The sequence below is a fragment of the Phoca vitulina genome, unplaced genomic scaffold, assembly GCF_004348235.1.
Source record: "Phoca vitulina isolate PV1807 unplaced genomic scaffold, GSC_HSeal_1.0 scaffold13, whole genome shotgun sequence".
Lineage (NCBI taxonomy): Eukaryota > Metazoa > Chordata > Mammalia > Carnivora > Phocidae > Phoca > Phoca vitulina.
This window is the reverse complement of record NW_022589716.1, coordinates 39,825,551-40,077,422: the sequence shown is the minus strand read 5'-3', so window position 1 is coordinate 40,077,422 and position 251,872 is coordinate 39,825,551. Positions and strand designations below refer to the sequence as shown.

The window sequence follows — 251,872 nt, the reverse complement described above, 5'->3', positions numbered from 1 at the left end:
CTAGAACCCTCAGTTTGTTTTTCAGAGTCCATCGTCTCTCATGGTTCTTCTCCCCCTCCGATTTCCCCCCCTTCGTTCTTCCCCTCCTGCTACATTCTTCTTCTTTTTTTCTTTCTTAACATATATTGCATTATTTGTTTCAGAGGTACAGATCTGAGATTCAACAGTCTTGCACAATTCACAGCGCTTACCAGAACACATACCCTCCCCAGTGTCCATCACCCAGTCACCCCATCCCTCCCACCCCACCCCCCACTCCAGCAACCTTCAGTTTGTTTCCTGAGATTAAGAATTCCTCATATCAGTGAGGTCATATGATACATGTCTTTCTCTGTTTGACTTATTTCGCTCAGCATAATACCCTCCAGTTCCATCCACGTTGTTGCAAATGGCAAGATCTCATTCCTTTTGATGGCTGCATAATATTCCATTGTATATATATACCACATCTTCTTTATCCATTCATCTGTTGATGGACATCTTGGCTTCCTTTTAAAGGTATTTTCTGTATGCACACAAAGCAGTTTAAGAAATTTTATATTACTACTGTCAGTGGAAATTCGCTCTCATTTGTCGCAGAAGAGTACAGTGGAACTAAGTTCAAAGGAAACAAAACAACAGTTATTAAGTTGTTTTTTTTTTAAAGATTTTACTTATTTATTTGAGAGAGAGAATGAGATAGAGCATGAGAGAGGGGAGGGTCAGAGGGAGAAGCAGACTCCCCGCTGAGCGGGGAGCCCAATGCGGAGCTCGATCCTGGGACTCCAGGATCATGACCTGAGCTGAAGGCAGTCGCTTAACCTACTGAGCCACCCAGGCACTCCCAGTTATTAAGTTTTATCTATGGTCCATTGAGCCTGCTTTTTCTTGGTTCCACCGGTTTAGCCAAGTGTTAAAGATTAAATGCCAAGTGTTAGTTGTCACACCAACTTTCTTCTGGACATAATCAGAAGGATTAAAGGAAATTGAAATGGGACACTTTCAATCCTGTGACACTGGAGTCTGTGTGCCCTCTGAAATTCACACCCACCTGGGTTCTCATTCTGCCTGTAGCTTCAGATATGTGATACTGGGCAAAATTCTTTAAATTCTCTGAGTCTTTGCTCATTTTTAAGAATTAGGTCACAAAACTGTGGACAAGTGTTAAGTGGAAAGTGGTAAGTGCCCAGCACATAGTAAGCACTCAACAAATAGCAGCAGTTAATATTATAAAGATAAATTAAACACACTGTCTCTGGCCTGAAAACTCTCACAGGCTACTGGGCAAGTATACAAGACATATTGTTAGAGTATGATATTGGTTGTAAAAGAGCAAGGTGTAAAGTGGTTTGCTGGGCAAGGCTTCCCAGGAAGAGTTATATCTGGGATGGACTTTGAAGAATGGACCTAAGAGCTTTCCTTTCCCATGTCCCATCAGACAAATATCCACGTTGGATGTCAAATAACGGCTCATAGACAGATTTCCCAATCCAGTTTGCTTCTCATTGATTTTATACCCATTGCCTCCAAGCCCAGCACTCCTACAGACCTAACGTTTACTGAAAATCCACCTGGAGGCCCAAGCCAAAGAGGGACATAGATTTAAGCTCATAGCCCAGTATAATGGCCCCAATATTTAAAAGAAATGGCAGAGGGAGAAGGGACAAGTAAACTTTTTTGTTTTGTGTTTGGCTATACCCCTGGGCAGCTGTTCTCAATCAAATCTGCAAAAGCAGAAGAGGTTTAGATCTATGATTTTAGATGTTTGATGGCCCATCTGAGCAACCTCATTTCAGTTTCTTCGACTGCCTGACAGGAAAGAGTGATGCAAACTTCTTCACAAACCATGTTGGAAAATGGCAACCCCATTAAAGTGAGGGAAAGCTTATTTAGGATATGGAAATGAATAAAAATATAGTGAGAAAAGCTATCAAATTGTATGTGTAGTGTGATGACCTTTATGCAAAATACATGTAACTATGACCCAGGGATCATGACCCAAGCCGAAGGCAGACGCTTAACTGCCTGAGCCACCCAGGCGCCCCTATTTATTTATTTTAAAGATTTTATTTATTTGACAGCGAGAGAGAGAAAGAGAGCATGCGCACAAGCACAATTACGTACAATTACATTTTAATCTACATTTACTAAATCTTTCTATTTTCTTTTTTTAAAACTGTAATGTTTAATCCTTATAACAAAACTAAGGTGTTGACAGGTTAGTTATTTTGACCCAAACTGTAAGAAGACTGAGTTTCAGAGGGGTTAAATATGCCCAGATTTGCTAAATTCAGATTGTTCTCAGTCATCTCGTCATAATAAAAAATTAGATGGAGTTCATTTTCTTCTTCTAAGGTTAGACATAGGGAAGTTATCCACATGGTGCCTCTCTTCTTTTCCTTAAGATTTCATAAGGAAAGAAGGATAATTCTGAAGGACTTTCATATTTTCTAATGTGAGTGGGAAATAAGCTAAATATGATGAATCTTCTCTCAGCCATCCATAAGAACCTTCAAGAGAACCTCTTTATAATACTTGGAAATGTTTTCTACCCTGTAATTTGGTTTAATTTGCATATTTATTAAAAAACTAAAAAGTAAAGGGTTTGAGCCAGTGAGCTATTAGGCATAAATGGATTACAAATCTCTTGATAATAAAGCAGTTTTCGATCTCTTGAAAAACTAAACTTGACCTCGATTTCAGAAGCAGGAAGAAATGGGGAACTGATGTTTTTGGCATTAGAGATGTACCAAGTTCTGTTATGTTGCTCTTGTTACCCAGTACTTTGAATTTTCTACCTTTATTTCATGAAGCTGAAGCCATGTTTCTAAACAGTATTTGCTACTGTAGGCCATGCTGAGTGGGACAGAAAGCCCCTTGTTCTTCTCCAGGCTCCTTCCCAGCATTTGCACTCAGTTTCATACTGTTGCATACGAGAAAACATTTGCCCAAACTTGGCTTTGGAGAATGTGAGTTGGGACTTACGCTGGCAGTTTGCAGACAGCTGGTGCCATTAGTAACTACAAAAATACAGCTGCTTTCTAAAGGCAGTTGTGGCCGTTAGGTAGATCATACAAGAAAATCAGATTGATTTAGGGCTCTCAGGTTTATTTTTTGAAGAAAAGCTAACCTGTATACTAAATTGTCCAAAGATTAAGACTAGCTAGAAATAAAACAACTTTAAGGTGAAAAAGAATTTTAGGCAGTAATCTAGTCTACTGTTGCTGTTTTAGAAATGAATAAACAAGCCTGGACAGTTTGTGTGTCATGCCCACCCACCTAGCTGGTGGCCAAGCCAAAACTAAAACCCAGGTCTCCTTAGTCCCAATCAGTGCAGAGCTATTCAAGGACTCCCACATCAGCTTTCTGTTTTCTGTGCAATGCTGGCCCTTTATCAGCCTCTCCTTGGATCTCATTGACAACCTGACAGAGCAGAAGGGCAACTGCCACGTTTCGCTAAGTGTTACCCATTGGCATCAATGTTTGCACTGAAAAACTCTGGGGCAGGGTTTCCTTTGGTTCTTTTGGCGCCTTTGGGTTTGTTGAGACTACCAAGTATGAGGTTAGTATTGTGCCTTAATCTGCATCCCCCACCCATAACATATTTGAAAAATAATTTCATTGTGAAACAAGTTTCAGGTTTGTGGAAAAAATTTAAGAATAGTACAAAGAATGTATATATATTCATATAACACAATTTTGAATTGAAATCATTTTATCCCCAAATCTGAACTCATTTAATGTGATAATCCCATTGTGACTTTAAGGGTACACATGGACAGGGATGCCTGGCTGGCTCGGTCGGTGGAGCATGGGACTCTTGATCTCAGGGTTATGAATTTGAGCCCCATGTTGGGTGTAGAGATTACTTAAAAATAAAATCTTAAAAAAAAAAAGAGTACACATGGACAATAAATGCATTATAAGGGGAAACATTAATATGTCTTTTTTTAAAGTAAGATGTCCAATTCAATAAATAATTCATTTTGACTTGACATTTTGCCTCAGAAGTTGTTTATTAGCATTAAATACATTGTATGTCTACTATGCATGAGGCAGTGGAGATAAAATGTTCAGAAACAGACGTATAATTTCTACTCTTGGAGCGTATAACATAGTCGTTACTCACTGTATTCTCCCATGCAATCCAAAGGACACCAAAATGACATTTGCATAAAATCCTCAGGAAAAACAGAACATAAAGGAACAATGCAATATCAACTTTATTAGATAGGAAGTACATCATAGGCCAAAATTTTATTTTAATTTAAGATTTTATTTATTTATTTATTTGAGAGAGAGAACATGAGCCAGGGAGAGAGGCAGAGGGAGAGGGAGAAGCAGACTCCCTGCCAAGCAGGGAGCCTGACCTGTGACTTGATCCAGGAACCCTATGATCATGACCTGAGCTGAAGGTAGACACTTAACCGACCGAGCCACCCAGGTGCCCCTCATAGGCCAAAATTTTATTTGTGGGAATCAAGTATTTTTGTTTTTTGGTTATTTAAAAAAAATTTTTTTTTACCATTGTACAAGTAATACGATACCATATATAGATTATAGGTACATACAAGTATATGAGAAGCACTAAAAATTGGCCTGGATAAAAGAACTATCAAAATTCAACAATAGGAAAACCTAATAAATGGACAAAGGCCCTCAAAGAGGATGGCAAACAAGCCCATGAAAAGGTATTCTACATTGCTAGGCACTGAGGAAATACAAATCAAAACCTTAGTGAGTTACCACTAGCCGATCTATTAGAATAGCTAAAACTTTTTAAAAGAACAAAAAACCTAATAGTACTAAGTGCAGGCAGGGACATGGAGCAACTGGAACACTCCTGCATTGCTGGTGAGAATGCGAAATGATAATAGCCACTCTGGGAAACAGCTTAGCAACATCTCATGAAACTAAACATACACTTACCATATGACCCAACTATCTCACTCCTAGATGATTCTCACTTAGGAGAAATGAAAACTTATGTTCACACACACACACACACACACCACAACCTGTATGCAAATGTTTATAGCAGCTGTATTGACGATTGCTAAGAACTGGCAATAACTCCGACGTCCTTCAGTTGGTGAGTGGATGGTGGAATACCATTTGGCAATGAAAAGGAATAAGCTGTTGACACATAGGACAACATGGATGAATCTCAAATTGATTATGCTAAGTGAAAAGCCAGACTCAAAAGGCTACGTACTGTATGACTCCATTACATGACATTCTGGAAAAGGCAAAACTAGGGACAGAGGACAGATCAGTGGTTGCCAAGGCTTAAGCCTGGAGGTAGGGTTTGGTAACAGTGTCTTTTGGGGATGATGGGATATTCTGTAACTTAATTGTGCTGATGGTTACATGACTCTCTTTTGTCAAAACTCAGATCTATACACCAAAATGTGAATTCTATATGTAAATTTAAAATAAATTTAAGGGGCACCTGGGTGGCTCAGTCGTTAAGTGTCTGCCTTCAGCTCAGGTCATGATCCCAGGGTCCTGGGATCGAGCCCCGCATCGGGCTCCCTGCTCCGCGGGAAGCCTGCTTCTCCCTCTCCCACTCCCCCTGCTTGTGTTCCTTCTCTCGCTGTGTGTCTCCCTCTGTCAAATAAATAAATAAAATCTTTAAAAAATAAAATAAAATAAAATAAATTCAGGGGAAAATATAGGGTGGATGGATACACATCCAACCCGTGATAGTTGTTGCTCCTGGGGATGAAGGAGGGAAATGGGATCAGAGTGGAAGTTAAAGGGGATTTTAGACTCACCATGTATTTTCTTAAAAAATACATATATATAAATATGACAGCACACTATTAAATTTACATGGTGAAATTATCAATGTTTGCTTTATTATACTTCTTCGTATTTTTTAACTGGTCAAAATATAAACAAGGCAAAATATATCCTCCTAAAGGAAAATTTAGAGAAGACATGGAAGTATAAGGGGAAAGAAATCACCAGTTGTATTAAAACATTTGGGTGCATTTTCTTCTATTCTTCTCTCCATGTTTGTTTTTGCGTAGTGGAAAGTGTAGCGTAAGAACAATATAGTCTGTAGTTTTACTTTTACTTGGTATATTCTAAACATGTTTTCCTTCCTCTTAAATGATCTTTGTAAATATTATTTGCAATGATGTAATACCTATCTTAAGGCCTGCATTTAAACAGCTGCTCTCATTTTATGGATGTAGGCATTTCTGTAATACTAAACTGGTATGTTTCACTTCACTAAACTGGAAGCACATATGCGAGTATGTTTGCATGAATCCCGTAAATTATGATGTCTCTGAGTCATTGCAATTTAACAGGAAGTCCTGTCTTTCCTTGGGGTTTTCCTCCACAAATGTTTCCACGTTGTTGATGTTCAGTACAGCTGGAGGTCCGCATCCCTGCTGGAGGCCATCAGGATACACCATCTCTTTGTATAACGTACTTTCAAGGAGAGCCCGTGGCAAAATCACCCAGGCTCTGGTGTTCCTCTGTAGGTTTGTCTGACTCCTCAGATTAACTCATGCCATCATTTTCGCCAAGGCGGGAAATGATGAACCTCTCTAACCCAGCACTCTCCTCTGACCACCCTTTTCACACCCTTACATGTGCTTCAGTTTCTTTAATTTCAAAATGGAGATAATGACACAGCTTTAAAGCATGTGGAATCCTTAGTATAGTGCCTGGTACTTAATAGATTTGATAGATTATTTTTCTTTCTTCCTGAAGTTCATCTTTGACTAAAAAGAAACCCTCTGAACCCTGCTATTTCCGCCTGCTTCTGCCCTTAGAGTCTATTCCACATGACTGAATGTTTTAATTAGAATTGTGGACCATCTTCCTTGATCATCAGATCTCCAGCCTTTCATAGAACCATGTGTAACTTTTTTTGTGTGCAAGATTGTGTGACCCTCACTGAAGTGCTGTGAAGGCAAGACCATGACTTCTCTGCAATATTCTCAATGCTTAGCACAGTACCTGGCACATAGTAATCCCTCAATAAATATTTGTAGAATGAATGAATGCTTATACTTTATAGTTTTAATCTCCCAGAAATAAACCTCTCATTTCCCATATTTTCACCTTAGTGCTCTTCACATAGTAGGTCTGATGATTTTTCCCTTTTCAGCAGGCATCCTTGGCTTTTAAGAATTGACTTACATCAAGGACATCTGACTGCCTCAGTTGGGAGAGCATGCAACTCTTGATCTCAGGGTCATGAGTTCAAGCCCCACGTTGGATGTAGAGATTACTTAAAAATAAGTAAGTAAGAGCACCTGGGTGGCTCAGTCGGTTAAGTGTCTGCCTTTGGCTCAGGTCATGATCCCAGGACCCTGAGATCAAGCCCCGCATTGGGCTTCCTGCTCAGTGGGGAGTCTGTTTCTCCCTCTGCTGCTCCCCCTGCTCATGCTCTTCTGCTCTCTCAAATAAATCTTTAAAAAAAATTGTATTTAAAAAAATAAATAAAATGTAAAATATAACTATCATCCTCAATAAGGACAAAATGTTAGTATTTCAGAACTATTACTCTCTAAGTTGAAGAAGTGACACCTTGGGGACAAAATAAATGGTTGTTTAGCCTAACATTATGGACTGTAATGACCTGTGAGCAAAGATGTGTATGACTTAAGAGTAAAATTCCAGTTTCTGGAGCCCGACCAGATAAGGCCTTTCAGAAGGGGGATGTAGCTGCTTCCTTTGGCTCGACCCAAAGATAGCTAGAGGAAGCGCTAGAGTGGATTAAATTCCTTAGGCAAAGCTTCCAGAAAATACAGCATAAAATTAAACCTTCAGAGGACACCTGGGTGGCTCAGTTGGTTAAGCATCTGCCTTCGGCTCAGGTCATGATCCCGGAGTCCTGGGATCAAGTCCCGCATCGGGCTCCCGGCTTAGCGGGGAGCCTGCTTCTCCCTCTGACCCTCTCCCCTCTCATGCTGTTTCTCTCTCTCTCTCAAATAAATAAATAAATAATCTTAAAAAAAAAATTAAACCTTCAGAGAAAGGAAGCTGTTGGAAGCAAAACTAGACAACATAGACATGAATGCAAACAGTGTTTGCCAGACACAGCAAGGACAACCTATGAAGCCTTCTTCACAAAAGGGTGGAAACGTGTAAGACTAACAGAGCTGTGTAATTGCTTAGAGGGTCTCAGGTGAGGACAATGAAGGGGCACTGGACTAGGAATGAGACAATAAATTTTACATCTCACTCTACCACATTCAGGATAGAATGGTTAGAACCGCCTGAGTCACATAGATCTAAATTCAAATCCCTTCCCTTACTTCCTAGGACTTTGGACAAGTTTTATCCTCTCTAAACTAGTTCCTCACCTATTACAAGGAGATAAGAATGCCTACTCCTTAGAGTCTGAGGATTAAATGAAATAAAATACATAAAGCAATGAGCACATCTAGCATATGGTAACACTCAAAGTATAGACACCACCAGCTACATACCCTTGTGCAAACCAGGGCCTCATTCTATAAAGGGAGTTATAACAGAGAAAAGCACTCTGACACCTTAAAGTGCCAGGTGTGGTGAAGGGAGGCTGGGTTCACTTGCTGCCCACATCCAATGTTACCAGTTGTTTCCTTTACAACCAGCAGGTTACCATCCGCAACATGGTATTACTTAGGAGACTTTTTTAGAAATGTTACTTTGATATCACTAAATTAAGATTGACATCTATGCAACCACAAAGAATTTATTGAACATTTTCATTAATGTGATTTCATTAAAGGAAGGCTTTTTCCTGCTTATATTAGTTACCATCCCTTTTGCCCCTATCACAATCTCATGGTATAGTCCTTGCATGTAGCAGGAACTCAATAAATGTCTGCTAAATTGACTGCGGAGCACCAGACGACCTACAACTTGAACTTTAGTACTTACTTCATCCTGGAAAGGACTGAGCGATTATGAATAATCAATTCAAGTGACTGTTAGAAGCACTCTACCGACAAGCTGGTAATGTCAAAAACACTTCCCATAGGAAAGGATGTCCCCAGGTTTGTCTCCACCGTAAAATCCCACTTTTAAATGAAGGTACTATTTAAAATGGTCTTCCAAAGGACTAAGCAGAGGTTCTAAAAAGATCGGACGGGGCGCCTGGGTGGCTCAGTTGTTAAGCGTCTGCCTTCGGCTCAGGTCATGATCCCAGGGTCCTGGGATCGAGCCCCACATCAGGCTCCCTGCTCCGCGGGAAGCCTGCTTCTCCCTCTCTCATTACCCCTGCTTGTGTTCCCTCTCTCGCTGTGTCTCTGTCAAATAAATAAAATCTTTAAAAAATAAAAATATCTGACAATGTGAAGCAGCTTGGGCTCTAAAGTCAGTTGAATTGGTGCCTACTGACCACCTGCCTTCTGCAAGGCACCCAGCTGGGCAGTATAGGAAAAGGTGCTCATGTACACTAATTATACCATGTAGTACTAGGTACTACATCAGAGAACAGCTCACAACAAGATCCAATCCAGAGCTGAAGTGTAGTGTCAGCATGGCGTGATGAGATGGGAGGGACTGAGAAAAGGAAAAGGGCAGTACTGAATGAAAAAGTCGAGTCCAGATCTTTCTGGAAGAGGTTTGACTTGAGCTAGCCTTGAAATAGCAAATATGATTTGAATAGGGGGAAATTTGTGTGCACGTAGTGTGACAACTTCTACATGACTAAAACGGAGATTCTATATAAGAAATAAGCCTTTAAAAGTAGGGTGGCATAAGTTTATAGCAAGCTTTGGATGCTAGAATGAAAAGTTTTAGCCTCTTCTGTTTAAACTATTTGCTTTTCAAAAGAAAGACAGTTAGCTTTTACTGGATAAAACTCACAGTCTGCCCTGGGTTGCGGTTAAACTGTGTGGATGCTGGTATTCCAATAGACTGTAAGCATCATGCCTGATTCAATGCTTATCTTTTACTGGAGCATAACGTGCCTACATAGTAAGTACTTGATAAATGTCTGCTGAATGACCAAATGACTCCCAGGATGAATTAGTCAGCTCAAAGTCCAAACATGGGGGCGGGCCCCCTCCGGCTGGTAAGCCACCTAGGCTTTCATCAAAGAGATATATCTGAAAGTTTTACATTAGAATAATAATCCCACATGTCCGATTTCTGTGGAATGGGTGAGCCCCATCTCTAGCGCCTCTCCCCACCACAATCACAGCAGTCAGATAAAGTTGAGGAGTTTATTAGGGAAATATGAGAGGCAAAGACACCCCAAGTGACAAAAAGAAAATTCTGAAAATGTCCCTTCAAGCCAAGTGGGGGCCTGGCCTTGACCTCCCCAAAAGGACAAGAAACTGGTGGGTTAGGAACAACATTCTCTGGTGGCCACCTTGCCAGGGCATAAGTGTCTCAGCCAGGACTGCCTCACATCCCCCACCAAAGGTGGAAAGGAGACAAAGACTGTTTATAGAATCAATGCAGAGGCAATGAGAGCTGTAAGGAAAGTCACAGAGAGAGAGAGAAAGAGAGGTGGGGAGGACCTTGACAAAGAGTCCCAGGCGTTTGGCTCGGAGCGCCTCAAATACACTGACGAACAGTTCTACAAAATGTTACTTAAAAAGATAAAATGCCTAATGTTGGTTCCAAGAGCTCCCCTGGACGTCTTCCCACATGCCACATCACACACCGATGTACACGGCAGAGCCCAAAGGCCACGCTTTTGAAAAAAGAAAAACAAGAATAAGCCCTGTTGCTCTTTAAGGAGAGAGGAAGGAGCTGAGGCTGCTGGGGCCTTTCCCACGTTGGCCTGTATTCCGTAAAGCAGCTTCCCAGCAGCAGCATGGTGTAGTTCTAGGTGAGGGTCTCGCCTTTTGTCACCTGTCAAAGGAAACTGACAATTAGATAAATTCAAAAGTATTAAAAAAATCTTTTTATAGATCCTAGGTAGTAGGGAGTGGTAGAAAAGACAATAGCTCTGGAGCCCCAGAAACCTGGTTCAAATCCAGGGAAGTTCATTAACTTCTAAGCCTGTTACTGCTTCCAGGTTTGTTTCAGCAACAAGTGGAAATGCTCATTCTCTCTGCAAAGCCCTTGCCTAGCCTCAGTACCTTCCCTGACATACTCACCCGTGCTTCAATGTACTCTATTCTCCGTTCGAGGGCTGTCAATTTCTCGTTTAGTGTTGCAAGTCTTGAACGACAAGACATATCTGGTAAAAGGAGACTGATGTTCAGGATTAATGTCATTCCAAATACAAACACACACACACAGCCCCTAACTGATGAAGAGGAACGATACATCATGCAGAGCACAAGCGGGAGCAGGTGAGCAAAGCAAGGGAATGGAGAAGAAGTGAGAATTATATTAGGAGCACATATGCTTAGAATGGATCTGCTGAACTTCCTACCAACGGTGGTAGGCAGAGAATAACGACCTCCAAAGATGTCCATGCCCTAATCCCTGAAGCTGTATGTATGTATCCTACATGATAAAAGGGACTTTTCAGATGTGATTCAGGTTAAGGACCTTGAGATCCTGGATTATCTAATCACAAATCCATAAATGTAGGGAGAGATAGACCGAAGAAAGGTGGAGGAAGAAGAAGAAGAGATTCAAAGTGTGTGAGGGGAACTCAACCTGCTATGGCTGGCTTTGAAGAGGGAGGAAGGAGGCCATGAGCCAAAAGATGCCAGAGACACTGAGAAGCTGGAAATAGCTCTCATCTGACAGCCAGCAAGGAAACAGATTTCAGTACTACAGCCACAAGAAACCGAATTCTTTTTTTTTTTTTTTTTAAAGATTTTATTTATTTATTTGACAGAGAGACACACAGCGAGAGAGGGAACACAAGCAGGGGGAAGGTCAGAGGGAGAAGCAGGCTTCCTGCTGAGCAGGGAGCCCGATGCGGGGCTCGATCCCAGGACCACCTGAGCCGAAGGCAGACGCTTAACGACTGAGCCACCCAGGCGCCCCAAGAAACCGAATTCTGCCACCAACCCAATGAGCAAGGAAACAGATCCTCTCCTAAAGTCTCCAGAAAGGAAGGCAGCCCTGCTGACACCTTGATTTTAGCCCAGTGATGTTGGACTTCCAAACCACACAACTATAAAATAATAAACTTATATGACAAAAGCGGCTACATTTATGGTAATTTGTTATGGCAGCAATAGAAAACACACCAAAACTCTACAGACGGCTATTTGCTAATAGACAAACCAAGAGTTTCAAGAGAGGGGAAGTGACAAGAGGAAGAAAATAATCTCAACAGGGAAGAAAAACAGAGGCCACGAAAGCAGGAGAGGAGGGAAGGCGTCTGTGTTTCTGAGCTCACAGAAGCCTCATCATTGCTTTTGCTCTAGGAAGGTACTTAATGTGTCATCAATATCTGCGCAGGCATGTCAGCATGAGAGAAAACTTGGGAGAACATCAAATATCCTGTGGAGCCCACATTCCATCTGTGGAAAACAGCAAAATTTCTTTTCTTCCTTTTCCCTTTCCAACCTTCTTTCACCACTCATCCAAAATGAAACCCAGATCTCCCCTAAATTAATACCTTTTCCTCTGCAAATTTCTCTAAGAGAAACCACTTGACTACTCTTTCCCTAACCATTCTGAACAGGAGAATAATGTTTCTGGGCATGCTCAAGATTTCCTATTACTTCCTTCAATACCATTGTTCGCTCATCCTCAACAACCTTCACTTTTTAAGTCTAAAATATCCTTTCTCTGAGACACTCTCCCACTCACAATGATTCAACACTTAGCTCACAACTTTTCATCTCTTCCCTGTTATGCAAAAGCATGTCCACATCCATTTTGACAAATCCTCTTGCCTCAACTTTCACTTCTCCATGTCTGCATCTTATTCATCTTGCCTTTCTAAACATTCTCCTTCAAGGTTCAAATTGGACCTCTGAGAGGTCTCTGCCAGAGGCATGTAATTCTGCTGTACATTTATGGTTGAATTTCTAGTTTATAAATTACTTATGTGCTTCGTCTTAGGTTATCATTTCTCCCTTTGGATACAGATTTAACAAACAAGAATGTTCACCACTATTACTTAGGAATGGTTTCATAAAGTATGGTATATTTATGAAAGACTATTAAAATGGCCATTAAAAATTACAAGTTTGCAGGGCGCCTGGGTGGCTCAGTCACCAAGCGTCTGCCTTCAGCTCGGGTCATGATCCCAGGGTCCTGGGATCGAGCCCCACATCGAGCCCCATATCGGGCTCCCTGCTCCGCGGGAAGCCTGCTTCTCCCTCTCCCACTCCCCCTGCTTGTGTTCCCTCTCTCGCTGTGTCTCTCTCTGTCAAACAAATAAATAAAATCTTTAAAAAGAAAAAAACAAAAAACAAAAAATAAGGCATCTTTTTAACAACTCATTAAAAAAACAAAATTACAAGTCTGAATATTTAACGTAGGAAATGTTCCTGCTACCTAGACAAATGTACTTATGTACTTGTAATTTATCATTTTTTTTACATGTTTGTTACCCCACTAGAATGAGTTAATCAAAGCCCACTTCACTGGGCTAAAATCAATTAATCAAATACTGCCTCTTATTAATTTTTATAACAAGTATCTTATCTGGCATAGAGATGTTTTTCAGAAAAAAATTATGGATTCTGGTATGTTAGTGAAACAAGAAATTGGCTCTAGTGTGACTCCACTAATTCTACAAGGGGAAGCCAAGGCTCATCTTGGATAACTGATGGGACAAAACAATAGCACAGCTGAGTTCGGAGTCCAGTTCCCTTCTGCCCAGGATGCTACTCTCCCACCACACACCCCGCTACCACCTTTATAAACCTCTGGAGTTGTAGTCTATTCCCACATCTCTTAAAATCTGCTTATAGCTCAACTCTTCCACTTTCCGGTTCCTTTTTTTCTTTTTGCCATACTAGATCCTCTCCCACCCACCCATCTTCACTGCTACTCTTCATTATTTTTTAAAAATAGCTTTACTGATATATTAATGTATATACCATGAAGTTCACTTACTTGAAGTATACAATTCAATGGTTTTTAGAATAGAGTTGTGCACCCATCATCATAATCTAATTTTAGAACATCCTCATAATCCCTACATGAAACCTTGTACCAATTAGCAGTCATTCCCCATTCAGCCTCGTCCCAACCCCTGGCAACCATTAATCTATCTCTGTGGATTTACCTATTCTGGACATTCTTCATTTTTCTTTTAAATCGTGTTGTTTATCTCCTAGGCTGCTTCTTCTAATTCCTAGATCTAGCTTGAGTAGAAGGAACTCAGTACCCTCTTTTTCCTAGATACACTTCCACCACTGCCAGGACTGCCCAACAGGACCACGTCTCTTTCAATCTGGTTTTTAGAAGTTCAAAGGCATATCACGTATGCTATTCAGTAAGAGCATGAATGTCATCACTAACAATCTGTCATTTCCCACAAAAAGAGACGTGCCAAAATTATCTGCAAGGGTGGAGTGGTGAGAGGGAGGGTTCCTTCCTGGATGGCTGTTCTGTTCTAGCTCTGTCAATCTGGTAATGAATCAGAATCTAAGAACAACAGTATATTACTGGCCTAAATGGATAAGCACTGTTGAGAAATACAAAATGTTGAACTCCAGAAACTTTGATCATATTTCAGATCCCAAGCATACATACTGACTCAAGCAAAACACTGGGAAAGCATTCAGCAGCTGAACAAATCTGAAACCAGAGTGCATTTAAGAGTATATTATCACCAGACTTATATATTTTTTTAAAGATTTTACTTATTTATTTGAGAGAGAGAGCGCGAGCATGAGCAGGGGCCAGAGAGAAGGAGAAGCAGGCTCCCCACTGAGCAGGGAGCCCAATGCGGGGCTCCATCCCAGAATCCCGGGGATCATGACCAGAGCTGAAAGCAGACGCTTAACCGACTGAGCCACCCAGGTGCCCCTATCACCAGACTTTAATGAAGATACTAACTGTCCTTGTCAGGGTGCTTGATGGTGTGTATCCATTACCACTGCTGACAAATGCCAGTTATCAGCTCCTCTGAACCCTTAATGCACATAACCTTAGCCTACAAAAATCAACACTGTCATTCTCTTGAATTGTTGCCATTAAGGCTTACTTCTCTAACAGAATTCTAAATTTCTCAGGAGTGGCTACCATGTCCATTTATTCTTATTTATTCCTTTCTCAGAGGATGTGACACATAGCTGGGATCATGACAGACGTGCTATACTTGTTGGCTAAGTATAAAAACTGACATTTAAAAATAACCACATTTATTATTTTTGTTACACTTCTCTGCATATATTAGTTTTAGAATCAGATAAAATGGTATAAAAATTTAAAGCTATCATCTGTGACAATCTGTTTTTAGAAACTCCACCAATTCAAGGTACAGAACAGGTCTAGTGTTAGGATGTTATCACTGCCTTATGATTTGTGGGGCCTCAGGTTCAGGTGGCCCATGAATATAATCACTCTCACCAGTTGGAAGAAATCTGAGGGTAAAAGCTGTTCAGAAAGTCACTAGCTATCTTGGAAAAACAGTCCCCTCTCCAAAGCACATGGCCTACACAGACTCTGTGCTCAGGGTAAGGACTGTAGGAATGCTGCCATTTTTTCTTTTTTAAAGACTTTTATTTATTTATTTGACAGAGAGACAGCCAGAGAGGGCACACAAGCAGGGGGAGTGGGAGAGGGAGAAGCAGGCTTCCTGCAGAGCAGGGAGCCCAATAGGGAGCCCAATGCGGGCTTGATCCTGGAACCCCGGGATCATGACCTGAGCTGAAGGCAGACGCTTAACTGACTGAGCCACCCAGGCGCCCTTGGGAGCTCTTTGAAAATGGCAGCAATCCTTGGGGCCATCCTTCTGGCTCTGTAAGACTGGAATTCTGTGTGACTATTTCCTCAGTCTAGGACATGTTGGAAATCTCAAAAAGAAAAGTCTTTATTCTCCGTTTGATCATAAAATGTGACTCACACATTTGGTAAAATTTCAGTGCCGGTATTTCCTTGCTTATAAAGCAAGAGAAGAGACATTTCTCCTCTGCAAATCCTAAGCTCAAACTCCAATTTTTGGTCAGTTCCAAGACTCACCTGCCATAAATCTAGTGACTGTAATATGCCAAGATTTATGTCAAAGATAAATGTATGTGAATTAAAAGTTTCTTAATACAGGGGCACCTGGGTGGTGCAAATCCTGATTTTGGCTCAGGTCATGATCTCAGGGTCGTGAGACAGAGCCCGGCATCGGGCTCTGCACGCAGCAGAGTCTGCTTCAGACTATCTCTCCCTCTCCCTCTGCTCCACACCCGCTCAGTCTTGCTCACTCTCTCTCAAATAAATAAATCTTAAAAAAAAAAAAAGGTTATTAATACAATTCAGTGCTCAGAAATGAAGTTATTACATTACCCAGATCCAAATGTGGGGGATTGAGATCCTAGATCACTTTTAAATTTTGAAAAACAGCCCCAGCGTAACTTATTTTATTTTTTTAAGATTTATTCACTTATTTGAGAGACAGAGAGCACACAGGAGTGGAAGGGACAGAGGGAGAGAGAATCTCAAGCAGACTCGGCACTGAGCAGGAGCCCAAATCGGGGCTCCATCTCACAACACTGAGATCACTACCAGAGCCGGAGCCAAAACCAAGAGTCAGAAGCTTAACCGAATGACCCACGAGGTGCCCCTTGACTTGTTATTTTAGATGCTTTACTGATTTAACTGATGTTCTTAATACTTTACTTGGAGAGTCTGTGTGTATATATATCAGATCCTACCAGAAAGGTGAAGTCTTTTAATTCTGCTTTTAAAGGTTAAAACTCTCCATGTTGGTGATTTTTCCAACTACTTTCCACTGCCTCTCCTGACTAAGCCAAATCTCAAAGCTGTGATCTTCTCATCATTCCATCCTTCCCCTAGTATGCAGTATTTTGGTTTCTCTTCTCTGGCCCTTCCTCTGAAGGAACGTTATGAGTAAAGAATGCTGTGAACAACCTCCAATAATAGTTCAGCTCTCCAGAAAAGTAGGATAAACCAATTATGAGAACATCAAAAAAGTTTGCACAGAACTTAGGAAAAGAAAAAATCTCTGAGGAAACCAGACTATCTGAATAGCAGGGTAAATAGGTTCAGTATTTCTTAATGTCTTCAGTTCACTGAAATCAATTAATCTAGCCTCTGAACTTGAGGCTCCTGTCTCCAAATCCATCTCTTTTTCACTAAACCATACTCCTTCACTCAGAGTCAAACTATTTCAAGATACTATGAGATCTATGTTTGTTGACCACCGTTCCCTATTACAACCTCTATACCAAGTTATGTGTGTGAGTATGTATCAATGACATACATATTTATACTATTCTCTCATTAATACTACCCTCACCCTCATTCCCTGGTGAGAAAATCCATCATACTAAGATTATAGTCTTATACACTTTATAAGTAAATAGATTAATACAAAACCGATGTTCTGAAACTGTCATTATTTCATCTTCAAGATAGAAATTCCTTGAAAGCAGGAAATGATTCCTATTCTGTATCTTCCAGAGTGCCTGAGAGCCTTGTACCGAGATCCGGTCTCTCTTGCTGATGCTTTCCAAGAAAATTCATGTTCTGTTACCTTACTCCTCAGGATGCATCAGTCCTCCGGCCGGAAAATAATTCATTTTAAATCTTTTTTTAATACATCAGTTTCCCCTACTTAATCTTAATTGCTTGTTGCTAAATTAGTGGAACAGAAGCACACTAGTTGGAAAAAGATCACTAGATGTCATCCTTACACCTTGTGATTGCTTAAGTAAGTCTACCCAGTGCCCAGTTCTGTTAAAGAAACACTTGGAGAACATGGGATGGGAGTCTTTGTTAAGGCTTGCTGTCCAGAAGGATACGGAACAAAGCAGAAAGAATTGAAGACTGTTACAAGCAGGCCATGCCTAGGAAAGATTTTGCTAGAAGCAGAAGTAACACGTACTGTCGGCTAGATACCAGCAATACAGGGCTCTCCACGTCCTTACATAATCTGGACCTTACCTCTGACCTCATCTCCTACCACTCTCAGGGCAGCAAAAACGGAAGACAGGAATGGGCGACTAAAAGGTATGGCGCTTAAGAGATCCTGAAAATGATGAGGAACCGTCAAGAAACTTACACAAGGCAGCGACACGGCTGTGGTTGCATTCGGAAAGGCGCACTCTGAGTGCAAAGTGAGAACGGGAATGGTAGCGGGTTACAAAGGAAGCAGGGAGGCTACCGAAGAGAAGACAAGACTGTGGATGGAGCTGCCTGAAGAGTCTGGGAAAAGGAAGGACCTGTTAATGGATCTGGGGTGAGGGCAATGAAGCCGATGAGCTCAGCCTGGCGCAGGAGAACCCCACAGGGACTGCCCAGTGGAGGCTGAGGGTCAGGGCGAGAGGGGGAAGGTGGGGTCCGGAGGACGCGAAAACCAGCTAGGGCCGAGGGCTCCCGGAGAAAGCCCCTTCAAAGCTTCTCAGCGCCCTCGCCAAACTGCCTGAGTGGCCTCCTACCCACCCCCACCTCCCCCTGCTCGCCCGCTGACCAAACGAGTTGAGAAAGTCCGCGATTTTCTTGATGCTGCTGGTGATGACTTCTATGTATTCCCGGTTCGCCCAGTCCTGGTGAATCTCCCGCTGCACCGGATCCTCTTGACCCGCCATGGCTGCCACCTGACGAGGAGCCACTGCGCAGGCGCCCCGACCCTCCAGCCGGCCAGTGCGCCTGCGCTGCCAGCCCACACCCATTACTTGGCACCCACGAATCCATGGGCATTGTGATGCGCCTGCGCAATGTCAAGTCCTTTCGCTCTGCTCCCACGCCCCTGAAAAAAGTCGCAAAAACCCCGACGGTGAAAATGGAGTGCGCACGCGCCGAAGCACGCCTACCCACGACATACCCCATCGCAGGCGGTTTTGGTCGTTAGGGGGCGCTTGACCACGAGACGCTCGCTGCGTCACCTGCTCCAAACTAAGGTTGTGGTCTGTGTCAGCAATTAGTTGGGCGTAGCCAATTAAGCCACATTAAATACAACTCATTTTGAAAATGGCTTTCAACAACACAACATGATTCCCCACCTTGCAGTCATCAAATAAACAAAACGTTAGTATTATTATTTTTTTTTTTAACAATAATACCCAGTGATGGAGAGGCTGAGGGAAAATTGATAGGCCCCTAAATAGCTGGTCGCACTGTAAACTGGCACAACTCCTTTAGGAAATTTGTAAGTTGACAGCAAGAACTGTCAAAAAATTCAAACTTTTTTGACCTAATCATTTCATTGAGAAAATCGTTGAAAAAGAAAAAAAAAGACACTTTAAGCACAAAGGTGCTCTTTGTAACATTATCTATTTAAAAAAACGAAACAACTATATCTCCATAGTTGGGGATGGCTAAACAATGGTACAGCCTCCTACGGCAATATCATGCAGTCATTCAAATAGTAATTATGAACACTATGACAACATACATGATAAGCTGAAGGGGAAAAAATACAAAATTCTCTTTAATTGCAACTATATGAAAATTATGTCTGCTTGAGGACAAGAAGGGTATATGAAAGATGCCAATGTCTGGTTTGTTAAGGTAGTGGAATTATAGACAATTTTATTTTATTTTTTTAAGATTTTTTTTATTTATTTGACACAGAGAGACATAGCGAGAGAGGGAACACAAGCAGAGGGGGTGGGAGAGGGAGAAGCAGGCTTCCCGCGGAGCAAGGGAGCCCGATGCGGGGCTCGATCCCAGGATCCTAGGATCATGACCTGAGCTGAAGGCAGACACTTAACGACTGAGCCACCCAGGCGCCCCAATTTTATTTTTGTTTAAGAGAATTTTTACAATCTGCTTTGTGCAATACATGCCTTTTATTAAAAAAAAATGTTCAACGGATTGCTTCTAGCAGTAGCTGGGAAGAAATCTTTACTAACAGTCCTTTACTCTGGTATGAGATTTTACAAGCTATAAAGCTGCTTTTATAGCTATTACCTCACTGAACCCTCACAAACCCTGTGAAAGGAAATCAGGAAGAGGCTTCTCATTTTACAGATGAGAAAACTGAAGTTCAAGGTCACACAGTCAATTAAGTGGTGGACCTTCACCAGTTGATTCCAGACTCCAATATCTTTTTACTGTACCAATCTGAAAACAAGCTAAGGCCTCTGAATTCTCCTACGTATTCATAGAAATGGTTACTAAAATAATAAATATCAACCCTAAATATCAAACCCCAGGTATCCAGAGTACTAACTGCCATTCAGGATCCTGCTTCCCAAGTGATGCTGTTGTAGTATCTTGCTCACACGTCACAGAGAAATCAGATAGATCTGCTTTTCCTTTAAAGGCAGGGCATCTCAGTTTCAAATCACAAATCTATCAGTGAGGAGTCACTTCACCCCTCTGAACTTTTTTTCTTCATGTGTAATACAGGAACAACAACATGGATGGATTAGGATTGTTGGAATTCTGTGAGAAAGAATAAATAGAACACTAAGCACAGTGCCTCACTCTTCACAAAGCAGGCACTCATGATCAGTTTACATTTTCTTTTTATGCAGAAAGCAGAAAATTAAGTACACATATCTATCCAACATTTTGTTTTTTATGATTAATGGCCTTCCATGAGATAAGTCAGGCTCAGCTCTTCTCCTTTTGCTGGACTTCCTATACACCTGTTCTAGGATCTCCCCTGTAATTCCAAACAACTCAAGGATATGGTGCTGTCCTAGAGTGAAGAATATTCCTCTGGACTTCTGGCGCTTTTTCCTACATGCCTCAGGGAGCTTGCTGTCAGGCAGTCCTTCAGTATGGGTTTGTCAGCGTGGTAGTTCTTCACTGCAGAAACTGTTTACAATGGGTACAGAGGCAAACCCTTTGGGAATGCTGCTGGTGCAACAAGGAGTGCTTCTGGGTGGTAGATTGCCTCAGCATAAAAGAACAAGTTCCCTGACTTTAGGTCTGTCATGTGCTTCACAGAACTTGAGGAATCTTGTCAATGACTCCACATGTAATAATCAGTGTGGAACAAATTCTTGAAGAAATGTGTCAATTGCATTAAGCATGGTCATGTGAATCTTTTTTGCAATCATGTGCACTTGGACCATCATTTACGTAGCTAAAGATATAACATGTGCACCATCGCAATGTTGCTAGCTTCTTTGAAAAGAACTGAATCATCTTTTGGCAGAGCAAATGTGGTTAGTGTCATGACAATCCCTGAGGACAGTGCACACAGAATGTTGAGAGCTGCATGATACAGACAAAGTTGATGTTGTAGGTCATCAGTAACAGGTAGTACAGGAGATTCCGGTTTTCCATATCTGTGTGGTAGCCATGGAACTGGAGTATCAGAGCCAGAGGTAAAGCAAATGGTACCTCCAAAAATAGATCCCTGAGAGCTGGCAGACTGCCCAGAGGACTGTGGTACAGATTGTCATAACAGCACGAAGCCCTCTCTATCCAAAAACTTTTAATTATACAATTTTGCTTTTGGGACTTTCATTAAAAAACCCCAACTGTACAATAAAAACTGTTTTGTTTGCTTTTTAAATAACAGTCTCTTTTATTTGAGATGAAAATAAAAATAAACTTACTGGAAAACAAAGTTTTGCAATTCAAATCATTTCAGTGTCTTCCAAGACTCATCACTCTCTGCCCCCTCTTCATTTTCTGACTTCGCTTCCAAACTCTCCACTTCTCCTTCCACAGGGTGCAACACACACACACACACACACACACACACACCCCATCTGACAATTCTTGACAAGTCCCTCAAAACCATCTGGTCTTCCAAATCAGGGTCTTTAGCCTGAGTCCGCCCCCACGGCCCCCATCTCTCCGTTCAGCTTCACCCAACGGGCCAGACGAAAGGTGATAGCTCTTATGTGTGCTGTGCTCTACAGTTGGCAAAGTGCAAGGGCAATTTCTGGGTGTACAAGGTAAGGGCAGGTGGGACCATTAGTTAATTCTTGCCACAAATACTTCACACTGCCGGGCTGCAGGATAGCCAGGTACAGGGGGATATAGTGAGTCAATTGGGTAGACCTCTCTTCCCTCAGCCTGCCAAGGAAGTTGCAGTGACGCTTACGAAGTTCTCAAATCACTTTTACTATGGTGAAACGGTCAGTTTTTCAGCTTTGTGAGAAGAGGACAGCATTGTCTTTTTTGAGGTTTAATAGGAGGCAGAAAAAAATTTTTGGTCAGTCAAGGGAAGACATGTGCCTTTCTTCTTGCTCTTGAGAAGCGAGCATTTATTTATAAGTTGTCTCCTTGCGCTGGGATCATTCCAATGCAGCAATAAAAGCTTTGAGCCTGAATACCCACTGAGGACAGTTTGGAGTCAAGACTAACTAAACACTAACTACAAGCTCGGGGACTTTCCTGTAGGTTCCTGACCACACCCTTTGAAGTGGGCGTGTCCGCCCGCCCTGACTAGCTCAAAAGCACACAGGTGTGGCGGGGTAGGGAGGAGGAGGCGGCGGAACGGAGAGGACGGGATTCGAACTCACATTCCTGAAGGCGGAGTCCTGGACTGGGCGTTCCAAGGAGGTGGGGGTGGGGCACCCGGCCCTGAAGCCTGCCAGCCGGGCGCCTCGAGCCCCCACCCCCGCGGCGGCTCGGGCTCCCCCCGCGGCCCTGGGTCACAAAGGCGGTTGCCAGGCGCCCAGTGGAGAAAAGATGCGGCCAGGAAACAGCGGCCGCCACTCTGGAGCGTGCGGCCCGCGGAGTTCAGCAGGTGAGCCCCCGGCCCGGATGGTGGGACCGGGCCCGGGCTCCCACCGCCACCTCCGCTTCGGCCAGAGCCGTCTGACCTCCACCCCCGGTTAGGGACCCCCGGGGGACAAGCCCCTTCTTCCCGCTGGGAGGGGGAGCCTCCCCACTCCTGGTAGCTACAGCCTCTCTGGATCAGGATCGGAATCACAATTCACGAGAACCTCAACTGCATTTGGACGCTTACTTCCCCTTTCTCAGGTGGGGAAATCGAGGGACTCGGTTCCTTGGAACGGGAGGAGAGTATGAAAGGGAAGACTTTTTGGCCAGGAGTACAAGGTGTTCCCTATCTGGGAGCTATTAAAGCAGCTTGAACAGACTTCCAAGGTTCAAACCCTCTTGGAGTGGATGACAGTGATTTCTGGGTGGTGGGAGCAGAGGGGTGAATCGTCTTGATTTAAAACTTGGTGGAAGTGGCTTAAAGATCTGGGATCAGAAGCCCTCTCTCATCCCCACGTTCGTTCTGTCCAGTACTTAAGGCGGGACATTTGATAAAAAGCCTTTTACGTCTGGCCCTATTTGCTCTTAGGAGGGGAGTCAGGAAAAGGATCCTGGGATTAAATAATCTTTTTGGTCATATACTGAGGAGTTAACACCCTCCACACCCCACCCTGCCATGGTGCTGTACCAGAGCAGCCCTGATCTTGGATGTATTCTCTCAGGGTGATGATATCAAGCATCAGAAGACTTTCATAGGCTGTTTGTAATAGATAACCATCCCCTCAGTGTCAATTTTTCATCCTAAAGCAGTCCAGATATTTGAACACAGTATGTGAAGGAGTGTACAAAGATAAGGAGAGACATAACAGTCGAAGGAAAACAACAAATCTCCTTTACGCTAACCACAGTCAGGGACAGGTCTTCTGGTTTGAAATGTCATCAACTCTTTTTTTAAAATGAACTTTACTGTCTTACAAACTATGGTGGAGGAGTCAACTTTTCACAGCATTTCCTGGGCAATTACTGGATGGGATGGGATCAGATCTGCTGCTGTTACCTTTTGTGGGAGAATAGAGAAGGGGCAGAGAAATATACTTGGCTGGAAAGAAAAGGGAACTGCTATGCCCCTTACCATAATAGGTAGGTGCTCAAGAAATGTTGGCTTCTTCTGAATTCAGTAAAACCTTTTATATATTGGCAATTTTAAAGTAGAATGATGGAAAATCCAAATTCTACTTAAATATTTAGTTAGCAACATCTTCCCAGCCTTTTGCTTTTTCTTCAAAGCGGGGGAGGAAGAATCAAGATCTTAACCACTAGGTCGCCCATAACAAACCAAAAACAAAACAAAACACACATAGAAGAATTAGCTTTAACCATTTTTAAGACTGTCCTTTGGAAACTTTTCTTCCTTTTAGCCTGGTGTAATTCTGAGGTGGTACATAAGTAGCTCAGGGCTCTGAGAGAGCTGTTCCCGTCAGAAAACAGGTTTTTAGGGCCAAGAGGAGACTGTCTCCATAACTAATACCGAAAACCTTAAGTTCCGTAAAAGGGATGGCATAAGAAATTCTGAGACTGTGAGTACATCAGAATCCCCTGGAGGGTTTGTTTAAATGCAGACTGCAAGCCCTACCCCCAGTTTCCCAGTAGGGCCCAAGAATGTGCATTTCTACATTTCCAGATGATGCTGAAGCTGCTAGTGCCAGGATTACACTTTGAGAACCACTGGTATGAAGTACCGGGAATTAGAGTCACAAATATTTAGTAAGACATGGCTTTTCTGAGCTTCTAACCACAAATAATGTCTCATCATGAAGTGCCAGCAGCCTCTGTCACCTCAGAGGTGTAGATTCTGTCTTTAGCAGTTAACAACACAGTATATGTCCTAATAGTGAACTGGGATTATTCCACTTTGGACAAATCCATTTCCTCACCTGTAAAATAGGTTAAAACCTACCTTCAGAGGCTTGTGATAAGATTTAATAAAGGTTTAGTATACATAGCAGTTGCCAGATTCAATACTTGTTACCATCCACTACTGCCCTTTATAGAATTACTAGTATCCTTAACATCTATTGGAATCTGTTAAGGAGAACTACAGAGTAAGTTAAAGTCAATAATGAAACAAATAAATGTGAATTTAAACGGCCGTGCCCTCCCCCAAACCACGCTAGGGAAATTCCATGTTCTGATTCCTCTTCTTTAGGACTGTCAATGGCAGGATACCAGCTCTGGTCACCATGGACCCCACTGGACGAGAGCTTCCAATGGCTGCGGCACACAACACCTACACCTTCTTCAAAGCACCCCTTTAGGGCTTCCCCCTGCTTCCCACATACCCCTACTGACCTTGAAGTGCAGCTGTGCTTTCAAGAGGTCACTCTAGTCCTAGACAGCCCATTTCTGGAGCCTGGGGTGAGTCCCAAGTTACCCTGCCACACATCAGAGCTCCGAACCATGAACAACAAGAAAGGGCTGGTCAGGAAGCCCCAGCCTATCCGCCTCAGTGGAGTGGATTCCGTGTTTGGCAGGGTCATCACAGCTCAGCCACCAAAATGGACTGGGACCTTCAGAGTTTCAGACAAATCAGCCTTTTGCAAAATCATCAGCCGGGAGAACCAGTGGCCCACTGGACTTAAGGAACCTCAGATTCAGATGACAGTGACCATGTGCAAACAGATGCTGCGCTCTATCCTCTTACTGTATGCAACATATAAGAAGTGCACCTTTGCCTTGCAACACTCCAAGTAAAGGGTTCCCATCTGATTCCTGTTCCTCATACCATGTCCTGTGCTATGTGCCTGAAGCTTACAGAAACCTGTCCATGTAAAAGAAACTGACATCATCTGAGCCATCTTGCTTTTCTGTCAAGCAGTGATAATTCAGGAACCCCTTTCCTCCTTCCCCCCTCCCCCCAAAGGCCAGTGACAGAGCAAAGGAGAACATTTCCATTGTAAAGTTGAACAACATTTAGAAGAGTCAAACTAGTGTTGACATGTACATGTGAGAAAGAACCATTAAACCATATAAACCAATGAGCCTAGTGTGAACTCACTTAAACATCTAAGACCACAATGAGATGGGGAAACAAAGGGGTATCAAGGAAGGAGATTATGACTTTCCAAGTACATGAGGATGAAGGGGTCAAAAATCTATAGATGGGTCAAGGATTAAAAAAAATAATAAAAACAAAACAAATAATCTCCCCCACCAAATCAACAACAAAAAAACCTTAACCAACCACATCCTAATACCATTGGAGAGTACAAAAGTGGATAGTAATATTAGCAAATATTAAAGAATATTTATAGCCTGGCAAGAAAGAACTTGGAAGCAGCAATGAAACTGGGCTTTCTGGCAGAACACATGAGAGCTCCCCATTTTAGCTGGTGTACTATTAGTAATTCTGCAGAATTGTTATAGTAAGTCTATAGGTATAACTCAGAATAATGTGGAAATAAACATATATACAAAGTCAACATGAGTTTGATGGTGCCTTTTCCCTTTTTATCTTATATCTACATGACCAAAAAATTTTTAAAAAGCAGCCAGAATTTTCCTTTTGGACTTTCTTTGGGCATTGACCAGAAATTTGTTACTCCTCCAAAAATATCACAAAGATCTTCTCATCTCAAATAAAGAATAGGAAACATGGTTTTAATTGGTAGAACTGATGTGTTGGCACCAGTTGCCATTATGTCTCTGCACAAACCCCAACTGAATTCCATGTAATCCTTGATTTAGGAAGGACATTCAGAAAGAGGAATGAGGTAGTTGAGGCAGAACTTAAAACAGAATTTATTTGTAAAACTGGTACAATCCTAAATTTCTAAGTTTCAAAACTAGCTTTCAAAGCCCAGAATTGTTGACTATTCCATAGCAAAGCACTGCCATGTTTGCCCAGACTGGTAAGTAACGCTATAGTGGAATCCTGAGCCAGGGTCTTTGATGATGTTAGATGACCTGTGAAATTCACAATTAAGGTGATTCAGTAAAGCCCACCCTCCTAATGACAAAACAGGATGCTTCCGGTAGGGAAGGTAAGACTGCAGATTCCAAACCCTGAACACAAAATGGGAAGAGGCTAGCAGAGATGGAGAAGGGGCATCCGTCTCTCTGTGGTCTAGTTGGAGTCATCATCACTCTCATCACTATCTTGCTCCTTTTCTTCATCACTTACTTCATCTTCTTCACCATCCTAAGAGGCAAAGGATAATTAGATATTTTAGGTCATCTAGGTAACCCCATGAATTACAATACTGCTCCCATAGGATTTATAACTGTACTGTATCATTGTTAAAATCAATGATAGGTGTTAAGCCATTCATTTGAAAAAGGAATCAAAGCTCCCCCATTTTTCTTGTATCATGACCACGGAGGTAGGCCACTGTGATACTGACCTATGACATTCCGCAACTGAACCAAATTCACATGATTTTTAAATAAGCCATGGTTTTCCACCTCTACTGCATGTGTGTCACATAGAATAAAGCAGGCACTCAATACAGAATGGAATGTTTGCTAAATTAAGAATTCTGGTGTATCTAATACGAATTCAGCATAAAATTCTTTGGTCTGTAACTCTAATCTGGGAGGTATGCTTAGGAGAAAGTACCAAAGTATTTTCTGCTTCAAAATTTTTTTATGAGAACAAGGTAGAGGTATACTATACAAATAATAAAAGTATTTTTCATGCTAAATGATCTTTCTGCATTAGCCTCAAATTGCATTATAGAGAGGCTTCACAGCAGGGGTTCTTAAATCTGAGCTTCTTGGTATCTAAAACCCACCTGAATTTTAACAAAATTTTATAAACATATACATTTTTCTTCAGCTTTCTTTAAAGTCCTAAAAGTGGCCCAGAAAAGAATAAGGACCCCTACTCTTACTATAGTCCTCAGTGATTGCAGCTTTTGATTCTGTGCTTTAGCTTTCACCTAATGCGTTCATATTTCTATTTTATATATTCAAACAACATATTTAAATGTTTTAACTCTTTCTTCTCAGCACTCAGAGAACACTTGACCTTTTCTCCCCTCTAAAATAGTTTCAGATACAAATTTAATATGAATAATGAAAAGGAATTTTTAACTCTATAACATATGCCACAACTTGAGATACTCTTCTGGCCCCCATAGAACTCATATAAAAAACAGAAACTTTTCTGGAGAGAATGGAGATGGGCACAGAAATCTTTGATTATAAACATAAGCAGGGAGGGGGTGCCTAGCTGGCTCAGTTGGAAGAGCACGCAACTCTTGATCTTGGGGTCGTGAGTTCAAGCCCCAGGTTGGATATAGAGGTAAATAAATAAATTTTAAAAAAAAACCCATAAACAGTAAAATTTCTATACTTTCTACTGACTCAGAATAATTAACAAAATACAACAATCAACTGCACACTTGGGCCTTATGCAGAGATACCTCCGCTGCTTTGCTCTTGGAAACCTGGGATGCTGTATCATCCTCACTCTCCTCGGAGTTCTGGGACTTAATCTCTTCACCCTAAATGTGAATGGGCCAAGACAAATGGTGGGTTATAATTATCATATTTGAGGTTTCAAGGGGAGAAAGGCTTAGTTTAAAGGCAATAGAAAAGATAATATTCTAGGCATTCAAACATGGTCAAACACGGACATCAACCTGTGATTTAGTATCTAGAGAAGTGATAATCAACCCAAGGTTTCTGAGATATGTGTGGCTCTAATATAATATGTAGTTTTACAAAAAGTCCATTGCTGTATTCTAATATCATACTAGATTTTACAAGGCCAGGATGTATTGGTAAATATTGTTCTGAAATTTCCCAAAGGCCTTAAAGTATATGACCACCGACACACCAACTACAAATGGCCATGTTGAGGCTGAAAGACAGTATACAAAGTGGTTTAAGAACATCAGCTTTTCATCCTTTCTCTTTGGACTCAAACCCTGGCACCTCTCACTTATTGCTGAATGACTTTAGGTAAGTTACTTAACCTCTCCAAGCTTCACTTTTCTCATGGAAACAATAGTATTGTTTTATTATAGTATTTTGTTTAATAGTATCATGGAAATAATAGTACCTCCTAGAGCACATGTGAAGAAAGGAAACAAAGTCTCCGGGGTGCTATTCTTTTCATACGTAAGATTATAAACCCCTCACCTATTGTAAACATGAATGAGAAGGACTTGGATCCTATATGAAAATTGCTAAAACTCCAAAGCAGTACTATAGCCATATAAGATTTCAGCCAGACAGTTCAAACACCTTAGAAATGTTTATTTGTTAAAATTAGGCAGAGAACAATAAAAAATTAAAATAAAATAAAATTACAAGGCTAAAAAAAAAAAAATTAGGCAGAGAATAATTTCAGGAATAAGACAGAGTGGTTTAGAAAAAGACCCAAAATAATTTAAAAAGTTTGTCCCCATAAACAATTGTTACTATGAATCTACCCCCAGTAGTACTTACAGGAGCCCACTCTGGCTAAGGAGAGAGGTTTTATTGATCTGGCTCTTCTATCGCTGCAGCCTTGTTGTTATCAGTGGTATGTTTTGGTGCCTTTGCTGGCTAGGATGAGGGGTAGAACCCATGACTAAGACCAGAAGCAGTGTCTCCTAACTTTAAAAGGTAAATGGCCACAGCCTTAAGAGAAAGGCAGTCTTATAGAGAGAACAAGGCTTAGCTGACCTCCTTGACATACCTTCTAATGCTCTCACAAAGAGTGGGAGTAGATTATCTTGGGCTGGGCCCTAGGCTTACCTGCAAGTCCCGGTTTTTGAGGTTGCCCAGCCAGAAAGCCTCCCTGCAATTGTTGAAGATAAGCATGGCTTTCACTCTGCAAACTAAAAGCTCCAGGGTCTTTTTGAGCAAAGGCACATGTTTGGTGAGTTTCGTGTCCTGGTGAATCTAAATGGAAACAAAAGCACCCAACTCATCTGGATTTATCATGCTTTCACATTCCTATACAGAAACTTTTGAATTCCTGACATCTTGAACACTGAATAAGAGCATAAGTCCTCCCAGTATAGGTCAGAGACATGTTCCATTAAACAGTAGTTTGGCAGAGTACTCTGAAGAGAATGGCAGCTCCCCTTCAAGGTAAAAGAGCCTAGAAGACATACCACCAACACGTTAGGTTCTTCTTCATAACCTCTTATTGACCAATTATCAATGAATTTACCTAAAATGTTCTTGAACATGTATTATACTGATATTAAACAACAGAGTATCCCTATTTAGCTAGGTGTCCCTAAAACTCCATTGTTCAACAAATTCTAAAGTTAGAACCAGGGGAAGAAGTGAGCAATAGAAATTGGACTAAAAAAGAATTTGGTTTGCCCATGACTACAGAGTTCTATGGTTCTGTGTTTCTTTAGACAAAAAGTGACAATGGTTCAATTGTAGGCTTTAAGTGGAAAAATCCTCTAATGGTAAAATGTTCTCACAAGAGACAGATGTGTTCCTTGACAAGTAAATAGTACAGCTGAAAAGCTCTGAAGATGTCTGCTTTTAGAACCACCTCTTGTCTCTAGCAAAGAATCGTCACTTACATAATATTCCTCCCACCCCAAGTACTTTATAGAAGCAACACGTCCACCAACATTCTCTATCTCTCACCAAACAGAAGCTTCTACAGGAAATAGTGCTATGGAGTTTGAGTCAAACTTCAGATGCAGAAACTGCCCTCTACATGACTGCCCAATTTCAACTAGCAACTAAGGATCTGACCACTCTGAATTAAACTGCCTTTGGACAGACAGTCTCAAAAATAAAGACTCAAGAAGAGTAAAAAAGGAAGAAGGAACTGGAGCCTGTGGATCTCCTAATCACACTGCTGATTAAGCCAACAGGCAGGCTGGTGCCATGACCTGCTTTCCTTCTTACCTTGGAATGCCCACACAGGTGATGAAGCAGCCTCGTATCCAGCTGGAAGGTTTCCAGTAAGCTCAGAACATCCTCCTACAACCAACAAAATCATAAATGCCATACTAAATGCTCTCATTTCATTTTAGATGCAAGCAAGGGCTCCAAAGAGGATAAACTCCACAGGTTCCAGCTGTGTATTAGCAATCATCTCAATTTGGCCCTTGAAGCTAGGGCTAACTAGCTATCCCCCCCTTTCTCTTTCTAGGTTATGAGGAACCAACCAAATACTGTGGGAGTGTCTTGCAAACTTGCTAAATATGTGTAAGAAATCATCACCTCTGTTACTATTCTTATTTCATTACTATAACCCTGGATCTCACTTGGCCAAAAAAACCTCAAGACTACCTATTACAGGGGTGCCTGGGTGGCTCAGTCGGTTAAGTGTCTGACTTTGGCTCAGGTCATGATCTCAGGGTCCTGGGATCAAGCCCCACATCATGGTCCCTGCTCAGCGGGGAGTCTGCTTCTCCCTCTCCATCTCTCCCTGCCCCTCCTCCTGCTCGTGCTCTCTCTAATGAATAAGTAAAATCTTTAAAAAATAAAAATTAAAAAAAAAAGTCTGCATGTTAAAAAAAAAAAAGACTACCCATTACAACAGCAAAGAGTTTATGACACAAATGAATTATTATTATTATTCCTGAGGGTAGACTTAGACAAGCACAAAGGAATAAGCAAATGACACACGATATTGAGGTCCTGGGAGTGTAGCAACACAATAAAATCAAGCTAAAAGGAGCAACCATCCTCAGATCCGGCATAGAAGTAGAAAGGTGGGTTTAATCAGAGTGGGTCTAAAGTTCAGCCTACTTTGGAATATTCAGTCCAATATGGGCATCTCTGGTGATAGCTGAAGTGGACCAAAGGAGCCAGAGTAGAACTGTGGCCCAGAACCTGGGCAAGGGGACCGCCCCCACTCCCAGCCTAGGAGCCACCATGGATAGATCTTCTGAGCAATTGTACAGAACCCATCTTTCTTCTGTGCTCTCAGTTCTTACCCGGTGTTTTCTAAAACTGAAGTCTAGGAGCGGCATACACTGCTTCAGAAATGCTTCCACAAAGAGACGCCCATACTGAAGAAGAGAAGAGACACACTGATGATGACCCCTACTGAGGTCTTGCACACAAAGAGCCCCTGCCTGAGGTAGCATAGCATCACCCAGCCCAGGGGTTTTATTTTCTTATTTTCGTATATAAAAAAATAAACTGGGAAGAGTCCAAAAGTTAATTTGGAAAATGTAAGCTTAATGCAAAAACTAAATGGGCCTCTAAGCCTCAGAGTTAGGCAGACTTATCTATCCTAGACACAGCCAATGAGCAGAGGCCATAGAAAACAGGTGGACCAGCTGTCTGAGAACCACTTACTCACAAAAGGAAAAAAACTGTGTAGAGCTGAGGAAGCACATAACTAACTGCCAAATTTACCAATCAGATAAATCACTCCCCCTTCTTACCCATCTTCTGCACTGGTACCAGGGTGGAGTAAAGAGGAAGAGAGGAACCAGGGGATAACAAGAATGGGGCGCCACCCAATTGGAAGGAACCATAAGGAGTGGGAAAGACACATTCTCCTCGTAACATTTCCTAGCTCCTAACCCATCATCAAATCTAGGGCTAATCTGGGCTCTCCCCCAGGGAGACAAGTTTGGGTTATCAGGATACCAGCTTCCACATTCATGAGGCCAGCCATGGGCTTTAAAAAGAGGAATCGGGGATGTGTGGGTGGCATAGCTGGTTAAGCATCCAACTCTTGATTTCAGGTCAGGTTATGATCTCAAGGTCATGAAATGGAGCCCTGCATCAGGCTCTGCGCTCAGAGTGGAGTCCGCTTAAAACTCTCTCCCTTTCCCTCTGCCCTTCTGCCCTGTGTGCATGTGTACTCTTTCTCTCAAATAAATAAATAAATAAATCTTTAAAAATAAATAAATTAATTAAAATAAAATAAAAAGAGGAATCACCCACCACTCCTTCCTCCCTATTGCCTGGGAAGGAATGGCAAGGAGTGACTAGTGCTCCTGAAGTCAGCTGTCCTGAAGCCACTCCCCATAGTTCTCAGACTCAGGTCAAAAGTTTTCAAACTCATAGGAAAATCAGCTTCTCCAGTCATACCACTACTGTGGGAAAACATATCCACTGTTTTTTCTAAACTACCACCTGTTAGCACAGATTCTGAAAAATCTGGCTTGTGGGCAAAGTATTAAGCAACTCCTTTCAGCTGAGGCCATTTCTAGAAAGATCCACAGGAAGAATAAATACTAAAGAGTGCCAGGTCAAGGAGCACCTGGTAGCTCAGTTAAGCATCCGCCTTCGGCTCAGGTCATGATCCCAGGGTTCTGGGATCGAGCCCCGAATTGGGCTCCCTGCTCAGCAGGAAGCCTGCTTCTCCCTTTGCCACTCCCCCTGCTTGTATTCCCTCTCTCGTTGTGTCTCTCTCTGACAAATAAATAAAATCTTAAAAAAAAAAAAAAAAGAGGGCCAGGTCAATCTCTCACCTTCAAACATACATGCAGAACAGGACGACTATCAAACACCTGGAGATACAAAAGACAAGAAACCAAAGCTGAGGTCTGCTTGTTTGAGCATCGCCAGCCTCTTCCCCATTGTGCAAAGCACAGCTCTGGGTGTCATAGAGAATTCTAAAATGAAGAAGGCATGTCAACAATTAAATTAATTATGAAACAGAATAAAGTAATCACCATCACTGAAGTTCAAAAAAGGAACAGGGAAGCAAAGAGTAAGAATTCTAACTCAGGATATTAAGAAGATGGCATTATAGAAATCCAAACCTTGATGTGAAGCCTTAAAAAAAAAAAAAATAGATGAGAGGTAGGAGAGAGAATGACATTCTGAGCTGGGAGAATAGCCTAGCAAAATCATGGAGTGGGTAAGAGTACAGAGTGTATGGGATAAAGAAAGCATTCAGGGTTGGAAGAACGAGACAGTGGGAATGTGCTCGGGTCACAGCGGACCCAAGACAAGGTGAGAGCCATTAAATAGTATTGTGGCACAGATAGGGAAGGAGAAAGAAAGAGAAGGAAAAAGACACTGACTCGGGAGAGAAGAAAGGATTATCCAGGATGGGTAGAGGGACAAGGGAAAAAGAAAGGTGAGAACAGGTCCCCAAGAAAGGGAGGGGAAACGAGCAGGGAGAGTCCATTTTGGAAGCCAAGACCCTTCTCGGTTTCTGTAGTTAGCTGGTGAGGTGGGTCAAGGAGCCTGCACACTCACCTTTATCAGGCTGATGAGGATACTGAAGTCTCGAACAGCCATATTCCAGTAGAGGAGCTTCTCTTCATGAATCTGGGGGCAACCAAATATATAGGTACTTCTGAACCAGCCAAGTACTTCTCTTACTGTATTTCCACTAATATATGGGTCTTGGATTACATAGCTATTCAAAGATTAATTTAAGCCAATTATTCTCTCAGATGTTACCAGTGCACCCACAGGATGGTTCTGAGGCCTGCATAGGGTGCCTTATAGAGAGTTTCTAAAGAGGACTCCTCTTCAGGAACTTCCAAGTAGGAAAAAGCCTCTGCAACATACCTGCTGGTGGCCAGATCCCTGCGGCTTCTCTGATTCCTACGCTCTCAGCGGTCTAGCTCAGTTCTGGTTAACAGGCAGCGAGCGGCACAGCATCTTAAACAGGCCTGCTCACCTCATGCCAGCGCACGAGCAGCAAACTGCCGGGCATGGGAGGCTGCGACCAAAGACATTTTTTCCAGAGCTAGGGCTTGCTTATGGAGCAGTCTGAGCCTTCCTCTGGGCAGTAGCCAGGGAGTATAGAGCCCAATCCTCCCTCAAACTGGAAGGAAAGGAAATTAAACCAGGAACTCTTTGACAAAGAATCCTGGATCTCTCTAACTCAAAGGAAGTAGTTTAGAAGAAACCCTGGACCCAAGAAATAGAAGATGCAGCAGCTTCCTAGTAACCAGGTCTACCTCTTGTGGTGGGAATATCTGACCCACCTGTTGTGAGTCTGCTGCTGTGCCAGCCTGAAGACCCTTTACTGTCTTCTCTAGTTCAGCCATCATCACACGGAAGAAAATGACAAAGGTGTGCCTAGAAGAGGGGAAAACATGCATGCTCACACAACGACTGGTTAGAAAGAACTTCCAAGGAAGAAGTCAAGGAACCAAAAGTCATTTCCTTCCCCCACCTCTCAGAACTTCCTTTCACTAGGGTCCACTGTTAAAGGATAGGGGAGTGGAAAGGATTCACAAAGGAGCCCAAGAAGATGGCCTGTCAAATAAAGGAATTAACTTTATGAAGGGAGACCGTGTAGTGGCATGGAAGGAGCTGTGAGGTAGTGGTAAAAAGATCCAAGTTCAAGTTCCTAATTCCATACTGCCTGTGTAAGTCTGAGTAAGTTCCCTCTCTAATGCTCATTTTCCTCATCAGTACAACAGGGATAATAATACCTACCTCACAGAATCATTGAAAGGATCGAATGACATAAAGAATGTGAAAGTGCTTTATAAACTTTGTATGAGATAAAAAACCCATTGAGATGTACATGATTAGACACAACACTTTATCCTAAAGGTGGTTAAACTATTAGTCTCACTTTTAAAGGATGAAAGTACTAACATGAGATGTTTGATGACTAAATATCCATTGTCTTTGAAGACTACTGAAAATTCATTCCTCACTAAGGTCCTTTCACATGGGTTGGCTGAGAGCCCCTTGAAAAAAAGGCACAGCAGACATTCTATGTGTTGAATGAATGACTGTACCTACCATCTGTATCAGAATTAAATGAAGGGTGAGCCTACTGGGAAGGGGGCCGAGGCCGGGTCATCTTTACCGGGCCGGGAAGGCAGGGTTTGGCCCTGGCAACTGCACTGCGATGTGGTTCGAGATCCTGCCCGGGATCGGCATCATGGCCGTGTGCTTGGTCATCCCTTGCATAGCCACGGCGCACATCCACAGGTTCAGTAACGGGGGCAAGGAAAAAAGGGTTGCCTATTATCCATATCAGTGGAGTTTGATGCAAAGAGATAGGCAGGTCTCTGGAGTTAATCGTTACTATGTGTCAAAGGGTTTGGAGAATATCGATTAAGGAAGCATTTTCCTGATTGATGAAAAATAACTCCGTCATACTCATCTACCCCTTCTAGAAGGTAAGGCAGTGTATTAATGTAGTGCATAATAAAAACAAAACAAAAATTAAATGAAGGGTAAGGTAGTTATTTGGAAACCACATACATTGGACAGTGTGATTCTAATTAGGGAAAAAAACTGGAGGAGAGAACTCCCTTACCTGGTCAGGGTAGGGAACGTGGGAGATGCATCTTTAGGAGAATTGATCAGTTCTGGGACACCAACCCCAGCAATCTCCTCTATGGCCTTCAGAACACTGTTTGTATGCTCCAGGTAAATGCTGCATTGAGAGCCACAGGAATATAAACACACGTTACCAGAATTCCTAAATCAAGATTTCTTTCTTGACATATTACCAGGTACTTAGCTTTATTTATTTATTTATTAAATTTAAATATTTTATTTATTTAGAGAGAGCGTGTGTGGGTGCACCCATGCAAGCAGGGGGAGGGGCAGAAGGAGAGGGAGAAGAGAATTCCAAGCAGACGCTGCACTGAGCGTGGAGCCTGATACAGGGCTCAATCTCATGAACCTAAGATCATGACCTGAGCGGAAAATAAGAGTTGGTTGCTTAACCAACTGAGCACCCAGTCATCCCACCAGGTACTTAGCTTTAAAACAACTACTAGTGTTTATAAATTTTTTTTAAAAGATTTTATATATTTATTTGACAGAGAGAGACACAGCGAGAGAGGGAACACAAGCAGGGGGAGTGGGAGAGGGAGAAGCAGGCTTCCTGCAGAGCAGGGAGCCCGATGCGGGGCTCGATCCCAGGACCCTGGGATCATGACCTGAGCCGAAGGTAGACGCTTAACGACTGAGCCACCCAGGCGCCCCTATTAATTTTTTTTTAAAGATTTTATTTATTTGAGAGAGCACGAGCAGGGGAAGGAGCAGAGGGAGAGGAGGAGACTCCCAGCTGAGCAGGGAGCCCCACGAAGGGCTCGATCCCAGGACCCCGGGATCATGACCTGAGCCTAAGGCAGACGCTTAACCTACTGAGTCACCCAGGCACCCCTACGAGTATTTATTTTTAATCAAATGAAGATTCCAGGTAATTATCAGGAGATAAAGGAAATGATGTTTCAATTGGAAATACAGTTAGACACTTTGGAAGTGATGGATGAGTCTTGATATAGTAGGCAACAAATTATTACCTAACTCTGATTAACAAGGCAAAATACAACAGCAGACTCCTCCATTTCCTCCAGCTAGTCAGGAACTAGCTGACAGTATAAAAAAGAACCAGTGGGGCACCTGGGTTCCTAGGCACCTGGCAAGAGATCCCAACAATGGCAAAATGGACTATTTGGCTCATGGAAAGAAACCAAGCCTCTCACCTCAGCAAAGTTTGGAGCTGTTCAGTAGGGATGCTACTCTTCTCTTTCTCCCCACTTGGCCACACCCGACAGAGGAACTGTCTGGCCAACGAAGCTGATGGAGAAGCAAGACAAACACCCTCATGCATGGAAAAAAAAATTTTTTTTTTTAAAGATTTTATTTATTTAACAGAGAGAGAGATAGCGAGAGCAGGAACACAAGCAGGGGGAGTGGGAGAGGGAGGAGCAGACTTCCCGCTGAGCAGGAAGCCCGATGCGGGGCTCTATCCCAGGACCCTGGGATCATGACCTGAGCCAAAGGCAGCCGCTTAACCGACTGAGCCACCCAGGCACCCCTCATGCATGGAAAATAGACTATACTCTTGTTTTTCAGGTTTTTGGGGGATGATTAATGATCAAAAGGATTGGTTTTTTTTTTTTAATATTTACTCTGAAGTTCCTAGTCTGACAATTTGGAAAAAGCTACCATGGGTTCCTGCTCTACTGGTCCTTCGACCAGAAATAAACCCGTTTGTCTAGGACCCAATGCATCCCACCATCTCACCCTGCCCTGACACACAAACATGAACTGAATAGACACACACTGCTGGGCAGTAGGAAAACCAATCTTGTTCCTCCTGGGCAGATCTATAAGCCATGCCCACCTTAAAGATTCACACAAAACCCTCCCCTTTTAATCAACAATAAATAATAAAAGGCTTGTTTTGCATTTTCTTCTTGCTTCCTGTGTGTGCTGCCAATTAGAATATATAATTAGTTGCATTCAAAGAGCTATGACAAAAAATAGTTAAAGAAAAAGATCAGGAGGGGCGCCTGGGTGGCTCAGTCTGTTAAGCGTCTGCCTTCGGCTCAGGTCATGATCCTGGGGTCCTGGGATCAAGCCCTGCGTTGGGCTCACTGCTCAGCAAGAAGCCTGCTTCTCCCTCTCCTCCCAGTTCATGCTTTCTCTCCCTATTTCTGTGTCTCTCTCAAATAAATAAATAAAATCTTAAAAAAAAAAAAAAAGAAAAAGATCAGGAATGGGGCCCAGCCTTTCTTTATACTTAATCAAATCTTGATTTCTCCTTTCTCCCATTTTATTAACCTAGCAGTTTGTATCTCTTTTTGTCAAATGTCTCAGATAATTTACAAGAAAAAAAAAAAAGGGGCACGAATAAACAGAAGCCAAACAGAAAATCAGCTAGGCAACTGAACTAACCAAACTCAGACTAAGCAATATCAGCAAAAATCAGTCATATCTCCTTCTGGGAAAATGTCCTTCTTGATATGGCAAGAGGGCACATCCACTCTTATGGGGGGTTTCACATGTAAAATATACAAGGTCCTAGGATGCCCTAAGTTTGTAAGTTTGAGTTAGTTATTAATCCTATTCATGAAGAAAAAAAAGAGGATCTGGGCCCATCACCAATTTTTTCTTTTTTCTGAGTAGGAGCTGTAGATTTCTCCAAAATGACCATCAAAAGTCTGATGAGATAAAGAGCACACTGGAAACTGGGAATGCTGTGAGAGAAATTCTGCAAGTAATTGAAGCTCTGGCTGTAAGGGAGACAAGAAAGAAAAAAAAAGATATGACAAGTGTTACAGATATGTCTAAATTCATGAATTGTCCAAGTTGACTTGTGTATTTATTGGTCTAATCAGAATCCTCCTCATTTTCAGGTGCTTTTGTGGCCACCTTCTATCAAGACCCTGATAGAGAACCTTTAGCCTTTATGAAGAAAGCCAGGGCGGAACAGAGCCCAGGGCCTGGAATGCTGGCCTGGAAGGGGTCATGTACACCAAGATACCCAAAGAGGAGTTTACGCCATGCTTACATGAGCAACCCTGGACAAATTATTTGCTCTTAAAGCCTAAGGCAACACAATGAGAATAAAGTTTCAATTCTAGGTTTACAGGGAAAAGTGAAAGGAAACTATAAGACAGAGAAAGCAGAGCTTTTAATAAGTGTACCATATATATATGGTCAGCTTTCAATGCACTGAAATAATGGGAGATGGGGAGTCAAAATTAATCCAAAACTGTAGTTGAAATAAAACTAGAGTGTACTCTCCTGATTGATTGTGGGAAGGAGGTCAAACAAATTTAAAAGCACTATATTTAAAATGAAGTAAGGTCTTGCCCTATAGGCAGGGATGATAAGCATTAATTGCAGATCCAGAGACAATGTAGAGGAGGTGAAAGACAAAATTACTCTGGTTGAAGCTGGGATAGGAAGCTGGGAACCATGCCTCTTAGATTTCCTTTTTACCTCCCTCTTCCACTGCCTTGCCCTCAGCCTAGGCTCCTCTTCTTTCAAGACTGGGAGGAAATCAGTGGTAACTACTGCTACCTAATTACCTGACCCTACTGAGAGACTGAGTAGATTTCTGGAAAATCAAGAGTTGACTACAGGTCACTAGTGTTTTCGACATCATTACCCGAAAAGGCCAACTTTACAGGATGCAGGATACAAAAGATTTAGTAGGACTTTTTCAACGGTTTCTAATGTTTCAGGATTTATCTGAATACACAGATGAAAAAGCTCATATGACTGAGGAAAAGTAGCTGAAAACATCAGTTTCCCTCACAACTACTGAGAGGACACCCAAGTGATTTCCAAGAAATCTTGCTAATCCTGTTTTAGTTTTTGGGACAACACTCTGGGATATGTAGTCTGACCTACCTGAGCAATTCCTCCAAGGACTGGTTGGGCTCTCCTTGCTTCAGTCGGTTGGTAAGGACCTCAAGGGCTGAGTACAGTAAATTATGATTTTCAGGCTGTAAAAATCCACTCCTAAGGGAAATTCAAGGTAAGATGGTTGAGCTTAGTTTTAGGAAGATTGCTTAAACAGCATTTGAGGATCCTGGTCTCCAGGCTATAACATCAGTAAGTCAATGGAGGAAAAGCAGAACTAGAGCACTGAAAGTACCCAGGTACCCAATTCAGTCAGCTCTGAGTCTCACACTACAAGGTGAAGGGCACCTAAAACAGTCTTACCTTAAGGACCTAACAGTCCTCTTAGGTTTATTTTCAGGGAAAAAAGCTCTCCTTCATTTGCTACATTTTAGAGAAGTCTCAGCCTTCCTCCCCAGAAAAACCAGAAATAACTTCGTCAATTGTTAAATCAGTATCAATTCCATAAAAGGTCCTCAATAAAAAACTTACTCCTTCTGTAAGTCTTGACAATTCTCTCTTCAGATTATCTTTCCTACTGTTCCCTCCTTCCCAAGCTCAGGCCGTCACTCTAAGCCAGGTCCTTATCATCATCACATATGCAGATCACTGAGACACCTTTTGACTGGTCTTTCTGCACCCCTTTCCAATCTGTCCTGCAGACTGCTGCCAAAAGGATTTTCCTAATTGATTTCATTAAACCTTGCCTCTGATCATAAAACTCCAGAATTGCTTTTCTGTACAACATTCAAACTCTTCTGACCTTCAAGGCCCAGCACGATCTGAGCCCCTAGATTTTCTACTCCTATAGAAACATCTCTACATCACCAGTGGTAGTCCTTCTGCCTTTCAATAAATGAATTCTGAGGGCCTATAATAGGTCAGGTTTTGGGGGGTGAACAGCTTTGAGATACAAATTGACATACAATGAACTGCATGTATTTGAAACACTGATCAGTTTGATCAAGTGACATATATAAACCCATGAAACCATCACTGCTATGAAAATAATGAACATATCCATTACCCCCAGGAGCTTCCTTATATTCCTTTGAAATCCATCTTACACTCTATCCTCCTACCCAATGATAGGCAACCACTGATCTGTTTTCATCACTAAGAGATTATATGCTTTTTCCTAGGGTTCTATATAAATTGAATCAAATGCTACGTACTCTTATGGTCTTGCTTTCTATCCAGTATAATTTTTTTCTTCATCCATGTTGTTGTGTGTAGTATTCCACCATATGAAAATTTGTTTATCCATTTACTAGTTGATGGACATTTGTTTCTAGTTTGGGGCTATTACAAACAAAGCTGCTATAAACATTCGTGCACAAGATTTTGTATAGACATATGCTTTCATTTCTCTTGAGTAAATACCTAGGAGTAGAATGGCTGTGTTGTATGTCAGGTGTATGTCTAACTTTTTAAGGAACTGCTAAACTGTTTCAAAAGTGGATGCACAATTTTACATTTCCATCAGCAGCATGTGAGAGTTCCAGGTGTTCCATGTTCTCACCAATATGGTAAGGTAAGTCTTCATCATTTAGCCATACTGTAATTTTAACTTGGAATTCCTTAATAACTAATATTATTGAATATCTTTGCATGTATTTATTTGCCACCTGTATATCTCCTTGATGAGGCATCTGATCAAATCTTTTATCAGGCACTGTTTTTAAGGACTGGGGATACAATAATGATTGGTTTCAGCTCCCATGAAGCTCATGGTCTAGAAAGGAAGATAGATGAACAAGTAACTGCAATAAAATGTGGTTAAGTCTTATCATAAGAGGATACTAGAGTATTAGGAGAAAACTGGGAGTTAGAGAGGCAGAAAGGAGGAGGCTTACCTGCCCTAGGGGTCAGAGAAGATGCCCCTGAGGAACTAAAGTTTAAATCCAGATGTCAGAGATGAGTTAGAAAAGACTGGTGAAGTCAGAATGGCTAAAATTAACAAGTCAGGAAACGACAGATGTTGGCAGGGATGTGGAGAAAGGGGAACCCTCCTACACTGTTGGTGGGAATGCAAGCTGGTGCAACCACTCTGGAAAACAGTATGGAGGTTCCTCAAAAAGTTGAAAATAGAGCTACCATATGATCCAGCAATTGCACTACTGAGTATTTACCCCAAAGATACAAATGTAGGGATCCGAAGGGGTACGTGCACCCCGATGTTTATAGCAGCAATGTCCACAATAGCCAAACTGTGGAAAGAGCCAAGATGTCCATCGACAGATGAATGGATAAAGAAGATGTGGTATATATATATATATATATATATATATATATATATATATAATGGAATATTATGCAGCCATCAAAAGGAATGAGATCTTGCCATTTGCAACGACGTGGCTGGAACTGGAGGGTGTTATGCTGAGCGAAATAAGTCAATCAGGGAAAGACATGTATCATATGACCGCACTGATATGAGGAATTCTTAATCTCAGGAAACAAACTGAGGGTTGCTGGAGTGGGGGGTGGGGTGGGAGCGATGGGGTGGCTGGGTGATAGACACTGGGGAGGGTATGTGCTATGGTGAGCGCTGTGAATTGTGCAAGACTGTTGAATCTCAGATCTGTACCTCTGAAACAAATAATGCAATATATGTTAAGAAAAAAAAAGAAGAAGATAGCAGGAGGGGAAGAATGAAGGGGAAATCGGAGGGGGAGACGAACCATGAGAGACGATGGACTCTGAAAAACAAACTGAAGGTTCTAGAAGGATGGGTTAGCCTGGTAATGGGTATTAAAGAGGGCACGTACTGCATGGAGCACTGGGTGTTATGCACAAACAATGAATCATGGAACACTACATCAAAAACTAATGATGTAATGTATGGTGATTAACATAACAATAAAAAAATTTAAAAAGAAAAGAAAAGACTGGTGATCAAGGAGGGTGGGGATCCAGGTAGAAGAATGACTATGTGTGAAGTCTTCCAGGTGAAAGCAGTATAAGGTACTGAAAGTAATTCAGTATAGCTGGAGGGCATAATGTAAGATGAGTGGAAGAGCAGGAGCCAGATAATAAAAGGCCTTAGAAGCTAGGGAAAAGACTGAACTCAAGAAAAATCTAAGGACAACCAGAACCAAAGTTGGGACAGGATAAGATTGGGTTTGCAATGGGAAGACCACTGACTACTATGTGAAGAAGGGACTGAGGGAGGTAACTGGAGGCAGAGACCAACTGTGAAACTAATCTCGTCCAGGTGAGATGATGGGAGTCTCCAAGCAGTGCAGCAGGAAAGCAACAGATGGCTACTTAGATGTTATTTAAAAGATAAAATTAACAGGATTTGGGGATCTGATGTGGGAGAGAGAAAAGGTAGTGGGTAGAGAAAGGGACAAAGAACAACTGCTGGTTTCTGGCTCAGACACTGGTGGTACCATTTACGTAGCCCGGCAAAGCTGAAGGAGCTGTGGTGAGGGTGATACATTCCATTTTGGATGGGATGTGTCTGAGGTGTCAATGACACATCTAAGGAAGTGTTGAGTAGGCAGTTGGATATAAATGCCTGTAACTCAGAACATAAATTTCAGCACAAATTTAAGCTTGGGTGAGACTGCCCAGAAAACCTGCATAAGAGAGGAGCCAGAGCCCAGCCTTGAAGAACAAAAGCATTTAAAGGACACATCTCCCTCATTTCTACTTTCACCCATGCCACGCCTTCCCGACCCTTCCTCTACCTCCCAAAATGCCATCTATCCTTCAGGGCCCTATGAAATCCCACTGCTTCCATAAAGTATCTCAAAATACCCCAGCTCAAAATGTATTCAGCTCTTTAACATATAATCTGAAATTTATCTACAAGTTGTTCAGTTAACAACATTTTTAAAAGATTTTATTTTTAAGTAATCTCTACACCTAGTGTGGGCTCCAACTCACAACCCTGAGATCAAGAGCCAGTCAGGTGCCCCAGTAACAATTTCTTAAGTAACAGTCTCTCCAGTGTTATTATGGACAGGCTGCCACGGAAACCCGGCTAAGAATCAGATGGCCCGATCTGTTACAGGTTAGCCAATATCAAGTCACCTAATTTTCAAACAAGTTAAAATCATTGCCATGTAAGACATAGAGGGTACAAGATCAAACAAAATGATGCAGACAAAAACACTTAAAAAGAACAAGTACCATATTTACATAAGACTTTCGGAGCCTTTTCCTTCTTTTCTTTACCTCAATGCCTTGGTGACTGCCAAATAAAAGTAAGTGCATACTTGATTATTTCTACCTACCACATCTGCCACTTACTCACCAAGCAAAAAGCCCATGAAAAATCTGCAGTAGCCTCTGATAGCATGAAGACATTATGTGGTACTCCTGAACTTTCATTCTTGGGCCATCAACTATACAGTGGTTCTCAGCAACTAAGCACTAAAAAGGAAAAATGCTTTTAGGACAGTTGTTTCGGCAATTGCCCTCACTTTTCCTTCAATATTTCTCAGCCAAAAATGAAATCTCTTATTCACTTAGTAATTTCTAAATTTCTTTTTTTTTTTTTTAAAGATTTATTTACCCATTTGAGAAAGAGAGAGCACACGTACGCATGAGAGTTGGGGGAGGGCAGAGGGACAGAATCTTCAAGCAGATTCCCTACCGAGAGCAGAGCCCTATGCAGGCCAATCCCAGGACCCATGAGATCATGACCTGAGCCGAAACCAAGAGTCAGACACTCAACCAACTAAGCCACCTAGGCATCCCAGTAATTTCTAAATTTCTATATGATAAGATAGGCTGCTGACCTGAAAATAGTTGTGAATGTTCTCCAGATGGTTACACATTGGAGCTAGCAGTTGAACAATACTATGAGCAATTTCTTGGGCAGATCTCTGATGGAGATGTGAGAATCCAATATTCCGGCTTCCTTTACTCTATAATAAATTCAGAGTTACTGGGGGAAGAAACCACTGGATAGCTTCTCTGAAACAGAATTTGTTAAGGAGTTTAGTCAGACCTGGGTCACAAGGCAGGAGTTGACAGAAGAAATTGGTTGCTTGCCTAAAACTCTATTCTGACAGAGGGATCTTGCCCCGTCTTCAAATTACCAAGAGACTGGCTTTTATAGAGTACAAAGTGTTTGACTGAGAAGTATAGACCCATAATTACTAATGAGATAAAGCGCACACAAAAATAGAAATCATTTAGGCTGACAAAAACATCGAGCAAATAGTGAGTACAAAAAAAAAATCAAACAACTGGATATATTAATGTTTAAATGTTTACACCTAAAACTTTCACGTTCTGTTGTTAGCATCATTCCACTGCTTCACCAGATGCTACATGCACATTTGTACATTATATATGCATATGAGGTTCTGGCCTTCTCTAGATAGCCAACTACTACTACATTGAGGCTTGGGCACGGGCTCAGTTTGGAAGGCTTTTAAAAGCAAAACCCAAATAAAGAACAGAACTCAGGAATGCTCAGGGCATTTAGAAATATACATCCTGTTTGGGGTGGCTTTTTTTATTTCTGTTTCAGAGTTCCTTTCTAAAGCAAGGTGAATGGGCTCTAGAAATGAGGCTGCCACCATGCTACCACCCAGTGACCCAAACATAATGCCAGAGAAAGTGATAACTTATTCATTAAGACCTCCTGGTTTCCAAATTCATTAAGGCCAGGGCTTATGCTTCTGCCTATACTAACCTTGAGGAAGGGGATTCTCCTGGCAACAGAGGGTGTCAGCATATTCTCCAGTTTCTGGGAGAGATCTTCCAGCAAGAAAAGCAGCTCAGGGGGCTGAAGTTGCACAATTTCCGTAGCCTGTCACAAGGAGGAAAGAAAGGATAATTCCAAGCATGTCCTCGCTATCTTTTTGAAGGAGCACATTTCAGGTTTACTCTTCCCAGTGGGTGAAGAATCTGACCATTCCCAAAAAAGGGGGAAATTTCCCCACCTCATATAAATGGCTGTTGTGCTCTGTCAACAAATCAAAAAGTCAAGCGCTCCCAAAGTAAAACGAATTTCAAATTATTAAAATAGGAATCCAAGTGAGTATAGTTTTAGAAAACATACTTTCCTTTCTTTTTTTTTTTTTAAAGATTTTGTTTATTTGTCAGAGAGAGAGAGAAAGAGCACAAGCAAGGGGAGGGGCAGAGGGAGAAGCAGGCTGAGCAAGGACCCTGGGATCATGACCCGAGCCGAAGGCAGATGCTTAACGCTTAAGCGACTGAGCCAGCCAGGCATCCCAAGACATACTTTTTCTCTAGAAGTAAATGTCTCTGTGTATCCTTCCAGTTGTGGACTTGAGGTGCACTTCCTAAGTACCCTAGGATAAAAAAGGACTAATTCAAGGGAATTTTGCTTTTCTCTGTTCATTAAATAATCCTTTCATATTTTCTTTCCCTTAATGTTTTGCTACTATTAACTCCATGCTGGGTCCCTAAAAAGGTATAACACTACCAGAAGCAGAATGAGCCAAATGCAATCTCATTTCAAACTGTTTACACAATAAACATTTATGGAGAATCTCCAAGCTGATGTAGAAAGATTGGGGTAGGGTGGGAGGGTAGATACTATCTTTACTGTGAAGGAGCTTACATTCTTATAAAAAAATCTATAGTAAATTCCATGATATTTCTCTTTTTAATTTTTACTTTTTTATTTTATTTATTTATTTTAAAATAAGCTCTAGGCCCAAAGTGGGGCGTGAACTCAGGACCAGGAGATCCAGAGTTGCATGCTCTAATGACTGAGCCATCCAGCGCCCCTCTCTCTTTTTTTTTAACCTGAAGAAACTACTCTGGTGAAATCCCTTATCAAAAGTTACCTCTTCTGTGAAAATGTGCTCTACTTCCAATTTCATTATAAATACCATTCTCTCCTCAGAGTTTCACTGGTACTTGGTTCAGACCTTCGATATAGCACATACTGCTAGTTATGTCTGCTTCCTTTATTAGATTATGAGCTATTTGAAGGCTAGCATCATGCTGTATGCACTAGTGTACTGCCAATGTCTAGATTAGTGTAACACATAAAAAAGGCCTGGATAAACATCTGATGGATGCTAAACAAACATCATGAAACAGCGAAAACAGCATTAACCTCTATAAACCAGAACAGCGCTGCTCTACAAGAGTAATCTAGGGCGTCTGGGTGGCTCAGTTGGTTAAGCGACTGCCTTCGGCTCAGGTCATGATCCTGGAGTCCCTGGATCGAGTCCCACATCAGGCTCCCTGCTCGGCAGGGAGTCTGCTTCTCCCTCTGACCCTCCCCGCTCTCATGTGCTCTCTCTCATTCTCTCTCTCTCAAATAAATAAATAAAATCTTTAAAAAAAAAAAAAAAGAGTAATCTAAATAGTTATTAGTAGGAAACTAAAATAAGGATCATATCATTAGCATGATCTTTCATAATGTCTAATACATTGTAAAAAAATATTTATTTAAACATCAAGATGATGATGGGGGCACCTGGGTGGCTCAGTCAGTAGACCATGCGACTTTTTTTTTTTTTAAGATTTTATTTATTTATTTGAAAGAGAGAGACAGAGCATGACTGGGAGAGGGAAAAGTAGACGCTCCGCTGAGCGGGGAGCCCCAATATGGGGCTCAATCCCAGGACCCCGGGATCATGACCTGAGCTGAAGTCACATGCTTAACCAACTGAGCAACCCAGGCGTCCCCAAGCATACGACTCTTGATCTTAAGGTCATGAGTTCAAGCCCCATGTTGGGCCTAGAGCTTACTTTAATAATAAATAAATGAATAAATAAATAGGTTGTTTACCTTAAAAAAAAAAAAGGTGATGAGGATGATTATTTATCATTACTTTCACTATATATAAAAGCTCTGGAAGCCAGAGTCCACCTTCTCTCAATGCCATGGTGTTCTTTTTACAAGAATAGAGCTGAGAAATTTTTTTTTCAAAGACTTATTTATTTGAGAACAAGAGCAAGAGAGAGAGAGAGAGAGACAGAGCGTGCAAGCACGAGTAGGAGGGGCAGAGAAAGGGAGAGCGAATCCCAAGCAGACTCTGTGCTGAGCCAGACTTGGGGCTGGACTTCATGACTCTGAGATTGCAACCCAAGCTGAAACCAAGAGTCAGATGCTTAACCAACTGCGCCACCCAGGCACCCTGGGCTGAGAAATTTTCTGAAACAAGATTCAATTCTAGGATCTCAGCTCTGTGACTTACTTCAGTGTGCATTTCAGTATCTAAGATGAACTTGGTCACAAGCCCACAACGCATAACAGAGAAGACCTCAATGTCCAGTTCTCGGAAAAAAGCATGGTAATTCTGTAGTGACACTGATGTCTTTTCTTCTTTCCCTTTGAACTCCTGGGGACAAAGCAGCAGCAACCAACAGAATAATAAGGACAATATTAACCTGATTTTTCAGAAAGACCTCAAAGTACAATTATGCATTCATTTTATGCAGAAGTTACTTTTTTTTAGCAAATCACCGCCTTCCTTTCACCAAAGTCCCTAAATATTCCTGAGACAAAAGCACCTAATTTAAAATTGAGATATGGGTCACATATCAAGACCCTTGGTTGGTTTCCACTTAAGTATGAACTACTAGACAAACCAAGGTGTTATGGCATGGTAGAGAAAACAATGAGCTGTGGCACAAAATAGGTCTGGCTTCAAACCCTTGCTCAAGCCTTATTAACTGTGTGACCTTGGGCAAGTCACTTACCCTTTCTGGGTCTTAGTTTCCTTACCTATTAAATGTAAATATTACTACCAATCTTGGGTTTTTAGGCGATTACAGGAGCTATACATAATACACAATAAATAGTAGCCAAAAAACAGAAATACTTGGGATTCATGTGATTTAGGCAATTTCACAAACATATAACCTATTCTGTGATTGGTAGACTTACAGGAAAAAGGAACTACTGTTTACTGATGATCAGAAACTGTCCTAAGCATTTCATGCTATCTCACTTCATTGAGAAGTTGATAATCTGGGATCAGAGGGGGAAAGAGGCTAAAAGCAGTACATCTAAAACTAGGTCCTGAAACAAAATTTGTTAATGCTACAAGAGAGAATTCAAAGTACTGCTGGGGTATAAAAAAGAGAGTGACACATTCAAGAAAATGACTAGAAAAAACAGTGTGTGCTAGTGATAAGGACTTAGAGTCTAACCCTAACTCTGCTACTGTGAGAATCGCCCCAAAGCCGAGGAGAGTTCGTTTGCCTCTCTTTTCTCTAATTTTTCTCTCTGTAAAATGCAGAGTATGATGCTGATCCCCTGTTAATCTTACCGGGCTGTCACACAACCTTCATGGAAACCCATCATTCCAGTACCTTTTCCAGCTTGCTTCTATTAGATGGTGTAGGGTCACATTCTGAACTATCCTCCTTTGAAAGTGTGTCAGGCGAGGATGTTTTGCTGCCATCTGCTTTCTGTTTCCTTCCTCCTTTTGTTTCAAAAACAGAAAAGTGACTCAAGTAATCAATAATCATGTTTGTTAAATATCACTGCCTTCAGAAAACAACCTGCTGAAGACTACCGAGGGGTAGAGGAGGTAATTTTATAACCCTACATTATAATTCATTTTATAACCTTGCCAAAGAAAGAGTTCAATGACATCATCTCTCCAGTTACTGATGCCTTGGTGCATATGACCTCTTTTTTTTTTTTTTTTAATTTTTATTTATTTTTTGACAGAGAAAGAGAGACAGCGAGAGAGGGAACACAAGCAGGGGGAGTGGGAGAGGGAGAAGCAGGCTTCCCTGCTGAGCAAGGAGCCCGATGCGGGGCTCGATCCCAGGACCCTGGGATCATGACCTGAGCTGATCATGACCAGACGCTAAATGGCTGAACCACCCAGGCGCCCCAGTCTCTCTTTTTTTTTTTAAGGATTTTTTAATTTATTTATTTGACAGAGAGAGAATGAGAGAGAGAGCACATGAGAGGGGGGAGGGTCAGAGGGAGAAGCAGACTCCCTGCCGAGCAGGGAGCCCAATGCGGGACTCGATTCTGGGACTCCAGGATCATGACCTGAGCCGAAGGCAGTCGCTTAACCAACTGAGCCACCCAGGCGCCCTGCATATGACCTCTTATATTATGTCAGTGTTGCTCCTATGGAGACACAGAAGAAGAGAACATACCTATCTTTCCTTGTTTTCTGATTTTTGCTGAAATAGCAGCAGTAGTAGGAGGTGTTACATCTAAAGTTTCCAAGTCAAAGTTTGCAAGGGGAGGAACATAGTCTGGGGTGACTGGAAAAGAGAGGAGACAGAAGCTCAATATATACCAACCACATATCACTGTTAGAATGCATCACCTGATTGGCTAAAAATTAATTTTCAGAACTACCAAGTATGGCTGAATGCCTGTAAGATACATTCAAGTTACCTGACATGAACTGTTTTGGCATAGCAAAATGATCAGAGATGACTTACAGGAATATCATATTAAATGACTATGACCAATTAAGATAAAATCATTCTAAATAATGATATAAAAAAATATCCAAGCAGGTAAGGACTAAAAATAAACTAACCCTTATTTCAAATCTAAAGATATTAATATTTGGTCACATAGTAGTTTGTTTTATACACAATTACTTAGATGAGGGCCTGAGGGAGGCTCTATGTTTTCCCCAGAGAATCTACCTAGCACTTTAAAACAAGTTTATTTAATAGTCAGAAGGTATTAAGAGACCTGTCAGCTTTACTCCTGGTTCATAACTATATTCAGGAAAGCAAAGGACACTGAAAGTTTGACTTCTAAAGAAGAAAAGTTACTTTACAAAAGCCCAACCAATGCTTTCCATTTTTTATTTTCTTAAGCAGCAAGATTTCTTGAAGGTAACAATGGGAGGAAAATGGATGTTTTTTTGTTTTGTTTTTTTTGTTGAGGAAACATTTTCTTATCCCAGATGAGTAGGGGATGGCTATCAGTGAGATTGGCTTAAAAGTAAAGTTCTTTATCTCCTCCCTGCCATCCTGGCAAAGGTACCATAATAAGACACTCCTTACCTGCCAAGTACTTTTCCAGGATCCTCTGAAGCTCCACAACATGCTTTAACCGGGTGAGCACCTTCCCCTTCATCTCAGGTGACGTTTGCTGGCAGAAGGCATTTACAACCTGGAAAAGTACAAATTATATTCTCAGACTTCAAATGGTTCCAATTTCAACGCCATTCAGTGGCAGGATCTGTGAGTTTAGTCTGTAATGTAAAGGTGTTCTCAGCAAGGTGCTATAGAGGAAGAAAAAAAGCCCTGGGCCAATACAGGAGATCTGACTTTTAATCCTAGTTCTACTGATTTCTAGTTAAGTAACAAGTAGAATAGCACAGTGACTAGAGAGCACACACTTTGATGAAACAAGTCCTATTCTGCTACTTAACTAGCTGTGTGACCCTGGCCAAGTCATTATTAGCCTTTCTGAGTTTCTACTTCTTCAACTATAAAATGAGACAACTATAAAATGAGAATGCAGTTGTTATATGGATTAAATACTGTAAATAAAGAAAGAAGCCCAGCATTTTGCACAATGTAAGTGCTTGATTATATTTACTGATTTTGTGCTGTTTCTCCCACTGAATGGTATAAAACAAGGACAATACCTGTCCTGCCTACATCAGAATATAATTGTGAAGATAAGAAGAGATAATTTAAGTGAACATTCTCAGAAATAATATGCATGAGAAAGGAAGTGAGATATAAATGTAAGATGTTACTGTCATTTTCATCACATATCATTATTGTGCATTTCACTAAGCACAATATATTCCAAAGGAAGGGGAAAACCATCACTCACTTGATCTCATTGAATTGAAACATTAAGTGAATATCTATGCAAGGCTGAACTGTATCTTCACAGTGGAGAAGGTGAGTTTATTCCAGGCAAAAGGAAGAATACAACAAAAAGGCTTGAAGTAGTAAAGCATGAACAACATTTAAGTGAAGTCTAAGTATTTTGATTTGGCTACATCAAAAGGTCATATAATTGGGAAGAAGTGGGACATAACAGCTGGAGAAGCTCACAGCGGTTAGTGCTTAGTGGAGACTTTTTAGAGAGTCCCAGGAGTACCAGGAAATAGTTTCCTTTCAACAAGAACTACAGACAACAGGTGAAATGTCCTAGTAACTCTGCTTACCTCTCGGAACCAGTTAAGAGTAAGAAATATGAGTGAACACATGAACGAATGCTCTTTAACAGACATGGACTCCAGCCTCTCTCCAGGATCCAAATCAGTGAGGAATATAGGACAATCTGAAAGAGAAGAACAAACATTTCTAACTCCCTTTATTTCAAGTCAACAGAACCTGGATGCTACCCCTAGAGCTATCTGCCTCTTCTACTTACTTTCCCCTTTAACTTGTATTTGAAGGTCAAGCTTTGATTGTCTCAAAATTACCACCATATCACGTAAGTAATCATTACATATAATTAAGAAGTCTTTGCAAAACTAGATGTGAGGACCAGAAAGCAACAAGGAACTATGATGATGACTGACTTGTCAACATGATAGAAATCTGTATGTTATTATTTTGTCTTTGGAATTCCATTACTACTGCTATTCTACTCTGTGAAGTTAGAAAATTCCTTCCCACACACACAATATACTGTTTTTTTCCTTCCCTAACATTATCAAAGAATGGTTACAAAGAAGAAAGAATCTGATAACTTCATCCTATACCTAATAAACCATCAATCTCCTCCAAGTTTCCATTATGTTGTTTCTCCACACAAAGTCTCAGTAACCGGAAATAGGGAGCCAGGCACAACGGAGACACCAATCTGGGAAGGAAAAATCCATTTCTAAACAATACTTTATAGGCACATTAGTCCATGTTTATAGGGAACCCAACCTTACAATTAAAGAGTTTCACCCAAAATAAATGTCTACTTTTAAGAATACATGACAAGGAACTTAATGGATGCTCAGCAAATAAAATGAACTAACCTGGAGGAAGGCAGAGGCTGTGTAGAGTGAATATCCATGAGTTAAGAGAAGCAGAAATAAGATGGAAGGAGGGAAGGAGAGTGGCAGAGGCAGACAAGTATGTTCATGGGAGGGAGAAAGGAACAGAAATGAAAACAGCCTCACAGAATACTTGTTGGATGTCCTTAGGCAATGCAAACCCCAACCACAGGGTCCAAGAAAAAACAAGGAATCTGACCCATTCTAGCTAACCCCTCCAAACACCACCTGTCTTAGGAGAAAACCACCCCCCTCTTGAAAAGATTTTATTTATTTACTTGAGAGAGAGAATGAGCTGGGGGGAGGGACAGAGGGAGAGGGAGATGCAGGCTCCCCATCAAGCAGGGAGCCAGATAGGGGGCTCGATCCCAGGACCCTGAGATCATGACCTGAGTCAAAGGCAGATGCTTAACTGACTAAGGCACCCAGATGCCCCAGAAACCCTTTTCCATCAAGTTCTTAACAAACTGCAAGAAGTGTGGAATACCCCATGAACACTCAAAACAGCAAAAGAAGTTTTAGAAAAGAGAAAAGTATACTGACTTTTGGTCTGATTCCTTTGAAGTCATTCTACCCCCATCTTTTGCAAAGTCCTGAGAGAATAACAGTGGCAGGAGGTTGATGACAATCCCATCGTGACTACTATATTCTTCTAGTCCATAGAGAGCTTTCACAGGAAATGGATAGTCACTGTGGAGAGAACCCAGAATTTGATGCCCCAAGGGTATACACATCTACGCGGGAAACCACGAGAACAAACCAATCTTCCCTCTTATGAGAAAGAGAAAGAATAAGTGGAAGCTTATAGGAATTCTGGAACTGGGGTTTTGGGTGTTGGGAGGAAAGAAGCTGTGGGATTGGGCCAGACTTAGCTGAGGTCAAGAGCATTCTGATGTCTGTACCAACTATTGACATAATTTCTTCACCAGTACAATCAAGTTAGTGGGTATACAGTACTTACCCTTCTGCAAAAACACAGAAATCCACCACAAAGGCATCCTGGAAATCATTGAAGATGGTCTGCCCAACCCATTCCTTCGGGAAGCAAGCAAGCAAACAAACAAACAAACAAACAAGGCTGTATAGGTAAGGGTGTACTTGCTGTAGAGCCCTAGACAAACTATTACCCTTTCTAAGCCTTAGTTTCTCATTTCTTTTTTTTTTTAAGATTTTATTTATTTACTTGAGAGAGAGCAACAGAGTGAGAGAGTGAGCACGAGCAGGGGGAGGGGCAGAGGGGGGAGGGGGGAAGCAGACTTCCCCACTGAGCAGGATCATGACCTGAGCTGAAGGCAGCCGCTTAACCGACTGAGCCCCCAGGCGTCCCCCAGTTTCCTCATTTCTAAGAAGAGAATAACAATATTATGTACCCCATTATTATGAAGTAGAAAACACATAATACATGAAAAATGCTTAACACAGTGTCTGGCACAGAATACATAGTGGCTATCAACATCAACAACATTATCATGATCCTCATCATTACTATTATTGTTATTATATGAAGGAGGCCTCAGAGGTGAGGCCTGGAGTAGGGCAAGTCAGAACAGCCTTCCCAGCTAGAATATGGGAGAGCTCACAGGATGATCTATTTTTGCACTGCAACAGACAGAAGGGCTTGAAGAATAGGAGTAAAAAGCAGTTCTCATGCTTTGCTGCTTTAAGAAAAGATACTGGGACTTACCAGGGCTTTTGGAGCCAGCTGTCCCCCTTGGATAAGATTAGCAAATTCATCATAATAAAGTGCAGAAGCCTGGGGAGACTGCTCACTGCAGGAATGAACCAACTGCAGCAAGGAGGTCACCTGGAGCAGCCAAAGAGAAAAAGTGGTTCAGCCATTGGGCTGCCAACGTTTCCTAAACACCGTTCAATCCATTCAGTAGTAAATTTTTCCTTCCAATTTCACTGCCAAAGCTCTTACTACCACTCACCTGAGGTTTACTTGAGCTTCCTGACAAGCCCATCTCTTTCTAATATCTCTTCTCCAATCCATCAGACACACACAACTGGATTAATTTTGTTTTTTACAAATACTTTCACAAATACTTTTATTTTATTTTATTTTATTTTGAAAGAGAGAGAGAGAAAGAATCTCAAATAGGCTCCATACCCACACGGAGCCTAAAGCGGGGCTTGATCTCATGACCCTGAGATAATGACTTGAGCCAAAATCAAGAATCAGACGCTTAATCAACTGAGCCACCCAGGCTCCCCTGGATTAATTTTTCTAAAGCAAAGCTTTGATTATGTCATGTCTATGCTAAGAAACCCTTAAAGACTATCACTAAGTAAAAAATTAAATTGAAATGTCTTGATTCACATTCAAGGCCCTCCCTTTTCTACCTCTGGACTAGCTTTATCTCCAACTCTCCAATTATAGGCTTACTCTTCCCTATGCTCCAGTCAATCTCCTATTCTACAAACATAGCTCTCTTTTCTTGCTCTCTAGGAACTCACAATTTAATTAAGGAGGTTAGACAAATACAGAAATAAATGTAACTCATGCCAGCCAGGAAAACATTATTTTGAAAAAAAAAGCACTCTTTCTGGTAAACTGACAGTAACCAGAAGCAATTCCTCAGTTATTCATAAACATACCCAACGACATTACAAGAACTCACCTGTGTGTACTGTTCAGTGCTCAAGTCTGTTCTCCCTTGGGTCAGATATGAAGATCTATTTCTAAAAATAAGGAATTTTTGTTTCACTTTTATAAAATTTTGTAAGAACTAGCAATAAGTGTATGAATCCTGCCATCCCTGGGATGTGGGTGGAGATAAAAGTGCACAAAGGCACAGAGGACTATTTACAAAATGTGGATTAGAGCAAACAATGGCTCTAATTTTTTTAAAGGGCACACTAAATTAGTAATAATCATAAGAGCAAGCACTGGTTGGGGTGCCTGGGTGGCTCAGTTGGTTAAGCGACTGCCTTCGGCTCAGGTCATGATCCGGGAGTCCCGGGATCGAGTCCCGCATCGGGCTCCCTGCTGAGCAGGGAGTCTGCTTCTCCCTCTGACCCTCCCCCCTCTCATGTGCTGTCTCTCATTCTCTCTCTCTCAAATAAATAAATAAAATCTTTAAAAAAAAAAAAAAAGAGCAAGCACTGGGCATTGTTCTAAGCATTTAATGCTCTCAAGTGGTATAGCTCCAAAGAATGAACTTTTAACCAGTACATTATGTAGCCTCCATGAATTATTAATGCCAACTCTAAGAATGTCTCCAGAGGTCCCAGGAATTCCTAACAAATTATCTCTAAGGAGCATAAACTCAACTCCAATGTCATTTTGCAATGGCAACATCTTATCAAGACCCAACTCTGATGCTCCTATCACCAGGTGCCTTATTTTCATCAAACATGATGTCCCAGACAATACCACAGCAATGGAGAAATCTGTAATGTCTAGTGCCTGGGAGAGGCACAAATGCAGAAAAATGCATCCCAGGATATTCACGGTTCCCCTTTTGTGGAAACATTTCTATTACTTTATTTATTAGCAATCCTTAGTTTTTAACCATCAGACTGTGATGATTAAGATCACATTCTGTAAAAATTATACGTGGTATATACAGTCAAGAAGGGAAAATGGAAAAGTCGCAACAAACATTTGCTTACTTATTATGGGCTTAATGTGTACCATTATAATGAAGTCTACAGAATGTAACGGTTTATTTGTAAGGTGGCAACTTGATTAACTGACCTTGAGCCACGGAAGTCAGAATTTCCATGCATACCTGTCTGCCGCCATGATGCCAGCCATGGTGACAGCACCAATAATACCAATGAGTTTGTATTTGAATATGGTGCTAGAGAGCTGCTTTCGTATCACCAGGTGCATGTCATCCTGCAAGAAAGACATGATAGCGAAAGTTGAAGATGCTGGAATAGTACAGCAAAAGAGCCTGCAGATATTGAAGCTATCATTTACTAACTGTGGCTTTTGGCAAGTCATTTCATCTCTGAGTCTCAATTTTTTCATCTATAAAATGGGGAAGGTTTTGTAAGGATGAGAGACAAATTAAAAAATGTCCTAGAACAGTGTCAACCAGGGGCGCCTGGGTGGCTCAGTTGGTTAAGCGACTGCCTTCAGCTCAGGTCATGATCCTGGAGTCCCTGGATCGAGTCCCGCATCAGGCTCCCTGCTGAGCAGGGAGTCTGCTTCTCCCTCTGACCCTCCTCACTCTCATGCTCTCTCTATCTCATTCTCTCTCAAATAAATAAAATCTTTAAAAAAAAAAAAAAGAAAAGAACAGTGTCAACCATAAGACAGATGTTCAAAAATAATCGCTATTATTGTTATTGTTGTGATACTTGCTTGATAAGGATATGTGAATTATTGTAATGTTGTTGGCTGCTCGACTAAAATAATGAAATAGAAATACTTAGATAAATTAACCAAGGAGGCAAAAGACGTGTTGTACATTAAAACTATAAAACAATGCTGGGGCGCCTGGGTGGCTCAGTCATTAAGCGTCTGCCTTCGGCTCAGGTCATGATCCCAGGGTCCTGGGATCGAGCCCCGCATCGGGCTCCCTGCTCAGCGGGAAGCCTGCTTCTCCCTCTCCCACTCCCTCTGCTTGTGTTCCCTCTCTCACTGTGTCTCTCTGTCAAATAAATAAAATCTTTAAAAAAAAAAAAAAACTATAAAACAATGCTGAAAGATATTAAAGAAGATCTAAATAAATGGAAAGATATCCCATGTTCATGAATTGAAAGACTTAATATTGTTAAGATAATGATAATACTCAAAGTGACAGGCACATTCTTTGTAAGCCTTACTAAAATCACAACAGAATATTTTACAGATAGGGAAAAACTCATGCTAAAATTCATATGGAATTTCAAAGGACCCCAAATAGCCAAAACAATCTTGAAAAAAAAAAAAATGTTCTTTCAAATTTCAATTTTGAAATTATTACAATCTTTCAATTTCAAAATTACTACAAAAGCTACAGTAATTAAAAAGTGTGCCACCTGCATAGGAAGCACATATACACCGATAGAGTCCAGAAATAAACCCTCACATACATAGTCAACTGACTTTCTGCAAAGGTGCTAAGACCATTCAAAGGGGAAAGTACAGTCTTTTCAATAAAAGGTGCTGAAAAAAACCACACACAAAAGGTGCTGAAAAAATTGGATACCCACACATACACGAAATGAAATTGGGCCCTTTAACCATACACAAAAATTAACTCAAAGTGAATCAACAACACAAATTTAAGAGCTAAAACAGTGAGACTCTCAGAAGAAAACAAAGGAAAAAATCTTCATGACTTTGAATTGGGGAAAGGTTTTTCCTAAGTATAACACCAAAAGCACAGGCAACAAAAGAAAAAAAAAAAAAGATAAATTGGGGCGTCATCAAAACTCCATCAAAGGACACTATCAAGAGTGAAAAGACAATGCATAGAATGGGAGAAAATATTTGCCAATCATGTCTCTGATAAGGGACAATACCCAGGAAGTATAAAGGATCCCTATATATCAACAACAAAAAACAACTGATATAAAAAATGAACAAAGGACTTGAATAGACAATTTCCCAAATAAGATATTCAAATAACAAATTGGCAAATAGTTAAGATGTTCAACATTATTAATCTTTAGGGAAATGCAAATGCAAACCACAGTGAGATAGCACTTCACACCCAGTAGGATGGTTACAGTTAAGAAATGGAAAATAAGTGTTGGTGAGGATGTAAAACCATGAAGCCCTCAATGTGTACATGGGCACATAAAATGGTGCAGCCACTGCAGAAAATGGTTTGGTGGTTCCTCAAAATGTTAAACACAGAATCAAAAACATGATTCAGCAATTCCACTCCTAGATACAGACCCCAAAGAACTGAAAATAGGGACTCAAACAGATACTTGCACACCAGTGTTCATAGCAGCATGATTCACAATAGCCAAAAAGTGAAAAAAGGCCAGTGTTCATCAATAAATGAATTCACAAACTAAATGTGGTGTATACATACAATGGAATGCTAGTTAGCCATAAAAAGGAATGAAGTTTGATATATCTTACACCATGGATGAACCCTGAACAGATAATGCTAAGTGACATAAACCAAACACAAAAGGATAAATATCGCATGTCTATTTTTAAAATTTAAATTTTATTATTATTTTTTTTTAGAGGGGAAGAGAGAGAGAATCTTAAGCAGGTTCCACGCCCAGCATGGAGCCCAAAACGGGGCTCAATCTCACAACCCTGAGATCATGACCCGAGCTGAAATCAAGAGCTGGACACTTAACTGAGCCACCCAGGGGACCTTCATATGACTATTTAAATGAGGTACCCAGAACAGGCAAATTCAGAGACAGGAAATAGATTAGAGGTAACCAGGGCTGGAGGAAGGAAAATGGGGAGTTACTGCTGAATAGGTAGAGTTTCTGTTTGGGATGACGAAAAGTTCTGGATATAGACAGTGGTGAGAGTTGCACAACATTCTTAATGAACTTAATGCCACTTAAAAATGTTAAAGTAGTAAAATTTGTTATGCATATTTTACAATCATTAAAAAATAAAATAATGATGTAGCTCTATATTATTGATGTGAAGCCATCTCCAAAATATACTGCTAAATGAAAGAAGTAAAATGTAGAACGAAAGGGTCAGGAGTGAGGGGCCCTAGGTGGCTCAGTCGTTAAGTGTCTGCCTTCGGCTCAGGTCAAGATCCCAGGGTCCTGGGATCGAGCCCCAAATCGGGCTCCCTGCTTGGCAGGAAGCCTGCTTCTCCCTCTCCCACTCCCCCTGCTTGTGTTTCCTTTCTCACTGTGTCTCTCTCTGTCAAATAAATAAAATCTTTAAAAAAAAAAAAAGGGTAAGGAGTGGAATATAGGTAAATACAAATTTGTAAATGCTCAGAACATCTCAGAAAGCTATAAGGTATAAAGCAGAAAAGTATAAACAAATTTGTAAATGCTCAAGACATCTCAGAAAGCCATAAATGTCTCAGGCCAAACTCAGAAAGTGATTGCCTTTAGATAACCAGATGCCCGGAGGACTCAGAAGGGGGAGACTTATTTTTCACCACTTCTTATGCCTTTTGAATTTTGTGCTATGTATGTATATTACCTAGCCTTTTTTTTTTTTTTTTCTTTTTTAACTAACAAAACGTGTTAGTTGTTCAAAATCACAGTCCAGTATGGATTACTGCCACGGGGTGGCACTAAAGATACAAAAGAGCTACAAGTTCTGATTGCCATGTAATCTCTTGTTTTAGTCTCTTTGCCTGACTTTCTCAGTGAATGGTGTCCACCAATGAAAGCAAGCCCAGATGAAGTGCACATTAGATGTAGATGTTCCCTAGGAAACAAGGTAATACTCTGTGTACCCACAGCACTCAGTATGGAACCTGAACAGCTTTTCTTACTCAGTTCCATAGTCAGCTGATTACAGACCCATTTCTATCCTAATAGACAAGCTACTTGAGGGTATAAGGTCTAATATACTTACCATCTCAATGCTTGGTACACAACAGACACTTAATGTTTGTGGTAAGAAACGAATGAGTAAGTACTCAGACCATGGCTGTGTACTTGATTTCTATTCGTACACAGGCTAAAGTGATTTTGTTCAGTGAATTTCAGTTAAAGAAGTTTAAAGTTTTAAAGGTTTCTCAACATACTGCCTGTTACCTGGATGTGACTGCTGGCTTCATGCTGTTTGCTAAATGCCAGTATGCTGAGAATATAGAAGAGTTTTCGTATCTGCTGAGGGGACATATTATCCAGATAATCTAAAATGCCCTATGGAAAAAAAATGCCAACAATAAGTTTAGCCACTAATACTTTTTTCCACCAAATAAAAAAACTAAAATCCTTGTAAGAGGCATCCAGATAGCCATAAAAGCTCAAGTTCTCTCAAGCTGTGCTCAGAGCCCAAAGGGTTAGTCATCCTAACATACCTCCTACTTCTCCCTATTCTTCTTCTCCACCCTTTCCTTCTTAGTGAAAACAGTACTCTGCCAAAAGTTATATCTCTGACCATATTCCTTATCATAACATCCCTTCTCGGCTTCCCCTCCACGAAGTACTTATTCATTCTTTACAGACGTGGAAGCAGTCACGAGGGAAATAGTTACTTTTTAACATTGGGCAAAACCTCAGCTTTCTCATCCCTAATATGGGGATAACATGACCTACAGTTACCTTTCAAAGCCCAGACGTGATTATGTCAACTCTCTATGAAAAGCCTGTAATAGCTCTCTACGGTCTACAAAATAAAGTTGAAACTCCTCAGCATGGTATTTGAGAGCCTTCATAATCTAACACTGTCCTATGTCTTCCGAGCCTCACCTCCCACCACTTCTCACCATATGTCCCATTTGCCAACCATGCTAGTCTACTTGTCGTACCATGGACCTGGATGCCAATTTGCTTCTGTTTAAACTGTCCTCTGCCTAGATGCACATCCTTTATTTTCTCTTATCGAATCATGCCCAAACTTCAAGAATCACTCAAATCTACTCTTTGAAGAAGTACCCAGTTTCCTAGACCAAATTAATTATTCTTGCTCTGGTGCATCTATAGCACTTTATCTTTCTAGAGATTTCTCATGTTGTATTTACAGTGACTTGTTTATGTGTTTTACTATCCCAAAGGCAAGAACTAAGTTTCATATACAGAGCACCCAGAATAGAGTGTGCACATAGGTACAAAGAAGTATTTGCTGAATGCATTAATACATACATAAATGAGTTTTTTCTATTATTTGCCCATTACCTCACCTCCTTCCCACCCCCTCCTACCAATTATAGTGCTCAATATCTAAAATACAAATTAAATTGCTGCTAATTAACAGATGCCAGATATCTCTCAGATACATGCAAGAAAGAAAAATGACTCAATCTATGTCACTGGAGGGAGAGATACCTTCACAAAGACGACATTCAGCTTCATAGCAGATAGGTTTAGAACTACCAACTCTAGGAGGACATCCAACGCAGTATCAACTTCAGCTTCATTCCCACTGCAGATATGGGTCACTAGGGCACCAACCACTTCCTATACGGTAAAGAGTCAATAGGACAGTGTGAATAAAAATATGACATGGCCATCTTAAAAGGATTAATTCTTGAGACCATTCCAATCTCAACTTGGTTAAAATCCCAACCTACCCTATCCCATTGTCTAATTCTATTATCTACTTTACATTGATGTTGGTTTCAGGAGGTTGAGGATTATGCCAACCTAACTACACAACCATCCACTCTTGACTAATTCCTAAAATTTATCAGTGAGCACTATCTAAGCCCTCCTGATTTTGCTCCCTGGCATAGTCTCCTTCTTTTTTCAGTTGGGTTAAATACTACCCTTTAAGCTATGGTTGTACTTAATCTGTTAAAATGTACTAAAAAGATAGAACTCAGGGCACCTGGCTAGCTCAGCTGGAGCATGTGACTCTTGATCTCTCAACTGTGGGTTCGAGCCCCATGTTGGGTGTAGAGATTACTTAAAAATAAAATCTTAAAAAAAAAAAAAAGATGGAACTCAAGAAGCTAAAGGTTTTAAAGGTTTTTACAGGTTAGACTTGTATGTTTCAAGCAAACATGAGCCATGATAATATCTCTAAAACATTAAGATGGTTCCAAAAAATACCTTGTATGCCATTCTCCCTTTCCTTTATACTGCTGCTCCATACTGAATCATATGGTTTTCTCAACTGCAGCAGCTAGCTCATGCCAGCTGAATCTACTGCTCTGCTTTAAAATTTTGTCTTTATTTTTACAAGTTCCATTCAAATGTTTTGACATTGTTACTAGTAAGTATAGCATGTACAAAAAAATACAAAATAAGACCCTCTGTTCTTTGATTTCAGAATCACTTTCCACAAGTACAGCCTTCCCTCTCTGGATATGTGCTATTAAATTTTGTGTCTCATGTTCATGGGAATAGGGTTATGCCCTCAGGCACTTCTCCTTCATTTGTTTTTCTCCACAATTTTTTCTAGAGAACAACTCCAGGATCAACTAACTGCCAGTTGATCATTTGCAGCTAAATTTTAAAACTGCTCTTTCTGTATACTACAAAAATGGCCCAATAACCCCAGCCCTTTCAGCCATGGTTTATTTAAAATAGACTGGATGTGGACCTTCATTTTAAAATCAGAGAATTTTAGAGCTCAAAATGCAGAGTTAGATCCTCCAGTCCAGTCTCCCTCATTTTATTAAGACTAGGACTAGAACTAAGTTTTCCCAACTCCCAGTTCAGAGTTCTTCCTTCAATACCTTCCAACCAACAAGAAATAAACATCATATCACATGCAAGTCACTTGGAATTGCATTTCTTCCTGTTCCCTTCTCTCCAAAATAAATATTTCAACATACCTGCTGACAGTAAGTGTCAAAAAACTTAAATGCATATTTGTATAGGAGACTGCCAAACAAAATGATACTCTGGTCTAGGGAGTGCAACAAACTCTGTGCCAACGACAGAATGGATGGACAAATATCCTTAAGGACCTTGAAGGGGGAAGAGAAGAGAAAAAAAAGAAGCTGTGGGAGGAATTTAGTTATTAAAGAACCAGGACTTGCAAACCCTTATAGGATGTCAGAGTTCTCCTCACCAACTCTCATTTTAACTTAAGGTAACTTAATCTTTGTTTTACTCAAAATTATCTTTCATCATTCTGAGTTTTCGCTCAGGATCAATGGGATTAGATGTAAGGATAAGAAGTGACCTGGAAGCTAAAAGAAGTTAAATTATAAGCCTAATAGCATTATTCCTATTTGCCCAACTTGGGACTAGAATCCAGATTTTTTTTTTTTGAGAGAGAGAGAGAGAGAGAGAGAGAGCAAAGTGGGGGAGGAGTAGAGGGAGAGGGAGAAGCAGACTCCCCACTGAGCAGGGAGCCCAATGCAGGGCTCGATCCTGGAACTTCGGGATTACGACCCGAGCCGAAGGCAGACACTTAACCGACTGAGACACCCAGGCGCCCCTAGAATCCAGATCTTCTAAATCCCAATTTCCTCACTCAATCTGGGTCTGCTCTGCCTTGGTTATGATTTGAAATCAATCTATAAGGTTCAATACTAATTAAATCGATTTCTCCTAAGATCAAAAAGAGAACTGATCATGTCTTAGCAACAAGGCAGAAGATGGACATTAATGGACCCAAAGTAAATAACCAGTTTAAGTCCAGCTTCTTTACTGATGCCATCACAATTAAAAAAAAATCTTAAATTAAGCCCTGAAATGGGTATAATGCTTTGCTGAGGAAAATGCAGTAAAAAATTATATATGGCGTGCCCAAGTGGCACAGTTGGTTAGGTGTCCGACTCTTGGTTTTGGCTCTGGTGGTGATCTCGGGGTCGTGAAATTGAGCCTTGCATTGGGCTCCACACTTAGCACAGAGTCTGCTTGGGTTTCTCTCTCCCTCTTCCTCTGCCCCTGCCCCCCCAAAATAAATAAATCTTTTAAAAAATTATATATGGTTTCTGCCTTCTGGAAAATTATAGCCCAAAACACACATCATTCCCAGAAATAAGCAGAGAAAGGACTGTAAGATGAAATAATAGAAACATTAAATCCATTTCTAAATATAAAATCTTAAGACCAAACTATATATTCTCATTAGTACCTAAGTCAAGCCCCAAACTACTGGTTATCCAGTTTTCTAAGAAGGTATACGCTGTTAATATCCTGAAAATTCACCAGGAAATACCATTCCTAACTTACAAAATTCTAATCAAATGGCTTATTTTTCAACAGAAATAATCACCCAAGAGTCACAGCACTTAACGGCCAAATACGGATGGTTCAAAAGATGCATAATTATGTCTATTAGAATTCCTCTGGTCCTGTTATGCTCAGGGTTTTTAAAAACTGCTTAGAACAGGATACAGAAGGCAAGTTTGTCAAAGCTGCATATCACAAAGAGCTAGATAATTAAAATGAATAATGCAAAGTTAAGATTTGAAAGTCTCAATGCACTTGAACAATGGGCTGAAACTCACATGAATAAATTTATATATGGGAGATGCAAAGCTTTCCATTTTAAGGTAAAAATCAAGTTATATAAGTATGTAATTAGAAGACCTGAACTAAAACATTTCCTGTAAAAAATAATTCGGGGCATGAGTTTAATCAGTTCAACATAAACCAATTTTGTCACCTTTTTTCTAAAAAGATAAGACACCAATCTTAGGTTGGTTTTATTAACATCATAATGTCTCGATCAAGGTAAATAATAATCCTACTATATTTTGAAATATAGTGAGCTGTCAAAAATCAACATCCAGCAAAGGTTGTATTGTCAAGATTTCCACACTGAGTAGGAAAGGTTAAAAATGACTTCTCTATAACTTTCAGACCAATGTTTCTGATTCTGACACTTACCAAGTAATGAATATAGAATGCACTCTGCAGCAGCTGTTCTTGAAAGCAGCCTGATCGAATCTTATTTCTTAGCACCCTCTCAATGTACTTCTTTGTCTGAGTGTTGGTGCTATAGATGATGAGAAGCATTGCCACGTCAAAAGTCTATTGTCAATAAATATGACAACAAAGAAATAGTTTAATAAATCAGTACATTTATTTCCATGAAATAGCAACTCACAACTTTTTCCCATGAAAACACAGAAGGGGTGATACTTATTTGCTCAACATACTCCCATGAGAGTATCTACTTTTTTTTTTCCCCATAAAACCCACAAATGTTTTTCAGAGAAATAAAGTGCTACAACTATTAATGACTGTTATCTTTTATGGAAACTCTGGAATATAAGCAGAAGTGATATTATTACAGAAATAACTTTGAATATCTTCACATCTATTAAAGAAAAATCACTTGCCAACGTTAGTATATATTTCATTATTAGGAAAACTACTTTCTGAAAAGTTGGAGAGGTTGCAAATGTCTGTCAATATGAAAAAAATTAAAATCTGATAGTCATTTTCAGATTATACAGCCATTAAAAAGAGTAAGCTAGACTACATTTTTTGACATTCATGACACCATGAAATTAAAAAAAAGCAACCTGCAAGACAATAACACAGTAAGATTTTATTTTTGTAAAAACAATATACAAACATAACTATGTGTAAGTGTAAGAATGCCTGCACTCACATAGACATACAGCTTGTATATGAATAAGAAAAAATCTAGAAGAAGAATTATCCATGCAGAATGGAACAGAGAGTGAAAAGAAATTTATTTTTAACATTTTCAGATTCCTTGTGGGTTTTTTCCTCCACAATTAGCTTGTATTAACTATGTTAAAAAAAAAAGTTAAAAGAAGTCAAGCAGGACAAAAAAAAAAAACCACTCAGAACTCATACAACTCAAGAGCAAAACACTAAACAATCCAATTTAAAAGATGGATCAATAATTTTTTTTTTTAGATTTTTATTTATTTATTTGACAGAGAGAGAGCGAGCGAGCGAGCACTAGCACACAAGCAGGGGGAGCAGCAGGCAGAGGGAGGCAGGCTTCCCGCAGAGCAGGGAGCCTGACATGGGACTCGATCCCAGCACCCTGGGATCATGACCTGAGCTGAAGGTAGACGCTTTACCGACTGAGCAACCCAGGTGCCCCACCAAGGATCTTTTTTACATTTTTTTATTTTAGAGAGAACAAGTGCGAATGGGGGGGGGGGGGGGCAGAGGGAGGGAGAGCCTGACATGGGGCTCGATTTCAAGACCCTGAGATCATGACCTAGGATGAAATCAAGAGTCGGACACTTAACCAACTGAGCTACCCAGGTACCCCTGGGCCAAGGATCTGAATAGACATTTTCTCGAAGACATACTAATGGCCAACAGACACATGAAAAGATGTTCAACGTCACTAATCATCAGAAATGTAAATTACAATGAGATATCACCTCATACCTGTCAGAATGGCTATTGTTAAAAAAGACAAAAAACAACAAGTGTTGCTGAGGATGTAGAGAAAGGGAACCCTTGTGCATTGTTGGTGGAATGTGAATTGGTGCAGCCACTATGGAAAACAGTACGGAGGTTCCTCAAAAAATTAAAAGTAGAAATATCATATGATCCAGAAATTCTTCTGGGTATTTATTCAAAAAAACTAAAAATTAATTTGACAAAATATCTGCATTCCTATGATCCCTACACATTATTTACAATAGTGAAGACATGGAAGCAACCTAAGTGAAAAGAAAATGTGGTAAGTACACAGACACACACAAACACACACACACTGGAATATTATTCAGCCATAAAAAGAATGAAATCTTGCTATTTGTAACAATATGGACAGATCTTGAGGGCATTATACTAAGTGAAATAAGTCGGACAGAAAGACAAATACCTTATGATCTCACTTCTATATGGAATCTAAAAAATAAACAACAAAACAAAACACACAAAAAACTGAATTCATTGACAGAACAGACTGGTAGTTGCCAGAGGTGGGGGGGCTTAGTCGGTAGAGCATGCAACTCTTGATCTTGATTGTAACTTTGAGACCCACATTGGGTGTAGAGATTATTTAAAAATAAAAACTTTAAGAAAAAAAATGGGTGAGGGGGATCAAAAGGTACAAATTGCCCATTAAAAAATAAATAATGGGGCACCTGGATAGCTCAGTCAGTTAAGTGTCTGACTCCTGATTTTGGCTCAGGTCATGATCTCGGGAATGTGAGTTCAAGTCCCTCATTGGGCTCCACGCTGGGTGTGGAGACTATTAAAAAAAAAAAAGACATAAAGACATTGCAGAAGCATATAAAACGTTTATGATATAATCTCAAGAGGAAAAAAATCAGAAAGCAAAATTATATAATAATTAGAAATCTGTAAAAACAGGTAAAATAGGTATACAGGTGGCCAAGGATTATGCAAAAATGAAGTAAGAAAAAGTTGTGTTAGGATAATTTGATCCCTCCCCCACAAAAAACTGAGCCACCCAACAACTGGATACTCTAATAGAATCCCACAAAACAAAACAGATTCCAACTAAAGAAAAGTCCTTAATGGGAACCAACTAGTACATAAGAAACGCAATCATCTGGCTTCTCAATAGAATAAAAAATTTCCATAATTAAGACAGATTCAGTACTACGGCCTTGACAGTGAATGGATGGGACTATTTGATTCACTCTGGTCAGGCTGACATGGGTAAAGGTAAGTAAAACATGGAATGCCATTATCTCGACAATTCCATTTCGCAGAAGGAAGGGTAATCAGATGGATACAGGGACCCGACTCATGCCCCAAGTGACTCCTGTCTTCACTTCATCTATGGGGACTTGGCTTCTTGGGACTGCAACTCACTGTGCTTGTTTGGAATGTTAATATTTCCCCTTATGGATAGCTTAGGTTTATTTTATTGCCAAGATGAGTAGGAAAGACCATCTAGCAAATCATCCCCTCAGATTATCTTCCCCAGACAGCTAATGTTTATTAGAGCAACTACAGAAGGCACAGAAGGAATGACTGTGGAGAGAGCGAGAGAAAAGAAGGAAAACTAGCCATATAATTAATTTTAAGTCTGTGGTACTTAAAATTCATAGTATGAGAATGTTACCTTGTGTTCAGACACTGAGGCAGTGCTTTCAATTGCCTAGAAAAAAAAGGGTCACAAAAATATTACAACACATAAGTAGAACACATTTCACTTTATTCAGCATGCCCTATTCTCCTGAGAAGAAATCTGCCCATCTGGGAACCATCATCTATCATTTCTACTTGACTGACTTTTAACACTTTTCTTCCCACCTACCTTTACTTACTTATCCATCACTGATTGCCACCTACTTCCTCCTTAATATTCAAAGTCATAAAGATCTCACTCACCTTAATCCAGGCTTCTGAAATGATTTTCTCGTATCTAACAGCTGACTTTATTACATCAAAGAAGAGAATAACACAGTCCTGACCGCTGTTTTCTTGATTTCCTGAAGAACTACAAGTAGCAGAGGGGGAAAAAAATCATTCTTCCATTTACCAGAGAGGAACTTATAAAATCTGGATTCCTGTTTACTAGCCAAGTGCCTGTTCCAAGGCACAACTTCATGTGTAAAATGGCTAATAAACTTGTACTGTAGTCTATCTACGATTGATCTGAATAGCTGGGAGAATACACCCCACCTGCCAACGTATACATGTACACACACATTCCATGTACCACATACATATGATTTGAAGCACTGTATAATGGTACATGCAAACAATATTATTACCATTATTTGTAGCTGCAAGTATTAAGATCTACTGTCCTGGCTTCAGAATAAATGTCAGAAAACTTGCCTTGCCCATGTGAGAAAAAGGGTGGTAACTGTCGATGACATTATACCTTTGTCGTCCTTTATTTTTCAACTTGCTTTGGGAAGCCTGCAACCGCGATGGTAAGATACAATGCTGCAGATCCAACTTCTCCCGCAGCTCAGAAATTACCTGTGGAAAATAAATATTAAGTTATGTGTTCTGCTCATTCACAGTGGATTGGCACAGTTCGCTCTTTCAGCAGAGCCATAACAATCCCCTGAAAGACTGAGTAAGAAGAATCACTAAATGTTAGATAAGGTTTTTTTTTTTTTAAGATTTTATTTTTAAGTAATCTCTATACCCAACATGGGGCTCAAACTCAAAACTCCAAGATCAAGAGTCGCATGCTCTACTGACTGAGCTACGGGGTGCCCCTAGACAAGGCATTTTGAAAAGGAGAGTTGATGAAAATAGTTAATACAAGGATAGTATGTTATGCCCTTCAAAATTTCAGAATTCCTTGAGGTATTACACTAAAATAGCAAATATAACGCTTATGCAACAATAAATCTAGCTAGTTCCATTCTATCCCCTGAATACTATCTGGATTAATCAGCATTATCAATTGGTTTGGGAACAAAGAAGAATTAGAAGCTATTAGTTTAAATAATGTATATTGATGTATCTTCATCTAGGTACATCCCTTTTCCATTACTGACTTTCAGAAGGGCACCACCATTATACTCTGTACTCCCAAGGATCTAGCATGCCATTGGTGTTTGTTGGGAAATAATAAGGTACCTCAAGTGCATCTGCAGCTGTTACGGAATGAAGAATGAACTTGATTATCACAGGTAAATCATCCAATCTCACAGATAACAGCTTACCCATCACCAACTGGCGGACCTAAACATAAAAAGCACAAAAACCTTGAATATTTTTATGTTAATACCTCAACCTAGTACTGACCTGTTAGGTTAAATTAGAAAACCTACTTCTCTCACTCAGTTTTCTCACTTGTAATTTAGGAAGAAAAACACCTCCTTTTATTTTCAATTTTATTCCAAATTACAAGCTTTCAATTGTTAATGCCACAGTTTCTTCAAAAACAGACAGGTAATAACTGTAAAAGTGTTATTATCTTATAATTTAGAGCCTGAATTTTCCACTGGCTGAAGGAAGACACATAAAATTATTATTCCTATGAGGAGCAGTGTGTAAATATTATGCAAGATAGTGATTTCCACTAAAACTTACTGCTTTGAAACAGAGCAGCAAATCCATCATACTATGGCATATGAAGTTCATCAAAGAGAAAAAGAGAAGAAATGTCATTCAATATCGTTTCAAAAAATTTTTTAAAGATTTTATTTACTTATTTGAGAGAGAGAGAGAGAGCACGAGCGGAGGGGAAGGGCAGAGGGAGAGGGAGAAGCTGAGCAGGTAGTCCAACATGCAGCTTTATACCAGGACTTTGGGATCATGACCCGAGCCAAAGGCAGACCCTTAACCAACTGAGCCACCCAGGCGTCCCTGTATCATTTCAAAATTAACCTTTCATATGCAACTGCTTCAAAGCAATGACTGACACTGGTTCTGGGAGGTAAAAAAGCTGGCTCTGTTTCTGGAGAGCAGAGTCCTTCCTACCTGAGACAGGAGCTTCGGGTCAAGTCGGAGGCTGGAAAGAACATCCAGGATAGGGACAGTGAGTGGAGTATTCTCCATTAAAAGGTCACTGTGAATGGTGGAAAAAGAGAAAAGCTGTGTAACTTTTAACAGAGCTGGGCAGATAATTACTCGGAAAAATCACTCAGGATATGGGAAGAGAGGACATACTCAGTTCCCACTGAACTTGTTAATAGTATATTTTGTTAAAAATTGGTTTGTTGTTTTTTTTAAGATTTTATCTATTTTTTTTTTTTTTTAAAGATTTTATTTATTTATTTGAGAGAGAGAGAATGAGAGAGAGCGAGTACATGACAGGGGGGAGGGTCAGAGGGAGAAGCAGACTCCCCGCTGAGCAGGGAGTCCGATGCGGGACTCGATCCAGGGACTCCAGGATCATGACCTGAGCCGAAGGCAGTTGCCCAACCAACTGAGCCACCCAGGCGCCCAAGATTTTATCTATTTACTTGAGACAGAGAGAGAGCACAAGCAGGGGGAGGGGTGGAGGGAGAGGGACAGGGAGAAGCAAACTCCCCACTGAGCAGGGAGCCCAACGAGGGGCTCAATCTCGGGACTCTGGGATCATGACCTGAACCAAAGGCAGGACGCTTAACTGACTGAGCCACCCAGGAGCCCCTAAAAATTGCTTTGATTTAAAAAAAATTCATGCTTGGGGCGCCTGGGTGGCTCAGTTGGTTAAGCGTCTGACTTTGGCTCAGGTCATGATCTCAGGGTCCTGAGATCGAACCCTACATCAGGCTCCCTGCTCAGCAAGGAGGCTGCTTCTCCCTCTCCCTCTGCCCCTCCCCCCGACTCGTGCTTGCTGTCTCTCTCTCTCAAATAAATAAAATCTTAAAAAAAATACATGTTCATTATAGAAAATTCAAACAACAGAGTAAAAACGAGAAGCCCTTTCCTCACCATCTCCACTACCCAGAGGTAACCACTCTTGAGTTGGGCACATATCCATCCTGAGAAAAGGAAAAAGAAAACCTACAACAATTATAGTGACATATGAGAAGTATGACAGATGTACATGCAAGGCATTCCAGGAACACAGAATAGAGAACAGTGACAGATTCTAAGAAAAGGCTATACAAAAGGACAAGCTGGAATTAAGCAGGCAAAGTGGATGGTAGAGCGCTATACGCAGAGGAAGCATCCTACCCAAAAGTACAAAGGCAAGAAATCATTGGACATTTTTGGAGGTAGCTTTGCAGACAACTAAAGAAAAGGAAGTATTGCAAACTGAATTTTTAAAAACTATTTTGAGGGTAAGCAGGAAATTGCATTAAAACAAATCCTGCTACAGAGGGGTATTGTTCTCTCTTCTTTAATTACTGCCCTACCAATTACTATTTTTCACATAAATGATAGTAAGCAATGCTCTTAGCAGTGGGTCTGATGTGATGTACATCACAATGAGTCATTTAGGGACCAAAAAATGCAGATGTTTGATAAGCTCCACAAATGATTTGGATATGCAGTCACAACTGAGGACTCCCTGGATGGAAGAAATGCTAACGAACCAGATGGATCATATTTAGGTCTCCACAGACCAAATTTATATGCCTAATCCTAACCCAGTCTTCATATTCACAACCACTATACAGTTTAAAAGTAGATGGGTCTACCCAAATATATACTCATTATTACAAAAACAAGTCAAATCTCACACCTACTCATGGAAGGTAGATACCATCCTCTTTTATATAAATAGGAATACATTACTACTACTGTTTTCAGACAAGATCGGACACGTTCAGGGTGGTATGACCGTAGACCTACTACTGTTTTCATTCTGCAGTGTTAAGGCTCCCACAGTGGGAGCTTACCCACCTGAGTTCTTTCCCCACATCAGCATGCTGGGAATCCCCTAGGATCTCAGGTAGGCTGGTGACAAAGTCATGCTGCAGGTACAGTGGAGCAATACTGATCAGCTGCATGAGCTTGGTGGTGAGATCCTGCAATGAAGGAGACTGTTAGAATTGTTAGACACTACCCAGAACAGAGAAAGACTTCCTCCTCATGAAATGTAGAGCTGGAATTATTTTATGTACAATATGGCACCTATACATACATTCAAACTCAAAGCCTAAATTCAGAGGTAAATGACCCAGACATTTTCACACATGGGATAGTACACAGAAAACAAGTACCGTGGATGGTATATTATCTACTGGGTCTGTTATATACTTTACTTCATTTAAGATTTTATTTATTTATTTGAGAGGGAGGGAGAGAGAGAGGGGGCTCGAGCAGGTGGATTGAGAAGCAGACTCCCCACTGAGCAGGGAGCCTGATATGGGGCTGTATCCTAGGACGCTGGGATCATGACCTGAGCAGAAGACAGATGCTTAACCGACTGAGCCACCCAGGCGTCCCTACTTTATTTCATTTAATCTTCACAGCTCTATGGAGTCTGTGTGACAATTACTTTTTTTTACTTTTTTTTTTTTTTAAAGTAGACTCTACACCCAACGTGGGGCTTAAACTCATAACCCAGAGATCAAGAGTCACACACTCCACTAGCTGAGTCAGCTAGGCGCCCCGACAATTCCCATTTTTAAAATGTAAGGATATGCATTGCCCAAAGATACACAATAAGTACAATATAATACAATAAATACACAATAATATAAAATTCTAGTCCACATGAAATTCCAAAACTCATGTTCTTCCAAATAAAGATTTAGCCTTGGAATGCGTGACAAAAATTAATAGAATGATTTAAAGAACTCTGAAAAGAAATAGGCCTTATACACTAGGCTCAAAACAGATTCAATTTTACCAAGGTGCTTAATAACAAATAACATAATTGCAAAAACTTCCATTTGTAATCAGATTAAACATTTGCAGCAAGGTAGGTTGGTCTGGGATCTCACTGCTTTTGAGAAATAAAACACAGTCATCTGTGTACTTTGAAAGCTACCTAATTTCTTTCCAAATATTTATTTAATAGATATCTAGTAATCATAATTAGAAAAATTTCTCTTTTTTTTCTGGAGAAATTTAAAGGGTGAAATATCCATGATTCTCAAATTATGAAAGATGAAAAAAGCTGATAAATAGAAAAATGTGAATTTTCAGCTTAGAAAAGGGAAAAAAAAAAACCACTGCAAATTCCAAAAGTTTGGTTAAGTGTGGAAAACAGACTCTCTAAATCCAAGAGATAGAACAAGTCCTAAAGCCTACCTTGCCATCCACAATTCTGTCAAGCCATTTCAGCTGACTAATGATGAGTCTAGGCATGTTAAGTCCATCACTGTTCACACTGAAATGTTAGGATAAGAAGACAGAAACTTAGCTTTTCTGATTTACACAACAGCAAACATTAAGAGTGCACAAACCATTTCAGACATTCAATTAACACTTACTGAACATTTACATATTGCAAGCTGTGTTAGACACACAGATGATACAAGAAAAGTCTGACACATATATGTTAAGATGGAAGAAGACACACTAAACTCTTAACAGTGGCTGCATCTGGGGAGGGTTTAGAAAGGTTAAGGAAGATCTGGAGAGTATTTCTTAATAACAATGTAAACAAAAAAATAAAGGCAATAAACGTGAACAAACTGAACAAGAAAAAATTTAAAAGGTAGAAAAGTGGTAAGTATTGAAAAAAGCAAGCATGTACTACTTTGGAAACATAGAAGGTCAAATTAGACTATGTTTGTGAAAGTACTGAAAACCATTTATAGATGAAGAAATGCTAGGGGCACCTGGGTGGCTCAGTTGTTTGAGCATCCGATTCTTGGTTTTGGCTCCTGTCATGATCTCATGAGTTGTGAGATCAAGCCCCGTAAGGGGCTCCAAGCTCAGGGGGGAGTCTGCTTGAAGAGTCTCTCTCTCTCTGCCCCTCCCCCCACTCATGTGCAGCCTCGCATGTGAGCAAGTGTGCTCTCTCTAATAAATAAATAAATCTTTTTAAAAAAAAAAAGAAATGTTGGCTTACTTATTATTATTTCCCCCCAGATGACAGCATCTGCCTTCCTCCCAACCTTCTATGTGGAAAGTTTTGGACTACTTCCAGTTTTTTTCTTGACAGCATTCTCAGTTTTTGTTTAGTGCAGTCAAATTTAACTACTGAAAAAGACATAGAGCATCTATGTGAGCCATTCAGGCAAAGCAGAAATTTGTAAAGATCCATCTTTTTTTTTTTTTAAAGATTTTATTTATTTATTTGACAGAGATAGAGAGAGCACAAGTAGGCAGAGAGGCCGGCAGAGGGAGAGGGAGAAAGCAGGCTCTCCGCCGAGCAGGGAGCCCGATGTGGGAGTCGATCCCAGGACCCTGGGATCATGACCTGAGCTGAAGGCAGCCACTTAACCAACTGAGCCACCCAGGCGCCCTGTAAAGATCTATCTTTAAGTGTATTATTACTATATACAAAACCTAGAAAAAAAACACGTTAAAAATGAGAAAGTAAAAATGACCTATAATACTGTCATCCAGAGCGGTCTGTTATTAATACGTATATGTATCTATAGTATGGTATATGTATTTTTTAAAAGATTTTATTTATTTAAGAGAGAGGATGCATGCACAGCAGGGAGGGAGGAATGGGAGGGAGGACCAGAGGAAGAGTGAGAGAGAAAATTCCAAGCCGACTCCAAGCTGAGCATGAAGCCCAATGCAGGGCTTGATCTCATGACTCTGAGATCATGACCCAAGTCAAAACCAAGAGTCCGATGCTTAACTGACTGAGCCACCCAAGGGACCCTGTATTTTTTTTTTTTTTAATAAAATACTGGGCTAAACTGTAAATACTGATTTGTAATCTGACCTTTTTTTTTTTTCAAATTAATGCAAGGCATTAAACAGTCCTCTGTATAATTTTTAATGTCCACATAATATTCTATTACAGGGATGTACCTCATTTACTTAACCAATCCCCTAGAGCTGAACATTTCAGTTGTTTACAATTTTTTGTTAAAAAATAATCTTATTCATTACTGTTTTCATTCGGTTATTACCTTAAGATAAATTAGAAGACGTGATTGAGCATTAAAGAGTATACAAAATCTAAGGTTTTGATACACACAACCTACTGCCCTTCAGAATGACTTGAACCAATTGATTATGTTTATCAGCAATGTATAAGCATGCCTGTTGATTACACTCAATAAGGAAGATCCTTTGAGAGTGGAAAAAAATGTATGTATTGTTTTAAATTTATATCTTTGATTATTAATGAAACTGAGCATTTAGAAAAAATGTTTGATGCTCTTATTTCTTTGTGAATTGTCTGTTCATGACCTTTTTCTACTTTTCTATTAGGTTGTTCATTTTTTTTCCAACTTAGTTATTTTTTAAAGCAAATTAAAAAAAAATTAGTACACATACACTATTAAAATTGAAAAGGCAAAGAACAGTATTCATAGAACATCTGATTCCAAGCAGCTGGCTTCCCTCCTTGGAGACAACCACTATTAACAGTTTATTGTGTATCCTTCTAGGAACATGCAGTCATATAAATAGATGATATTTCAAAAAAAGACCCCAGTAAAATTTCAGCAGTCACTTAAGAATCTGGTGTCATAATCAATATGATTTCCAGAGAAACCAATGATGTTTTAGAGTGATCTTTTCAGAGAGAAACTTAAGCACACAAAGGTAATTTAAGCATTCCAGAATAATTCCACTTACTTTTCAAAAAGAAATTCTGGCAACTTTTCAAATAAGGTTTTGATAATGGCAGGCTAAAAAAGAAGACATAAGGAGTTAGGAGATGGCTTTTAAATACACAACAGAAATATATAATTAACCACAATTTGCTCCAACAAGAGCTCTTGGAGGAAAACCCTGCTATAATTGAAATCCTCTTATTTTAGGAATGGCCACTTGAATGCTGCCTATATTTTGAACATAAGCTTTTGGGACAGAAACTTGTCAATGATGTGTCTCCTAAAAAATTACCAAATGATTATGAAGGCAGCACTAAAATAATCAAGTCATCAAAAATATTATTAAACATGACAACTGTTAACCCATGAAATGCAGCCTTAAGATTATCAAATAGTTTGCAAGAAAAGACTTCTCTCCAGAGGAATAAGAGGGCTCTTAAATGTAAGCTAACTAAATTATACTGAAGATTTCCAAAGAAAAGGAAGGGATAGGAGTGTGGGAAGATTAACAGTGGGAGAGAAGAAAAGAGAAAAAATGGAGGACGGGGTAAGAAAAGACTTTCCATTTTTTTTTTTTATAATTTGAAACATTTAAAACATGTTAAAGCATTGTCTATTCAATATATTAAAAGAGAGAGGAGGAAAAGGGCAAAATGAAGTTAATCAGCAAGTAAAAATTGAAATGGGAGATGACACAGCTGTGAATATGGCAGAGATATATAAGGTACTCAGAGCACATGGGAGGAAGCTTTACAAATCAGGAATCAGAGGCTGAGGGAATAAATGAGATTTCAAAGAAATGTACTGGGCTAATCAGCTCAGTCCAAAGCCACAGATATTGCCCTACCAGATGTATGTCAGCAATGGGGCTATAGTAAACTATTGCAAACCCAAATTCCCTGTTAACTCTACTTGACCCTGTGCTCGGGCATTTACACTTGGGCATACACCACAAATCATGTCCATCAAATGTTCGCAGAAAAAGTGGCAGTCTCACCTGTAATATGTCAATTCCCAGAAGCAATTTAATGAGGCTCTTAGAGTAAGATGTGCCTATGCTGAAAAAAAAAAAAAAGAAAGAAAAAGATTTGTTTTCTATTTTGTTTTCCTTGTTTTAATGTTTTTATCATTTTTTCTTCATAAACTTGGTTAAATATACAATTTTTTAAAAGATTTAAAAAAAAATTTTTTTTTTTGTCAGAGAGAGAGCAAACGCGTGAGCCCACAAGCAGGGGGAGTGGCAGACAGAAGGAGAAGCAGGCTCTGCACTAAGCAAGGAGCTTGATGCAGGACTCGATCTCGGGACCCTAGGAACATGACCTGAGCAGAAGGCAGACTCTTAACTGACAGCCACCCAGGCGTCCCAAATATAAAATATTTAAAGAGAAACTATCCTGTTATATTAGAAATACAGAACATGAAAAGATGGCTCTTTTTTAAGATTTTATTTATTTGATAGAGACAGCGTGAGCGCATACAGAAGCAGGGGGAGTGTAAGAGGGAGAAGCAGGCTCCCCACTGATCAGGGAGCCTAATGCGGGGCTTGATCCCAGAACCCTGGAATCATGACCTGAGCCAAAGGCAGACACTTAACTGACTGTGCCACCCAGGAACCCTGGCTTTTTTTTTAATTAATTAATTTATTTATTTCGGGGGGGACAGAGAGAGCAAGCACGAGCAGGGGGAAAAGAAGAGGGGGAGGGAGAGAGAATCTGAAGCAGACCCTGAGCTGAGCACAGAACCTGACACAGAGCTCGATCTCACAACTCTGAGATCATGACCTGAGTCAAAAAACAGGAGTCAGATGCTCAAGCGACTGAGTCACCCAGGTGCCCCGAGAAGATGATTCTTAAACAGGGAGAAGTAGAGAGGTAAACTCCTATCAACACAGATGCGACACACTCTAGAAAACATTCTGGTTCTTAGTCTCATAATCATAAGTTAATAATTTAAAGGTTAGGTTAAAATTGAGGAAAAATCAGTTATAAATACAAAGTGAAATTCAAAAAAATTGTTTCCCCCGCCCATCTCCACCTCCCAATCCAGTTACTGTAACAGATTAAATGTCAGCAAGACTCCAAGCCTCCACTCCACACCTGGCTTCCTCATCCTGAAGACGTTCACATGACAAAAGGCAGTTCCTGAAACTGTCTTGGTCCTCAATGTAAGACTCCAGGCCACTAACAAATTCTTCTATTATCTTAATGACAATGAAAAAACAAAGAGTAAGATTTTTAGTTTAACGTTTGCTATAGGTTAGCTAAGAATCATTCTAGTCCATTCAACTTTATGCCAGTATCTTTATATTCCCAATTCCAGAGTAGTGCTGGCAAAAGCAAAAGTACCAGGAAGAAACACATACTTTGGGATAAGAAGGATGTTTCCTCAGAGTCTGAAAGAGCTTCTTTTGGAAAACAACTTGATCCACAGCTAAGATGAAAAAACAGTTGGTCACCAGTCTTTAGTATCTCCCAACCATAGTTTTACTTTCCTAAAGATGTAAGTTTCCTGTCTTATGAAACCAAAAAGGATATTTTTAACCTAATTTCAGAGCCAAATTTTCTAAACCCATGGTAAAACAGATTTAGCTTTGACAGAGGATACTACCAAGTATTCTAAAAAAGATATGGAATAATGGAGTAATCTATGCCCTAAAAGCAGGGTTTTAAATGGCTTTATAAATTTTCTTCTGAAATTACTCTAATACAGATCTAATTATTCTCTTGAGTATTAATTTATTTTTCCACAAGAAAACACTAAGTACTACTGGTATATGACATTTTTTTCTAAAAAAAAAAAACAAAACTAATTACTTAAAAAAATTAAAAATTAGAATTACTTTACTTAACATGCATTAATCAGAACCAAGGACTATAAAAATGTTCTCTAAAAAGCAGTATCATTGTCATCCTTGTCTCAAGATGGCTGGTGCTCCCATTTTTAATCTTCACTGCCTCTCTATTTCGGAAATCCATGATTCAGTTCTGAGCCCTGCACTAAACCCAGAGAAAAGATTTAAATTAAAATATTACTTAGTTGATTCTGACTCTCTCCTGTTTTAAGAATAACTCCTGATGTTTTAAGAAGCTTTACAAAAACACTGTCATTTTCTTCAACTTCATTGTGAACATGAGATTTCTTTGTCTTCTTGGAAAGTGGTTGCTTCCTGGCTTCTGAAAAAAGACAAAATTTTCAAGAATGTGACAAATAGTAAAGATTAAAAATGTAAACCCTAGAATAACCCTAAGAGGAAAATTGATGGGTTCTTGAAGAATTGTATTGGAATTGATGCTGTAGTAAAATTTTATCTCTTAACAATGGTCAGCAATAGTGGCTTACAAACAGATAAAGCAATCAACAAATAGAATTATTTTTGCCTGTTCCATTTTCATTTGAAGAATTCAAAATGTGCCACTTCTAACAAAAATAACCATGAAAATGTTTCCCACCCAAATTCTAAAGCAGTCAGGGTGCCTCAAGCTGTTGTCTGCAAACCAGTGCACTCAAATCACTGAGAAGCTTATTAAAAGCACATTCTTAGGGGCTCCTGGGTGGCTCAGTCAGTTAAGCATCTGCCTTCGGCTCAGGTCATGATCTCAGGGTCCTGGGATCGAACGCTGCATCAGGCTCCTTGCTCAGTGCACAGCCTGCTTCTGCCTCTGGCTCCCTGCTCAATGGGGAGTCTGCTTCTCTCTCCCTCTGCTCTTCCCCACCCCACGCTTGTGTTCTTTCTCTCTCTAAATAAATAAATAAAATCTTCAAAAAAAATAAAATAAAATAAAAGCACATTCTTAGATCAAATCCCATAGTTACTCAATTAGAATCTTAGGGATGGGGCCTGGGAGTCTGAATTTTTAAAAAGTTTTCCAGGTAATAATCTTGACGCACACCAAAATGTGAGAACCAATGATCTTGATGCAGGGGTAAAACGAATCAGGCAGGTTCTCTTGCATCAAGCCTTTGAGTACAAAGCCCAGATTGGTTTTATCCCAAGGCTTTCAATGCAAGAGAATAAAACATAATAAACAAAAACAAAAAGATACTTGAAATTAAGTAGGATTATTTTCTCTTCTCCCTTAATGATGTAACGAGTTAGAACTCCCTTAACAGAGTAGATGAGTATAATAAATGGAAAAAAACTATCAACCTCTTTTCATCAGAACTAAGTAAGGGCCTCCGTCAACCACATTCTCATATAGACAGTCTACACTGTTTCTTCGCCCTTGGCATGCTTGCTTTGATGTAATGCCTTTCCTTTATACATCACTATCATAGTTTTATCTGTACTATATACTTTTTTAAGATTTTTATTTTTAAGCAACCTTTACACACAACGTGGGGCTTGAACTCACAACCCTGAGATTAAGAGTCACACGCTCCACTGACTGAGCCAGCCAGGCGCCCCCATACTATAATTCTTTTTAAGGGAGGAAAGAGGATCATAAGTCTTTTTTAAAGGACAGACACTATGTTGTACCTTCTGTCTCAGCACCCAGACGATGTAAGTAGATAAGCTCTATTATATTAATTCCTCTTATGGATGTGGAGACTGAAGCTCTAAGACTGTGGGCATGCCCAAAGTCATACATGGAATTAGAAGCAGAAACTCAGTCCTAAATCTCCTGATACTAGATTCTGTGTGCTCTAACCATTAAGCCTTGATGATTCCCAGGACTTGAAAGGAGGAACTTTATCTCTCTTTAAGTGCCTCATAGATTTGCTACTGGAAATAAAACAACAAATGACTAGATACTTACTGGAGGCATCTTCTATCAGGCTCTCTTTATCCTCTGATTTTGACAGCCTTCTCTTGGAAGCCATTTTGACCAGAAGTCTTCTGCAATTAAATTACTTTCTACTGCAAAATCAGAGAATAGAAGTTACCTTCTAGAAGCTAGATAAATTTTGAGATGTTAAAGCTATAGCTCAAAGGAAACTATCCTACCCAAAACCAAAGTGATTCTAGTTTTTACACTAATGTTACCTAACTCCAGGCGCTGAAAGAATTTCAACTCCTATATCTGGTCTAAACTTGTTTACCTAGTTGCCTCTTTAGCCAGACCACTTTCCTCTTGCTGAAGGATGAAATCCAGTTCTCTTTCTGACATTCCAGATCCTTCATCATCTAGCCCCAACCTACCTCTCCTTTTACTCATTAATCCAATATTGTATGTTAGAGACTGTGCTAGGTGCTGGGGTTACAACTATGAACCAGACATGATCCCTGCCCTCAGGGAGTTTACAGTAATGAGTAGTCTTGAAGTAGTTATTTAAACACAGTTATGTAAGTGCTATAAGAGAGAAGCACAGGGTGCTATGAGGGCTTACAAGGAAATTTAATCTAGTTGGGGGTAGGTGAGATGAAGAAAAGCAGGGACAATTTTTCAGGGATAATCTCTGTGAGAAAATGATTTTAAAGCATGGACCTGAAGGCTTCAACAGGAGTTAGCCCTAGAAGATGTATGCGTAGTCCAGGCAGAGAAAAACTCAGCACTGACCCGGTAAGGAGCCTGTAGAGTTATAAATGAAACTGAAGAGGTAGGGGATGGCCTGAACCACACTAAGGGCCTCCTAGTGTATTTTCTAAACGGAAACATTCCTGGTGTCAATGCTTTTGCATAAGGTGTTTTCACCTGAAATGCTCTTATCTGCCTGGAAACTACTACTCATCCTCAAAGACACAGTCAAATGTCATCTTCCTTGAAAAATGTTCTTCCTATCCCCAAAGGAGTTTGCTACTCCAGCCTCCCTGTTCCGTAAAGTGTATCTAGGATCCCCTACCACATCACACTAGACTGTGGGGCTCCTTGAGAACAGGAACCCAGTCTCACTTATCTCAATATCCCTAGTGCCCAGCAGGGTACCTGGCCTAAAATTTCTGAGCATATTCCTAAATAAGAATGGCTGGCAGGCAGGTAAATACTAATAACTAACAAGAACGATCTTAAGTGCTTTATAATTAATACTTCATTTATTACTCGTAAGTCTTTTTTGAGGTAGGTACCCCTAGTATTCTCATTCAGTGGCCGAGTTGGGTTTCTAAGTCAGGCAGTCTGACTCCAGAATCTGCACTACATACCAACTATACTTACTCTTGATTATAATGATGGCTTCCAACAATAGTTAACATTTACTACGTCCCACCCACCATGCTAAGGGTTTTCTTTACCCATTGCCTCGTTAAATACTTATAACCATTATTAGCTATTTTACAGACAAAAATTAAGGTAAGTCAGGGCCGTCTGACTTCAGGGCGCAAGCCCATAACACGGCCCCTTTCCAAAGAAGCCTGAAAGCCTGGTGGGTGGGGCCGACTGTCTGGACCAGGTCCTTTGGAAAGGAGTTGAGGGTAACGGCCCTTCTCATTTTGTCATTTTAACGACGCACGGAGGTACCTGGGGGATTATCCCACAACAGGGCAGATGAGGAGGCCGAGGTTCGGGGCGCGGAGTCCCAGAAGGAAAGGCCGAGCTCGGCCGGGGCCCAGCGACCAGGCCACAGTGGCGCGAGGCCTCAAGAGACGACGACCGGTGCTCCACTCACCCACCGAGAAGCCGTCGCCGCCCCTCGTTTTCGACTTTCCCGCCCGGCGAGACGCCACGCCGACGCCACGCCGACGCCACCGAGGCGCGCCTCGCCGTGACGCTAAACTTCCGCGCCGGAAGTGGGCGGCCAGGCGGCCCGGCTGGGGGCAGTGTGCGAGAGCCAAAGCTGGAGTAGGGCCCCGGGCCAGCTAGACTGAGAGGCGTGACAAGGCCCATAGGCGAAATCATAGAGGGGCTTTCGCGCCCCGGGGGAAGAGAAACCCGACTACAGCGGATGGGAGCCGGCTCTCTGTGAAGATGGCGGGGCCGGAGCTGCTGCTCGACTCTAACATCCGCCTTTGGGTGGTCCTACCCATCGTTATCATCACCTTCTTTGTGGGCATGATCCGCCACTACGTGTCCATCCTGCTGCAGAGCGACAAGAAGCTCACCCAGGAACAAGTCTCCGACAGGTCAGCGCCTTCCCTCTCCGTCGACCTCACTCCCCCGTGACCTTGGGCAAGAAAGTACAGGGGTATTGTCAGTTTGTCCGGGTTGACATCGCGCCCCCCCTGGCTGGGTGACCTTGCCAGTGTTACCTCTGTTTCACTTTAGCCATCTGTAAAATGAGGGTAACAGGAGATGCCTCATAGAGCAGGTGTGGGGATTAAATTTTAAATGAAGCCTACAAAGCCTTTAGCACAGGGCTTGGGATGTATTAAGTGCTCAAAAAAATTGTTGCTGTTGTTAGGCCAGTCGCCAACCCTCTTATCTATGAACTGTATATAAGGTGGGTGTGTTTACGCTACTCGTTTTACCAAACTACTGTGGTGGTCAGCTGAGATACTAAGTATCCAAGTGCTATGCAAATGTAAAATTGCCATAAAAATGTGAGGGATTGTAATTACCATTTGTCCTTCAGGAGTGGAGGCAACTTGTTCCTCATGTGTTTCATTACAGTATTTATCTGTGGAGAGCGGTAATTTGAGATCATTTTAGGTATCTAGATTTGTGACCCCTCCATGTTAAAATAAAAAAAAAATAAAAAACATTTTCCAGTCAATCATTGTGATTATTTTCAGAGATCATCTCAGGGAAATGGTGCTGTGTCTTTAACACTTCGCTATCACTCATTAATCTTTCATTTTAAGAAAGAGCAAGCTTCGGGCTCAGAACTTTCCACAGGCAACAGTATCTTACTAAAATTTTAATTATGTTTTGTTTTTATTGTGTTTATGTTAAGTTTCTATTTGTGGCAACTAATACTGGTTTTCCATTGGCTGGCAACTTAAAGATTTATTTTAAAACTTACATAAGTAGAAAAAGTTGATATGTAAAAAAACACTTAAGTTTTTAATAGTACAGGTGCTAGTGAATAAAACAAAAATCATAACCATGGAATGAGAATTACTGAAGTTTGGGAAGCACTGCTTTATCATTTTCAGTTGTGCTTCCCAATTAGGCTGAGAATAATATAAAAATAATAATAAACATTTATTAAGCACTTATTCTATGCCAGGCACTAAGCTAAGCACTTACATTCATTAACTTATTTAAAATTCAGAGCAACTCTTATGAGATAGATGCTGCTGTCCCATTTTATAGAAACTGAGGCTTAAGAGGTTCCATGGTCACACATGATGACATTCAGGACTTGAGGGCAAATTTTCTAGTTCCCAAGTCTGGAGTTCTTTCCACAACACCACAGGGGCCACTTCAATTATTTTTCTGTGGCATCAGTTCCAGAACTGATGAGAACCAACCTCCTGGAGAGACCTGAAGTCAGTTCACCACAGAAAGGAAGGCTATAAAAAGATGTAATGTGAAGAGAGCTCAGATATTTAGCATTTATTTATTGACACCAATAAATTGTTCTCATTTTATCCTCACAATCACACCAAGTTAGATAATCCTGAACCCATTTTTACAGTTGAAGAAAAGAAAGCCAGAGAAATTAACCCAAAATAACCAAAATTGTAAAATATTGTGCCTGTACTTGAACTAAGATCAGTCTCACTCCCCAAGTTAAATTCTCTTGACCACAATTACTGCTGTCATAGATTCTCTGCCACAGTTTTCTGCTCTTGGTTCACTATGTGATTTCAGAGTGATGTTTCTGAATGATATCACACCCATAGTTTCCCCCCCCTTTTTTTTAGATTTTATTTATTTGTCAGAGAGCAAGAGCAAGCACAAGCAGGGGGAGTGGCAAGCAGAGGGAGAAACAGGCTCCCTGCTGAGCAAGGAGCCTGATGTGGGACCCTATCCCAGGGCCCTCACATTACGACCTGAGCCGAAGGCAGACGCTTAGCTGACTGAGCCACCCAGGCGTCCCCACAGCTCCTTTTTCTAAACCAAGATGAAATTCACAGTTCATGCACTCTATAAATAAAAATACTTAAAAAAAAACACAACATAATATTTGCAACAACATGGATGGGCCTAGAGGCTACTATATGCTAAATGAAATAAGTCAGACAGAGAAAGACAATTACCATATGATTTCACTTACATGTGAAATCTAAAAAACAAAACAAACAAAAGCGGAAACAGACCCATAAATACAGAGAACAAACTGATGGTTGCCAGAGAGGAGGGAGATAGGGGGATAGATACAGTATAGTCAATGATAGTGTAATAGCGTTGTATGGTGGCATATGGTAGCTACACGTATGAGCACACCATAATGTATAGAGTTGTCAAATCACTATTTTGTACACCTGAAACTAATGTGACATTGTGTGTCAACAATACTTCAATAAAAACAACATAATGCCCTAGTTGTGACAATAAGGAGAAATAAAAGAAAAATAATTTAATTTCTATTTCATAAATACTTGTTCACAGTGGTCCTCAAAAGTGCAATGCAAGGACGCCTGGGTGGCTCAGTCGTTAAGTGTCCACCTTCGGCTCAGGTCATGATCCCAGGGTCCTGGGATCGAGTCCCACATCGGGCTCCCTGCTCCGCGGGAAGCCTGCTTCTCCCTCTCCTACTGCCCCTGCTTGTGTTCCTGCCCTCGCTCTCTCTCTCTCTCTGTTAAATAAATAAAATCTTAAAAAAAAAAAAAGTGCAATGCAAAAGTCAAAGCATGCACCTCACTATAAAATCATCTTAATTGGGACAGGTTCAACTGTAGGCTGATACAGTATTCACTACTTAGATATTACAGAAGGCAGTGCGGTTTTGGATGTGATTTTACTAAATGAGGAACTACACTTGATAAAGTTCTGAACAAAACAAAGTGCAATTTTCCCTATATATACTTGGTTGCATACCTGGAAATTGAATATATATAAAAATCACTTCTTCCTTCCCTGTGGAAAAAAAGATGGAATTAGGTTTGAGGCTCAGATAATTAAAAGCAATTCAGTGAGATATTCAAAAGTAGTGTGAGACATGAGATGGTTCTTTGAATTGCACGACTGTCTCCAGCATTGAGGAATACTTAGCATCGCTTACCCCTAACAAATGACAGTTACATTCTCTTTCTTCTCTACCCCATCATTTTGACAATCAACAAAGTTCCACAGATTTCCAGAAGTCCCCTAGAGGGCAGTACCACCTCCATGGAGAACCTCTCTAGTCATAATAGTACCTTTATGTGAGATGTCTGGATCATGCCAGTTCCAACATGGTGTTACGGTACCCCACCAAGTCATCCTGTGAACTTGGATAGAATGCTGAGCACATGGTTCTGAACCTGCCAAAAAACCAAGTCAAAACGTTTTCTGGTTGTAAAACATTCCTCTAAATATAGTATAAGTTTCCATTAGCCTGAATGATCGCAAAATGGAATGTTTGGTTTCATAAATTATTAAGCTTTTGGTGCCTCAAAACTTATTAAATTTTTCTAAAATATATTAAACCAAAACTGAAAGATAAATGAAGAAAATATATTAGACCATAGTTGGGGATAGAATGGAAAAAATGGTGCTCAAGTTCAAAGAATATACTGACTCTTAGGAAAGGAAAAAAACAAACTCAGGTCTTTAATATATGATTAAACTCGAATTTGAGAAATACCAACTTTAAAAACTAAAGCTTTCGGGGTGTCTGGGTGGCCAGGTTGGTTAAGCATCTGACTCTTGATCTCAGCTTAGGTCTTGATCTTAGAGTGGGTGTGGAGCCTACTTAAATAAAAAAAAACAAAAACTAAAGCTTTCTTTTAAGAAAATGTCTTTCACTTGCAAATTATCAATGCAAAAGAGCTTTGTCTTTATAACCAGTATAAGAACTTATTTTTCAAGAGTAATAGAAATGGAAATGCAAAATTAAAAATTTCTTGTAGCATCTGCAGACCTCAGAGAAACTGAGTGTTTAGAATATACAGGATAATTTAAGCTTGCCTTGATTTAGGATTGAAATGCCTCAAGGTCATGGTTCTCAATCCCAGTTCTACAAAATTGCTCAGCAGTGAAAATATAGGAAATGTAGCTGAATTTCTGTTGATTACAGTGCCTGAAGAAGACCTGAATTATCCACAGTGAACAAGTTTTTACTGATGATCTACCATGCGCCCTGCACTGTACCATATGCTATAGGATACAAGATATGACAAGGCCAAGACCCTACTCTCAGGGATTTTCAGTCCAAGTGACAAAACATGCAAAAGAAAAATAATAGACACCTTTAATCTAGTGCTTAGGATATGCCACATGCCGTGGTAGTCACTTTAAATGAAAGGATATGTATGAAGAACTCAGCTTAAAATCTTCAGTATTTCTCTTTTGCTCCTTTTTTTTTTTTTTAAAGTACTCTCCATACCCAACATGGGGTCCGAACTCACAACCCTGAGGTCAAGAGTCACACGTTCCACCAATGAAGCCAGCCAGGTGCCCCACTCTTTTTTTTTTTTTAACTATTTTTAAGTGTACAATTCAGTGGCAATAAGTATATTCTCAGTCAGTATATTGTTGTGCAACCATCCCCATCATTCACTTCCAAAGTATTTTCGTCATCCCAAACTTTGAACATATTAAGTAATAACTCCCCATCTCTTCTCCACCCAGTTCCTGCAACCAGCATTCTACTTTCTGTTTCTATGAATTTGACTTAGAGTGGTACCTTATGTAAGTGGAATGATACAATATTTGTCCCTCTGTGCCTTCTTATTTTACTTAGCATAATGTTTTCAAGGCTCATCCAATGTTATAGCATGTGTCACATTTCAATACATTTTGTAGCAATGTGACAGTTTGACATATATATACTTTCTGAATTGATTGCCACAACCCAGTTAATTAACATATGTATCACCTCACAAGAATGCTTAAGGTCTACTCTCAATAAATTTCAAGTATATTACACAGTTCTATTGACTATAGTCACTATACTAAATGTTAAACCCCCAGAGTTTAGTCATCTTATAACTATCTTTTGGTCAGCATCTCCCCATCTCCCTTATCCCCCAGTAACCACCAGTTTACTTTCTTTTTCTATGAGTTTGACTTTTTTTTTTTTTAAGATTCCAAATAAAAGTGAGATCATACAGTGTTTGTCTTTCTCTGGCTAATTTCACTTAGCATAATGCCCTCAAGTTTCAACCATGTTGTTGCAGAGGGCAGGATCTCCTTTCTCGTGGCTAATATTCCATTGTGTTTGTGTTTGTATATGTACTACTGAACTGTGTGTTTAAATAGGATTATAGTGATAAATTTTATGTTATGTATTTTTTACCACGATTAAAAAAAATACACTGGGATGCATGTGGCCTTATATATTATGTCTCTTGCACGTCTCTCAAGTCTCATTTTCACCATGTTTTCTGTAGTTCTCTTTCTTCTAGCCATGTGGCCTTTTCTCAGGTCCTCAGAGACATAGTCTTTATGCCTGCTGTAGGGCTTTTGCCCATGCTGTTCCCTCCAGCACTTTGCCAAGGTAATCTCTAGTTGTCCTTAAGATTCCAACATAGTCATGCATCATCATCAAAGCTTTTTCCCAGACCTTGACTTCCTAGACGTGGTCACATCCCCATATTATATACTCCCACCGTACCATCCATCTCTCTTTCCTAGGACATAATAGGTGAATTTCATATTTATTACTGTGGTTATTTAATCAGTGTCTTTCTCTCCCACTAGACGTTAATTTTCATAAGATATTTGGTTTGTTTTTTTAAGATTTATTTACTTAGAGAGAGCAGAGGGAGAAGGAGAGAATCCTCAAGCACGCTCCCCCCACCCAAGTGCAGAGCCCGATGAAGGACCTGATCCCAGGACCCTGAGATCATGACCTAAGCCAAAATCAAGAGTCGGCCGCTTAACTGACTAAACCACCCAAGTGCCCTGAGATACTTGCTTTTTTTTTTTTTTAAGATTTTATTTATTTATTTGACAGAGACACAGTGAGAGAGGGAACACAAGCAGGGGGAGTGGGAGAGGGAGAAGCAGGCTTCCCGCTGAGCAGGGAGCCCGATGCGGGGCTCCATTCAAGGACCCTGGGACCATGAGCTGAGCTGAAGGTAGACGCTTAATGACTGAGCCACCCAGGCACCCCGAGATATTTGCTTTTTGATCACTGTTGTTCATGTCACCTAATAGTACATGGCATTCAGAAGCTCAAGAGGTATTTGTCCAATGAGAACAAATCTGTTATTGTGCAGAATATGAAAGGAGGCATGGGGAATTTAAATGACTCAGCCAAGATCACATACCTAATGAGTGGCAGAACCAGGATTTGAACCCATCTGTTCAACTCCAGAGCTTAAATTTTTACCCATTACTCTAGACCCAATGCTGCCTAAACCATCAGTGATGAAGGACCAGTTTTTTGGTTTTTTTTTTTTTATTTCCAATCTATCATAGACTGATGCTTTTGTAAAATACTGTAGTACATATTTATTTGGATGTTGTGGAAATACCAAATTATTATAAACGTTTCTAAACCCTTACTCTCAATATCTGCACTTAACCTCGTCACAGACCAGCACTGGTACATAGGCCACACTTGGAGTACCTTTAGACTAGCTCCCAGGGACAGAACATATTGCATGTCACCTCTGTAGGCCTGTGTGTAGAGCAGTCAACTGTACAGTACAACGAGGTCAAGAGGAGGAAGACCAGAGAGAATTTTATGAGGGCCCCAGGCAGAGTTTCATGGAGAAGGCAGAGCTTAAAGAAGGTGTTACGGTATGATGGGGCAGAACTCGTGAAGGAGAGGGGCACTAAAGCATTCCCAGCACGTGGAAAGGCTAGAATATGCCTAAGGTGACAAGGGGACCCTGATTAGAGCAGGTGGTTTACACTAAGGAGTAGAGAGAAAACCAAGCACGGCTTTTATGTTGTTCCTTTCTGTCTGCATTTTTTTTCACTTTTCAAGAAGTATTTCCATGAACTTAAGGAGGTGCCCGCCGCCCCCATTAAAACAACTTTTGAAAACCTAGCAAACATTGGTATTTTGATCTCTGTTCTGTTTGGCATCTGTATCTTAGCACCACCTACTTTCATCGCACTCTGTTATCTTTAATGATCAATTATAGTCAGATATCACCAAATAATTTATTAATTCAGTAAATGTTTATTGAGAGTTTACTAACGGTCTGAATCCTGCTGGAATTTCTATTTGTTGTCTGTCAGGGAACAACCCTGTCAAATTCTGTACTCATTTCTCTGGGGGGTTTTAGAAGTTCTTTCTTTTATCCTCACCCTTCCTCCCTCCTCCTGCCCCCAGATCTTCTGAGGAGCATCCAACTATTACTCTTTTCACACAGAGAAAGTTCCTTCTTAGCTTCTTAAAAAGTAAGAAAAAGCTGAGTGTGATGTTCCAAATGTGCTTTCCTCAGAAATCTTTTGTTCATAAACATAGTGACTTCTTTTTTGAAGACCTGATTTTTGGGTTAAATATGTTATATTGGTTTTAAGGACACTTGTATTTTGAAAAGTGTCCCCACAGGACTGTTGCCAAATAGGTTCTCTCTTGTATTTAAATAGGTCTTCTACTCTTATTCTCTCATTTTCTTCTAGTGTTTCGCTTTTAAAAATCTCATTGTCTTGGTTGTATTTTTCAGTCAAGTCCTAATTCGGAGCAGAGTCCTCAGGGAAAATGGAAAATACATTCCCAAACAGGTACTCATTTATCTTTTATTGAAAGCTCCATGATTCACTGTTGAGGGCAGTAGATATCTGAATGTTTAATGAGGGGACTCTTTGGGGAAAGCTGAAGTTTGGCAAATCTGTAATTAAGCTGTGGCCTAGTGATATCTGCTGTCATTGTGACCTTGCCGTTCTTAGGAAATTGTTTTTAAATGTGACTCAGCTAAAGTGTCAAGTTGGCTGCCAAGTAGGCGGCCAGCTCTGAGTGTAACAGCCTATTCCAAGGGCCTTCTGACTAAACCTCTGGGGAATAATTTGACAACTTGCTATGTCACAGTTTTAAGACTTAAAAAGCTCTCTTTTCTACTAGTCTTTCTTGACACGAAAATATTACTTCAACAACCCAGAGGATGGATTTTTCAAAAAAACTAAAAGGAAGGTAGTGCCTCCTTCTCCTATGACTGGTATGTTTACTCACTTCTGTCATCTTTAAGGAAGATTCTTAACAGGAGTTGGGGGGAGGGCAGGGAGGATGTGAATTTATTTAAATGTTAAATTGTATGAGATAATGATCTCAGGGGCCTTAGAGATCATCTAGTATAGGGATCTACACAAGTGGAGCTCTCTTTTTCAAATAAATCATCTGGGAACCCCAATGTATAAAGTGGATTTAAAAAAAAGAGCCCTTGGCTGGGGGGTGAGAAAGCTAGAGCCATCGTCCCTTTGTCTCTTCCCTTTGCTGTTCCTCAGGACCCAGGGCTCTGCAGAGCACAGTTGGAAAAGCATCCCAGTCCCAGCTCCTACCCAGTGCCTGGATCCCGTTGCTGACAGATGGCCACCCAGCTTCTGTCTGAAAGAGGAGGAGCTCTTAACCACTTCCCTAGGCCAGCCATTTCTTTGTCAGACATGGTTGCTTGGCCCACCCTACAGTTTTTGCTCTAACAGATTTCTTACTTCCGCTGACCCTAGTCATGTGAAAAAATACAGCACTTTTAAAGTAAAACAAAATAATTTATTCTGTGTTGGCTGTCCTCTCATTTTAATACTCATTTCTCTAGGTAAGAAACCCAGACAGAAGGTACAGCAATTGGTTTTAATAAGTCTTTTAGAAAACCCACAAGAAACAAAAGACCAATTTGTGTATGAAGATATTTGACTTCACTAAAATCCACGGAATGCAAATTAGAACAAGATATCCTTTTAACTTTTTTTTTTAAGATTTAATTATTTGAGAGAGAGAGAGAGATGTGCACACACGAGGTAGGGGTTGGGGGATAGAAGCAGAAGGAGCTAAAGAGAGAATCTCAAACCGACTCCCCAAAGAGAACAGAGCCCAGTGTAGGGCTCAAACACATGACCCTGAGATCATGACCTGAGCCAAAATCTAGAGTCGATGCTTAAGCAACTGAGCCACCCAGGCGCCCCCAAGATGTCCTTTTTAGACCATTAAACTGGCAAAGATTGAAAGCTTCACAAAGCTGCTACTGTCAAAGTCATGGGAAGTTAGGCCCTCTCGCTATTGTTGAAGGACAATCTGACAGTATTTGTCAATTTTAAATGTTCAAACCCCTTGACCCAGAAATTCTTCTAAGAGTTTCTCTTACAGAAACACATCAACATGCAGATTTATGTACTAGGTAGTTGTTGGCAACAGTGCTTATAGGCAAAAAAAAAAAGGAACAATCTATAGGTCCATCCAAAAGTAATAAGTGTGACCACATAGTAGATTCCTATGCACACATGAAAATGGTGAGAGAGATATACCAATGTGAAAATACCATTTACAATATATTTACTTTTTTAAAATTAAGAAGCAGATTAGTAAGCATAATATCCCTTCATTGTGTATATATGGAAACTGTTGTGTGTATACATATATATGCATATTTATACACGTATGTATAAAGATGGAAGGATATGCAACAAACAGAAGTATTCAGAGTGGGCTCAGAGAAACTGTCTACATCCTATGTTTCCAAGTCATTTGAATTTTTTACAGTGAACTTGTATTTAATGATCATGTAAATTAAAAATTTATAGAAAATCAGGGAGAAGTCCCTGCCAACAGTGGTAAAATGTTGTGGTCTCTTGTTTTTGTCATAGATCCCACTATGCTCACAGACATGATGAAAGGCAATGTAACAAATGTGCTCCCTATGATTCTCATTGGTGGATGGATCAACATGACTTTCTCAGGCTTTGTCACAAGTAAGTTACAGACCTGGAAGACTTCAGGTTCACTTATCTGTGATCCTTTCCCATATCCCTGTACAGAGAAATCCAAGTGCTGCTGAGACACTAAAATAACGGGTCCCATATCCTCTATTGGAAACTAATCACAGTCTTTTTTTTTTTTTTAAGATTGTATTTAGTTGAGAGAGGGAGAGCATGAGAGAGCAAGCATGAGCAGGGGGAAGGGCACAGGGCGAGGGAGAGAGAGAAGCAGGCTCCCTGCTGAGCAGGAAGCCCAACATGTCCCAGGACCCTGAGATCTTGACCTGAGCCAAAGGTAGACACTTCACCAACTGAGCTACCCAGGCGCCCTGGAAACTAATCACATTCTTTGAAAAAAAATCAACATGCCATGATGTTATGGCTCTTATCCCAAACTCATCATTAGTTCATGATGTGGATGCTTTTTTTTTTTTTTAAAGATTTTATTTATTTATTTGAGAGCGAGCGAGCGAGAAACAGCATGAGAGAGGAGAGGGTCAGAGGGAGAAGCAGGCTCCCCGCTGAGCCGGGAGCCCAATGTGGGACTCGATCCCAGGACCCTGGGATCATGACCTGAGCCGAAGGCAGTCGCTTAACCAACTGAGCCACCCAGGCGCCCAATGTGGATGCTTTTTTACAAATAGGAACTTAAGTGAATGGCTTGCTCGTTGGTATCCGAAATTAATTCTAGTTAAGTAGGATGAAGGGAAGCATGTTTCTATTTTTTTTTTTTTTTAAGATTTTATTTATTTGACAGGGCTAGACACAGCGAGAGAGGGAACACAAGCAGGGGAAGTGGGAGAGGGAGAAGCAGGCTTCCTGCCAAGCAGGACCCTGGGATCATGACCTGAGCTAAAGGCAGATGCTTAACGACTGAGCCACAAAGGCACCCCAGCGTGTTTCTATTTTGACTTCATTTTCTAAGTATTGCAGTGAGTTGTTTGTCTATTTGTTTATAATTTGTTTTGAATCAATTTCATTTCTCAGGAATGTAGTTCAGTATATGTATATATTCCACTTTGGGTTTAACAGTTTAGTGCAAGTTTCTTTTCTAATTTTAAGTCATAACTCAGTCAGAGTCCCTGTTGTTAAGCAATAGAGAAGCTGGAGTTCAAGGAACTATAACAGAGTGACATTTGACTGTTATTTTTTTTTAGAAATTGACACAAATTTCCTGGTAGGAATCATTTTCAAACTGTATGGTACAGAGTTTCCACCTCCTCAGGGAAGGATTACATGCATTCATGCTTAAACTGTTCTAAAAACAGCAAGGAAAGATTGTAAACTTTCTCTCTCTTTTCTGCAGCCAAGGTCCCATTTCCACTGACTCTCCGTTTTAAGCCTATGCTGCAACAGGGAATTGAACTACTCACATTAGATGCATCCTGGTAAGAACTTTCTTTCCTTTATAAAAACACAAAACAAAGTCTAAAACCGATGTCCCTTAAAGAACAGGATTTCCAATTTGCATACTTCACTGGAATAGATTTTTGGTTTTTCTCATTGAAACTCCACTGAAAATGCCATGGGTGGATTATGACAACTTTTAGCCTACCCCAAGTGATTTCTTTATATACTCTTTGGGTGATAGAAAAGTGTGAACTCTGTTAATTCTAAAATAACTACCTATGTTGTTTCACTTTTGCTTTCCTAGGGTGAGTTCTGCATCCTGGTACTTCCTCAATGTCTTTGGGCTTCGGAGCATTTACTCTCTGATTCTGGGCCAAGATAATGGTAAGAAGCATGTTGGGTTTAATAAGCAAATACTTTGATAGACAATCACCCATGCCAGGGCCAGAAAACTGTAGGCTGTTCTGTTTGTTAGCATAGTCAAATACCATGCTTTACTCCCTAAACTTCTAAAGTTTCTGAGGTATTCTGCAAGAGTCTTAAAAATTCCAGGGTTGGGGAGCCTGACTGGCTCAGTCAGTGGAGCATGCGACTCTTGATCTCAGGGTTGTAAGTTCAAGCTCCACCCTGGGTGTAGAGACTATTTAAAATCTTTAAAAAAAAAATTCCAGGGGTGCCTGGGTGGCTCAGTCGTTGGGCGTCTGCCTTCGGCTCAGGTCATGATCCCAGAGTCCTGGGATCGAGCCCCGCATCAGGCTCCCTGCTCTGCAGGAAGCCTGCTTCTCCCTCTCCCACTCCCCCTGCTTGTGTTCCCTCTCTTGCTGTGTCTCCCTCTGTCAAATAAATAAAAAAATCTTAAAAAAAAAAAAAAAATTCCAGGGTCAACTGAAGATCTGAATTCTCCCTGGAAATCATGGGGGCAATATTTAGTTCCCTAAAGTCTGAAAGCCTCCTGTGAGGAATCCAGTACCAGTAATGTAAGCCTGTAAACTGAAGCTGAAACAAGGCCTGGTTTGACCAGTTAATTCATTGACTAGAGTTCTTCCCAGGACAATCCTGGCTCTCTTATTTCATGGCTGGGACCTTGGGCAAGTGACTTAACCACTTGAATCCTGTGCTCATTCGTAAAACAGAGACCTAAATAATTAGCTTCAGAGTTTGTTGTGAGGAGTAAATGAGGTAGAATATGGAAAGCACTTAGTAAAGTACCTGGCATAAGGTAGTTGCTCAATAACCGGTGGCTGTAGTTATTGTTTACATTTGAAATAAAGTGTAGCACTTCCTTCAGTTACCTTCTGTTATTATCATGCCCACTTTTCAGGAGAGGTAAAGTGACTTTCCCTAGGTCACATAGCCAGTGTGTGGGAGGGTCAGTCAGGGAATCTGTCATGTGGTACTCGCATCCATTCCTGAGCATCTGTCCGTGTTGCGTGAGGACTGTTTTTCCCGGAGGGTGCTGGGTGCTTGCCGAGCCCTGGCAGTCACATAGGTGTGTCTTATACTGCAGCTGCGGACCAGTCACGGATGATGCAGGAGCAGATGACGGGAGCAGCCATGGCCATGCCCGCAGACACCAACAAAGCTTTCAAGGTACACTCACACCTCTTGTAGCTTCACTAACACTCCGAAAGGCATTAGCGGACAGTTACTTTAAAGACCGGTTCCCTGAAGAGAGTGCGATATGTATGGTTCCATCATTTAAATTTAGCAAAAATGAATTTTTGCTTACATATTTCTTATTCCTTAGACAGAGTCAGCTGTTAAATAAATTGGAGATTCTTGGTACTTTTACCTAGTTTTTAAATGCTTACTCAAATTTAATCCACACTGTAAATGAAGCTGTAAAAGAGTCCATTCAGAGACACCAGGTAAACATTTAGGATATTTTGAGCTATTTTGGACCCTGTGGACATCAGATATAAATTTCATTTAAAAAAAAAAGATCAATACTTAAAGCCTTTTCATGAAATGATTCTGCGATATGAAAAGTCCAGTATAATTTTTGTACAGCAAAATCTCACTAATTTTTCATGATAAAAACTAGAAATAGAAGGGAATTTGCTCATCTTGATGAAAGGCATCTATGAAAAACCCACAGCTAACATCATACTCAGTGGTGAAACACTAACAGCTTTTCCCCTAAGATTAGGAACAAGATAAGAATATCCACTCACGCCACTTCTGTTGAACGTTGTGCTGGATGATTAGCCAGGGCCATAAAAGGCATCCACATTAGAAAGGAAGAAGGAAATGATCTGTTTACAGATGACATGGTTTTGTATATAGAATATTGTAAACAACCCACAAGAAAAACTGTGTAGAGCTAACAAACAAGTCCAGCAAGGTTTTAGAAGATGCAGGGTAAAGATGCAAAAATCAGTTGTATTTCTACACACTGGTAATAAAAAATCTGAAAATGAAATTAAGAAAAAAATTCCAGGGGCGGCTGGGTGGCTCAGTCGGTTAAGCGTCTACCATCGGTTCAGGTCATGATCCCAGGGCTCTGGGATCGAGTCCCGCATCGGGCTCCCTGCTCAGCCAGGAGCCGCTTCTCCCTCTGCCTGCCACCCCTCCTGCTTGTACTATCGCACACTCTCTCTTTCTCTCACTCTCTCTCTGGCAAATAAATAAATAAAATCTTTAAAAAAAAAAGAAAAAAATTCCATTTACAATAGTATCAAAATGAATAAAATACTTAGAAATAAATTCAACAAAAGAAAGACAAGACTTGTACACTGAAATTACAAGGCTTTGCTGAAAGAAATTAGGTAAGACCTGAATGAATGGAAAGACATCCATGTTCATGGATTAAAAGACTTAATATTGTCAAGATGGCAGTACTCCCAAAATTGATCTACAGAGTCAATACAGTCCCTCTCAAAAGTCCACGTACCTTTTTTGCAGAAATTGACAGGCTGATCCTGAAGGTCATATGGAAATGCAAGAGACCCAGAATAGCCCAAAAAACTTTAATATGAATAAAGTTGGAAGACTCACACTTCCCGATTTTAAAACCTACTTCAGAGCTACAGTAATCAAGACTGTGGTACTGGCATAAGGATCTATAGATCAGTGGAGTAGAATTGAGAGGTCAGAAATCAACCCATACGTTTAAGATCAATTGACTTTCGTCAGAGGTGCCAAGACAGTTCAGTGGGGGAAAGAATAGTTTTACTGCTGACTGGGTACAGAGTTTCTGTTTCAGGGGATGAAAATTTTTGGAAATACATAGTCTTGATGGTTGCACAACATTGTGAATATAATTAATGCCATTGAATTGTATACTTACAAAATTTATAAGTGGCAAATTTTATGTTACATATATATTACCCCAGTAAAAAAAAGAAAAAACTTTAAATGGTGTAAGAGCTAAAACTATAAAACCCTTAGAAGAAAACATAGGTGTAAAATGTTTGACGCTGTATTAGGCAGTGACTTCTTAGACATGACATTAAAAGTACAAGCGACAAAGGAAAAATAGATAAATGGAACTTTGTAAAAATGAAAACTTTTGTACTTCGAAGGGCACCATCAAGAAAATGAAAAGATAGTATTAGAGAACATGTTTGCAAATCATATCTCTAATAAGGGTCTAGTATTCAGAATAAAGAACTCTCAGAACTCAGCTATAGTAAGACATCCCAGTTAAAAATGGGCAAAAGTTTTGAACAAACATTTCTCCACAGAAGATATACAAAGATATACCCAATAAGCTCATGAAAGCATGCTCAACATTGTTAGCCATTGGAGGAATGCAAATCAAAACCACAGTGACTCACTCGGTGACTATAATAAAAAAGATGGACACGAACAGGTGTTGACAAGGATGTGGAGAAATTGGAATCATCCTACTTGCTGGTAATGGTGCAGCCACTTTGGAAAGCAGTTTTTAGCCTATCCTCAAAAAGTTAAACATAATTTCCATATGACCAGCAATGCCGCACTTAGGTAAATAGCCAAGGGAATTGAAAACTTATGCCCACACAAAAACTTGTACAAGAATGTTCAGAGGGGCCCCTGGGTGACTCAGTCAGTTCAGCGTCTGCCTTCAGCTCAGGTCATGATCCCAGGGTCCTGGGATCGAGCCCTGCATCAGGCTCCCTGCTCTGCTGGGAGCCTGCTTCTCCCTCTCCCTCTGCCTGCCACTCCCCCTGCTTGTGCTCTCTCTCTCTCTCTCTCTCTGTCAAATAAATCTTTAAATAAAAGGTGGGGGGGCACCTGGGTGGCTCAGTCGTTAAGCATCTGCCTTCGGCTCAGGTCATGATCCCAGGGTCCTGGGATCGAGCTCCGCGTTGGGCTCCCTGCTCAGCGGGAAGCCTGCTTCTCTCTCTCCCACTCCCCCTGCTTGTGTTCCCTCTCTCGCTGTCTCTCTCTCTGTCAAATGAATAAATAAAATCTTAAAAAAAAAAGAATGTTCAGAGCACTATTCCTAATAGTCCAAGAATAGAAACAATCCAAATGTCCATTATTTTATGAACAGATGAACAAAATGAAACATTTTGGAATATACATACAGTGTATGGACAATGAAAGTGTTCAGTGGAATATTTAACAAAAAGGAATGATGTACTGATACATGCTACAGCAGGGAGGAACCTTGAAAACATCATAAGTGAAAGAAACCAGTAAGAAAAAGCCACATATTGTATCCAGAATAGATGAATCCAAAGAAAGTGAAGTGGTAGTTGCCAGAGGTTGGAGGAGGGGTTTAATGGGGAGCATCTGCTATTTGAAATAGAGTTTCTTTTTGTGGTGATGAAAGTGTTCTGGAATTAGGTAGTCGTGATGGTCTTTGTGAACATACTAAAAACCACTAAATTGTACATATTCCAAGGGTGAAGTTTATGGTATGTGAATTGTATTTTTAAACAAAGAATGGAGGGGCGCCTGGGTGGCTCAGTTGGTTAAGTGTCTGCCTCTGGCTCGGGTCATGATCCCAGGGTCCTGAGATCGAGCCCCACATCGGACTCCTTGCTCAGTGGGGAGTCTGATTCTCGCCCTTCCTCTTCCTCTGCCCCTCTCCCCCTGCTCTTGTTCTCTCTCTGTCTCAAATAAATAAATAAAATCTTAAAAAAAAAACAAATGGATAAAGATGTGCGTATACACACACACACACACACACACACACACAATGGAATATTACTCAACAATCAAAAAATGAAATCTTGCCATTTGCAACGATGTGGATGGAGCTAGAATGTATTATACTAAGTGAAGTCAGTCAGAGAAAGACAAATACCATATGATTGCACTCGTGGAATTTAAGAAACAAAAGAGACGAACATATGGGGAGCGGGGAGAGAGGGAAACAAACCATGAGAGACTCTTAACGATAGAGAACAAATAGGGTTGATGGAGGGAGGTGAGTGGGAGAATGGACTAGATGGGTGATGGGTATTAAGGAGGGCACGTGTCGTGATGAGCGCTGGGTGTGGCATGTAAGTGATGAATCACTGAATTCTGTTCCTGAATCCAATATTGCATTGTGTGTTAACTAACTAGAATTTAAATAAAAATTTTTTTAAAAAGCCATGAGCTAACATGTGTATTGCATATTATATTTCCTAAAGCATTTTTTTAAACCTACTAATTAAAGGCAAAAGTAATCAGCGTTAATAGACTATTTGAGAAATGTAATTAGTTACTAGCTCTAGTGACCTCAGACAAATTATTTTACCTTTTTTAGCCTTATTCTCTTTGCCTACAAATTGAGCACGGGGGTGCACAGGGCAGGTGGCAGCCCCTACCTCATAGATTAAATGAGTCTATACGTGTAAATAGCTTAATCCAGCTGCTGGCCAGCCACATCAGCACTGCTCTTAGTAACAGCCCTTCTCTCCCTTCCCTGGTGTCTTCTTCCTTTGCAGACGGAGTGGGAAGCTTTGGAGCTGACGGATCACCAGTGGGCACTGGATGATGTCGAAGAGGAGCTCATGGCCAAAGACCTCCACTTCGAAGGCATGTTCAAGAAGGAATTACAGACCTCTATTTTTTGAAGACCACGCAGGGATTTGCTGTGTCAGGAACTCAGAGTAGCGGTTAACTTTGTAACTTTGGTTTGAGCTGGAAGCCTCTCAGAATAAAAAGGAGGATGCATGAGCCGGCAGGGTGTTCAGCAGGAAGTGTTCTTATCTGAGCCAGGTTCCCCTGTATGTCTGAAACTAGAGATATTTGAGGAGTCTGTGCTAGATGACTTACCCAGAAATGGCTATTTTGAAAATGTTTTACATTTTCCTTCTGGTGACTCTGATAATGAAAGTCAAAGAAAGGGGAAATACTCAAGCTAGTAATAATATATAAAACTTAGCAAAAATTCAGTCTTTGGAAAAAGCATTGTCAGTTATACCCTAATTATTAAGCACAGTCAGCCTGACTTCTAACCACAGTGAACACCTGTTTTCTTGGGATCCAAATACCCCTTGTGTTTTACCTTTAATTTTTTGTTAGTATTTCTACAACTTTCTTTACACAAATAATACATTTTCATTACTGAAAATTTAGGAGCTATGGATGAGCAAAGTGAAAGCTCCCTGTGTTGTTCCTTTTGAGCCTACAGAGTGACATAAAGAGCAAATGGGTCAAAACCTGATTCAGATAAGCTCTTTTCAGAGTGAATACCCAGGGCTAGGACAGACTTAGCCAGCCTTCTATCTCTTAACACTGTCCGGTGAAAATCGGCAACACTGAGACACTGCCGGATTCTCAAGTGCCTTTGGGATCATCAAAGATAGGATACATAATCTGAGGTCTTGAGCTGGAGTTCAGAAGATATCAGATCCGTTGACAGATCAACAGTGCTATACTGAATATGGCTACTCAGTTGAACGAAAGACCTCATTTCCCAATTATTCTGGATAAGAGAGTTTACATATCGCTGTAAGAAGGGAGAAAGGGCAATTGCTGGCAGACGCGTAGTGAAGGTTGGCCCAGGAATCATTCCGTCTGGATTAACTGTCCCCGGGAAGTGGCAGGGCGCCATTTCTGTACCAAGAGGTGAATGTAATTTGCATGTTGAACGCTGCAATCAAGAACAAACAACTCTTGACTCCACCAATTAAAACTTCCTGTTTTCTCTGCCTATAAAACGTTGCCTCTGTGGGTCACTAACAGCCTTCTGCCACAGTTATAAGTGTGTGGATCAGTGCTGAAGAGTCAAAGATGAAAAAGATGTGGGGTGCTTGGGTGGCTCAGTCTGTTAAGCGTCCTCCTTCGGCTCAGGTCATGGTCCCAGGGTCCTGGGATGAAACCCCTCATCAGGCTCCCTGCTCGCGGGAAGTCTGCTTCTCCCTCTCCCCGCCCCCCCGCCCCTCCCCCAGCTCATGAGTGCTCTCTCTCTCTCTCTCTCTCTCCTCTCTCTCTCTCTCTCTCTCTCGCATAAATCTTAAAAAAAAAAAAAAAAAAGATGTGACCCCTGCCCTCAAGGAACTCATTAAAGAGACACATAAGAACTTGATGGTTCTGAAGCTCTGACCCTCCCCTCCAGAGTAATGCACATGAGCATAAGACACAGAATTCCCAGGTAACACAGGGGTGTTGATAGATCTCCAAAGCCTAGTCATAGTGACCTACAGTCCCCTGCTAAGAAAGCCTGACTTTAAGATATTTAAAATAGCTGCTTAAAATATTAAAGGAGCAAGGGTTCACAGGGGAGTTAACCTTTGACCTGGGTCTCGAGAGAGTTCTGCAGTGTAGAAGGGCATTCCAAGCAGATAGAACCAGCAAAGACCTGCAGATTAAAATGTACACAATTTGGGGTGCCTGGGTGGCTCAGATGGTTAAGTGTCTGCCTTCGGCTCAGGTCGGCTCAGGTAGGCTCAAGTCATGATCCCAGATTCCCGGGATGGAGCCCCGCATCAGGCTCCCTGCTTAGCAGGGAGCCTGCTTCTCCCTTTCCTTCTCCTGCTCCCCCTGCTTGTGCTCTCGCTGTCTCTGTCAAAATCTTTTTAAAAAAATAATAAAATGTCCATAATTATGCTAAGCGAAGTAAGTCAATCAGAGAAAGACATGTATCATATGATCCCACTGATATGAGGAATTCTTAATCTCAGGAAACAAACTGAGGGTTGCTGGAGTGGTGGGGGGTGGGAGGGATGGGGTGGCTGGGTGATAGACATTGGGGAGGGTACGTGCTATGGTGAGCGCTGTGAATTGTGTAAGACTGTTGAATCACAGACCTGTACCTCTGAAACAAGTAATACGTTATATGTTAAAAAAAAAATGTCCATAATTTGCTGGACCCAGACTAAGTGGGGAGTGGTATGGTATATACCAAAAAGTATAGGTTGGACTGGAATGCAAGCAGTAATTGATGATTGAGTGATGTAACCCTCCTTCCCATGAGGCATCTCAGAGCATTTCATTTTGCCTCTTCACCCACACAAAGTTTGTCTTTTTCCCTGTAGCAAAGTTGGGTGGATAAAACGTGAGGCCTTTCTCAGCCATCATGTTGATGGTAAAAGCACATGTCCTTGGCAGCAGCCAGTCAAAGGGAAAATCCAAGTTTGTTTTATCAGGCTCTTCCCGGAATCAGCGCACAAGTTCAGCATACAGTGCTTATTGTAGGTGTTTCCTGGAGTCCAACTTGGGCCATGCTACTGAATGAGCATCTTACCTTTCCCATCAACCTGGACTTAACACTCAAAATCATTTAGGACAATCTGACATGTCCATTTACTGACCATGGTGTGGAAGGTACCAGGCATGGAAGTCTAAATATTGACAGATGTACAACACATCTCCGAAAAATAATGATGACTTAGATTTGAGAATAGTAGGTAAACTTGCACTTTGGGGCAAAGTCTATGTGGTTCTTTTATTTGGTTGAAAGGACCAAATGTGATGGGCAGATGTATAAGTGAACAACATGGAGGATTATGAACTGTAAGAAATATTGCAGTTGCAAATGACAGAAACGGGACTCAACTTGGCTTAAGCAATTTTTAAAAGGAATGTAAATGGCTGAATAACCAAAATGGTCAGTTGGCTTCAAGTTTAGCTGGATCCAGGTTCTCAAATGATGTCATCAGGACTCAGTTGCTTCCTCAACTCCTTTTTTTTTTTTTTAAAGATGTATTTGTCCATTTTAAAGAGCACGCATGAGCGAGCAGGGGGTGGAACAAAGGGAGAGGGAGACAACAGACCCCCCGCTCAGTGCAGAGCCCGATGCAGGGCTCAATCCTAGGACCCCAAAATCATGACCTGAGTCGAAATCAAGAGTCGGCTGCCTGACCGACTGAGCCACCCAGGCACCCCTCAACTCTCCTTCTATTCTCAGGCAGTCTGTCTTCCCCTGGAGACACTGGCTCAGTGAAAAGAAAACACTCCTTTCTGAAACTTTCCAGTAAGTCAGGTAATAGACCTGATTCGGGTCACGTGCAAATTCTATAAAGTGTTTAGCCCCACCTAAACTGTAAGGACCGAAGGTGGGATGGAGGCGATTCCTCAGAGGAAAACTGGGGTTTTGTTGCCAGAGAAAGTGGCAGGGGTACCAGGCAAGAAAAAACAATAATTTTTACCATTTAATCACCCAAACTGTCTGGCACGTTACCAAAAGGAGGTATTGCCCCTGTCCTAGTAGGCAATAAAGTCTGCAAACATTTACTGGATTTCTACAATATGCTCGGTGTCGTGTTAGATATTTTCAGATCTTTCTATTCACTCATTTACTGACCATCTGCCAGATACTGCACTCCCAGGCCTTAAGAGTTCAGACTGCTGTGTCACGTGCCATGACAGGGTGACCTGGGGGAGGCTGTGGGAATGTCCTGCAGGTCATATGACCAGACTGGGTGGTCAGGGAAGGCTTCCCAGTGGAAGTATCATCTCAGGATATGAAGGATCACAAGGAAGTATATACAGAACCAAGGAAATATATAAGGAAAGACTATCCCAGGCAGAGGAGACTGTGTGCAAGGGCCCAAAAGCAAGGGTGATGGCATTTTCACAAAACCAGAACAAGGCCCGCATGGCCCTGAAGGGTAGAGAACAAAAAGATGTGACGAGGGTTGGGTTAGACATTTTAAATGGGTGAACAGTCTGGTATGTGAACTAGATTTCAATACAGTTGCTTAAAAAAAAACATGAGATGAGGCAGCATCAGGGCCAGATGGCTGCTTGGAAGTCATCCCTCAGAGATGAACTTGATCCTGACGTGGCAGCAGGGAGCCTTTGGGGGGGACTGGTGTGAAGGGATTGGCTGCTGGTGGGCAGGAAATGGAGAGGGTAAAAGTGGGTGGAGGCGTGGCAGGGTGAGAGTGGGGTGGGACTGCGGCCATTTACATGCTTGGCTCCTGCTTTTTTGCACAACTCAGGGTTGTGGTAGCTCTGCATAGGACACTTGCTTTCTCTGGGCCTCAGTCTCCTCATCTGTCAAAAGGAATCATAGTGGTGTAGCACCTTGGGATAACAGTCTGGCAGTTCCTCAAAAGTTTAAACATAAGGTTCCCATACGACTCAGGAATTCCACTCCTAAACAGATCTATACCCAAGAGAAATGAGAACGCACGTCCACATGAAAACTCACACATGAATGTTCATAGCAGCATTATTCGCAATAGCCACAAAGTGGAAACGACCCAAATGTCCAAAATAAATAGATCACTTGATCAAGAAATATAATATGGTACGAACACACAGCGGAATGTTATACAGCAATAATAAAGAATGAGGTCCAGCCTACAACAGGGATGACCCTGGAAACACACGAAACAAAGGAAGCCAATCACAAAAAAAACACATTTATGATCCTGTGTTTTATGAAATGTCCAGAATATGCAAACCCACAGAGACAGAACATAGATTAGTGGTTGCCAGGGCCTGGGGGGAGGGAATGGGGAGTGACTGCTAATTGATACAGGTTTCTTTTTGCCAGATGAAAACGTTCTAAAATTGGAAATGGTAATAGTTGTACAACTTTGTAAATATACTAAAAACCACCAACATAGTACCCTTTAAATAGATCAATTTTGTGTATGTGAATTATATCCCACTAAAGCTGTTACAGTGGGCAGGGATCATAAGCTTTTGGCAGCAGACATCAAGATCTCTCGCGAGCATGGCTATGAGAGGCTCCTATAGGCTCTCATGACTGCAGACGGAGTCTGACTGCAGAGGCAGAGGTCAACCAGCGTGTTCCCGAGCCTCTCATGGGCTTTCACCCCCAGCCCGGCTACCCTCCTGCTGCCCCTGCTCTCACCCTGGTCCCACCCGCCCACTTTTCCTTTCAGGTCTCTTAGCTCTGCCTCCCTGGAAATGGCCTGGGAAGATCAGCAGGGTTCAGAAGCCTGGCTTCTGTATCCATGCTCCTCCGAGATGGGCTAGTACCCAATAAGTAAAATATTTCCTTTTTGCAGTCAGCTCACAAAATGCACAGCCAGCCCTGTGCTACCTTTTCCTTTCTCCCATTTCTTTGTGAATTTCTTTTTCATTTATTATTTTTTATTATGGAAAATTCCAAACATATCCAAGAGTGGAAAGAATAATATAATGATGTATCCACCACTCTGCTTTAATAATTATCAATATTTTGCCAATTCTTCCATGTATCTCCCAAACCCACTTTTTTTAATGTTTTAAAAGTAAATCCTAGATACACTATTATTCCACACATAAATATCTTAGTAAGTTGGGGCACCTGGGTGGCTCAGGTGGTTAAGTGTCCGACTCTTGATTTTGACTCAGGTCATGATCTCAGGGTTGTGAGATCGAGCCCCCCGCATCCAGCTTTGTGCTTAGCAGGGAGTCTGCGTCTCTCCCTCTGACCCTCCCCCACTCGAACCTACACCTCTCTATAAAATAAAACAGTATTAAAAAAATATTCTATTATTTCTGAAAAAAAAAAAATTTTTTTTTTTTTTTAAAAAATTTTATTAAAAAAAAAAAAAAAAAAAAAAGAATTTTATTTATTTATTTGACAGAGAGACACAAAGAGAGAGAAGGAACACAGCAGGGGGAGTGGGAGAGGGAGAAGCAGGCTTCCCGCCGAGCAGGGAGCCCGATGCGGGGCCCGATCCCAAGACCCTGGGATCATGACCTGAGCCGAAGGCAGACGCTTAACAACTGAGCCACCCAGGCGCCCCCAAATAAGGAATTTTTAAAACATAACCCACAATGCCATCATCTTACCTAATTAGACATTCTTCAGTATGTTCTAAGACCCAATCATGTTCAAATTTCCTGTTATCTTCAAATGTCTCTGTCTGGTTGGATTGTTTGAATGAGGATCCCAAAAGGCTCCCACATGACATTTGATTGCTAAGTCTCTTAAATCTCTTTTAAACTGGTCCCCCCCACCACCACCCATTTTTCAAGCCATTTATTCTCTGTAGAATTCTGTGAGTCTTTTTGAAAGTATTCTTATCTTGATGGGAAATCAAATCTTTAGATTGTTTTTCATTTCAAGAAAAGATTTAGGAGACTGAATTAGTAAGAGATGCCCAGAAAATTAAACAAATAAAAAACCAAGGACTACCCCAGGAGAAAACAGAACATCTAGCAAAGAACTGTAATCACAGTACACCTCTTGAGTCAGCCTGACTCACTGTTTCACAGTTCTAGGGTTGTAAATGTAGAATAATGATATAAATCAAAGCAGTACGGAAAAATGTGGAAATGTGAAAAGCTAAATCTTCATATTCCTTGGTGGTAATCAATAGGTAAAAATCTAAAACTGAAAAAAAAAATTAACATGAGCAGGACACATCTGGCACTTAGAGAATAGATATAAAAACCAGAAGAAATAATCAGAAATACCAGAAAGAGTTGAAAGGAATTGGAAGTGAGAGGGAATGGGATAGGGGACAGCTGGTTTTAAAGTATATACCAGATTATCAGATTTATTAACACAAAAAGTATCTTTTTAAAAGGTTCATTTAGCCGATATCCATGGAGATTAACATCTGAGAATGAGTTAAAACTCCAGGAACCCTTGAGGCTGAATTTGGCAGGTTTAGTGAAAGAGTGGACCTGTCCACCTGCCCCACCCCGGTACAGGACAGCGGGCACAGAACAGAGAAAGTTCGCCAGGCTGCACCCTCTCCCACCTCTTCTGCCTTTTGTTTCTTTGCTCATGCCTGCCAGGGGCCAGCCACATGGAAATGCCAGCCAACTGTCCTGGGCATGTCTAGGGAGGGGGCTTCAGCATCGCCAGCCACAAACACCTTTGCCTTTTCCTTCGCTCTGCCCTTCCTTGGGACCTCCCAAGGTACTTTTGGGTGGGAGCTCTCAGCAACTCCCAAACCCTGTTGAAGTCCCTTCAAAGGAGAGTCCAAGTTGGAGGCCTATTTTCATAGACACACAGCAGGGCCACCTGGAAGGCCTGGGACGTTCATCTCACCACCTCCCCTCTCAGGGGTGCTTCCTCAGGGGCAGGATGGTGCCATCAGTATTAAGAGTGCTGGTTCTAAAGTCAGATTTAGAGCTTGGCCTCTTACTTGCTATGTGACCTTGAAGAAATTACTTAAGCTCTCTGAGCTTCAGTTTGGCAACTGTAAAATGGAGAGCATAATAATACATAGGTTGTTGTGAGGACTTAAAAAGAATAATGCATGCAATAAGGTGTGTAGCATAGCCCCTGACCCACTAAGTGCTTCGGAGACGGAGCTACTGACCATCTCCCGTATACTTAAATCATCCCCCACCCATCACTGCCCTCCCAGAGTCTCCAGGATGATGCCGGCAGCTGCTTTTGGAGCCAGGATACTCCCCACCTATACCTGGCACTCCATGTTCTCCACTTATATTCACCTCTACCCCCAGCCAGTCTCCTCTTTCCAGAGGATCAGCTTTCATCTTGGCCTCTGGCCAAAGGGATCATAATCTCTCTTGCCTTTGTTTGGAATCTTAAAACCCCTACCAATCCATGGTTTGGAAACACAATGGGATTGGGGCTCCTGTCTCTAAAGAGAGCAAGCCAGGAGCAGCTGGATGGTCCTCTGTGGACTGGGGGGTTGGGCACTGTCAGGCCAGTAAGACTTTGCAGGAATGAATGGGTAGTCCTCCTTGGGGGAAACTGAGGAAGGGAACCAGGCCAGCTCTGAGCCTGCTAGGGGAATCTCAACATCTCCAAAGAAGTCTCACCAGAGAGCTCACAGGAGGCAATGAGAGGAGGGATTTGGACTCCTCAGCTTCTGTAGTGGACCCCTAGAGCTACCTTCCCTGCAAGATTGCCCACGAGGGAGAAGGAAATTAGGATGTTACCAGGAAAAGAATTGGATCTTGAGCAATGCTAAAAAAAAAAAAGGCCAGTTATCTATCATATATAGAACCAGGATCCAGATGACTTCCCACAAGATCAGAACAACTAACTAGATCTAACAAGAGAAAAAAACAAGAAACAAATGCTGAGTCCTACACTGAGGATCAAGAAACCAACTGCACACAAAGAAGTAGGGAAGACCTAGTAGATCAATACAAAGAAGTAGGGAAGACCTAGTAGATCAATACAAGGAGGCAGGGAAGACCTAGTAGGTCAATATTGGGCAACAAAGGGATGTGGCTGCCAGAATCATTAATTCAGTGTGAGGCCCCCATATTAATGGAGGAGAATCTAGGAAGGGAGGTGAAAGTCCAGCTTTGTTCCTAACTAGGTTCAGTTCCAAGAGTTATACTTTATTTTTTAAAATATTTATTTATTTATTTTAGAGAGAGAGAGCAAGAGCAGGAGGGACAGAGGGAGAGGGAGAGAGAGAGAATCTCAAGCAACCTCCATGCTGAGCGCGGGGCCCGCCCTAAAATCACGACCCAAGTTGAAACCATGAGTTGGACACCTAACTGAATGAGCCACCCAGGTCCCCCTTCAAGAGTTATACTTTAAGTTGGACATTGTTAACCAGGGAAGAAGCCAACAGAGGAGAGATGTCACAATGGTGAGAGCCCAGAATCCTGTCCTTTGAGGAAAGGTCAAAAAAACCTGGAGGGTTTGGCCTGGAGGGAGAAAATTCTAGAGAAATGAGAGGTGTCTTTATAATTCTGAAGGGGTTCCCACAAAGAAAACAGTAGAGCTGGTCAGATGATAAAGTGAACCCGGAAAAGCCCAATCCTTCTCCTAGAGTCCGAAAAGCCTGATTCAAGCTCTGAGCATGCTTCGACCTGCAGCACGTCAGACACAGCTCAGGGCTGGGGGTTGCTCTTCTGTGAGACCCAGAGACCCAGGCAAGTACTGGGGGGGAAAGCTCAGCTCAACCTTAGGAAGAATGTCTTTCTTTTTAAAATGATATTTATCATTCCTGTCTCTGATCACAAAAGAAATACACAGTTGCGTAGAATACTGGTAAACAGAAAAGCGAAATTAGATAAAGTCACATCAACCACTATTTACCTCCTAATAATTAGGAATAGGATAGATAGGTAGGTAGGTAGGTAGATGATAGATAGATAGATATTAACAAAAATGAGATCACACAAATAATTATCTGAGAGGATTTAGAGAATCACCATGTAAAGATGTATGTGTTGGTATGTAAGGATGTTAATTGCAGTATTGTTTCTAGTAGAAAAAAAATAGCTGTTCTCCAGCTATAGCCCCTGCAGTAGGGGAATTTGGGAGTGTGAGTAAATGACAACGCACCCACACCGTGCGGCACCGCGTGGCTACTTGGAGGAAAAGGGTGCAGGTAATACGTATGTATTGCTTTCAGAATCTTTCCAACATATATTGCCTAAGGCAAAAAAAAATACTCGAGTTATAGGATAATATGCATAGTATGGTCCCATTTTTGTGAAAAGAAAGACATGCACATATATGTTTTTAATTAAAAGAAGCAACATGATGCTAACAGCAGGCACATCTGGGGAGGCCGACTTGAAGAGGCCAAGAGTAAGACAGTGAATGTGTTCCTTGAACATTTCTGTGTCACTTAACTCGGGACAATCAGCATACATCATTTTTATATCAAATGACTGAAATTTAAATAAATAAACAACAATCTATCCTGGACATTTCTCCATGGCGTTAAGGATTTTACATCATATTTAATGACCGCATCTATTCCTTGTGTCGATTTCTCTGAATGTTATTGAACCCAATCGTGGACATTTAGTACATCAGGAGCTGTCCAAAGAGGAACCAAGGACATTTGAGTGTCTATCAGACCTGAAAATGTGCAGACTCACAGGTCTAACCATACCATAGGTAGGAAATTATCTGATAGATACACCTAGTGCTTGCGCACGAAGAGGTCTAGGCAAGAATGGTCCCTGCTTTATTATTCCTGCTAGCAAAAGACTAGAAACAATTTACATGTCCAACCTCAGGACTGCATCAATAAAAAATTACCGGCTGACGATATGCTTCAGTTCTCAACAGCAGATACAAGAAATAAGATGGATCTGTAGAAATTTACATGGAAAATGTGCCAGGATATATTTCACAGTGAAGAGAAAAAAGGCAAGTTACAGAACAGTGTGTACAGTATGATCTCATTTCTATTTAAAACGTATATGTGACTGTGCATTGAAAAAGATCTGAAGCTACCTCTGAAACTAATTTAAAAAAGTAAAATAAAATAAAGAAAAAGATCTGAGGGATAAACAGCAAGCTGTAGGTAGAATTTCCCTCTAGGTAGGTATGTGTGTATGTATCCCTATATATATATGTATGTATGTATAAAGGAAGTGAGCTCCACGTCCCATGGGGTGTGCAAACCAGGATTGGCTGTCCCTTACTCAGGGATGCTGCGGAAGGGATTTCCAAATCTCTCGGAGGTACCTCGGTTCCCCTCTTAGCCCTGAGAATCTCTGTGAGAGGGGAGGTCGGGACTGGGAGAAGAATCCACCCCTAAGGGGAAAGGGTTAAGTGGGGATGGCGTTCCTGTGGGCGGGCTCCGCGATCGGCAGCGCCGGGCTCTGTTAGCCAAGTCTGAGCATCTCGGAGGATGCGGCGCGGCGAGCGGCTGCAGGGACGCGCGCAAGGTGAACGCGGGGGCTGCCGGCGCGGCGCCCAGGTGAGGAGCTGGCCCAGGGAGGGGGCGATGGCGGGGCCCAGGCAGGGAGCGTGGCCGGCAGCCCCCTTTCTGGGCACGAGTGGCAGGGCCTGCACCAGCTCCCACCCCCACCCGGGACACTGCGGGAAGGCGCGGAGCCAGGGGAGAGAAGCCAGAGGAGGAGAGGTAACCCGAGATGGACAAGCTCCCGAGGCTGCCCTGCGGCGGCCCTCGCCCTGCCCCCAGGCCGGCCTCTCCCCAGTCCCTAGGGCAGGGAGATACCCCCATCTCTCACCCCACCACCCAAAAAATCTCTCCTGTAGCGGGAACCCAGGACTGGGCAGCCCCCTCCTTGTCCACAGATGCCTACATCTCGTTTGAATTGCGGGTGGTGAGCAGATGGCATATGCTTATTGAAGGCCTAATCAACTGTCTCCTCTGGAAAGCTTTTGGACCCCCTGTTCAAAATGAGCCATTGCGGGTTTCACAACGCCTCGTGTGGCCATTCGCTGGCTGTGTGACCTTGGGCGATTTGCTAAACCTCTCTGAACCTCGCTTTCTTCCCCTATGATATGGTTATACCCACACCTGCTTGGGTTTGGAGGGTTGGATGAGATGGAGGACATGCAGCTAATCTTAGCGCAGGAGCCTAACTGGGTAAGTGCTCAACACAGGAGCACTATTATTAACCAGGACATGCGTTAGTGGCCGTTCAGTCCTTCCTCCTCAGCTGGCCCCAACTCCTGACACCAACTGAGGCTTCTCTGCGGGTCCCCAGCACCTAATTTGGGCTAGGAGCAGAGCATGGGGCTCAGTGAACATTTGAGAAATGAACTAACGACTTTAAGGCAGAATCTAAACTCAGTTTGGGGGATGGGTTTAAGAGATCTTTGAACCCCCTGAAATTGTCCCCAACCTTTGATGAACCTGGGCATTTCCTGGAGTTTTCATTGGCTTCTCAAGGTGCATGTGAACCACCAAGGATGAGGAGCCAGGGAGCTCTGGGCACACCTGCTTCCCAGAGAGAAAAGGAGCAGGGCTTCTGCTCCGAAACACACCCCGGCCTCTCTTCTCTCACGGTTGCTGTGCTCCTGCCCTCTGTCTCCTGGCCATCGGGTCCCTTCCAGCCTCCCTGGCTTAACTAGGGACTCTCGGGAACAGGAACGTTTAGGGGATATCTACCTGGGGCCAGGCACATGCAGGGAGCTGGAGATAAGAAATAAAGATGCGGGGCGCCTGGGTGGCTCAGTTGGTTAAGCGACTGCCTTCGGCTCAGGTCATGATCCTGGAGTCCCGGGATCAAGTCCCGCATCGGGCTCCCTGCTTGGCAGGGAGTCTGCTTCTCCCTCTGACCCTCCTCCCTCTCATGCTCTCTGTCTCTCATTCTCTCTCTCTCAAATAAATAAATAAAATCTAAAAAAAAAAAAAAAAAAAAAAAGAAATAAAGATGCACATGCAGCCCTTGAGAAGCCCTAGGCCAGTGGAGGAGACAGGAGATTACATTATGTGGCCAGAGTGATGGGAAAGGGTAGAGGGGGTGTCAGGGAAAGAAATGTCTAAGCTGAAAAGAGCCACCATCATATCTTACCTGGATTTCTGGACTGGCCTCTCTCCCCCTTTTAAAGATCTTATTTATTTATTTTCTTTGAGAGAGACAGCGCGTTTGTGCGTATGAGTGGGGCAGAGGGAGAGGGAAAGAATCTCAAGCAGATTCTGTGCTAAGCACGGATCCCAACGTGGGGCTTGATCTCACGACCCTGAGATCATGACGTGAGCCGAAGCCAAGAGTCGGACGCTTAATCGACTGAGCCACCCAAGAGCCCCTCTTACCAGACCTTGTTGCCCCCATGCTTAACATCTGCATTGGCTTCCTGTGATACTTAGAATAAAATCCAGGTGCCTCCCTGTGGTTTACAAAGCCCCTTGTGATCTAGCCCTACTTTCCTGATTTTATCTCCCTCCGCTACTTTCTCTTTCATTTTGCTATGCTCCAGCCACACTAGCCTTTTCATTTCTTGAATTCACTCGTTCATTCTGCGTCAGGGCCTTAGCACTTTCTGTTCCCTTTGCCAAATACTTTTCCCCCATATCTTCAAATGGCTGGCTCCTTCTTCTCATTCAGCATCTAGCTTAAATGTTACCCCAGAGAGGCCTCCTGCTACCCACTGTGTAAAGTAGCCCCCCATCCGTCTGTCTCTTAACCCTGTTTTATTTTCTTCGTAGCTCCCCTTATTTAAAACTAGTCATTGTCTGTCTCTTACCCTAGAATGCCAGCTCCGTGAGGGCAGGAATCTTGTCGGTCTGTTCACGGCTTTATCCCCAGAGCCTGGCACAGAGTATGCGTTCAAATTATTTGTTGAAATAGTGAAGGGGGCTGGTGGGAAAGAAAGCTTTCTGGACAAAGGGAAAAGTAAAAGGGCTCTAATGCTTATTAAACCCCTATTATGGGCCTGGCCTATAATGTGTTTTGTTAGGTAAGTTTTGTAAGAGCTCCTTTGAGTTAGGTACCCATTTTACTGATGGAAAAAACCACAATTTGGAGAGGTGAAGTAACTCACCCAGGAAATGGCAAAGCTGGGATTCAAACCCAGATCGCTCTGTCCCTCTCCCTCTCCACCTCTCTGATATTTGAGCCAGGCCTTTGAGAGTAGGATTTCAGAGGGCATCTGGGTGGCTCAGTAGATTAAGCATCCCAGAGTCCTGGGATCCAGCCCCACATCGGGGTCTCTGCTCAGCGGAGAGTCTGCTTCTCCCTCTCCCTCTGCCCCACCCCCTGCTTGTGCTCTCTCGCTCTCTCTGTCAAATAAATAATAAAATAAAATCATTAAAAAAATAGGATTTCAGCCAGTGAAGGAGAAGAGAGAGGACATTCCAGGCTGAGGGAACAGCAGGAGCAAAGGATTGGGGCATTGAACAGCCCAGTGGGTATTGAAGGATAGGTGAGCAGCCTGGTGTGGCCTTGGAAGGCTAGGAGAGGAACTTATATTCTTTCCTGAGGGTGATGGGGAGCCATTGAAGGTTTTGAAGTAGCGCACGTGGCATGACCAGAGATGCAGTTTTAAAAGGTCACTCTGGGCAGCATGAAGAGGTTGAACAGGAAGGGGCTGCGGGAAGGGGAGTTTCTCGTGTCTCTCTTCTTTCTTTCCCACCATCCCTTTTGGGGCAGCTATGGGCACTCCCAGTGTTCACACGTCATCCCCCTTCTCCTTGTTTCAGGCTCATCCAGAGAGGACTGGACGTTGAGTGTTCTGGGCCCAGGCATCAGAGTGGACCATGGCTCCCAGCCCGTGGGGCCGTGTCCGTGGCCCCCTGCTGCTGTGGCTGCTGCTGTCCCAGGGGGCTGGCCCTGCCCTGGGCCAGGGCCTTCCCAAGCCACTTGAGGACTCGGAACCACATCTGATCCCAGGAGACCACCCCCAGGGCCCTATGGGCACAGAGCCCCAGGCCCGCGACTTCCTCTGGGAGAAGTCCAGGGATGAGGGCCCCTGGAACTCCAATGTTCCCCAGGCCCCTGCCGAGAAAGTACCCGAGGAGCCCGCAGACTCTCCCCTTGGCCCAGCCCTGCATGGACCTAAAGCATCCCACAGGGCGCAGAGAGGAGGACTCCCAGTAACTGATGACCTCCAGGTAGCTCGAGGGTCAAGTTCTCATGGCTGGACAGGACCTCCTGACTCACAGGAGCCTATAGAGCAAGAAGCACCAGCCCCTCATCCAGTAGGCCTCCCCCATCTCACTTTCATCCCCATAACTCCCAGACTCCAACTTAGGATAGCCACAGTTCCTCCCTCCCCAGGGCCAGAGAAGCCTGGAGGCCAAGTGGAGCAACGACCACCTAGAGATGAGGATCTGGTGGACAAAGCCATGATCAGAGTCTCAGAGATATCCCCCTTAGAGCACCAGGGCCCTCCTCACACTCTTGCTCCCCACTTGGGAACTACCAGGAGGCCAGTGCTGGAAGAACAGGGTGGGGGTGAGGACTTCCAGGAGGCAGCTCGAGGCCCCCTCTTCACCCAACAGGATCCAGCAGTCCCTCATGTTGGCTTGGTATCCCCAGCTGAGGTGGCATCCTCTCAGGAGCCTGGGTCCCAGCCACACCTGGTATTGGCCAAAAGCCTTCCTCCTGCTGAGGAGCTGCCAGTTGAGCTCCCCAAGAAGACTGGAGGTGAAGAGACCTGGGAAGTCAGTCTTCCAAGCCCCTCGCCCAAACAGGCTGATCTTCCTGATGTTAGGGACTCACCAAGACCCCAGCCCTCAGGTCCCCCTGCCACAGAGACACCCGATGGGTCTAAGCCAGGTGGGTATCAAAGTGAGGGTGCTGAGCAGTGCTGGGAGGGGGCAGTGTTACAGGGTAACTGGATGCCCCAGTTTCTGTGTGACCTCTGGTCCATCTGGGTACCATTTTCCTCATTCTGGCAAATGAGGATGATTGTGCCTCCCTTTTGGGGGATTAGACCTTGGGGACTGCTAGAAGGTCAGGCAAAGTGATGACTGCTTTTGTTATTTCAGAAATAGCAGCAATGAATGGAGCAGACCCCATCTCCCCCCAGCGGGTGAGAGGAGCATTGGAGACCCCAGGTACCCCCAAGTCCCTCATCCCTGGCCCCTTGGACCCTGGCCCAGCTACAAATCGAACAGAGAGCCCTGTGGGGGCCCTGCAGCCAGGTGAGGGCATGGCTAGGGGTTTGGGAGACAGTGGGTACTCTAATAACTAAAAACCTGTGTGGGGTTTATGGAGGGAGTGAATGGGGACAAACACCTGCTTAAAGGAACTGGCCAGGACTTCCTTCAAAAAACTCAGGATAAATAAACTAATGCTCACTGGGTACTCTGGGACAAGTCATTTGCCCTTTGGGGGCTAGAATATTCTTAAATGTGACTTGGATGTATTTAGTGCAGTTTCTCTAACCCCTGCAAATCAGTGGAGGAGATTTTTTAAAATTCCAATACCCAGGCCCCATCGCAAGGAATTCTGATTCACTTGGTCTCCAGGTGATTCTAATGGGCAGCCAATGCTGAGAACTGCTGGTACATTATTAGTACAAGCGGTAGGTCACATCGTTTAACATTATTGGGTGTTGGGCACTATGCTAAACACTTAATCCTCCCCACAACCCAATGAGGTAGGCGCTATTACCATCCCCATTTTATAGATGTGCTTAGAAAAGTTAAGTAACTTGCCCACCATACTAGAGAGTGTGAAAAATCAAAAGCACTTTTCAAAGGGCTATTTTGATATTGTTATTGCAGATGAAGCCGAGGAGTGGCCGGGGCGTCCCCAAAGCCATCCCCCAGCACCCCCAGTCCAGGCCCCCTCGACGTCACGCCGGGGCCTCATTCGGGTCACCACGCAGCGCGCCCTGGGCCAGCCACCCCCTCCGGAGCCCTCAGCCAGCTCCGTGGCATCAGCCCCAGCCACCAGTCCCCCGGCCAATGCCACCGCACCCCCTCTGCGCTGGGGTCCCCTGCGGCGGGTGCTGAGCTTTTCCTGGGAGCTGCACGTCTATGGGGTGGGGGTGCTCTTCCTGTTGCCCGCATTGTTGGCACTGGCCTCCCTGGCAGCCGCCCCTGCGGGGCCGCGGCTGGCTCTGGTGGCGGCCGTGCTGGTGCTCCTAGCATCTGGGCTTCGATCTGCCTACATGCTCGCCGACCCGTACGGCTCTCAGGCACGGCTGGGCTTACGCGCCAGCCTGGTACTCTACAACCTGCCCTTCCCCTTGCTGCTCACTGCGCTGGCGGCCCTGACCCTGCTCGGGCTGGGCGCGGGGCTGCCACAGCAGCTGCAGAACCCGCTCCTGCTGGGAGCGTTGGCGTTGGTGCACGGCGTGGGGCTGCTGACTACTGACCTGCTGTCGGTGAGTCCTGCGCTCAACCTCCTGGCTCAGGGCTTGTCGTGCGCCTGGGGCGCGACCGTGTCTCTGGGCACGCTCTGCCTTTGCCGTCGCCGCCTGCTGGACGGGCCTCGGGGCTGGGATGCCAGCCCGGGCCCGCGGCTGCTGGCTGTGGCGGGCGCGCTGGGGCTGCTGGCCAGTGGCTTGCAGCTGGCGGCTGCGCTCTGGCTATACCCGGGCCCAGGCCGGGTGGGTCGCTTTTCGTGGGCCTGGTGGGGCGTCCACTTCTGGCTGCGCCTGCTGGAGCTGACATGGGCCCTCACCCTGGCGCTGGCCGCTGTGGCCGCCGTGCGGCCCCGGCCGCCCACGGAGCACGCTTGCTGGGCGAAGTTGCTCCGCCTGGCGTGCCCCACGCCCTCGGGCAAGAGTGAGGTGCCTGAGCGACCCAACAACTGCTATGCGGGGCCCAGTGGCGTCGGCGCAGGCGGCTTGGACATCAGCAAGAGCCTCATCCGCAACCCCGCGGAGGGTGGGCCGCCTGCCACGCCCAGTTCAGGCGCCTGGGGCTCGGCTGCGTCTTTGGGCCGCGGCCCCCAGGGTGGCCCGGGACTGTCCCGCAACAGCGTGGGGCCGGCGCCGTCGATGAGCGAGCTGGACCTGCGGCCGCCATCACCCATCAACCTGAGCCGCAGCATCGACGCCGCGCTCTTCCGAGAGCACTTGGTGCGAGACAGCGTATTCCGGCGCTGCGGCCTGCGCGGCCTGGCCTCCCCGCCGCCTGGGGGCGCGCTGCGGCCGCGGCGGGGCAGCCACCCCGACGCCGAGCTCGACGGCGCCGGCTCTTCGCTCCTGCGAGGCCGCTGCCAGTCTCTCAGCGACGTGCGCGTGCGCGGCCCGGTCCCGCCACACGTCGCCAATGACCCTGACGGGGCGCCTTCTCGCAGCTCCATGGACAGCTTTTCCCGGGGCTCGCTCAAGATCAGCTGGAACCCGTGGCGTCACGGGCTGTCATCGGTGGACAGTCTGCCCCTGGATGAGCTGCCCAGCACGGTGCAGCTACTGCCTGCCCCAGCCCCAGCCCCTGCCCCTGCCCCGCCCCCCGCCCGTCCGGGGGAACCTCAGAGCGAGGTCCAGCCTCGCTGCAAGCCCGGGGACTCCCGCAGCGCCTCCAGTGACACCATTGAGCTCTGAGGGGTCCAGGAATGCAGGACCAGGGCCCCACCCTCGATGGCCATATGGCGTGGCCCATTGAGACAGAGGAACATTTCAAAAACTGGCATTCCCGGGCTTCCACCTGACAGCCACCCCTGGAAACAGCCAGGCATGAACCTACCCCCGTTTTTTTTTTTTTTTTATTATTATTTTTTTTCCAGCGGGTATTTTGCACAGAGGCTGTGACTTATGCGGAATACAGGGTGGACATGCATGGATTTGGGTGTGGGATATGGGGTCCATGAACCCCCAGACACCCCTCCAGACTCCCCAGTGTGGAGAGATGAGGCTTGCTTGTCCAGAATGACCGTCCTCTTTGTGCCAAAGAAATAAACCCTTAGGAGTTGGCTCATGCCTCCCTCTGGCCATGCCAGGATCCTGTTCAGAGAAGAGGTAGCAGTCCCCACCCTCCAGCAGTCCCAAGTCCTGTCTGTGTATGTTGGCGAGGGGATGACTTAAAAAGGAAAGCTACACCACAAGTGTAGCTGCCATCTGTCACCTTACAAGGCTATTCCAGTACCATTGGCCATACGCTGTGCTGACCCTGGGAGGCTTTTGGAGTAACGGCTACCAATATTTCATAGCACATCTGTCTGTCGTGCACTGTCTTCAGCTCTTCACATCCATCATCTTACTTCTCATATTAAGCCTGAGTCGAAAGCATTACCATGCCCGTTTTATAGATGGGAAGAGTGAAGTTCAGAGACAAAAGTCATTTGTCCAGGGTCTTTTGGCAAATGATAGCTGGCACTGAACCCAGGAAGTCCCACTCCAAAGCCTGGTTCCTCCATCCCCCTTCTCCTAACACTACTTTAGGCCAAGCCTCTCTGTCCTCCCTCTACTGCTCATCCATCAGGATAGCCCTCAATTTCCCAGGGTTTTCAAAAATTTCCCCAAGGGCAGGGGCTCTCAGTAGCTCAGGCCAACCCATGGGGAGTAGGAGGCAGGCAGTGAGACTGAAGCGTCTCTCTTTTCCAAGACTTTTATTTCCTGAGATGAATAAATAACCAGTGGCTGAGGGGCAGGGCGTGAGTACGGGACAGGAGCTTGTGGCATGCTGCTGGCAGGAGGGGGCTGTGATGGGCCTGCCCCTGGAGGGAACCCCCCCTCATCCTGGGCAGGGGCCAAAGCCCATCAGCAGCCACCGCAAGGAGATACTTTTTAAAAATTCACACACGTTGTAAAGTCTGCCCAGTTCCCCCAGGCCAAGATCTCATGGCATCCATATTTTGAGCTACTTTTTCACCCCAAGGGCCTCACCTGCCCAGGCCTGGTGGGTAGGGGGTGCTTACCCCGCTCAAATATAAAGCAAGCTGCCTCAAGTGTCCAGGCGGGAGAGAGGCCTGACCTCTGGGGACAGCCTGGATCGGAGGAGATCCTGCAGGTGTGGCAGGGATTATCTGCCCTTGATGAAGCCCTCCAGCACACGGTCACTGCGCTCCGACAACCAGTAGCCAGTCATGGCCGCCACAGCCCCAATGAAGATGGCGGTGAAGACCAAGTCGCCCTTGGCGGCCAGTGTGGCCAGCGCACAGATGATGACCCCAAAGAACATCTGCTGCAGCACCACCAGCTCGTCCTCTGTCATCTCCGAGAAGAAGCCTGCTGACTCTGTGAAGAACAAGAGAAGCACCTGTTACTCCTCCCCTATTCCTGGAGCTTCCCACATACCTCATCACTGCTGCCACATACCTGCCCGCCGGGCGCACGATGTCATTCACTGCTGAGAACGACTCCGACAGGGGCAGTCGTCCCTATCTCACTAAGTGGGCCACTGAGGCTCAGAAAAGGAAAGAGGTTTGCCCAAGGCCATGTGGTGGGCAAGTCGGGACAGAGCATGTGTACTAGGCCCAGCTCCAGAGCCAGACTGCCTGGCTTGGACTCCCAGCTCTGCGACCTGCTTGTCATGTGGCCCTGGGCAAGTTATTTCATCTCTCTGCATCCTAGTTTCCGCTGTGTAAAATGAGGATGAGAATAACGCTAACAACACTGCATTTGTTTTAGAAGTGAAGGACGTTAATACATGCAACATGCTTGGAACAGCATCTGACACACGGCGAGAGCTGTGCAAGTGGTCCCTATTGTCATCACTGTGATTGTCCTTCATCTCATCACACCTACGGCCTGCGACCGCTTTCAGCAGCCCAGGGCAAGGACTGGTCCCACTGGACAGATAAGAATGGAGGCAGGGTGATTTGACACCAAGTGGGATTTTCTTTCTACCTTGGGAGGTGTGAGGTGGCTAAAAGTCAGCCTGGAGATAAGATGTAGGGTTTGGGTCTCAGTGCAGCCTCTCCGGGGCGGCGTGGCCGTGGGGATCGGGCAGGGCCTGTGGTTGCCTGGAGAAGGGGCTTGCCTGCCTGCCCCCTGGATGAGCACCTCCCCTCCTAAGGCTTCTGGGGGCCACTAGGGGGCTCACCTGGGATCTGCTCCTTCACACAGACGCCCTCGATCTGTTTGTAGCCTTCGGCACAGACACAGCGATAGCTGCCCTCGGTGTTCTTGCACTGCTGGTTCTCTCCTGGACACACCTTTGTCTCACATTCGTCTACATCTGGAGGGAGGGTGAGGCGGGGTCAGGCCCCCACTGCCAGGGTCCCACACACAGCAGCCCTGACTCCCATCTCGCTCACATCCAGACACTCCAGACAACATTCCACCCTTCCTTCCCCTGCCCTGTCCATATGCCCCCAGCCGTTCTCAGTTCGTGGCGGGCAAGGCACTGCCCGGTGTCTGTGCCCCGCTGGCAGGAGACTCACCGAGACACTTGGAGCCCACCTGCTGGTAGCCAGGGCTACACTTCTTACAGCGGCCTGGCCCTGCCCCCATGCAGCCCAGGCAGGCCTTGGAACAGTCTGGAGAAGGGAGAGGAGAGAAAAGGCTGAGAGCTGCCCTTGGGCCCAGTGTGGATTATGGAGGGGGAAGCCCTAGACCAGAAGAGGTCGGGAGTGGGGGGGGAGGGGGTGGGTCGGTGCCTGAGAAGGCAGAAATTCGGGGGGAAAGGCATGGAGCAGCTCCTCCTACCCTCCCCACACCCCTTCCCTACAGGATTGGCACTTACCTCGGCACTCATAGGAGCCCTCCGTGTTCACACAGAACTGGTCGGCTCCACAGCTGGCTCGCTCTGTGCCACACTCGTCGATGTCTGCAGAGAGGCCAGCAGGGTGGGAATTTCAGTCCCTACTGTGCTGGCAGGGAAGCTGAGGCAGCATCGTCGGGGAGTGGACCTGCCCACACTCAGACGGTGGGCCCAAGAGCGCGGGCTGTGCGGATGCACGGATGCCGCTGGGCTTCGGGCCGCCCAGCCAGAGACTGCATTTTCCAATCTGCCTCAAAGCTAAGTGTGGCCTGAACCTGAGTTCTGGCCAACAGGATGTAAACAGAAGTGATGTGCTCCACTTTTAGCTCGGCCTTAAAACTACAGAATTGGACTCCTCCATGCACTTTCTTCCCTTTCTCACTTCCTGAGTGTCAGGTCTGGGAACGTGGGGGTCCTGTAACCCAACCTCGAACAACAGAAACATCCCCAGGGGATGACCACACGGTAAGACAGGAAGTACCAGGTCCCTGAATGATTGTAACAAGCAGAACTTCCTTGCCAACCTGGACCACTTGTTTTGAGACTGTGATAGGAGATAAAAATAAACCTCTATATTCTTTAAGCCACAGTCTTTGGTGATCTTTTCGTTATAGCAGCTTAGCCTTTACTCTCGTCTATATAAATAGCAGGACAGAGACCAAACCAAGTCTTGAACCCAGGCTTCCTGACCCCAAGTTAAGTATCTTCATTTTCCTGGCTAATCCTTCCTCAATTTTCAAGACTCGGCCGAAGTGATACCTTCTCCAAGAAGCCTTTCCTAATTCCCCACCACCACAGAGCTGGCTCAGGGACATCTCTAACTGCACAAAGATGAGTCTGTACTCTAACTGCTTGCCTTTCCAACCAAGTTGAGATCTCCATGAAGATGGGGACTGTGGTGGTCTAGCCCAGAGATGTGTGTGTTGATGGGGACCACCTCCCCACACCTAGGGCCGGGCCTCACTCACCTACACACTTGAGGTGATGCAGGGCCCAGCCCTTCTTGCACTGTAAACAGTTTGATTCCTCAGGTCCGGAGCAGCGGGCACAGGGGCCAAAACAAGCTGGGGGCAACGGGGAAAGTGTGAGGATGGGCAGACAGGCACCCCATCTGCTCCTGCCCAGCCCCGCACCTCTTGGCTACCTACCCGAACATACCAGATGGCTGGCGTTGCGCTCGGCCTCAAAGTAGCCGAGGCCACACTGGCCACAGGCCTCGCCCCCGTAGCCGGCTTGGCAGTCACAGTGCCCGCTGCCCCCTCGCGTCCCTTCCCCTTCACACTGCCCGTAGCCACCGCAGGGCTTCTCTGCACCCCCAGGACAGGCTGTGGGCAGACACCAAACCAGGTAACATCACAAATACAATCGTGAATACAGAGAATATTCCCCCATATCATTAAACATTTTTGGAGAGGAAACTTAATTTTCATGGCATCATAATACTTTGTGTGACACGTACTTAACCAATACCCTCCTGTGGAACAGATTATTTACAGATCTTTCCTTTTAGAAAGACTGAATTAATCATCTTTGTCACTAACTCCCTTTTTTGTTTGTTTTCAATTTATTTATTTTTTATTCTTTGTGTCACTAAGTGTTTATCTGAAGCTTCCAGAGAGATTTTTCTAAAAGGGGCTGGTAGTAGGTACAGCTCCTCCCTCAGGACTGTGTGTAGAAAAAGGTGACAATGGGGGCTTCAGAGCAGCGCCTGCCTGTCCCCAGGGAGGTCACCTTAGTCCAGGGGATGGGCCTGATCTGATCCAGGCATGGGAAATGGGGGTGGGGAGTGGGGGCATTTCTCACAGGCATGATAAAAACCCCAGTCCCATCTGACTGTCTAGCCCTCTTATCTTTTTTTCACAGCCATTCCCCCCTGATTTGCTCATCTCAACAGCCCTGTGAAGCAGATAACTAACGTCCAGAGAAATTATCTGAGCAACCTGGGCTCACACAGCCAACTATGGGACAGAGCCAGGACTGGATCCCTGGCCTCGGCAGTCCCCTCTCATCCCCCGAGAGGAGCTTGAAAACTCACGAAGGCAGGAGGGCCCGAAGGTGCCTGAGGGGCAGCAGAGCTTCAGGGAATCTGAGCAGAGCCACTGGAAGAGGTCTGGGGCTTCCTGCTGCCTGAAGGGGGTGGGGGTGGGGTGGGGATGACAGTAAGGGGGGCTGAGACTGTGCCAGAGTTGCTGCCCACCCCCCAGCCTCCCAAAGAATCTGTGATACAACCCACCTTGGATAGAAGACCCATAAGGCTACCTGACCAACACCCTCTCCCCATTTGGCAGAGGAGTAAACTGAAGCTCAGAGTGAGAACCTGGATCCCCCCCGAAGTCCTTAGCAGATCTAGGTTTGGAAGAAGGAGCCAAACCAGGACATAGACCCAAGCATGCAACCCCCTCCTTTACCACCAGGCCCTGCCTGTGGCCCCCTCCCTGGGAAGCCCCCCGGCAACTCACTTGTGAAACCACCAGCTCTCCACCAGTTCCTCACTCAGCTCCAGCAGGCGGTGGCACTCAAAGTCCGACTTGCTGCACACGCTCTCGAGCACCTCTACCAGGCGGGTCTCGCTGACCAGACAGGTTGGGGTGATAGGACTATGTTCTACCCCATCCACCACCCTCCTTTAGGGTCTCCTCTCCCACCCCCCTCATGCCATGACATCAAAGGGAAGGTGAGAGGGCGTACTGATTTGGGGAGTCAGATACTGGGTTTGAATCTAGTTGAGTGACCTTGGGCAAGTCACTTAACCTCTCCTGAACCTCTGTTTTCTCATCTGTAAAATGGAGACAATATCTGCCCTGCGGATTTGTTGTAGGATACCTCAGTTCCTGCATTTGCACAATGGAATATGATACCCTTGCTGGGTATATGTGATTAAAAATACATCACATAACAAGTGTTGGCAAGGATGTGGAGAAATTAGAACCCTCCTACGTTGAAGACGGGAAAGAAAAATGGTGCAGCCACTGTGGAAAACAGTTTGGCTTCCTCAGTAGGTTACACATGGGATTACCATATGAATCAGTAATTCCACTCCTGGTTATATACCCCAAGGAATGGAAAACAGGTGTTCAAACAAAAACTTGTACACAAACATTTGTAGCAATACTATATACAATAGCCAAAAGGTAGAAACAACCCACATGTTCATCAACTAAAAAACGAATAAGCAAAATGTGGTAAACCCATACAATGAAATATTATTAAGCTTTAAAAAGGAATGAACTACTGACATATGTTCTATTATGGACGAACCTTGAAAACAATACACTAAGTGAAAGAAGCCAGACACATGTAGATTCCAATGGAATCAGCAAATCCACAGACACAGACAGCAGAGTAATGGTTGCCAGGGGCTGGGGGAAGGGGAGAATGGGGAGTGACTGCTTAATAGGTAAGGAGTTCCTTTGGGGGTGATTAAAGATGGTCTGGAATGAGACAGTGGTAAAGGTTGCAAAACACTATAAATGTACTAAATGTCTCCAGTGGTAAATTTTACGTTATATATATTTTACTACGATAAATTTTTTAAAAATACATATATACATACACACATATATTACGTATTTAAAGGGTCTGGCATGTGCCTGGCATATAGGAGGAGAGGACTTAAAAACCAAACAAACAAAAAACAGGAGCCATTATACAGCTAGATGTGCCCTTCGGGTTATCCTTGGCCAATCCCCTCATTCCTAAATGAGGAAACTGAGGTCCATTAAGGGAAAGGAAAATGACCAATGTTACATAATAACAAAATCTTTTGTATCTAGTGGGCATCACAGTTTAATCCTTACCACAATCCTATGAAATAGGCAAAGCAAGTATTAATATCCCCATTTTACTGATGAGAAAACTGAGGCTCAGAGAGGTTAAGTGACCTTCCCAAGGGTACACAGGGTCAGAACTGACAACCAGGTCTGTCTAACTCCAAATCTTGCTGATTCCTTCTCCTTAACTTGACTTTGAAGAGCAGGAGGGCCTAGGACTCAGGCCTTTCATCTCATGGTCTCATCTCATTCCACGGCTTTATGCTAATGACTCCCAAACTCGGGTTTCTAGCTCCTACTTTTCCCCTGAACCTCAGACGCCTAAATTTAACTCTACTAGGCTGTATAATGGACATCCCAGCCCAGTATGTTCAAGGAGAACACCTAATCCCACCCCCCGCCAAATCCTCTCCTGCCTCACCTTCACCTATACCAGAAAACATTGCTCAGGCCCAAAACCTAGTAAGTACTTGTTATTCTTTTTCTTTCCTACCCCATAATGATTCCATCATCAAGCCCTATCAGTCCAGCTGCAAAATATACCCAGTATCTGACCCGTTCTCACCATGCCCACCACTAGACACCACACTAGCTCCCAAACGGTCTCCCTGCTTCCTCCATTCCAGCCTGTACAGCCATTTTGCTACATCGCAGTGAGTGATCTTTTAAAGGTAAAAATAAGACCACATCACTTCTCTGCTCCAAACCTTCCAATGGCTTCCCATTACACTCAGAACGAAATCTAAACACTGTTCTGTGACCTTCCAGGGACTCTGGCTTCATGTTCTACCACTCTCGTCTACTCAGTCCCAGCCAGCCTCTTCTCAAATACACCAAGCTCAGTCCCGCTCTGTCCAAATCCCTTCCCTGTCACATAGCTTGCTTCTTCACTTCAGGTTTCTGTTCAAACGTCACACCTTGAACTCCACGCCCCCCACCATTCTGTAGTCTACGCTGCTTTCCTGTTCTTCATTTGGTATGACATTATTTATTTACTTATTCACTGTCTTCTCAACTAGAATGTAAGCGCCGTGAAGATGGGGTTTTGCTTGCCTTATTTACTGCTGTACTATAGATGCTCAGTGATATTTGAGAGTCTCTAGGCCCCCACCAGTAGAGCGGAGATTGGGAGGTGAGGTATACAAACCCACCTCTCCAGCCCCTTACCTGTCTTTGTATTTGGACAACTTCTCTTCCTCCCAGGCAGTATTTCCACCTCCGAAGTTGTCCCGGATTGTTCTCTCCAGGCCCTGGAAATGGAGAACATGAGTAATAGCTAAGTACAGTGCCTGGCACATTCTAGCACTTCAGTATTTCACTGACCAGGGGACTGAGGCACAGAGAGGCAACCTGCCCAAGGTCATACAACTAGTAAGCAACCAAGCTGGTACTTGACTCATGCAGACTTGCATTCCACAACTCCTCTCAAACCGCTGTGCTATCATGGTTCGGCCATCTCCCACAAGGCTGCTGGTACACCCACCTTGTTGAAGCTGTCGACCAGTCCCCGGCAGGTATGACATGGGTGCAGCTCAGTTGGCGGAGAAGACTGGGGAGGCGGAGAGGGTTGGAGCCAGACGGGGCCTGGGAGGCTAAGGAAGAGACTCAAGCCCCAGAGCAGAGGTGGGACCAGGCCCCTCCAGGGCAGTGAGGCCATCTTTTCCCAGGCTGGGAACCTGTAGATAAAGGGAATGGGAATGACTCACTGGAGGAGCCAGGTGAGAAAGAAGAGGGTTGGTTCGGGGGTGCCGCGGGTCTGGGAGCCCAGATGTGTGTTATTATAAGGAGGCTAGACTTGGGGGGACAGCCGGGGGAGGGGAAGTGTTGAGGAAGGAGCCTGTTCTGCAATTCCAAGACGGGAATAAGTTATCCTCCTCACCGTGGGAGAGGTGGCCTGAATCCTTAGCAAGGAAGAAGTCAACTCATTGTTTTAAAGTCTGAATATGGGTTATTAGGGCCAGGATCAGCGGAATTTGGGAGAATGGGTCAGAGTCCAAGTATTAGCGGAGTAGAGGCCGGATGGGCGGTCTCGGGGGGAGGAGTCCGGAAAGGAACCCGGGTCTAGAGGGGAGGAGCCCGGATCCGGATATGAAGAGAAGGGGGTGAGGCTCGCGGCCGGCAGGCTGCAAAAGCGCGGCCGCTAGCAGGCAGGGGAGGGTCCAGACCCGCGTAGGCTGCGTGGGAGGAAGAGACGACCCACCCAGCCCGCTGGCGCCGACCGCTCAGTCTCCCCAAGGCCGCAGCAGCCGCTGCCTGCGTAAGACGTGCCGCCTCGGCCGGCTCCGCAGCCTGGGGGGCGGTGCCCGCCCCCAGCCAATGGTGGCAGTCCATGTGCCATTGCGTCACCTCACGTCAGCCACCCGCCGGCGGTGCCGGGCTGCACCTGTCCGGGTGTTAAAGGGCCGCGGGCGTAGTGCTAGGCCAGCGACGCGGTCACAGACACATGCGGGAGACACGGGTAGAAAAATAGCGTCTGCCTTTATTCGAGTCGTCTCCCCCGCCTCACGTGCCATCCCGCGTGCAGTCCCCAGGAGCCCCGGGAGCCCCGGGAGCCCCGGGAGCCTGAAGCAGCTGGTCCAGGGCGGGCTGCAGGGCCCGGGACACTTGCTTCGCCCTCTCCCCGAGCCGTCCGGGACGGGGGGCGGCAGGCCCCTGCAGGGTCCCCAGGAAGTCGGGCAACTGGGAGGGCAGGGAGAAGACCGGTACGCTGCGGAAAAGGGCGGGCACGGCCTCCGGGTGGAGCAGTCCGTCGAAGTAGGCCCCCACGTAGCGGCCGGGCGCCCGGCCCTGCAGGAAGTCGGGCAGCACGCAGCTCAGCGAGGCGGCAAAGGCGTCGTGCGGGCCGTGCGGGGCGGACGCTGCCGCCCCGTCCTGCAGCCACTCGTGGCACAGCGCCACGGCCCCGGGCGAGAAGAGCAGGACTACCACGCCGCCGTCCTGCAGGGTCTGGCGCCGCTGCGCGTGGAACCAGGCCAGGGGTCCCTGCGCACTCAGTTCACGACGGCTCCAGAGGTCCACGGCCACCCGCAGCGGCAGCTGGCACAGCGCCGAGGCCAGGGCGCCCACCAAGCGCTCGAAGCCCGCGTCCTCCGCCGAGTAGAGGAGCAGAGCCGCGCGGCCCCTGGGGGCAGCTGCCAGAGAGAATAGAGGGGAAAGGAAGACGTGAGAGGGCCCGAGGCCCGGCCCGCTAGGGGCGGCCCCCCGCCCGGCACTTGCTCACACTCACCCCCCGCGCGGAGGTCCTCCTTCAAGAGCCTCAGCCACCCTGTTAGGGGAGAGGGGCGGGGGCGGCCCATGAGTTCCGCCGCCACCTTCTCGAGGGGAACTCCCAGCCCTGGGGGGGTCGGGAAGTGCTCACCTTTCACGTGGTCCTTTTTGAAAAGGAAGAGAAGGAAAAGCACAGAGGCCAAGAGTAGGCAGGCCAGCCACACCAGGGCCCAGCGCTGGTGAACGTCTAGGCGACCCAGGGGAGAGGACAGCCTAGTTAGGTACCTCACACTTTCAACCCACTTCACGAAGGAGAAAACTCATTTAAAAGATCTCTGGGGCTGCCATGTGGCGACTGAACTGGCTCAGAGGAATATGGAAAGATTTCTCCCAAATCCACAGCATATAGTGTCAGAGTCAATATATGGACATAGATCCATCTATTTGGGTGAACTTGGACAAGTCACTTCACCTTTTGCCTCAGTTTTCACCTCTGTAAAACTGGGTTCACAATAGTACCTACTTCATAGGGTTGTTGTGAGGGCTACATATATTAATACACACAAAGCACTTATGCTGGGCATAGGAAGTGCTCAAATGTCAGCTAATATTGTCTCCTGAGCCTAGGCTTGCTGGGCCTTTGACCTCACTCTCTTGATGACTCCAACAGCCTTCTAACTGGAGTCCCTAACCTCTTTTTTACCTCCAAGTCCTTCACTACATGGCAGCCCCAGAGATCTTTTTAAAATACAAATTTGATTATAGCCTTTCAGGAAACTCCCACTGCTCTTAACATAAAATCCAATTTCCTAGGGGGCACCTGGGTGGCTTAGTCCATTAAGGGTCCGACTCTTGATTTTGGCTCAGGTCACGATCTCAAGGTTGTGAGATCATGAGTGTGGACTCTGCTTAAGATTCTCTCTCTGCCCCTCCCCTCTTTCAAAAAAAAAAAAAAAAAATCCAATTCCTTGCATCAGCTCCCAAAGCCCTAGATGGCCTTTGCATCCTTGTGATAGAGGTCTACCTTCTAAGATCCTCCAGCCACCCTGGCTACCTTGGAGTTCCTCAAAAAAGCATCTCTCCCCCCTTCACCTAGCTCAGCCTTCAGAACAGCCAGAACCTTTTCCTGGCCTCACCCCACCTAAATCAGTTCCCCAGTATATGCATTTATGGATTTGGACACTTTATAGTGAATGCTTCAATAGCTCACATTTACTCAATGTAAGTGATTGTTTAGCTAATGTCTTTCTAGCCTTCTGTGGCTGCGGTGGGGACAGGGATTGTGTCTTTTTGGTGATGCTTGAATCTCTGTAAGCTCTCTTCTTGGTTTTTGAATGAAGGAAGGAATGTCCCTCTGATTGATCTGAGCCAGAGAAGGACAAGGCCATTGCACGTGCCCTGTAGGAATGTCTAGATTCCAGCTCTTGGTACTGAGGGGAAGGGCAGTTCTTGTAATACTCACACTTGTCCATGGGGCAGGCCCATAGTGCTCTCAGGTCATCTTCCCACAGCTGTAAGACACAAACAAAACCAAGGCCACAGCCCCAGAACACCCACCAACTTCTGGCCAGCCTGATCTCCAAATTCCCAGCCTCAACTATGCATACTTCACACACATACACACACACACACTAGGTCCCCGCAAGCTGCTCTGCCTTTGATCACACTATGCCTACTCTATGCCAGATCTGGCCCATGTGAAATCACCCTTCCTTGAAGCTCTCCCTGGAACCCAATACTTAGCACATATGAATTTGGTTATCTGTTTACTGTTTTCTAGCCAGCAGTGAGCAACTTGGGAACAGGAACTATGCTTCTTCAATTCTTGGCTTCCCCAGGGCTGGACACAAAATAAGCAGAAATAGATGGTGAGTGGGTACTAGAGGGACAGTGAGGAGGCCCCTGCCTAGGAATAGTGAGAGTTTCCCTGGTACCTTCTGCTAGGCACAGGAAGAGATGGAAGAAGTTAAATACAGAGTTTTAGGCCTATTGGCCCTGGGCATTGGGGCAGGGCCCTCCTGCCACCTACTCACCTGCAGACACTGGCCTGACTGCAGGTCTTGTAGTAACTGCTCTCCAAGGCGAGCGGCCCTCTGCCAAGCCAAAGGGAGGCTGTCACCTAGGGGCACCACACTTAGGAGACCATCAAGCTGCAGCTGAGCAGAATAGTGGTGGGGGGTGGGGCTGGAGACTTGTAAGAGGTCACTAAGAACGGGGTCTAGGTCTGAGTCACCCCCACATTCCCAGAGACCAGCACAGGGTCTGGCACAGAGGAGGGGAGATTTGAGGCCAGGCTTGAGATGGAACTGGAAAGGTACATGGAGGAGGGTCCCCTCATCCTCACCGTGGAGGCCCTGCTGAGTAGTGGGGTGCAGCCACTGGGCTCCAAGGCACAGAGTGATCTGTTGTCCTGGGGGCCTCGTGTCTCTACCAGCAGCAAATCATCCTTGAGGGCCCCAAGGGAGTCTGGAGGGGTGAGAGCCCATTCTGAGTGAGACCCAACTATGCTGGAGGCTGCCACTTGCCCCCACCCCTTCCCATGCCTGACCTTCACGCCATGAGGTGGCTCTTCTAGGGCTCACCTCTATTGCAGTAGCCCTGCCCCAGCCTTCCCCAGGCTGCACTCACCAGCCCACAAGCACTCCTGTAGCTGCAGCTTCTCCCAGCTGCTCACCTGCTTAGAAGGAGCCAAGGTTAGGGGCACAAGGAAAAGCAAGAGGCAAGGCCACAAAGAAGAGAAGAGAAGGACAGTAAGGGGAGGCCTCTTTGGGGGGGGGGGGGGGGGGGGGTGGGCGCGGGCTTCTGCATCCTGGACCTAATGTTAGGCAGATCAGGGTTCAAGGCTAGGTGATTAAGAGATACTTTGTTTTTCTCAGCCTCAGCCTTGTGAGGGCATCTGTGCTAATGAGTCTTATGACCCTACATGAGCTCTTTTCATGTCTGACAAAGCACTTCCTACATTCCCTTCTCATCTAACCACCCTCACCAAGAGGCCTCATCTGACCACTCCACTTGGATACTGTATTATTCACTCAGTCTGAGTCTTCCTCCACTATTTTCTTTTTAAGATTTTATTTATTTGTCAGAGAGAGAGAGCACAAACAGGGGGAGTGGCAGGCAGAGGGAGAAGCAGGCTCCCCCGCTGAGCAGGGAGCCCGATGCGGGACTCGATCCCAGGACCCTGGGATCGTGACCTGAGCCGAAGGCAGACGCTCAAACGACTGAGCCACCCAGGCCCCCCTGTCTTTCTCCATTAGAACATAAGCTCTATAGGGTGGGAATATTTATTGGTTTTATTCACTACTGTGAAGTAGTTACTATCATCCCCATTAAACAGATGAGGTGACTGATGTTCAGAGCGGTGAAGTGACTTGCTCAGGGTCCCACAGCACTGCTAAATAAATAGTACAACTCCCAGAGGTAGCCCATAACAACTTTGCTCCAGTGACCCAAGGATAAATTGGGTCCAGAAGACAGTGAATTATCTGGGGGGGTCCACTTGGGGTCCTGCCCCTAGCCCAGAGCTCTTGTGCCCCTTCTTACCTGGACACAGAGGTTGGGGTGGGCATTCAGCAATGGCAACTCAAGTGTCTTCTGTGGAAAAAAGGGTCATGGGTGAGGTCAGGAAATGTGCTCCCCTGAGCTCCCCTTCCTTTCCTGATCCCAGGAGCCTCCCACCGCTTCACTTACATTTACAGTGACATTTGCTCGGGACAGCGGCGGGACCAGCGACTGGCAGGGGCCGCCGCCTGGTGCCTGCCAACACAGAGTGGCCTCAGCAAGCAGCGAACAGGGTGCATTTAGCTGCCAGCCCCGGGGGGGCAGTAGCCTCAGCCGGGCTGCACGCCAGAGGTTCCTGTGTGCCCGGGGATCTGCAAGGAAAGGGCTGGGTCACTGGGCGCCCAGCATGTGTCCACCTACACCATTCCCACCCTGGCCCCAGCCCTGGTCTTCTCACCCTCCCTAAAGGGGCAGAGGCTCGTCCTGACAGAGTCGGGCTCTAGAGGCCACACCTGGAAAAGAAACAGGGTTCTATTAGTCCATTCAACCCAGCTGACCCTCCAAGAGTATGTGCCAGGCCCTCTGCTGGGCACTGGGGATACATTCATTCAACTGATATTTAATCAACACTTGCCCAGTCTTTCTGCCCTTTGTAAAGCCCTAGAGTTGCACACATTTATTTTTCCAGCAAACCCTATACCAATATCTGGCAACACCTTCATTCAACAGACTTTTAATGAGTACCTACTATGTGTCTAAGCACCATGGTAGGCAGTGGGGATGTTGATAAATCCACAGTCACTTTATGTGAACCTACTATATGCCAGGTACTGTGCTAAGTGTTTATATACATATATAAATATAGTAAACTATATATATATAGTAAACTATACCCGCTGTGTGGGGCTCGAACTCATGACCCTGAGATCAAGAGTCACATGCTCTATCAACTGAACCAGCCAGGCACCCCATTTCTTTCAATAAACTTTTAAAGCACATCTATTCTGTGCTTAGCCCTGTGGTAAGCAGTAGAGATAATACATTAATCTATTCAGCAAACTTTTAATTAAGACCACCTACTATGTGGCAGGCATTGTGCTTGGCAGTAGGGATGTTTATATCAGAGCAAACATTTCATGAACATCTGTTATGTGTCCTATCACAGTGCTAGTTAGTAGAGTTTCATTCATTCATTCATTCATTCATTCCTTTAACAGACTTAATTAGCACCCACTATATGCTAGACATTGTGCAAGTTTCTAGGGGAGTTACTAAATTTGAATTAGGTATTATTTCCTTGCCTTCAAGGAAATTACAAAGTTAGTAAGGATAAAACATGTATAAATTAATAAACTGATCACTCATTTATTGAGCATCTGTTGTGTGCAAGAAGAAATGAGACAGGTGCCCAAATAAGAAAGGAAGTGATAAATGAACAAGAAAAGACAGAAGTGCAAGAAGATTGGAAGACAGGAGAGGCCAGACAGTTGAGGAAAAGCTCTGGGAAAGAGGTAACATTTGAGCTGGAAGGATTTGGTTGTATAGAAAAGAAGTGAGGGCATTTCAGGCAGTGGAATTGACAGGCATTAATGTCAGAGATAAAATAGATGGGACCTGATCACCATTTAAATGTGCAATCAGAAGAGGAAAGACAGGTACCTGGCTGGCTCAGTTGGTAGAACATGCGACTTCTGACCTCAAGGTTGTTAAGTTCTAGCCCCACGTTGGCTGTAGAGATTACTTAAAAATAAAATCTTAAAAAAAAAAAAAAAAGAAGAGGAAAGAGCCAACATATAGAAGCTTGGATACTTCCTTTTCTAACAGTCCTATGAGGCTGGTATTGTTATTTCCATTTTATAAATAAGAAACAGGCTCAGAGAGGTGAGGTGACTTGTACAAGATCACACAGCTAGCAAATGGCAAGAGTCAGGATTCAAACTGTCTGAGTTCACAGCACATGCTCTACTTTCCAGAAGAGTACAAAGAGGCAATTGGAGGATTAGGGGAAGCCTTCAAGGAGGAGGTGGCATTTGAATGGGGCCATGAAGAACGAGTAGGAGTCCTGTGGATAGAGGATCAGGAAGAGCATTCAGAGACTGCAACAGGCAGAAGACAGGACAGCAAAGGTCAGGAAAGGGCTAGTCACCTTAGGGAGCAACAGTTCCCACCTCAAAGAGGAATATGGAGGATGGCAAGACAAGGAGGGTAACGGCCACCCCCCTCACCAATTCCCCAATCCCCTTCCCCTGGCACCTAGCTGGACTCTTCTCTTACCTGAATACAAAGGCAGGGAAACAGGTCTGTGTGGTTCAAAGTAATGTTCTGTGGCCCGGTCTGTGGGACAAGCAGAAGGCGAGAAGTTGGAGAAGGTGAGGAGCAGGAAGGCCGGAAGCCAAAGTTGAGGAAACCAGGCAGGCAGCAGTGCCGCCACCAAGGTTCCTTGCTTGGGGTGTGGGTCGCTATATCCTCCTCAAGGGTCCCCTCTGATAATGCGCTCGCATCCTTAGCATGGGCCTCAGCCTAGAGTGGGAATGGACTTGGGGAGGGGGAGGCCTCACCAGGTTGCTGTGCCACCAGGGTTTTGTAGGGCCCTGGACCTGGTTCCAGTACAGGGAGAGGCCAAAGTGCTGCTCCTCAGAGACGTCCAGCACCAGGTGCACATCATCGCCATCAGCAGACACACTGAGCCAGGGCAGGGCTGGGGGGAGGCAAAGAGAGGGGGACTTCCTTCACCTCTTCTGCATACCCACCCCTGGCCATGCCCCTCCGACTGACCCTTTAGCTTCCTTCATATCCCTGAGACTGGAAGGCCCCTGGAGGTGAGAGCCTGTGTCCTCATCTCTGGCCAGACTTTGTCCCTAGCAGCCAGCCCAGTATCTTGACACAACTCTTCTCCTTCTGCAACCAGAAGGATCCTGTAACCACTGTAAGATATATCATCCTCCTCTGCTCAGAACCTTCTGATGACCCCCTGCCAAATTACTCCCAGAGTAAAAGCCAGAGTCCTTACAATGGCTTGCGAGACCCTACCCACTCTAACCTCATTTCCTAGCACTCTTGTCCTTAATTAATCTGCCACAGACACGCTGCCCTCTTTGCTCATACTTAAACACACCAGATATACTCCTGCTTCAGGCCCTTTGCACTGGCTCTTCCCTCTGCATATGGAATGCTTTTCCCTCAGATACCCACAGGGCTCCTCCCATACCTCCTCAGGGGTTTGCTCCCCAGAGGGAAGCCATCCCTGACTGCTGCAACCCCCAACTCCCTTATCCTCCTTCCCTTCCCCAAATCTTCTCCATCACACTAGTCACATCTTATTGCATAGTCCACACCTCCATGTGTTTATTGTGTCCTCCATCACCCCTATCCTGACTCTGACTCTCATCTAGAATGTCCTCTCTGTAAGGCAAGGATTTTTGTCGGTTTTGTTTATTGACTTATCTCCAGTGCCTAGGATTATTTCTTGGGCAGAGTAACTACTCAATAAATATCTGTTGAATAAATGAATCAGTGTCTACTGAATGAATGAAGACATGAAATGCATGATGTGTATCTGTGTCCTCAAAGTTCTGGTGCTGAGTAGTCTCTAATGAATTACCAAAGAGGCAGGCCAAACTTAAGGAACCAAAAAGGAAATAAAATTGAAAAAATTTAAGAGTTTGGGGTGCCTGGGTGGCTCAGTTGGTTGGGCATCTGCCTTCGGCTGAGGTCATGATCCCAGGGTCCTGGGATCCAGTCCCACGTCAGGCTCCCTGTTCAGCGGGGAGCCTGCTTCTCCCTCTGCCTGCCGCTCCCCCTGCTTGTGCTCTCTCTCTCTCTGACAAATAAATAAAATCTTTAAAAAAAAATATTTAAGAGTTCAAAAACAACACTGCTTATATCTTGATTATATCTTGATAGTTATGCAAGTGTATACATATGTAAAAATTAACTGAGCTGGACTTTAAAAGTAGTGCACTTTACACACTTTTCTATATGTGTATTATACCACAGTAAAAAAGAAAATACAACACGAAAAATGAACAAAGCTAAAATAAAATTCAAATAGTGCCTGGGAAAAATCATCAGAGCCTTGACTTTCCTAGCCCTTATTTTATGGTTTAATATTATTTTTATTTTGATATATAGTGGATAGTGGGGTGTACCATAATCTTGACAATACTTTGGGCCTCTAGATGTCCCTGGTACTAGTAAATACATTTGTTATAAACAGTGAGAGATTCACCTTCATATTCCCAACACCTGGCACAGAGTAGGAGCTACTGCAGATGTGTGATGAATTAATGAGCACTATGAGCATCTGGATTGTGGCAAGCCCAGACCTGAAGCCACCTCCAAGGGTCCCTCACACTCCAGACCCTGCCCCTCCCTCCTTCCAGCCCTCCTGGCCATAGCCCCTACCCCAGCAGCTCTGGATGCTGTCCCGGACTTCAAGCCCCTTGCAGTCTGAGGAGAGATCACAGAAAAGCCTCCAGTGGGGCTGGGGGCCAAAGAAAGAAGGGGGGCAATCCAACCCATGGGGAGCACTGGGAAGGGCTCCTTGTCCCTTAAATACCATCCCATCTATCTAGTGCCCAAAGCACCTTCCTCAGGCATTGGGAAGCAATATCACCTGGGGAGAAGAGACAGAGGAACAGATTCTGGGGAAGATGGGAGCTCAGACCCCTGCCTATGAATGGATGGGACTAGGAAGGGGGTGAAAGCAGAATGGCAGTGGCCAGAGGAGAAAGAGACTGGGGGAGGGGCAGGACTTGGGGCCCCTGAGGCTCTGGGGCCACTTACCAGGCAACTGTTGTGTGAGGTTGAGTTCCTTCTGGTACCTGGGCTGAGTGTAGGACCAGAGTCGCACCTCAGCCCCCAGAGCAGCCTCGAAGCAGTCAAATACTACAGAACCCTGTGAGGAGAGGAGTGGCGGAAGGCTGGTGGTATAGGGCTCAGAATACGGGCCAAGGGCTCTGAGCTTCTCCATGGACCACTCCACTCACCTCCTCCCCCAACCAATGACTCTATACTGTAAGGCCCGAAATTCTCTCCCTTGTGTTTCCTTTAAAAGCCCCCAGCTCTAAAGCACCCCACCTCAGTAGGGGTATCAGCTGGGCAGGGATAAGGGCCGTAGCTATCTGAGTCCCTGTCCCCACCCTTGTTGTCCCACATCACGTGGCCAAAGCTAAGGTGATCAGATACCCCAACACAAATGTGGGACACCCCTTCCCACACCCAATGCCTCAGTGGTCCTCACAACTACCCTTTGAGGTGGACCAGCAGATTTTCTCCCATTCTACAATTTTCCAGGCAAGAGGAGATTGGCTGGGAGCTGGGGGCAGGAGGGGAAGTCAAAGGGTTTGAGTGATTTGGCCCAAGTGGAGCTACATCTTCCAAACACATGTGGCCTCCTGAAGTAGGGAGAAGCCCCAACACCCCGCACCACCGTCAACACACAGGGCAGACATGGTATAGCAGGAAGTCCAGAGAAGTGGATCCAGCCCACAGCCTTTCCCTCTCCAACCTCAGTTTCTCTCTCTGGAAAGTGAGGGTAATAATAATGCCTAGTTCATGTGTACCTCTGACGATTACAAAAGAAAGGGAGAATGAAATCTCCTGAGACCCTTCAGTGCTGGGCATTACATCAGCTGTTTTACACATACCAACTCATCTTTTCCTCACAACAGCCATATGAGGTAGGATTATTCTTATTCCCGTTTTACAGACAGGAAAACAGAGGCATAAAGGGCGGAAAGGGCTTGCCTACAGCCCTGCCAGAGTCAGCACACAGACATGACACGCGCACGAGAGCACTTCAGGACGTCATACTTAGAAGATGGCTACTGCTACGATGATTATTTCGCATACCACAGACTGACCAGGCTGCGCGAGGGCAGCACGCACTTGCACCTCCAGCAGGACGCAGCGGGCAGCGGGGTAGGCCTGGAAGGAGAGCACCACTTGGGCCTGGAGAAAGGCTGTGAGCAACAGGGCGGGGCACTGGTCAGGCTCCGGGGCCGCAGGCACGGCCCTGGCTTGGGGCAGTTGGGCCAGCCGGGTTTTCCTCACCGTTCCTAGGCTCCTCAAGCTCTGGATCAGCTGCTATTCCAAACTTGTCCTCATCTTTAGGCTCTTCCCAGTGCCCTAGAAGGACCCGAGAACAAGGCCCAGGTCAGGCCCCAGCTCTGGGCTGGCTTTGGGCTTGGCTTCCTTCCTGAAAGCCCAGTGCTGAGAAGCAGGGGCCAGGCCTGGGGCCTTGGGGTGGGGGTGGGGGGAGACAGGGAGACGAGGCTGACCTGGGGGTCCTTTGGCCGGTGTTCTCCAGGAGAACACTGAGGATGCACAGGACTGCCTGACAGACTCCCCAGTCCTTGTGCCCATCCCAGACATGCTGACATGTGCACATACAGTTAGGGGATGACCTGCTCACCATGCACAGCCAAGTGGATGGCCACACGCACACAGAGGTCACAGTCAGTCTCCTGGTGGCACCTCAGCACCAGCTCTGTCTGCAGGCGCGTGGGCACCAGCACAGGGCCCGGGGCGGACACGATGCTCCCAGGCAGGCAGAGCACGTCACCATCTGTGCATGAAGGGTGGGGTGGGAGCTGAAGCTGTTCATCATCCAGAGGTTAGTTGCACCTGACACCCCCAGAGGGCCAAGGAGCTTTGGGCTCTTTCCTGGGCTGAGGGGGGGTGGTGGGGGCAGAGAACTGGAACATCTCCCCTCCCTCCGCCAACCTGGGCAGTTCTTTCCTTTCCAAAAGTACAGCTACTCACCCCAGAGGTGGCAGGAAAGGCCCTGGGAAGGAGGTAAAGACGAGTCAGAGTTTATGCCACTGAATCTAGCCATTTTTTCCCTGCCTCGTATACCTGCCCACCCTTCTGGGGCTCCCCATTCAAGCCCCTCCCAGGAGAGGACAAATCCAGCTCTTGCCCCCTCCCCATTCTTCTCTTATCCCATCAGCACCAGACAGACCAGCCAGGGCAGTTCTGGTGGTAGTGACAGTGACAGGAGCCAGGCTAGGGCCTCCGATAGGCAGCAGACTGAACCCTGAGCTGTCCCCAACCCTCCCAGTACCCCAGACTTACTGGAGAGCAGCGGGCAGTGTCCTGAGGCCCCATAAGCTTCTCCAAAGAGAGGACCATGGGGCTTCGGCCCAGTGCCAAGGACAACAGGAACCAAGGCACAGGCATTTTCCAGGTACCAGGAGGCACCAAGGCCCAAGGCCCTGTCCTGCCCCCCCCAAAGGGGGGGGCAGACACCGTACCTCTGCTCCCACTCAGCCCCAAGCCTGTGGGCACAAGGGGCCGGAATCCCTCTTCAGCCTGGGGTCCCAGTGCGGGCTTGAGCACCCCCTCTCCTGGGAGTCCTGAATCCTGTCCCCGTCCAGGCGGAGTGCTTTCGGTTTGGCTCCCGGCAGGCAGCTGGCTGTTCCCGCCCCGCCCTGTCCCTCCCACCAACACCAGGCCTGGGAGCCAGCAGCCTTGGACTGGGGTGGTGGCCTCCTCTCCTTCCCCTCTCCTCCTCCTCCTTCTCCGCTGACACCTGGCTGGGAGGGGCCCCTGAAGAGGGTGGCGGCATCACAGCTGAGTGAGGGAGCTCTTACTCACCCTGGGAGTCCCTAAGGAAGAGGGCCTGGGCAATGCCGGGGCATTTCCACTGCCACCGTGAATCCGGGATTTTGGTGCCCATTAGGTTCCCTCATACAGGGCACCCCCGGTCCCTTCACACATCTGCCCTGGGACTCAGTGACCCTTTATGGGACAGGAGCTCTAAAGGCAGGGACAAAGGGTATCAGAAAGTGGGCTTTTCAGCACTTCCTGGCCTCTGCTCAAGTGTGGTAGGGAGGGAAGGAACTCAGGACTCAGAGCCAGGCAGACAGGGGTCCCATTTGTGCTGTTGCCATGGGCTGGCTGCATGACAAATGGACCTTTCTGAACCTGGTCACAGTGAGGATCAAGATTTCCAAGTCCTCCTTTGCCTTTTCAGAGGCTTTGCTTGTGAGAATGTGAAGGATGTGGTTGTGGACATGGAAGATCGGAGCCCACAAACAGAGGCATAACAACCCCCAGGCAGGGCTGTGCGGACCCCTCCTGCAGCTCAGTGCCCTGGGCACCCTAGAGAAGCACACCGGGCCTCTTAGCTTCTCCATTATGTTGGCCTTTATTCAGTTTTCTTGATCTTGGTTTCTACTGTCCCACCTCCGCCCTGGACACCCAGGGCCAAAACCTCTTTACCTGGGTCAGGCTCCCTCCCTCCCTCCATCCCCTGGGCAGAGCTCCAGTCCGGGAAAGCAGTATCCCTGCCCCGCCCCCCACCAAAGGGGTTTTCTCCCCTCCCCCCTCCCCCCACTGGAGTTACGCCTCACTCAGAACGGCCATCGCTCCCGCTTCCCCTACCTCTGTCCCACACCTCTCTAGCCTGGACTGGAGCATGTGCAGACTACTCTTCCTGGAACTTTGAAGAAAAGAAGTGGGAAGATTCCCCCACCCCCAACAGAACTGGGAGCAGTGGAGCCCTCAATAAACAGCGACTCTCCCTGCTGGTTCCGAAAGGGTAAACTGGAGGAAGAAGCCAGACACGTAGGGAAGGGGCTGGGACAGAGCGAGGGAGGTGCTCTGCTCCCAGGCTAACAGAGCATAAGGATTTTTGGCCAGTAGTCCTGAGGAGGCACCCCAAGGATTCTAGGGTAGAAGGCTCATTCAGGGGATCCAGCCAGTACCCCTACGCCTGTCTCTGCTCAGCCTCGGTGGGCAAAATTTGGCGGCCTCGCGTTCCAGCCGGTGGCACAGCTCCAGGCGACCCCGCAGGCAAGGCCGATCCCCGAGGCGGCCTCGGCTGGTGGCTTCGGCGGAAGGCCGTGCGTCTAGCGCCCGCAGCAGCCGTGGCAGGTCGCGCAGCAGGCGGTAGCGGGGCAGGGCGCGCAGTGGCGGGGGAATGTCGCCCTTGGCACAGAGGCGACTGAAGTAAGCCAGCAGTAGCAGGGGGCGCGGGGCGGCGCGGAGCAGGGCGCGCAGGGGCGCCGAGTGGGGATCCCGGGCGCGGGTTGGACTGGGGCCGGCACTGCTCCACAGAAGCAGCACTGTGCCCCGCTCCCGCGCCACGCGCGCCCGCGCCGCCCACAGCCACGGCAGCGGGCCCACGCGCGCCACGCGCGTCCCCTCCCACAGGTCCACGATCACGTCGCGCCCGCCGCCCAGCGCTGCCCGCAGCAGTTCAGCCAGCGCTCCCACCAGGCGCCGCTGCGCCTCCGAGTCCGCCACGTGCAGGAGCAACACCGGCCGCGCTTGTCCAGGGCCTGGGGGCGGGAGCAGCAGATGAACAGGGTGCGGGGCTAAGGGGGAGCCCAACACTTCCCCTCCTCTACTCCACCCGCATTCTACCCCTCCTCCCCGCCTTGGGGCTAACTCATCCGGTGCCCCACCTGGTTCCTTATCTGCACTGGGGGTGAGTACCCAAGGCAACTTTAGCCTACAGGGTGTCTTTGGGCTAATTAGATAAAAGCGCCCGGAAGGGGCCAGGTCTAGGGCGCCAGGTTTGGCAGGTGCAGCGCCCGCTGGATTTCCGCCTTACTGGTCTCTTCCCAGAGACCACGAACAGTGAACCATCTGCTCAGAGGGACTTTTGCTCTGCCTTAACCACTCCTGACCACTAGGGGGCCTGAGGCTCACCACCTCGGGTAGCAGAGAGCCTGCCGCAGCAGCAGGGGCATGGCTCTTCCGCAAGGGAGCCTAGGCAGGGGAAGGGTGGAGGGCAACTAGCTTAGGCGCTGGGCAGATCTGAATCCTCAGGTTACCCCCAGAGTGAGCTTACCTGACAGTGGGCGCCGGCGAGTGAAGACCAGAACAATGCCCAACAGGGTGGCGAGGGCCAGCAGTGCCAGGATCAAGAGCCCCAGGTGTCTGTGAGAGACTGAGTCAAGCAGGGTGAGGCCAAGCCAGGCTCCTCAGTGCCCAACCTCCTTTTTATCCCACCCCTCCTCTCCCAAGAACTCACCATCTGGACACAAGAGGTGCTTCCAGGAAAACTGAACATCTGACCTCCACACCTGAGGGCACAGAGCCCCCCCACTGTGAGCCAGGGTAGCCCCTCCTCCCAGGGGAAGTTGAGTGGGGACAGAGAAGGGGAGTCCCCCTAGATAAGGAATTTCTCCAGCGCAGGGTTTGTGTTTGGTCCAGCTCTGGCTGGGCACACAACAGGTCAAGAGTGGCAACCCAAAAAATAAACTTGAAGTTGGCCAGGGCGTCCATGAGGACCGGGAAGGCACAGGCCCTGAATGAAGTAATCAGATGCCACTGAGCTCAAGCGCATTGTCACCATGCCTGAATGTGGACACAGAGTACCAGGTTTTCTGATTCTTCCAGGAGAAGCCAGAAATCAGCTTTTTAAAATATGACCTCTCCAGGTGGCGCCTGGGTGGCTCAGTCGTTAAGCGTCTGCCTTCGGCTCAGGTCATGATCCCAGAGTCCTGGGATCGAGCCCCGCATCGGGCTCCCTGCTCTGCGGGAAGCCTGCTTTCTCCCTCTCCCACTCCCCCTGCTTGTGTTCTCTCTCTCGCTGTGTATCTCTCTCTGTCAAATAAATAAACAAAATCTTTAAAAAAATAAAATAAAATAAAATAAAATATGACCTCTCCAATATTTAAATGGTAGCAACTCATTCCAATTTCAAACACCATGCTGGCCAAACCAAACATTTTTGCAGACTGGATTTGCCCCATCTGCCACCTGTAGAGTAGATGCTAGGGGGCTGTGTACAGAGTGAGGGCAGGATTCCTTACCAGGACACAGTTCCCTGGCTTCAGGAAGGGAATGATGAGATCTAGTGTCACTGGGCTTGAGCCCTGAGTCTGTGGGAACAAAGAGCAGAATGACTGTCCCCATAGAGTCAAATCTGGCTCTGTCCAGTCTGAGTCTTTGCCCACACTCTTCTTCCTTTCTACCCTACCCCCCTCACCCAAATCCTACCCAGGCTTAAGGCCAAGTGCCACTGCTGACAAGAAACAAGTCTTCCGGGATGCCTGGGTGGCTCAGAGGGTTAAGCGTCTGCCTTCAGCTTGGGTCATGATCCCAGGATCCTGGGATCGAGTCCCGCATCGGGCTCCTTGCCCAGAGGGGAACCTGTTTCTCCCTCTGCCTGCGTCTATCTCTGCCTTTATTTATTTGAGAAAGAGAGTGAAAGAGCACAAGCAGGGGGAGAGGCAGGCAGAAAGAGAGGGAGAAGCAGGCTTCCCACCGAGCAGGAAGCCCGACGCGGGGCTCGATCCTAGGACCCAGGGATCATGACCTGAGCCAAAGGCAGACGCTTAACAACTGAGCCACCCAGGCGCCGCCAAAATAAATCTCTCATAGAATGCAAGACAAATAAGCAAGCTACAAGTGAGCGTTTAAGAAAGAATTGGAAAGAGCTAGTCATGCTTAGTCAGATTGGCGCTGTGGTTTGACGGATATATTTAATTGTGGTTTTTATATCAGATACACAGAAGAGAGTCTGCTAGTCCAACTGTTCTTAGTTCACATAATAAAGTTAAATCTGTCAGTAGTTCACAGTATTCTGCAAAGAGCACCTCAGCTTCCAGGGGCTCTGCTTCCCAAGATAGGGAAAGTCTGCCAAGTGCCTTGTGGAGACAAACAGGAACACAGGGGTAGAGGAAAGCTGGGTTCAAGAGAGGGCATTGGTACAAAATGTGGCGACAGATTGAGTGGGTCAGAGGACAGCTGGATGTGGGACGGCCAGTCTCTTGCCTCTGTTTATCTCCTGTAAGTTCAGAAACTAAAAGGATTAGAAACTGCTCCATGGAAGGCCTCACTGACTGGCAGAGGAACGAGCTGAACAAAGGCTGATCAAGTAAATAAATAACCAGATGATATAAGTTAAATATTTGCTGGCCTCCACTTGCTGTGCTCTGAGCAACAAGACGGGGGGTGGGGGGTGGGTAGGGGGGTGGGGGGGGCCCTGGCTAGGCCATACCTGGCTGATGCTGTACACAGGGCGCACCAAGCTGTCCTGCCCCAAGCTTGGGTGGCTCCAGGCAGCACTGAAGGTGGCGTGAATCCTTGAGGAGAAGTGAAGGACCAGCTGCTGGGCCTGGGTATCCATGCTAACATTCCAGGATGGGGCTGCCAGGGTGGGAAAGGGCATCATGGGAGACATTCTGTTTGCAGGAGGTGATAGGAGCTGGGCTGTAGTTGCCAGAGAAATCAGAACAGGGCTCCAGTCTGGCTTGGTCACAGTTGGGTAAGGGTTCAATGGTGGAAGGGGGTCCCAGCCAGGGTCACTTAATGGCTCACCAGTCCGGTGGGGGCATTCAACATGGCTGCTATTTCCAAACGAGAACTGAGAAATCCAAGAATGGCAAGTCAGCAAGCTCCAGGCACCATCCATACCCCTCCCCATTCGCTGTCACCCACGCTTGTACCTTGAAGCAGAGCTGGGGGTGCAGGTCTACGCCCTCCAAGACATACCACTGTGGTAGGAGAAGGGGGTTAGTCAGGGAGCAGGGCCCTGGGCCCCAGCCCTGCCCACTCAAGTCCCGGGGGGGGCCTGTCTCACCCCCTCTGACTCTCGAGCCGTGGCATTGGGGAGGTCTTCGCAGACGGTGTGCCAGCCCTGCCTCTGGCAGAGGGAGGCCTCCAGCTTCAGCGGGCAGCGGAGGGTCAGGGCCATGACCATCTGACTGTGCTGGCTGTAGTCAGTAAAGTGCACTGACTTCCAGAAGTCCGAGCCATCTGGGCGGGCGGCAGGCAGGGACAGAGAGTGAGACCCGGGGAGGCCTGGGCCCTGCTTTGGCCTCAGCCTCGCTTTGCATCCCCATCCCCGGGGGCACCAGGGGATGACTTTGTGAAGGTGCCCAGCACGGTTGCTGGTATGTCTAGGTATCCAATAAATGAGCATACCTTCTCCAGACCTTTTATGACTTTTCTACTGCATTGTCTCACCTCCTTCCTGTGCCTCCATTCTGGCCAGCTCTCTGCTGCTCCCCAAAGTCAAAATCTGCAGATCTTTGCTTAGGTTCTTCTCAGAACCAGGGATATTCCCCTTGCTACTCTCCTTTGGAAATACTGCCCCTTTTCTGAGCCCACCTCACATGTCACCTCCTGTAAGAGACCTCTGATCAGACCGCCTTCATGGGCTTCTCCCTTTCCTGAGCTCATGGCCTACAGCCCAGTCCTCAATTCTAACAGTGGCCTGGACTTTAGGCTGCTTTGCGCTATTCATTTGCTGTGTTTCAGGGCCCTGCCTCTTTAACTTGGGGATGACAACATGCACAGAGCATTTTAGACATCACCAGCCACTTTCACATCTAATATCAAATGCAAGCCTCATCAACGGTTGGAAAGTAAGGCAGGGCAAGTATCACTATTTCACTGATGAAGAAACTGAGGTTCAGAGAAGAATAAGTGGGATGTGACCCCAGGACTTTGGGGCCATCCTCTTAGGACACTACCTCCTGGGTCTCATATTCCTGAACCTCTCACAGCGCCTAGTACAATGTTCAATACTCTGATTTATTGGCAGGTGATTGGTAGATACGGTAGCCCTTTTCCCCCACCAGCTCCAGGGAAAGTGCCTGCATGCCTTCTGGGGGCTTCCTCCACAACACAGGTGTGCAATGTGTGTGCGCGTGTGTGTAAGAGAGACTGGGAGAGGCTGTGAATGCACATGTGCAGCACTTACAGGCTTCAGGCCAGTTCCGGAAGGGACATTTTTTGCGCCTCACGGTGTCCTCTTGCAGGTAGGATGCCTGGGGGGACAGGGGAACAGTCGGGGAGGGTCATAGGAAATTCTTCTCCTCTATCACTCAGACCTGAAACTCCTGGCTTGACCTCGCTCTGATGCAAGGTGCCCGAGCCGGTGGGGCATGGAGGACGGGAAGCGGTGCGGGGTGTGGGCAAGGGTTGGTGGGGCATGACCAGAGTCTAGGAGCAAGATCAGTAAATGGGAGGCTGAGTCCTCTTCTCCCTCGACAGGAGAACCTATCCTCCCCAGAAAGAGGGGAGGTCCACATTCCTCCACTTTTAGCTTCCCTGGCTTCCCACGGAATGCCCTGTACGGACCCCTCCCTCTGGGCCGCCCAAACACCCGGGGGGTTGTCCACCGTGGCAGCTGCTCCCTGCCCCACGTGTCCTTCTGTACCTTCCCTTTTGTCTCCTCCTGGTCGACAAAGTCCCCTGCATTTTCTGTCTAGTCCAAAAAAATCTTAATGCTAGGCCCCTCAGCTTCGTAAGGAGCAGGAGACTGCCATTGAGGGCTCATGGGGACGAGACTTTTGGAGCCATACGGGACGTGGCAGTGGCCACACGTGCCCTCCCCGTCCCCCCCTCCCCCCGCGACTCCTCAGAACACACAGTGAAGGCAACTGTGTATTCTGTCTCTGTGGGCTGAGGCCAGTCTGAACCTAGGAAAGCTGGGTTCGGGTAGGACTGAGGTTGGAATCACCCACCCAAAATATCTCATGTTCAGCAGGACACTTCCATCTCTGACCCAGTGTGTGGCTCACAGTCAAGCTGGTAGCCATCTTCCCAAGCATCAACTCAACACCCAGTCTTTTTAAGACCTGACTTACTGGAGATACGGTTGACCAGCTGTGCCTCTGGGAGACCTAGAAGTGGAGCCATGGACAACCCAGACCTTTTCCTCTGCTCACCTCTATGCATAGACAGGGCAGAAGGAATTCATAAGGCAGTTCTACGGCATGGCCCCCAGACACAATTTTCTGTTGACGAAGCAGCAAAAGGAGAGAAGAAATGCCTGATAAAGAGCTTAGGCACCCTGGACAAGGGCAGTAGGAAGCTGGGACCTTGGCCAAAACACCCTGTTTTTCCTCTTATCTGAGAAATTTCCTTTTGGGGTGGGGGGGCGTGGCCCTGCTCTGTAGTCTATTTGCTCTAGGTATCTCAATATATGGAGTGGGGAGAGGGAGAGAATAGGGAAAGGATGATACATTTATGGAGCCCCTACTGTATGCCAGGTAGGGTGCTAGGTGCTAAAAACATTAACTCAACTAACTGAACGCTAGCATCACAGTGATCTTCATTTAGAAATGAAGAGAGCTGAGAGCCTCTGAGGTACACCTCAGTCCCTGCAAATGGTACCAACCACATACCAGGGCATCTACAGCAACTGGAGGTTGAAGAGGGGTATGAGGCCTGGGCTGAGTGAATGGGGAACATCTCATTCTCTGAGGGGCTGCAGCAAAAGGAGGGAGATGGAAGGGTACCAAGACAGATGTGACTGCTTCTTGGGGGAACTGAAAAGCCTTCTAAATGCAACCAGGATCTCGCTGAGGGTCTTCTCACTGGGGATATATGCTGTATTCATTTCTCTGCTAGGCATTCATGGTTGCTCCAAGTCTCTCTTTGCCCTTTCCCTTCCTCTCCTCCTAGGTGACAAGGACCCCTGCATTTTCTGTCTAATCCAAAGAAGGCTTAATGCTAGGCACTTCGGACTTGTAGGGAGGTCTTAGACAATGACTGTCCCTCTCTGGGCCTTAGTCTCCCCATGTATACAATGGGGAGGTTCTTTTTGCTCCAGAACTGTGTGATCTGGCTTTTTAAAGGGAGACAACACTCCATACCTGGGAGTCGAAGGGACTGCTCAGCTCCTCACATTCTAGTACCCACTGGTGACAAAGACGCACGCTGACCTCAGGTCCCGGAGGAATGGTCACTTGAATAGCCCGTGCCTCAGGCAGCAAATCAAAGGAGAACTCGGGCCCTGGGGAGAAGGGAGACCTGGTAGCCTTGTCTCTTGGCCTAGGCCTAGGCACCAATACTTGGCTGCACCCATCTCTGGTCACACCCTAGGCCTACCTTCATGCCTTTGTGAGCTGGGTCTGGGGAGACCTTCCAATGCCTTTAGATCTGAAGGTTGGGTCCTTTTAGAGCGCAACCCCTTGTGAAAGATGTCTGGGGAGGAGACAGCGATGTGATGACCCTTCTCAGACAGGCAACAGCTACTCAGCAGCTTCCTCTGTAGGCAGAGAACATGGTTGGCCTTAGGCCAGGAATCAGGCTTTTATTCCTGCTTCTGGAACCTGAGGCACCACAGGCAAGTCACTCAATCTTTAGACCTTGCTTTCGCTAACTGTGTAATGGACAGAATAGTCTACTTCATTGCCATGCTTTCTATCTTTCATGTGGCTAGAGAACAAAACAAGAGGCTGGGAATGAAAGGGCTGTGGGGTGGAGGGCAGGGCTGGAACTGGCAGGGGGAGTACCTGAGCAGATGTTGGCATCTTGTGTCTCCTACAGAACCGGAACTTATAGGACTTTTTGTATTTCTGCACCAGGAGGTGGAACCAGCCCTCCCGGAGGCCTGTGCAGGAAAGGACATATTTACTATCCAGCCCTTCACTGCCCCTCTCCTACCTGGAAATGTGGCCTGATGTTAGATAGTAAGTCATTTCAGATCATGGAGGGTAATGGTATCAAGTTCTTTAGTCTTGAAAGTTATGATACAGCCAAAAAAAGATTAATTCCTTAAGTAGAGAAAAAGCTATATATACGCAAAAGTGTCCATTGTAGCATTATTTACAACAGTGAACAATTAGAAACTGTGAATTCTTAAGCAGTGTTTGGACATTTAGCATGTGCCAGGCACTGAGCTAGGCAATGAAAATACAGAGTTGAATAAGAAAGATCGGGGCGCCTGGGTGGCTCAGTGTTAAGGCGTCTGCCTTCGGCTCAGGTCATGATCCCAAGGTCCTGGGATCGAGCCCCGCATCAGGCTCCCTGCTCAGCGGGAAGCCTGCTTCTCCCTCTCCCACTCCCCCTGCTTATGTTCCCTCTTTTGCTGTGTCTCTCTCTGTCAAATAAATAAATAAAATCTTAAAAAAAAAAAGATCTTACTTTGCAAATAGAATGTAATATTAGTAAACTCATAGAACTAAAACAATTTAATCTCAAGCATCCATACCAGTGGAAAGGAGAAATACCTTCACAAAATGATACAACTGAACCCATGAATATAATTCGTGGTATGCTATTTTAGGGTGACCTGTCTCTGTTGAGGTTGACAATAGGAGAGACATCTGTTCTAGTATGATAAATCCCACTTTCCTCAGCCTGGGCCTCCCCCCCAAAAAAACCCCTAATTCACATCTCCACTGAGAATAGCCCAAAGGGCTGTTTTCCATACCTGAAGGGTCTGACACCAGATGCAGGCACAGATAGGGGCAGAGCCAGAGCTGAGCACACCAAGGCTTTAGGGACACAGGAAAGGCCAACTGGCTATGGCAAGGAATATGGGCAAACCTTCCTGGGAAAGATGAAAAGTAAATCAAATGGTAAGGTCCAAGGAGGTCCCTCCTGCCTCCGACAAGGTGGACTTGAAGCTGAGATGTGTGGCTTTGGGCAAGTTACGGACTGCTCTAAGCCTCAGCTTCCTCGTTTATAAAGTAGGACTGTTGTCAAGATCAAGTGAGGTAACGTGTGGGAAAATGATTTGTAAACCAGAATGTACTATTAGATATGAAAGATCGTTGTAGCACTGACAGGAGTGAGGAACCAGTTAAGGGCGAGTGCCTAGAGGTTATCCTGTCTCTCCTTTAATCCTCCCCACAGCTTAGGGGAGGTGCAATCATTTCTACAACCCTGCTCTACCCCTGGGAAACGGGGAGTCAGAGGGGCTAAGTGCACTGCCTTCAGCTACATGTGGAGTATGTGATGGAAACGCAATGCAAACCCAGGCTTGTACTGATTCTAAACCCTGTGTTTTTTCCTTGATATGCTACTTCCCAAGTTGGGAGCCAAAAATTTGAATGGAAAGTTCGCTAGGGATCTGGAATAAAAGGGACACAGAAGAGAAGCAGGGCAGGGAATGAGACTCACCAGTGAGAGTGTCTTCCTGAAGGCACAGGGCCCAGTAGGGGCAAGAAAGGAGAGAAGAATTATTAGTAGGGATTCCTATGGGGGTGGGCGATTCTCCCTCGGGTCCTTGCCTCAAATCACCTAATTCCAAGTCCCATAACCTAATAGCCCATCCATTCTGGCTCTTGTCTTCCCAGCTCGACCCTGCCCAGGCCCTCAGCACACAAGAACCTTGGCTACCCCTTCAAGACCAGATAGAGGACACACTGGGGCTGCTACCAGGGCACAGGGACTTGGGAAACATGAGAGGACAGGCAGAAGAGTGGGGAGCTTTACCAGCCTGTGGCAGGGAGATGTCCCTACTGGGCAGCGGCAGCATTACCTTACCATGTGGGAGGCCAGCAGACAGTGGGTGCTCCAGCGGTGCAGGTAGGGGCAGCCAATTCCGGCCGAGGCAGAGAGGCCAATGAGGAGCAGGAGGAGAAGCAGGAGCGAAGCTGCCAATCTGGGGCTCCCCATGGGCTCAGAGCGCCCAGAACATGGCTGCACAGCCCGAAGGTGGGCAGCAGGCCCTTGCTGTGCAGCTGCGGGGAGGGCAGCGAGCAGGAGTTTTCGTCTCTGCCTGCCCCTGCCCCGCCCTGCCCCAAAGCGCCTCCTCGATCCTAGATCCTAACCAGCCAGCCAGACCACATTCCTTCTTCTCCTAGTGGAGGGACAGAAGGACGGTTGCCCCCCAGAAAGCCCTATTGCTCCCACCTGGAGGGCAAGGGGCTCCTGCTCTGGCAGATAAATAACAGGAAAGAGGCCAGCACAGGGTTAGGGGGATGGAGGGCTGTCCCCACTTCTTAACCCCTCCTACTCCTGCAACACCCTGCAGATCTGACCCGCCCACTAACACTCTTGGACTTGGAACTTCATTGGAGATTTGCTTCATCCCCTCACTTAGAGAGTTAACGGAACTATTAAGCACTATTCTACAATGGGGTCTAGAGACAGAGGTGACTGAGGCACCATTTAGAGTTGAGCAGAGCAAAAAAAGTCACTGTAGGATGCACATAAACCTCACATGCCCCCATACGCATCCTACTCCCCACCTGGCTGACCCTCAAGACTATAGCCCAGCTTTCTGTCTCCACCCAGCTCTTCTGGGCAAAGGGCTCCATGCCAAAGGGGCCTCCAGCTTCAAGGATCCCCTAATCAAAAAAAAAAAAAAAAAAAGGATCCCCTGATCAGTACCGTCTGCTCAGGAAGCCCAAGAGCACATAGCTGAGCCCTGGAGCTGAGGGAGCAGGCCCCACGCACTGACCTGGTTTCCTGTGGTTTCCGATGCTGACGAGGCTCCAGGCTTTGTGGGGACCCTCCCTATCATCCCACAGCTTCCTCCTGCTCATGGAGCATTTGAGCTGCTTCTGTCCTTACCTTGGTGACACACATAGAAAGCAAGTTTGGGGCACACGTACGGGGTTAAGTCATCTTGATATTGTTATCGTCCCTCTGCACCTTTCAGTAGCCTGGCCCTAGCCTCCCTGAAGCCGATTCTAGGTCCTGAGTCTTCAGGTCCACTGTCTGAAGACCCATCGTACTCATTATCCTAGAAATACCCTCTGGCTTTTGAGTTCCTTAGAAGATAAGGACCCTTTCCTATTCTTTACGTTCTCCAATGCCTAGCAGTGGATGTCAAGAAACAGGTGGTTTTGTAGTTGAATAACTGTAAATAATGGTATGTTTCATTTAAGCAGCAGTTTATCTGCTTCACATTTTACAAGCACTTTCATGTTTGATCCACCTAATCATCTTATGAGACAGGTAAGTGAGAATTTTTCTTTTCATTTAGTAAAGAGAGGAATAAGGAAGCAGAAAGAACAGTGACTTTGTCAAGGTCTCTAGCCCAGAGAGCTCCAATTCTGCCACCTCTCATAGTTCATTTCTCTTTCTACCAACCTATGGTTTCTTTTCCCACCGCCTCACCTCCTTCTGCTCCTGGGAACCCAAAAGGCTTTGCCTGGCACAGTTCTGTGTTTTGGCCTCGGAGCCCATCACTTTGAAAATAGATCAGTAAGATACAAAGGAAGAAAAGGGTGGTCTGGCCATACTAAGAATGGTTAGGGACTCTTCCCGCTCAATTTTTACCTAACCCACAGTGGTTTAGATCTACATAAATAATGCATTTTTCAATGCTGAGGGCATGAAGTGAGAAACTTGGTTCCATTCTAGAATACTTCTCTTTCTTTTTTTTAAAGATTTCATCCATTTATTTGAGAGAGAGAGAGAGCACGGGCAGGGTGGAGGGGCAGAGGGAGATGCAGGCTCCCCACTGAGCAGGGAGCCAGATGTGGGGCTCAATCCCAGGACCCTGGGATCATGACCCAAGCTGAAGGCAGACACTTAACCAACTGAGCCACCCAGGCATCCCTAGAATAATTCTCTTTCTTGACCTCTTGTATTTTCTGATCTGTCACAGTGAAAATATTTCCTTAATTGCTCCTGACCCTGGCTAAGGTATGGTAGGAGAAGCAGAAAAGAAATAAAGTGTCCCACATTCACACATACAAAAGAAAAAAAGAATAGAAAGGGAAGAAAATGAGAGCATAGAAAAGGAAAAGGAATTAAGGTGAGGAAGAAAGGGGGAAAGAAGAGAGAAAAGGTTTGTGCTTTATTTATTGTCTTCCTGGTTTGCCTATTGATTGTGCCTATTGATTATTGATTGTGGAGCCTAAAAAAAGATTTAGGGTAATTAATTCTCCAGGCGAATTCAGGCACATCTGGGAAAGAGTAGGGAATCAGTTCAAGATTTGCTAAACTCTTACTATCAGACTGGAGGCCATATGCTTTGCCCACTTATCTCATTTTATTAGTACTACAACCCTTGAGGTCAGTCTTTTTAAATCATTCTACAGACTGGAAAACACTAGGAAGATTAAGTAACTTGTCCAAACACAAAAATGGAGATCTGGGACTCAGCACCGTGTCTGCCAGAACATACTGCTTAGGGAGATCTGTGAGAAGTCAGAGGGTTTGTGAGCCCTAGAGTCCACAGAATTACTAGATTTAGCAGTGCAATGTAGTTGGCAGGGTTAACGACGTGAAGGAAGAATTTGGAATAGTTGAAAAGAACAAAGGGAAAGTAGGTCTTATGATAGTGAGTTAATGGTTCAGACTCCCAGACTAGTAGGGACTGTTTGGCAAGAGTCAACAAGGGAGCAGTATCTGTGGCTGGAATTCAAGGTAGCCAACTGTAATAAAAGCCAACTGCAGCACAGAGGCCCCGTCTTTTTGGAAGATGGCCGAAGCCTATCTTACCTGTGGTTTGTGTCTGAACAAGCTAACCCAGACTTCATGCTCTAATAACCTTTACTTGGGGACCAAGCCAGGAGCTCAGAAAGTCTTGGCAGGCCCCTGCACATGCTCAGAGAGAGAGCACACTGTGGGGGCCCTGGACAGCTGTTTTTCATGAGCCTTACCCTTACGTGGACTCTTGTCAGACCATGCAGCAGCATCTCTAGGCTCTTTCTGTAACAGCTGATTCTTTTTTTTTTTTTTTTTTTTAAAGATTTTATTTATTTATTTGACAGAGAGAGACACAGTGAGAGAGGGAACACAAGCAGGGGAAGTGAGAGAGGGAGAAGCAGGCTTCCCGCGGAGCAGGGAGCCCGATGCGGGGCTCGATCCCAGGACCCCGGAATCACGACCTGAGCCGAAGGCAGACGCTTAACGACTGAGCCACCCAGGCGCCCCTGTAACAGCTGATTCTTAAAGTCTCTTGGGGCAACTGGGCCTGTTAGGGCACCTTAGGCAGGAAGGGCCAACACATTAGACCAATGTAAACCAAGAGTGGACGAAGTGTTCCTTCTTTACTTCTGCTCCTCCAGTAGGGATCAACCTCCAGAATTCCAAGGCAAGAGATTATGCCTAAGAGGAGATAGGGACTCCCAGTCTGAAAGGGGAAAGTTAACAATGCTCATCAAGGGAAGGCATTTTGGTATTTACTCAGCACCTGCTATGTACTCGACTATTCATATACATTATTTAATCCTCACAATCTCAGTAGCTACTATGATCCCCGTGTGTCAGATCAAAATCAGAGACTCAAGTATCTTGCTTAAGGCAAAAGGCAGAATTCCAACCTAAGTCAGTCTAATATCAGAAGCTATATTCATTCCACTACGCCACACTGCCTTTCTCATGGACTAGATGCTCTTTAAGAGTCCCTCCAATACCTATAGTCTAAATCTGCAAACATGAGGGAATAACCATTCCTCACATTTATATAGTGTTACATAGTTCACAAAGCACCTTCATAATACTTCACCTTATTTGATCTTCAAAACAATCTTGTGAAATAGGCAGTGTTGATTTTAGCCATATGATTAGGTGTGCTGGTACTCGAACCCGTCTTCCACCGTCCAAATACAGCACTCTTCCCACTAAATCAAGATCTCTTTCAAAGGGGATCTTGTTTGCTTCAGGGAATACTACAACCATGAGGCAGGAAAAAAATGATTGGAAAAGCAGAATCCCAATAACCCAACAAGAAGAAAACTAAAATAAACCAAATGGCTTTTTTTTTTTTGCATTGACAGTAATTTCCATAATGGGTCTTCAAAAGCATTCTAAGACTGTAAAGTATCACTCCAATAATCAAAGAAAAGTTTAACTTAAAAAAAATTATTTGCATCCCAATTCTTTGAAAATTAGCAATTTGTGCCTGGTGCACATAATTCCATCACTCACACATTTCCGTCTGCTTTCCTTTGCTCTCCAAATTCTACCCCTGCCTCAGTCTAATTCTTTCCTCTGTGCAATACATCCTGTCTTCAGTCTAGAGTAGGACAAGTTACTTCATTCAATAGAGTGCACACTATGCATCAGATACCGAGCAAGGGGTGAGAAAAAGACATATCAACAAATAATTCTGTCAATAAGAGGTAAAATAAAAATGTCACACGGATTCAAAGAACTCTTACTCCTTGAATGGAAGCAACCAGAAGGCTCCTGAATTACCATATAAACTGAATCTTGAAGGATAAGTAATAAAGGCATATAAAGGTCTAAAAGGGGAATTTTTAAACAAACTGGGAAAACCTGAAAGTGATATGGGGATTCATGAGGTTCTATTGACTGAGAGACTGTGAGAGTATGGGGAAACAATGTAAGACTAGTGTGCACTGAAATCACACCTCGGAAACGTCTGAGAGATTAAGGTATTTTGATTGTTCAAAAAACAATGGCACCTAGTAGAGATTTGATGATGATCTAGAACTGTGCTTTTGGTATACTCACTTGCACACAGGGATGCAGGAAGAGGTATGGGTATGAGGTAGAAGACAAGGAGTTAAGTCTGGGACACACGGAGTTTGAGATGACAGTCAGGACATGTAGAGGAAGAGGTTTTCCAGTATAAGCACTGCCAGTATCTAAGAGTGACTGAGTATATACCTAATGTTTATAGAATAAAAGGACTAAAAACAGACAAATAAACAAAAATGACTAGAACTCTGGACAGGACAGAGGTCTGCAATTAGAGATCTGGACATCATCCAGAGACAATAAAGTCAAGTGGACAAGAACAAAGGGACATGCATCTTTCCTGCAGTAAACATTTACTGTGTCAGACTTTTAGATGTGAAAAGGGACTTGAGTTCACAGATCTCTTTCCCACTTCCATTTTTAACTTATCTGCTCCACGCCATTAGATACTGTGTTTATTAGTTGCTTCACATGTATATCATGTTTCACCCAGATTACATGCAGGGATACTTTAAAATTCTTTTGGATACCATATTATTGGACACATAAATGACAATTTGTTAACACTGAATGATAAACATGAATATCCTAGAAGAGCCCATAACCCAAGCAGGGTAAATGAGAATGGACCATTTTACAGGTGGAGAGATTAAATGTATGGCCCGTGGTAGTTTCTGTCAATCAGCCGCAAGGCTGCTACTATGACTTAGGTTCCCTACACCCAGTTCACTTCTCTACTGCTACTTCCAGGTTTCTTGGGAAAGTTCTACCTACCTCCTTGTGTCTACGGCCACTCAGGCAACATACCTTTCACAATTTATCAAATTCCAACACGAGGCACAGGGTTGACAAGGCAGTTGTAATTTTATTGAAGTTCTTTTTAATTAAAATGCTTTGCAGTAGAGACCACAGCCTGCAGGGGGAGCCTCCCAAATGTTTCCTGCCCCACCACCTACAGATTGAAGTAGAATTTGATTTATTCCCTATCTCTTTCAGTCTTGACGGCTAAGGGGTAATGGATGGAAGCGGAGAGAATGACCAAGAAGAGGCAAGGATGAGACTCCGTCTTAAAGAAAAGCCCTGAAGGGCCTCAACTTCAACCAGTCGAAGTTTGCTTTATAGTTGTTGATCACCCAGTTCCAGCCAACCAGGAATAAATTAAATATAGTTTTGCCACCTCAGCTGGTGGCAACAGGAGCTTTCCAGAATGTGGGCCTGGTTTGTACTAGCTGCCAAAATCACCAACAATTTCAGAACAGCTCCTCTACCTTCTCACTAGGCTCAGTAAGAGGCCCAGGCTTCGCCCCACAGAATAGTCCATCAGGCAGGCTTCATTTACGCTTCTTCTCCTGTGTGCTGGTGAACCAAGAGTCTAGGAGCTTCTTGCTGTAGTATAACTGCCAGGCATGCACTTGAACCGCCAGCACCAACACCAGGTACATGACAGAGACGGCAGAAAAACCAAAAAGGAAGCGGTAAGCCTTTCCATGGCGGTAGAGCTGCTGTGCAGCGGGGAACATCTCCATGCTGCCATAAATGAGGGGAGCTATGGAAAAGAGCCCCATGCTGATCATGGAGAGCACCAGGTAGCTAATGTTGTTTCGAGGGAAGGAGAGGAGGCCCAAGAGAGAGGGCACAATGCTCAGCAAATATGGGTATTCCCACTGATAGGGCATGGCCACCTGATCATGTGACAATAGCCTCAGGTGTCCCACGCTCATCTTGGCAACCAGCAGCAGCCATATGACCAGATGCACGTAGATCAGCTTCTTGATTTCATACTTGAGGGTCACACTGTGGGGCAGAGCAAAAGAAGTACCTTTCATTCAAAATTTTCTGACCACCAGCTATATGCCAGGCAACTATACTGGACACTGGGTTACAAACATGAGTAAGATATAGTCCCTGCCTGGATGCTTGGGGACAAGGAACAAAAGAAAAAATAAGGGGTGTCTGGGTGGCTCAGTCAGTTAAGCATCTGACTCTTGATCTCAGCTCAGGTCTTGATCTCAGGGTTGTGAGTTTAAGACCCACATTGGGCTCCACACTAAGCATGGAGTCTACTTGAAAAAATAAAAAGAAAAAATAATTAGAAAATGAACTGGAAGAGCTCTAGTAAATATAGGTTGCCAGATATATGAATATCACAGGAAGGAGTAATCAGTTCAGCTTAGGATGGGATGTCTGAGAAGGCTATCTAGAGGACAGGGATATTTGAGATAGGCTCTGAAGGGTGGGTGGTAATTATCAGAGGTAAGAGCATGCAGGCAAAAAGACATAAGCATTGTGTTCCAGGAAAGCAGGTGGTGTGGCAGGAATACTTTGTAGTGGGAAGGGAAGAGCAGAATGTGAAGTTGCAAAGAGTGAGTCAGATTAAAGGCAAAAGAGTAACTCAGTGCTGTGTTTAGAGAGATGACTTTGATTGCACCCTAAGAATATAGCCTACAGGAAGGAGATACTGGCAGCAAGGAAATCAACTCAGGCTGCCCATACTTCCCAAGCTAGAGTAGATTTTATAGCCAAAGCAAGCACACATATTTCTCTCATTATTCTAATTCTCTCAGGTCCTAAATGTATTCTCTTCACACCCCCGAGGGCAGTTTCTGCTCTGGACAGTCATCAAACCACTTGCTTGGGTTGTGATATCCTCTTAGGTGGGGGTCTAAGGATAAGAATGAAATGAAGATCCAAAGAGCTTGTCATTCTTCAAAACTCTGGAAAGATGTGAAAAACATTCTGGGAGAGTTTGATGGATTTAAGGAAAGAAAATCTTTTTTTCAATATTTTTATTTTAAAAATATTCATTATAGAAAATGTGGAAAGGTAGGGGGGAAAAGCCAGTCACCTGTAGACTTCATGATCCATGAAGGCAGGGACCAGTTTTGTCTTTTTTAAAGAAACTTTTTTTATTGAAGGTATAACATGCATACAAAGACCAGATCTGTTTTTGCTTACTATTATATCCTCAGTGCCTAGCACAATGCCTGATGGGTAGCAACTCAATAAATATTTGTTGAACGAATAACGAAGTTGAAACACCCCTTACATGGGAGTGTTCCTAAAATTCATTTTAGGCGAGGAAAGGCTGGACTTTATGGTCCACATTCCCCAAAATGGCCCGAAATACAACAGCTACCATGTATTGGGCAGACCCTTTACACGAATTACTAGCTCACTAATTCTTCACCAAAACCTAAATAATGGATTGCTCTTCCCTTCACAGATGAGGAAAGTGGGTTTCAATTAAAAATTGGGTTTCCGAGGTCACAGCAAGGCCAGCATCGCTCAAGACTCCAGAGCCTAGGAGGCAGGGACTGGACCCTCCCAAGGCACAGGGCGGATCACGGGTGGTGCTTATGGGAGCGAAGGGGCTTCCCAAAATTGGGGACAGGGCCTGGGCCGTCACGGGAGGAGGTGCGCGAGGGCCGGCTGGGGTGGGTAAGACCCCGAGGCCAGGCCGGTGTCGCTTTCCAGGCCCTCCGGGCTCTGGCTGGGGAGAGGCCTCCGTGCTCCTCGCCTCACTTCATACCTCATCTGGTAGTGCATGGCGACGCGCTCCCGGTGCTGAAAGTCGCTGCCGTCGGTACCGGCCGCTCGCGGGCCTGCCCGAGATGCCATTATCCCCGCCCAGAACCCCAGAGCCCCTCACGCCGACCCACGACCGTGCCGAGCTGCCTACACACCCCGATAACGCCGCCTCGGCTTGCCACCCTAACAGCCGCGCAATTCGGTGAGGCCAACTTCCGGCCTCTCTGTCTCAGGCCTCTCTGTCTCGGGAGGACCAACTCTGTGGTCACGCCCTCGCGCACGCGCACGTGCACGCTCTCGCGGCCCGGCTTACCTCTGTCGGTTTGGAGTGCCCGAGAAATTAATCCGTCCCAAGAAATTAATCCGTAGGGATGGCATCTTTTTGCTCTCTGACTGGACCATATCACTTAGACTGTTGAGCACTTTCACCTTCTTTTTTTTTTTGTAATATTTTATTTATTTATTTGACAGAGACGCAGTGAGAGCAGGAACACAAGCAGTGGGAGTGGGAGAGGGAGAAACAGGCTTCTGCTGAGCAGGGAGCCCGATGCCGGGCTCGATCCCAGGACTCTGGGATCATGACCTGAGCCGAAGGCAGACGCTTAACGACTGAGCCATCCAGGCACCCCACACTTTCACCTTCTTAAACTCTAATATGAGTTCAAGACACCGCTGTCCCCACTTCACAGATGGGGAAGTGATATTGAAAAGGGTTCTGTAACTCTCATTAGGACACATGATTGACACAGCCTCAAAATATCTCCCCATGGATTACTTAATCATTGCAAAGAGAAAATGGTAACTTTACAGTGGAGAAACCTGGGGTGCACTCCCTTAACGAAGTAATCAAAGTTAACTTGATCAGTAACGAGACAAACTGACATCTGTCTCCTGTTACACTGAAGACACAGCATCACTTCTGTGATATTTCTGCCAAAGATACTTAATTTAACCTGAATCTAATCATGAAGCAATGATAGATAAATTGAAGGACTAGACTGTATTTTTAAAAATGTCAAGGCTATGGGGGTGCCTGGGTAGCCCAGTCTCTTGTTATCTGCTCAGATCTTGATCTCAGGGTGGTGAGTTCAAGCCCGTGGCGGGCTCCATGCTGGGTGTGGAGCTTATTTAAAAAATAAAAATGTCAAGGCTATGAAAGAAAAAAGAAAATTATGGGGTGCCTGGGTGGCTCAGTTGGTTAAGTGGCTGCCTTCGGCTCAGGTCATGATCCCAGGGTCCTGGGACATGTTGGGCTTCCTGCTCAGCGGGGAGCCTGCTTCTCCCTCTCCCTCTGCCTGCCGCTCTGCCTATCTGTGCTATCTCTATCAAATAAATAAATAAAATCTTAAAAAATATACAATTTTTTTCTTTTCTTTTTTTAAAAGATTTTATTTATTTGAGAGAGAGAGAGAGAGAGAACAAGTGGGGGGAGGGGCAGAGGGAGAGGGACAAGCAGACTCCCCGCTGAGCAGGGAGCCTGATGCAGAACTCAATCCCAGGACCTGGAGATCACGACCTGAACCGAAGGGGATGCTTACCCTACTGAACCACCCAGATGCCACGAAGATTGCATTTCTTAAATAATAAGACGTGAAAGTCTAAATGACTGCCTGATCCAAGGGCTGCAGAATGAATGTTGTGTTAGCAGGCATGAAAACAACATTAATCTCATTATACACCTCTAGCAGAGCTCTTGGGTGACCAGGGGCATTGTCAGTGAGCAGTAACATTTTGAAAGGAATCTTTTTTTCTAAGCAGTGGGTCTCAACAGTGGGCTTAAAGTATTCAGTAAACCACATTATAAACAGACATGCTATCATCCAGGATTTACTCTTCCATGTATAGACCACAGTCAGAGTAGATTTAGTATAACTTTTAAGGGCCCTGGGACTTCCGGAATGGCAAATGAGCACTGGCTTCAACTGCAAGTCACCAGCTGCATTAGTCCCTAACAAGAGAGTCAGCTTGTCCTTTGAAGCTTTGAAGCCAGGCACTGACTTCTCTCTAGCTCTGAAAGTCCTACATGGTATCTTCTTCTAGTAGAAGGCTGTTTCATCTACACTGAAAATCTGTTGTTTAGTGTAGCCACCTTCATTAATGATTTCAGCTAGATCTTCTGGATAGCTTGCTGCAGCTTCTACTTGCTGCTTTATCTTGCACTTTGATGTTATAGAGATTCCTTAACCCTCATGAACCACCTCTGCTAGCTTCAGATTTCTCTTCTGTAGCTTGCTCACCTCTTTCAACCTTCACAGAATTGAAGAGAGTTAGGGCCTTGCTCTCGGTTAGGCTTTGGCTTAAGGGAATGTTCTGGCTGGTCTGATCTTTTATCCAGACTACTAGAACTTTCCCTATGTCAGCAGTAAGACTGTTTTACTTTCTTATCATTCCTGTATTCACTGAAGTAGCACTTTTACTTTCCTCCAAGAACTTTTCCTTTGTACCCACAATTTGGCTGTTTGGTGCAAGAGGCCTAGTTTTCAGTCTGTCTCAACTTTCAATGCGCCTTCCTCACTAAGCTGAATCATTTTTAGCTTTTGATTTAAAGTGGGAGACTTGTGGGCGTCTGGGTGGCTCAGTTGGTTAAGCAACTGCCTTCGGCTCAGGTCGTGATCCTGGAGTCCCGGGATCGAGTCCCACATCGGGCTCCCTGCTCGGCGGGGAGTCTGCTTCTCCCTCTGACCCTCCTCCCTCTCATGCTCTCTGTCTCTCATTCTCTCTCTCTCAAATAGATAAATAAAATCTTAAGAAAAAAAAAATAAAGTGGGAGACTTGTGATTCTCCTTTCACTTGAACACTTAGAAGCCATTGTAGGATTATTAACTGGCCCAATTTCAATATTGTTTAGTCTTAGGAAATATGGAGGCCTGAGGAGAAGGAGGGAGATGGGGAGAGAAATGCCCATTTGGTGGGCAATCACAACACACACGTTTGTCAATGAAGTTCTCTGTCTTATATAGGCATGGTTCATGGTGCCGCCAAACAATTACAATAGTAACGTCAAAGATCACTGATCACAGATCACCATAATAAAAAAATAATAATGAAAAAATTCGAAATATTGCGAGAATTACCAAAATGTGACACTGAGACATGAAGTGAGCAAATGCTGCTGGAAAAATGGCACCGATAGACTTGCTCAATGTAGGGCTGCCACAAGCCTTCAATTTATGAAAAATGCAGTATCTGTGGAGCTCAATAAAGTGAAGCACAGTGAAATAAAGTAAGCCTGTATCTGTCTCCTCCCCGTACACTCTCTAGAACATCTTTTCTTGCCCTCTGGAAATTCTGCTGACCCTTTAGAATCCATCTTATTACTCCAGCAAAAATCACCTGCTCCGACATCAGCTCCCACGGCTCCTGCTCAGTAAGTTGCAGTGTTTGTTAAGCCTGGTTTAAGACCATCTGTGATAGAATCACCCAGGATTTTTTTTTTTTTTTAATCACCCAGGATTCTTATTAGAGGCATATATTTCGGTGGCAGCAGCTGAGGCCAGCGGGCGAGGTAAGATGCGGCTGACCCGGGAGAGAAGCTGCTGCCGGATTCAGCCGGCGCGGTAGCCCGCTGCCACATGGGATTGGCAGCTATGGCCAAGGACATCCTCGGTGAAGCGGGGCTGCACTTTGATGAGCTGGACAAGCTGCACATGTTGGACCCTGAGGTTATCCAGCAGACAACAGAACTCAAGGACGAGTACAAGGACTCTGTGGGAAAAATTGGCCAGTTTCAGAAAATAGTTGCTGGTTTACTTGAGCTTGTTGGCCAACTTGCAAAAGAAGCAAAAAATGAGAAGATGAAGACCATTGGTGCTCAGAACTTGCCCAAATCTATAGCAAAACAGAGAGAAGCCCGAGAGCAGTAACTGCAAGCACTGATAGCAGAAAAGAAAATGCAGCTTGAAAGGTATCAGGTTGAATAGGAAGCTTTGTGTAAAGTAGAAGCAGAACAAAATGAATTTATTGACCAATTTATTTTTCAGAAATGAACTGAAAATTTCATTTTATAGCTGGAGGGCCAAAAAACAAAACCAAACCCAAAAAACCTCTGTACTGTTCCAGTGACTTGACTAATGACCCACATATGTCCTGAGACATAGTGTGTAAGGAACGCAACATCTCTAAAGGCGGTAAACAAATCTGGGGGAGCTTGTTGCAGATGTCCATGCACATCTGCTGGTGAACACCCAGTGGCCACGGTGGTCCAGGCTTTCACCTCTCGGCATTCTTAGCCTGAACCGAGCAGTCTGTAAACTCTGATCCTTTTTTTTTTCTTTGTAAATTCACAAAACTTTGGAAAGAAAGAGCAATAAATTATTGTTTAAAAAATAAATAAAAATAAAAGCATATATATCTGAGGGTACTTAGGTGACTCAGTCAGTTAAGCGGCTGGCTCTTGATTTTGGCTCAGGTCATGGTCTCAGGGTCCTGGGATCGAGCCCCACGTGGGACTCTGCACTCAGTGGGGAGTCTGCTCAAGGATTCTCTCTCCCTTTCCCTCTGGCCCTCCCCTCACTTGTGCATGCACTCTCTCTCTCTCTCTCTCAAATAAATAAATAAATCTTTTAAAAAAAAACCCACATGGGGCACCTGGGTGGCTCACTTGGCTAAGCATCTGTTTTCTGCTCAGGTCGTGATCCCAGGGTCCTGGGATCGATGCCGCATCGGGCTCCCTGCTCAGCGGGAAGCCTGCTTCTCCCTCTCCCACTCCCCCTGCTTGTGTTCCCTCTCTCACTGTGTCTCTCTGTCAAATAAATAAATAAAAATCTTAAAAAAAAAGCCACATATATTTCTGGGCCTTACCCTTACCCAAATAGATCATTCTTCAGCATTGGGCCTGAGACTCTTTATTTTTAATCTAAAATGTTGACTAGGTAATGCATTTATGTGGTTTAGAAATCAAATAATATAATAAATTTATGCACAATGAGCACATGAAAAGACGTTCAGCACCATGAAAAGAGCCTGCATCAGGCTCACTGCTCAGTGGGGAGCCTGCTTCTCCCTCTGCCTGCCGTTCCCCCTGCTTGTGCTCTCTTTCCCTCTCTGACAAATAAATAAATAAAATCTTTAAAAAAAATTTGTACACAAATGTTCATAGCAGCATTAATTATAATAGTCAAAAAGTGGAAACAACCCTATATTCATCAACTGATGAATGGATAAAAAAAAGTAGCATCTCCATAAATGGAATATTATTTGGCAATGAAGAAGGATACATATTACTGCATGGGTAATATTATGGTAAGTGAAAAGCTAGTCATAAAGGACCCCATATTTTATGATTCCATTTATATGAAATATCCAGAATAGACAAAGCTATAAAGACCAAAAGTAGAGTAGTGGTTGACAGGAGGAAATAGGGAGTCATTGTAATAGGTATACAGTTTCTTTTTGAGGGTGATAAAAATATTCTACAATTATATAGTAATGATCATTGAAGAACTTTGTGAATATACTAAAAACCATTGAATTGTATATCTTAAAAGGGTGAACTTAATCGTATGGGAATTATATCTCAATAAAGCTGTTATTTTTTTTTTAAGATTTTATTTATTTATTTGAGAGAAAGAGAGAGAGAGCAAGCATGAGCTGGGTGAGGAGCAGAGGGAGAAGCAGGGATTCTGATGCGGGGCTCAATCCCAGGACCCTGGGATCATGACCTGAGCCGAAGGCAGATGTTTAACAGACTGAGCCACCCAGGCTCCCCAAAGCTGTTATTTTAAAATGCAAATGGTCACAGGGAAGGGCAATAATGGAAAGGTGTGATCATTTACAGCAGCAATTTGTTTTTGTTTGTTTTGTTTAAGTAGGCTCCATGCCCAACATGGGGTTTGAACTCACAACCCCAAGATCAAGAGTCACATACCATACTGACTGAGCCACCCAGGCTCCCCTAGAGCAGAGATTTGTAACTGCTTTTGTGCCATGGACATCCTTGGCAGCCTGGGGAACCCTTCTCAGAATGAAGTTTGTTTCGTTTTGTTTTTTAAGATTTTATTTATTTATTTGACAGAGAGAGACACAGAGAGAGCAGGAACACAAGCAGGGGGAGTGGGAGAGGGAGAAACAGGCTTCCCGTGGAGCAGGGAGCCCGATGTGGGGCTCAATCCCAGGACCCTGGGATCATGACCTGAGCCGAAGGCAGACGCTTAACAACTGAGCCACCCAGGCGCCCCCAGAATGAAGTTTTTGAATGTACAAAATAAAATATATAAGATTACAGTGAAAGCAAATTGTATCAAAATAAACTTCTCCAATTTAAAAAAGTATAGGCAGTGAAAACTCCTCCTCTCAACTCTGCTCCCCATCTTCCCAGGTCTCAACCCAGTCCACCCGACTCCACCCAACCAAGGAAACACTTTGTGGGTTTTTTAGTGTAGTTGTATGTATTTCCAGAGTTTCTTTAAGCACATACAAGCAAATGTAAAGTTATATTCTTATTTTACTCTTTCTTAAATACAGAGGGTACTGTATTATACACACTTAAAGACCTTGATTTTTGTTTCCATGTGACAATATATCTTGGAGATTTTCCCCAGATCGGTACATAAAGAACATCCTTACTTTTTTTTTTTCTTTTTTTGCTTCCTAGGGTTATTCCATTATATGAATATAAGATAATTTATTTAACCTAATGATCCAAATGTCTCTTGTAGGACATTTGGATCATTTCCAGTATTTTGCTATTACAAACAGCTTCAGTTAATAACCTTGTATACGTATCATTTCATTCATGGGCAAGTAGATCTATAGTCTGGAATCCCAGAAGTGGTATTGCTGGGTCAAAGAATATATGGTGTCCGTAATTTTTTTAGATCTGGACACATTGCCTTCCACAGAGGTTAGATCAATTACATTCTCACCAACGATGTGTGGGTGCATCTGACTCCTTGCTTTCCCACAGCTTTGCCAACAACATTTGCCAGTCTGATGAGTGAAGAATCACATCTCTGCGTAGTTTTATGTTGTATTTCTATTTCTTTTTTTTATTTCTATAAGTGGGATTAAATGTCTTTTCATATGTTTAAGGATCACTTGTATTTCATTTCCCTGAACTGTGTTCATATCCTTTGCCCATTTTTCTACTGTGTTGTTGATCTTAGTTTATATATAGAGGAGGGAGAACAGAATGAGGAAGAGGGAGAGAAAGATAGAGACAGAGAGAGGGAGAGAGGTAGGGAGAGAGGAAGAGAGGAGAAGAAAGAGAGAGAGAGAAGATCAGCATCTTGCCTATTTTAGGTGCAATATAGCTTTCTTTTTGTATGTCATTTAACTCTGCTCAGGTATGACAAGTTGAACATGCAGAATACATTTTTTTTTAAAACTAGGCTCCATGCCCAGTGTGGAGCCCAGTGAGGGGCTTGAACTCACAACCCTGAGATCAAGACTCAAGCTGCGATCAAGACTCAGACGCTTAACCGATTGAGCCACCCAGGTGCCCCCAGAATACTTTTTAAATATAGTTGAATGCATAATCTTTTCTTTTATGGCTTCTCAACTTTGAGTCATAGCTAAAGTCCTTCTCTGCTCCGAGGTATCTCAAATGATTTCTAGGCACTTTAAGGTTTGAGAACCATGCTCAGACATCTGCCTCTCCCACTAGAATGTAAGGTCCCCAGACAGGGACAAGAACTGAGTCATCTGTGTCCCCAGCAGCCCATAGTGCCTGGCATAGTGTAAATGCTCAAGAAAATGCTTGTTGAATAAGTAAATCCCAACTGGTTCAAAACCATCCTCTTCTCCTAAGTACTGCGAAGAACCCTCAGGTTCATGGAGCCCCAAGGCAGATGACCTTTGGCTTTAGCCTGCAGTTATCTTTTTTTAAATCTGTGTCTGCTTCCCATGATGCCTTGGGAGTTCATCACCAGGGCCTGACTGCTTCTGAGTCATCCATTGACACATAATCACATGTTAGACGTTCAATAAATGTTTGAGGCATGAATGTCCAAGGGAGGGGCCCAACCTGTTCCCCAGAACTTCTTTTCTGAAGTATTTGTTTGTACTTCTCTTCCGGCTCTTGGACTGCCTTCAAGTTTAATGACTTGTGTTGCTGTCTCCTAACCCTGCTCATTCCTATCCCAGATCCTTTGCACTGATGTTTCCTTTGCCTTGAATGTTTCCCCAGGACTTCAAAAGATTGGCTTCTCAGCAGTAGGATTTAGCTCAAAGCTCACCTCCTTTGAGGCCTTGCCTGAACCCACAAGCCAATGTAGCTCTCTAGCCATTTATTATCATACCACTTTGTTTGTTTTTTTTCCTAGAACATCATTTTCTGAAATCCTTTTGTTTATTTGCATATTTGCACAAGATCTGAGTTCCCCTCTGCCCTAGGAATGTCAGCTCCTTGAAGTGTGGGACAAGGCTATCTTCTTTCCCGCTGTATTCTCAGCCCCTGGGAAGGCCGGCACATAGTAAGTGCCTAATAAATATTTGCTGAATGAATGAATGATGGCTATCTGGGAGCTTGTCCAGGGAGGGGTTTAGATATTAATAATAGGGGCACCTGGGTGGCTTGATTGGGTGTCCGACTCCTGATTTCGGTTCTGATTGTGGTCTCTGGTTCCTGGGATCGAGCTCCACACTCAGCAGGGAGTCTGCTTCTCTCCCTCTCCCTTTGACTTTCCGCTTGCTCGCTCACTCGCTCACATGCATGCTCACTCTCTCTCAAATAAATAAATCTTTAAAATAATAATAATAACAATAGTGATTTACTGAGCCCAAAGGATGCACTAAATTCTGCAGCAGGTACATTTCATGATTTTCTCATTCAACCTTCATGACAACCCAATGGGGTAGGAGCTATTTTTAATCCCTATTTGTCAGATTCAACTGAAGTTTAGAAGAGTTACGTCACACAGCCAACGCTAGACCTCTGGCCCTCAGAGTGGGGTTCTTGGCAGTCACACCTTTAGGATCACCTAGGAACCTCTTAGAAGTGGTTTCTTAGGCTCCACCCCAGTCATACTGAGTCAGAAACTCTGGGGTGGAGCCCAGCAATATGAATTTTAACAAGCTCTCTAGGTGATGATACTCAGGATGAAACACCTTAAGCTAAAAAAAGATGAGCTTGAACTCTTTTTTAAAAATTATTTTTATTTTTATTTTTTTTAAGATTTTATTTATTTATTTGAGAGAGAGAGTGAGAGAGAGCAGGGTGAAGGCCAGAGGGAGAAGCAGACTCCCAGCTGAGCAGGGAGCTTGATGCGGGACTTGATCCTGGAACTCCAGGATCATGACCTGAGTCGAAGGCAGACGCCCAACTGACTGAGCCACCCAGGCGCCCAAACTCTTTTTTTTTTTTTTTAACAGCTTTATGGATCACTTATAAAAGTAGAAATAAACAAATAACAGCTTTCTGGAGATATAATTCATATACCACCCAATTCACCCACTCTAGTGATCAAGTCAATGGTTTTTAGTATATTTTCAGTGTTGTACAACTGTAGCCAAAATGGACTGTGATTAGATTAATTGATTAGAACATTTTTGTCTCTCCTACAAGAAACCCCATCACTCCCTGTTAGAATCATTCCCCATCCCTTCTCCTTCCCCAGCTCTAAGCAACCACTAATTTATTTTGTCTTTATAGTTTTGCCTGTTCTGGACATTTCATATAACTGGAATCATATAAATATGTATGTGATCTTTTGTGACTGGCTTCTTTCACTTTGCATGTTTTCAAAGTTTATCCATGTAGTAGCATGTAATCCTTTTATTGACAAATAATGTTCCACTTATGGATATGCCACATTTAAAAAATCCATTCATCAATTGATGAACATTTGAGTTGTTTCTGTCTTTTAGCTATTGTGAATAACACTATGAATATTTGTGTATATGTTTTGGTGTGGACATATGTTTTCATTTCTCTTGGATAATGTATACAGGAGCAGGATTGCTGGGTCAAGGGTAAGACCTTACACTATTAACCACTACACATTTCAGCTAGCCTTAGTCTCTACTATTATTAAATAACTATATTATCACACTCATATTCACTTCTACCTATGAATTATCTCTGTTGTAACACCCTTTACTTTTATTATCACAAGTCCTCACCTCAATCCCCTAACACGGGAATCATTGTCGCTGTTATACAGGTGAGAGAAACTGGGGCTCACAGAAGTGGAGGCAGCTTGTCTACACTCAGTGAATTCTAATGCAGCTGGGACCACAACCCACATTGTGCCTGTTTTCTGTGCCCTCTGTGCCTGATATCACGTCCTGAGCCATACCCTGTCCCAAAGCTTTCGAAACTTGCCTCTTCCCCTCCTTTCGGGCCTTTTCTGGAAGTTAGGCTGGCCTGAAGTCCCAAGGGTGAGAGCTACACACACTTACTCCCCATGCTCTTTACCCCAGCTGGGGCTGGAGGCCAGGGGAGGGGCTTCCCTGGGCGCTGGAAATAAAATGGAGGGAGGGCTGGGCTGTGCTGGGCAGTATCTTACTGGAGTTATCTTACTGGAGGCTGTGGGGGGGAGGTAAGTGTTTTGTTTTGGGATTTGGGGGGAGGGGGCTCCTGGAGAGCAGGTGAGGTGGGCTTGGCATGGGGAGTGAAGAGTGAGGCTGAGACAAGCGGACTTGGGTAGTGCTAAGTGGGGGAGCTCACAGATAGGCTGGCCTAGGAAATTCCCCAAATTGTTAGAAGGGAAGAGTGATTTTACCCAACTGGGAAGGGGGTTCCTTGTTCCATGACCACTCCCTGAGCTCCCTGCCTTGTGCCAGGCCCTCTCTGTACTGGGAATAGAGAGAACATCTCAGGGCGAGGCACCCAAGGATTGGTGGGGCTAAGGCAGAAACAGACACGGAGGCACGCTTGGCTTGGAAGTAGGAAGGGCAAGACGAAGGGGGAACTGTGGGAGCCATCTAAAAAGGCTTTCCAGAGCCTCTGCTTCCTTCGTTTATAGTGTTCTTGTCCGGTCCGTGTTGTCCATGTAAAACTTTTCTCATCAGTAAATAAATAAATAAATAAATAAATAAATAAATAAAATAAAATAAAATAAAATAATAAAAGGCTTTCCAAAGAGTGGAAAATAGTGAAATTGGGGCTTCAAGGCTGCATGTGTTTAGCCCTGAGCTGGAAGAGGACACTGCAGGCGGTGAGAGGTGCCAGCGCGAAGGCTTGGAGCATGCGAGAGCTGACGCAGAGAGGTTCAAGGAGAGAAAGCGGCAGGTGCGCCCAGGTATCAGCTATCTCTGCGTTCAGGATGGTTGCCAGTAGCCAGAAGCCACAGTGGCTATTTCAATTTAAATTAGCTAACATTAAACAAAGTTAAAAATGCAGCTCCTCAGTTGTACTAACCACATTTCAAGTGCTCAGTAGCCAATGAAGCCTAGCAGTTCTGGTACTGGGGAGAAAGGATATAGAACATCTCCAACATCCATCATCAGAGTCCCTTCGGCCAGTGGGAAGCCTCAGAAGGGGTCCGGATTGCTTAAGGACACAGGAGAGAGCCTGTGTGAGCCTGGCCTTTGAGGTCTCTGGGTTATAGGTAAGGAAACAGTCTCCAGAAGAGGGGGGGTGATGTGACTCACTTCCTGTCAGCATAAAATGGACTCTGCCCCCAGGGACAGGACCCAACCAGGCAGGGCCTCTTCAGCCCCAACTGGGGATCCCTGATCAGTGTGACCAGAGCCAGAGTCAGAGAAACATGGAGTGAGTAGTCCTGGGGAGGGAGGAGCAGCTGCTGAGTGAGGCTGAGCGTGGGCCCTGAGGGGGTTTCCAGCTTGGTCCCAGTTGGCATGTGTGGGATTGGACCGGAGAAGGGCTGGAAAGGTGTGTGTGGGAGTTGAGAGGAGAGACCAGAGTGGAGTTTAGCTGGATTGGGCGGGGGGTGGGGGGTGGGGAATGACACATTTGCACTATGTCAAATGATGAGTGAGAGGGAGCCTTCTATTCCTACCCTAACTAGCTTTCTGCTTCCTTCCCAGGTCCAACACTATCCAGGTGACAAGGATGGAATATGCCATGAAGTCCCTTAGCCTTCTCTACCCCAAGTCCTTGTCCAGGTGAGGAGAGCCAAGGGTGGAAGCAAAGGAGAGCTACTTGTGAGCTGTAAGGCAGACCTTTTCAAACTTCAATGGCCTCATAAGTCACCTGGGCATCTTGTTAAATGCAGATGTTGATTTAGTAGGTCTGGAGTGAGACCCAAGATTTTGCACTTTTTTTTTTAATTAGAGAGAGAAAGAGCAGAGTACTTGAGCGGCGGGGGTGGGGGGGTGGCAGAGAGAGGGAGAGAGAATCTTAAGCAGGCTCCACACTCAGCGCAGAGCCCAAAGCAGGGCTCAATCTCACGGCCCTGAGATCATGACCTGAGCTGAAATCAAGAGTCAGAACACTTAACCAACTGAGCCACCCAGGCACCCATGTTCTGGATCTCATTTAAACCTGATCACAACTTTGGGAAGTGGGGATTATTATACCAAATTAATAGATGGGGGCACTGAGGTACAGAGTGGGTGCTCTCAATCTCCTAGCAAATGGGTAGTGGAGCCAGGATTCAGGCTTGGGTCTGACTCAAAAACCCAGGCCCCTTCGCCACTTCATTTCACTTTACAGGTGGGAAGAGAGAGGCCAAGAGAGGAAAGTGGTACTGGGGGAATGTGGGATGTGTCCCCTACTCATCATGATCAGTGCCAAAAGGCAGCGTCAATGCTACTTCAAAACTTATTAGACATTTGAGGGGCACCTGGGTGGCTCAGTCGTTAAGCATCTGCCTTCGGCTCAGGTCATGATCCCAGGGTCCTGGGATCGAGCCCCACATTGGGCTCCCTGCTCAGCGGGAGACTGCTTCTCCCTCTCCCCCTCCCCCTGTTTGTGTTCCCTCTCTTGCTGTGTCTCTCTCTGTCAAATAAATAAATAAAATCTTAAAAAAAAAAACTTATTAGACATTTGGAATCCCAGACTCCACCCAGACCTACTGAATCAGATTCAGATCCCTAGAGGACATATATGTTCACTAAAGTTTGAGATGTACTGATCTAGCAGCCTTTGAGTAAGACTAGTAAGACTTAGAGCAGGCCTGGTGGGTGGTAGAGGAGGAGAAATATGATGAGCTCAACCTACAGGGGTAGGGGAGTCAGTTTCTTGCAGTGGGGTAAGGGCTAGGAGGCAGCAGACAGCTCATTCTAATGCTCCAAATTGTCCCCAGGCATGTGGCCGTGAGCACCTCAGGGGTGACCCAGGAGCTATTGTCCGAGTCCGGCCCGGAGGCCCCCAAGGCCCGGCCCTGCAGAGTAAGCACTGCTGACCGGAGTGTGCGGAAGGGAATCATGGCGCACAGTCTCAAGGACCTCCAGCACAAGGTGAGGGTCAGGACTGCCCTCAGCACAGCCCAACCCCTGGGACCGTGGCTGAGAGCTGGCCCTGCCAGCTACCTCTGTCCTCTGGGTCATGAGCTGGGAGTTCAGCTGGGATGGAGCGCATGAGTTGGATGGTGAGAAGATTTCCTTTCTGATGCCAGCCCGAATGAGTTGATAGTGCCTGCCTGGAGTGCTGTTCAATGGATTAGTGACAGGGGGAGGCAGTATATTGTCATCCTATACTAACAGTAGGCCAGTGGTATTCTCAGAGTATATTTTTCTTATTGGGAGGACCCTTAGGTTCCCTTTTCCATTGTACACACACCTGGAAGTTGGGGAAATAGGCGAGATTATAGAGATTCTCTTCCCCATCTTCTCCCTTCAGCCAGGGCAGGTCTTCAATCCATCTCCTACACTGGCTTTCCATGGAAGGCTTTGTTAATTGCTGTGGAAGATTTTCTTCAAACTATTGACCAGGTAAGCTTCCAGAGCAGGAAACCAAAGATACACGGCTCTTGTGGATAGCAGTTAACAGCAGGCAAGAATGACACACTTCCCCATTTCCATGCTCCCTCTCTCCCACTGCCTCTCCTACAGCCTCATCTAATCTGGTTCCGTATTAATCTTGTGCCTCACTGCCCCATTAGCTTGTTAGCTAATAAGCTCCCTGCTCCTATGCAAGCCCAGTTGTCTGGCACAGATCATACATTTGTATTAGGCTTCTGATTACTAGAGTCTAGAGTTTAACATATAGAAATCATAGCTGACCTAAACCTCTATTCCAGAGTCCCTCCCCTGTTTCTGTGAATTAGGTCTGTTCTTCTTTGTGAGAGCCCATTTTCCCTCTTGTGAGGCTTGGGGCTGGACACACCAATTTCTTATGCCCTGAATCAGAAGGTCTCTTTTGCACTTGAGTCTAGACTTGCTAGTGTTTTTCACCTGAGGTCTGAGGACCACCTCCTGTACCAAAATGGACTTGTTGCACATGACTTCCCAGACTGCACTCCCTGGGACTGATTAGGTCATGAGTGAGGTTCAGGAGTTGTCATTTTCAGCAGGTTCTTCGGGAGATTCTTATCCACTGAGTTTGGGGACCCCAAGTTAGAGTCCTAACTCCAAAGGATGCAGGGAGGAACAACAGTGAGGGTCCATCTTTCCAGCATGGAACAAAGGTTAAAGGTGAATCTCACCTGTCGAGCAGGGAGGACATCAACCTGTGTAGACTGCTTTTCCAAGTTTGGCAATATAAAGAAAGGAGCAGAGAGAGTGAGGGAAAAAGGGCAAATTGATATGGTTGGCAGTGACCAGATTATTAGTCCCTTATTGGCCATGGCAAAGAACAGAGGGGTTTCATTTTAAAAGACCACAGTAAACCTTTGGAGGATTTTTTTAAAATTAATTTTGAAAGAATCTCAAACTAACAAAAGTTGTAAGAACAATACAAGACTTCCTAAATCACTTGAGAGGAGGTTGCCAACCTGATGCTTCTATTCTTGGATACTTCAGTGTGTCTTTTCTACAAACAAGAATATTCTCCTATATAATTGAAATTACAACCACCAAAATCGGGAAACATCCAATGTTACATGACTACCATTTAATCCTGAGACTTCATTCAAGTGTTACTAATCATCCCAATAATGTCCTTAATAGCAAAAGGATCCAGGTCAGGATTGAGTATTTTATTTAATTGTCTCTTTAGTCTCCTTCAATCTGGAACAGTTCATCAGTTTTCCTGAACTTTCATGGCCTTGACTGTTTTGAATATTATAAGCCTCTTGTTTTGTTTACTGTTCTTCAGTTTGGAATTGCTTATTTCCTCCATTCAGCCTGTATATCTGGCAGGAATATGATAAAAATAGGTTGTCACTGCCAAATTGCATATGATTTTGATTTGTCACATTGCTGTTTAACTTTGATTATCTGAATAAGGAGGTATATTCAGGCTTCCCTATGTAAAGTTACTATTTTTCCCTTTGTATTAATTATTTTCTAGAGAGGTACTTTGTATTAAATATACATCTCATTCTGCATCCAACTTTCAATTTCCTCATTTACTTATATCAGAAGGGATTCAAATATTCCTATTTTAATGGGATATGAGGATGGTAACAGATTATTTATTGATGCTCAAATGGTCCAAGATTTAGCCAGTGGGACTCCCTTCAGCCCAACTACTGTCCTTTTCCCATGTCCCTATCATTCTTCAGTGCTTTCTGACTTTCAATCACAACGAGGTATTGCAAGCTCATCTTGTACTTTACCTGCCCCAGCCCTTTAATTGGCCATTTTTCCTAAGGAAATCTGCTTCATTTTAGGGGAGAATGGTATTCAGAAACCAAGATCTGGGAGTTAGGTGTGTTCATTGCTATTGGTGTGTTGCTGATCCCAGAACTTTACTGAAGGATTTTAAGCAGAAACACATGCTCTCTAGTGAATCCAAGCAAGAAAAGTAAAGTGAGAATTCTATGATCCCAAGATAGCTAATGATGTGGTTGTGAATGTCCTAAATAGTCTATCCTTATATTATCACTTACTTAAATGAGGTTATGTAGTGTGCTGCCTGATTTTTCATTCTCTAGCATGAATGGGTCATGGGTCTCCTTCCATTTTAATCAGTACAGTGTTAATTTAGTAAATGCATATTATGGATGATGTACTCTTCTAGGTAACTTATAGCATTTCTTGTAATCATAACCCTGAGGTAGTTACTACTATTTTCATTTTCTAGAAGCAGAAGCCAGGTTCATTCACTGGGATTTAAACCCAGGCTGTCATCTCATACACTTTTGCATTTAACCATTGTGAAGACTCTAAGACTATACTTGCCTCAACTTTTTGAATGATGAAATGAGTTCAGATTCATGAGATAACTTTCCTAAATTCAGAATAATAATGTAAGGGAGCTAGAATTCAAACCCAGGTCTCTTTAACTCTAGAGTTACACTATCCAATGCAGTAGTTACTAGTTACATGTGGTTACTGAACTCTTGAAATGAGGCTAGTTGAAACTGAGATGTGCTTAAGTATAATTTACATACAGGATTTTGAAGACTTAATATAAAAAAATGTAAAATCATAAATTTTTATCCTGATTTTATGTTGAAATTGTATTTTAGATGGAATTAAATATATTACAAGTATCATGCAGCTATTAGAAAATTTAAAATTACATATGTGTGATACAGAGCATCTATGAAAAACTCACAGCTAACAACATACTTAATGGGAAATTCTGAAAACTTTCCACTTAAGATCAAGAATGAGATAAGGATATCTTTCTTGCCACTTCTATACAACATGGTGCTGGAGGTTCTAGCCAGGCTAATTAGGCAAGAAAATAAAATAAAAGGCACCCTGATTGAAAAGGAAGAGGTAAAACTATTCCTATTTGCAGCTAGAAAACCCTATAGAACACACACACACACACACACACACACACACACACACACAATAAGAGCTACTAATGAGTTCAGCAAGGTTGCATGATATAAGGTTGCAAGATATAAGATCAATATACAAAAATCAATTGTATTTCTATACACTGGCAATAAATAATCTGAAAATAAAATTAAGAAAATGAGGGGGCACCTGAGTGGTTACTTAATCGGTTAAGTGTCCGACTCTTGATCTCAACTCAGGTCTTGATCTCAGGGTCGTGAGTTCAGGCCCTGTGTTGGGCTCCATGCTGGCTGTGGAGCCTACCTTAAAAAAAAAATTAGTGATAATAGCATAATAGCATCAATAAGAATAGAATGTTTAAGAATAACTTTAACAAAAATATATGACTTCTAGATTGAAAATTAACATTGGTAAAATAAATTAGATTGAAGGAAGACTTAAAGAAGACCTAAATAACAGACAGACAAATGTGCTCAAGGATTGAAAGACTTAATGTTGTTAAGATGGCAATACTCCCCAACTTGATCTGTAGATTCAATGCAATCCCCATCAAACTTCCAGCTACTCTTTTTGTAGATATTGACAAGCTGATGCTAAAATTTATATAGAAATATAATGGGCCAAAAATAGCTAAAACAATCTTGGAAAAAGACAAAGTTGGAAGACTTACACTTCCTGATTCCAAAACTTAATACAAAGCTACAGTAATCAACTCTGTGGTATTGACATAAAGAAAGACAGACACACTCTATTAGTTTACTAGGGCTTCCATAACAAAGTACCACAGACTAATACTTAAACAACAGAAATTTATGTTCTCTCAAATCTGGAGGATGGAAGTCTGAGATCAAGGTGCTGTCAGGGTTGGTTTCTTCCGAGACCTCTCTCCTTGACTTGCAGGTGGCTGTCTTCACGTGTACATGGTCTTCCCTCTGGGTATGTTTCTTGGTCTCTAATCTCCCCTTCTTATAAGGACACCAGTAATATTGGATTAGGGCCCATCTTAATGACATCACTTTAATTTAATTACCTCTTTAAAGACCCTATCTCCAAATATAGTCAGACTCTGAGATCCTGGGGCTTAGGACTTCAATATGTGAGTTTGGGAGGTATACAATTCAGCACATAATACATACAAATCAATAGAATAGAATTGAAAGTCCAGAAGGAAGCCCGTGTATTTATGGTCAATTGATTTTTGACAGGAGAAAGAATAGTCTTTTCAATAATTGGTGCTGGGACAATGGAATATCCATATGCAAAATAGCAAAGTTGCATCCCTACCTCACACCATGAACAAAATTAAGTCAAAATGGATCAAAGAACTAAATGTAGAGCTCAAACTACCAAACTCTTAGAAGTAAACATAGATATAAGTCTTCATGACTTTGGTTTCTTTGATATGGCATCAAAACACAAGCAATCAGAGGGGAAAAAATCAAACTTCAGCAACATTAAACACTTCTGTGTATGTTATCAGAAAAATTAAATGACAACCTACAGAATGGGAGAAAATATTTGCAAATCTCATATATGATAAGGGTCTAATATCAAGAATATATACAGAACTCTTATAACTCAACAATAAAAACAGAACTCAATTAAAAATGGGTAAAGAGGGACACCTGGGTGGCTCAGTTGGTTGGGCATCTTCCTTCAGCTCAGGTCATGATCCCAAGGTCCTGGGATCGAGTCCACATCAGACTCCTTGCTTGGCAAGGAGCCTGCTTCTGCCTGCCTCTCTCCCTGCTTGTGCTCCCTCTCTCTCTCTCTTTCTCTCTCTGACAAATAAATAAATAAAATCTTTAAAAATAAATAAATAAATAAAAATGGGTAAAGAATTGAAATAGACATTTCTCTAAGGAAAATATATAAATGGCTAATAACATATGAAAAGATGTTCAACATCATTAGTCATTAGGGAAATTCAAATCAAAACTACTTCATACCGGGGCACCTGGGTGGCTCAGTTGGTTAAGCGACTGCCTTCGGCTCAGGTCATGATCCTGGAGTCCCTGGATCGAGTCCCGCATCGGGCTCCCTGCTCGGCAGAGAGTCTGCTTCTCCCTCTGACTCTCCCGACCCTCCTGACCCTCCCCCCTCTCATGCTCGCTCTCTGTCTCTCTCTCTCAAATAAATAAAATCTTAAAAAAAAACTACTTCATACCGACTAGAATGGCTAAAATAAAAGGCAGACAATAACAAGTGTTGATGAGGATGTGAAGAAATTGGAATCTTCATCCATTGCTAATGGGAATATAAAATGAGGCAGCTGCTTTGGAAAATAGTATTGTAGTTCCTCAAAGAGTTAAACATACAGTTAATTGTGTGACTCAGTATTTTCACTCCTAGGTATATACCCAGGAAAACTGAAAACATATGTTCACTCACAAACTTGTACATGAATACTCCTAACAGCAGTATTCATAATACTACAAAAATGGAAACAACCCAAATGTCTATAGCAACTGATGAATGGATTTAAAAAGTGATATATTGGGGCACCTGGGTGGCTCAGGTGGTTAAGTGTCTTCCTTCTGCTCAGGTCATGATCCCAGGGTCCTGGGATCCAGCCCCACGTCGGCCTCCCAGCTCAGCAGGGAGCCTGCTTTTCCCTCTGCCTGCCACTCCTCCTGCTTGTGCTCATTCACTCTCTCTCAAATAAATAAATGAAATCTTTTTTAAAAATGTGAATATTATTCAGCCATAAAAGGAATCATGTTACAACATAGAGGAAACTTGAAAACATACTGAGGAAAAGAAGTCAGTCTAAAAAGACCACATATTGTATGATTCCATTTATATGAAATGTCCAGAATAGGCAAATCCATAGAGACAACCAGTAGAGGTTGCCATGGGTTGGGGGATGGGAAATGAGTGCTAATGGATAATGGGTTTCTTTTAGGATAAAGAAAATGTTCTGAAATCAAATAATTGTGATGGTTGTACAACTTTGTGCATGTACTAAAAAACACGGAATTGTATACTTCAAAAGGGTGAATTTTATGGTATGTGAATTGTATCTCAATAAAAATTACATATGTGACTCCCATTATATTTTTATTGGACAGCACTGTTCTAGAACATAACCATGAATCCAGGTACCAAGAAGGACCATAATATAGAATCTTTGGATGGTGATCCCACAGCAAGAGCCTGGGTTCCAGTCCCATTTCCCATAGATCCTTATCCACTTGTTCTTTCCCTGGCAGCTGAGATGATGTAATATGGGTCTTCCTCATGCTCTGTGTCTGCATGGGGATGGCAGAAGCATCACTGATCTTATTCTCCAGGTCCGGGACACCCTGATGCTGGCAGACAAGCCCTTCTTTCTGGTGCTGGAGGAAGATGGTACAACTGTAGAGACAGAAGAGTTTTTCCAAGCCCTGGAAGATGACACAGTGTTCATGGTCCTCCAGAAGGTGCAGAAATGGCAGCCCCCATCAGAACTGGTGAGTTCCCACCCATGTAGTGGGGAGAACATTGGGAGCCTGGAAGAAGTCTTTGGGAGGATGCCAACCACAGCCTTGTCTTAATACAGGGTCCTGGGTACCAACTTGCCCTCTCCCATAAGCCTGCCAAGATTGATGTGGCTCGTGTAACCTTTGACCTATACAAGATGAACCCACAGGACTTCATTGGTTGCCTGAATATGAAGGCCACTCTGTATGGCACATACTCCCTGTCCTATGACCTGCACTGCTACCGGGCCAAGCGCGTCATGAAGTGAGTGAATTGGGATTAGCTGGGGATAGGGTGGGTATTCAACAATGAGGGAGCCCCTCTCTGCTCACATGGACCTCAGCCTTCTAGGGCCTGGGACTAGTGTTGATTCTGACAAAGCATGACAGCTAACATTTGTCTAGAACTTTATGGCTGAATTAGTGCTTTAGCATATGCCAAAGGGATACACATACTCCTCCAGGTAGAACTGGGATATATTATTTTTCTAATTACCTTCCACTACAACAACTATTTTTTTCACCTAAAATAGTAAGTTTTCCTAAGTAGTCTTCTAACCAATTTTTAAAAAGTGAACATACATCAAAGATTTTATTGAACTCATTAATTAAGGAGAGAACCAGCAAGAAGTTACAATCAGTTCAGAGAATTCAAAAACCCACCAATACATATAGGTCCATCAAGAATGCTGAGATAAGGGGCTCCTGGGTGGCTCAGTCGGTTGAGGGGCCAACTCTTGGTTTCGGCTCAGGTCATGATCTCAGGGTGATGGGATCGAGCCCCAGGTCGAGCTCTGCCCTCTGCCTGGGGAATCTGCTTGGGATTTTCTCTCTCCCTCTGCTTCTGCCCTCCCTCCTCCTTCAAAAATAAATAAATCTTAAAAGAAAAAAGAATGGGATAAATTCATAGATACGAAATTGGATATTTCCATGTGGGTGGGAGGGATGAAATAACTGTCCTTCTACAGAGGGAATTAATTTGCATGTCTGTGGACAATAGTCATCTGTATTATCTAATGAACTTCTTTTAAACTTTTTACTTTACTTTTGAAAGTGTAATCAAGTAACACAGGAAGCATGAGAATATGTTAAATGATAAGACAAGGACCATTAGGGTGATGTTTCCCAATTTCAGCCGCTCCACTAGTGCTCTAGTGAATTCTTCCCCTATCAGGTGGATGCAGCCACTGAGGCAGAGGCATCCAGCTATTCCAAAGCCACAAAGCTAGGGAGTAGCAGGGCACGGCCTCTTGCCAGTTTCTTCTGACAGATTCTACTCCTCCCCAATTGCTTCATTTAGCATCTACTGAGCACCCACTGTGTGCCTGGCCCTATGATGTAAGCTAAAGATCCAGAGATAAACAAGACGTCAGAACAAGCTGCACAAACCCTCCAGTACCTTGATGAATGCTGGCACATAGCAGGAATTCAAATCATTGTAGAATGAATGAAGATGCATCTGATCCTTGTTCTTAGAGGCCTTCTGAGAAATCCTGCCCAGGGTCCCCAGTGTTCTGCCAGAACATATGTAGCTAGAGTATACCAAACCTTCTTGGCTTTCTTTTTCTTCTTCTTTTTTTTAATCAGTTGTGTGTGTGTGTGTGTGTATGTGTTTTAATATTTTATTTGTTTATTTGAGAGAGAGAGCACAAGCAGGGGGAGCGGCAGGCAGAGGGAGAAGCAGGCTCCCCATTGAGCAAGGAGCCCAATGCGGGACCTGATCCAAAGGCAGACGCTTAACTGACTGAGCCACCCAGGCGCCAGCCCCTTCTTGGCTTTCTGAGTTTCTTCTGGGCATAGCCAGTCTGGAGATGAGGGACCTGAGGTGTGTGGTTCTGTTTGCCAGAGATGACATCCAAATGACAGCCTTGCGCCTCGTTCTGTGGCTAGAAGTCCCATATTCCTCCTATACTTTATCATGTCCCATCTTGATCTGGGCTTGCTGCCGGTAGTTTTCTTTTTTTTTTTTTTTTAAAGATTTTATTTATTTATTTGAGAGAGAGCATGAGATGGGGGAGGGTCAGAGGGCAAAGCAGACTCCCCGCTGAGCAGGGAGCCCGACGCGGGACTCGATTCTGGGACTCCAGGATCATGACCTGAGCCGAGAAGGCAGTCGCTTAACCAACTGAGCCACCCAGGTGCCCTGCCGATAGTTTTCAAATTTCAAAATCTAGAGCAAGAAGCTTCAGCCTTGAAACTCAGTGCATTTCGGGGAAGTACGACTCTCAGACCTAAACCCAGTAGACGTGTTGGTATCAAAAACCCAGCAAGCCGGAGTAGGTGTGGTGACGTCGTGGCGTCAGCTAGTTTTACTATTACTGTTGTTGCTGTTGTAGTAAAACACACATAAAATTTACCATTTTAACCATTTTAAAGTGTACAATTCAGTGGCCTGAAGCACATTCACAATGTTGTGCAACAGTTACCACTATCAATTTCCAGAACTTTTTCATCATCTCAAACTGAAACTCTGTCCCCATTAAACACTCACTTTCCACTCCCCCTTCTTCCAGCCCCTGGTAACCTCTGTGCTACTTTCTTTCTCTGTTAATTTGCCTGTTCTAGATATCTTATACAGTACTTGTCCTTTTGTGACTGGTTTATGTCACTGAGCATAATGTTTTCAAGGTTCATCCATGTTGTAGCGAGTGTCAGAATTTCATTCCTATTTATGGCTGGACCACTGGTTTTAAGCCTCAGTTGTGTGATTTGAGAAATGGGTATACTTTTCAAGTATAGTCTCTAAAATTTTAAAGAAGGGGTGCCTGAGTGGCTCAGTTGGTTGAGTATCCAACTCTTGGTTTCAGCTCAGGTCATGATCTCAGGTTCATGAGATCAAGCCCCTCATTGGGTTCTGCACTCAGCCGGGTGTCTGCTGGAGATTCTCTCTCTCCCTCTCCCTCTGCCCCTTCTCCCACTCATGCTCTCTCTCCCCCCACCTCTTTCTCTCTAAAATAAAGAAATAAATCTTTTAAAAAATAAAAAAAATTTTAAAGAATTTTCATGTGTAGATGTTTATAGTTCTAATTATGTTCCTGCCTCCCTGTACCTCAACCATAAGTTCATTTATTGAATAAAGGTTAATAGTTTGAAAGTTTCAATACCAGCCAGAAAGTCTTTCTTTTCTTTTTGTTTTCCCCTCCCTGACCGCCCCCTCCCCCAGAACTAGACACCCCTAGTGACCCTCATTAATCTCTTTTAAACAGATCTGGATAAGAACTTGGTTAAAATAGTCAAGCATTCCACCAGCTACTCTTGACCCCACATTTTGCCCTACTCATCTACCGATTAGGCTCCCAGTGAAGTGACCTTATGTTGTTTCAACCTCATAACCCTGTGAGCCATCAAAACGGTAATGATCTTATTTGATAGATGGGAAAGCAGAAGCTCAGAAATCTAGTAGTTGGTCAAGCTTCACACAGCCAAGAAGACCCGATTAGAACTCTGGCCTATCTGATTCAAGTCCTAGTCTCAGTACGTTGCAACACAGGGCATGTCCAGTGCCCTGAAAATTTTTTTTTTTTTTAAAGATTTTATTTATTTGACAGAGAGAGACACAGCGAGAGAGGAAACACAAGCAGGGAGAGTGGGAGAGGGAGAAGCAGGCTTCCCGCTGAGCAGGGAGCCCGATGCGGGGCTCGATCCCAGGACCCCGGGATCATGACCTGAGCTGAAGGCAGACGCTTAACGACTGAGCCACCCAGGCGCCCCCAGCGCCCTGAAAATTAACTAGACCACACATGACTTGGCAAGGCCTCAGCATCTAGAACAGAGGTCATGAAGGACAGCGCCATGGTATGGAGATTACTGTGGCTGGCCCAAAGGAGTACTTTTACAAAAAGTAAAGGTCTTATTAAATGAGCTTGAACTTTGCATGAGAAAATAGCGAGGTTATGGACACCTCAGGGAAAGTACAATGGCAGGCAATGCCCGTAGACCCTTTCCCATTTGCTGAAGGAGGGCAGCATCCATTCCTGTTGACACACCGCTCTACGGTTTCTGAAATTATGGAGGGGGAGACATTTAGAGGATGCAGGGAAGGATTTTCTTTGTGTTCTGACTCTGATGCCTTTTTCTTCCACCCAGGGAATTTCTCCGTTGGGTCCTCTTCAGCATGCGGACCACAGGCCATGTGCTGCTTGGCACCTCCTGTTACATGCAGCAGCTCCTGGATGCCACAGAGGGAGGGCAGCCCCCCGAGGGCAAGGCCCGATCGCTCATCCCGACCTGTCTAAAGATACTGCATGAAGGCTCCAGTCCTTGGAGGCCCTCCCCAGGCAAAGACTAGACTGTGGCCCCCATGCTCAGCTCGTAGCACCACAACCTGGCAGCTAGACACTTCTTACCTCGCCACGCCTTCCTCACCCATGCAGGACCATGAAGGAAGAAGCCTTCCCAGGGGGAAAGGCTAGAAACCTGAGGGTTCTTAGCCTGGCCCAGCCCTTCCTGTCCAGGGTAGCTTAGCTGACCAAGAAAGGTCACACCAGTAGGCTAGGCACGAAGTCTGCCCCTCAGCTACTGTCTTCATATGCTCCCCACCTCCTGGCCTCCCAGCCCTGATACTCCTTTGTGAACCACCAAGCCCACTAGTGTATGATATTAGAGAGCTCACATTACATTATTTATGCTGATACTTCTTTGCTTGTGTTCTTTGGGGGTGAGGGTGGAACTCTGTCTGGAAGGTTGGAAAGGTGTAAGGGAAGAGAGGAATCTGTTGTCAAACCATTTTTCAAAATGTGGGGTTACACGAAACAGGACTTTTTCTACCAACAAAAAAAAAATTTTGATTCTGGAGCTAATGTCTGCTCAATCAGAGACTTGAGCAGACCATGTAATCAATACGATAAAGGACAATAAAATCTGCCTCCCAGAAGGACTTTGAATGGCAAGGTGGGACTAAAGCACTCTTCTTCTTTCTCAGTGTTACATTTTATTACAATCTTTTAAGCGTTTAGGTGGGAAAGGACTCGCCAGGCCATAACACAACCCTCCGTCAATGCTCTCCCTAGCTTGCCAGAAGCTTATCTTTCATTTTCAGCACTATCAACTTCAGGATTTCAAAATGAGCTGTTACTTAGCCACAAAGAATATTAGTTTCTCATCAGTGAGAGCTGACATTTTTCGATCTAGAGCAACTCAAACAAGATAAGCAGGAAAGGCCAAGTTTGCAGGTGACTGTGCTTTAGTGTGTGACTCTCAGATTCAAAAACATGTCATTTCTGCCTCTGAATAGAAAGCCTTTTTGGGTTTTAGATACGAAGTCCTGTGTTACCAAAACTAGAGTCTGGAAAGTTAGTGCTGCTGGCAGCTGATCCAAGCCTGCGGCCATGTGTGGGAGGAGCTGCAGAGCTAGCAAACACAGACTTTCTATTCTGGGCTGTCTCCTGCTCTTGCATTTAAGGCCAGAGGCCTGGCTCAGTGCTATCCTGGCTCTGTGGGGTAGGCCTTCCCCATGGAGACACGATGTTTACATCAGCATAGAAGCTCCTCCTGGTCAACACTTGCAGAGGCTGCAGCCTACGTGCCCCCCCCCTTTTTTAACATTTATGTATTTTTTTTAAGTAAATGCTACACCCAATGCCCAATGTGGGGCTTGAGCTCACAACCCCAAGATCAAGAGTCGCATGCTCTACAAATTGAGCCAGCCAGGAGCCCTTATTTTTTTTAAGTTTCTTTTAAAATTTTTTAAAAGATTTTATTTATTTATTTATTTATTTGTCAGAGAGAGAGAGAATGTACAAGTAGGAAGAGTGGCAGGCAGAGGGAGAAGCAGGCCCCCCGCTGAGCAGGGAGTCCGAGGCGGGACTCAATCCCGGGACCCTGGGATCATGACCTGAGCCGAAGGCAGATGCTTAACTGACTGAGCCACCCAGACGCCCCTTTTTAAATTTTTTTAAGTAAGCCATCTGCCCCTCTTGTGAAGTTAGTCACAAGTTAGTCACTCACAAGCTGAGTTGGGCTGGGGGTCCAGAAGTTTGGAATTTGTCCAAACGTCCCTCCTCCTGAGATTCAGAGTTTCACAAGTGAGTCTTAAGTGACTGACCAGGGTCTCTTGGCACCGAGCCCTCTCAGCCTACAGAAAATTAGGTTCTTTTCTTCCAGGAACTTGGGAGACTGACCAGCTGTCAGCAGTGAACAGGATAGGGCAGACTTTGGTGAGGCTGGGATATGTGAAAGGAAAATTCTAGAGAGCATAGGACCTCAGGAGAGCCAGAGGCCAGTCCAAATGGGGGAAAGGCCCTCCTGTGGCCAAGTGCCATAGTGGAGGAGAGGTCTGGTGCAGTTAAGGCACACTGTGTTCCAGCCCCTGGGCCTTAGTCTTTCCACTTTTGCTCAAGCTGGTACTTGCGAAAGCACAGGAGGCCTTTCAGAAGAGGGGTTCTAAAACGCCGTGGGGCCTTATGACAAAGCACAGTACTGTCTGAGCCCAAAACAGGATAAAAACCACTTGTATTCTTGCCAAATATCTTGCCAGCTCTGTCTCTATTTGTGTACATCTATTAAAAAATTGATTGTTTAAATCTTTGAATTAAAAAAATAAGTTTCTTGAGGTATAATTTACATACAATAACATTTTCCCTTTTAATGCATAGACAATTAAATTTGGGCAATGTTTTGTTTTGTTTAGTTTTTGGTAATTTTTTAAAAGATTTTATTTATTTATTTAGAGAGAGGGAGAGAGAGCACGCACACACACACACACACACACACACTTGGGGGGAGAAGGAGAGGGAGAAGGAGACAGAATCTCAAGCAGACTGCACTGAGCATAAGCCTGAATTGGGGCTTGATCCCACGACCCCAAGATCATGACCTGAGCCGAAATCAAGAATCAGATGCCCAACCGACTGAGCCACACAGGTGCCCCAGTTTTGGCAAATCTATAAAGTTATGTAACCACCATTTCTAGCATACTGAAAAGTTCCCTTATGCCCTTTCTAATCCCCATCCCCCAGCCACCCCAAGCCCCTGGCAACCCCTGACTCTTTTCTACCAATATAGTTTGCTTTTTCTAAAATGTCATGTAAGTAGAATCATATAGTCTTTTTTAAAAAAGTATTTCTACTTATTTTTATTTTAAAAAATTTGTTATTTAAAACATTTGATGAATCATACAGTCTTCCATATTTGGCTTCGATTTTTAAACCAGGTTTGCATGTGTGCATGTAGATGAAATATATCAATGAGATTAAAAAAAAACACAATTCCAAAGGGTAAAAATCATTATTCATCTTCTCACTTCTGATTCCTTCTCCAGAAGCAAACATCATCTCATTTTTGTGAATCTGTTCAGAAATGCAGAGACATAAAATGTAATAAATATATGTACATCACATACACACACACATATGCATCTTCTAGTCACACCGTCCTTTTCTTTTCTTTTTTGCTTTAATATATATTTGGAGACTGTTTCATATCAGCACCTACAGACATACACATTCCTTGATTAATGGCTGTGTGGTATGGATATGTTACAACTGACTTAGCCAGTCCTTTGTTGATGAATTTAGGTTAATTTACATTCTTTTCCTAATGCAAACAGTGAATTGAAAGTTACAGTGCTCTTAGTAAATAAGTAAAATAATATACAGGTTGCATGTAACTTTTGTATAGTTGTAATTATAGGATAGAACACATTTTGTTCCTTGCTCTTTTTTTTTTTTTTTTTTTACATAACATCTCATTTCTCCTGTTGTTCCCTGCCTCTGCCTCCCCTCCTCCCAATACCTTTTCCTCCTGGTGAATTTCTATTCGTTGTTCACAACCCTTCCATCACAACGCATGCTGGGACTAGCTCCTCTCCCTTCACCCTCTCAGCATCTGCGTAGGGTTTAGCAAGGTGGGCTGTGATGCTGTGATCTGTGTGCACTCGGTGATCTTCTTGTGGGCAGGGCCTCAGTCTTGTTGATTTCTGTGTTTCCAGCTCAAAGATGCCAGGGTCTGGCATAGAGTTAGCATTTAAAAAATGTTGACTCGGTGATGTATTAGATTTATTTCCCCTATAGAGCTAACCTAGGACAGTATGTTTCCAGTTTTGAGATTTGTTTTGGTTTTGTTTTGATAAATAATGTTGTAGTGAATCTCATTCTCCCTCTGGCCTTCTTCTCCTTTTGGATTGATTATGCACCTGTCTTTTTTTGTTTGTTTGTTTTGTTTTTCCTTCTTCTCAATTTGCCTTACAAAATTGGGCACAACGGTGGTTTTTTGAAGTCAGAGGCTCCTACGAATTGGAATGGTAATCAGAGTACCTTAACCTTTCGTTCCTGTTTTGTCTTAAGAGAGGTCCTCTGATCCCGAGTAAATTCCTTCTCAGCTCCGTGCCTCAATTTCCCCAAAAACACAGACGTGAGGCAAAGCGTTTTCTTCCTGGGCGAAGGCGAAGCTCCGCCTTCTCAGGGCTCTGAGCCCGCCTGCTCGCTATTCCGATCGACAGGCAATCTGACCAATCAGCGTGCTGTAGCCAAGCGGGTCGGCCCTTCCGGACACACGCGCGTTGTGCCGCTCGGGAGATGGGTGGCTATCGGGGTCTGGGCCCCGTCTGGGGTGGCTGGCGGCGGGGGCCGGGGGTCCGCGCAGCGCCCGAGGCCGCAGGCTTTGGCACCGAAGCCGGGTGATTACGCCTCCCTCCGCCCCTTCATGTGGGTGGGACGGTGGGGCCGGGTAAGGTGTGTGTGGGATCTGGAGTTAGGTAGGCGTGGGTGGGTTCTAATCCCGCCGCTACTGTGTGACCCTGAACTACTCACTTGGTTTCTCTGAGCTTCAGTTCCCTCCTCTGCAACATGGGGCCAGTTGTTCCTGAATTTTCGGGAAGCTCATCCACGCATTTTGAGGCATTTGTAGGAAGTGACAGGATTTAAGGTGTGTGGCGATAAGAATGGACACGCCTCAGGAAACAGTGATCTCCTTGTTGCTTACCCCACCTTTTCCAGACATCAGCTGCGACGTCGAGGATCCAGCAAACGGTCGGGGCCCCTGAGGGACCAGCCGTTCCCGGGGCTGCTGCAGCTAGAGAACCTCAGTCGGGAGGGGCTGGTTGATGTGCTGAGGGCAGCCGTAGTGGACCAGAAAGGTGAGGGGTGGGAGGGGAAGCTGCACAGACATCTGGGAGGGGAGCCTGCGGCTCAGAGCCTTCTGGGGCTGACTGGGCTCCCACCCAAAGCCTTTGGGGGTCATATCCTGGTTCTGCCTCCCACTAGTGGTATGACCTGGAATCAGCCACGTAATCTGTCTGAGCCTTAGCATCATGGGCATGGGGATGTGAGGGTGCAAATAAAGAGAGCCTTGAACATAGTAGGCACTTGGTAATAGGAATTGCTATAATAAATTATTTATGGACAAAACACAGGCTTTGAAGTCAGATCTAGGCTCTGTAATCAGCTTACTGTGTGACTTCAGGAAAATAATTTCTGTGAGCCTGAGTCTCCAGTGATTTATTAATTTTCTCAACTATTTATTGAGCATAGGTTCTATTCCAGACACTGTTCCAGTTATACAGTGCTGAACAAGGTAAATATGGTTCCTGCTCTCAGGGAGCCAATGTTTTAGTGGGAGAAATGGATTAACCAGGAAATAAATGAACAAGGTACCTACTACTGATCAGTGCTATGAATAAGACAGGGTGATATAACTGTGTGGCAGACATTAGATTGGAGATTCAGGCCTCTCTGTGGTAGTGACATTTGAGCCAAGAGGATATGAAAGAGCCAGACAGGTGAAAATCTGGGACTGAGGAAAATCAAGCAAGTATAAAAGCCTAAAGTGGCAACAAGCTTAGCATATGCCAAGGACTGAAAGAAGTTCAGTTTAGGGTGTGGTTGATAATTCATGTCTGAGAGTTGTAGTGGGGCCAGTTGAATTGAGAAAGTATAAACTCTAACTGCTGCTTTTGTGTCACTGATGCTCACATACTGTATGTTCTAGGACCTCTCGTGACACTGAATAAGCCACCGGGTCTACCAGTGACAGGTATGGGCACAGGGCGGGAATGCAGTGGAACAGGATTTGATGGCTCTGAGGGACGGGATAATGAAAAGGAGATGGTGGCATGAAGCCAAAGGCCTCTGAGAGCAACTTGTACTTTTCCTTCTTTTTTTTTTTCCCCAGGAAAACCAGGGGAGTTGACGTTGTTCTCGGTGCTGCCAGAGCTGAGCCAGTCCCTGGGGCTTAGAGATCGGGAGCTCCAGGTTGTCCAAGCATCTGGGAAGTAAGTGGTGGTGGGGGGGGGGGGGGGGGGGGTGATGGGAAGGTAGCAGGACAGGCCTCCATCTTGGGTGAGGGAACAGTTGCTTGGGAATAGGCTGAGACATTTTTCATAGGCTGGTTTGGGATAGAGGAAGGATGCAAGGAAAAGGAGGGAACGGACAGATCTGGGTTCAAATCCATGTGCACAAACTGTGATCTTAGGCAAAGCATGAAACCTCACTGAGCCTCAGTTCCTTAATCATAAAATAGAGCAAATCATACCTATGCTCAGTGTGCAGTCACTTCTCCAATCCCATAATCATGGCGGGCATTGCTAGTTGATCCATGATATTCTTTCCTCTAACTGCCATCAATTAGAGCTAGTACTGGAGATGAAATATTTCTGAAATTCCACAAACTCATAGGCTTGTGGGGGAGTTTAAATATTTATGAGCCAGTATACACAAACTTCCTACTATAGGGCCCTGTGCATTGTAGGCATTCAGCAGTGGATGGTAATCGTTACGACATTTGGCTTTAGCTACTTGGGGACCGGGGGAGAATGAGAAACCTTTAAATTATGTAGTCTTATTGTCAAACATGAGGAAGTCTTACTTGTTTCTCAGGGGGAAGTCTGGGTTATAGTTCTGGTGACCACTTGGCCTTAAGCAGATCTGTGTTCCTTCCAAGGGGTCTCCCTTTTTTGTGGGTGAGTCCAAGGGACTTTAACTTTTATGATTTATCCTCTTTCTCCAGAGAGACCTCTGGGCTTGTACTCCTCTCCAGCTGCCCTCAGACAGCAAGCCGCCTCCAGAAGTTCTTCATCCACTCACGGAGAGCCCAGAGACCCACAGCCACCTACTGGTGAGAGGTGCCGGGAGGCTCCTGGGGCAGTAGGGGGGTCCTGGCAAGCCACCCGGTGACCTCCTCCTGCCTCTCTCTCAGTGCTGTCACTGATGGGATCCCAGCTTCTTCTGAGGGGAATATCCAAGTCGCTCTGAAACTGGAACACATTGATGGCATTGATCTAGTGAGTCATGATCTGGGAGGGAACAGGAGGGGACTTTCCAAATATATTATCCCTACAGAGGAGTCAAGGGTATAGACTTGGGGTGGCTGGCTCTCCTGTCCCCTAAAATAGGCAAGTGACCACTGCTTATACTCTGGCTCCATCTTTTGGGAGGAGCAGAGAGGGTCTGGGTGTAGCTCCAGATGTGTGTGAAGCTTGTTCATTCTTGGGCTGACACTACAGGTAATTCCAGTGAAGTCCCCATCCCGAAAGGACTTGCAAGAAGGTGTCAAGAGGACCCTCAGCCACTTCCATGTGGTGGCCAGGGGCTCTGGCTGTGCCCTGGTCCAGCTGCAGCCACTGACAGGTGGGTCTGGAACCCTGGCCAGCCTTCACAACTGTATTTGGCTGGGGGAGGTAAGGAGGGTGGGAGGAAGGTGGTGGTGTTAATGGCAGCTTGGGGAGCATTTGATGGATTCCAAGGGTATAGCCCAGCTAGAGGAGACAGCGCTTCTGCTGCCAGTCTGATCATCATTCCTTTGTAGCCCATCTGTTTTCTTCTCTTAGTTGTTGGTCTCAGGATCTTCTGTCTTTGGTGTTCTGTGGTTTCACTGTGCTGAATCTAGGTGTGTGGGCTTAGTTTTATTTATCTTGCTTGGAATTCACTTTGCTTCCTGAATCTGAAAATTAATATGCTTCATCAATCCGAGAAAGTTCTTTCTCTTCAAATGTTGCACCTCTTGCATTTTCTCTATTCTCTTCCTTTTGAATGCCTAAGAGATGTGTCTGACCTTCTCATTCTACTTACTAAGTCTCTTTTCTTTCATATTTTTCATTTCTTCATCCCTGCTGCATTCTTGGTAATGTGTGTCTTTTTTTTTTTTTAAAGATTTTATCCATTTATTTATTAGCGAGTGAGCGAGAGAGAAACAGCATGAGAGGGGAGAGGGTCAGAGGGAGAAGCAGGCTCCCCGCTGAGCCGGGAGCCCGATGTGGGACTCGATCCCAGGACTCCGGGATCATGACCTGAGCCGAAGGCAGTCGTTTAACCAACTGAGCCACCCAGGCGCCCTTGGTAATTTCTTTAGATCTATTTTCCAGGTGAATAATTTTCTGTTCAGTTGGATCTAATCTGCCAGTTCAGCTCACCTGTTGACTGTATTTTTCTTCACTTCTAGAAGTTCTGTTTGGTTGTTTTACAAATAAAAATGGCCTTATATAGCATTTTTTTTCTCATATTATTTGTTCAGGTTAAATATACTGATACTGTATTTCTATATTTTCATTGTCTGAAATTCTGGAGGGCCTAATCCTATGATGTTTCATACTGACTCTCACACTTGGTAGATTGTTTCATTGCTCTGTGATTCAGGATTGTGAATTCAAGTTCAGCTGGGCCTTTATCTGTGGAAAGCTTGTGTTGCCTCACTGTAGGTAGGACCCTCGGGAGAGGTTCTGCCTTTGCTTCTGCCAAATGCCCCAGAGCTGTCACTGCTTCAGGATCTCCTTAAATATTAATGTCTCGGTTGGAAGTTCACAGATCACTCTGGTATTAATTTGGGTCCCAAGCCTGTGTGAGATCAGGCTCATGGTTGTGAATTCTTAGAGGAAAACTTCTTCATTCCCCTCATCCACACCTAAGGTGATCATCTGCCTTCATCGGTGGCTGGCTTTTTCTCCTGGTTCACCCCTTCACTGAAGATATAGCCCCTCTAGGATTTCATTTGGGTACCAAGGCCTCAGCCCTGGCCCCTAGGTAGCTATTTAAACCGAAGACCCCTGGATACCAAGATTTGCAGCATCCCTAGAATAGATGAAACGTTGGCTCTTGTGTGCTGTGGATTTGTTTTCCATTGGTTTTGATCTTGGGGACCTTACTTTCCTATGCCCGGCTGCTATTTAAAAGGATGATTATTATATTTTTCTGGTGTTTCCAGGTGGTTTATAGAGAGTTTTTAGATTATCCAGTCCACCATATTGCCAGACATGGAAGCAGAGTACAGCTCCTGGGTTTGAATCCCAGCCTATGGTGCTGGGCAAGTCACTTCTTTTTGACCTTCAGTTTTCTGTGTGTAAGATGGGAATGCTGATAGGACCCGCTTTATTGGGCCTTATTGGGCTCCCATGAGGATTAAATTAAATTAAATAAATTTACATATGTGAAACACTTTGTACCATGCCTAGCACATAGCCCCCCATTCCTGTCTTTGTCAAGTTTCCCAAAAACCTGTTCAAATTGGGGTAGGCCAAAAACAGGGAATGTATTGGCTCCCCTAACTTAAAGTTTAGGTGTGGGTAGATCTAGAGGCTCAGAGGATGTCCTCTGGACGCTCTTTCTCCATTTCTTCTTGCCTCCTGCATGTTGGCTTTTCCCTCCCACAGGCTCTCCTCTGGGCAAGGTAGAGATGGCCAGGGGCTCTGGCAGCTCCAGGCCTGCACCCCACCAGTTTAGTACCCTAGCAGGAAAAAGCATTCCTTATTTCCAGTAGCTTCAGCAGTAAATTCGGGCTTGTATCTCTTCATGAGCGAATCCCACAGGCCAGGTGGATTGATGGTTATGACTGTGCTGACCTGGTCTTGCACTTGGAGGCAGGGGCAGGAGCACTGACTTCACTGAAACCACATGCCTGGGGAACAGGAGTGCAGTGGTGGTGTTTCCCCAGAGGAAAGGAGGAGGGAGGATCCTGGGTGGGACAGAAAGAGCAGCTGCCCACCATCTGTCCTGTCTCCTGTCCCCCAGTGTTCCCCAGTCAGCTGCAGGTACACCTGGTCCTACAGCTCTGCCCTGTGCTTGGGGATCACACATACTCGGCCCGTGTGGGCACCGTCCTGGGCCAGCGCTTTCTACTGCCCGCCGAGAGCACCAAGCCCCAAAGACAGGTACCCACACCCACCGATCTGCTGTTTCCAGGGGTGGGCTGTGGGGTGAGGATGGGCAGCACCTTCAGACATTAGCTGTGAAGTCTGGGACTGAGTGGCAGTCCTCTTGGCTTCCAAGGCTATCCATAGTCCTATCTTACTGTGTGGCCTTGAGCAAGTAACATCCCCTCTCTTAGGCCTCATTCTGCCCTTCTGTTCAATGAGGGACTTGAACTGGCCGATTTCTCAAGGCCCTTTTAAATCTGTTCTTTAAGTCCCTGGTATAAGGGCTAAACGTAATTGTGTGTGTGTGTTAGGGTAACTCTATCTGCTCTAACAGAGTAACCCCAAAGTCCCAGAGTTTAACACAATAGTTTCCCTCCACATTAAATCTAATGAATGGGGGTGGGGCAGGGGTGGGCTTTACTCCAAGCAGTCACTCAGGGACCCAGGCCACTGCTATCCAGCCAGCAGATGAAGGGAGACAGTGCAGTGCTGGTCCGTGTGGGAGGTTTTCACGAGCCAGGTCTGGAAGTGGCATATACTTGCCCTCCTGTTCCATTGGCTAAAACTATCACGTGGCCTCACCAAACTGCAAGAGGGACTCAGAAATGTTTAGCTGTGTGCCAGGTGGGAACTGATTTGGTGAACCCTAGCCAGTCTCTGCCATAGTGTGACGGTATGCGTGAGTGTGTGTGTAGAGAAGAAATGAATAAGAAACTATGGACATGGAGGGAGGGAGGAAGTACCTGCCTTACTTCCATTTTGGTTAGAGCTGGTTGGAACTCAACCTGGCTGAATGCTGACACGCCTCTCCCACCCCAGGTTCTGGATGAAGCCCTCCTCAGACGCCTCCACCTGACCCCCGCCCAGGCTGCCCAGCTGCCCTTGCATCTCCACCTGCATTGTCTCCATCTTCCAGGCATGAGGCCCAGGGAGGCCCCCATGAAGCTTCTGGCACCCCTGCCCCCTTATTTTTCCAGGACCCTACAGTGCCTGGGGCTCCACCAACAATAGTCCTCTTTCTGTTCCTTCTGTTTCCACTGGAAAGCAGTGGGGATGGGGTGGGGGGTGGGGCGGAAAGATGAACCTACGGTATCAGGCTTGAGGAGAATGCGGTCGGTGCGCAACATGCACTAAGGCCATGCTTTAAGGTCCTGGGCTCTGCATTCGGACAAACCTAAGCTCAAAGCCTGGCTAGGCCACTTGCTGTACGGTATCAGGCAGATGACTTCATCTCTCTGGACGGGAGTTAATAAAAGTACCTACCTCATAGTGTGGTTTTGAGGATTTGCTGAGAAAGTAAATGTTTATCATGGAGCATGCTTTCTGCTGAGTTCAATATGTGGTCTTTTTATTTGGCTGTTTCTGTCCCAGTTCTAGCTGAGAGGAAATGTCTGATTTTTTTGTTGTTGTTTAATTGTGGTAAAATACACATAGCAAAATTTACCATCTTAACCATTTTTAAATGAACAGCTCATTCACATTGTGGTGCAACCGTCACATCCCATCATCTTGAAGAACTGAAACTCTGCCCCATTAAACACTGACGCCCCATCCACTCCTCCCAGCCCCCAGTAGCCGCCATTCTCCTCTGTCTCTACGAATCTGACTACTCTGGGGACTGCATGTAAGTGAAGATCTTAGATCTTTTACTTGAAAAAATTGTGAAATATATCAAACATACAAAGAGTACATAAATAGCTCTGTGATTTAAAGAATAATTACAAGGTGACACCCATATAACCACCACTCAGGGCACAAAATAGAAACATGCCTCTCCTTCCTTGTTAGGGTAGCAATTCTCAACGGTGGCCCTATATTAGAACCCCCTCAGCGAAGCTTTAAAAAAGCCCCTTCCTACCCTGGGATTCTGCACCCCAAAGATACCAATTTTATCAATCTGGGCTGGAGATCCTGACATCAATCTTTTTTAAAGCTCCTGAAGGGGTTCTATTGTTCAGTCTAGGTTGGAACCCCCTCCCCTGACATGGGAGCTTTCCTTGCTAAAGTTTTTCCACATACATACACATCCCTAAACAATGTATTTTGTTTTGCCCAATTCTGAAGTTTCCATAAATGGAGTCATGCTATATATATATATATTCTTTTGTGATTTGTTCTTGTTCCACACTGTGAAATGCATCTGTGATGTATGGTGGGTTTGAATGCCTGTGCATGACTATACCAGTTTATCCATTCTACTGTTAATGTCATCATTCAGCTGTTAGCACAACACTGGTGTGAACCCGCTTGTATGTATTTCCTGGTTCGGTTATGCAAGAGATGCTGTCAGAGTATATGTATCTTCACTTGACTAGTGTATTAGTTTCCCAGGACTGCTGTAACAAAATTAGCACAACTTGAGTGGTTTAAAATAACAGAAACTGATTTTCTCAGAGATCTGTTTGGAGGCCAGAAGGCTGAGATGAAGGTGTCGACAGGGCCGTGTCCTCCGAAGCCTCTAGAGATGAATCCTTGCCTCTTCCAGCTTCTGGTGGCTGCAAGCTTTGACTCATGGCTGCATCACATCAGTCTGCCTTCATCTTCACGTGGTCTTCTTGTGTCTGTGTCTTCTCTTACAAGGACACTTGTCATTGGATTTAGGGCCCACCTGGATAATCCAGAGTACTCTCATCTCAAGATCTTTAACTTAATCACATCTATGAAGACCATTTTTCCAAAGAAAGTTATTCATGGGTTCCAGGCAGATGTATCTTTTGCGGGGAAGAGAGGCTACCATTCAACTCACTACAACTAAGAAATACCAAAGTTTTTCAGATGGGTGTGGCTGGTTGGGTATTTCCTTTCTAGGTGACCATGGCCCCTTGCTGAGGAAGGGACAGACCAACTCCCTCTGGAGAAGGGCTGGTGTTTAGGCAAGGTCCATCCTTCCCCCATCTCACGTTGTAAATCTGATGCCCGTTAGATGTCACTCTGCTGCCAGCCCAGGTTCTCCCCTGGGCTTGGGGCTTGGAGATCTCCCAGTGGTGAGCAGTTCGGCAATATGTCCTAGCCTTCTCACTGCCACATGATCTTGGGCAAGCCATGTCTCCTTGTTCAGACTCAGTTTCTTCATCTACAACGTGAGGCTTATCCCCCAATCCAAGATCGGAGATGCCGGAGAGTCCCTGCAGAGAAAGCCCCATGTCTGTCACTAGGGGGTGGAATTCTGGCCCTTTGCTTTGTGGAGAGGTTGCTGATGGCCTCCACAGCTCTCATTCTGGACCTTGGGGTATAGGGCCCCAGCCTACCCTCTTCTTCACCCTCCAATAGAAATGAAGCCAAGCCCAGGATACTTCACTTGCTCCTTTTTATTTGGCGTTGCATCCAGGATAGGGGCAGTGAGGACCGAAGCAAGGGCTTTTCTAGCCTCATGTCCCCTATGCCCCCTAGCCCCTGGTATGCATTGATAAAGGGCAGGGGTCCTGGAAGTCTCAGTGTCTTCATGAGGCATGCCTCAGCCTTGGGTTTGTCACAGAGTCTGGTCTTGAACTTGCCTTTGGCCTTGACCTTCCTGTGGGTGCTAGGAAGATTTCCAACTTCGAAGGGTAGAGGCCACAGGCACCTCCAGGATGGGAACCACGAAGGCGCTGGGGAGCAACAGCCTCGGTGTGAAAGGGGGGAAGAGGTGGAAGAAATGATCAGGAAATCTGTTCAGGAAGGTGGTTCTGAGGACAAAAGCCCTTCCCCTGGGGCTCCAGCCAGCCTGGGACCTGCCCTTGCCTGGGCCCTCCAGCCCTGACCCCAGAGCCCAGGATTCAGCACTGCCCACCAGGGTGCCAGTCACAGCTCAAGGCCCACCTTTCTTGGTTTCAGGACGCTGGATGCCAACTTGAGCTCAGGGTTAGGTGGGAAGGAAATCAAAACCTTGGCAGTAGGTAGAGTCATCAAGGCCTTGCCTGTGGTCGACAGGGCCTTAGAGCCCACCAACTTGCTGTGTTGCAGTCTGAGGACCCGCCCCTGGGATCGGAGCACATGGGGAGAAGACAGCCGGGCCTTGGTGTGGAGGCTGGGGAAGTGGTAAGGGGCTGTGGGAGCAAAAGGGGCCATGAGGGCCTGGGGAGGGTCCAAGGCTGACCAGCTGCCCCTCAAGGAGAGCGTGGAGGGTGGGGAGGTGGGGGAAGATGAGGGCAGGTGGAGCCCTCCCAGTTCCTCCTCCAGAGGCCGTGGGAAGAACACAGGATTTGGAGTCCAACAGACCTGGGCCTGCATCCCAGCTCTGCCCCTTCTGAGATGTGCAACCTCGGGCAACTTCCTCAAACTTCCTGATACCTCGGCTGGAAAATGGGGATAATAGCACCTACCTTGCTAGGTTGTGAGGACTAAAGGAGCTGGTTAGGTAGCGGCAGAGTGCAAACTGTTAAGTGCTGTACAAACATTAGCTCCTTCCCCCAGAGGCAACTCTGCGTGGAGGCAAAGGCAGAATACTGCAGCAGGCAAAGCTTGGGCTCTGGAGAGAGATGGGCCTGGGACTGAGTCCTGGCATCTGAAGTAAGTCCAACTGCCTTGCGGGGTGGCTACTTTGGAGGGAACAATACTCATTTGGTCATGCATTTTTAAAAAATGCTTTTAAGTGGTGGCTTTTCCTTGCTACTGGTGTCTTTTTGGTGGGGCTATGGTGGGGGTGCAAATCCAGGTGGTTAGGAGCGGGGGCTTGGAGAGCAGGAAGAAATTGCCTTGGGACCCTCGGGTGTTTTGGGGGAATGGTCTTACCCAGGGCCTGGGGGTTCTTCAGACTCAATGGCAATCTGTTCAAGGGGTGGGGTTGCCTGTCCCCACTAGCAAAGGTCATGGTGAAAATGCAGCCCATCCTGGTGCTGGGGGGCTCCCACTTCCGGAGATTGGGGTTGACCAGGGCTGTGGCACTTTTCGCCTTGCCTTTCTTCCCCTTTCCGGGGGCCGAGGTGGTGGCAGTGGAGGCTGGCTTCTCAGTGTGCCCCAGGCTCCTGGCTCCAGCAACTTTCCTAGGAGCTGACCTGTGGGTAAGGGTCCCCGAGTCCTTGCCTTCCCCAGAGCCTCTCTGGGTCAGCAGGTGAGGGAGTGCTGGGCGGACCCCCATCCGCCGGTGACACATTGCCAGGGGCTTCTTGATGGTGGAGCCCTCTACTAGGAGCCGGATACCCACATACTGGGGTACCTCCACGGCAGGCTGTGGGAAAGAAGAGGAGATGAGGCCTGTTCAGACAGTGATGCTGGAATTGTAGGCCCAGAAGGAATCAGGGCAAATATGGATGGAATTAATTTCTGGGCTAAGAAACAGGAAGCCCACCTCTGTCCTCTAAGGAGTCTGGCTCCGTTGGCCTGAATCAGTACCTAGAAAGTCACAGAGCCCCTGGGATTAGTAACCCAGTGGAGTTAAGGAGTCTTAGCCATGCTACCACCAGCACCCCCTACCCTTTGCCCTCCCCTAAGCTCTCCCAGCCCCTGCTGGAATGTGAACGGCTCTGCTCCACAAGCCACTGCTGATGGACAGCTTCCTGAGTTAAGCCAGATTCTCTGCAGACGGAATTTGAGTTATGTCACCCAGACAGATAAGAGGCTTGGAGACTGCCTGGAGCCCTGCATGAACCCATTATGGGGAAGCAGAAATTAAGAGCCTTAATGAAGGCATTCGACTAAGAGAATGAAGTAGCAAATTTGCAGAAGGAGGCAGAGAAAAAGGTTCAAGAGAGGCGCTCCTGTGTGACTTTCACAATTTTCACAGTATTAAGCCAGCTGCACATCCCGTAGCTGGGCTCCAGGAGAGCCCCTGTGTCTGGCTGATGACCCCCTTTAACCTTGAGCTACTTGGAGGTATTTTCTGTGTCAACAAAGGATCCTGATTAGAATCTATCTAAACATCAGAGTCACTTGGAGCTTGTTAAAAATACAAATATCAGAGCTCCCGCAAAGCCCAACTGATACAAGAGGCAAGAATCAAAACTGGGTATCAGAACAGGGCAGTGAAAAGGATAACAGGAAAATGTGTCATGTGCACACAGCCTAGGCATCACTTTACAAAGTAAGTGATCATTGCAAAAGGGAGGATCCAACTTACAATAGAGAGATCTGGTAGCCACCACCTTAACCCCGTGGCCAGACTTAGCATCACTAATCAGGACACACTCCAACAGTGTGTGCCTTGTGAGATCACATGGGGCACCCAGCATCACCTCTCAAGTGTTCTTGCCAAAAATGTTTAACCTGAACCTCATCAAGCTGTTTGGCCTAACTTCTAGTTTATAGGACATTGAGATAACAGAAGAACAAGCTAAACAGCACCACGAAGAAAAAATCAGATAAATCCAGAATGTGGGACAGTTCTACAAAACAACCAGCCCGGTCCCTTCAAAAGATCCAAACAAACTATGGGGGGGGGGGGGGGGGGGGGGGGGAAGCAGTGCCGCTGCTCTAGATTAAAAGAGATTAAAGAGCACCCAAAGGAATACAAACCTGTAATAAATGTAATCAAGGAAGTGAAAGACCTGTACATTGAAAACTAAGATACCAACGAGAAAAACTGAAGACACAAATAAATGGAAAGATATTCTGTGCTCATGAATTGGAAGAATTAATGTTACTAAAATGTCCACACGACCCAAAGCAATCTACAAATTCAATGCAATCTCTTTCAAAATTCCAATGGCATTTTTCACAAAAATAGAAAAAACAATCCTAAATCTTATATGGAACCACAAAAGACCCTGCACAGTCCAAACAATTTTTTTTTAAGATTTTTATTTTTAAGTCATCTCTACACCTAACATGGGGCTCAAACTCAGGACCCTGAGATCAAGAGTCACATACTCCACCGACTGAGCCAGCCAGGAGGCCCCAAACCAATTTTGAGAAAGAAGAACAAAGCTGGAAGCATCACACTCACTGACTTCAAACTATACTACAAAGCTATAGCAATCAAACAGTATGGTACTGGCATAAAAACAGACACCTAGATCAATTGAACAGAATACAGAGCTGCCCAGAAATAAACCCACACATACAAGGCGAACTAATTTATGACAAAGGAGGTATAAGTATTCAATGGGGAAAGGACAGTCTCTTCAATAAATGGTGCTGGGAAAACTGGAAGCCACATTCAAAAGAATGAACCCAGACCACTATCTATAACACACATAAAAACCAACTCAAGATGGATTAAAGTGAATTTAAGACCTGAAACCATAAACCTCCTAGAAGAAAACACAGGCAGTACTAAGCTCCTTGACATCAGTCTTGGCAAGGATTTTTTGTATTTGATACGAAAAGCAAAGGTAACAAAAGCAAAAATAAACACATGGGACTATATCTAACTAAAAAGCTTCTGCACAACATAGGAAACCATCAACCAAGTAAAAAGGCAACCTGCCAAACAGGAGAAAATATTTGCAAATCATATATCTGATAAGGGGCTAATATCTAAAATATATAAAGAACTCCTACAACTCAATGGCAAAAACACAAATAATCTGATTTAAAAATGGGCAGAGGATCTGAACAGACATTTTTCCAAAGATGACAGACAGATGGCCAACAGGCACATGAAAAGGTGCTCAACATCACTAATCATGGGGGAAATCCAAGTCAAAACCATAATGGGATATCACCTCACATGTGTTAGAATGGCTATTTTCAAAAAGGTAAGAAACAACAAGTGTTGGTAAGGGTGTGAAGAAAAGGGAACCCTTGTGAGCTGTTAGTGAGAATATAAACTGGTGCAGCCACTGTGCAAGATAGTATGGAGGGGCGCCTGGGTGGCTCAGTCGTTAAGCATCTGCCTTCAGCTCAGGTCATGATCCCAGTGTCCTGGGATTGAGCCCTGCATCGCATGCGGCTCCCTGCTCCACGGGAAGCCTGCTTCTCCCTCTCCCACTCCCCCTGCTTGTGTTCCCTCTCTCGCTGTCAAATAAATAAATAAGATCTTAAGAAAAAAAAAATAGTATGGAGCTTCCTCAAAAAATTAAAAATAGAACTACCACACGATCCACCAATTCCACTTTTGAGTATTTATCTGAAGGGGAAAAAAAAATTACTAACTTGAATAAATAATCTGCACCCCCATGTTCATGGCAGTATTATTTACAACAGCCAAGACATGGAAGCAACACAAGTGCCCATCAATGGATGAACGAATACAGAAAATGTGTCTGTCTGTTTAGCTAGCTAGCTAGCTAGCTATCATGGAATATTATTTAGACATAAAACAGAAGGAAATCTTGCCATTTGTGACAAAACGGCTGGGCTTTGAGGGCATTATACTAAGTGAAATAAGTCAGGGAGAAAGACAAATATCTCATGATGTAAATTAAATGTGGAATCTAAAATAAAAACAAAAACAAAACCCAAAACTCTGAACTCATAGATAGAGAACAGATTAGTAGTTGCCAGAGGCAGTAGGCAAAATGGATGAAGGGGGCCAAAAGGTACAAACATCCAGTTATAAAATAAGCAAATCACGGGGGTGCCTGGGTGGCTCAGTCAGTTAAGCGGCTGACTCTTGATTTCGACTCAGGTCATGATCTCAGGGTTATAAGATTGAGCCCCTGGTCAGTCTCCGTGCTGGGCATGGAGCCTGCTTAAAATTCTATCTCTCCCTCTCCCTCTGGCCCTCCCCACTCTGCTCTCTCTCTCTCCCTCTCTAAAAAAAAAAAAAAAAAAGTAAATCATAGATGTAATGTACAGCATGGTAACTATAGTTAATACTGTATTGCATATTTGAAAGTTGCTAAGAGAATAGATCTTAAAAGTTTTCATCAGAAGAAAATAAAATTATAACTATGTGTGGTAATGGATGTTAGCTAGACTTATTGTGGTCGTCATTTCACAACATATACAAATATCGAATATATACATGTACAAATATTGTATACTTTAAGTGAATATAAGACTGCATGTCAATTACACCTCAATAAGAAAAAAACTTCAGAGAGATCTAAGTCCTTTAAAGCAGCTACAGATCTTTTAAGCATCCCAAGGCATACCTACAGGTCTTATGTTTAAATCTTTAATACATTTTAAGGGAGGGTTATAGGCACTCTCTGTTAACAGTAGGTGTTTCTGTAATTGTGAGGGCTGTTGTCCTACAGCAGCCTCATAGGAAGAAGAGTTCTAAGATTTGTGGATATGGATTTTGTGTAATAGAATAGATTATAAATTGATACCTAAGAAACCCACAATGTTTTTAAAAATATCCACTTGAACTGAAAGGGACAGATACAATATGAAATGAAAAAGGCTTTTGTATCCGCAAATTTCTATGAGCAGGTAACAGACTAAGAACTATTGAGGATGTTCATGGAAAAGGAAGGATGATTCAGGGCTGAACTGAGATCCCAATGGATGGAAGCAAGAGCCACGGAGAACTCCTAGGAAGTAACAATGGGTCTTAACAGCAAAACTGGAAATATGAGCAAGGCTAGATTTCAGAGTTGTTATGGACCAGTGCTTCCTGTGTACCTCCTACCCTGCCTCAATGCCAAGTGTGTATCTTGATTATATGTTAGTTTAGAAAACAAAAACAGGGGCGCCTGGGGGGCTCTGTCCACTGAGTATCTGATTCTTGATTTGGGCTTGGGTTGTGGTCTTGGAGTTGTGGGATTGAGCTCCGCATCAGGCTCCGTACTAGGCTCCGCACTCAGTGCAAAGTCTGCTTGAGAATCTCTCGCTCTCTCTCTCCCTCTGCCCCTCCCCCTGCTTATGCTCTCTCTCTCTCTAAAATAATTAAATTCTTTAAAAGATTATAAAAAACAAAAACAAATAAGCTATAAAATTTTGGGGGGACAACTAGGACATCTGAAAAATGCAGATGTATAATCCCTAAACCAGACATTTCAGATCAATCTCTGGGGTGTGGCTTCCTGACACCTGTACCTTTGGAAAGCTTGCCAGGTGATTCTGGCCTCTGAACCAGCATTTGGGAACCATTGTGCTAGAACATTCCCTTCTCCCTTGGTTTTGTCTTATTTTTCTGCCCTTATATTTCTTCACTTACGTTTGATTTTTAAGATTTATTTATTTATTTGCCAGAGAGGGAGAGCAAGTGCATGCAGAAGCAGACAGAGCGGCGGGCAGGCAAAGGGAGAAGCAGGCTCCCCGCTGAGCAGAGAGCCTGGGATCATGACCCCAGCAAAAGGCAGACGCTTAACTGAGTGAGCCACCCAGGCGCCCCATGTTTTTGTTTTTGTTTAAGATTTTATTTATTTAGACAGGGCTCCGTAGCTCAGGGGTTAGAGCACTGGTCTCGTAAGATTTTATTTATTTGCCAGAAAGAGAGAGCACAAGCAGGGGGAGAAGCAGGCAGAGGGAGAAGCAGGCTTCCCGCCGAGCAGGGAGCCCGATGTGGGACTCGATCCCAGGACCCTGGGACCATGACCTGAGCTGAAGGCAGCTGCTTAACCGACTGAGCCCCCCAGGCGCCCTTCACTTATGTTTTTTGAAACCAAAGTGTCGATATTAATTTATGAACAGTAACAGTGACAAAGACCAGGACACTTGGGTCATGTGATCTGCACGTTCTCTACCTGTGGCCAAATTTTGGTAGAAGCTGAATCCTAATCAGAATGATATTTAGGATTAGGATACTTAATTTAACTGCCACCAGAGATTACTTGCAGAGTTCAGAAACCCTTGAAATTGGTTTTCTGACTGATTTTTAAAACTCTTATTCTAGGGGCGCCTGGGTGGCTCAGTCGTTAAGCGTCTGCCTTCGGCTCGGTCATGATCCCAGGGTCCTGGGATCGAGCCCCGCATCGGGCTCCCTGCTCAGCGGGAAGCCTGCTTCTCCCTCTCCCACTCCCCCTGCTTGTGTTCCCTCTCTCGCTGTGTCTCTCTCTGTCAAATAAATAAATAAAATCTTTAAAAAAATAAAAATAAAAATCTTATTCTATTCCAATAAGTAGACTCAAATCTCTTTCTGGAACAAGGGGAGTAAAAGTATTACAAAAGTAGTAAAACAATAATAATAATAATAATAATAACAACAACAACAGCAGCAGCAGCAGCAGCAGCAGTAGCTTCCACTGACTCTTACTGTATTTCCAGGCATTATATGTGATGCCATCGTCAAACACCCGACAACCTTATTAGGTAGTAACAATAGCTAAAACCTGCAGCATTGACTATGTTCGGGCATTGTTCTGAAGGGCTTTACTTATGTCAACTCACTTAATTATCACAACCTTATGAGGCAGGGACTATCTGCAGTCCTGCTTTACAGATGAGAAAACTGAGTGCCCCAGGGGTCAGGAAATTGTCCAAAGCCACACAGCTCATAGTTACTGAGCAGGAATTTGAACCCAGGGAGGTTTTGCTTTTAACACTTTGCTATATGACTCTCCAGAAATATGATCCACATGTATATTTTTGTTGTTGTTAGTGTTACAATTAATTTTTTTAATTCCCGTGTAGTTAACATACAGTGTTATATCAGTTTCAGGTATACGATACAGCAATATAGCGATTCAACACTTCCATGTATCACCCCGTGCTCATCACAAGTGCCCTCCTTAATCCCCATCACCTGTTTCACCCATCCACCACCCGCCTCCCTTCTGTAACTATCAGTTTGTTCTCTATAGTTAAGAGTCTGGTTTGGGGTTTGTCTTTTTTTTTTTCTTCCCTTTGTTCGTTTTTGTTTCGTTTCTTAAATTCCACATGTGATGAAATCATATGGTATTTGTCTTTCTCTTACAGGCTTATTTCACTTAGCATTATACTCTCCAGCTCCATCCACGTTGTTGGAAATGGCAAGATTTCATTTTTATGGCTGAATAATATTCCACTGTATATACCACATTTTCTTTATCTATTCATCTATCGATGGACACTTAGGCTATTTCCATAATTTGGCCATTGTAAATAATGCTGCAATAAACATAGGGTGCATGTATCCTTTCAAATTAGTGTTTTTGTATTCTTTGGGTAAATACCCAGTAGTGCAATGACTGGATCGTAGGGATGATCCACACACATTAACTCATTTTCATGCTTCCAAACCCTACGAGAAAGATGGTAATGGCATCTCCATTTTACAGATGAAGAAATGGAGGCTCAAGGTTAGAAGTGGCTGTACTGAGTCACTGTGGCAGGACCAGAACTTGCACCAGTTCTGTCTGACTGCAGTGCCCTGTGTTTCACTAGAGGGCCGCCTGGAAGAGGGGGCGCCACCTCACCTGCTTGTAGATGAGCTCGAAGGCTCCTGTGTCACAGCTGCGGTCTAGCCGCCGGTCGATGACCACACGCAGGGTGTCGGCTTGCACGCCTGCACAGAGCCGGGCGGTGACAGCAGTGGAGGGGGCCATGGTGGGGCTGGCATTGATCTCGATCAGCCAGGGCTGGAAGTCCTCACCAAACACAAAGTCAGCACCGTAGAGCTCGAAGCTGGCCTTCCGACACTGCACGGTGTCCTGGGAGGTCTGCAGGGCATGGATCACTGCAGCCTTCATGCCAGGCACGATGACAGTGGCCCAGGCGTCTGGGGCCCCCATCTCCTGCAGGTGCGCCTGGAACTTCTGGCTCGACCACATGTTGTCTGAGGGCAGCAGCGGGTGCCGATGGCATGAATTCTCCAGGTGCTTCTGAATGGAGTTGTTGCACAAGTGCACTGAGCTGGGGCAGAGAGCAGAAAGCTGGGGTCTCGCTCCCTGTGCCTCTCCCACCCAAACGTGGGGAGGGCAGGCAGAACCTGGAACCAACCCTGGGCCATCCCAGACCATTCACCTTGAGATGGGGCTCTGCGGGGAAGCACAAGAAGGACAAAGGTCTGGGCCCTGCTACATTCTTCTAGGGCCAGAACCAGTCCCATCCCTCTGAGAGCACCCCCTACGGGGCCACAGCATTACGTGCTTTAGTCTCAGTTAGCCCTCCCACTGCCTGGAAGGTACGAAGGTGGGTAGGAGTGTGGGCCCTGTAGTCAACAAGACTGCTCAAAACAAAATCGAAAACAGAGACAAAAAACAAGACTGCTCAAGGCCTACCTTCACCACCGACTAGTAGTGAGATCTTTTCACCCAAATGCTCCTTCACATCTGTAAAATGGGGGTGGTACTAGGACCCATTTCACTGGGTTTTCATGAATGAGTGAGACAATATGCATGAAGTGCTTAGCAACTGTCACATATGAAGCATTCGGGAACCGATAGCTATGAGTTTCATAATACTGCCTCCATTCTTCAGATGTGAAAAATGAAGCTTCAATAGGTTTCATGTGACCAAAGTCACACAGCTTAGCAGCTGCAGAGAGGGAATTTGAACCCAGGGCTCAACAAGGCTTTTCTCTCACCGCCCCCTCCGAGTTAACGCTGCAACTTGCCTCTCTCCTTTTGCATTTCTCCTGAACCGTCTTACCCTGCTCTATGTTCTTTTTTTTTTTTATATAACATACACCATCTTTCAACCTATTAGATAATTTTACTTATTACGTTCATTGCTTATCTATGAGTAACAGCATTAAAATGATGCCTTATGAGCATAACATACTTAACATCGCTCATTATAAAAGAGATAAAATTAAGATAACCATTTTCTACTTAGAATGGCAAAGATAATCAACATTGTTGGGTAGGATGTAGGCAGACACATTTCATACTCGCCCAGCTTATGTGCGGGAATGTGAACTCTTGAGAACTGGGCTCTTATTTTGGTCACTGCTGTATCCCAGGTGCTTAGAACACCCTTGGTAGGTATCTGTTGGATGGATGGAGGACCTGACTGCCTGCAGAGTCTGTGTTTGGAGCCCAACATGGCACTGGGGAACCACCTGTTCCTTGTCAGCTCCCAAGCTAGACAGGGGAGCTCAGAGGAGATAAGGGATATGGCTCACTTGTCAAGGTTCTTCAAAGAAAAGGGCTGTGTGGAGAAGCGGATGTAGCTGTCACGGTAGAACCACACGGTAAGTGGGTTCCAGTCGGTCACCAGGAACCACTGTCTCAGGTCAAATTTGGTGCCAAAGATGAGCAGAGGCCGTTCAATATACTTCTGTACCACCCACTTGCCGTCCTTCATCATCATGGGGTTGCCATCTACCAGCTTCAGCATCTCCTCCAGGTGGTCCATACACATGATGCCTAAGGGGGAAACAGGGTGGTCAGGGATCAGGTCAGGCTTGGGCTAGGAGAAGGGCCAGGGGACCACGGACAGCTCATCTTAAGCCCTCATCCCTACAGAACTGATAGGGCCAAGTAGGTAAGGCTGCTTCCCTCAGAACCCTGTTCCCTTTGGGAAAGCTGAGGATCTGCTGAAGATTAAAATATTTTTTTTAATTAACCACGTCTGTTTGATTGAAAAGTAATATATGCACAGGTAAAAATTCAAACCATATTGGGCTTTTTAAAAAACCATGTGCATATATGACTTTGATTAGTTTTTTCCCAATAATTAACAGAATATAAAATAACAAAAACAAAAAGCAGGCAGTACAAAAGGGTATACAATAAAAAATACTTCTTTCCCAGAGGCAGCCAACCGCTGCTTCCAGGTCCGACGTATATCCTTTCAAGCTATGGGAGAGTCTACATGCCTTGCTTTGATAGGATTCTATACATCTGAACATGTTAAAGATTTAGAATAGTTCTTGGCCCACGGTGAGCATTCAGCAAATGTTAATTCCTACCATTATTATTAGTTATCTGTAGAACGAATTTCTAGCTGTAGATTTGCTGGCTCCAGGGATATGTACATGTTTTCATTTTATATTACCCAAGATGTTCTACCAATTTGCACTTCCAGCAAAAGTGTATGAGATTATGTATCTGCCCACATCCTACCCAACACTACTGATTATTTTGGCTATTCTTCTAGGTAGAAAATGGTTATCTTATTTTAATTTTATCTCTTTTATAACAAGTGACATTAAGTATCTTATATTTATAAAGCGTCATTTTAATGCTAATAATGATCAGAGTCATGTGGCAAACATACATATTCACAAATCAATCTCACTCCTTCATTCTTTGGTCCCCAAAGCAGCCCGATCACCTGCTAATGGCACAGAATAGCCTATGCCTGGTTCCCAAGCCAGAGCCTTTCTCAAATGGCCAGAATGATCACCAAGATTCCCAAGAACATGATGCTTGTGACTTTTTTTCCCTTTAAGATTTTTTTTATTGGGGCGCCTGGGTGGCTCAGTCAGTTGTCTGCCTTCGGCTCAGGTCATGATCCCAGGGTCCCACGTTGGGCTCTGCACTCAACAGAGAGTCTGCCTGAAGATCCTCTCCCTCTGCCCCTTCCCCCACTCGCGCCTGCATGTGTGCGCGCACTCTCTCTCTCTCAAATAAATAATCTTTAAAAAAAAAAAAACAGGAAGACTGTCCATAACAATAAGCTAAAAACAGGGAAAAAAAGGCAGATCTAGATATACTGAAATGAAGTGATCTCTAAGACTTATTGTTAAGAAAAAGAAAAATGCAAAAAAGAAATGAGTAATACTCATATGAGTAATACTCATTGAAATGAGTAATACTTAACTGATATGGAAAGATATAATAAATGCGATAGGATATAGAATAATATGTTGTTTAAAATAAAACACACATGCGCACACACACCCTCCCTTTCCCTCTCTCTCCTCAAATGCATAGAAGAAAGCCTAGAAAGAAACACACCAAACGGTGAATAGTAGCTATCTCAGTAAAACCAAGAGTGGCTTTTGCTTTCTTCTTTCTATGTGTCTGTAGTGCCTGGTCTTCTTTTTTTTTTTTTTTTTTTTTGAGAGAGAGAGAGAGAGAGGGTGCACATGCACGCCAGAGCGGGATGGGGAGGTAGAGGTGGGGGAGAGGGAGAAAGAGAATCCCAAGCAGGCTCTGCACTCAGCAGAGCCCAATGTGGGGCTTGATCTCACGACTCTGAGATCATGACCTGAGCCAAAACCAAGAGTCAGATGCTTAACTGACTGAGCCACCCAGGCACCCCTGGTCTTTCTTTTCTTTTTTTTTAATAATACATATTTTCGTAATTGGAAGAAAACCACACAAGTATTTTCAAGGTAGGAAAAGAAAAGACCAACATGCTGGTTTTGAAGTGACATCCTCGAGAGGAGTGTCCCACAGTGTCTGTACCTTTCACTTGGACATGAACAAACTCATCCAAGAACAGTATTTGGAAGAATCTGGAAGTCTGTTTTCCACATCTTGCGAGTCCTTAACCAGATTTTTTAGGCTGGGCTAATGCAGCTCCCCAACTTGCTGGCTCTCCTGTTATAATTCCACTCACTGGGCTGAGCAGCCAGAATAACAGCTAAAAATTATAGTACTTACATAGCAGTTACTACATAAAAGCACATATTATACTTACTTAATCCTCTCTAGTAGGTAACATTGGCTCCATTTACCAAATGATGAAATGAGGTAGAGAAGAGGTTAACTATCCTGCCCCAAATCTTACAGATAGAAGGAGGCAAAGTTTGGGCTTGACCTGATGTAGTCTGGCTCTCAGCATCCATACCCTTAACACCATGCTATTTCACAAGGATGCCCTGGTCAAATCAGAGAGCCCTTAGATGACAGGCTACTGCACACGAGTATCACCAGACACACCTAATGCATTAACCCGACTCTGAAAGCAGGAGAGGAGATGACACTCGTCACAGCAGCCAACGTTTATGGGGTGATTACTCTGTGTCAGGCACCACGGTGAGCTTTAGACATACAACCTCATTTAATCCTCACCTCACAGGATGAGGGAACTGAGATTCAGAGAGGTGATGTAACTTGCTCAAGGTCACACAGCATGTTAGTAGCAAAGCTGGGATTCAAACCCAGGCAGTTTGGCCCCCGTACAGCCTGCACTATTAAGCTCCCTGGCCTCTAGTTGGACAGGCAGGCTGTAGGGTGCTGGTGTAGGAAGCAGGGGCTGACTCCCACCTCGTCCTCGGGACTTGGCTCCCGGCTTCACGATCCAGATGTTGCGATCTCCTTCCATGTCCATCTGGGGCACCACAGCCCGCAGCTGCTGCAAGATGTCCTCACAGCGCTGGACCTGAGCGTCGAGGTGCCTGAGTTCTGCCCCCTCGCTGTGGGGAGATGATGGGACATGGGCAGGGCTGGGCCTGGCGGCAGCTGGTACACAAGGCAAGAGGAGACACGAGACCACGCCCCGCCCCCCGGCCATGGTCCAACCAGCCGGGCTCATGCTTTTCCCCAAGAAACGCAGATAGGTCTCCTCCAAACCTCCACCCCACCCTCAAGCTGCCCCCCAAACTGTAACCAGCCCAGGGCGCCGTCTGAGAGTGCTGGAATAGGAGAGAAGAGGGAAAATTCCACATTTTACACACCGTCCCACTCTAACACTCCACCTTCTGCCACCTCCCTTCTATTACAATAAAACTGCCTTGGCAGAATTTAATCACACCAGCATCTGATGATGAGGCACCACTACACGCCGGGCACGGTGCCAGGGGCTTCACATATGTTATCATTAATCCTCTCTATGGCCCTGCCAAGGAGGTATTACCGGTCCCATTTTGGGACCATTCAGTGCCAACTGAAGCTGGGAGAGTTCAGGGACTCGCCTAAGGCCACATATTGAGTTCAGTGCTGAGCCAGGATGCAAACTCTGTCCTGCCTGATCCCTCCACCCACAGGTGCTTTTGGGGGTTCATTCCCCTCCAAACCTGGACCTACAACTGGTTGACAGATGGGTCCCTTCCTGGTCTAATTCTTCCCAAGCACGTCTGTATCACACAGCCCCTTGGCTTGTCTCTCATCCCAACCACCCCACACCTATGCTTATTTAGCTGTTGTCTGTTTCCCTTCACTGGAGTCCAAGCTCCGTAAGAGCAGGAACGTTGGTTAGCGTTTCCCCTCCCCCAGCAGTATACCTGGCACTTTTACATGCTCTTGACAAAGTCTGTTGACTGGATGAATGGTTGCCCGCCTCAGCACTGGGCTGTACAGATAAGGGTTCATGGACAAAGAGGGACTCTGTTCCCTACAGGACACAAACGTCCTGACCTAAACCAAGTCACGGAATACCTCACACGGCAGCCTCCTCCACACCCTCCCATTCCTCTCCCTCTGACTGAACAGGCAGGAAGCTTCCCTTAGATGCTAATCCCGCTTTATATCTTAGCCTTACGAATGTTCCAGCCATGAAGAACTTCCAGTTCTCATCCTGAGGAGGCAGGAGCACCCAGTGAGCAGCACCAGGAGTAGAGAGAGCAGCCAGATGGAGGGGGCTCGGCAAGGCCTCTTAGGAGCAGTCGCACCTGCTCCCTTTTCTGTGGGCCACGGCATGAGAATCTACTCAGTAAACCTGTGGTTTGGCCCAGGAAAGTGTCATATGAGGATGGCAGGGGCATGTGCAATTTGAAAAAGTCTATTAGATATGACAATGTGATTTTTGTATTTAACAAAAAAGAAAAAAGCAATCAGTGTTTTTGCAGGAAGTCAATCTTGATAAAAGCCTGGCTGGTGAGTCATGGATTTGTTTCAAAAAGTTGAAAACACAGCAGTAAATATTGAATGAATTAACAAAACTTAATGATCTATAACTTCTGTGAGTGAACCACTTAACGCTATATATGTCATATGATGTAATTAAAAAAAATTTTTTTTTTAAGATTTTATTTATTTATTTGACAGAGAGAGAACAAGCAGGAGGAGAGGCAGAGGCAGAGGGAGAAGCAGACTCACAGCTGAGCAGGGAGCCCGATGTGGAACTCGATCCCAGGACCCTAGGATCATGACCCGAGCTGAAGGCAGATGCTTAACTGAATGAGCCACGCAGGTGCCCCTAAAAAATATTTTTGACTGGGCGCCTGGGTGGCTCAGTTGGTTAAGCAACTGCCTTCGGCTCAGGTCATGATCCTGGAGTCCCGGGATCGAGTCCCGCATCGGGCTCCCTGCTTGGCGGGGGGTCTGCTTCTCCCTCTGATCCTCTTCCCTCTCGTGCTCTCTGTCTCTCATTCTCTCTCTCTCAAACAAATAAAATCTTTAAAAAAAAAAAAGTATTTTTGACAAATGTTCCCAAGGCAAATTTTTTTTAAGTAAGCTCCATGCCCATCGTGGGGCTTGAACTCACAACCCCAAGACCAAGAGTCACATGTTCTACCGACTAAGCCAGCCAGGCGTCCTTATATGATGTGATATTCTATGTAATCCCGACTTTTGAGGAGTGCCTATGGCCCTCTGGAACTTGCCCCAATCTAGAAATACAAAGGACTCATGTTCTTTACACTTAATGTTCTAACTCAGTCTTGATAATTCTTAGTTTAAGAAGGGTAGCTTTTGGGGCGCCTGGGTGGCTCAGTCGGTTAAGCGGCTGCCTTCGGCTCGGGTCGTCATCCCAGGGTCCTGGGATCGAGCCCCGCATCGGGCTCCCTGCTCGGCGGAGAGCCTGCTTCTCCCTTTCCCTCTGCCTGCCGCTCTGCCTACTTGTGCTATCTCTCTGTCAAATAAATAAATTAAAAAAAAATAAAAAATAAAAAATAAAAAAAAAAAAAGAAGGGTAGCTTTTTCTGGTACTTTTCTGGTAGTTAAGGGGAAAGTATAAGGTCATCTAGTTTTCACTTTCTAACATTTAAAAAAATTACAAATGAATTATTTATCAAAGATGCAGGTTTGCGCAGTATGTCATTCATTCAAAGTTCACTTACTAGTTCTTTAGTCTCCCCTATAAAAATCATTAAGTCTGCCCATTCCTTTCTTTTTTTTTTTTTTTAAAGATTTTATTTATTTATTTGACAGAGAGAGACACAGCGAGAGAGGGAACACAAGCAGGGGGGAGTGGGAGAGGGAGAAGCAGGCTTCCCACAGAGCGGGGAGCCCGAGGCGGGGCTCGATCCCAGGGCCCCGGGATCATGATCTGAGCCGAAGGCAGACGCTTAATGACTGAGCCACCCAGGCGCCCCTGCCCATTCCTTTCTATTACCACGCGGGCTGAGGCCCTTAGCACTTCCACCTGGCTTGTGGCAAGCCTCCCCACTGAGCTGTGTGCCCCTTGAAGGCAGGGACTGAACTTCATTTCTGGAGCCTGGCACCATGCTGGGCACATAGGAAGTGCTCAATAAATGCTGGGTGTTCTCCTGGCTTCAGGGTGCTTCTCCCTTTCTCTCTGCTGCACACCTCTGCTGAATCGAATCCCAGTCTCGACTCAACTCCCTTCCTCTGATCAAGAACATTTTCCCAAAGTGTGTTCTGAAAATACAGCCCCCCAGGATGCCTGTGGTGGGGCGGGCGCTGGGGTAGGGGTCACGCTAACTACAGGATATACTGCGCACGGTATCTCTCTTGGAGGTTAACGCCACCCACAGGTTCTGAAAAGTCCGGCATCAAGGAATTAATTAACTTTGCTTAACCTAATGTTTTCCAAATGCAATTGACCACAAAAGCCTTTCTTTCATAAAACTGATTTCTGCCCTGCAGAACTAAGCATCCTCTGTAACACACTTTGGGAAACACTGGCTTCCAGGATAAAACCTAAACAACTTAATAGATTCTCACTTTGTGAGTGAATACTATGAGTCTGTGCTGCGCACATAACACAAATTATCCTGTCTAATCCTACCTCTGAGGCAGACATTATTTTAAAATCTATTTTGCATGTGAAAAGTAAAGCTCAGAAAGATTAGTGACGTTGCCAAGGTCAAAGAGCCTGGAAGCTGCAAAGTCAGGACTCTCTGACGGCGCAGGCCATGATCTTAGTCATTATGCTAAGCCCAGATTCCGGAAGAATGGTTTGGAACCTATCATGAAGGCAGTGGGAGTCCCTGAGAGTTCTTGAGCAGGAGCAGCAGGGCAAACAAAAGGGGGAGGCCTGGGGAGGAGAGTGGGGCTGCATTACCTATGCATCAGCTCAGAACACAGAAGCCCCCTGACAGCAAGGGGAACCTGCCCACACCCCACAGCCCTAGCGGCAGAGGTACTCACTGGACCACTTGGTAGTAGCGCTGGAGGAAGACGGACCAGCCCTCAGGGCTGAGGTACAGCGGCGCCTCCAGGTCCTTGTCGATGTCCATGTGAGCCAGGTTGCTAAGGTGCTCCTCACAGGCGCACAGAGCCTCATCCACAAACTCTGGGGACACCATCACTGGCTTTTTCTCCTGTTTCTTGGGCTGTTTGTCTCCTGAAGATAGGAAGGGGCCTGTCACTAAGCGACATGCAAGGCATATAACATGATACAGGCCACAGCCCCCACTGCTCCAAGGCCTGTCATTTACCCGAGGCCTTACCTTGAATACACCTGAGGCTCAGCACACACCTGTATCCCCTACTGTCCTGGGACCTGTCACTTACCTGAGGGTTTGTTCTAAATTCCCCTGTGACCCTAGTACTCACCCTTGGCCCCCACTGTCCCAGGGCCTGTCATTCACTTGAGGTTCCACCCTAAATGCCCCAGAGCTTCTCAGCTCTTGGAGCCCCAGCACACACCTGCAGCCTCTCTGTTCCTGGGACCTCTGACACACCTGAGGCCCTTGTGTCCCTGATCCTGGCACACAACAGTCTTCTTTGCACCTGACACACCCAGGAGACAGCAATGGAGAGATCTCTCTCTGGAAGAGGCAGGGATTTTCCTCCATCCAGTAGAGCTGTCCCTTACTTCCCTGAATCCATGGCTGATAGGCCCTTGGATTATAGGATGGGCACTTTGAGGTAGGAACTAAGTGCAGAGACAGAAAGGAAGAGCAAGCAATAGGTTGGGCCAACATGCAATAGGGGATTCTCTGTGTCCCCCTCCACAAAGCACAAGGGGTCCTCAGACCACATGGAACTACATGGTTTCACTGCTTCTTCCTCATCAGAGACATGAGCTCCCCACAGGCAGGGATGGACCATGTCTTCTTTTTTTTTATTATTTTTTTATTTTTTATTTTTTTATTTCTTAAAGATTTTATTTATTTATTTGACAGAGAGAGACATAGCGAGAGAGGGAACACAAGCAGGGGGAGTAGGAGAGGGAGAAGCAGGCTTCCCCACGGAGCAGGGAGCCCAATGTGGGGCTCGATCCCAGGGTCCTGGGATCACGACCTGAGCCGAAGGCAGACGCTTAATGACTGAGCCACCCAGGTGCCCCTGGACCATGTCTTCTTAATCTGTCCTCTCTATAGTGCTCGGCCACATGCCAGGCCCATGGAGGGCTGAATGATGCAGTGGATGATTAACAAATGAGTCAGAAGACAGGTGGGTGGGTGGTTGGGACAGAAGAACAGATGAGTGGGTGGGGTGGAGGATACATGGGTGGTGGACAGAAGAACTCCTAAAAGCAGGGGGATAAATGGGTAGGTGGGTTTATGGGAGGGTAGGTAGGAAGGTGGGGGCGTGGACAGATGGATAAGTAGTGTGGAATGTGGAGCTGAGAGAAGGTAGGTGAATGAGTAGATCAATAGTGGGGGGATAGGTGGGGTGATGGGTGAATGAATGGATGGATGGATGGGCAGGTGAATGTGAGCTCAGTGGGGTAGGAGTAGGTCAGTAGGAAGGTAGATGGATGAGTAGATGCATGGATGGACAAGTGGGTGGGTAGATGTGGGGATGGGTGGGTGGGAAGGGGTGATGAAGGAGATGGATGTGGCTAATACTTAGATAGCTGTATAAATAAACAGATGGATGGGTGAGAAGATAAATAGGTGGGGAGTGGAGGTAACCAGAGTACTTACCTGGGGACTCTTCCTCTTCTGCCTGGATAGAGTATGACTTCCATTCGGACTTTACCACCAGCTTGAGAACGTTGCGGGCAGCTGTCAGCCAGAAGTCCTCTGCTCCCGGGGCAGGGGATACCCTGCTCAGCCCCTAGGCTCGAAGCCTGTTCTGGTTCCGGAACCTGATCATAACCTGCCCCATTTTGGATCCGGAACCTAACTACCTTCCGACTCTACACTCTGGGGTTAGAACCTGGCTCCTGTTCAGTTGTAGAACCAGGCCTAGAATCTGACATGGCTCATATTCTGCCTTCAGAATCTTGCCTAGAACTGTCGTCTCATTTTCCCCTTCTGTTCCATATCCACTTTTGATACTTACTCTAGCCTGAGAACCAGATCTGAGCACAAAACCAATGTCAGGTTTGGAGATGAATTTAAACCTAACATCTAATCTGAACACAAATTCTGACCTGAATTTAGAACATGTTCTGAAGTTGGAAACTATTCCGCCTTAGGAGCCCAAAGTCTAGAGCCTTTTCTAGATTTGGAACCCAATCTAGCCAATGGAATTTGACATAGGCCTGGAACACACTGTGGACTCCAAACCCAACCCATTGACCAACTTTTAGAACCTGCTTTGGAATGCAATCTAAGCTATCTAAGCTCTTCTGGAGGTCCGGGTTGACCAAGCTAGGAAGTTCATTAAGGGAGGCACATTAGGGAAAGGTAGGATAGAGGATGGAAGAGGAAATCTGCTGGAGTGGATGAGGGCATAAAGAGAGGCTTTTGCTCTCTAACATGAACCAGGGTTTTAGCCCTCATGCTTCGGCCTGGGGCATGGGGCTGGCATCTCCTTACCTATGAAGGCCTTTTTGTCATCCTCAGACCCCAGGCGGTAGCAGCGTGGAAAGAAGGAGTCAGCATCAGCCTCATCAAACCATGGCAAATTCCGGAGATTGAGACATAGACCCACCTATGGAGTTAGCTGCTGAGGGGGCACAGTGGGACTTGCCCAGACACCTCTAAGGGACTCCCCACATTTGGCTCACACCCAGACAGCTCAGGGAGATCCTGCTTGAGTGTTCTCAGAGACTCTGCCGTACTTGCTAGGCCTGACTCACTCATATCCATCCCCATGTGTATGCCCACACAGTTTGCTCTGCCAAGAATGCTCCACATCCCTCCTATCCACCCTCTCACATTCTTGAAGACCTGCCTCCTCTGGGAAGCCTTCCCAGCCTACACCAATAACATAATAAAGCCCTTCATTCTTATCACAACGCTACAAGATAGGTCCTCCTGGTGTTCTCATTTAAAGACAAGGAAACTGAGGTTCAGAGAGGTGAAGTCACTTGTTAATAAACCCAGGTGAGACAGAATGGATCCAGCAGCCAGATATCCCTTGCTTAGTTGGTAAGGGCTCTCTTGTTTACAGTCATTGGATGTGGCGTTTTTCTGGCTCCAGATCCTGTTTGGATTCTGGAGTCTATTTTAGTCATTATGTCTACATGTGCCAGACATGCTGCAGGGGTTGGATTCGAACCCAGGCCTGCCTGACTCCAAATCCCACTGAATCATACACCTCTCTGCCTCCTGAGAACTCTCTCTTCCTGACAAGGAAAGCAAGGAGTGGAGTTGCTGGCCCAAGAGCTAGCGGGTTAGAAGCTACCCTGCCCGCTCCCGTGGAGAACCCACCTTTGTGGTAAAGGAGCCAGCCCGGGCATAGTGGTTTATCATTTGATCCTTGGAGAGGAAGCGACAGTCCAGCACATCCCGCCGAGTTGTCCAGATGAAATAGGGGACCTCGTTCCGAACCATGCGGGACTGGGGAGAGCCGAGGAGACAGGGGAGACTGGCGTGGGCAGCACAAGGCCTGAGGAACCTTCTCCCCAGCCTGCTGAGCAGGGTGGGTGAATAGAAGGAGAAGATGCTTCCAAGGTGGCCTCTAGCCCACACCCCATCTTTGTGTATGGTAAGAAAAAACATCTCTTCCTCCAGGCCACACACTTGTGAGCAGAGAATAGGCTGGCTTGCAGGACTCCTGTGGCCAGGTGCCCCTACTCAGTGACTAAGCCATACAACTGAATGCCACACTTTTGTTTTGGCCCATGGTTATCAGTGACTTGCTCAGTGGCAGGACCTGGACTCCAAGCTGATGGGCACAGAACATGTGACAAAGGTTCTCTCAGGGCTCTTCCTCCTCCATCCTTCCCACGGCTCTGGAGGGTAGGGTTACTAATAGGCCATGACATCCACGTGCCAGGCCCTGTTCTAAGTGCTTTTTTTTCTTCCTTCCTTTTAAAGTGCTTTTCATATCAACTCACTTAATCCTCACCACAACCCTATGAAGTAGGTGCTACTGTTATCCCCCTTTCACAGATGAGGGAACTGAGGCACAGGGAGGGTAAGCGACTTGTCCAAGAGCTCACATGGTTGAGCCATATGAAATTGCCAGTGTTCAACCTTTCCTGACATACAAAAATGGCAATTTGGTACATTCAGCTTAGTAAGTGGTGGTGCCAAGATCCAAAGCCAAGTATCCTCACTTCAATACAGAGGTGTCCTCACCTCTACATCATCATATCAGCCTCTTTCAGAGCTTTTTAAGCCCTTCCTTCCAGCCTTCACTTGCCAAGGGCTGTTATTTGGAAGGGGGAATTACAAGGTGTGGAGGTTATGCTGGCTTCTGGTATCACCTAGCAGGGTTCTGATCCCAGGCCAGCCTTGTCTGAGCCTCACTGTGTCCCTCACCACTCTGCTGGCCCATCCAGGCTTTATAGAAGCAATCAGTTTTTACTACGGATAGGGAAAATGAGGCCCAGAGAAGGAGAGGACTTCTCTGAGGTCACCCAGCTGGATTCTAGTGCTCTCCCTCTCAGCCCCTCCCTGCCAGCCCCCCGGGGGCCCTCACCATCAGAGCATGTGTCCCATCTAGGTCATCAAATTCCAGTAAATCATCAAAGTCAAACAGCTGCGGTGGCCGAAATGCCTCGTCCTCTTCTTCATCCTCTGTGGATGTAGAGCCCAGGCCTGGTGAGGCCCCTGTCCCTGCCCCGTAGACCCATACCAAAGTCTCAACCCTGGGATAGCAGGAACCAAAGGAAAGGGACTCAGGAGGGGCAGCCTGTGGAAAGGGAGGGAACTGCTTACCATCCTCAGTGGTGTCACTATCACCCATTACTGAGCTATCCAGATCCTTCTGGGGTGGTGGCAGGGTGGTGCCCGAGTGATGGACCATCTTCTTTTCCACCCAGCCTCTCCGGCGCAAGAGGCACCGTATCACTGGGTAGCGGCCTTGGATCATAAAGATCTTTTTCTGCTGTAAGGTGAGAGAAGGATACTTGGTCAGTATCACCCAAGTGCCAGACATACGAGATATAGTGGTGAACCAGACAGTTCTGGTTTCTGCCTTCAGGAAATTTTTATGTTCCAGCAGGGGAAATAGATTATAACCAAGTAGAGAAATAAATATGTATAGTAATAATTATAATGGTAATAGCTAACAATTATTGAGTACCTACTATGTACTGCTTAGTTTATATATATTACTAGCAATATGTATTTTTTTAAAGATTTATTTATTTATTTTAGAGAGAGAGACAGACAGAGCATGAGTGGGAGGGGTACAGGAAAAGGGAGAGAATCTCAAGCAGATTCTGCACTGAGTTCGAAGCCCAATGTGGGGCTCAATCTCACGACCTTAGATCACGACCTGAGCTGAAACCAAGAGTCGGGTACCACCGAGGTGCCCCAATAATATGTATTTTTTAATAGATTTTATTTATTTATTTGACAGAGAGACACAGAGCGAGAGAGGGGACACAAGCAGGGGGAGTGGGAGAGGGAGAAGCAGGCTTCCCGCTGAGCAGGGAGCCCGATGTGGGGCTCGATCCCAGGACCCTGGGATCATGGCCTGAGCCGAAGGCAGACACTTAACAACTGAGCCACCCAGGTGCCCCAATATGTATTTTTAATAGATGCTGTTATGAACATTTAACTTGTTATGAAACAGAGGCATAGAGAGGTTGAATAGTTTGGCTACACAGTGATTAAGTGAAAGAGCAAGGATTTAAATCTAGGTTGGCTGCCTCCCAAAACTGGATACTTAATGGGGACTCAGACAGACTAAAAATACATGCATGGGAAGGATAAGAAGGAGCCATGAATGTACAGAGTTGGGCAAATGGCAGTTCAGGCAGAGGGAAACGCATGTGCAAAGGTCTTGAGGCTGGACAGAGGTCAGAAGAAACTGGAAGAAAGCCAGGGAGAATGGGGTGTGAAAAATGAGGGGAGAGCTCCTGAGGAAGCTGGTAGCAGCTAGACTGTGGAAGGTCCTGCAGGCCTTGAACAGACTTGGATTTAATATTAAGAGTAGCATGAAGCAATAAAGGCAAAGTGAGCATGATATGATTGGAGGCTTTATAAGTTTGGCTTGCTGCTATACAGAGAACAGATGATGGGGCTGGGGAGGGAAGCAGGGAGACCAGTTAGAAAGCTGTTATAAAAAGAAAAGAAAACAAAAGAAAAAAGAAAAGAAAAGGCTGTTGTGGTTTGTGCAGGAGAAAAACCACAATAGCTAAAATGAGGGTGAAAATGTGGAGAATGTGACAGATTAGAGACCTGTTTTGGAAACAGAGGTGACTGGTTTTGCTGATGGGATTAGATGTGTAGTAGGTGAACAGGGTGCCTGGCTGGCTCAGTCAGTACAGTATGCGACTCTTGATCTTGGGATTGTGAGTTCAAGCCCCATGTTGGGCATAGAGCGGCTGTCTAGATGTGTGGGTGAACGAACAGAAAGATCATATTTCTGGCTTGAGCAACTGGTTGATGAGGAAGATGGGATATTAGGGAGAATGACAGGTTTAGGCAGGAAAATCAAGAGTATGGTTTGGGGCATGGGTTTGAAGTGCTTCTAAATTCTCTCTGGATGGAGATGTCAAGTAGGGGGCTGGATCTAAGGAGTGTGGAGTCAGAGGAGAGACTGGGCTGGAAAGGGCATTTAGAGGGCGCAGCACATTTACTGGACTCACAGTCAAGGAGATAGGTGTGGGGAGGGATCCAGGGAACCAGGAAAGCTCCGAGGAGCCTTCAAAGGCAACGGAAAAGCAGCAGCCAGGGAGGGAGAAAGGAAAACTTGGTGTTGTGTCCAGACAAGGGGGCAGGGTATGTGGGGCAGCAGTGTAGAATGACACGAGGTACCAGACCAAGATTAGGACAGAAAAGGGGCTGCTGGATATGCCTCCTTGGAGGTCATGAGTGACCTTGACTAGAGTGGTTCCCAATGAGAATGGGGAAAGGCTAGGAACCAGAGTGGTAAGAGCTGAAGGGGTGAATGCCAGGTAAAGAAGTTAGACAATTCCGCCACGAACGGGTATTGAAAAATTGGGAATATTTTAAGAGGGGTGTGGGATCAAGGTTTTTGGTTTTGTTCGTTTGTTTTTAAAGGATGTAAGAAGACAGTTCAGCGAGGCAGGCTAAGCCACTCTGAGGGCCCTTTCAAGACACCCCACCTCCACCCCCCTCCGACCTTGACAGCTCTCTCCACGTGGATCCTGGCGTTTCTGAGCCGGCCCATGTGGTGAGATGGCTTGGAGAATCCTCGCCAGAGGACAAGGGAACCTGCAGAAAGATGCAGCGTAGGGATGGGGCAGGCTGAAGGCTCAGCCTAGCGTCTCTCCCGGCCTCCGATGCCCACACTCCTTTCTCCACCCTTCATCCGGATGCCCACACTCTCCCGACCCCTCATTCCCTCCACCCCAAGTCTTCTCGTCCTTGCAACCACCTCCGGCCACGATAGGCTGGCCGCAACGGGCCTCACCGTCCGGCGACTGGGCATCATCCGAAGCCGGAGTGTGCGGGGACCCAAGGGGGCGGAGATCCGCTGCGCTCTGGGTGTGGGTGCCTTGGACCAGCGACTCGAAGGCATGGCCTAGGCGGCTCAAAGAGGGACTGCCGGCCCGGCCTTTGCCGCCAGCGCAAAGCCCCTCGGGACAGGCGGAGGCGGGCCCCGGCCAAGGCAGTGTCTCGGGAGGCCGGAACTCTGAGTGGCACGCCCAGGGCCATGGGGCGGGAGAACTGGTGCGGCCGTCCTCTTGGCAGTACCAGGCGGCGGAGCCCTGGTGCGCGACCCCCAGCTCCCCCGCGCTCAGGAGCAGCGCCGCGCCGGGGCCCTGCATGCGCCCCTCGCGGCGCACGCCCTCCCAGCGCGCGAGAGCCCGCCTCCCCTCTGCGCACCGCCTCCTCTCAGGGGAGCAGGGCCCTCGGTTCCGAGGCCCCGCCCCCTGTTTGCTGTCACCCTGGAAACCATTCCCCTGGCACAATCAAGCCTCTGGTAGTGGGTTCGGGTGCTCCCTCCTGCGGACTGAAATCCCGACCGCTAAGTGGGGGTACCGAAGGTGGAAGCGCAGAGCACTGCGCTGCCAGTTAATTTCAGTGTCGTGGTTCCTGTGGCTTGAGTCATTCCACAGTATGGAAAGCAACCGTGCTAGGCAGTGGGCTAGGTGCTGGAGACTGGAAGAAGCTAGAGATGATCCCTGACCTCATGGATCTTACAGCCCAGTGGAGGGGAAACAAAAAAGCAAGCAACAAAGGAATAAAACAGCTGTAGGTATGGTAAGGGCAATGAACAAGCAGCAAACTGAAACAAGGAAGGGGACATACATTAGACAAGAAAAAGATGTCCTTTCTGAAGAGGTGACATTCAAGCTGAAGCCTATGCGAAGGAGGTCAGGAGTCGGCTAGGGAAGAAGGGTAGGAATAGCATCCCAGACAGGAAAGTCTCAGCAACACCCCTGAGAGAGGTAAGAATCTTTCCCTGGAACTAAAAGGTAGCCAGTGCGGCTGTAGCCTGGTGAGGTTGGACCAGACGTACAGGGCGTGGCGGATGGGCCTAGGGTAAGGTCCTTGGGGATTGATCTAAAAACCAGGGCAGTATACGAGGAAAACGATGAGAAAGAGTGCAGCACAATCCCCCCGCCCTCAATAACTTGGAAATAGAAAAACAGATAATCATTTTGAGTCAACCGCACAAAAAATATAATAGAACAGTTAGGCGCAGCCCTCAGGACTGTAAAAACTGTATGTAAGTAACCTTTTTGGAGGTTACTACTTTTTGGAGGTAGTGGCAAAGTATGATCCTCCGAAGTCGTAATAGAATCAAGGCTCCAAAATGTTAATTTGCCTAAAATCACACAGCAGAGCCAGCACTGGAACGCAGTCTAACCGCAAAATCCCACTCTTCAACATAAACATTATTTAACCTTAGTACACAGTTATCACTTAGATGGATTACCTATTAGTCATAGAAGTACTGAAGGAGCAATTTGAGGTGCAAATTCCAGCAGTGATCATTCAAGCAGAGTGCAGGTAAGAGAGTACTCTGGTCCAAAAACCCAGCTTTGTTAGCAGGGTAGATCTGCCGGTACAGTGAAGGTGGGTCCTCAACCTCACCGTCCAGCCAATCTCTACCTGAGATCACTCTTCTCACCCCCCCTTGGTTGGAGCCTGGACTTCCCAAAAGGCATGCCCCCAGAAGAGGGCAGGCTGATTGGCAACCATCCAGTCTGTTCTTTCCCATCAGCCTGCAAATCTGGTTTTAGGGCCTCTGGATCCTGGGAGATGGATCTATGACAAACAGCTGGCTCACCTAGGCAATGCCGTCCTGTGAGTGTTGAGCGAGCAGCTGCCATACTCTCTTGAACCTCCAGCTTCACTGTGAGCACCTTTAACATTCACTGCAAAGCTAAAACATAGCTATGTGCCCCAGGGGGCACACCTAATTCTGTAAGACAGCAGGAGGAGGTCACAGAGATAATGTCATAAAGGGGATGATAGCTGTCCAAGTTGCCCCCACCCCCAACCCCTCCTCCCTTTAACATGACCTTGTCCTCCACCTCAAGAGACTTTTTGGTGACCTGGAAAGCTTTTGAAAGCTCAGCTCAAAGGCTGAAAATTTTCCTGACACCCACTTCCATAAATATACCCCGCCCACCCTGTAGACTACCACAGAATCAGTTTGTAAATATTAAACACTTCAGTTGCACCTATTTACACACCCAGCTTTCACTACCCACCCCCAAGTCTCTCCAAGACAGGGATAAGTTCACTCCCCCACCCCCCAAGCCTAGCCCAATGAAAATTATCAGTTTGGATACTGGGCTGGTAGAAAGATCAGCTGTTGTTTATTCAGTACCTATACCACAGGTACTGTGTCGGCCTATTTACATTATCTCCACTTTATAGATTAAGAAACTGAAGCACAGAATAAAAGGAACTCATGCAAATTCAGCCTCGTGAGTCAGGACTTGAGCACAAGTGTTTGTTCTTAAGGATTCACCAAGGTCTAGTGCTGTCCAATAGAACTTTCTCCAATGATGGAAATGTTCTATGTATGTACTCTCTGACATGGTAGGAATTAGTCATTTGTAGTTATTGAGCACCTGAAATGTCTCTGGTGGAAATGAGGAAGTGAATTTTAAGCTTTATTTAACTTTAATAATTTAAATAGCTCCATGTGGCTAGGGATGACAGAGGCAGAAGCCTTAGATTTGAAGTCTACCCTCTTGCTCACTAGCTGGGAGTTTTGGGGCAAGCTGCTACATCTCAAGGAACCGCAGTTTCTTTAGCCACATGGCATCATTATTTCTCTGAGGATACCTTTTAGCCCAAATGAGCTCATTACGTGAAAAAGACCAAAGCTCTGTATAGGCACAGAGAGCAGTTTCAGAAATGAATGGTGCTTGGATGGTAATGGGGGTCTCTGGGTCGGGGCCCTTGGCACAGATAACATCAGAAACCAATCAGGAGACCACCTCTTATGGGGACCCCCAGGCCCAAGTACCAGCTACATGGTCTTGGGAAGAAAAAGCCCCACCGCCCCGCTCCTTTCATATACACAGTGCACAGACCTCATGCAGCCCCAAAGGGGCAAGAAGAGACTTTAATCAGGGGAGGCAGGATCCACCAGAATAAGAAAAGGTACAGCGAGCGTGGGAGCAGAGGAGCCAGAGCAGGCGCAAGAGCCCCAGCTCAGGAAGCTCTGGAGGACTCACCCCTCCACCTCCAGCACAGGCACTGCACTGACAGACAAGGCAAAACAGCGGCCCCTCTCAGCTGGGAGGGCACAAAGTGGCCCCTGTGGCCAGAGGTGCCTGGCTTTCAGCGCCCAGCTCTGAGGCATGGCTGGTGGCCACCAGTTAGCCCTTGTCCCCAGCCAGCACTGGGTGGTTATCTTCAGGCAGAGCTCAGGAAGCCAGCAGAGCGTCCCAACAACTTCTACTGGGCCTAAGGAGGCTCAGGAGTAAGAGGGCAAGGGAAAGGAAATGGAGTCTGAAACCTTCCTCCTTCCCTCCCTCTCTCCCCACCTGGGGCTTCGGGGGGGGGGGGGGGAAGGGGGGAGACACACAATAGTCGCCTTCTGGCTCCAGGCCCGCCCAGACCCACAGCGACCAATATGGTACAATCACTGGGACCAGTCACAGCCACTGGAGGTGGAGGTTGTTTTGTTAAAAAAAAAAAAAAAAAAAGACAAAAAGGTTACAGTCTCCTACAAGCACAGAATTTAAGTTTCAAGACGTTAAAAAAAATCTGTCCCAGCCCAGGGGACCGAACATCAGAAGCCAGCCTGACCAGGCACGTGTGGCCTTGGGGCAGGTCCACCGCTGCTTTGTTGCCCAGCTAGCAAGCATACCACCCACCTCCCGCATCGAATGCCCACCCCGACCCAGCACCCCCACCCTGCCGCCGCCGCTGCTGTTGTCGCCGCTGCCGCTCTGGGGAGTAACTCCAGGATGCCTTCGCAGAGACGCGGGGGAGTCTGAGGGGGAAGACCTTGAGATCCAGCCAGACGGTTTAAAACTGTCAAAAGAACCAAGAGGCGGTGAATGGTGATTATTACTGTATCCTGGCAGGCCTGCTCTGGGGAGGTAGGCTGATCTGAGAGCTGCCACTGTTCTCAGATTTCTGAGGGATAGGATGGGTCCCAGCACACCTTGTGGGCACCCTTTTTCTAATTCAGCCTGCGCTGAGCAGTGACTTTCAGGGCACCAGCCTTAAACCTAGCACTAGACAAGACAGAAAAATTAAGGGTGAAGTGGGCTTTTCCACAGCTCCCCTTAACCGTGTCATGGAGGCTGCTATGAAGCTCTATCACAGTGCCTTGCTTGAACTGAGGTTGCCTTCTTTTGAGATGGAGGCTCACGAGCAAGGGCTTGGGGACTAGGGAGCCAAGAGCAGAAGGACCGAGGATCTGGTACTTTGTGTCAAGCTCTGGGTGGTTCTCCAACCATAACAGGCCCTTGGAAATGTTTTCTGCCTTCAAGTATCCCCCATGGTGCCCAGAATAGCACCAGACAGTTTACAGATCAGAGATTGTGGACCAATGGCCCACAAACTGAACCCAACCTAATAATGAGTGCTGGCTGGTCCACAAAGTATTTAAAAAAATATGAATTCATTGCCAACCTTGAAAATATAAGAGATGTTGCATACAAATCCAGATTTGGGGATTCTTTTGAAAAGCTGGAAGATGAAACTGTAACGGGCGGGAGCTCTGTGGTAGTGATCCTCTTCAGATGACGCATGTGCTTACCGGGTCCCCAATAGCCCAATTCACTCACATGCATTACCTCCCTGAGCCCTGCATGCACCTGAGTATGTGACCCCTGCCAAATGCTATGGTACTATCTTGATCTTTGATCTGAAAACCAAGTTCTAAGTCCCAGTTCCTCCTCTTACTGGCTGAGGGCCCCTGAGTAGGTGACTTGACTTCCAGAGCCCAGTTCACTCACCCATAAAATAGGGATAACACATGACTCAAAGATTGTTTCAGGGATTAAATGATATATATAAATGTGCTTAGCTGTGTAATTACAGAAATGCAGTTACCATCTGAAACTAAGAGTGCACTATATGTTGGCTAATTGAATTTAAATTTTAAAAAAAGGAAAGAAATTCAGTAACCATAATTAAATGACTAGTGAATGAGCCAAATATTAAATCAGGACAAGAACTATTTTCCTTTGCAGTTGAATGTAGAGGCCTCCTAGTGCCCTGGCCATAAAACTTTGGTGCTACAATACCTAGAAAGCTTACTATGTACCAGGTGATCTGCTCTGTATACATCTCCTCATTTAATACTCAACCATACTAAAAGGTACTATTAATAGTCTCGTTTCACAGCTGAGGAAACTGAGGCTTCGAGAGATTCAGTAACATGCCCAAGTAGGCAGTGAAGCTGGACGCACGCACAGGTGGTATGACCCCATAGCCTGTGTGATTTGAACAAGCATGCTACCCTGCGTGCACAGTAAAGCTATTGTACACTGACTGCCCTCAGTATAATTAAAGCCCAGGGGAAGAAGGTGTCATTTCCATTTTTAGGAATCTGAGCTCCTTCTGGGCTGGATCTGTATGCACTGGTAGGAGTAAACACTAAATCTACTATCTAGGGATTACGGTTAACTCTAAGCAGAACATGTCAACAAACCAAAGATTGTTTGGAAGAAGAAGAAAAAAAAAAAGAAGGCATGTCCTGAATATCTAAATAAGAACAACTGTGTCATCAGCTCATCAGTGTAAACAATTCTTCCTCTTCAGAGGACTGCAGTTGGGAACACAAACAACCAAAGAGGGATCCGGAGGACTGAAGCCATGAAAGTACTGGAAAACACGTTGAAAATATCATGACTTTAAGCCTGAGAAATAGATGCTGAAAACACTCAAATCTGGGGCGCCTGGGTGGCTCAGTCGTTAAGCGTCTGCCTTCGGCTCAGGTCATGATCCCAGGGTCCTGGGATCGAGTCCCACATCGGGCTCCCTGCTCAGCGGGAAGTCTGCTTCTCCCTCTCCCACTCCCCCTGCTTATGTTCCTGCTCTCGCTCTCTGTCAAATAAATAAATAAAATCCTTAAAAAAAAAAAAACATTCAAATCTGTTTGAAAAGTAGAATTACACTGATTCACTGTCCTATATTTTTGGAAAATTCCCATGTAGATTTAACTTGCCTCACCTGGGGTTTGAGCTAGATACAGGGAAGGACTGTGTACATTTTGAGATGTAGAAAGGAGCGTCTAAGTCCCCATGAGAGACTAAGGGAGGTGTCTTCGAGGCACTCAAATACAGAAAATGCCCTGCAGGTCCCAAAGATGACCCCCAGGTCCTCCAGCCCCAAGGCACCTGGCTGATGTGCCACCCACCAGAAGGTCCTATAGGCCTCAGCAAATATTCACACTGCTGGCACCACTTTACCACCAGATGCTAAGTTCTCAACCCACGACTCCTCCCTACCTCTCCTCTCGAAGGACACCAAGAAGGCCCCCCACTTACATTCTTGAGGAACTCCTCGGCTACGATGCGCGCACGAGCGTTGACCGACAGCTTCATCTCACTGATCTCCTTGTCAATCTCCTCCATGAAGTGGATCACGAAGTCCACCAATTTGTGTTTGTACATCTGCTCTGTGTGGAAGTTGGTGATCAGAAAACTGATGTCATATCCCTGGGGAAGGAAGACAGTAGAGAGGAGAAAGAGAAGGAACAGGAGAGAATTAGCATCCCAGGGCACTTAGTTGGCCATGTCCTCTAGGGTCACTGAGCCACATGCTTCCTACTGGCTGTGATCTTCTCCCAAGTCTCAAGACCTTCAGGCAGCAGCCTGCCTGCTCTGCTAGGGTGTCTATGCTGGGTCCAAGTAACTAACCCAGGTGAGAATTTTGTGTCTGTCAGGCATCTCTGGAAAACTACCTGTGATAAAACAGTTGCATTCAGTCATGGGAGAGTGAAGAACTTGAAATCTTGTTACAGAAAAATCTAATGAAACAGGGAGAAGAGATGCTGTGGGAGAAGGATGGGATTGGGTTGTGTGTGAAAGAGTAATCATTTGTTCTGGGTGGCCCCAGAGGCTAGATCTAGGACCGGGAAGAATGATTTTAGCTCAGGATGAGGATGAGCTTGGCCAACACATCTGCTGGTGCATGCTGCCCTGCATAGTAGTTGCTCAGTCACTGGGAATATTTTAAGTTGATTTGGAAGGGAGTCTTTGGAGAGGACTCAAGTACAAAGTCAGACAACAACTGAGCCAATGTCAACTGTGGCCTTGAGAGAATGATTTAGTTGGTGACAAAGCTTACAAAGGATTTCTGATTCATTGTGCCCTTTCTGCCGTTAGACTGTAGGCTCTGGGAAGATAAGCAACACATATTTTTTTCCTTTTCCCTGGTTGAGGCAGACCCAATTTTTCCTAATTCTGATACCCCTTATTCTCACTCCAGCTGAAATGAAGGCCAACTCTCCATTCAGGCAGTGGGTGTCCAACAGCTGGAGAAGCAGCAATCCTGGTTCTACAAACAATCCCAGGCCAATGACAGTAGACTCGGTGGGAGAATCTTGGGTATTATGAACATGTGGATCACATGGTCTCACCTCTACTGGTTTCCTTCGAAGGATAAAAAAGTTCTCTGCTCGCATCATCATGAAGCGCATGAACTTGTGGCATAAAATCTTCTCGATCTCATCAGCCTAGTAAAAGATAAACAGGGCTCCCTAAATCTGACATTACAGGCCAACAGAAACCTGTAGCCTGGTCTTCTGACCTCAATTTCCCCCAGACTCGCTGCAGGTAGTGGGGTTTCACATGGGGAGCAATCACTGCATGAATCATGGGGCATATGATTGCAACTGAATGTCTACTACATTAGAGCCTCTTCAACTCAACAGGGCATTATCATGATCTCATTTTTGCCCATCCCAGAGAGGTAATTCTGGCAAACCCAAGTCTTTTATCTGCTCCTTTGAGTCCATACCTACATTCAAAGCTGCCTCTCCCTTTCCCATTTCACTAGTGCTGTGTTTCCCAAAGTCTATGATACGTACACCATCTGGAGTTATCAGAGAGAAACTTAGGTGGTCTCCGCTTTAACAACAATGACCATTAAATAATCCCCAAAGTTTTTCCCTGCTGAATTCTCATTATTTCTAGTGAAAGAATTTTGCAGCTAAGTGCTGGTATGTATGCCCTTAACACCTCCCAACACTTGTTAATCTCCCTTTTTAACAGAGCAGGGCCCAGGGATAGAGCTTTCTGTAGGAAACAGGGCCTAGTCTAAATAACAGCTTTGTTTTCTTTCACTGCAATTACTTTTTTAGAGTTCTCCCTATCTGACAAGTGATACTTTTTTCCACTATCGCATAAGGTTTCTTTTTCAAACAAATTTAAGTAAAAGAAAGTACGTCAATTTAAGGAAATCCATTAAACAAATAACTGTCTGGGTGGTACACAAATAGGGCAAAAATTATAAGAGTGGTGGGAATATGGGGGTGCCTGAGTGGCTCAGTCGTTAACTGTCTGCCTTTGGCTCAGGTCATGATCCCAGGGTTCTGGGATCGAACCCCGCATCGGGCTCCCTGCTCCGCAGGAAGCCTGCTTCTCCCTCTCCCACTCTCCCTGCTTATGTTCCCTCTCTCGCTGTGTCTCTGTCAAATAAATAAATAAAATCTTTAAAAAAAATTTAAAAAATGAGTGGTGGGAACATCAACATCACCTAAAATAACGTAAGAAATTACACTTTGTTTTTTACCCTAAATCTCTTTTTCAAAGTTTATGGTGATCAAATTGGTACTGGTACTATTTATTTTTCTGAACTGGACTTATATCACTTATAAATGATTCTCTGACCTAACACCAAAACGGCCATGGCCTTGGCTGCTACTTTTCCCGACTTCTAACCTAGAGCAAGGGCTAGAAGATAGGGTTGCTATCTCTACTCTAGTGACCTGCTGAATCTGGCAAATCATTCCCTGGGTACAGTCAAGGAAATAGAGCCTGGGTTTCCTTGCACCTTGAATCTGGCATGACGATCTCTCAGATGGGGATCCCTAGCCTCCTGAGGAGGCAGGGGCTCAGTGGTGAGCTCACCTGTTTCACAGCAATGCTGACCCGGACAGAGTTGATGGAGCCCTCAATCAGAACCTTTTCCTTCTCATTCCTGCTGATGGTCACAGGTTGTAACAGGAGCTCTTTGCTACTCCTGAAAACACAATGTCAGAGAGGCCTCTGTACTACAGAAGAACAGAATGCTCAAGGAGACCCTACAGCAGGCCCAGGAATCTCTATCTGAGACCACAGAGTCCAAGGAATAGGAGACTCACAAGTAGGGGTGCTCCAAGATGGGGGCCAGCGAGTGTGTTCTCCAACAGAAGGAGCAAGGCTCTGGAGTCAGGGTGATAAGGTTTTGAAATCCAGCCTCCTCTGTTACTTTCCTTGGACAAGTTACCCTGTTGGGATCTCAATTTCCTCATCTGTAAAATGACTGATTCCTATTTCACTGGCAAGGATTGAGAGAGATCAAAAAGGGTCAATTGTCTAATAGAGTGCCTGGCACATGGTAGGAGCTTTACAAATGACAGCTCTTATTTTAAATAAGTACAGGCAAACCCATATACCATGTAGGGAACGAGAAGAGAGAGGCTGCCTTAAGGATAAGGACAAGCTAAAATCAAACAGAGTTTGGCCTCCTTTAATTATCAATTCAGAATGATTCACTTATTCAGCATTAAGACCCCTCTCAGCTCAGCTCCCATTTTGATGCCTCTGAATCTCTAGGTATTTGTAATGGTAATTAAAATACCCAGTGGAAATCATGTATGTTAAGTAGAGCAACATGAAACATGCTAACATCTTGTCAGTATTTTAAAATTCAAATCATTCCAACATGGTGTGGTAACACTGTTTATCTCAGTTATACACGTCTCAGATTAAACTTTAAAGGAGAACAGCATTAATTTAACAAAACATAAACTAGATAAGAGAAAATAACCCAAAATATGGAAAATTTGGAGTAAGGAATGAGAGAGTCCAGGTTGGCAGGGGGGAAAAACATTCTTTGATCTTTAAATTACAAGAGGACGGAGATGGCATCTAACAAAATTCTCCACTCTCTCCTTAAACTGGGTTCAATGATGACACAGGAGATACTTAACAAACAGCCCCACTCTGAGAAGTCACACTTTGTGTCAAGCAATCTTGGCTCCAGAGGAGCTTCTCCCCTGTGTTTTGTCCTGCCAACCCACTGACCCTATTTTCTGAACTGCAAATTGGGAACCATTGCTCATCGGGCAACAAGACAAATACATGGGGCGCCTGGGTGGCTCAGTCGTTAAGCGTCTGCCTTCGGCTCAGGTCATGATCCCAGGGTCCTGGGATCGAGCCCCACATCGGGCTCTCTGCTCAGCGGGGAGCCTGCTTCTCCCTCTCCCACTCCCCCTGCTTGTGTTTCCTCTCTTGCTGTGTTTCTCTCTGTCAAATAAATAAATAAAATCTTAAAAAAAAAAAAAAAAAAAAAAGACAAATACATGAACTATAGTTGTCTTGACAACTCCAGGATGGAAATTCATGGCAGCCTCCAGACAACTGCCATCTCTGGGGCTGAACCCATCATCCCCACCCTGACCTTTCTCTTCCCTACCTGACTTCTACTTCCGGCTTGTTGTGTCGTTCCACAACCTGGGAAGAGAAATTCTCCAGGCAGAGGGCAGCCTGCAGTGTGGCCCGCACGGCACTCAGGTAGGGGCGGAGAGTGGCAGTCTGTAGGAAAAAAAACCCAAGGGAGAGTCAGGATCTGTCTTAGCAAACCCACTGGCCCCCTACTCCAGCTACATGGGAGCCAGGCAGTACTGACAGTACCTGGCTCAGATACCACAGTGAACAAAACAGACTAGGCCTTCAAGGTGCCTTTCATTCTAAGTCTAGAACAGTGTTTCTCAACAGGGGACCATTTTTCTTGCCAGGGGACATTCTGCAATGTAGGGACATTTTTGACAGGACTTGGGGGTGGGGTGGGAGTGCTACTGGCATCAAGTAGAGGCCCGGCATACTGTTAAACATCCTAAAATGCACAAAAAAGAATTATTCGGGGTGTCTGGGTGGCTCAGTCAGTTAAGTGTCTGACTCTTGATTTTGGATTAGGTCATGATCTCAGAGTTGTGGGATCTAGCCCCGAATCGGGCTGCATGCTCAGCGCGGAGTCTGCCTGATTCTCTCCCTCTTCCTCTGCCCCTCCCCTATTTGCACGTGCTCTCTCTGTAAAATAAATCCAAAAAAAAAAAAAAAAAAAGACGAAAAGAATTATTCAACCCCAAATAGTGCTGAGGTTGAAAAATTCTGGTCTAAAGGCATACAGATGACAATGACTGTTCTCAAATCTGTCTTTTGAGCCAAGAATGGATAAGTCTACTGTGTGTTAGGTACTGATCTAAATGCTAAGATTTTATTTTTTTTAAAGATTTTATTTATTTGACAGAGAGATAGAGAGCACAAGTAGGCAGAGAGGCAGGCAGAGGGAGAGGGAGAAGCAGGCTCTCTGCTGAGCAAGGAGCCCGATGCGGGGCTCGATCCCAGGACTGTGGGATCATGACCTGAGCTGGGCAGCCCTTTAACTGAATGAGCCACCCAGGCGCCCCTAAATGCTAAGATTTTAAAGACCATCTCTACCTTTAAATAGCTCAACTAGGTAGAAAAGACAAAAAATAACTATGACATAAAGGAGAATGAAATGGAACAGAAGTTGATTTATAAATTGTATTTCCAGAAGAGACTGGTTTGGACATAAAAATGAAAATAGGATTAGGAGGATTTTATAATAAAAAGTAAACTAAGGACATTCCCAGTAGAGGGATCAGCTTCTACCTACACTGGTGTATCTTCAGTTCCTTGTATTAACTAAGTTCTTTCTCACCTCAGGGCTTTACACATGCTGATCCATCGAGCTACAGGGTTTTCTTCCCTCTTGACCCAAGTCATCCCTCAGACCTTGGCTTATTCAGGGAAGGCCCCTTCCTTCCTCAGAGAGGCCATTCTTGACTTCCCCCTTCATAGCATTTATTATAATTTACATGACATATCCTTCATATTTCTTTAGTAAAGTGATTTCTTCTTCACTAGACTGTAAGCTTTGTGGTCAATAGACCATGTCTCTTTATTCAAATCTACATACCCTGCACCTAGCTCAATACCTAACATATGCAATGTATTACTCCTTTTCTATAAAATATTATGTAGAATACCACAAGCAAGGTTAGAACACAACAAAAAAGACATTAAGAATTCCGTAAGTAGTGATGAGTAAAGTGTTGCTGTATACAGAAAGCACTTTAGATTCAGTAGATGAGGCTGCAATGGTGGCCTAAAGATTCATGGGTAATCTCAAATGCCAAGCTGTTCATTTTAGCTTTTCTTTTAAGGCAGTAAGGAACTGTTGGGACTTTCTGAGGAGGAAGTTATATGACTTCACCAGTTGCACGGTGGCTCTATAGAGAATGGACTGGAGGGAAGTGAGACAAAAGGCAGAGAGGGTTATTCAAGGAACGCTGATGAGAGCCTGAGGCAGTGGAAAGGACAAGCAGAGGGTATCACAAGAGTTGGACTGTCATAAGATGTAGAGAATAATGGAATCAAAAAACACCTCCCAACAAACTGTGGTTCACCCATACAATGAAATACTATTCAGGAATAAAGAGGAATAACTAGTGATACATGCAGCATGGATGAATCTCAAATGCATTATGGTTAAGAAGCCACATTGGGACGACTGGCTGGTTCAGTCTGAAGAGCCTGTGACCCTTGATCTCAGGGTCGTGGGTTTGAGCCCCATGATGGGTGTAGAAAATACAAAAATAAATAAATAAACTTAATTTTTTAAAAAGCCACATCAAAAGGCCTACATCCTGAAGAATTCCATTTATATGACAATATCAAAAAGGCAAAACTATAGGAGAAAAAAAATCAGTGGTTGCCGGGAATGGGGAGAAGACAGGACTGGTAACAGAGGGACTTGAGGGAACTTTTTGAGGAAACATTGTTACCTTGGTTGTAGTAGTGGTTACATTATTGTGTTTGTCAAAATCCATAGATGATAAACTTAAAAAAAGGGTGATTTTTAGATGACAAGCCCCATGACACCTGCCCTTTCACAGATAAAATGCATTCTCATGTAATACCTCAATAAAGTTGACTTTTAAAAAATCCAAGTGGGATAGCCTCAATTAGAAAAATAGAAAATCCAGGCTTCTAGCAGAGGTACGAAGACACAAAGCCAGGATAAGCAACATAAAAAGAAAAGCAAGTTTAGGAGAGAAAATGATGTTTGATCTGAAGGCCTAATCTGCAGTTGTCTTCAAGATATCCAGGCAAACCTTAAAAGAGAACTAGGAAGACAGATTCAAGAGCCACCAGAACACACAAGGTCATCAAAGCCGGGACTAGACAGGTACCACTAGGAAAAATGTAAAGAGGAAGGTGGTGAGCCCAAGCCTCAACTCCCGGGAACACCCACATTTATCAAATGGGAGGATTTCCAGGAAGGGAGGGATCAGTAGTATCAGAGCTCACGTACTATGGTTAAGGTTAACGCGGTTTAATCCTGACCAGGAAGAGGTCTGGGTGGTGGGAGCATAAAAGAGATACTTCTGTGGCGTAGAAACAAGGCAGGGAGTAAGGAGAAGAGTGGGATAAGGAAGTGTAGACTCTTCCTCCGGAAAACTGGGGTCAAGCGGGCAGGAGAGGACAAGACAAGTGTACTTAGGGAAGTTCTCCTCGGGGTGAAGAGACTTTACTATGTGCCTCAGCGACCCTACTACGGGCAATGAGGCCTACTAAGTGCCTTCAAGGCGCTAACACCAGCCTAGGAGGTCCCACTTCCGGCGTCCTCTATGCCTCACCATTCCCCACCTGGATCGAAAGCCAAACCATGAAGCTGCAAGGCCTGCTTAAGAGGGCGTACCCCGCTCGCCCCTTCCTCACTTCGGCTCCCGCCCCCCCCTCTCTCCCCCAGCCACCTCGTGCCCCCACACCCAGCAGCATCCCTCAGCCCCGGGCCTCTCCGCTGCAAAGCCGCATCTCCCCCAGACCCACAGCTCTGAGGCAAAACAGCGGGGGTCCCTGGACCGGGGCCCGGCTCTCTCACCATCGCGGGCGCTGGCTGGGCCGGAAAGCGGAAGTGCGGAAGTGGCCAGCCCCGCGACGCCTGCCCTTTCGCGAGAAGCGCAGCCTCAGTCTCCGCCCGGACTTCCGGACGGTACCATCTATGATCCGAGCGTAGAAGGGGGTGCTTAGGAACACTTGGTCCTTTGGAGGTTTCCCCGCTAGGGCTGTCTTGACATTTTTAGACTCCTGAAGTCTCAAATCGATACTCAAGCTTATCCCGTTATCGATGCAGGTCTCGCCTGTGACTTTGGCCTTCTTGTCTTTGGACTGTCTTTCCCCATAGTCAGGCAATGGTGCAGCCCGGCCTCAGGTTGGGCACCATATTAGGACAAGGCTAGGCGGAGGAGCCCTTCGTTCCTTCCGGTTCTGCGCCCCTATCCTTTCTCTGAGCCCCTCCTCCTTGCAGCCCCTGGGGCTCGGCGGGACTAACAGCCCGGCTGAGAACGCGGCTATCGAGCCCCGCCCCCAGCCTCAGGCTGTTCCCCAGAGTAGGCCTGAGGCATACCCTTCCCCCCGCCCACCTGCAGCGGGTTCGCTCGCGGCCTGTAAACCCTTCCCCGCAAGCCATATCAGGCTCTCCCTCGCGTCTCCCACCCCCGCGTCCTCTGCAGGGGGCCCGCCCCTAGCCAGTTCCGGGGCGGTTGCTCCCACCAACCGGAACTCCCCGCCCCCTCCCGTGGCTTGGGGGCCGTAGGAGGCAGCAGGAGGCTGCAGTGAGGAGGTAGAGGGGGCGGGGGCCGCGTTAGGGGGTCCCTAGAGGACGGGGACCCTGAAGGCAAGTCACTGGGGCGACCCACGGGAGGGGCCAGCCATTACACAGGCGCACTTCTGTGCCAGGCACTGAACTGGGCTCTTGACGAGCATCCTCTCTTAATCCTCAGAACATCCCGGGGAGGTAGGTACTGTTGTGATCCCCATTTTACAGACTTCTTATGGGGAAACAGACTCAGATTTCTTTTGTCCCCATTTTGTAGATGGAAAAACCGAGACTCAGGAAGGGTAAATAATATGTTCAGAGCTACATAAATAGAGAATGGTAGAGGCTGGGCTTGAACCCAGGTATGTCTGGCTTACCAGCCCACATTCTTAACCACTGTCAGGGGCAAAGAGAAGGGACAAAGATAGGAGGAGGTAAGACAAGGAGAAGCTGGGAGGCACAGAGAACATTAACATTGTAAGAATGGGATGTTTGGAGCTCAGGGGCTTTGCAGAACTCAAGGAGGAGTAGAACGGAAAAGCATCAGGAAGATAGGGCTTGGTATATCACGGAAATTAGTGGCACAGACTCACAACTACATCTTGGTAACCTTGGGCAGGTACCTATGCTTACAGAGTCTGAGTTTCCTTCACTGTAAAGTGTAGATCACCATTGTCCCTTCTCATGGGGTTGGGTGAGGAATTCAGTGAGAAGCCCCTAAAGTGTCTGTACCTAGTTTGGTGTACAGTAAGTGCTCTGTGGGTAGGAGCAGTGCCATCAACCTTGTCAATAAGGTACTGAAGCCGGGCTTTCTCCTTGAGTCTGTCCCTGGATGAAGGGAGCTCTTGGACTTTTCTTGTGCCAGTTTATCTCCTACCAATGGCTCTCTCCTCTCCAGTTCCACAGGGTCCCGTATCCTGGGCCATGAGTGAACTGAAGGACTGCCCCTTGCAGTTCCATGACTTCAAGTCTGTGGACCACCTGAAGGTCTGTCCACGCTACACGGCCGTGCTAGCCCGCTCTGAGGATGATGGTATCGGCATCGAGGAGCTGGACACTCTGCAGCTGGAGCTTGAGACCCTGCTTTCCTCTGCCAGCCGGCGCCTGCGGGTTCTCGAGGCTGAAACCCAGGTGATACCCTACAGAGAGGATATCACCAGGGGTGGACTGTGACGAGTTATGGGATGGGTCATTGAGTTAGCCCCACCTGCAGAGGCCTGGGGTACAGGAGCTTAGAGGGCTAAGGAGAGACCCAAGCTGGGCTCACGTGACACATAGATTATACAAGAATGTGCATGATCCTTATAAATGGCAAGATTTCCAATTTACTAAGCCTATATTGACCCCAACCCCCATTATGTTCTGGGTCCTGTGCTAGTCATTAGAGAGAGGTAATTAGGACACTTCTGGCCTTCAGGGAGTTTGCCAAATAAAGGGAGGGAGAGGTCAGACAAATACCAGGTGATGTTGTGTTATGGTTAGAAGTACCAGGGGAACTGGATTGAGAAGACCTGGATTTGAATCCTGGCTTAAGCACTTGCTTAGTGTTGCTGTTTCCTAGCTATATGACTGGGAAAGTTGCCTCCCTTTGCATCAATTCCCTATCTGCAAACTGGGATACCTTTGAGCTTTTGTGAGGATTAAAAGAGAGGGTTTTTTTTTTGCAAAGCCTCAGGCTGATATCTAACATTAAGTATTTCAGATGTTAATTATTTGTACTCTTCACTATGTAAACATCCCCTGAGCCCTGTGTGTCAGATGCTATGCCAAATCCTGGGGAGCAGACTTAGTTAAGATGAATTTCCTCATCTCTAGTAGCTTATAATCTAGTTGAAAAGACAAGGTATGCTGTTCGTTCCAGTATGATCAAACAACACATTTAGGCCTGCAGTGGGGGTACAAAGTGTCAGAGACCCAGGGAGGACCAAGATGCCATTTTAATTGGACCTCAAAGGATGAATAGTTAACTTGTGGTCCCTGGGAGTGCACTGAAGCTTTTTGAGCAGGGCTGTGGCATATTCGGTTGTATTTTAGCATGTAAGAAGCTGGGTAACTGATGTGGAGAAGGCTTCCCAGTTGTGGTGACATTTGAAGCGAAGGTCTGCTGGGAGGCTTGTTTGCATTCACCAGAAAGTTACCAGCAGCATATTCCAGTGCTCATATGCACTGGGACATGATCATTTGTTTGACCTAAACACTGTGTGACTGGCTTGAGTGATACAGAGGTGAATCAGTACAGACAAATGGAATGATGAGAAGTATATGAATAAAGTCCTGTGAGGTAGGCACAGTAAAGGAACTGAGTTTTGAAGGATGAGTAGGAGTTTACTAAATAAAAGGGGATGGATAAATAAGACTTTGGAGCCTTCTCAAGTTCTAGCTCCTAGTTCTTCACTAGGAGAAAAACTTGTCCTATGACTTCTCTTCTCCCCCTCAGTGATAGTCTCTGCAAATTTCAGATCCTCACTGACTGGCAGGATAAGAAAGGTGATCGACGATTCCTGAAGCTGGGTCGAGAACATGAGCTTGGAGCTCCCCCAAAACATGGAAAGCCGAAGAAGCAGAAACTGGAAGGGAAGGCGGGACATGGGCCAGGCCCTGGCCCTGGCCGGCCCAAATCCAAAAACCTTCAGCCCAAGATCCAGGAATATGAATTCACTGATGACCCAATTGACGTGCCACGGATCCCCAAGAATGATGCCCCCAACAGGTTCTGGGCCAGAAAATATAAAGGGGCCTTGGGATTCAGGCAGTAGAGGCTGTGGAGGGGCCTGGAGGCGAGGATGGTGGGGCAGGAGGTGCCCATTCAGGATCTGCTTCTCCTTGCAGGTTCTGGGCTTCCGTAGAGCCCTACTGTGCTGATATCACCACTGAGGAGGTACGCACACTAGAGGAACTACTGAAACCCCCAGAGGACGAGGCTGAACATTACAAGGTAGAAACCCTGGGCCTTGGTAGACAGGGTGGTGAACAGGAGGGCTCAGAGGTGCCTCCGAATCAAAGATCCCAAAGTCATATATCATCTTCCTTCCCCTACTCTGCCCTAGTCTAGTCAACCCACCCAGACACCCAGGCTCTGATTCTCAGCTCTCTTGCATTGCCTCCTCTCTACCCCATCCAAATGATCACATACATCCTGAGGCATCTACTTCAGTGACACCGTCCTTTGTCCCAACATCTCTGTTACCTCTGCTTTGATTCAAGCCTTCATTAGCTTTCACCCAAATGGTCTCTTAATACTTCCCTGCCTCCAGACAGACTTTTTGTTTTCTTTTTTTAATATATTAAAGTTTTCTTATGATGTAAATAAAACTGGATCCATTAAAGAAAATGTAGAAAATACAGAAAAGTGTCAGGGAGCACTCTCCTATAGGTCAGCTGTTGTGATCGGATGTGACGCAGGCCTACTCCCAGGCCTCCCCTGACTCCCGTACAAGATGGACTCCAAGCATCTCGGTCCTTGGTGACACAGCCCTACTGCCCCTCTCCAGTTTCCTCAGCCATGCCCCCTCGTCACTGCTGCATTTACCAGCCCTGCCAGGCACCTTGCCCTCACCTCAGGCCCACCCAGGCTCTTTGCTGGTCTCTGGGCCTCTGTACATGCTCTTTTTCCCTTAGCAAACTAATTGGTCCTTCAAATCACTGATCCCTTCTTATCTCCACCAGAACACCTTTGTAGACTCCCCGCAGAAAGTTTCTTTTTCATGTGCCACAACACCTTGACCTACCTCTAGCACTTCAGTTCTTTGAATTTTTAAAAAAATTATTTGAAAAAGAAATTATTTGAAAAGTTAATTCATATAGGCAGTAGTAAATTCAAGTAATACAAATGAGAATTTCTTCTCCTGACACTAAGGCTCTTAGGTCTCTCTAGGGACAACAGCTATGACCTGAGATGATCCAGGTACATACACCATTCTGCACCTATATCTTGGAAATTGTTCCATACTGGCTCCCATGTGTGTCTTAGTTGGTTTTGTACCTGTCTCTCTTACTAGACTGTGAGCGTAGAGATTTTTATCTCCTTTGTTTCTTCCCACCTATGCAAGGCACGGGCCTTAGCCCTGGGGTAAGTCCTTGGGAGACAGATAAGTGAAGGAATGAATGATGAGCCTATTGGCAGTGTCCCAAGTGCACAGAGAGCCCCCACTCACCCCGGGCATGGCTTGCCAGTGTTTACCCCTTTTGGGCCGGGTGGCATCTCCCCACAGATCCCACCCCTGGGGAAGCACTACTCCCAACGGTGGGCGCAGGAGGACCTGCTGGAGGAACAGAAGGATGGGGCCCGAGCAGCAGCTGTGGCTGACAAGAAGAAAGGTCTCATGGGGCCACTGACCGAACTGGACACTAAAGGTAGGCCCCTCGCCTCCCTGCCCACCACAGGCCAGGACTTGAGTTCCCAGATCTCAGCCCACCTGTCTACCGTTTCTCTGCCCACTTTAGATGTGGATGCCCTGCTGAAGAAGTCTGAGGCCCAGCATGAGCAGCCGGAAGATGGGTGCCCCTTTGGTGCTCTGACGCAGCGCCTCCTACAGGCCCTGGTGGAGGTGAGCACCCTAACTCAAAACAGGAATTATGCTTACTTTCTGTTTTAATGTTTTATTTTGTGTTGAGGTATATCATACATTTAGAAAGGTACATAGATCTTAAATGTATAGATTGATAAATTTTCACACATAAGCACACTTGTATATCTGGCCTCAGGGTCACAAAATCAAGCATTGCCAGTGTCCCTGAGCCCCTCTCATGCCCCTCCCAGATTCCAGTCTCCCCCAAAAGTAGCCACTACAGCACAGTTACTTTTGTTGAGTGTTAGCTAAGGGCCGAGCCCTGTGCAAGGGCTTTCCACACATCCTCCTGTTGGAGGCAAGGACAGTGGTTCGCCCCGTGTTGCATACTAGAAGATTGAAGCTCAGAAAAGGGAACTGTTTGCTTGAGGTTTTACAGCTGATAATTAGGAGGAGGACCCAAAGCCCAGGTACAGAGTCCCCTTCTTTATGCCTACTGTCTGGCCTTAGGCACATCCCTTCACCTCATTGAGCCTTAGTTTTCTTCCTGGCTCAAACACAGTAGTGTTTTTCTCTCGTTTAAAAGTCTGGGGCACATGTTCCAGGTTGGCTGAGGTGGGAGTGAGGGGAGATCTCAGCCCCACACCATCAGACAAGGACCCCAGTTGTGGTGGCTTTTCCACCCTAAACATGCACTCTGTACAAGGTCATTCTGGGTATGATTGCTACTCCAAGCCCACAGAAAAAGAGCAAGAAAGAATGTGTGAAGGAAGGTTTATGGGCCATGACTGGCTGTGGCTCTTATCTCTCCTGATCTCTTTTCACTGGAGAGAATTTGTCACATGACCACATCTGACTACAAGGGGAGCTGGGAAGTGTAGTGTAGCTGGGCAGCCCTAAGCCCAGCTACAGAAAGGTGAGAATGACTTTTGGACAGCCAGCAGCCCTGCCACGTCGTGCTCAGCACGGTGCCTAGTACAGTGCAAATGCTTAGCTCTTCTCTTTACTGTTGTTGAGTATTATCATTGCTCATCTGTGCTCCCTTCTTTTGGTATCAGTACGAAAAAGGGGTTTCTAAAATGATCAGAGCTTTCTGGAATCAGTTTGGGAAGGCTTCCTAGAGGGATGGGAACAATAAAAGAGTTTTTCTGGTTTGTGAAGACTGAAGACTCTGACTGCAGGTTAGAGAGGAGCAAGAAAAATACTACAGCTCTTACTCCCTCCATCCCATTCCTGTGGTCTTCTAGGAAAATATTATTTCCCCTATGGAGGACTCTCCTATTCCCGACATGTCTGGGAAAGAATCGGGGGCCGACGGGGCAAGCACCTCTCCCCGCAATCAGAACAAGCCCTTCAGGTGAGTGACAACTCTGTCCATATCCTACTATCTGTCCCCTGCCTCTGTTGACTTCTTTCCATCCCAACATGGGGAGGTCTTCATTAAAAGAGAGGTTGAGGGCATTTTGACGAAACCCAATGGAAGTTTCAGACATTCTTGCTGGCCCAGCATTTCTGCGTGCATAGATTTAAGTACAGGGTTGTTCATCATAGCACTGTTCATACTGTAAATGATCTAAATGTGCAACTGGCTAAATAGTTGTAATTCCACATGACGAAATAACTTGTAACTGTTAATCATCTTAGAGAAACCTGGTTAATTGACATGAAAAGATGTAACAAGAGAGTGTTAAATGGAGAAAATGTGAGTTGAGCACAATACAGTTTGATCCTGTTTTTACTCAGCATATATTTAAATGTGTGCACATAAGGAAAAAAACCTAAAATAATGTGTAATAAAAGATTGGAAAAAACATGTAACAAAATCTGTAATATATATGGTGTATAAGTAACATAAAATATGTAATTTTTGTTATGTGTAATGTTAATAACAGCGAAGTAACAGTAATATTTTTAATAGTAACATAAAATAATAGTGGTTCTCTCTGAGTTGTTGGCATTACAGGTTTTTCTGTATTTTTTGACAATGGATATGTGTTGGCTTATGTTTGAAACAAGACCAGATGTGTGTCTCTATTTTTTTTCCAGCGTATTGTGCAATAATTGACATATATCCCTGTATGAGTATAAGGTATACATGTACAAAACATATAGTGGTCTGATTTACGTATGTTGTGAAATGATTACCACAGTAGGTTCAGCTAACATCCATCTTCTCACATAGATACTATAAAGAAAAAAAAAGGAAAAATATTTCTCCTTGTGATGAGAACTCATAGGATTTACACTCTGTATCATACAGTAGTGTTAGCTACGGTCATTGTGTTGTATAAAATATCCTGGGACTTACTTATAATTGGAAGTTTGTACCTTTTGATCACCTTCCTCCAGTTCTCCCCCCCACCCACCCTCTGACTCTGGTAATGGAAAGTCTGATCTCTTTTTCTATGAATTTGTGTTTTTTTTAGATTCCACATATAAGTGAGATTATGTGGTATTTGTTTTTCTCTCTCTGACTTATTTCACTTAGCATAATGTATTCAAAGTCCATCCATGTTGTCACAAATGGTAGGATTTCCTTGTTTTTTTTAAGGGTGAATAATAATCTGTTGTATATATACCACAATTTCTTTATCCATTCATCCATCAGTGGACACTGAGGTTGCTTCCATATCTTGACTATTGTAAATAATGCTGCTGTGAACATGGGGGTGCAGATATGTTCTCCAGTTAGTATTACATTTCCTTTGTACATACTCCCAGAATTAGAGTACTGGATCATGTGGTAGGCTCTGTTTTTAATTTTTTGAGGATCCTCCACACTGTGTTCCACAGTGTCTGCACCAGTTTACATTCCCACCAACAGTGCAGGAGGGTTCCTTTTTCTCCAGATTCTCACCAGCATTTGTTGTCTCTTGTCTTTGTGATGATGGCCATTCTAACAAGCCAGAGGTGATAACTCATTGTGGTTTTAATTTGCATTTCTCTAATAACTAGGGATGTTGAGCATCTTTTCATGTACCTGTTGGCCTTTTATATATCTTCTTCGGAGAAATGTCTATTCAGGAACTTTGCCCATTTTTTTAATTGGGTGGGTTTATTGCTTTTGAGTTATAGGAGTTCTTTATATATGATGGTTATTAACTTTTCATCGGGTATATCGTTTGAGAATATTTTTCCCATTCCATAAGTTATTTTCTCACTTTGCTGATGATTTCTTTTGCTGTGCAGAAGTAGTTTTTTGATGTAGTCCTGCTTGTTAATTTTTGTTTTGTTGCTTGTGTTTAGGTGTCATAGCCAAAAAGTCATTGCCAAGACCCATGTCAAGGAGCTTAGCTCTTAACATTTTCTCTTTTTTTTTTATGCCTAGATAGAGAGGGGGTGCCCAAAGAGAAAAGAATGTGTTCACTAACCTTGGGAAGCTCTCCGGGATTCCCCCTCTAAGCTGGCTCTTGAGCTAAGGACTCCCTTCCTCTGTAGTGTGCCACATACCAAGTCCCTGGAGAGCCGCATCAAGGAGGAGCTGATCGCGCAGGGCCTGCTGGAGTCGGAGGACCGCCCTGCAGAGGACTCGGAGGATGAGGTCCTGGCAGAGCTGCGCAAGCGGCAGGCCGAGCTGAAGGCACTCAGTGCCCACAACCGCACCAAGAAGCACGACCTGCTGAGGTGAGTGTGGCCAGGTGGCATGGGCCGGGGGGTGGCCAGGGCGGCCTGGACCACTGCTGCTCGCCTTCTGGGGGCTTCACAACAGGGTTCCCAAACCCGGCAGGGCCTCTAAATCACCCAGAGAGCCTTGGAAAAAATACCATTGCCAGGTACCACAGACTCTAGGGCTCAGCCATCTGTGATTGATTTATTTACCTATTTGGAATTGTGGTGAAAAAAACGTATAATGTAAAATTGATTCTTTCGACCTTGTTTATGTGTACAGTTCAGTGGTATTACCTACATTTACATTGTTGTGTGATTTATTTTAATTTTTTCATGCTTATTTTCGTTTTCCCCCAACATATTTTTATGACAAATTTCATAAACACAGAACATCTGAAGGAGTAGTACGATAAACAGCAATATACTGTCTACCTGGATTTATCAACTGTTAACAATTTGGTTGGATATCTGTGATTATTATTGGTCCTTCACTGGAAATTGCCCAGTATTTTAGTATCAGTTCTTTAAGGAATTGGTCACAATATCTTTCATTTTATATTGACTCCCATCCATCTTGCCCTGCATTGGTCATGACAAAAGTATAGGTGACGTCTGGAGGGAGATTATGTTAGTTGTTGCCCTTTATGGAGGGAGGTAGAGAAGCAGCCTCACTGACAGGTGTATCTTCCCCTCACAGAGCCCCAGCAGGGCAGGGCACACTCGTTCATTTGGCCAGCTCTGCCTGTCTCTCGCACGTTGTACTGGGGGCTAGGAAGAGAGGCAAAGCAAAGGCTTGTGGTCTACAGGTGGGTTGTTGGTAAAGAAGTGCACCATTAAAAAGAGAGGGAACTGCTGACAAGCTGCTAAGGGGGTGCTTAAGGATAAGGGTGCACTGAGTGCCTACAGTGCACCAGGGGCTTTATGTACATCCTCCTGTTTAATCGTGACTACTGTCCAAGGGGTAGGTGGTATTTTCCCTGTTTCCTAGAAGAGGAAGTAAAGGGCCAATGAGGTGAGTGCTCTCCTGAAGGTCATACAGCCAGTAAACAACCAAGTTGCAACTTGAGCCCAAAGCTAAATGCAAAGCCTCTTTCTAGTTCCCTTTCATGCAAAAGCAAGAAGAGGAAAATAACAGATGAAAGAGGTACTGAGTGGGGTGGAGGAGAGAGGGTGAGAGGGAGAAGCAAGGATGTGCAGATAGAGAGGTAGTGGACAGTGAATGAACTAGCTTGGGTTGTCAGAAGGCCAGAGTCCAGCCCTCAGTCCTGCTATGGACCAGCTGCAGGGCCTTAAGCAAAGTATCTCCTGTCCTGAGCAGCAGCTTCCCCTTCTAGAAGATTAACAGGTTGGACTAGGTCAGATCCACCAACAGAGGAATTTATCAGTCGGATTTCATTTACAGGGGTTGGTTTGGCATCTCACGTGCTTCATGTAGACCGCAGGCTGCCTAGACCCTTAGGTTGCTCTGAAATTTGGATACTGAAGTAAGCAGGTCTTTTGCTGACACTAGAACACCTTTTAAAGAAGGTTGTTTGGAGCCAGCCTGCCTTAATTCAGATCTCCTACTCACTAGTTGTGGGATCTTGGGGTGTTTCTTACTCTCCTTGACTTCTGTTTTATCACTGGTAACATTGGGATAATAGTACCTACCTCACAAGGTTGTTATGAGGATTAATTCTGCTGACATATTTGAAGGGCTTGAGATTATACCTAGCACGTAGTACCATATAAATGTGGTTCAGGAACTTTGCTTTTTGGTATGAAACGGTCCACAGGAGTGCCAGCCTGGGGTGATGCGTGGGTTCAGTCTGAAACAGGGAGGGGGGGCCCCCACTGTGGAGGTGGGCTTCCCATGGCACCTGGCTGGCTGGTCCCCACAGGCTGGCAAAGGAGGAGGTAAGCCGGCAAGAGCTGAGGCAGCGGGTCCGCATGGCAGACAACGAGGTCATGGATGCCTTCCGGAAGATCATGGCTGCCCGGCAGAAGAAGCGGACCCCCACCAAGAAGGAGAAGGACCAGGCCTGGAAGACTCTGAAGGAGCGTGAGAGCATCCTAAAGCTGCTGGATGGGTAGCCCTCACCCCTGCCTCATGCTGCCTGCCCCTGGCCTGGGGGAAGGAGGGGTGGGAAGCCCACTTCCTTCTCTGGGCTGCCCAAACCATAGGCCTGTGGCCACCTGTTAAATGTCAAATCGTGGCAGTCTCTAGAGGACTGTGGCCTTTCCCTGAGGTCTTGTGACCCAGCTCTGTTCAGCCAGGACATGGGAGGCCCTGCTGGGCTGGCCTGGGGCCCTGTCTGTGCTTCCCCCTCTTTACTATCCCCCACGCCCACACCTCTCTCCCTCAAGGACTTCTCCCTTGTGGTTTTGTAAAGTGCAAACCTAAAAGTAAAGTGACTGCTGTGGTTTTTAAAAAAGTACCCAGAATCTTTGAATGTCTGTTATTGTGGGGTAGAAAAGAACTGGTGTGGGTGGCAAAGGAGGGCATGCTTGGGGGCTCTCAGCCTTTGGCCACTCACCCATGTCATTCATTCAGGAAGAACTCTCTGAGGATACCTGCGGCTGCAGGTAACAGAATACCCTCAGCTCAGACTGGATTCACAACAAGGAAATGTGTTGGTCGGGGCCTCGGTGGTCCTGGGGCAGGGTGGCCCCCGGGGTTGGCCAAGCCAGCAACTCAACAGGACCATCAAGGGTCCAGCTATCTCTCTGCTGCCCTCCGCCACATCAGCTTTTGCCTAAAATAGGTTTTCCTCCAGCTGTGCAGCCACTGGCAGCCGACAGGGGCCAAACTGACATCTCGCACAGGAGAGGCTTTCCTGGCCCCCCAAAAGGCACGATGCCTGTCCCAGATCCCCTTCTGTCTCACTGGCCCAAGCTAAGTCCCGCATGCCCATTCCTGCACCAATCACTGTGGCAAGGGATGACTCTTCCGGGTTTTAACTAGAGAGAGTGGAGTCTGCTTCCCCACCAAGCCCAAGGCAGTGGGGAGAAATGGGGGGAACCCAACAAAAATCTGAAAGTAGGAAGTGGAAATGGATGTTGGATAGGCCACCAATCATGTCCCTTCCACAAGCCGGGCAGGAAACTAGGCCTAGGCTGTACAGATGAGCGAATGTGTTCTCATCCCTGCCTCAAGTTGTTCCCAGACTAGTCAGGGAGTCGGAAAATAATTTGCAGTTTACTGTGGGAAGGTTGAAATCCACATGGGAGAAGGGAGGGGAAGGTTCCCTGCGGAAGTGACCTGTGAACTGAGCCATAAAGAAAGATGGTGAGAACAGCCAACATTCTTGTGTGCGCAGCACTTCTGTTAAGAGAACTGCCCCTTCACCATTTCATGTGGCTTTTGTGGGACTGTCGAACTAGGATGGATACATGACCCCAGCTTGGCCAGTCACAGCACCTTATTTTTTAGCCAGGATAACTGGTCCAGAAAATGGACACGTGACCTGAGCTGGGTCAATCAGAGACCTTCCATAAGCTTACTCTGTTGATGCTGAGAGAGGAGCGTGTCCCTTTTGGATCAAAAGCCTTAGAATGTAATCTTAGACTAGCTGCTGACCCACTCTCTTGCCACATGGAAGAACCTGCCTGAGAAGAACGGCAGAGCCAGGAGATGGAGTAGGAGACAAAGTCCTTGTGGAGCCTCACGATCCTCCACTGGACCTTCAGTTACCTCAGCCCACAGGTGCTGCTTTGGGCTTAAGCTAGTTCCCCTTGGAGTTTCATCATTTGTCAACTAAAAAAAAAAGGCCTGACTGATGAAAGTGGACTTCGGCAAAAAGAAGGCTGGAGTGGAGTTCTGAGAGAGGACAGCAGAGGCCCTGCCTCTCATTAGGTGCAGAGCCTAGCCACTGCAGTTTTTCAGTAATTCATGTCTTCTCAGAAAAGTCAAGTATACTTAATTTCATTAATGAATTTGATTAATGGATTTGATTAATGAATTAATGAAATTAAGTGCTCAGTAAATGTTAGCTCTGTACCAGGCGCTGTTCTAAACTCAGTTTACCGAATCTCCTCAGCTACCCCATGTGGTAGGTACAAATAACATCCCATTCACAGATGAGGAAACTGAGTCTTAGGTGATTACATACCTTGCTTGGTCAAACAGTCGATAAGTGGTTGAGCCAAGATTCAAACTTAGTCCATTTGACTTGCAGACAGAGCTCCCTCTTTATGCAATTCATTGGGGCCCCACTCCCTTACAGTCTATATGAATGGTACTCCTAGGTTTGGGCAGTGCACAACCTATATGCAGCCATACATGGCAGCTCTGCTTGCAGACCCCTTGCTTTTGACTAACCATTCGCTTCCATGTTCATCATTAGTCCAGACCACAAGTAAGGTAGGCATCATTGGTAGAGAGTTCCAGAAGCAGAGACAGTTTTGTGGAGGAGGTATGATGAGAGTTGAGATCCCCAAATCAGGTAGAATTGTGAGAGGGGAATGCAGGTTTTATAAACAGAAGGAAGAACCCTAGAGGCACCCAGGTAGCTCAGTCAGTTAAGTGTCCGACTCTTGATCTCAGTTCAGTTCTTGATCTCAGGGTCGTAAGTTCGAGCCCCATGTTGGGCTCCGCACTGGGCACGGAGCCTACTTTTAAAATGGTGGGGGAAGAACCCTAGAAGTCTGAGTGGGCCTGATTCATTAGGGAAAAGACTTTCAAGGATCAGTTGTGAGAACACTAGTTATTCTCTATTGCACACCTAGTATTTGCCTGGTACTGTGTTGGGCCCTCTACTCCCATGTTTTATTTGATGCTCACCACACACCTACGAGGTGAATAGGAATATTCCCACCCTGCAGAAGAGGACACTGAAGCTCAGAAGTGCAATGGCTTCTGAGACTACACAACATTGGTGCAGGAACAGCTCAGATAGCACCATGGCTGAGTTGACAACCACAGTGGCCCAGGGAGTCCCTTCTTATGGCCACATCCGTGTCTGCTGGAGCCAGAGGAGGCCTCCTTTATGGGGTTTGGAGGAAGCTGTGTTCCCCATGAGGAGGGGGAGAGTAGTTTCAGCACCTCAAGCTTACAATTTTAATTTGAAACATCCCTGACACCTTATCACTAGTTGGGTGAAAAAGCCTTTTGTGTCTTGGCCCTGAGAAGCATCCACCATCATTGTTTCTCCAGTGTCCCAAATATCTTATAACTGACTTTCAGAAACACCAGCGTACATGAGAACAGGGAGGATTGAGTGGAGGTTAAGCCTTGATGTCAGGAACGTGACCCAGCGTAGGTCCCCAGCCCCTCCCAGCTCCTGAGCACTCGGGGTTGGCAGGGGTTGGGGGGGTTGACTTGATGGATGCTGGGTCCCAGTTAATTCCCGCTTAGAGGGAAATGATGGCTGGAACTTTGTGGCAATGTGGTTAGAGTATAAATTCCCTTCCTACTATGGAACTCAGGACTTAATGGAGAGAACCAAACACAAATGGACCATAACTCATTCATGTACTAACTCATCATTTCTTCTCTTCACTCACTTCCTTTGTTTATTCACTCCATCTACTTGCCTCCCTTCCTCATTCATACTTTTGTTTCCTCACGCATGACCCTGTTGCCATGGCTAAGAGCTCTGTACATGACTAGGGCTCCAGAGACAGGGAGGCAGCTGGAAAGACAAAACACAAGCCAATAAGAGCAATAACAGAAGAATGTACAAAGTCTGCAGGGACCTGGGGCACAGAATGACTTAACAACAGTTTAGAGGGTCAGGAAAAGCTTCAGGGAGGCTGTGGAACGGAAGTTGCCAGGCAGAAGGCATTGCAGACGAAAGGAACAGTGCGGCACAGAGGTGTGAACAGCTGGCCTGCTTAGAGAGAGGTGAGAACATCACTGTGACTGGAGCCCTAGGTGTGTGGAGGGGGAGGGGAAGGATAAGAGATGAAGCTGGAAAGTAGGTTGAGACCAGGCTGGCTGTGAATGGCCGGTTAAGGAGCATGGGCTTTATTCTCAAGGTCAGTGGTTCTCAAAGTGTGGTCCTTGGTGGTGGGGGCGCCTGGCTGGCTCAGATGATAGAACATGTGACTCTTGATCTCAAGGTTGTGAGTTTGAGCCCCACATTGGGTGTAGAGATTACTTATAAATAAAATCTTTAAAAAAAAAAGTGTGGTCCTTGGGCCAGCAGCAACTTTTTTTGGGTGGGGGGGCAGCAGCACGTCACATTTATTGAGGGCCTGCCCCCAAGGAGCGCACAGCCTGGGGGCCAAGAGCCCACATGTGCTGGGGTGGGGGGGAGAGGTAAAGGCAAAAAGGAAGGCAATGCAGAGATAGTGTGGCCCAAGCAAAGGGGGTACAAAGCAGGCACAGGCAGGGAAAGGGGTGGGGGAGGAATGGCAGCCTGGCAAAGCCCTGCCTAGACCTGGGGACCATGGACCAAGCACCGGCTTGAAGGCTGCCCCTCCCCAGCCAGGTTGGTGCCACCCCAGCTCCTCCACCTGCCCTGAGCCAGGTCCCACAATGTCAGCCCTCTCCACCCAGGACTGGACCATGCAGACCCCTGATGGGAGGGCAGGCAGCTCAGATTTGGGGGCCCAGACCAGGACAGCAAGGTGGAATCAGGGCCTAGGAGGGAGCGGCCTGCAGCCTGGGCAGTCCTAGGTCCCTGGGCAAATCCCCCAAGGAACCTCCAAGATTCTCGTGGAAACCCCTGGGCCAGCTAAGGAGGGAAGGGGGGATGGGTGCCTGAAGGGAAGGAAGCAGGTAACCAGGAGGGGTCCCCAAGAGGCCTAGGCCCCTCAAAACTGCTCCTGGTAGGGAGGCTTGGGTATGGACAGGTGGAAGGCCAAGAGGAACCCACCTGGGGGGGGCAGGGGGACAGCCGGACACGTAGCAGCCAGGCAGGTGGCAGAGCAGGGACACGCACACACGCGGCTGACCACCAGCATCCCCTTTAATAAAATGTGGAAGGTTGCATGACGGGGAAGTGGTGGGGGGAGTGAAATACGACCATTTACAACCACAAAAAACCTTTGTACATGTCTAGCGCCTGGCAGAGGGGAGGGCAGGCAGGGCAGCGGCGGGCCGGGGCCAGCCCTATTTGTAGAGGATATCGCAGTGTCCAGGCCGATAGAGGTGCTACACTTTGGGCTCGGAGCCCTCGGGAAAGATGCCAGCATCACCTGGCAACTTACTAAGATGCAAATTCTTGGGTCCTAGACCTACTGAATCAGAAACTCTGCTGGGAGGCTCCAGCCTTCTCCGTGTTAACGTGCTCTCCAGGTGATTCCTGATGCATATTAAAGTTTGAGAATCACTTTTCTACATAGTAGGGATTTAGGGTGGTGTGTGAGCAGGGGAGTGCCATAATAGCACTCTGAATTGAAAAGCACTCTGATAGCAGCATGGAAGCCAGACTGATTAGAAGGGGTGAGAGTGAAACAGGGCAGACTGGAGTGCAATCATGTGCAAAGAAATACATCTGAGACAGTGGATGCTGCAGAAACTGGTAGATGTCCTCCAAAATCTGTTCTCCCTCGATAGTTAATAGAACCCCTGATTTTTAATGGGACATATGCCTCAAAGACTAAATATCCCAACTTCTCTTGCAGTTAGGGTGGTCATATGATGAAGTTTTGGCCAAAAGGATGTGAGTGGAAGAGATGTGTGTAACTATGAGGTCATGAATCTGAAAGGGTATGCGTTCCATGTTCCCATTTCCCCTGGCTAGGATGAGACATGGTGGCAAGCCATCCTGAAACATGTGGTCAGAGATAACCCCGTGGGAACAATGAGCAACAAGGTAAGAAGAAGCCAAGATCCCTCCTACCTGGTAGTCATCATGCCAGCCTCGGACTACTTATGATGGTCAGATTGGTATATACTTCCATTTTATTTAAATCACAACTATTTTGAGTGTCTATTAAGGAAACCAAACCTATATTTTAGCTGCTACAGTGGACCAAGTACTCTTTTCAAAGTATACCTGATTCCTTCCGTTCTTTCCTCCCTCCCTCTCTTTTTCTCTCTTTCTTCCTTCTTGCCTCCCTTTCTTCCTTTCCTTCCTTCCTCCCCTCTCTCTTTCTTTCTTTCTTTCCTTCTTTCTTTCTTTTTCTCTGTCTCCTTCTTTCTTTCCTTCCTTCCTTCCCCAAAAGAATTTGAGAAAGCTTATAACT

The 251,872-nt window shown here is 45.1% G+C and overlaps 15 protein-coding genes and 1 pseudogene across 21 annotated transcripts; 8 read left to right on the top strand and 8 right to left on the bottom strand.

The window, feature by feature from the left end:
• Nucleotides 1-10,141: 10,141 nt before the first annotated feature.
• Nucleotides 10,142-18,664, bottom strand: BRK1 (BRICK1 subunit of SCAR/WAVE actin nucleating complex). Its single transcript, XM_032411917.1, has 3 exons — nt 18,458-18,664; nt 11,046-11,128; nt 10,142-10,797 (listed from the first exon to the last, which is right to left on the bottom strand). Exons 1-3 carry the CDS (start codon nt 18,657-18,659, stop codon nt 10,771-10,773), a joined length of 312 nt encoding a protein of 103 aa, XP_032267808.1. The 5' UTR covers nt 18,660-18,664; the 3' UTR covers nt 10,142-10,770.
• A 6,170-nt stretch (nt 18,665-24,834) lies between these two features.
• Nucleotides 24,835-25,786, top strand: FANCD2OS (FANCD2 opposite strand). Its single transcript, XM_032412575.1, has one exon. It carries the CDS (start codon nt 24,835-24,837, stop codon nt 25,369-25,371), a length of 537 nt encoding a protein of 178 aa, XP_032268466.1. The 3' UTR covers nt 25,372-25,786.
• Nucleotides 25,787-26,297: 511 nt separating this feature from the next.
• Nucleotides 26,298-82,569, bottom strand: FANCD2 (FA complementation group D2). The gene is made up of 44 exons (XM_032411914.1): nt 82,393-82,569; nt 80,755-80,855; nt 79,030-79,170; nt 78,360-78,427; nt 78,094-78,197; nt 76,995-77,055; nt 76,020-76,072; nt 73,560-73,638; nt 72,204-72,328; nt 70,347-70,434; nt 69,501-69,605; nt 68,788-68,888; nt 68,289-68,397; nt 68,020-68,055; nt 64,869-65,012; nt 62,858-62,992; nt 61,404-61,535; nt 60,168-60,278; nt 56,255-56,364; nt 55,142-55,202; nt 54,205-54,324; nt 53,482-53,555; nt 53,064-53,210; nt 52,236-52,336; nt 51,693-51,808; nt 50,569-50,677; nt 49,696-49,806; nt 48,889-49,001; nt 47,769-47,912; nt 45,281-45,397; nt 44,376-44,504; nt 43,889-44,007; nt 39,634-39,744; nt 38,377-38,507; nt 36,972-37,065; nt 35,792-35,911; nt 34,497-34,590; nt 33,757-33,828; nt 33,021-33,059; nt 31,527-31,601; nt 30,490-30,564; nt 29,365-29,511; nt 28,044-28,124; nt 26,298-26,818 (listed from the first exon to the last, which is right to left on the bottom strand). The coding sequence occupies exons 2-44, from the start codon at nt 80,816-80,818 to the stop codon at nt 26,744-26,746; spliced, it is 4,341 nt and encodes a 1,446-aa protein (XP_032267805.1). The 5' UTR covers nt 80,819-80,855; nt 82,393-82,569; the 3' UTR covers nt 26,298-26,743.
• LOC116636784 (NADH dehydrogenase [ubiquinone] 1 alpha subcomplex subunit 1-like) lies at nt 35,378-35,590 on the top strand. The gene has a single exon (XM_032411915.1). The coding sequence runs from the start codon at nt 35,378-35,380 to the stop codon at nt 35,588-35,590; it is 213 nt and encodes a 70-aa protein (XP_032267806.1).
• Nucleotides 82,570-82,656: 87 nt separating the features above from the next.
• Nucleotides 82,657-101,201, top strand: EMC3 (ER membrane protein complex subunit 3). The gene is made up of 8 exons (XM_032411913.1): nt 82,657-82,994; nt 90,528-90,585; nt 90,923-91,016; nt 92,656-92,760; nt 94,073-94,154; nt 94,421-94,500; nt 95,624-95,706; nt 99,984-101,201. The coding sequence occupies exons 1-8, from the start codon at nt 82,840-82,842 to the stop codon at nt 100,110-100,112; spliced, it is 786 nt and encodes a 261-aa protein (XP_032267804.1). The 5' UTR covers nt 82,657-82,839; the 3' UTR covers nt 100,113-101,201.
• Nucleotides 101,202-110,743: 9,542 nt separating this feature from the next.
• PRRT3 (proline rich transmembrane protein 3) lies at nt 110,744-118,423 on the top strand. 3 transcript variants are annotated; one of them, XM_032411909.1, is made up of 4 exons: nt 110,744-110,817; nt 114,252-115,329; nt 115,542-115,697; nt 116,283-118,423. In XM_032411909.1, exons 2-4 carry the CDS (start codon nt 114,309-114,311, stop codon nt 118,052-118,054), a joined length of 2,949 nt encoding a protein of 982 aa, XP_032267800.1. In that variant the 5' UTR covers nt 110,744-110,817; nt 114,252-114,308; the 3' UTR covers nt 118,055-118,423. The 3 variants fall into 3 exon arrangements, with proteins under 3 accessions (XP_032267800.1, XP_032267799.1, XP_032267801.1); XM_032411908.1 differs by lacking the exon at nt 110,744-110,817 and adding an exon at nt 110,827-111,056; XM_032411910.1 differs by lacking the exons at nt 110,744-110,817; nt 116,283-118,423 and adding an exon at nt 110,827-111,056 and having other exon boundaries at nt 115,542-116,262.
• A 622-nt stretch (nt 118,424-119,045) lies between these two features.
• On the bottom strand, nt 119,046-127,218 carry CRELD1 (cysteine rich with EGF like domains 1). 2 transcript variants are annotated; one of them, XM_032411911.1, is made up of 11 exons: nt 127,125-127,218; nt 126,408-126,600; nt 126,092-126,174; nt 123,614-123,724; nt 123,190-123,281; nt 122,303-122,479; nt 122,123-122,218; nt 121,137-121,220; nt 120,835-120,930; nt 120,495-120,629; nt 119,046-119,686 (listed from the first exon to the last, which is right to left on the bottom strand). In XM_032411911.1, the coding sequence occupies exons 2-11, from the start codon at nt 126,579-126,581 to the stop codon at nt 119,472-119,474; spliced, it is 1,263 nt and encodes a 420-aa protein (XP_032267802.1). In that variant the 5' UTR covers nt 126,582-126,600; nt 127,125-127,218; the 3' UTR covers nt 119,046-119,471. The 2 variants fall into 2 exon arrangements, with proteins under 2 accessions (XP_032267802.1, XP_032267803.1); XM_032411912.1 differs by lacking the exon at nt 127,125-127,218 and adding an exon at nt 126,804-126,957.
• A 180-nt stretch (nt 127,219-127,398) lies between these two features.
• On the bottom strand, nt 127,399-139,009 carry IL17RC (interleukin 17 receptor C). Of its 2 annotated transcripts, XM_032412222.1 has the most exons (19): nt 138,710-139,009; nt 138,398-138,419; nt 138,048-138,200; nt 137,687-137,761; nt 137,486-137,595; nt 136,418-136,529; nt 136,037-136,081; nt 134,191-134,330; nt 133,907-133,966; nt 132,090-132,144; nt 131,822-132,003; nt 131,675-131,725; nt 130,760-130,805; nt 130,476-130,597; nt 130,165-130,224; nt 129,594-129,642; nt 128,283-128,378; nt 128,151-128,189; nt 127,399-128,055 (listed from the first exon to the last, which is right to left on the bottom strand). In XM_032412222.1, exons 1-19 carry the CDS (start codon nt 138,812-138,814, stop codon nt 127,427-127,429), a joined length of 2,151 nt encoding a protein of 716 aa, XP_032268113.1. In that variant the 5' UTR covers nt 138,815-139,009; the 3' UTR covers nt 127,399-127,426. The 2 variants fall into 2 exon arrangements, with proteins under 2 accessions (XP_032268113.1, XP_032268114.1); XM_032412223.1 differs by lacking the exon at nt 136,037-136,081.
• A 772-nt stretch (nt 139,010-139,781) lies between these two features.
• On the bottom strand, nt 139,782-150,101 carry IL17RE (interleukin 17 receptor E). Of its 2 annotated transcripts, none has more exons than XM_032412220.1 (16): nt 149,819-150,101; nt 149,449-149,468; nt 148,761-148,876; nt 147,841-147,938; nt 147,434-147,593; nt 147,199-147,338; nt 146,269-146,337; nt 145,299-145,365; nt 144,174-144,349; nt 144,040-144,087; nt 143,900-143,957; nt 143,592-143,740; nt 142,402-142,470; nt 141,618-141,669; nt 141,435-141,533; nt 139,782-140,919 (listed from the first exon to the last, which is right to left on the bottom strand). In XM_032412220.1, the coding sequence occupies exons 1-16, from the start codon at nt 149,948-149,950 to the stop codon at nt 140,324-140,326; spliced, it is 2,049 nt and encodes a 682-aa protein (XP_032268111.1). In that variant the 5' UTR covers nt 149,951-150,101; the 3' UTR covers nt 139,782-140,323. The 2 variants fall into 2 exon arrangements, with proteins under 2 accessions (XP_032268111.1, XP_032268112.1); XM_032412221.1 differs by having other exon boundaries at nt 140,838-140,919; nt 141,618-141,710; nt 142,379-142,470.
• Nucleotides 150,102-155,518: 5,417 nt separating this feature from the next.
• Nucleotides 155,519-158,432, bottom strand: JAGN1 (jagunal homolog 1). The gene is made up of 2 exons (XM_032412219.1): nt 158,208-158,432; nt 155,519-156,472 (listed from the first exon to the last, which is right to left on the bottom strand). Exons 1-2 carry the CDS (start codon nt 158,294-158,296, stop codon nt 156,010-156,012), a joined length of 552 nt encoding a protein of 183 aa, XP_032268110.1. The 5' UTR covers nt 158,297-158,432; the 3' UTR covers nt 155,519-156,009.
• A 3,361-nt stretch (nt 158,433-161,793) lies between these two features.
• Nucleotides 161,794-162,192, top strand: LOC116637065 (annotated as a pseudogene).
• A 7,612-nt stretch (nt 162,193-169,804) lies between these two features.
• On the top strand, nt 169,805-183,117 carry CIDEC (cell death inducing DFFA like effector c). The gene is made up of 6 exons (XM_032412271.1): nt 169,805-169,859; nt 170,135-170,212; nt 171,355-171,508; nt 178,201-178,359; nt 178,449-178,633; nt 182,455-183,117. Exons 1-6 carry the CDS (start codon nt 169,855-169,857, stop codon nt 182,654-182,656), a joined length of 783 nt encoding a protein of 260 aa, XP_032268162.1. The 5' UTR covers nt 169,805-169,854; the 3' UTR covers nt 182,657-183,117.
• A 3,736-nt stretch (nt 183,118-186,853) lies between these two features.
• On the top strand, nt 186,854-193,633 carry RPUSD3 (RNA pseudouridine synthase D3). 2 transcript variants are annotated; one of them, XM_032411904.1, is made up of 9 exons: nt 186,854-186,982; nt 187,302-187,441; nt 188,293-188,337; nt 188,476-188,575; nt 189,310-189,417; nt 189,499-189,583; nt 189,806-189,929; nt 192,303-192,442; nt 193,247-193,633. In XM_032411904.1, exons 1-9 carry the CDS (start codon nt 186,882-186,884, stop codon nt 193,436-193,438), a joined length of 1,035 nt encoding a protein of 344 aa, XP_032267795.1. In that variant the 5' UTR covers nt 186,854-186,881; the 3' UTR covers nt 193,439-193,633. The 2 variants fall into 2 exon arrangements, with proteins under 2 accessions (XP_032267795.1, XP_032267796.1); XM_032411905.1 differs by lacking the exon at nt 188,293-188,337.
• A 2,026-nt stretch (nt 193,634-195,659) lies between these two features.
• Nucleotides 195,660-221,182, bottom strand: TTLL3 (tubulin tyrosine ligase like 3). Its single transcript, XM_032411902.1, is given in 16 exon segments — nt 195,660-195,769; nt 195,772-195,901; nt 195,904-196,029; nt 196,226-196,452; nt 197,138-197,573; nt 204,571-205,006; nt 206,220-206,463; nt 209,257-209,405; nt 213,262-213,457; nt 214,989-215,087; nt 215,829-215,943; nt 216,666-216,794; nt 217,882-217,979; nt 218,121-218,289; nt 220,498-220,589; nt 220,753-221,182. Coding segments are annotated over 16 exon segments (3,126 nt in total). The 5' UTR covers nt 221,147-221,182; the 3' UTR covers nt 195,660-195,683.
• A 1,946-nt stretch (nt 221,183-223,128) lies between these two features.
• On the bottom strand, nt 223,129-235,173 carry ARPC4 (actin related protein 2/3 complex subunit 4). Its single transcript, XM_032411906.1, has 6 exons — nt 234,924-235,173; nt 231,429-231,547; nt 229,880-229,991; nt 228,388-228,483; nt 227,294-227,464; nt 223,129-224,825 (listed from the first exon to the last, which is right to left on the bottom strand). Exons 1-6 carry the CDS (start codon nt 234,924-234,926, stop codon nt 224,820-224,822), a joined length of 507 nt encoding a protein of 168 aa, XP_032267797.1. The 5' UTR covers nt 234,927-235,173; the 3' UTR covers nt 223,129-224,819.
• A 98-nt stretch (nt 235,174-235,271) lies between these two features.
• Nucleotides 235,272-246,172, top strand: TADA3 (transcriptional adaptor 3). The gene is made up of 9 exons (XM_032411903.1): nt 235,272-235,838; nt 236,539-236,771; nt 238,100-238,350; nt 238,470-238,575; nt 239,852-239,993; nt 240,084-240,187; nt 241,396-241,505; nt 243,587-243,772; nt 245,638-246,172. The coding sequence occupies exons 2-9, from the start codon at nt 236,565-236,567 to the stop codon at nt 245,828-245,830; spliced, it is 1,299 nt and encodes a 432-aa protein (XP_032267794.1). The 5' UTR covers nt 235,272-235,838; nt 236,539-236,564; the 3' UTR covers nt 245,831-246,172.
• The last annotated feature ends 5,700 nt before the right edge of the window (nt 246,173-251,872 follow it).

What these genes read in the sequence shown, in the direction of transcription:
- IL17RE (XM_032412220.1), bottom strand. Translation starts at nt 149,950, where the DNA reads ATGGGGAGCCCCAGATTGGCAGCTTCGCTCCTGCTTCTCCTCCTGCTC. An exon ending in GTCTGCTGGCCTCCCACATG is followed by an intron (nt 149,469 to 149,818) that starts GTAAGGTAATGC and finishes CTGTGCCTTCAG; the next exon opens with GAAGACACTCTCACTGGTGA. An exon ending in CCGGAACTGGCCTGAAGCCT is followed by an intron (nt 144,350 to 145,298) that starts GTAAGTGCTGCA and finishes CCGCCCGCCCAG; the next exon opens with ATGGCTCGGACTTCTGGAAG.
- LOC116636784 (XM_032411915.1), top strand. Translation starts at nt 35,378, where the DNA reads ATGTGGTTCGAGATCCTGCCCGGGATCGGCATCATGGCCGTGTGCTTG.
- ARPC4 (XM_032411906.1), bottom strand. An exon ending in AAGCCGGAAGTAGAAGTCAG is followed by an intron (nt 229,992 to 231,428) that starts GTAGGGAAGAGA and finishes TTGTGTTTTCAG; the next exon opens with GAGTAGCAAAGAGCTCCTGT. An exon ending in TTCGAAGGAAACCAGTAGAG is followed by an intron (nt 227,465 to 228,387) that starts GTGAGACCATGT and finishes TTCCTTCCCCAG; the next exon opens with GGATATGACATCAGTTTTCT.
- JAGN1 (XM_032412219.1), bottom strand. Translation starts at nt 158,296, where the DNA reads ATGGCATCTCGGGCAGGCCCGCGAGCGGCCGGTACCGACGGCAGCGAC. An exon ending in GCCATGCACTACCAGATGAG is followed by an intron (nt 156,473 to 158,207) that starts GTATGAAGTGAG and finishes TCTGCCCCACAG; the next exon opens with TGTGACCCTCAAGTATGAAA.
- PRRT3 (XM_032411909.1), top strand. Translation starts at nt 114,309, where the DNA reads ATGGCTCCCAGCCCGTGGGGCCGTGTCCGTGGCCCCCTGCTGCTGTGG. An exon ending in ACCCGATGGGTCTAAGCCAG is followed by an intron (nt 115,330 to 115,541) that starts GTGGGTATCAAA and finishes TTGTTATTTCAG; the next exon opens with AAATAGCAGCAATGAATGGA. An exon ending in TGTGGGGGCCCTGCAGCCAG is followed by an intron (nt 115,698 to 116,282) that starts GTGAGGGCATGG and finishes TTGTTATTGCAG; the next exon opens with ATGAAGCCGAGGAGTGGCCG.
- BRK1 (XM_032411917.1), bottom strand. Translation starts at nt 18,659, where the DNA reads ATGGGTGTGGGCTGGCAGCGCAGGCGCACTGGCCGGCTGGAGGGTCGG. An exon ending in GGACTTTCTCAACTCGTTTG is followed by an intron (nt 11,129 to 18,457) that starts GTCAGCGGGCGA and finishes TCCTTTTACCAG; the next exon opens with ATATGTCTTGTCGTTCAAGA. An exon ending in TAGAGTACATTGAAGCACGG is followed by an intron (nt 10,798 to 11,045) that starts GTGAGTATGTCA and finishes TTCCTTTGACAG; the next exon opens with GTGACAAAAGGCGAGACCCT.
- CRELD1 (XM_032411911.1), bottom strand. Translation starts at nt 126,581, where the DNA reads ATGGCCTCACTGCCCTGGAGGGGCCTGGTCCCACCTCTGCTCTGGGGC. An exon ending in TTGTCCAAATACAAAGACAG is followed by an intron (nt 123,725 to 126,091) that starts GTAAGGGGCTGG and finishes CTGTCTGGTCAG; the next exon opens with CGAGACCCGCCTGGTAGAGG. An exon ending in TGTGAAGGAGCAGATCCCAG is followed by an intron (nt 119,687 to 120,494) that starts GTGAGCCCCCTA and finishes TGTTCTTCACAG; the next exon opens with AGTCAGCAGGCTTCTTCTCG.
- FANCD2 (XM_032411914.1), bottom strand. Translation starts at nt 80,818, where the DNA reads ATGGCTTCCAAGAGAAGGCTGTCAAAATCAGAGGATAAAGAGAGCCTG. An exon ending in GCACTGAACAGTACACACAG is followed by an intron (nt 54,325 to 55,141) that starts GTGAGTTCTTGT and finishes TGGCTGCTCCAG; the next exon opens with GTGACCTCCTTGCTGCAGTT. An exon ending in TCAAAAACCGGGACTTGCAG is followed by an intron (nt 28,125 to 29,364) that starts GTAAGCCTAGGG and finishes ATTCACATTTAG; the next exon opens with GGTGAAGAGATTAAGTCCCA.
- CIDEC (XM_032412271.1), top strand. An exon ending in GGCAGCCCCCATCAGAACTG is followed by an intron (nt 178,360 to 178,448) that starts GTGAGTTCCCAC and finishes GTCTTAATACAG; the next exon opens with GGTCCTGGGTACCAACTTGC. An exon ending in CGGGCCAAGCGCGTCATGAA is followed by an intron (nt 178,634 to 182,454) that starts GTGAGTGAATTG and finishes TCTTCCACCCAG; the next exon opens with GGAATTTCTCCGTTGGGTCC.
- FANCD2OS (XM_032412575.1), top strand. Translation starts at nt 24,835, where the DNA reads ATGGCAGGATACCAGCTCTGGTCACCATGGACCCCACTGGACGAGAGC.
- RPUSD3 (XM_032411904.1), top strand. Translation starts at nt 186,882, where the DNA reads ATGGGTGGCTATCGGGGTCTGGGCCCCGTCTGGGGTGGCTGGCGGCGG. An exon ending in GGCTTTGGCACCGAAGCCGG is followed by an intron (nt 186,983 to 187,301) that starts GTGATTACGCCT and finishes CACCTTTTCCAG; the next exon opens with ACATCAGCTGCGACGTCGAG. An exon ending in ACATTGATGGCATTGATCTA is followed by an intron (nt 189,584 to 189,805) that starts GTGAGTCATGAT and finishes CTGACACTACAG; the next exon opens with GTAATTCCAGTGAAGTCCCC.
- TADA3 (XM_032411903.1), top strand. Translation starts at nt 236,565, where the DNA reads ATGAGTGAACTGAAGGACTGCCCCTTGCAGTTCCATGACTTCAAGTCT. An exon ending in ACGAGGCTGAACATTACAAG is followed by an intron (nt 238,576 to 239,851) that starts GTAGAAACCCTG and finishes ATCTCCCCACAG; the next exon opens with ATCCCACCCCTGGGGAAGCA. An exon ending in AAGAAGCACGACCTGCTGAG is followed by an intron (nt 243,773 to 245,637) that starts GTGAGTGTGGCC and finishes TGGTCCCCACAG; the next exon opens with GCTGGCAAAGGAGGAGGTAA.
- EMC3 (XM_032411913.1), top strand. Translation starts at nt 82,840, where the DNA reads ATGGCGGGGCCGGAGCTGCTGCTCGACTCTAACATCCGCCTTTGGGTG. An exon ending in CAGGAACAAGTCTCCGACAG is followed by an intron (nt 82,995 to 90,527) that starts GTCAGCGCCTTC and finishes TGTATTTTTCAG; the next exon opens with TCAAGTCCTAATTCGGAGCA. An exon ending in ACACCAACAAAGCTTTCAAG is followed by an intron (nt 95,707 to 99,983) that starts GTACACTCACAC and finishes CTTCCTTTGCAG; the next exon opens with ACGGAGTGGGAAGCTTTGGA.
- IL17RC (XM_032412222.1), bottom strand. Translation starts at nt 138,814, where the DNA reads ATGCCTGTGCCTTGGTTCCTGTTGTCCTTGGCACTGGGCCGAAGCCCC. An exon ending in GAGCAAATGTCACTGTAAAT is followed by an intron (nt 131,726 to 131,821) that starts GTAAGTGAAGCG and finishes TTTTTTCCACAG; the next exon opens with AAGACACTTGAGTTGCCATT. An exon ending in AGTCAGGCCAGTGTCTGCAG is followed by an intron (nt 129,643 to 130,164) that starts GTGAGTAGGTGG and finishes TGTGTCTTACAG; the next exon opens with CTGTGGGAAGATGACCTGAG.